Consider the following 269,455-nt stretch of genomic DNA (forward strand, 5'->3'; position numbering starts at 1 on the left):
AAAGCAAGCTCCCATACCAGTACAATTCTCCTCCGAATAAAAGGAAGCTTCAACGTTACATTTAATATGACCTTCCAGAGGGGGAGACCAACGATCTTGAAGAATATCCTTTACTGCGGTTGGTTTATGGCACCTGCTAAATTTTTCGCTTTGATCATTAATCTTGGAAGAACATGTCTCCTTGATGAACCACCGAAATGTCAGGAAAAGAATTTTCCTCCCATAACTAAATCTCTAACCTTGTATCTCTAACCTTGTGTTTGGATGAAAAATTTAAAAATTTCTAAAAAAATGTACATTTTAATTGTCTTGATTTAAATTCCTTTCATTTTGTAAATATTTTATTTGGATGAGACAATTCAATTGTTTGTCTTTTAATTTCTTTTTTTGAATAAAGTAATTCAATTTTAATGAAATTCAAATTTTTATTTTTAAATATTTATTTAAAAATTAAAATTTTAATATTAAATGAAAATAAATATGAGTCGTTTTTTAAATAATTAAATATTCAAAATAAATTTGATGCTATATAATATTTAATAATCAATTTTTTTTAATATTTAATAATCAAAATTAATGTCATACAAACACACACTGAAATAGTTAAACACTCTCTCTCACTCAATGGCTTGCCACTCATTCCTCTTATTAGCGACGACCATTCTCGTCGTTGTGTGCTCTGCCGTGAGCGATTGCTCGCCATCAGATAGGGCGGCGCTATTGGCCTTCTGGAAGGCATTGAACGAGCTCTACCTTGGCCTCTTCAACTACTCGTGGACAGGCTCCACTGCTACCTCAACTGGTACGGCATCAGCTGCGACGCCACTGACATCAACCTCTGTGGGGAGTCCGAAGACCCAATCTTCGAGAAAGCCAGACGCTCTGGCTACATGACCGGAAAACTCTCACCGGTGATCTGTGGCATCAACACCCTCACCACCCTCGTCGTCGCTGATTGGAAAGACATTGCCGGGGAGATCCCTGCCTGTGTCACTGCGCTTCCCTCCCTCCGCATCCTGGACCTCATCGGCAACAAGCTCTTCGGCGAGATCCCTGTCAACGTCGACAAACTCTCACATTTGACCGTCCTAGACCTCGCTGACAACACCCTCAACGGCAAAATTCCAACGTCCATCACCCGGTTGGGCTCACTGAAACACCTCGACCTCAACAATAATCAACTTTGCAGCGAGATTCCGAAAGACTTTGGGAATCTAGCCATGCTGAGCCGCATGTTGCTGAATCGAAACCAACTAACTGGTATGCTGCTGAGAGAGAGTTACGGAGAGTACGTGTGGCTGAGAGAGAGGGAGAGAGAGCTGGTGTGCGCGGCTGAGGAATTTTAATTCCTCTGTTTTTTGTGAGAATTTGAAATGCTGTTAACTTAGTATATTAAAATGCTTTTAAAAAATAATAGCATTTTAATTACTTTTAAAATATCTCATCCAAACAAATTATATTATAAGAATACATTTTAATGTCTCTGTTGAAATACTTTACCTGCTTTAATTTTCCATCCAAACACATTGTAAGTTATTAGTATTAATTTAGTTTATTTTGTTTCAATATGCTTTTGGGAATGTGTTTTGGAGCATTATTATCTATCAGTTATAAGAATATTAGATTCACTAGGTACTTTATTTAATTATGATCCTTAAAGATTGTGTTTAATATTGATTCTCTTGTGGTTATAATTATGATTATCATTACCAAAATTTTGCACTTTGTATAATGGTTACCCAATACCCAATTTAATTGAGAAATAACTTTTTATATATATTTTAACTATCTTTAACCATTACATAAAATGGCTAAACTCCATTGCTAAAATATCCGTTATTGTGAGGCCCTTGTTCACTTAACCATCAAAATGTCTTTGGCAAATACACTTTTCCTTCCTTCCTTTTCCCCCCCTTTGGAGGTAGCATTGAGTGGTCACAATAGGAGAAGCTAACTGGATTTGATATGGTGAGATCCAGATAGATAGAGATATTTAGCATTTGATATTGACAACTCGCTGTAGGAAGAAGCAATAATATAACAAATCATGCACTTCCAATCATTAGAGCAAAACTCAACATGAGGGGCCATAGATATATTGTTGTTAAAAATGAGTTGCCATCATATAATTTATTTATTTTATTTATTTATTTTTATGAGGTTGTCATCATATAATTAAATTTAAACAAAACGATGCATTTTGGAATATAAAGTTTTAAGGCTTACGATAAAGTAATTATGAAATTAAATAAATGAGTAAAAGTTAAAGTGATATTTCTATTTGTTGAGAGGCCAAAATAAAAATAATGAAAATTAAATTTTTAGATAGATAGAGGACCTTGTTCAAGATTAAATTGTTAAGAAAACATTCTCTTTTCCCCTTATAAAAAATAAGGGATAATTTAGTAAATTTTTTTCTAACATTTATTAAAAATATTGTTAAAAATAATTCATAATATTCAAAAAATATCATCAAATTATAAATAAATATTACTAATATATTTTTTAATATTTTATCAATGATATTTTATCAAATATTGTGTATAATTCACAAAAAATTTTAGTAACATGCATTATAAGTCAATATATGATCAAATGTCACAAAATTATATTAATAACATTTTTGTATAATTTGATGATATTTTTTTTAATGTTATCAAAGATTTTTAATAAAAAATTTATTAAGTGTTAAATAATTTATTTTTTTTACTAAAGTTCACGTGTATAATAGTGAATCCCGACAATTTGGATATCGGTTCTTCTCCATCGTGCAATCATTTTTAATTGCAATAGATTTACGGCAGCCTTTCCCATCAACATTAATATTTTATTTTGTTGAACGCATAAGTTTTGGATTATCATTAATGATATATGGGATTATTCGAAACCTTTACCAATTAGTATACAAAAGAAAAACAAAACAAATTGAGGTAATGAAAGAACGTTACGGGAATTCTCTCAAAATTAAACAAGATTTCCGATGCCTGCTTCAACCAATTAAGATCTTTAAGTAATAAAATTTATGAATTTTATTCATACAATCATATTTGGTATAATCTTTTTTACAATTAGGACAAAGGTTAAAAAAGAAAAAGTATAAACTAAAAGATGAAATGAGATAAATAAAATTAGAGAAAAAATAAATAGTAAAAAAATGTTGAAAAAAATTTGTGTTTGTAACTGTATGTAATTAACTCAACAAAATTTGTTAAAGCAATAGAACATTTTCTGCACCAATTAACGATTTTATCAGGAGTACTGTATCCCTATATTTATCTGATATATTCAGAAAATTTAATTAATTTACTATTGCTAACCTAATATCTGAATTCTGAACCTAGGTTGTCAAGGCAGAAGATTCACCTCCTCTAAAGCAATAGAAGTTCTATGGGAAAATGCTGACTATTTCATTGCTTTAAATGGCTAAATATCTTGTGTTTCTTTTTTCCCTGACACACGAGAGATTCCATTAGTGTGTTTGCAACTACTACCTCGTGGGTCACGATCCCCCATAGAGATAGCAGATTGTGATTTACAAGCTATAACAAATGCAACTTTTTTGGTGTTTTTAGTAGCTATAATATAGTGGACAAGAAAATGAATAATGTTGCCATATAGCTATATATGCTGATCATTACTACTAGTTATACATGGAATTAGAATGAGAGGTTTATAACACCTATAGTCCTATACACATCGTCTTTGGTGCTGTGACTGACCCTGATGTGAGTATTCTAATTTTCTCTTTTGCACAAATTAACATGAGACAATTACCAAAAATATCTTAATAGTTATAACAACCATGGTGACATGCAGAAGATGGAGTGTATAACAAAAAATAATAGTACTTAGAGGGTACTAATCGATTCAACGCGGATAAAAAGTCCAAAATAGCGTACATGCTACATCCGTAGCTAGGGTTGGGAGCTTCTCGAAGGCATTTCGTGTCCATTTGGGTTATGTAATATGACAGTAAAAGAATTTTAAATTCTTTACATTCATACTTAAAATGAAACTATTTTTGAAATTCGACATTAGAATTAGTAAGTTATATTATTTTAACTGTTTTTTTAGAAAAAAAATCTTTTCTATTACGTGTTTAATTGCAATAAATATTTTTTAGTTAAAGTTCATCCCTTAAATATGTGGTCATATACTCAATGAAGAAGTAACGATATCTCTTTTTGATACTCATTACACTTGGTATAGAGTGCTCTTAATTTACTAGAATAAATGAATAATTAAAATTGAGACTATGACAAAATATATGTTATGTATATTTAAAATATATTACGAGGTTCCTATAATCTTAATTTTCTTCATCAATGGTTGTTATCTTATACTTTATCCTTAAAAGTATATTTCATACTTACAAGGAGTTGAATATAGATAATAGGTTATTAAATTGTAAGTAATAAATGTAGTAATCCAAATTATTGCACTGATGTAAAATTGATTAGCATTGTTTGAATCAAAATTGCATCTGGTTAATATGATCTTTTATAAATTAATATGACTATGTATAAAGTGGTTTTATGCAGCCATGCAGGCTTCAAGTGAGAGTCAATTTCTGATGTCCTGGAATTTTTGTTTTTTTTAATATTGATCTGTTGATTTCAACTGAGATGATAAAAATGATATGTTTGTTTAAACTTAAATGTATAGAAAAGTGAGTTTATTAAATTATTCTTTTAATTTTTGAAAACTACTTATTTTTTAACTTATAAGTAAAATCACAAAAGTATTAAATTAATGAGTGTTTAGTGTAAATGGTTATCTTTCTCTTACTTCTTTTATATCGATTCTTTCTCTTATTCTTCTTTAACATATGTAGCTGTTATACGATCATTTTCATCCTACAATGTTAAAACATTAAAATTATATCAAAAGAATTTAACTTAATTGATTGAAAATAATATATAAATTATTATAAATATTTGACAATTTAATTGATTCAACAATAAGTTATTATAAATCTTTGATATTGTTTCCGATTCTCATTAATAAAACACATTAAAATTGTAATATCAAAGACAACAATAAAAGGTCGGTTTACATATAGAAGAATGAATTCGTAAATCTATTCAGAAGATCAAAGTAAAAGTTTGGTATATATAAAGTTAAAGAACACTAGTTGCGAAATTTTAGAAACTGTTTCTAAAACAACGTTTTCAAACATCTTTTTTCTTTTTTCTTTCATAATTTTTTTTAAAAAAAATAGTTTTTTAAAAAAAAAATTCTAGAATACAATCAAACAGTTAATTTCTTAGTTTACTAATTTCTAAAGAATGACACGTCACTCTATTATGAGTTAAATATTTTTTAAGTTGATTAATTATGTATATTTTATATAATATTATTTTTTTCTTTTAATATGTACATTTTTATATTTTACTTAAATTTTCTCTTGCAATTTTAAATATTTTGAAAATACCCATGTAATAATTGCTAGCCAACTTTAATCATTTTGAAACTCCCCTACATTTTGAAACTCCAATTAATTTATCTTCAACAATTTGTAAATTTAAAAGACTCGAATCTTGATATTTATAAATATTTTCGTATTTTTTTCTTGTTTGACTATCTTCGTAATACTATTTTCTACTCACACACTTCTCGTCAAGGATAACAACAGTTCCCATGTAGAAGTGAAATATATATAATATTCTTTTAACTCTTTGTTCGCAAAATGATTGATGAGTCATCAGAAATTTCTAAAATCCTTGATTATGCATAAAATTTATGATAACAAGAAACCGTATCTTACTCAGGTAAGCCTAAGTTTCACATATATTAGATATATGTGTTCATGACTTAAACTAGGGTTTTTCCACTTTAAGCCAAAAGAAAGAGGAAACTTAGGGTTCATCATGCTAAAACAATGAGGAAGAGAAAGAAGACATTCTGGTCCTAAAAATAGATATATGCTTCATACATAAATATTTACCTTAACCCTTACTTGAACAAATCTACCAACTACTAAAAGATCTTCATAATTTCAACATAAATAAAAGATAGCGAGCTAAATCAAATTAAAGAAAAATCACAAAAATATAAGCTAAATATCATCATTTTGAGTGTAGATTTATATTACCAAAATGATGAAAAGGGGTTAGCTAGGATCACTTAAAGCTTTGTATCTCTCGTCTCAGACTGATTGCCATGCTGAGACAGTAAGCAGAAACCTATTTTGCCACCCTAAAGAAATAGCCCTTCCTTCATCTCTTTCAGAAACCCTGAAACCCCCACCCCCCTCTTCCTCAAACTGAAGAGGGCAATAATGGGTCCTCATCTTCAGCAACAGTTTTGCTTGGATCATAGACTTTGAGCTTATTTTTGTGGCAACAAACCCATGATTCTCCATTCTAGCTTTCCATGTCTCCATCCTCTCATACTTTGGGCAATCCACACCACCATCCACATCATTGTTGAGCATGCTTTTGATCTCTTTCCCCAAAAGCTTCTTCTCAATTCTCAACCTCTCAGCACTCTCAAGTGGAAGACAATCATCAAGTGAATCAAACATCGCTGCAAAGTAGTGCAAGGAGTCCGTGAACCTCGACAAGAAGCTCCTAGGACTCCTGCTACCTTCTTGCTCCACCACCACAACAATGGAAGGGTTAAGGGAATGAACAAATCCCAATGTGTCAGAGATCTTCATGAAACAACTCAAAGTGTTCAAATAAGAAACCAAGTTGACAGCCACGGTTTCGTTCTTTTTCTTCCTTAGGTTGATGACCCTTGAGCCTCTAAGCAGCCCTTGGAATTCAAACACAAGGCTTCCAAAACCCTTTGAGAAATTAACCAACCTAGACTCAGTTTCTTGAAGCTCCTTGAGATTCTTCCCAAAACCGGTTATCCTGAGGGATATGCGGTTTCCACTTGTTGCCTTCTCTGAAAGAGACTGAATGAGAGAGGGCCATTGGAAGCCATAGGAGACATCAAAGTCAATGACATGCAAGGCACGGTTGTTCCTCTCTTCCTCTTTCTCAAAGGCCTCCAAAATAGCTTGGTTTGCTGTGAAGTGAGCAAATTGGAAGTAAGGTGAAACCCTGTAGAGATCCGTGAATGAAAGGAACTCTTCTTCAGTTGTTGGTTCCTCCATGAGCATATCATAGAATGGGGATTTTCTTGTGAGAAGCCTTGCAGATAAACCATCAACAAAATAGGCCACAACACGTTGAACTGAGTCACCAGTTATGGAAACTGTTTGGTATAAATCAGCCAGATTCTCTAAGGACGAGTCCATGTTGTTGTCATCAACTGCAGTTGCGGTTGAGAGCAACAAATGGATCAGAGGGAGGCCATTTCCATCTTCCACAACACCTTTCCTCCTATGATGGTCTTGTCTTAGCATCTGCTCCCTCATTTGGAGAAGCCTAAAGATCTTCCTTTCATAGGAGTTCCTAGTAGTAGTAGTGGTACTACTCATGGAAACATTATGTTCCCTAATTGTCTTTCCCTTCTTTTTCCTTTCCCTATCAGCAGCAACTGAAAGGCTAAGATTCAAAAGTTCATCCTCTTCTGAATCTTCCATATCTGAAAATTAAAAAAAAAAAAGAGAGAAAAGAGAAGAAACAACAAAGCCTGTTTGCTGTTTGTGTGTGATGAGAGAGAGAGAGAGAGTGAGAGCTAGGGAGAGTAAATCTATGACATAAACCTGATATGCTTGTGGACTTTTATGGGGGAGAACTCACAAAAATTCTTTCATGTCATGACATGGGTATATATAGGACCAAAAGAGATCAAGAAAGAGAGAGAAGGATATCTCTCAGAGATATTGTTTTTTCTTCTCCCATATTTTTCCAATAAGACGGAGAGATTAAGAAGGGTATCTTTTTATTCTTTAGAATCAGTGTCTTGGGTCAGGAAAAAAAACACATTGATCTTCTCGTTATTATTATATTGGTCTGCTTTTCAAATCTATTAAAGGGGTTCCTGTTTATGGGTTTTTACTCCTTTGGTAGTTGGGAAGGAAGGCTTGGAAGATGCCACATGAATTGGACAAGAGACAGCGTTGTCAATGGGGAATCAAACGTACCGTCCTTGAAAGAATTGTCTTTACACAGTTTCCTTCTAATTAATATTGCCTTAACAAGTTACCCTTCATCATCCTATTCCTTTTCTCCCCCATACATATTCCTTCCCTTTGATCAATTACCTACTTAAAGTTCCATATCTGTGAACTAGGAAATAATGCAAGTACACGCTATATTCTATTTAAATCTGTTGTCAAGCCATTGAATATAATTTCGGTAATATTTTAAAATAAATATATATTAGTCAATGGCATGCATTACTCGCAACATTTGAGACTTTATTTATATTGGCTTTGATGGAAACAAAGAAATTTGGATTCTAGTCTTCTCAACATGGTTTCTAATTGGCACAATTTAGAGACTTACAAGGATTTGGATTTCTTTGCATATATTCCTCGAGTACTTTGGGATCTACTGCAAGGAAACTTTTGACACTTTCTCGTCATAATATGCCGAGACAAATGGATGCTAACAAAAAGTGACACCACTTTACCCGTGTGATCGACTATATTTTTTATGAATATGGATGCACTGTATCTATATATGCTTGTTCAAACTTCACTTTTTTTCTCCTTTTGGCAGTAAAATGTAGGATGAATGGGAGAAAAGGTTTACTTTAAACCACAAGGCATCTGCCATTATGAACATTTATGAGGAACTTGATCAACGTAGGCAATATATTTCAACGTTCTGCGCTATCTCCAACTTTTGTAGCAACACTTCAAAAAAAAACTTTTGTAGCATATATTAATTCATTGAAGACAATATAGCATGTGTTATATCCATATATAATTTCACACTTCATTCAAATATATCTCTTGAGCGATGATGTATGTAAGATTTGTATTTCTTTTTATAATTTTGAATACACACAAAATCAATTAAATGTTATTGACTTTTTATCTCTTATTTAATTATCATTTCCCTTTATCATATGACCATAATTAATCACTAGGTTTGTATTCTCCCATATAAAAAGATTGTTATTGCACAAAGTAATTTTTTACAGGCTCGTTAATTACATGGATGTATAGTTAACTGACTTTCAAATTATTTTAATTATCATTTGTAAACTAAGTACTTATAAAGGAGCAACTAAGATAGTAATTAACAAATTATTTATCAAATATATTAACTAATAAGTACGTACACATAATCAGTGAGCGAGTTTAAGCAATAATATAATGGTTGTAATTTATAATTTAGTAATAATTAATTAAATTGATTTATAGATAGTTCTATATATGAAGAATCTGTGAAATACATAATTTTGTGCCTATCAATCACTTTCAAAACTAAAAAATAAAATGATTTCCCGTGTGCAAAGGAAGAGAATGAGTTATACTAATCGGTGTTGGTATTGGTGATTGAAATAGTCATAGGTAGCAGTGCTGGATCCTTTAAAGGTCACATCAAACATGGGAAAGTTCTTAATTCTTGATTGTCTTGTTAATGGAGGACAAATAACTTACTATTAATATGCTCCAAATAGGACACACACAATGAACGTGCAATTTGAGGCTGACATATGGCAGTTTCTTGGATGCACTAAGTATAATGTTATCCCAAGTTGAGCAGATAACTGAAGAAAAAGAGAGCATCTAATATCTAATAATTAATATAATAAATGAAACCTCCAGTTTTGCATATAAATCCACAACAAATAATCTACTACGAGAGAGGGAATATTAAAAACAAGAAAAATAGCAATAACAAAGAAGACCAAAACCCAAATGCAAGAAACCTCTTTGTCTCAACTTGATGAACGGAAAGGTAAAACGAGGAAGGAAAGGAGAAAAAGTGGTAAGGTAGAAAAACATGCTTTGGTGTCAGATAAACCCACGTGAGACCCCTCTGCACCATCCCCATGTCAAAAGACAAAAACAAAGCCCCAAAATCCTTATAATTTATTTTATTTTATTTTTTCCCCTTTTGCGTGAGAAAATGAATCATAAGGAAAAAAAAAAGGAAGACAAAGGAAAAAGGGTACGTGTGTAATAGATAGCATGAAGTGGACTAAAGAGAAAGGATGGGGGGTGTGTGTTAGAAACAATTAAAGGTGTCATGCAAGGACAGGTACTTGATCAATTCAATAGGGCATTCTCCTCAATCTCTCATTCGGGTTAGTGGAAAAAAAAATTGGGGTTTGTCAGACAACCCCACGTGAGGGTTTTTTCATACCTCTCTTTTCTCAAGAAACAAACACGTCCCTCCCAAATATATATATGTTTTTTTTTCCTCCCTTTGCGTGAGCATACCCTCTTTGCGTGCCAAGATGAAAAAGAACAAAGGTAAGGAAGGAAGTAGTGGTGGGGGTTGAAGAGAGAAAGGTGGTGTGGTCGGTTCTGCATAGCAATCGTGTCAGTCATCAGAAGGAAAAAATTGATGGATGGGGAAAGAGCAGTGGAGTAAGTAAGTCATCACTCATCAACCACAGACTCATCCACTGGTCATTTTCTCTTTCACCACACTGCAAAAATTAAAGAATTGGTAACTTCTTGCCATTGCATGAAATGATAAGAATTTTTTTTTTCTCTTTCAATAATTTAGGAGTCCTAAGTAGAATCATGATAGTTTGGAGATATGTACAAATATACGTGTGCATCAATGGATCCGTAGCACGTGTTGTCTTGATCATAGTATTTATTTTTGGGTGCGCCTAATGTTATTATTTTATTTCAAGGTACGTACTTATCTTTTTTATTACCTAAATTGTTTTCTCACTTGACATATAACTTATAAGAGATTAGTTTCTCAAAATGTAACTATGTGTTAAAGCTGTAAAGATTCTTCTTTGTAGTATTTTATCACACATGAATTTAAAACTATATATTTAAAGTATCAAAACATCTTTTAATTTACTCAAATCAACACAGACTAATGTTTTCTTTTAGTTCGCTTAATCTTTCACAATTACCAGGATATATTACTATTGATTACTTGAAAGTAAAAGTAAAATAAAAGAAACTAAATATCATTATTTATATAGTATAATTTTAAAAGTCGTATTTAAACATTATTTAAATAAAAAATAATACGATTAAGCACACAAAAATAAGCAATGTTATCTTGTGACCCTCACATTCATATTGACATGATCCGTGAAATCATGGCCATGTAGTTTTTTGAGTATTGGGAATATCTTTATTTTATTTGAGACACCAGCATCCAGATGTTAGTTGTCTGCATCCTAAGATGCAAACGTTTCGCTTCTACAGCTGTTGTCTTCTCTCGAAGCTTTTAATACTACTTTGATTCAGGATCGTGGGTGTAATTATGAACAGTACTGTAATAATACTTTAGGGATCGATCTTCCAGTTATTACGATTCTTGCACTCCAACTCTTGCTATCTTTGACACTCTCTAAATAGCAATGATGACTTTGTATGTATAATTATCATTAGCGAGGAAGATGCTATATATTGGTGCAAGGAGAAGAGTGAGTTACTCGATCGTTATCTTGGAGATTGCAATAATATTTAAACATTAAGAACACTTTGTTATATAAACAACATGTACTTTTGATTATTATTTCTCCCTCTTGCACTTTCAATTGGCACATTAAGACATTGAAGTTTCGTCAATCCGTTTTCCATTAATGTTTAAAAGATTCTAAAAAATCTGTCTACATCTTAAAACTTCTGCATGAAATATATTACAGGTGACCAAAGAAGAAAGCGAGTTCGTCTTTTTACAAAATAGGATCAAAGATAGAAGAAAGGTGAAAGTAAATCAATTTACTTGAAAGCAATATAACTGTAGAAGAGTACTACCAAAATCGTCAATTAATTGTTGTAGAATTCTTAAATTTGAGTCTTATTATATACAATTACACTAAATATATACTCCACCAAATTCTTATACCCGTAATAAGTATTGGTATTTATCTAGATTTTATTTTTTTATTTAGTTATTCTATCTAGCTAATTTTTAAATCCTATACACACTTAAAAAAAACCTATATTTCTTTTGTATCATATTAATTAATTACATAATAATGAATTTGAATTATAATTGAATATGTTTATTGTTTTAACAACCTCTTGAATCACTACTTAGACTCAATCATTTTATTCGAAGTATATATATATATATATATATATATATATATATATATATATATATATATATATATATATATAATGTTTTTTATATTTGTATTTGTGAAATTTTTTACTTATTTTAATTCAATTAGGTGTAAATGAACAATTACTATATAGTGTTATTCCTAAAAGATTTATCCCTAAATAACATACCCAAATTATAAGAAAACTCATAGAGGTAACTATTGAAAAATTTATATCGAAAGAAAAACATTATCACCTATAATAATCCAATTTAATTTGAGATGAATTGTCTTTCACAAAATATATATGTTGATTATATAAAAAAAAATAGAGAAATAATTGCAACAATCAAAATTAAAAAGACAAAAATATATTTTATGAGTATTTATTTAAAACGAATCATACTGGTTTCTATATTGACAAATAAGTAGTATATCTTATAGCCAAATTGATAACCTTTCTATTTAAAATTAGATTTAATTTTAAATCATATTTATATATTTTAGTTTACCTAAGGGGTTGGTCTAGTGGTCACTACGTTAGTATGTAGCATAAAAATGTGTACAAGAATATTTTCAAGTGGAAGGTCTCTTATTCGGATCCTGTAAAGGAACATGTGGATATATATCTAAAAACATTAAATGTTTAGTTTTAATGTAAAGGAGCATCTACTTTTCCATACTTATGTTGATTGATAATAGTTACCTCTTACGGTCTTCCTCTTGAAAAGTTCTCACTTAATGAGTTAATTAAGAGGATTTATATATAAGATGACGAGAAGAGTGAGTTTGGACTATATAAATTATAATCATGGATAATTAACATTAAATTTTATTTAATAATCAAATTACCACTTGAAAAAAAAAATCCTATTGAACGCAAATTGTTTGCATATATGAGCAAATATATGTAATTTATACCTTGTTTTTATTCTATTATTATATTCTATTTTCATTCAAATTCATTTTATTTATATATTAATATTATATTAAAATGAAATAAAAAGATATTAAAAGATACTAATTATAGGAATTTGAAAATTAAACTATAAAGTTATTGAATGATTAATCAATTTTTTCTACCTGTTAATGAATTTATCTAAATTTTAATCTTAATCCTTCATAATTAGATCTAATAATTAAAATTTTATCCCTCTCACCTTATCATAATTAATAAAAATCTTAGATATGTGATCTACCGATCTCTCTCCCTCACTCTGTATAAAAGAACAATGTATGTCTATACCTTGGACAAGGGGAACAGGCTGAGAAAACAATGTGACGCTAATGTATCTTATGATTTGCTTTTCTTATTTAGTTTGTCGAATATTCTTGGTCCTCTTCTTATTTAAGAAACTTCTATTCTTTCGTAAGACTTTATTAATACTTGGATGTCATATTTGTCTTCCTCTGGTTTCGTGATATTCCTTATAACAAATACGTCACTTCTCCTACCAAATACTTTTGTCCAGAATCAAAGAGCAAAGACGTATCAGATACTTCATATACATCTCATGTTTCTCCAAGCAATTGTAAATTAAAACGCCAATTTGATACAGTAGAACTTATCCTTTCTTTTACCTAAGATAGAAGATCCACTTCTAACCAATGACTCTTATTCCGTGGTTCCAATTGTTGGTTGACATCAAATGGTGCTCGGTTGAATATCTTGTAAATTTGAGCGAATATTTGATTTTGAAAAGCCAGTATATAGTTATATAATTTCAAATCCATATAAGATATATACTCTGAATTATGTATTTCAGACTTATTTGTATGATGTCCTTTGGCTTTCTTCTATGACTAGTCACTTGTTAGTTTTCTGACTAATATTATTCCATCAATGAATCGCTACTCTTGGGTTTAAGGAAAAACAAGAAACCACTGAAAGTGAGAATTAAGTTCTCCATAAATGCAGATTTCCCCCGATTGCAGGACAAAGAAATGGTGTGATTATATTATTATACATCTACACAGACAAATACAACAATAATATTAGCAATCAAGAAATTATCTTCCGACCAATCCATTTGGTAATATATCCCTTATCTTTTTCCCAAACACAATATATAGAGCCGAACCAACCAGTGGCCAACTTGTGGTAATAGCAATATAAACTAGCAACCAGATGGACCATCGATTTTGTCGAGATAACTGGCCTAGGTATCTTTTGAAAGGTGTTATTACATTCACTGCGGCATCCTGAGCACTAGCTACTTGAGCAATGCAAGGCGATCCACCAGTCTTCGAATTAGTCTCAAGCTCATCTTGTTTAACCACTTTTTCTTCTGGAATCATGTTTAGACCGTCACTATGTGTATCCTGTATTACCTGTATTTCTTCCACGTTGTCAGTTTTTGGCTCTTTGTTCAATGCAGCCACCATTCCATCTTCCTTAACATTAACATAAGGGCCTTGATCAATTGACGAGTCCAATGGTATGGTTGGTTTAGCAATCTGCGACAGAAAAAACAGCAGTTTCAGCCACCAGAAATGTTCTGCTTGGTGCTCCAAGTAAAAATTACTTTTTTTTTTAATGCAAGAGAATAAGAGTATGAATATTGAATAAACATTCACTGGGCAACTAAGTAATTACAGTAGCATATCTTTACCTTCTTCTGTACATGCATAAAATGGCTAGCACGTAATTCACCAAGGAATTCATTAACAGCTCTTACCCACCTGCAAGAGGGAAGAAAATTACTCTTTATTTTCTTTATAATTAGAATTCAGTTGATGTCGTGAAAATTCTATTGCAATTTGAACCAGCCAAGGAATGATATAGATGATATTAGAATGTTGCAAACAAAAAAAAAATATTGCAATAATTGAGGGACAGCAAACTGCATAAGTTGGCAAGTTCATGTAAGAAAATGCTGAAGAATCAGATGCATAAAATGACTCAAGTACCAAAGGCCAGATGCAGTTATCCCTTCAAAGAATGCCAGATGTCCTCCATGCTTTACAGTAGCCAGAACAATATTTTTATTCGCCCTATAAAAATAGTAGAACATTAAATTGATGTTGAAGTAATGCAAGAGAAATCAAAATAATTAGAACCAAGGAAAACAATGAAGCAGCGTACCTGCATTCATCCCAGGGAATGGCTTCCCTGGTACAGACAGGATCATCCAGAGCACTAATACAGAGAAGCGGAATCGAAACAGATTGCACATAAATAGAACTGCTGCAGCGTCTATAGTATGTGTCGACAGTCTAAGGAAACAAAATGCTTTTAGTTAACCGACATGAATCAAAACAAAAGATAATAAGACAAGAAAATAGAATATTACAAATCTTAGGTGATACGTACCTCATACTTCCCAACAATGCGGGTGGCATGATCATCAAAATCTCGAATGGAAATTGACTGCAAAGCATAAGATTGTATATCCACACATAATTGGTTAAACTTTAAGAACTTATAATAAAACAAGAAAATGTGGCACATAACTTTTAAGAAGGTTGTACGAATTAGAATAATGAAGCCCTATATGTTATGGAAAAAATTATATCCAAACAGGTAAATGAGAAGTAGCAAGTAACAACTATTTGACCTGTAAAATTAACATCCATCATTCAATCACTTGAATAATGTCCTTAACTCAAAATTAAACATGAGCATTATAAAATGGCACAATCGAAAGGATTAAGAAGTCCCGAGTACAGACTAGTAACCTGCCTTGATACCACAATAAGAACATGGCTTTATTTTCCATTAGAAAATAAAAAAAAAATAGTAAAAAATAACAGGAAACTTGGTTTAAACACGTCCAAATCATACAAATTTTAAATAACCACATGTCTTGGTTTTTATACTTTGTAGTAGTAAATACGAATTATAGAGAGTAAAGGCACCTTTTCTATCCCTTCCCAATTAGCAAGGCGAGAAAAATGAGGCTGATGTCTGCAATGAATATTGGTAATCATATAAATTGTCACATTATGAACTAGAGAAACTTTGAAATTTTGCAGTAACTGTTTGCGAATGAAGAGTTCAATAGATGAAAAATCAAGATCTTATCAACAAGATATTTAAGCTCTACTGGAAAGATAAGACATACAATTTTGCATAACCTTGAAGTCCAATTGCAAGTGCTTTATCATAAAACTTTTGCACACGCCTACGGGTTATAAATCTGTCTCCTATCTGCAAAGTGCAAACAATAAACAGGTGATAAAACTTTCTCTTAAGGTAAATAACGGGCAAAATGACGATAATTCAAACTTACAGTAATGTTGAATTGGTGCAAATTCAATAAAACTCAATTGATCATGTAAAAAAAATTATAGACTGTATAAACAAAATTGAACCAAAATCATATACACCTTATATGCTAAAATCCTAGAAGCCATGGATATAAAACCAAACAGTGGAGAACCAGTTCAAAATCTATAAAAACCAGTTTGAACCAATCATCCTTTTGTTTTAGAACAAAATATTTTTGCAGAACAACAAAATTCACATGTATAATGTCCACACACGGATGGACAACATTTAGCCTTTTATTATTGATTTTATCTTGTAAGATATGCCATATAATCATGTTAATTTAAAAGTTTAACTAACTAGATTTCTTATGATTTTGAAATCAAAATACTAACCAAAAGGTCCCAAGGAGAGCAAACAGCTACAGCTCCAGCTACAGGAATATTCTCACCATCCTCACCAAGATATTTTATCTGCAAGCAATCTTCCAAATCAAACAGTGCAGTGATGAAACTAAGCTCATAACATATGAGAGAATAAGTTAAAAATTGTACAGTTCCAAGTTTTGCTGTAGTTTGAAAAGCAGACAGACTATGTACCAATGGTCACAATATAAGGATTATAAAAAATTAAGCATTGACACAGGAGTTGCAATTTATCAAGTCAAATATAGTTAGGGAACCAACATGATGTTTTCCTTCTTTTTTTTCTTCTCTTTATCTTTTCCCATATATTTTTTTCAGTGGTTCTTTAGATGAGTATGCATTGCGTCTTAGAAATTGGTATATGTTTGGGTTCCTTAAAGTTATTACAAAGAATAGTTCAAAACTGTTGAAGCTAACAGAGGAATGGACTAGAGCACTGAGTCAACATATTTACATGAAATCACATAAGTTTGAATATCCGGTCTCACTAAAATTAATAAAACATATACATGAACAGGGAGGAGAGATTAGTATGATAATATCTACCACTGAGAACATCAAAGATTATGTTAAACCAATACAAGAAATTAGAAAAATTCATCATCTCCAACAAGGAGAAAGCATATTAAAGAGGAAAATAGAGGTCAATAGGGTGAAACATTATATCCATGACTGTAAAAGTTTTGATCAAATATGAGATCCTAAACCAGTATGAGGAAGTGAGAAACCAGGAGGGAACCAGTTGCTCCTTGGTACAACTTGTTATAAATGGCACTTAAAGATGTATGTGATATGGAAATTTATAGGTTTAGATCATATGAAGTGATCAATTAAATTAATTAAGCAAGGTTCCATTTGTTTATGCTTGTTCTAAAGAAAGAACCTTTTTAATTTATAACAACGATGTAAATAGAGGGCGAGCCTAGGTGCAATAGTGAGGTCATTGCCTTGTGACCTCAGGTCACAGGCTTAAATCCTGGGATTCTAGGAATAACCTTTCCGCTTGCAGGGGTAAGGCAACACACATCTATCCTCTCTAGCCCATATTTGGTGGGTGGCTTGTGCACTAGGTCCCCTTTATGTTAAATTCTTTTGGGTAAAAAAGCAAAAACCTCAGAAAAGAAAAGTTTGTGTTTTTGTCAAAAAGTTAAAAATAATAGCTTACAGAAAAAGTTATATACATAACAAATCCATTTTTTCAAGTTTAAACAAACTCAAGCAGTGAATTTACCAGAATATTAGCTCCAATGCTAGTCCCAACAACAAACAAAGGTGCCCTGGGGTTCTCTTTGTGTAGATAATTAACCACTGTGCGGACATCCTCAGTCCATCCAGCATTGTAGAAACAATCAGACTGAAATTATTTTAATGAGAAATTGCATTACTAGAGGAAGAAAACTATTAAACCACAACAGGATCACAGTATTGAGATGCATAATAATCCTAATATTCTGACAAAAAGGAATGCAAAAAAATTTTAAGGACAGTTTTCAGCTGTAGCCTCTCCCATGTGATACATTGTGTTCCTTAGGGTCAGTTTGGTTTGAGGAAATTTTTAATTTTTTATTTATTTTCATTTCCACTTTTCCCTAATAATTACAAAATGTCATCTTATTTCCTGTTTAAAATGAAATTGATGTTTTCACCATACTGTGAAGTCGTATTGAAAACAAGAAATGCAAATAGAAATCATTTCCTCAGACTGAACAATGGCTATTTCAAGAGCTCTTTTTTCTTGACATGCAATTAAATTGGCAACCTTTGCATACTTACTGAGCATACTCAGCCAACTTATTAACTAACCTTAAATTTTATATTGGTAATAGTAATTGATTGGTAGGAAACCAAGCCTAAGTTTAGAGATATATGACCAATCCAAGTCTTCACCTAATAATTTTAAATTTTAGAATGATTTAGATGATTATCGGGAAGTACAATAAATAGATGTTGATAGTCTTCATAAGTATATGACAGTATTCATGTCTCGGAATCAAATCAAACTTGTCAATCTATATATTTCCATCTTGCAGTAAAACTAACCGTGATTGAAACACCTCCAAGTCCTCGGTGATTACTGACAACAACTTTCCATCCACATTTCGCTGTATGATATGCAAGATGTTTGAGATACTACAAAGAAAGGGGGAGAAAGGAAAAAGGAAAAATAAACTGTAAGACGGCAATATAATATAAAAGAAACTCCTAATCAACAAAAGAAGTGAAAATTTAGAAATTAATAAAATTTCAAGTGGGGGAATGTCTAGCATACTTCAAGTCTAACAGAATAAATAAATAAATTAAATTATGGTGTGAGACACTTTCTCCATTTTGACAATTAGTGTCACTCAGGGAAACAATATTTTTAGCATTAATTCCTCAGCATTGATAAAATATCAGGCTAATATTGCTCTTGGCTCACTTCCACTTGCACTTGGAAAAACTTTATGGCAGGCCGAGGCATTGTGGAGTACTTTAATGTGTGACATTATTTTGTGTGTTTTCTCAATATGTATTATACAAGCATCAAAAAGCTGAAACATATATTCTGAATTTTAGAAATTGAAGAACCTCAACCAAAAATCAAAATCAACGGCACAGTAAGTCCCATTAACATGCATTGCAAAGTAGCAAACAGTTTTTATGTGGTTAGAAGAAAGAAATCATACAAAACACAAAATATGTGTATAGAAATGGATACTTAATTATTGTGACAATGATAACAACAACAACAACCAAGTGTTTTTTCTCATTAGGTGGAGTCAGCAACATGAATCAAACAATGTCATAATATTCTGTAGTAAATCATAACTATAGATGTATTATTGACCTCTAAGTTTTACTTAATTGTTTTGCTTACAGTTTTTCTCGGTATCCCTCTGCCTCTAGTGGCTACATTATCCTCCATCTGATCTACTCTCCTTTATAGGGCTTCTACCAGACTTTGCCACACATGACCAAACCACCTAAGGAGAGATTCTACCATCTTTTTGCAACAGGAGCTACCCCAACTTTACCCCTAAATGCATCCACTCCTAATCTATCTTGAATAGTATGTCTATAGGCAATGATAACACTAACAGTAACACAACATACGTCTTTGGGATAACTGCAATCTACCAAGCCACTAAGGTAGGAAATTTACAAGCCGTGACCTAGCAGTCAAGTAATTGCTCACAGGGAGGGGGATAAGTATGTGGTTTTTCCAAATTCCAATAAAGTTGTACAGTGAGGACTGGGGAAAATAACAACATTAAGCATACAGGTAAACTGAATCATAATATAACTTACGGCAGATGAAGAGTCACTTGTTAGACCAGGAATTACTACAACAATAGGAGTGGATTCATCTGTAGAAACAACATCTTCCATATGGATAGCACCAGCCGAAACTGTACCATGATTAGACACATTAGTCCAAAAGATCAACCATGGAATAGTATTTATACTTAGGCTAGAGATTTCTAATTGGATAACCATTATAAACTCAAGACTTGGAAAACTATTTAGTACCTATAATATAGGATTGTTTCCGTTTTGATTCTCTTAACAAAAAAATTCCTGATATGGTCCCTTTAATATTTTTTTTTTCTATTAGGAGATTTTCATTTTAGTCTCTATTATTTAGAACATATTTACTAGATCTGTTTACCAATCTCCTTTAGCCACATGATCACTTGATAGAGACAAAGATCAAAATGAATAAAAAAATTATAGGGATCAAAACAACAATTAAAAATCGAAAGGGATTTAAAAAACTATGAATTAAATATGTTTTTAGTGTCTTTAATCAGGGGCAATGTTTGTTTTTAGTTTTTAGTCTCTCAAAAACAAATTGTCTCCTTTTATTCCTTTAATGGTCCGTTTATGAAAATAAGAGCCACATATGCCACATCTCCATACATGCAGGACTAAAAAGAGAGGATTCATTTTTAAAGGATTGAAAGCAACATTATCCTAAAAACATACTATGAAAAATGCTAGCAAAACACTCTCACTCTTTCAAAGACATTCTCCTTTATTGGCTAAAATTGATTAGAAATCACAAATTTTAAATGATCTCACGATTCTCACATCCTATTTAGTGAGTCTCTCTTAATTTTATAGTTTTCATTTGGCATGCAGGCATCTTGAAAACAAAAGCAGAAAATATAATACCGTCAGAACTCAAGAGCCAGTCCAAAGCAACGGTTCCGCCATCAGGAGTAGTAAACAGTTGTCTGCAAGAGAAACATAACACAAGCGAAGCAGTCAGACGAATCGAATAAAGCAAACACAATGGCACACACACTACATTTCGAGAATGAATGGAGAAATGTTGGCAACGAGGACCTTCTGTATTTGAAGAGGGGAGGTCTGCCGAAGAAGTTGAGAAAGACGGTCTGGAGGTGAGGGCTGGAGAGCCAGGGCGTGGCGAGGTAGGTGCCGTGGAGAATCCTGCATTTGGAAACCACAGCGTCGTAGAATTGGGAACCGTGATGGTAGGTTAGGGTGACGGAGGAGCCGGAGAAGAGGGAGAAGAGGTCTTGGAGGAAATGGAGCTCCAGAAAACGGTAGAAGAAGGAGAGGAAGACGAAGGAGACGAAGAGTAGGTAGTGCCAGATTGGAATGAGAGAGAGCGCTTGGAAGAGGAGACAGTAGGGGTTGGTGGTGGAAGAACACCACCGATTCAAATCCATGGAAATTTTGGATCAGGAAGAGCAGCGCGTGGAATTTCAATCAGAAACCACGCTTCTTCATCGCATCGTCCTCCTTTTACTATTTTTAGTGTAAATGGGAAATAGGAATCGCCACTCCGGCTTATCAAACAAAATTTAATATTCAGACTTTCTAATAAAAGATGCACTGGACTGGAGTATATTACAGTAAAAATGATCAACGTTTAAAGTTAGTAGCCTTTAATAAGTGTAAAATATCTTCATTTAATATAAAATTTAATTATTTTCTTCATTCTAGGTTACATGACATTTTAGAGGGGAAAAAATTATTTCAAAATGTGTTATTTTACAAAATTAATATTACATTGAATGATTTTTTTCAAGATTACTATTAATTGGGAAGAGTAAATCAGTAATTAATTAGAGAAATAAATAATATATTAGAGAGTTATCTATTTTTTTTTTTGAAATCCAACAAATTAATTATCTTCATTAATACATGTGTCAAAATTTCTTAAACTCTTCATTAATACATCTGTCAAAATCTCTTAAACTTACGATGTGTAATGGAAGAAACATAATTCATCATTTTTCTAGATAAAAATTTAAGGGGTTTTACTTAAATTTTGTTTTCTGCTTTCATTTTCTATTTTTACTTTTTAATTACAAAATTTTCATCTTATTTTCAATCTTTCCCTCTTTTCATGTATTTGTACTTAGGTATAAAGTTAAGTCAGTGACGACAAATGGTGAGGAATATGCTACCTCTGTGTTTGATACTGATTCTCAGTACTTGCTGAAGAAGTTTTGCGTGGAGATGCTGATCTAGTATGTAGGTTATAATCAAATATTTTGAGTGGAGAGTATATATATATATATATATATATATATATGTTATTGCTAACTGGTTTTCCTTTTCTTTTTAATTTTTGGACTCTTGTTTAGTGAAGCACCCGAATGATAGTGGCAACATAATTGGTAAAAAATTACCGATGAAAGGGGAGAAGAAGAAGGAGGAAGGAATATCTCTATGATAATTCATTCAAGGTGCATGAATAGGGTTTGTGATGACGAATTTGTCATTGACAGTTTGCAAAGTTGTTTCTGTTGGAAGTGAAATATCTGCAATTAAGGTGATCAGTTTTTTAATAATTTGGCATTGTGATTTTTTTTTAACGTGAATGATGTTGTTTTGTGTTCCGAGACTTTTTTACCAATCAGGGTAAAAAAAATTTCAATTTACAATATTAAAGATATATTTTAAAAAATTATTTAAAAGGGAGTAAGTCCTAACCGCTGTTAGAAGTCGTAACCTGTTACGATTTATTATTTTCTTAAACTGAAATCATAAAAATATTTATGATTTGAATATAAATCTATTTTTTATGACTTTAAAGTCATATTTTTTATAAAAAAAAATAACGAAATTCGTAATACAACAACAACAACAACGCCTTATCCCACTAGGTGGGATCGGCTACATGAATCAACTTCCGCTATGATGTTCTATCAAGTACCATACTTCTATCCAAATCATTAAGTTCGAGATCCTTTTTTATAACATCTCTTATAGTCTTTTTGGGTCTTCCTCTGTCTCGAATTGTTTGTCTTCTCTCCATCTGCTCTACTCTCCTCACTACAGAGTCTACCGGTCTTCTCTCTACATGCCCAAACCACCTAAGTCTATTTTCCATCATCTTCTCTACAAAATCGCTGGTCTTACCGCAGTCCGATAAAATTTTCCCTTTAGCTTGATCGGTACCTTTGCATCACATAACACCCCCGATGCTTTTCTCCATTTCATCCATCCTGCTTGAATGCGATGATTCACATCCCCTTCAATTTCTCCATCATCCTGTATTACAGACCCAAAATATTTAAACCGTGTGACTTGAGGGATAATATGGTCTCCTATTTTCACCTCTGAGTTAGAAACCCTCCTTCTTTTGTTGAACTTACATTCCATATACTCCGATTTGCTTCTGCTTAGGCGAAAACCATGTGTTTCTAGAGCTCGTCTCCAAGTTTCCAACCTCTCATTCAACTCCTCCCTCGACTCTCCAAGGAGGACTATGTCATCTGCAAAAAGCATGCATCTCGGCGCTATCTCTTGGATTTGTTCCGTGAGAACATCCAGAATTAAGGTAAAAAGGTAGGGGTTAAGGGTTGACCCTTGATGCAAACCAATTGTGATGGGAAGATCGTCTGACTCTCCACCCTGTGTCCTAACACTAGTCGATACCCTATCATACATATCTTGGATAGCTCGAATATATGCAACCCTAACCCCTTTATTCTCTAGAGCTTTCCACAAAATCTCTTTAGGCACTCTATCATACGCTTTCTCCAAGTCAATAAAAATCAAGTGCAAGTCTTGTTGGTCCATGCGATATTGCTCCATCACCCGCCGTAATAAATAGATCACTTCCATGGTCGACCTTCCCGGCATGAAACCAAATTGATTCTCAGTAACTTGAGTCTCCTTTCTTAATCTCCGTAATGAAATTCGTAATATTTTATACAACTTTAAAGTTCTATTTTATTTTTTAAAAGGTTTACGACTGTGGTAAACGTAATTTTTTATATATAAAAAAAAACTATTTTTTTTGCTATTTAAAGTCATGTCGTAATTTTTTATATATAAAAAAACTATTTTTTTGCTATTTAAAGTCATGTTTATGTTTTGTTCACCTATTTTCTTTTCCTAAATCTATTTTTTTTAATTTAATAGTATTTATGGTTTTATTTTTATTTTAAATAAAAAAGTTAAAAAATATTTAAATATATAATAAATAATATTAAGTTGATTTTATTAGTATATTTTTTTATTTTATTTGATATGTTATTATTTTATTTTAATATTTTATTATTTAAAACATGTTATATATATATTTTTAATACAGTTTACTTTAAATGTTTTTTATTTAAAGTTTAAATATTTTTAATATAGCTGTTACCACTTTTGAATTTTTGGTTAATTATTTAAAATATACTCCTGATCGGTACATTGAAATTTTTTTGCCCCTGGTAAAATTTGATGTTCCTTTCTTTACTACTGTGGAATTCTACCTCACTGGAACTGGAAGAGATCCAAATCTGAATTACATTTTCAGTAAATCAATCGCTAATGTTTGCAACTTCGAAATAAATAGGATTCTTGAAGTGTATAAAGGGTTTGAAGAAGTGTCCACCCTGGTTGATGTGGGAGGATGTACTGCGCAAAATCCCCACATGATGATAATCTCCGAGTACTCTACAATTAAGGGTATTAATTTTGATTTTTTTCCAGCTGGTATATATGATGCATGAAGGTTTAAGAAATTATTTTTACCAAAAATTGGATGCCGTCTAAAATTGTATGAATTAAGGGATACAGCATTTTGGTGGAGATATGTACAATTATGTACCACAGTCCACAGGGTGATGCCATCATACTTCTAAAGGTTAGGAAACACTTTGTGACACTTGAATTTCATATTTGAGAATGATTGGTCCATCCAATGGTATATCTTGTCAACTCAATCTTTATTTCTTGGACTATATGCAGGCTGTGTGCACAAGTTGTTTGCCGTGCGTTCTCTGCCTTAGGAATCATTTAATTTCACAAATAAATTTACTTTAGATTAAAAAACAGAGCTAGATAGTTAGTTCAACTGCCTTTTGTGAAGCCAATAAAACTACCAATCAGATGTTTCTATCTTTGCAGCTTAACCTTTCAAAAATAACGTTGAATTTCAGCTGAGCTATTCTTCTTTACAAGTGCTATTATTCCATTATTATTGGTGTCCCTTTAGTTTGGCAGCACATCACCTAAACATGTATTTATGCTTGAGGATTTGAATTTATTAAGTGTTCTCACCCAGTCACTAGTCACTAGTCACTAGTCACTAGTCACCAGCACATGCTTCTTATTAAATAACATTTACTTATTTGTATGATTATTAGTATACTTTATCAAGTCTTTTTCTGTGTTTTTAGTTAGAAATTTCCGCTTTGTTATTTAAATTTATTTCATTTCTTTTTTCCACCTTAACACGGTTGCAAGTTTATTTTAAGCCATGATTATTTTCGTATATCAATTCATTAAAGGGAAGAAATTAATGGGGGAGGTAGATAGAAGAAGAAGCATTCTATTTCCGCCCCTCTTATTTAATCGCATACTCACTTAAAAGAACTTGTTGCTAGCTATTTAACCGTGACCCATAGAATTAAGGAAATTCGAGTCACAAATCAGGCAGCAATATCTTTCTAGCTTTTATATAACCAATAAAATCACTTTTTCTTTGGTCTTAATTATATATAAGCAACAATAATTAACTTTTAACTTATGTAAGATTAAATTTCTTTTATATCCTTACTCACTCATTTGATTATAAGTAATAATTTTATTAAATGCCACCATTACATATAACATTTAAAGTGAAGGACTTTTATTTTGGTCCTAAAGGCACCCACTAGGACTATCCACCAACCACCATAGGTAAGTTTTGCCTATAAAAAGGACACACTGGAGAGCAACTAAGCAAGCCAACAACACATCATTAACCAAAAAAAGATCATCAAAATTAAAAGAAGCAAGTATGGGGGAATCCAATGTCATGACCAAGACTGAGGATGGTGCTTGTCTGTCTGCAATGCTGCTTAGTACTAATCTAGTGTACCCTGCAGTACTGAATGCTGCTATTGAGCTCAACTTGTTTGAGATCATTGCTAAGGCAACACCAGCTGGTTCTTTTATGTCATCCCATGAAATTGCTTCTAAGCTCCCAACACAACACCCTGACCTGCCTAATAGGCTTGACCGCATGCTGCGTTTGCTTGCTAGTTATTCTGTTCTTACTACTTCCACTCGCACCACACACCATGGTGCCACTGAAACAGTTTATGGACTCTCACAAGTTGGACAATACTTTGTCCCTGACGGAACTAGGGGCTACTTGGCTTCATTCACAGCATTTGTCTGTTATCCACCACTCTTACAAGTTTGGTCAGTGATTTTAACTCCTATATACGTATATCACATAGAGGACAGGTGTATGTATGTATGTATGTATGTATGTGTTGCATTTTGAAAAGAAAAATAATCATTATTGTCTTTGGTACATTTTAAAATGAAAGAATCTTTCTTTGTTCCAATGTTCTTAACTTCTTTCCAGGCTGAACTTCAAGGAAGCCGTGGTTGATGCAGACATTGACTTGTTCAAGAAAATTCTTGGAGTAACAATGTACCAGTACATGGAAAACGATCCAAAAATGAACCAAATCTTTAACAAGTCAATGGCCAACTTGTGTGCAACAGAGATGAGTAGAATACTTGAAATATACACTGGATTTGAGGGAATATCAACATTGGTTGACGTAGGAGGTGGCAATGGACAAAATCTAAAAATGATAATCTCCAAATACCCTTTAATTAAAGGAATTAATTTTGATCTTCCCCAAGTGATTGAAAATGCACTTCCCCTTCCAGGTAGCCTATTATAGTGTTTTATGACAAATATATCAAAATATTAAATGATATGATACTTCTACTTTCAGTTTTAAACTTTGTCAAATTACTAATCAGAAAAAACCAAATTTTGTAAGGGATTGAGCATGTTGGAGGGGATATGTTCGCAAAAGTTCCACAGGGTGACACCATAATACTAAAGGTTAGAATACATAGTAAACACCTAACTATATGCATCTAATCTCATTGTTAAGGTGGTAACTCTTATTTTTCTGTCCTTGATGATATTGTTGTAGGCTGTATGCCACAATTGGTCAGATGAAAAATGCATAGAATTTCTAAGGAATTGTCACAAAGCATTGTCTCCAAATGGGAAGGTGATTGTGGTGGAGTTCATATTGCCAGAAGAACCCGAACCAACTGAAGAATCCCAGCTTGTTTCCACTCTTGACAACCTCATGTTTATCACTGTTGGTGGAAGGGAAAGAACTCAGAAACAATATGAGACTTTGTGCAAGCTCTCTGGATTTTCAAATTTTCAAGTTGCTTGTCGTGCCTTCTCTAGTCTGGGAGTGATGGAATTTTACAAATAGCTTAGAATTGTAAGATAAAAGTACTAAGAGCAAACTGATAATAAAGACCTTCATGTGAGCTCAAGTCACCACTTTCTTGTTGTACTTTCCTCTTTCATGTGATGTAATGTTTATGAGTATTAAAATAATTTGGGTTGGATTTAAATATATTTTTTGTCTATATAATTTCAGTATGTTTTTTAAATAATTATTACAAAAATAAGCATGTAAGAGAACTAAAAGACTTTAAATTAATTTATCTTAAAGATGACTTTTAAAATAATTATTATTATTTTAAAAATGGGATCTCACCAACCAGTATAACAAAAAAATAGTCTCATAATCAATCTAGTCACTCCAGAAAAATCAAGACATCTCAAAATTAGTGATAACCAGTTGAATCGATTCAAAATCAGTGCAAAAATTGGTTTGAAGTGATTTTTTCAACTATTATTAATTTTTATCTTCTAATAGTTTAGTAATTTCTAATCATTTATATTTTTATAATTTATATTATTTTATTACTTAAATATTATATAATATTTTAAAAAAATATAAAACAAATTCAAAAAATAAAATGATTAGATTGTAATTTCATTAGATTTCTTCATCATCATAATAATAATAATAATAAGTTCCTTCAAGTTTACAAAAATATATTTAATCCAAAATGATTTCATACCCCATTAATATACATCAAAATTGATGTAGCATATACTTCTTAAAATATATATACACATGAAATTATGAATAATTTAATTACTATCTTATTATTATCTTTTTTATATAAATTTTGACATACAATCAAGTTATTATATAATTATAATTCAGGATTGATAAAAAAAATACATTATATATGAAGTTATTGATGCATATCCTGAATTACATGTGTTTCTTCCACATTGTCAGTTGGTCATTGTTCAATTCAGCCACCATTCCATCTTCAGCTACATTAAAATAACGGCCATGATCAATTGACGAGTCCAATGGTATGTTTGGTTTAGAAATCTACATCGCAGTTAACAGAGAACACAGAATTTAGCCAAAAGAAATGCTCTGCTTATTTCTCCAAGACAAATATGATACGTACCAGTTTTTACCTTCTCCTGTACATGCATATAATTGCTACTATGCAGTACACCAAGGAATTCATTTACAGCTCTTACCCACCTGCATGAGTGGAAATAATTGCTCTTCATTTCCATTATATTAGTGGCATCTTGATTGAAATTTAGGTCATAAAGTGAATACTAGTACAACATCAACCAACCAAAGAATGATACAATTAGAAATTAGAATGTCACAATAAACAACTCACCCCCCAAAAAAAACGCAAAAGGTTATTAGATGTGAAAAAAATAGAGAAGGATGTAGAAGAGTACACATGTACCAAAGATGAGATGCAGTTATCCCTTCAAAAAAGGCAAGATGTCCTCCATGTTTTACAGTAGCCAACACTATATTTTTATTTGCCCTATCAAAAGAGAAGTACATTAAAATTGGTGCTAAGGTAATACAGGAGAAAGCAAATTAATTAGAACCAATGAAACAATAGAGCAGCATACTTGCATTCATCCCAAGGAATGGCTTCCGTTGTACAGATTGGATCATCCAAAGCACTAATACAGAGAAGCGGAACGGAAACAGATTGCACATAAGTAGAACTACTGCAGCGTCTATAGAACGTATCCACACTCTAAGGAAACAAGTTCATTTTGATTAACCAATACAAGGAGGTAGAAAAAGAGATAAAACAAGAAAATAGAAGATTACAAAACTTGGGTCATACACAAGTACCTCATACTTAGCAACAACACGGGTGGCATGGTCATCAAAATCCCGAACAGTAAACGACTGCGAATAAAAAAAAATACATTCACACATGATTGGTAAAAATTTGAAAACTCAATAAAAAAAATAATGACTATAACATTTAAAAATGTTGTACAAGTATTTGGCCTCCAAAATCATCACGCATCATTCAATCTCTTGAAAATCTATATGCTAAACTTGTAATATTTGGACATTACCGCTAAAAAATAGTACAAAGAAGAGTAAGAAATAACAATTTTAAAAAAATGGCAATTGCTAGTCCTAGGTCAGTAACTTAAATACTTCATAAACTTCCTGCATATTTCTCACTATTAGTTTATTAGAAAATAAAACAATAAAAAAGTAAATCAAATAAAAGAATGAACATAGACTAACATCATAAAATGTAGGATAACCACCTGATTTGCATATTATACTGATAACAGTAGCAAATAGTATTAAATTATAACGAGTAAGGCCACCTTTTCTATTCCTTCCCAATTAGCATTGCGAGAAAAGTGAGACTGGTGTCTGCAATGAATGTTGGTAAAAATATCAAATTAAGTCAAGTACTTCTTAACTTTCCAGTTTCCTCGTTGTTTGCATTTGAAGATTTGAATAGATAACATAAGAGCTTATCAACAACATGAATAAATTCAACTAAAAGAATGCAGACATACAATTTTGCATAATCTTGAAGTCCAAATGCAATCGCTTTGTCATAAATTTTCTGCACACGCCTACGGCGTATATATCTGTCCCCTATCTACAAACAAGAAACAGGTAAAATTTCTAGCAGAGCTTGACCATGGACAAAATAAAGAACAATTCAAACAAAAACATGAAGATCAAAGAGGAAGTTAAACTCAATAAAGCTCTATATTAAATAATTTGAAACAGAGTCTTGTGAAACTAATTTATAAGCTAGTTAAAGGAGTTTATAAGTTTTCTGAGTGCCATACCGAATATACTCAAACATGGATGAAGAAAAAAGATTGAAACAGAAAGTTCAACCAGAAAATCAACAAAAAAAAAATTCATTGAATGGATGGATAATTTGACAACCGAGGAAAAACATTTTATAGTTTTTGACTTTTTGTTTAATCAAAAACATTTTTTGATAAGAAAAAAAAAGGACACATTTATGGATGGATGATTTGCCCTTTTATTATAGTTGCCTTCACCGCTTCGGGGACCTGATTTTTAAGCGACATTGCAAATTTTAGACCCCAAACTTGAATTTTCAAAATATATTTGATTATTTCGTTCGATTTGTATTATTTCCAATTTCATACAAAATTAATTTCTGTTCTTAATTTCTTAAACTAAATCCATAAACAATTAAACTGAGTACAAATTCAAATGACGGGCAGATTGTGATGATTTTTCGTAACATATTATCCACATTAACCAAAGCCATTTAAAATGCAACATTTAAAAAAAAAGTCTCTTAAAAATCAAAATACTAACCAAAAGGTCCCAAGGAGAGCAAACAGCAACAGCTCCGGCAACAGGAATATTCTCACCATCCTCACCAAGATATTTAACCTACAAACAATGATTGAATAAAAAAATGCAGTGCCAAAACACAACTCCACGCATTAGTGAGAATAAGTTAATTGTGTGCAACTTTGCTCTAGTTTGAAGGGCAGATAAAATACATACGTATCAACGATCATAAGTATTAAAACAATTTTCAGCATTAAGCCATTAACAGAGGTGTTTTAATTTATCAAAACAGACAGTTAGGAAACCAAATGATAGTTTCCCTATAGTGTATTCTTTAATTATATGAGGGGGGTTCTTATGATCTAATCAAGATTATTCGTGAAATAGATCTTAAAATGATTGTAATTGGTAATTTTCACTCGTCACAAAACTGAAGAATTAAAAATTACTGAGGAAAGCAGGGCAGATTGACGAAGAATGACTCAATCAATTTATGTAAACTAAAATAGTTTGAATATTCAGTGCGAGGTGATTTTTTTATCAAGCTATAACCAGGATAGAGCATATTTAACAATAAAATAGAGGTCAAAATATGGAGAAGAGAAATGTCATACACTGATACACATCAATTAAGTTAGTTGTTCCTTGGTCCTTGCTATATGTGGCACCTAATGATGTACTTATGAGATTAAATGGAAATTTATGCGTTTAGATCAGACCATTTTAAACAAACAAATTAATTAATTAAAAGTGGTTGTTTCTTCATTTAAAAACAAAATAAAAAATATTAAAATAAAGTAAATTATTTTGGAGGGAAAAAGGCAAAAATCTCAAACAAAAATGTTGTAGCATTTTTCTCAGAAGGTAAGAACTTTTGACCCCACGAACCCCCTCCCCCAAAAAACGAAAAAAGAAAAAAGAAAACACTGAAAAAAAACCCTATAAATATTGCATAAGACTCAAGCTATGAACTTACCAGAATATTAGCTCCAATACTAGTTCCAACAACAAACAGAGGTGCCATGGATTTCTCTTTATGGAGATAATTAACCACTGCGCGGATATCCTCAGTCCATCCAGCATTGTAGGAAAAACCAGACTGAAATTATTTATTATTTTAATAAGAAAAGGCGTTACAAGAGGAAGAAAACTGTCAAGACCATAACATGAAATTGATATACAAATGCAAAACAATCCCAATATTATAATAAAAAGGAATGCAATGATTTTCAACTACAAGTGTTAACTGTTACCTCCCCACATTTAAGATCTATTATCTAACCACGATTGCTTCCTACAGAAGATACTATGAAAGGGGTAAAGGCAATCAAACAAGCACGCCCTTGACCCTTTTACAGTTTTCAACCGATAGATATTTCTAGAACCTTTTTTCTTGACATACAAATAGATTGGCAAGCTTTGTCTTGTCTACTCGATTTGCTTATTCATACACCACATACAAACAGACCCTTCACCGAATAACTTAAAAGTGATTTAGCTGCTTAAGGGAAAGTATAATATAAAGGCTGATCAGTGGTTATGGGTATCGACAGCATTCAAGTTATGTTTTGAAAGTGTATCAACCCCTTATTTCTATATATTTCTAGCTTGCAGAAAAACTAACCGTGATTGAAACACCTCCAAAACCTCGGTGGTTACAGATAACAACCTTCCATCCACGCTTTGCAGTGTGATACGCAAGATGTTTGATATACTATCAACATGAGAGCATGAAAAGAAAAAGGAAAAATAAACTGTAGGAACTAAGACTTCATTACAGTATAAATGAATCTCCTAATCAAAATCAAGCGAAAATTTGAAAAATAATGAATATTCATAAGGATACAAGGAAATATTTATTGTCTTTGATGATTAACGATAGAATAAATTAATAAAACAATAGTGTTCAATACACTTTCCTATTTTTACGACTAGTATAAGGGAAGCAATTGTTCATTTTAGCATTAACACCTCAGCATGCATCAAATTTCAACCTGACGACTAAGCTAGGGAGTTTTAGCTGGAACTATATAAGTAACTAGTATATAACTATGAGGACAATGATATTAATACAATCAAATTACAAGCCCTGATCTAGCAGCTGTCAAGTAACTGCCAACAGAGTAGGGATAAACATGTGATTTTCCCCGATCCCCATTTAGTAGAAAAAAAAATCAACGATGGAGACAACATTAACAATCAGGCATACAAGAACTAAATTAAAATACAACAGACTGTTACATTGTCATCTAATCATTAGATTGTTGACTTTAGTAATATCTATTTTTGTTCCGGCATAGACCGTTCCTGGTTTGGGAGACCTAGCCAGAGCATTCAAGTTTGTGTGTGTAATCCCCCTAGTCTCTAGGTCAAGGGTTTTTTTATTCTAGTCTCCAATCTCAATCTATCTCCATGATGACCATTGAGCATCAAAGCGGACAATGCCTCACATGATGAGGAGATCCTAACTATACATGAGGATTTGAGGTCGTAACAACTTTAAAAGTAATAATATAGTAATTATCAATTAGTTGAGGACATAGTAAAAATATTCTTCTTTAGTCCAAGGGTATATGAAAAATAAAGTCAAAATAGAAACAGTTACTTGAGACGAAGAGTCACTTGTGAGGCCAGGAATAACTACAACAATGGGAACAGATTCATCTTCAGAAGCAACATCACCAGAAACTGTAAAATGATCAGACACAAAAGTCATAAAGATCAACCTTCTAAATCTAATTCGACAGCTATCACCAAATTAATTAAATTAAATAGGCATGTTCGAATCTATACTAGGAGGATATAACTTAGTTGGTTGAGTAAGGATGCGTGAGTTGTTATAAATGTCCTTGATACTATCTTCGATTCTCACTGACCAAAAAAACACAAATCTATAATGAAAAATACTCAATACTACCATGAGAAGTGGATAGCCAATCCAAGGCAATGGTTTCGCCATCAGCAGTGCTAAATAATTGCCTGAAAAAAATAATTAGCAACTTGAATTTAGAATCATTAAATCAATCAAGAGGTTTAAATAAATAATGATAGTAATTAAAAAGGGATTGGAATACTTGGTGTATTTCAAAGGAGGAGGCCTCCCGAAGTAGTTCAAGAAAAGAGTCTGGAGGTGAGGGCTGCAGAGCCAGGGCGTGGCGAAATATCTGCCGTGAAGAATCTTGCACTTGGAAACGACGGCGTTGAGAATGCTAGAGGAAGTGTTGTAGGAGAGAAGCACAGGGGAGCCTGAGAATCCGGAGAAGAGGTCTTGGAGGAAATAGAGCTCGAGGAAGTTGTAGAGAATGGAGAAGAGAATGAAGGCTGCAAGGAGAAGGTAGTGCCAGAGAGGGATAAGAGAGAGAACTTGGAGGAGAAGCCAGTAAGCGTTCCAAGAAGAATCTGCTTGTAAGCAATATTGATCCATGGAAAACAAACCTGAACAAGAGCGGGAAATGGAGCATCGCGTCAACGTTTCATTCGGGTTTATAATTCCACCCATATTCAATGCAGTAATATTTTGGTTTTAGTATATACGGAGTATTTTTTTAAAAAAAACTTTATAACATAAGATCAAATTGATTTTCAAAAAAACTTTAATTTAACGTTAAATTGACTCTTATATTATAATAATAGAATGATGTGACAAATTTAATCATACAAATTTGTTATACTTTTTATTCGTTCAGAATTAAATTTAAAATTTTCACTGTTCCACATTTTAAGGATCGAAATATTTTTCCTTTTTTTTGAGAGAGGGTGAGAATGGGGAATCGCCATTATTGACCTTGGGAAATGGGAACATAACATTTGTCAACTTTAAAAAATGTAGCACGAATGAAACGAGTTGTCGACTTGTCGTAATCGCAGCGGCAGGTCCCATACGTTCTATCAGAAAAATTAGAAAAGAACCAGTATTTTGGAGGTACTACTGTACTTTTCAGAAATTTGTTTAAATGTTTTAATTTGCTTTTAAAAATTAAAATATTATTTTTTAAAAGTTTTAAATAAGTAAAATAATTACAACCAAAAATAATAATATATTATTTTAAAATAATACTACAATATAAATACCAAAAAACCTATATAAATATAAAAAAAATCTCATTTATTAAATATAATATATAATTAGCTTTCGTATTTTTTAATGGTTTCTTAAAAACATACCTAATTCAAACTTCACCAATTAATAAAGAAATTGTACCTAAAGCCCGTAATACATTATTCAAAAACATACTGAGAGGACTTGGATTTAGCATAAATTAATAGTCTATCACATTGTAGCAAATCATAATTTGGATTCCAAGTATTCATGTTTAATATTGTATCGTTTTTTAACATTAAAAAAAACATTTGGTGTTCTAAACAATAAAATCCCTTAAATTAATGTTTCTCTAAACGAGTATATAATAACTAGTAAATTAAATATAATATATATCGATTTTCATACTAAATTTAACTTAATATACTAATCAAATTAAAATTAGTATACATAAAATTGATGTATAAAATTATTTTAAATTTTAAATTATTTTTAAACATTATTATAAAGATAAATTTTTTTACAGAATTATAAAGATAAGTTAAAGGACTAAAAATCTAATTTAGCCTTAATTATAAAAACAGCAAAAAAAAAACTGAGACTGTTTGAAGTGGGAGTGGCCCAATTTGGATTGCAGGCCCAGTGGCACTCTGACCCAAAAAGCAAAAGAAAAAAAAAATCTTAGATCTCTTTCTCCTTCTGCAATCAGCCGCCGCAGAAAAATCAATTTTTTTTCTCTTTAACTCTTCCTGCCTCGTCACGGAAGAAATCCTAATTTCTTTCTCTTTAACTCAGTCTGCCTCGCCGGAAGTTGTATAACGCCTCTGTGTCACCGGAAAACTTAAAATTCGACGCCTCGTCGGAAAACCGGCTGCTATAGCGCGCGACCACCGAATTTTCTTCGCAAGTCAGATCCAGAAACAGCTATGTCTGGCAATTCGAATTGCAGTGTTTACATAGGTAAGCTATTTTTTTTAATTTATTTGGAGCTTAGTTCAATTTTTTGTCATTATTGAATTTTTTTTTTTGTAGTTATCTATATTTCTTAGAAATGTTCAAATAGATTACCTGATTGTAACATTTTGTGTATTTTGTATATCATGTTTATAACTTATGCATGTGATAGGAAAATTTCCTTAGGTTTGTGACAAAATTAACTAACGGTCAGTTATACATTTGTTAAATCATTCGTCTTTTTGGGCTAAGATTAACTTTGTTTGCAAATGTGAATCGTTAAGAGTTTCATTTAGGATTATCCATTTGAACTCTGTCATTTTTTAGTCTTTTACTTTGCTTTCTCTTGCAGTCCTGCTTTCCTCGTGTAGTTTGGAAAGGGTGTTACAACTTAAACTGTTGATTCTAGTCACCATTAAAATAATTTCTATAACTTTAGCAGTATTATAATTATAACAATAACAATTATCCATTAGACTATTGAAAATATTAGGAACACTAAGGGCATATATTTGAACATTGTCAAATGCCAATTAAGTTTGTTCATTACATTGTCTGCACACTACTATATCTTTGTTTGTAGGGATCAAATACTGATAGGAACTTTTGTTGTGTAAAGAATATTTCATCAGAAGGAAAGAAGGGAAGGAATATTCAAAGGAAGCAAAAGAAGGGCCTTAGACAAATTTATTGGCAAACTGACTAGAAACAAAGGGAACCCTACAATTTCCGAAGTTGAAAATAATTCTCCTCTCCTAAATCTATTTATTTGATTTCACAATAGAATGTAGAAATTAATACAATGAGCTTGCCCCAAAGCATGCCTTAGGGTTCAGGTCTTGCCTTGAAAGTTTCACTATTTATTTCTACCAGCTAGAGACATCATAGACCAACAAATAAAGCATACTGCAAATAGCTTTTTATTCTATTAGAAATGAAATTTCAAGTAGAGAGGAAAGAGGGAAAGTACTGTAGGAAGAAAATAAGATAGCCTTTAAAGAGAGAGAGATTAAATTTCTGTTTATATTTAATTTGCTGGTGGGATCATTAATAAATAGATTTCCACTCTAGCTGTTCTTCTGTACCTATGTCATGCTATATTCTAAGCATGAAGAATGAAAGTTTTGCTTGCTGATTTGGTTACTTCTATTTGACTCAGGCAATCTGGATGAGAGGGTGACAGACAGGGTCTTGTATGATATATTAATTCAAGCAGGACGAGTGGTAGACTTGCACATTCCTAAAGATAAGGAATCAGAGAAACCAAAAGGTTTTGCCTTTGCAGAATATGAAACTGAAGAGATTGCAGACTATGCTGTCCGGCTTTTTTCAGGCCTCATAACACTGTACAACAGAACACTTAAGTTTGCGGTGCGTTCTTGACATCTCTGCTTTCAATCTGTTCACAACTAGATATTTTTAATCTTTATTTGGAATCGGTGCGTTCTTGACTTCTCTGCTTTCAATCTGTTCAGAACTAGATATTTTTAATCTTTATTTGGAATTGTTGAATGAAAATTTAGCTTTATTTAGTGGAAGTTCGCAAGATCTATACATCTTGGTTTCATTTAAAAGGTTGAAACCTAGAAAAACAGAACAGTCTATTTTTTCTGTTTGCTGTACATGTTAAGAATAGGACGAATTTTATTCTCTGTTTGGTATATTCGAAAATAGAACAAAAAAGGATATGTGGTTAAACAATAGTACTTTTTAGTGAAAAGAAGAAGAATTGAACGGGATTAATGTGTTGTTTCATTCTGTCGACGCACCATTTGCAAAACATGAGTTTTATTCTATGTTTGGTATATTTGAAAATAGAACAAAAAAGGATATGTTGTTAAACAATTGTACTTTTTAGTGAAAAGAAGAAGAATTGAACGGGACTAATGTGTTGTTTCATTCTGTCCATGCGCCATTTGTGAACCTTGAGATGCTTCCAAGTATCCAACCATACATTGGGACATCATATAACAGGGGCTTCATCTTGATTGCTGATCCATGTAATAAATAGTAATTGAAATTTTAGATTTTTGTCCCAGTGTTGAGTTTTGTTAATGACATTTATAGTCTGCCAATAAACAGATATCTGGGAGAGACAAAACTACCTCTAATGGTTCTACAGCAATTGCCCCCACATTAAATTCTTCTCAAAGACCAAGGCCATATCCTGTGCCTATAAACAATTCAGAAAATTTTCAGCACCCTGCTAGGCTATCAACTCCTGATCGATTTTCAGATTATCCAGTAAATAATTCTCAAGGTAATGTATTCAGTTACTCACCTGCTAAAATTTCTTTCACGTCTAGATTGATTTTTTTTTTTTTACTGTAGAAGAATCTTACTAGAACATAGTTTAACTCTTGCTGAGCAATTTTGTTTTTTTAAATCCGATGCCAGTTCTTCCTTCTCGTGTAACTGACCAATCTAGTGGGTATGGATCTCACTATAGTGGCAACAATTATGAATACAGCAGGAGAGCTTTTGGGGCAACATTGGATAGCATTAGCCGTTCTAGGTCACGCCACTTTGATAAAAGTAGCCCAATCTCTTACCCATCTTACTAATATTTTCCGAAAATCAGTGACTGACTAAAGTTTCATAAAATATTAGTCATAAGCGTTAATAGAATGTAAATGGGAAATGTTCAATATTTAGTGGAATGCATATGCTTCAAGCAATGTCATTGTTGTAGGTATACCTATGCACGTCGCTCTCCAGATGGGTTGCTGCTTACAAACTTAATGACTGTGGTTTCCTTAGTGAAGAAACCTTTATATTTATTTCTGTAGGTTGAACTCAAATCAAGTACAGATTTCTTTTCTCTTTCCTTTCTTTCCTGCTTTGGTTTTAGTGTGATGTGGTTTTCTCATGCAACTTATCATGTTGCAAAACTATCCAACATTTCACTATACAGCATGACAAATTTAATCAAATTCCTATGTGGTATTGATTCCTAACGGATATGAGCAAGCTGTTGCTCTGTTTTTCCTTTATGACAATGAAAATTATTCCAAAGCAATTTTGTTCGTGTAAAACTGCACAGTATATTGAATGGCACAACTCGGAAACCAAACATCTTGCCGTGATGGAATACAATACTTTCATTTTGGCATGTGCTCACTTGGAATATAGTATTATTGTTACGTTTTTGCTCTTTTCTAAATTGTGTGATTCTTGAAGGGATTCAATTTTGATTTGTAAGTTCTTGGTGTTCACTTCGTGATGCCATACTGAAGAGGTCCACTGCACCATGACTGAGGCCTTTGTTGACTTACCTGATTTTATTGTCAAACAAGGGAAGGGCCACTATTCCTTTGATGCATTTCTCATTGGAGCAGTTTGGTTGCAAAATTATGCATTATCTGGTTCGTTTCTTTTGCAGAGTAATTATGAATGGCAGAAGAAACAATTTAGCATTCAGAAATTTCCCCCAAGAAAGCGTGGAAAGATGTTTTGGCTTGAGAAAATATTTTATTTTAAGTACAAATGTTGCTTTTTTTAATGATTTGTAAATGGTAAATAACATTTTGCTGTTTTTATCATTTTTTTATAAATAATAGATAATAGATAATAAATTTAAAAATAATGATACTCTTATAATTATTAATAAATTAATTAACTTTTGTTTTCTCAAATTATGTAGGCCGCCGTTTAGTTTCGCATGTAAATTCTCAAGAATCTCATAATAAACTATTAACAATTTTTTTGAATTATGTGAATATTTTAAAATTTATATATAATTCAAAATGTAAATTAAAAGTAAAATATAAGAAATATTCTTATTACTAAACAGTGCAGAAATTGTCCTTACAAAGTTTGAATCTTAGTTGGATATTGGATAAGAAATAAATTGTATTTGGAGGCAAATACTTTGTATGTATTTATTATTTTCGATAAAGATTAACCATCACTTTCAATTGGAGTTTCTTTGTATCAATACATGATAAGCAAAAAAAATTGAATTTATCTTAAGAATACTTCAAATTATTAAGTTTTTTAAAACAATTTGCATAAAAATACATTAGACAGGTGAGATTTTAAAAATGAAAGAATAAATTGTTCGACTTAACTATTAATTATGCTCTGACATTTTAAAAATGTAGCTATGAGAAATTATGAAAGGGAGTATATAAATGGAATTTTAGGATATAATTATGAGAAATCATATCCTCTAGAGAAAAGCTATAAGAAATTATGGATTAGTTACATGAGTTAAAATTAATTAAATTTGAGCTATAGTATTTGAAAAACAATAAATGTGATATGTTTTTATGTAAGAGAAATTAAGTAATATATTGAGAATTAGAGTAAATTAACAAGAAAAAGTTACTTGTATAGAACATTTTATTTCACGAATTATTTATTTATTCCTTGAAATATGGGGTTGGAAAATTTATTCTTACATTTGTTATGACTTATGAGATAATAAAATAATTATTATAAGATATATCATACATTTTCTAAAATACCTAAAAATAATATTCTCATGTTATATTCCTACTTAAAAGGAAAGAAATAATCCCTCGAGGATATAACTTAAAAGCTGAGTATCTAATATTTATTTGGGCCCATGTTATTGTCGCTTTCTTGTGTTCTCTAAATTCATATTATATCCCAACCCTTTTTTAATTTTTTTTCTCCAAGAATACCGCCAACAAAACCAAGTATCTATTTATTTTTGTTATTTATCTAGAATAGATATACATTGGAAAGAAGTTTTAGTTATATTAAATTTTTACAAAAAAATTGTTTACATTGTACTATTTTTTTATTTAAATTTAATTCAACAAAAAATTGTTTTCGTTCTGTATTATAAATAGTAACAATTGTCTTTCAAGAAAAAATAAATGAACAGAAACAATTCGACACCCCCGCGTGTTAAACGCAAACTTATGTCCGTTGTATATAATAATTTGAAATAAATGTTAAATATGCCTTTTAACATTAAATTAATTATGATATAAATTATTCTTTTTTAAACTAAATTAATTATAATACAATTTAATTTTTTAATATAATCAAATTATTATGATATAAATAAATTTTTTAATTAAAATTGAATTAATTATGATACAAAAATTTATATTTATAGAAATTGAATCAATTATGTTGCAAATGACCTTTTTAATAATAATTTGCATCTTAATTAACTCGCGTTTCAATGTTCATGTATTCATTCTCGTATCACTTTTCAATGTTAGTATGGTAGAATGATAAATCTGTCTCTCTATTATTTATCAACTCATTTTTTTTTTCTTGTGGTGCTCTATCCGTGTCATTCAAAGATGTTTTTTCAGAGTAGAGGTGATGGAGCCCGGTTGAGATTTGAGAATGAAGGATTTTGGTGAAGGAGCAAAAACATAGATTTTCTTTATTTTACAAAGGATTATTTTCCAAAATATTTAGTAAGGATTCTATAATAAATATGTAAAAAAAGATTCCACTTCAAATATTCTTAAGTTACTTGTGAACACAGACATCTTTTGTCCACCGGAATTCACCAACCATAAGTACATTCGCTACCTAAACTTTCATTCTTTATAAAACGAACAACTTTAAACCTTGCAGCATCCAAAATCTAACTTACACGTACTTGACAAAATAAACTCATTAGAGTTAGCCTAATGGTAGAAAAGTTTAGATAATTTTCCTAAAATTTTAAGTTCAAACTTGATTGATGTCATTGTCTATGCTTGACAAAGTGTGTGCTTGTTTTATAATTAACTAGCTTAGGGAAAACTTAGATAGAGAAGTAATTTTTATATTATTTTGAATTTTTAACATATTATTAATTATTTAATTTAAATTTTAGTAAATAAATGTTAGTAAATATTTAAATATATTTTTATATATACACATATTCCAAAAAAATATTATTGTTGGGGTATTGTCTTAGTTAGAATCTCTTTTCTTTTTAGTGATGTCTTACATGTTTTCTTTTGAATTTTTTTTAAAAAAATTGATTTAATTTGTTTTTTTCAATGATTTGTTAACTTGATTTGGGATGACAAAAATTAAGTAAAATTGTTTAATTACAATAAAATTTATTTTATTTATTCAACTTAATTTCTAAAGCTTTAAATGTCATCTAAGAATATTTTAACGGTAAAAAAACTGTTATTAATTAAATGTCATCTAATTTTGATTGGAATTGAAGGAAAAAAATAAATTACATTAATGTTAATTATTTGAATTGATACTTAATAATTTGGTTAATTTCATATTAAATAATTATAAAAAATGTTATTAAATAATTTTATATAATTATTTTATAATAATCATTATAAAGAATACAATAATTTGCCATATTATTGTTGAACTAAAATATACACCTAATAAAACTTATATAAGAAAAATGAAATAAAAAATAATTCATTTAATAGTCAGTGTAAAAATTTAGTTGCAAAATATTTTTTTATTAATTCGGCTGAAAAAAATATATATTACATTTAAGATAACTATTTAAAAGATAATTATTATTGATGAATAAAAAATAAAAATGATATTGATTGCATAGAAAATGAATATGGGATGCCCAAATGACATCGCCTCATAGAACAAATTTTCTTTATATATATATATATATATATATATATATATTTGATTTCAATTTCACAATCTAGTATAAAAAAATAAAAAAGTATTTATTAAACATTGATCTCCTAAATTAATTTTGGGTATACTAATAATATATATAATAAATTTTCATGTCATTTTTTATATAAATAATTCTCTACTTTTTTCATTATATCACTCGTCTTGTTTTATATATTTTTTTTTTTTACTTCTCATTATATCTACCTCTTATTTTATAAGAATCAAGTATATGTAAAAATGGTAATGTAAAATTTTAACCTTTAGAAAACTATTCAAAGATTCTATGTGTAAAAGACTTAATAGAAAAACAAATGGTTGGAAAACTAAAGGAATTAGAAATCAAAGAAATTTTTATCAATGATTTGTGAGAAATTACCTAAATGAAATTGATATCAGATTTCAAACAAAAATCTTAAAACTTATATTTATGAGTCTTCTTTTAACTTATATGATATTCAATCTTTTTATTTTTATCAGATATAAAGTTTCATCTTGTACTAATAGTTTAACACAAATTCTAGCAAAATCATATTTTACTTGTTATAAGTTGGGCTTAAATCTTAAGCCCAATTCATTCAATGACTCATCTTAGTATAAATATAGGATTAAATTAAGTCATAAGTAACTATGCATATTAACACTAGTATGACAGAAGGACAGTACTATCCTTTTAATACACCAAGACAATATTATTGTATGTGGGAGGCCTTCAACATCGTGCAAGGAGATTCAACCTATCTTGAACCTCTTCATATATAATCAATGTCTACGTAATAGGTAAAGATTTTATATATGTTGTGATTATGATGAAATCATTACTAACTCAAATGTTGAAATATTTTTTATGTATCTAATCACTTTTCACGAAATATCCCATACTGATACAGGTTTACGCAAAGCATAGTTTGGTCAATATTCTCCAAGGTTTAATTTAGATCAACAATCCACTTGAAACACGTCAGTTCATTTCATCTTAGATACATCAGCTCAATTCACCTTAGACATGTCAACTTAGTACATATTTAGTTTGCAATTGAAACTATTACTCACACGTTCTAGTGTAATCCAATGAATAAAAGCAAAATGAAAGTAAAAACAAGTATTAATCTCTAACATCATTACTTAATCTAAAAATAAAAATTCTATCAACCTCAACATAAATAGTAATTTAGGTTGGGTTGGGCCTTCTTGCTTTGGTAGGAGGAAGCCTCATGGCCACAGTTGCAAAATGACTAGTAGTTGCTCACGAGTCATGATAATAAAAACGTGTAATGATGTGAGCCTTACTTAAGCATACATTAAAAAAGTGGGTCATCTTTGTTGAAGCATTCCATTCAAGGATGGTACACCAAGTGGGTCCTCATGGGATGTTCCAGATATCAAAGTCAACACTTTCTTAGAGGCAAAGCTTGTATTCCTATAACTTTTTTGCCCTTTCTTGAACGCTTCCTTTTCGGTGTTGAAGAATAAAGAGACATACTCATATGCTTATGCTTTGCCTTCCTAACAGGATGGATAAGAACTCCAACTCGTCTCTGACTATATATCTTCCATTTTTTAAAAAAAAAATTAATACATCATCATTACGTTTTCTTTTTTTTAATTTCCATCTTTGACAATTGTTGATTAAATTTAAATTAATTAAATTTGGGTTTTCCTGGAAAGAGGGAACGTGGAGAATGAAACTTGCGTACCGGTGTTTCAGGGAAATACAGAATATATTCATATTGGTGGAACAACCTGTCGTTTAGATTATTCTTTTAAAATAAAAACCTCACGATTTGGTGTAGATAATTATTTTTTTAAGAAACGTAAAAATTAGGATTAACGAATCAAAATCAAGATAAAAAATATTAACTATCGCTTTTCAAAGAATTAGTTCGCAATACCTAGATAAAAAAAAGTAAGAATACTTTTATTTTTTTCCTAAAAATAAAAAAATAGGATTAAAAATTATATTTAATATATATATATACACACACTGTTAATATAAAAATATTTTTATATTATTATTTAATAAAAAATTACTGTTTTAATTATTTTAAAAATTAATAAATTTATCATATATATTCAATCATGATTAAATGATTGTGTAAAAATTTATATAATGTGAGTGCATGATGTTTTTTTCTTTTAAAGATTTATGTAGCATGCATGTTATAGACGTGTGGGAAAATAGTTGGAGGAAAAAAGAATAGAATATAGATATTTTAAGTTATAAAAAAATAGAAAATATCACTTCCAGTTCCATCGTGGCCTTACTGGAGGACCGCCGAAGGTTCGAATTTGAGTCTCTCCCCCTTTTCCTAACACTCTTTCCGTCCTTGTCCTTGCCATATGTGATTCTTAAAATTTTAAAAGTAAAAAGAGGTAGGGATGCACTTCCAAATTGCTAGTAATTTCATCTCCTCATTCAATTAGTACTTAAACAACGACGACAACATCAACAAAGCCCTATTCAATTTGTTGAGAGTGATTACATCATACATGTATAGTTAAAAATCAAAATTTCAATAATATTATTAAGTCTAAGATGCTTTTTATGATTTACTCCAACATCTTTTTTGATGTTCCATTTCTCCTTTCTACAAAACTAAAAATCATGTAATCTACTTTTCCAATTAATGTCTATTGTAACTTTTTTTTAACATATCCAAATTACCTCTTAACTGGTTTTTCTATATTTTTTTTCTCAATGCTACTATACCATATTTTCTTGTATATAGTCATTCAATTACTACTAAACTTTAGAAATTTTTCTAAAAAGAATCATCCATTCAATAGGATTTTAGTAACTTTAAGAAAATTCGAATCCACATTTTTTTTTAAAAAAAAGTCAACTCTAAACCCTTGACTATCAAACAATGCCCTTGTCATCTAACACATCCAATGTGTGCCTCTTCTTATCCAGACTATGTAGTCCTCCAGTCTAGCCTTCTAGTCTTGCTGACTGTTTGGCTTTTAAAATCACGTTTTCAGTCAACGGAATTAATCCTTTATTTATTTATTTAGATTTTGATAAAATTATTTTTTTGATTGTTGAATGTTGTCAAGTGTTTGAAGATTTAATTCCAAAAAACATTCTAGTGTGAATGTATAATTTACACATTCCTATGTTAAGAGTTAGATTATATACTTCAATTGCGTGTGGTCAGATAGGGTTATGATATTCTAGACGATTTTTCGTATCCAATTTAATCACTTTTCTTTATATCCTCAAATGTACTTTGTGAGTGGTGGTATAAAAAATTGTATGCGTGGCTCAAATAAGACGTTCAAGGCTCATTCAACATTTAACCCAATTTTCATATGGTAACCACTAGATCAATTCGTCAATGACTGATGGGATATTCAATCCTCAACCTCAAATGCATAGCACAAAGAGATTTAAGTCAAATGTTGAGTTGATCGATTAATGATTTGATGAAATACACAATTCATGATCCTTGAGTGCATAGTACGACAAGACTTAAGTTAAATTGTTAACTTCTTCTGTTATGACATGTTGATGAGCGATAAGATATAAATGTGATTGAGATGCAAAGTTTAAATAAATATAAGTTATACTGCAAAATTACACTTTATTTATACTGTTAAATAATTTTATTTTACCAATAAAAATGCTTTTTCTTCATCCACTTTTGTCCGTGAATCTAGACATGACAATGAAATTTATACACGTGGGTATCCATCCAAACCCATTTTGATTTTGACGAAAAATACTCAAGTTGACCTAGATTGGATTCGGGGATTACCCTACTTTTTTAATCAAGGATGGGGATGGCAGTGTCCATCTCATACTCATTCTCGTACTCGTCCCGATGATGAAATTATTAAAATTTTATTAATTACTTGTTAATTTTTTTTATAATTTTTACATAATTTAAGATTATTTTTTTTATGATTTTTTATAGACAAATGTTATGCAAATGAGTAGTTAAAAATAAATGTGTATAATTATTTTTTTAAAAATCAAATTTTTAATATAATTTTTTTACAAAAAATAATTTATAAATCTAAACTGGGGAAAAAGATACTTGATACCCGACTGATAATAAATTTTAATTCATCGAGTATCAAGAACCATTACAAGTATATGTTAAAAAGTCAGAATTAATATTAGAGAGACAATACTCATTCTCGTCCGTCCTTTCACATGTCTTGGACCATCGTTAAAACTTAAGATTAGCCCAAGCCTCCTCGATTGAGCTACTCCTCCAAAGCTATTATTGTCCGACAGAGACAGAGTGAAAGCCCCTCTCAAAACTTTTGAGTTGTGATTTTACTTGTCGATCTTTTTAGGTACCCACTAAATAATAATTGCCCAACAAACATTAGATGGATCTCATCTAAACAAATTAAATAAGGATAAATTTGCATAAAAATTAAATAACAAATTAAATAAGGATAACATACACAGTAGCAATTATAAGGCTTCTAAATATTTTAAAATTTCACATGATTGTGATATGTTTTAGCTTTTACACTAAATTTAATTAAATTGTTTTCAACTTGAGTGTAATAATACTTGAGTTGTTAAAGGTAACATTCTGTAACTTTTTAACTATTTTTTTATGATTTATATATAGTCTTTATCACTTTGAGTAATTTAACCATTTTTAATCCAATAACTAAATAAATTAAATAGATGTTCTAATTTACTATTAGATGTGTGGGAGTTATAAAATTTGTTTGATGGTTGAAAGAAAAAAAAAAGGAAGAGAGAGGTCGTGTTTTTCATTTTTTTAAAATAAAAATTAATAAATTAATAATTAATATTTATCAATTAATATGAAATTATTTTAATTTAATTAATAATTTTGTATATTGGAACCCTAAATCTAAATATATAATTGTTAAATATTAGAAAGAAAAATTTTGTCACTTACCGTAATTCTAGTCAATCCTCGTGATAAAAAATACTCAAAGATATTTTATTATTCGTGTCAATTACACAAAGTTTAATTCAACAAAAATAGTACAATAGTCACTAATTGAAAAGCCAACCGGTTGCTACAGAATACAAACAGAACTTTTACTGTGGCCAACTTGGCATATTAAATGCACTCTAATACTAATAAAGACACACTCCAACAGGCAAAATAACTTAGGGTTATTTTTACAAAGTATTTATTTGATAGGGTCTGTTTTTAAACAATTTTTGGAAAGAGTCATTTTTATAAAAGTGTTCTGTCACTAGGATGGCGAAACCCATGGATATCTAATTTTTCAAGGAGTTTCATCAATAACACTGGCGATATACCCCACCGGTCATCCGTAGATAATATTAGGCAGGAATGTTTAATTTGTTGTAGTTATGATTAGTGTAAAAATAAATTAATTTTATTTGTTATAAAAAAATTATAGATAATATTAGATAAGTGCATTTATAAAATATCATATGTGTTTAATTTTTTATACATATATCTAGTGTTAAAAAATATTTCTGTTTAAATTTTCGTAATGTTATTTGTTATAAAAGAAATTATAGATACTATTAGGTAGGTGCGTTAAAAAAAAATTTGTGTTTAAAATTTAGTAATTATTTCTAGTGTAAAAATAAATTAATGTTATTTGTTATAAAAAAATTATCAATAATATTAGATAGGTGCGTTTAAAAAATATATGTGTATAATTTTTCGTAATTATTTCTAATATAAAAATAATTCAATCTTATTTGTCATAAAAAAAGTTATAGATAGTATTAGATTATGTGCGTTTAAAAAATATTATGTGTTTTTAATTTTTTGTACAGTGTAAAAATAAATTAATCTCATTTGTTATAAAAAAATTATCGATAATAATTACACACAAGTCGCTAATATAAACACACTTTAATTTAAACTTAAAAGTAAAAATAAAAACGCACGCTTATACAATTTTCAACACAAGTGGTAGAACAGACCAAATAGTATTATGCAAACTGATAATGTCGAAGTATTAGTTGAATTGATTCATTCATTCAAATAATGATACACTATAAAAATATTCGTGAGATTTTTTTTAACCCTTTAATTTGACTAAGTGTTGAACTTATGATATTTTATTTAAATAGAAAGAACTAAGTCATTAATTACGGGTTTTGTTTAATTAATTTTATAAGCATTCTTTTATATGTATCATTAGTTAAGAGTTATTAATTTTTCTTGAATAAAAAAATATAAATTAAAATAAAATATTTAAATAAATATATTATTCAGTTTTACATGTATTTATTTTTATTATAAAATTTTATTTTAAAATAAATTAATAAATAATTATATATAAAAAATTGTTCTTATTGTATTATAATTTTAAAAAAGATACATAAACTAATATATAGATTATTTAAAAAAATATTTTATATAATTTGTACAAATACAAATTAAGTAAATTTAAAATAATCTAAAACTTAAAATTTATTACTTTTTATGATAAAAATAAATTTTTTATTATTTATATATAAAATAAATTTACATAATTCATATTAATTTATGTAATTTTCTTGATTTAATAATTGATAATAAAAAAATTATTTATTAAATAATATTTTGTAGTTAAAACGAAAATTTTATCACGTAAATTTCTTAAAAATTAAATATTAAAATTTTACTAATTTATATAATTAGAATATAAATAATTTATATATTTAAATAAATTTGGATAATTTGTATAACTTACATATTCATTGTTGCAATTATATTGATTTATATAATTAGAGTAAAATAATTTGTATATTAAAATCAATTTACAAAATAATTTATATATTAATTTAAGGTATTTAATTATAAATTGGTAAAATTAAAATAAAAATATGTAAATTATTCAAAATAAAAATATATAAAATGCTATAAAATAAAATATAAAAATTTATACATTAAATATATTTTTTTAATTTATAAAAATTTATAATTTGAAAAAAATAATTCTTGACTAATTATAAATACAAAATAGTGTTTATAAAATTAACTATAAAAAAACAAGTACTTAGTGGTTTATGTTTTAATCTTTGAATAAAAAGTCATTAGTTTAACTCCCATGACGTTATTTAATATTTTATCATATAAGTATCAACAATTTACATAAACATCACCAATAAAAATTGCTTATTGTGAAAAATAAGAAGATTAAATGTCTTGATTTATAAATAAAAAATTAAAATGGTGGATTTAAAATTACAAAGGATCCAAATTACAATTTAAATTAATATATTTTTATTTTCTTTAATTTCCTCAAATCTCAAATTTCTTCAATCGTCATTAGCTAGGCATGATAAGATATTTTTAAATCACCAATAAAACAATATTCTTTAGCAATTAACCCACTATTTTTTTTACAATATTAAAATTGAAACCCTTATACATATTTTTATTTTAACTACTTTTATTATCATTATACTATCTTGTACTAATTAAAGTAAATTATCTTATATATATATATATATATATATATATATATTTATATTCTGATGGATTCACATCATTTTAGTTGTGGAATAAAGTTCAAATATATAAATTAGTGAGGGTAAAATTTATATTATAATTTGTTTTAACTAAAATTTAAATTATAAAAATAATTTATAATTACACATACACGTTATATTAAGAAAGAATATAAAAAAATAGGGAAGGCAATTACTTCTTTCCACCACAAAGTAGATCCGTCCCATGTATATGACAAGTAGGTGACACCTTAACATATTTGAGAAGTTTTGAGGGTTTCATGGCACAAAACGTATATGTAAACAGGGACAAATTTTGCGTCTTTGTTTCATCAATTAGTTAATCATAAGGGTTTAGAATCAAACTAAATCAAATGTAAAATTAAAATTTATATAAAGAATAAAAAAGACAAAAAAATTGATGATCATGTGCTTGATTTGTTTTTTTTTTTTTTTTAGTTTTCAAATTGTGCTGTTTAATTTACGGTCTCACCTAGGGATCGGATCAAACCGCAAATGACTCTACTTAAGTAATCATTATTTAAGTAATATTTAACTTAAAAATAATTATTATTTTATTTTAAGTTCAATTATTGAAACTTTTATTGTTTATTTATATAATTGATTTTTGAACTATTTATTATTCAAGTTTTATCTTATTAATATCACACTTTAGTATTTTTTAATACTTTCTAACAAATTTTAAAATTAAAAAAAATTAACTAAACCAAAAAATAAAAAATTGATTTGATTGTTAGATATTTCTGTTTATTTGGTTTGTTTACTTGATCATAAGACTTTAGGTGTTAGTTTTATGATTCATCAAAATAATGTTGCCTAAACTTTAGGAGAAATTATCATGTTGAAATCTGAGATTCTGTAATTGATAGAGAGATATTTTCTAATATTTCTGTTATGAAAAAGTCTATTTAAAGGCTGCAATAGTTAATAAAAAAAAAACATACTTCATCCATGTCTTTTCTTCATTCATTATCTCTTCATGTTTACCTCTATTCTTATTCTCAAGCAATTAACTTTGATTTGATTAATATTTCATAAATAATTTAAATCAAATAAAATCCTATCACATTTAATTTTCTCATTTGATTTAAATTAATTTTAAATCAAAATCCCACTAAATCGCAGGGCAAACACCCCTAACTGAATGGCAGCAATTTGTAATAAAAAAAGTCAGTGACACCTTAACTTAACGAGAAGCCACCAAATTTTCTTTACCTTTCTTCTGTTGGAAGGATACTTCGAGTATTTTAAGGAACAACACTTTTATTTATGTTTGGTTTCAGGGACAATTTCTGCCACGTTATTCCATTATTGAACGGCCGCAATATATAAATATAAAAGTTTAGCTGTTTAAGGCGTAGTGGGAGAAGAATCTTTCTTCATGCAAATTTTTTAATTAGTCAAAGTTAAGACACACATGAGGCTGCTTGATTTCGAAGTCAATAATGTTGTAGCATTTATAAATTACTTATGAAAACGGATTATACAGCGGCTTCAAATTAAATACTTCTCCTATCTCCTTATAATTCTTATATAAGAAAAAATTATCTTAAAATAATTGTTATTTTAATTTTTTTAATAGAATATTAATGACCTTTTTCTACTTATATCTATTATAATATTAAAAGTGGATAACAAAATTCATAAATGAATTAATAATGATATAAATTTAATTATATAAAATTATTATTATTTTATTAATTTATTATTTTTATGTAAAATAACCTAAAATAATAATAATAATGAGACAGAATGAATAACAATTATACACATAATCAGCAGAAAAAAAATTGTTAGCAAATAAAACGACAACCATTCAAAATAGAGTATTGATTAATTAAACACTAGACTAGAGCACATTATAGACCCATTAAGCTGAAAGTGATACTGTGATAGCCATTCGAACTACCGGTCTATCACAAAGAAACAACTTACTGCCTGTTGTTTAAATAGTGAATTAATTTATTTGAGTTTTTTTATTAGTGAAAATAAAAACAATATTAAAGATTTATAATAATTCATACACCTTACTCTTACTCATTTAATTAAAGTATATTTCACTGATTAATTTATTTGAGTTTACCGTTGGATTATATTTTCTTTTCCTTTTATTTTAGATTTATATTGTTTTATTTTGTTTAAACTTTCATATGATAAATACACTATTTTTGTTTCTATATTTCAGAGAAATATACTATTTTTTTAATAACCTGAACAAATTTACATGAAACGAAGTACCAAATTAATTAAAATCAAGGTAGCTTCTTAACATAACAATAATGAAGTACAAAATTAATAAATTAACCACTAACATTTATCCATTAAAAATTAATAATGACAATTTTTTTCTTTATATAAACCACATTTATTCTTCACAAAAGATAATTATATTTAAACAAGAGTATGACTATTATGAATGTATTTAATATAATTTTATATTCATGACTTAAACTAAAAATCATTAGATAAATTGAAGTAATCTCGATGGTTGATTTACATACTTAATAATAAAATAAAACTAATTTAATTTGATCGTATTATTTAACTGTGTTATTTTTTAAATTTGTGTAAATTCTATAAAATTGTTTTTAAATGAGTTATCTTGCTCTGGTAGTTTCATCAAATACCTTTTCAATTCTATAATATGTTATTTAGAAATTATTATTCAAATGAAAGCCTCATACATTTCCTTTTTTGGGATCATGTTTGAGGTTCAACAAATACCAAGATCAATTCTACAATATGTTATTTAGAAATTATTATACAAATTAAACACTAATGCTTTGTTTGGATTGTTCATTTTTATTTGATGCATAGTTGGTTGAACACAAATTCTTTAAGCTTTTACTTATAGAGTTATGCATGCTAATTCAATAATGTTTCGAAAGAGATATACAAATTTAGTAGTATGGTAAATCTGAGTCATTATTTAAGGAAGATAAGTTTAGTTTTACTTGCACGAATAATTTAATGGTGTTTTATATGAAGTTATTAATATGTAGTGATGTAAAAGTGATTGTTATGCAAATTTGTCTTTAATCAACATGACAAAAGAGAGTTTGGCACCTGAAAGGAAACGTGGTAAAAGTAAAGAAAGAAAAACTGAATAAATATTGGGGGGAGGGGGAGATTTGATTACATACTCAAAAGATTTGAGATATGCACATACAACCAGATTTCTATATTAATAATTTGCCTGATTTTTAAGAATAAAACAAGATTTCAATCAATCAAGTGACTACATAAGACAATCACGCGAGTGATAATTTTGATAATTAAGTACCCTTGAATAACAAAGAAAACTTCAAAAAACTTTGAAGAGAGAGGAGACATATCCAATCAACTAATGTATATAATTGTCTTATTTATACACATCCTTTTCAAGAATAATAAAAAGTACAAAACCTAATCATTTGATTTTATGACTCTGATAGGATTCGGATTTTAAATTTGAATTAACTTATAGGTTATGATTTTAATTCCTAACTTACATAAAATCCTTATATATACGTATAATGGATAAATTATACCAAAAAAAGTTCGTAAAAAAATTGCTATAGATAAGCTAATTTTTTTTAGGAGTTTAAGGTGGATAAACTCATTCGAATTATTCGATTTGACATAACAGTGCTGGCATGATAATTAATTTCAACGCTTACAATGAAAAAATATGATTTATTTTGCATATATAATAATAATAAATAAATTTATGTAATACGATACACGTTTTTAAATCAACAAATTTTATGTGCGTCCTCCACGTAAAAAAAAAAAACTTATAACTTATGTGTGTCCACACTAAGACTAACATTTCAAAATTTAGATAAAAAGCTTATAACTTGTAACTTCACATTTAGCAACAAGTTGATGACGCATGAAATGATAACACATTATTTTTTTTTCTCCAAAACATTTTAATTATATTTATATTATTTATATTTTTAATGCTAGCAAAAAATATAATAATATTTCACTTGAAAAATTAATAATCATTTGATCATAATAAATTCACTATTTCAACTTGAATAATATAATATTTTCATCCATCAACTCTAAATTAACCCTAGAATGTGATATTTATGTCGAACTCATATTTGATTATGATACTCTCAAATTAACTCGTTAACTCTTACAAATTTACGAGTCTACTTTACTTTGTGTGAGTTGACTCGTGAATAAATTTTTTTTTAGTAAACTCTAGGTAGACTCTATAAACTCTAAATAAACTCGGTAGACTCTCCAGTTTATCATCGAGTCAACAAGTCACCAAGTTAAAAAAATTAGACCAAAATATAAGTCATTTTGTGTTTTTTTTTTTTGTCTATTTAGTATTCAACATACCTTCATTTTTTGTGTTGTTCTCAAATAAAAAAAATTCTCACCTTTAAAAATATCAAACGTTTGTTCTCTAATAACATCAAACTCTCAATGAAAATGACTTACCACTACTATAGCATCGGTAAGTTATTATCTAGCAATAATACATTACTAGACTTAGTTATTTAAGTAAAGTGAAATTTATGATTTATTATGTTGTTTTATTATATTATTAAAATGTTTAATTGAAATGTTATTTATAAATATTTTGTTATTATTTTTAGATGAGGTAAACTTTTACGAGTTTACAATTCGAATCTATAAAACTTTCACGAGTCTTTGTAAACTCTTGAGTTTGATAACCTTGAACTCATGTAAGTTGATAAATTTATTTAGTAAATAACTTAAGAAAACTCATTCCTTTATTCATTCAATTGTCCTCACAAAGATTTTAAGTTTATTATAGAGCTAAAAACTCACTACGGATAATTGATGGATTCCATCCTGATTAGACATTAACTTTACAAATGCTCATCTTGATTAGTGCTCATTTCTTTAACTACTGATAGTCATTAAATTTAATTATATCCCATGCTCATCTAACTAATTTTATCCATTAGAAAATCTCAATTGAATCAATTCAATAATCACATATCCCTATACACATCATTTATGTATTTAAATTAATAAATGAGATTTATTAATATTCATCAAATATTATCATATATATGTTGATCTATCCGGATTATCTATGTCCTAATTATAATAATCCTATGATTAAGAATAATTAAAATTAAAATTATAAGATATTTGTTTCTCATTTTCATAATTTCTATTATGATAACAAATCTTTAATTTTAAACAAAAATCTTATCACATTAATAATTTAATAAAATAATAAATATGACAGTAAAATAAAAAATATTTTTTTTATTAAAATTAATAACATAATAGATTAAATCTTAGACATACATTTTTATCTCCAATACCAAATCACACATAGAATTGGGAGATACAAACCAATGCCAAAGGAGATGTGCTAAGCAAAACTTATAATTTATTTGATCTACAAAAGTCTTTACACGAATATTTTAAGTTTTTCAGGATATTTTTTTTTCGTCTTGAACTCAATCACTGATTGTTCAATTTACAATAGAGCGTCGACTGAATATTTTTCAATATTCTGACGAGTTCAAAATTTGTTCTTTTAATAACATCGAATCTTTTTTTGGACAGGAACATCGAAATTAGTTTATTACTAGGTAATTAATCTTTCTTGAGAAATTGCATCCATTGTTACTATAGTAATAAAGTGTTTTTTCAGTCAGTGTTTTTGATTGGAAAATCTTTTAATAATTGTTTTTTGTTCATTTCACTGTATTTTTTGGCTTCTTAAAGTAATACAGGGTCTGAAGTATTAGTTTTAATTCTTGATTTTCCCTTATTTTACATTATTTTTAATATTTAAAAGTTGAAATATTAATTTGTTAAACAAATTGTTTCCTATTAAAACTTTGGGTTAAAAAGGGTAATAATTGATATATTAGATTTTTCAATCTCACATGTCCTCAAAACTTTTATGAGATATGAGTTGATTTGATAGTATTTCAAGTATGGCCATAACTCGAGAATGTTTAGAAGATTAAAAAGAAAAGTATTTTGCACTGATTATTATAGAATTAAAAAGTATACGTGTTACCCAATTTTTAAGCTATCCGCTCGATCAATTAAGAAAAAATGAACTCAATTTCCTTTTGAGATTATTTTTCTTAATTGACTGATTGAGATATGATCAACTGATGATATATAATTAGAAAAATTATTTTCCATTAATCTATCCGCAATTTATTAATTTAAATTATTTTGTATTGTATGTGTTACTGTTGTATTATAAATTAAATTTTAATTTTAATATTTTAAGAAACAGGTATTAAGACTAATTATACTGTATTAAAAGATTACACGTGCATGTCACATGGCTATCATCATACTAACATTTTATTAGAGGAATGGAGGTGCATGTCACACATATATCATCATACTAATACTAATACTAATATTTTATTGAAGGAATGCAGGTTAATTCATGCAAGTGCATGAATGACGGAGAAGACGAAACTCCATATGTACTGTGAAATTATTATTTAAGGCTAGGCCAAGGATTCTCGAAGGTAATTAAGTTTAATTGTTTTGTAATCGTATGTGAATCTTCACTAACCAGATTCTTCCCTCCTACATTCTTGGATGTCAACGAGAGGACTTGCTCTTCTTCAGTAGAGGCATGGCATATTCCCGGTTTACACCGTGAAACATTTAATACAAAACATTACTAATTATTAGGGCATACATTATGCAACAATATTACACTATTTTTTTTTTTTTGTGAATAAACATATTATGCTGTCATTATAATTGCACATTAATTCATGAAGGTTGTTTTTTTTATATATATAATTTTTAAACTCGGGGATGTCCCATATTCATTTAAAAGTGTGGTAGTTATGTTATTATTTAGATTATTACTATACTTCTTATGATATCTTTATATATTAACAAAAATGATAAAAAAAAAATGCTTGTGCTAATTATAAAACATGTTTATATAAATAAAACCAGTTTTAATATTGCCAAATAATTGTAAAATCGTGATATAATGATTCTCAGGAATATTAAAATCATGATATTAAAATTAAATCACGACATAATTGAAACTCATAATTTAAACATTGAATTAAATCTGAGAAAGTAAAAAGCAAATAAATTAAATAAATAAATAATAGTAACAATTTAGACGTTTAAATAAGCAAAGAAAGCATTCTTAATTATGAAACTTAATTATTAGATGATATTTGTCCATCAAATTGTTACTATTATTAATTTATTGAAAAAAAAATTCAGGAAACTTATTGAATCAATTTTTTTAACTCACTTTCCTGAAAAAAAAAAAAATTCACTTGAAAATCTAACTATGTAAGATGTCTACATTATCTTTTTTTGCAACTATAAATTAGCATTCATTAGGAATTTTCTTTATCCAGCAGTTTTTTTCTCCACTGTCGAACCTTGCATCGTACTACTACGTGATTCTGTTTATTTCGTCAGTACAGGTTTTTTTGTTTAATATTCCCTTTTTTTCATGCTAGCTTTTTTTTTTTGGTGAAGTGGATATATATATATATCATGTATATATTGGCTTCTGTAAAAAAAATGTATATATTGGCTGATTGTATCTCGTAATCTCCTGTTCTTTGCGCCTTCAATTTCTGAAATTGTGTCTGCTTGACATAATCCAATTTGATTTTTGTTTATGAAATTGTGCCTGTTTGCCATTTTCAATTTCTTGTATTTTTAACACCCTCAATTTAGGATTTTTCTTATTCATGACTCCCAATAGTTTGCTTCAAGCGTACAATTTTTTTTCCCCTAACTAATAGGGACAATCAGCGATAACACATTTCAAATTTTGAACATAAGTAGCTGAAAAAAAGTAGATATAAATTAAAATTTAAAATTTGAAATAATGTTAAATACATGTAGATTTAAATACCAATATTTTGTAAAATGTTTTGCAAAAAAAAGTATCAAGTTTTTGTATGTAAAATGCATCACACAATATTTGAATCAGAATTGATGAACCTTTAATTTGGAATGCCAATATTATGAGAAGCTTTCCCATCTTGCGAATTTTTTTTAAAGAAAAATATAACAACCAATTACGAAATAGAATATAAAACAGTATGTTAATTGATTATCTTTTTTTTTAGAACTTTACCTCTACAGTGATTCTATCATGTGACTTAGACAACTTTTTTTAATATCAAAGTATCCCATTAACTCTTTTCATTTAAGATTTAACTATTCAAGACATGGCATTTCATTTAACAGATTAACTATATATTTTTCGATGCATATTGTTTCATGTATGAACTTAAAAATTGAATTTTTATCCACATTATTTTATTAACAATATTACACTATCGTATTGGGAAAAACATAAAAAATCAACCATTGTTATTACGAGATAACCATTGTTATTACGAGATTAAAGTTATAATTAATTTGATATAACATTCTATAAATGTCCTTTCATTTATTTTTTTCATTAAACCTTGAGAAATTAAAAATGAAAAAGGGAAAGACATTTTACACCAGCATGATGCACACCTTAACATCCGAAGTGGCTTCTCAAAAGTCAATTTCTTTCCTCGTTTATTTATTTTTATAACACGGGGAGGAGAAATACAAGTTGAAATGTAGCTATCTTGGCACACAGAAAATAATTCCGAAATCCACCCACCTACACAATTAATTAATTCCAAAATAATATCCCATAAGAAAATATAAATACACACATGCCACGATACAATTTCCCATTCCCAACTTTTGAATTCACAGAATCAGAGGAAAGAAGAGAAGAAAGAGTGGGAGAGATCTCATTCGTAGAAACGGCGTCGTTGCGCCCACGTGGACGGTGCTGGTAACCCCTTCGCCCAGCTACCGGCTGTTACCGTTAAATCTCTTACACGGTATCCAACTGTCAGAAATTAAAAGTAAAAGTTAATAAAAAAAACAAAAAACAAACGGGGTAGGACGGTACGGTCCGTTGGTTGCACCCTCTCCAGGACTCTCTTTCTACCGTTCGTCTCCTTCTATAAATAACGGCTTCTGAGCTACTGCTCATTTTTTCCCTTCTCTTTCTCTCCATTTCGCCATTCTCTCCGCGCACCGTTTTCCGGCGCAGTCGCCGGCGAGTCACCGTCGTTTCCGCCGGCAAGTCTCTCTCACCGTTGCCATCCTCCTTCAGGTTCTCCCCTCGTTTTACTTCACAGTACCGTTTATTTCCCTTTCGTCTTCTCAGATCTGTCTCTTTTTCTGTGCAACGATGAATTACGCTCATTCCTGCGTCGCAGCTGAATTTCACTCTCATGCGTGATTTGTTTTTTTTTGTCTTGTTTGAATCGCGTGATAATGCTGATTTTCCCCCATGGATCTTGATCTGTTACTTGTTTTCCTTTAATGCGCCATTTATCATTTCGTTATTGTGTTCGGTTTTTCAATTTTCATGATTGAATTGTCGGAGTCGAAGGTGATGTTTCGTGTTGCAGAAAATGTGCTGAGATGTATTTATTTTTTTATTCCATTTTCCACTCTTCTTCTGGAGCTTAATCATTACGAAGGGTTGCGTATATAATAGTTTTAATATCATTTTGATTGTGACTCGAGATTGTGCTTTGCGTTTCTAATTCAGTCTTTGGTTTTATGCTTTTTTATATTTAGTTTTTCTGATTTGGTTGCTAGGAATTTGTTTGTTTCGGTTTTGCATTTGACCTTGGCACATATTGTTGTTTTGTCTGTAGATAGTATATATTTTTGATATAATCGTTCCGTTATTAGAGAAGTTGAGAAAATGGACGGCCATATGGGAATGAGGAAAATCAGCTCTCACTGCTCTATCCCTGATTTGGATGATTCTGATATCTTACGTTTGCTTGAAAAGCCAAAGTTGAACATTGAGAGACAGAGATCATTTGATGAGAGGTCACTCAGTGAGCTCTCCATTGGTCTTGCGAGAGCGGGCTTGGATAACTATGACACTTATTCTCCAGGAGGAAGATCTGGCTTCAACACACCTGCTTCGTCTACACGGAACTCGTTCGAGCCTCACCCCATGGTTGCCGATGCCTGGGAATCCCTCAGAAAATCTCTAGTCTATTTTAGAGGCCAACCGGTTGGCACAATTGCAGCTGTTGATCATCAATCAGAGGAAGTTCTGAACTATGATCAGGTGAATTCCTCAAACAATACTGAAATGTCATATTCCAATTTTAGGGGTGTGTTCAATTTTTTTTGAAAAATGCAAGCCATCGAAACTTAATGGTCTAGAGCTATGATGAACTAAGTTGTCCTTAACATGCTTCTTTATTACTTTAATTTGAAAATAATGGCACTCTAGAATACTTGAAATTGAATTCTAGTACATGTATCACGTGTGACAAGTTTACATTTAATTGCGTGGCAATTTGAACTTGAAGCATCATACAATTTACAGATTGCTGCAAATTTTGCAGGACATATGATATGTGATAATGTAACATGATAACATATGTTTAGACTTCATAATTACCCAAAAGCTTGAATTTAATGAATCTAATAGTACTACAATAAAGTGAACAAAAATAAACGGATGCTCTATCATATATTTGACTGAACATTTAAGTTGGAAATATTCTGAAAGCCCCTTTATTCCTGAATATTACCCAAGCCTCAGGTTTTGTGATAATGGATCCCCCGCAAACCTAAAAGCACCATGAACTAAATCTTTTTACTGTTGTGGGGGTCTTCTAAGAAAGAGTTTGATATTTATTTTCTAGGTTTTTGTTCGAGATTTTGTGCCCAGTGCTCTAGCCTTTTTGATGAATGGTGAACCAGAGATAGTCAGGAACTTCTTGTTGAAGACACTGCATCTTCAGGGGTGGGAAAAAAGAGTAGATCGGTTTAAGCTTGGTGAAGGTGTGATGCCAGCTAGTTTCAAAGTTCTTCATGATCCTATTAGGAAAACAGATACTCTTATTGCAGATTTTGGTGAAAGTGCAATTGGAAGAGTTGCTCCAGTTGATTCTGGATTCTGGTGGATAATTTTGCTTCGTGCCTACACAAAGTCTACAGGGGATTTATCTTTGGCTGAATCACCTGATTGTCAAAAGGGAATGAAACTTATACTGACTCTATGCTTGTCAGAGGGGTTTGATACATTTCCAACTTTGCTTTGTGCTGATGGATGTTGCATGGTTGATCGAAGAATGGTAAGATATAGTTTGTGGCTGTTTCTCTAAGATGATCATTATTGCTTGTTATCTGGCTATAAGAATGATTTTTGGTGCATTCCATTGTTTATGAACAAAGTTAGTCATTTTATGGTGCCAGATGATTCAAATGCAATTAGAATTGTTTTTTACAAGTCTTGCTCTTATGCTATGTTAAATTCTTTAAATGATTTGGCAAAAGATTATTGGATGATGGTGTAGAACCTTTTTTACACTGATGGGGTATCACATCTAAACTATTTATAAATTATTCTATGTATTTTCATGTTCCCTGGAGTTAAGCTTTCATGTATTTGGCTGATTTTGAAGAATTTGCATATTTTATTAATTGTTTCTTCTGCTTCCTTTCTTTTTTCTTGCAGGGCATTTATGGTTATCCAATAGAGATTCAAGCACTTTTCTTCATGGCATTGAGATGTGCTTTGTCAATGCTGAAACAGGATGACGCCGAAGGAAAGGAATGCGTAGAGCGTATTGTGAAGCGTTTGCATGCACTAAGTTATCATATGCGGAGTTACTTTTGGCTCGACTTCCAACAACTAAATGACATTTATCGATATAAGACCGAGGAGTACTCACATACTGCAGTAAATAAGTTTAATGTTATTCCTGATTCAATCCCAGAATGGGTGTTTGACTTTATGCCAATGCGCGGGGGCTACTTCATTGGAAATGTTAGTCCGGCCCGGATGGATTTTCGATGGTTTGCTTTAGGAAATTGTGTTGCAATTCTATCTTCTCTGGCAACTCCGGAGCAATCAATGGCTATCATGGATCTTATTGAATCTCGCTGGGATGAATTAGTTGGAGAAATGCCCCTAAAAATATCTTATCCTGCAATAGAGAGCCATGAGTGGCGAATTGTTACTGGTTGTGATCCCAAAAATACCAGATGGAGTTACCATAATGGAGGATCTTGGCCAGGTTCTTCCTTTCTGCTCATATATTCAAACTTTAAAATGCATTTAATGTGGGATTTGGTTAATTGGGATTTTGACCGGTAGGTGTGCTTAGTTGTGCAAACTGAGCCACATGTGTGTTGCCATATCTTAGTTATGCAGATAATGTCTGTCATTAACTAAGAACAGAAAGGCAGGATGTGTGGAACACACGTTGTTTGAAGCTTAGTAACTTTGCAAATGTCTCGGGGTCTGTTTGTATAGGCTATTAAAAAAAATGTTTTTAAGGATGTATAAAAAGGTGATTTATTTTTTTAGAGGTTTCATGAAAAGAAAAGGTTATATTTTGTTTAGTTACAGTTGTAATAAAAAACACTCTTTCCAAAAAAGCATTTATGAATACACTTTTTTTCCCCAAAACTATTGAAAACTGCTTAAAATATCCAGAAACATTATTCTTTTAGATTTTATTTTTCCTTAAATCTAATTGAAAAATAATTTCGCTTCTCATGAAATCTCTAAAAAAATAAATCACCTTTTTGTAAGTCTTTAAAAACACTTTTTTTAAAATGCCTAAACAAACAACACTAGTAAATTTTTAAAAAGTGTTTTTTTTTTTCAAAATAAAAGTGTTTTTCATGGGGTAAAATAGATGTAACAAATGGGCTCTTAATCTTTTCTATGAAATCACATTGAAAATGGGTAAAACTATTACTAATAAAAAAAACTGTTCTTATTACTTGTTAGCAATATTATTATTTATTGGTCTCAATGAGTGGTAGTCTATGCCTACCAGAAGCATAGTTCATTATTCTTTCCGCATTTTATGGAATAAAATTATCAACATAGTTTCGGTGGCCTTTTTTTGTTTAATAACTCTTCATTTTTGCTTTGTTTCTGGCTTGAGTGCAGTGCTCCTGTGGCTAGTTACAGCTGCTTGTATCAAAACGGGGAGACCACAGATTGCAAGACGTGCAATTGAACTTGCCGAGAGTCGTTTACTGAAGGATGGGTGGCCAGAGTATTATGATGGTAAACTTGGGAGATATATTGGCAAACAGGCAAGAAAATACCAAACATGGTCTATTGCAGGTTATCTGGTGGCAAAGATGATGCTGGAGGACCCCTCACACTTGGGGATGATTTCCCTTGAAGAAGACAAACAGATGAAACCGGTTATTAAAAGATCATCTTCTTGGACTTGCTAAATTCAGGTGATAGATAAATAGTATAAAAAACGAATAGAGAAAAACTTAGAAAGTGAGAGATATTGTTGTTTCAATACACGGCACTATTCTTGGTGATTCCCTTCCTCGTAGGCTTGATTGGAAGTTTGGCTTGCTTGTGTAAAATAGCTGCTGCTGAGACTGGCTTCATGCTTTTCCCAAATAAGTAAAAAGACACTTCAGTTCATGTTTGCTAAGTTTCAATGCTACCGTCCCACTTGTTGCGTGGGATAATTAGTAAGATAAGAGAAATCATGAAACATTCTTCATTTTATTATTGTGTTTCCTTATAGTTTGTCAATAAGGCTTCTTTTAAAAAGGGCCTAGAACAGGAAAGTATTAGCTTTTTCATATGAAACTTTAGGTCTACTGCCCACATTGCTAAAAAAATATGGTAAATTATGATTTTTCTTTTTTACCATTTTTCGTTAATACAGTCTACTTTCCGTTGAGTTTTTTTTTTTTCTGGCTTTCATTTTTGGTCAGAAACCTTTGTTGCTTCATTATTGTTTTGCTCTTTATTGTGCCAATCAGTTTTTCTTGCCAGGTATCATTTTACAAGTAGCAAGTTTATTGAGTTGATCGTAGTTAGTGTTCATTAATCAATTTAAATGCAAATCTTAAAATATTAAACTGAAAATTGGATTGAAATAGTTTATCTAATGCTGTAAACTTGGAATATTTTTAATATTATCATTCTTGTATAAATATCTTGCTAATTTTGTTTCTTTAGGGTCTGATTAATTATTTCGGTGTCTCACTTCAAATAATTTATCATTCTTATATAATATCTTACTAATTTGGTTTATTACTATTAGTTTGCATCTTTTATTATATATTGAAAATAATTTCAATAAACGATAGGGAAAAAAATAAATAGGATAAGATATATTGATCGACGTATTGTGTAAAGCGAGTTTATGCTAATAATCCTGCACCTTCGCCTTTTCATAAAAACATTGTGTAATTTGCGAAAATACATAATTTATTGGGTAGGTAGTAAATCACCAGGTTTCAATATCTACGGGCTACGGGTATAAAAAAAAAGATGTTTTTTTTTTTTTTTGTTTTTTGTTTGTTAGGAAATAAAATGAAAGATACAGAGGTTAAAACTTCATTTCTTCTTATTTAATTATGTAGAAAATGAAAGGAATATAAAATGACATGAAAAATTCTAAGAAATAAAAGATAGGGATAATTTTATCTCTTTTTTTTACTAAAAAAAAGCTTCTTTTTATCTCTTTTTTTCATATTCCGTCCAAAAATAGATGAATTTATATCAACATGGATCTTACCGCTTTGTCTAATATGAAAATATTTTGTAAGGCCGATTTTCCGTAAATCTCTGTTCCTTCCTTAACGTGGGTCTTAACACTTGACTTATTTAGATAAACTTAATTTTAAGAGAAAAAATAAAAATAAAAATAAAATAAGTTTCTTTATAAGCTAAAATTAACTTATGTGTAAATTAAAAATTATCTTTTAGAAAAAGTAATAAGAAAGTTTCTATATATTAACTAATGTTTAAGCTAATTTTAGCTTGTTGATTTTTCTTGTTTATTTTCCTCTCTTCTTTTTAGAAGTGCTTAAGTAAAAGTTTATCTGAACAAATTTGAAAATATTTTAAAAGGCTGATTTTTCGTCTATCCTTGTTTCTTCCTTCTTCAATTTACTAAATGAAACACAGCGTAAAAAAAAGGATTACATGCGCTAACTTCTAAGCTAGGCTTCGTATTTTAAAACGAACAAACATGTCATGCACCTTTTTTTTGGGTCTCTCTTATGCTGTGTTGTTGATGCCATGAAAAACTCCTTTCCAACTTCCAAGTAGACAAGTAGTCAATTTTATTTTCCTAGTTTTCTTTCTCTCATATAGCAAGAAAATAACATTGAATTGGTTTTTGACTTTAAAACAAATCTGGTTGGATAATATAATTAAAAACCAATAAGATTTAAAAAAGTAACTTTTCTCCTTAAAATCTATTGGATACTTACAACACTTTTTTGGTATAGGTTACAAGTACTCTCCATTGAAGATAATTATGTTAAATTAAAATAATATCATGTTAATTAATTCACACACTTTATGATAAATGCTTACAACACTTAATCCATTTTTTCAAAAACAATTTTTTAATTGATAAAATCTCTCACAAAAAAGAGAAATCTCTTGTGAATTACTAATGATCCTTTTCCAGTTTTAGTTCTTATTCATTTTTAATATTTTTACTTAACAGAAAATATGGCTTTTTGAATTTTTTATTAGGACTAAAAACACATGCTTTATAACTTTAAAAGCTAAATGAATAAAAGTCATTTTCGTGTTACATATTTGAATTTCTAATGCCAGTGGGGAGGCTAGGTTCCCAAATTATGATATATATTTTTTTAAGTAATCCCTATTTAAATCTTAGCCAATCAATAAGTTATTTATCTAAGTGGTACTGAATTCATTCTTTTAAATAAAATCTTATATTTAAGTTTAATGAATGAAAAAAATATAATTAAAAAAAAATGTGATAAACTATATTTTTTTTGATAAAGATTAGTTATTATTAAAATTGGTGAATATTTCATAATTAGCCAAAAAATCTTGTCCAAATATTAAATGATATTTTTGGGCGTGTAAGCTTTGCATCTCACAAGTATTTGATATTTGGAGCTTCGAAGAGTCAGATTGGAGCGATGCCATAGATTCATTAAAGGAAAACATAAGAAGATACATATTTCTCCTCCAATAGCAAAAAGAAGGTCTATTTCTACTTTCGTGTGATTAAAATTTCTATCTCTATGCTAGTGGCTTATAGTTCTCGTGATATTGATCGTAGTATTTCGAGTTGTGAGCTTAATGTCATGACTCATGAGTTTGATAATTTACCCATCGTCTTTCCTTTTCCATTTTCCAAGTCTCTATGGCTTTCCTATGAAACCAACCAAGAAAATAGATAACACATGTTTGATTAATTCAAATGTCAGTAAGATAATAATCATCATAATACATCTACGAATTTATGAATAATTATAAAAGTAATTTTGTTAACTATATTACCCTTAAGATCATTGCCAATAAAACTTTCATTGAAAATCATAATACTTGATGTTATTTATCGATAAACCTTTTTATTTATTCTTTTGTTAGCCAATTATCCTAAGAAGAATAATGATTATCAAAACCCTTATACAAACGCCAAACCATTATTTATAAAATGTATATATTTATATAATCCTAATTTTATTTGTAGTCCTACATTGTTTTAGTGTTCAAACAACTTGAACTGAGATTTATGAATGAATTTTTTTCTTCGAGAAAGCCACATCATACTGTTCTAAAACACGGAAAGTGTTAATCCTACAATACCATTAATTTTACCTTTCGTTTTTTTATTCTTGACACTACATCTACCAAAAACATGAGTTTGTCTGAGATGAGGAAGACTAATTCTAAAAGATGGTTTCATAGAGGCAATTTGAGGGGTTCTTGCTCCAGTGCATGCTTGAGATTTCAATCATCCATTTTCCTTCCTCCGCACCATGGCATATAAGAGCATGGGCATGACTGTAGCACAAAGCCACTAACTAATGAAGTATTAAATAGTATAACCAGAACACTTTTTTAATTAGTTAATTTTTTTTATAGTTTTAATCTACCTGTAAAACGTTTAGAGTAGGCCTTTATTTGCATATGTGAATTCTTTGTACACTCCTTTCTTTTTTGGTAAATTGAAATTTGACCTGATAGGGTAAAAAATTGAAGAATTTTGTTGTTACACCAACCCGATTAAGATGACAACCCACTAGGTTGGCTTTGTGGTGAAGAAATCGGAGTAAATATATGAGGATGTGAGTTTGATCCTCATTTTTACTATTTTACACCTTAATTATGATGATTTTGACACTTATATAGTATCCAAATAAAAGAGGTCTTAGAAATTTAAAAAACAAAAATTGAATTAAAAGTAATTGATAATGATTAATGAGTATTTATCTTATCACAATGAAGACACTCATATACAATGGGAATGATTTATTTTAAAAAATCAAATAGAATTGGCTGATTTGATGAAAATATTAATGCATTTTATATTAAAAAATTATATTAATAGTGTGAGTTAGTGATATTTTATAATAGTGAAATAGATATTTTATATTAACTGATCTAAAATAGACATTTTTTAGATTGATGGTATGAAGAATCAGTACAACAAATCTAGAAAGTATTTTTTAGATATTTCTTTATTAATCGATCTAGAATGTAAACACCATTTGTAACTTTTAAAATTCTTATCAAGGATTTCTAAAGAATCAATTGAGAAAATACTTTTTAAACATGCTCTTCTTATAACCGATTTAAAATATTGATTTCTTTTGTAACTTTTGAAATTGACAAATATCTTTAATCATTTTCTACATCAGATTAGTACAACTTATGTAAAAAGTTCACCATAAGTTTTTTTATTTAATAATTCACTCACATTTTTCGTTCTTGCTCTAATTTAAAAATCTTTGTTCTTTGGTTTGATGGATTAAGACATCTTGAGGAAAAAATATTTTTAAATATCAATTCCTTTTTTATATAAGTGTGAATTCATTCTTTAATTTTTCTTCACACACAAGCACACACACACACACACACACACACACATATATATATATATATATATATATATATATATATATAAAGAAGAAAAATCAAATGATCTCCGTCTAACCTTGATAACTATTACATCATGTTATAACTTTAAACAGAATAATATTTTTTAAAATAACTCACCATTGAATTAAAAGTTTCTTTCACATAGATCATATATTTAAAAATTCATATCAATTCAAAATTATTTGTTATTTCGTTCATATAGATTAAAATCAATGTAATATAAATATTTTAAAATATACTAAAATATGAATAACTTGATAATTTTCTTATTTTTGTTCAATTTTAACAAATTTTGAAATAGACGATTTTGATAATATGTAGATATAATTCAAAAATTTGATAAATAAAAATCACATTCTATATCAAGTTATAAAAATAGTATAATAATTATCAATTTATATAATTTGATTCCTCCATTTATGTTCATGCGTCCAATAAATTGGTTTGCCAATGATATTTATCTTTTATTTAATTTCATATTTGTTTATAAAATATTAAGAAAATTTACTAGGATATAACTATTCTCCCTTCCCCGAAGAAATTACATTACTTCATTAGAAGTAAAGTGAAACACCGGCTAAGTTTAAAAAAAAAAAAAAAAACAGCAACTGGTGAAAAAGAATATCAAGATATCGCAACATCCCCTAAAAAAATATCTTGTACTCGTGCACATGGCTTGGGCCATGGTCCACGTTGAACTCTATCTGGGTCCACTTTGGGAGTGGATTGAAGAATCTTGCAACTGGCATAAGTAAGTTATTGCACTTAGCTGTGGAAATGGGCCCAACTAGACCAAAAAGTCAAAACATGGATCAACTTGTTAAAGTGGGCCTGTTTCAAAAAGTAGCCCAACTTTGTCGCTCACATGCTTCCATGTGACCAACAGGGAGTCACGGACACTGGCGCCCTTAAAAAAAAATCTAGGTCACCCACACACTAAATAAAATAATTAAAAACTAAACATGACAATATATGTATACAGCACATACATCAATGAGAGTTGGATTCAGTAGAAGGAGAAAATCTGGATGATCAAAGTTTAAATTTTCAATGAGAGATGAATTTAATTTAATATTTAATTTTGTCTCGAAGATTACCTCTAAAAAAAATATTTAAAGAAAAAAAATGTCTACAAGAAATAGAATCTTATCTAATGAAAGCATGAAAAAAGATGATATTGATAATAAAATCATACATAAATAATCTAATTTTTTCAGGGACATCGATAATCAATATTATTTTAGCTAGTTTTATTTAATTTAATTATTCAGGACAAAACTGTTCCAATCGTAAGCTCTCATATTCACTTGGCGTGTTTTATCATATATATTTAAAATAATTCTAATACATTTTAAATTAACCATTAATACTTTGTGTAATAAGTCTAAATTCTCATGATTAAGCATGACGACATATCCTAATGTGTTATTTTTCCTGATTCAAATTATACTTTTCTCATCTACTAAACTCAAACTTAAAATTTTATTTAAAATATTTAAACTTATTTCTATTTAGGTCAATGACTTATTGATTACACCTTTCTCAATATTTTTAACAAAACATATTTCTCAAATTAAATAATTGCTGATAAGTTCATTAATTTTATATACAATATACAGATTTTTTTTAATAAATTCAACCATAAAAATATATTAATGAGATATTAAATAATTTTGAATCAACTTACATATATACATCATGCTAATACATTTGAACCTTACACACACACACACACACACACATATATATATATATATATATATATATATATATATATATATATATATATTTAATATATTAGAAACATAAACCCTAAATAAATAAATAAGTTTTTGATGGATGAAAATATCTCTTGTATCATTGTCCTACTTAATCTTTTTGTATTTGACCCTTTATTCAAATTTTAACAAGATAACAATTAAAGGTGATAATATATATTTTTTTTATTGAGGATGTAAAAACATTATTAAGATTGAAATTTAAGATCAAACAATACCTACCAATTGGTCTACGTATGTTGTCAATACCTAATCCGAAAAGATCACATTGGCTAATAATGTTATTATTATTAATTGTTTTCACAAACTGAAATAATATTTACTCCAAATGTAGGAACAGATCTTGAGAAATAGCCCATTTAGCCGTATAGGTCGGGACATGATGGCGCAAGCAGAGACAGATATTTATCATATCAGAGAAAACAAAAGAGGAACAAAAAGTAGCAGCAGCATATACTAGTGGCTTCAACACGTATATACCCATAAACAAAATCTAAACCGTCTCTAACGAAATATTTAAGACTTGCACTCTCTCACAAGCTCCAAGATACATGTAGCCATCATGCCCCATATGCAACGGATAAAGTCCCTCCAACCCAACCTGAGAAAATCAGAAGAATGCGTGCACAATGAAATAAATGAATAAAGCAACCCTCTCTTTTTAGGTATAAAAAGTGAAGGGTCAGAAGAATTTCAATATGCACCCAAAGTGACCCTGAATATGAGTTTGTATCTTTTAAAGATAAGGATGTGTATATAAGTGTATTTTATTTTTGTGGATTAAAACTGTTAACGAGTGTTTTAGGATGTTTGATATGTTCTTTTTGGTGAATTTAAGAGGATTGATATATAGTATTTTACTTTAAATATCTATTTATTTTTATTTTATTAAACAATATCATAAGTACAAACACGAATACTTTTGGTTCGTAAATGTTGCTACAAGAGTCATAATATATTTTTAATTATTTTTACTTTTTTTCTTTGATTAATTTTATTAAACACATACCTTTATATGTTTAACTCTCGATTGTAGGAAAAATAGTCTACCAAATGAATAATATCAAATGCATTTTGAAAATAAAAGTAAAACATACATATAAAGGACATTTTATTACTTTAACCATTAAAATTAAAATTCTCAAAAAGTAGGTCAAATTTATGAAATTTCATGTGATATAAAAATTAATTCATACTTTATAGAATCATTTTATATCAATTTGTTTGTTAAGCACTATTTTTTTATTATAGAAAAATAGACTTTTCTTGAATATTTGATCACATTCCAAAAAAAAATATCATTCTTCTGGACTAATTGTATAGAAGCTCAATAAATTTGAAGAGTTCGATCGGCCCAACTTTAAACATCTCTATACATAGACCACCAATTCAACACCGGCAACGTCCTTATATAGAATGATATTTTTTATTAAGAAAATCACACACACACACATATATGAACCAAATAATAATAATAAAATAACAAAAGCCTATAATATTAATGAGCTTAATAAACTTTATGAAAATCACACACACCTAATAGAGAAATTTATTACAACTAGACAAAAATTCACCAAATATTAGCCCATAACCAAGCCTTGAGTTGTATTTAATAAAAGTTTTATTTGTAAATTTAGAAGTGTCGAATGAAGCTTGGACTAAAAGTTATTGGGATTGAGCAATTTTCTGTCGATTTACTCGAACTTCAACTGAATTTAAAAGTAAAATAACCATTGAAAACCCTAAAAAAGATCTCATAGCTTTTCCCAGACATGATACCAATGCTTGCGTGACAACTTGAATTTAGCTAGGGCTCATCAATTACCAGAAAGTCGGTGGTGGAAATCTGGTCACGTTGAACTATCTAGTGCTTCGTCTCGTTTCCAAGCAACGACTTATTCAATAACTCACCTCTCTCATTCTCATCCACAAATTAGTTACTATGACTTGTGAACGATTTTTAGTACAATATTTTCGCACTAGCTAACTAAAACTGTAAGACACATTCGAATATTTATTATTAATTTTGTTGTGTTTGATTATTTTACATTTAAACAGTTCAAAATTACATAAAATATATAAAAAGTAATAACAAAAAAGATAAAGAATATACTAAAAATTATAAATATTTTTAACATAATATATATATATATATATAATAACTTTAATAAATTAAAAGGAAAAGAATTCCTTTGTCTCAAATAAAAAATAGAATGCAAATGAAAATGAAAAGTGAACTCTGCACTAACTCAAGATCACGGGTTGTTATGACTCATATCTCATTGATCATCATCTTCCAACCCCATTATATAAGCCACACTCCCGCGTCAAACCTCACAAGAATCACACAACCCCACTTTTTCTCTACTCCAACTACAGCATTTCCTAAACAAACCAAAAAAAAAAACTCTCTCGTAATAATATCATCATATCTCACTAGACAAACACAAAAATGTCACCATACAATTACACTCTCAAACACTTGGCTCTCTTTCTTCTCTTCTTGATCACTTCCACCTCAGCGGCAGCCGGAGGCGGCAGAAGAAAGCTCCGTTTTGACATGTCAAGTGGCGGTGCACCATTGGCCGGAACCCCCACAGGGGCCACTGGCTCTGGCCATGGTGCAAACTGGGACTACAGCTGGGGATGGGGCTCCGGACCCGGCACCGGGTACGGGTATGGTTCCGGTTCGGGCCGTTCTCCAACGGGCTTTGCCAGAGGATATGGCTATGGTTTTGGATCCGGGACCGGGTCTGGATCCGGGTATGGATATGGATCTGGTGGTGGTGCTCATGCCGGTGGTTATGGGTCTGGAAGTGGTTCGGGAAACTCCGGTGGTGGTGGCTATGATGATAAAAATGGTGGTGGTGACGATAATAATAGATTACCCTCATCCTCATCTAGGGGCAACACCAACCATGGGTAAATGTATTTGACATGGAGCTATATAGCTAGTAGCTATGTGTGCCTCGTCTTGATAGTGTGATATTAAGTATTACTATCTATAATTATATTATATGGGAAAAAAATGAATGGTGTGTATGTATTATAGATGTTGCTAGAGCTAGCTAGTCATAAAGCTTTAAAGTTGCTCTATGCCTAATTAATGAAAAATCTTAACATAGACTACGTATAATTTTGCAATGTTTAGTACTCTTTCCCTCTCTTACGTTTGTAAACTTTGTATTTATTTTGTAATAACGGGAAACAAGTCTAGGCAAAAAACAAATAAATTAAGAATATATAAATAAGAGATTCAATTCATTACGAGTGTACAATGTTTTGCATATATAAATTTTAATGTTTTGTCACAGTGTATTGTTGTTTCTAATTTTAGAGTGGTAGAAACCATGAAAGGGAATCAAACCTGCGTCGAACTGATAATGATGCTACATTGCTACAGTTGAAACTTTCTTTGATATAAATAAGTTTAGGGTGTGTGTTTGGAACTCACATGAGTTCAACTTAATGCCAATATTTCCTATTTCCTTTTACTTTTGCTGCTTTGGTGAGTTTTCAAACACACCCTAAATTGATCACAAAGTATCATTCTTCAACTTAAATTTATGTTTCAAATTGTTCTTATCAAAACTTGCAGACACGTTCACGTAAGTTTGGCTTGAAAGTTTGATTTGAAAATATTAAAAATACTTTGTTATCTGTAACTATGTACTAAGGAAATAAGATGTGTGGGGATATATATTTTTATACTTATTTATTCTTATAACTACATTCATAAATAATTATTTTATTCCTATAATTATCTTCACTCAAACCACTCCACTAATTATTATTATTATATTTCTTTTTATTAAAAAAACATGAAAAAACATGAAGTGTCTTTTTCCCCTGGCATAAGTTAATGACAATATCTCTCTTGACTTCAGTCATGGATTATAAAAACAAAAGGTTGGCTAGAAGAACTTTTACCTCTTCATATGTGAGCTTCGGTTGCGAATATTAAGCATATTGGTTAACTTAAATAGTGAACGCTGGCAATTTGTAGTGTCTTTTAATGATGATTTACTATTTTTCTGTTATGAATTTTCTAAATTGTAAAAATAAAAAATAAAACGAAAACTGTAAGTTTTATTGTTTGTATTTGATCAATAAATTTATTATATATTTTATTGAATTATACCATAGTTTTTATTGCAATTTTATTTAAAGAATTTACATTTAGATAAATCCACTTATAGCCTGCATTGAATAATTTAAATTTATGAAATAATTGTCATCTAGTTATATAGTCCCTCACGAGAAATTTTGTTCATATGCTGTCATTTTCGTTCATCAAAGTGCCTTTTAGAAACCACACTATCTCGGAAGATGGCATATCTAAAGCATGTTTGACATTTTCCTATACTATAATGTAAAAGACAAATGGATTTGGCCCAAAAACAAAGGATAATTGTTTTTCCAAAATCTTAGTGATCAAGGAAAATTAACAATCACTTTCATCATATATATATATATATATATATATATATATAATTATTAAGTCAGGAATTTTCATATTATAAAAGTCATGAATTATTATTATTTTTTGGATGAATCAACAAAATTTATTTAAGGAATTGACCTAAATATTTTTTTCATTCACGAGTCAGAAATCAAATTTATGATTATTTGTTTAAGGATATCAATCATAATACATAATTAATAGGACATGCATTATTTTTAGCCATATAACTTCCCACTTACTCCCCACTAAGTTATTGCCAACCAAATCTATGTTCTGATCTCGATTGTATGGTTCTAAACATATGCACGTGCCATCGTCTTTTTTTATGTTTTCGAATGTTTTGTTAAACTTAAAGCCATTATAAATATAGAGTAATTTCTAGGTGTAAATGAAATCATTTTGCTTTCCAACTTACCTGTTACTGTGTTAATAGATAATATAACCACCATACGATTCTGGCATGTCTTTTTTCTCTTTACATTATAATCCTCTTCGCTCTTAGTACTTTACATCTGGGTCCATAGACCATAGATAGGCTTCGTCAGATTTCATTCGTTATATTTGCAGGATTCATTAACATTGACTGTCTATTTGTGGAGAAATAAAATATATTACGGGAACTCTTTTGAGCACCCATTCAAAAAAATAATCATTCAGCTACTGAAATGCTTTATTACTACGAACATAAATTTGGTATCTAAACATGCAGCTTACTGATTGAACTTACGACCAAAATCAGAGTTGCATTAAATTTAGTCGCTAACATGTTTAGCAACTGAACTTAAACACCAGTTTCTAATAGCAGCCAATATAATCGGTCGCCAATTAATAAGCCATTGTTATCATCTTGTTAACTTCTTTTTGAACAGACTACATTATGATCCAATACATTTAGTTACTAACTCGGTTACTATATTTAGTTGTATTTTTAAAAAATGATATCAGGTCTAAAACGATTCGTACTTTAGTTCTAATTTTAACATATTAAGCGTAAGACATTTGATAAAGATTAAAGATCACTGTATGTAACTTAGATCGTCCTATATGATTCATTTGAAGGACAAGGGAGCAAGTAAATTGGAGTATCTAAATCACTTCCTCTGTCAAGTACTCACAAGTTCTGTCTATTACAAACTATCATATGAATGCCTTCACCTGAAAACTCAAATTAATTTTTTTTCAGACTTCAAATGTTCATCAATGAAGCTAAATTCTAGTCACTTTTCAAGTGTACTACTGCTATACAATCTAATAAACTTTCAGATTGCATATTCGTGGTACACTTATATAGTTGTGATAAACTTGTGGAAACAACAATGACAAGAAACCAAAGGATATATTTTATGATAATCACAAGTTATCAAAAGAAATTAAAGATGTAGCCGAGTCCGGCATGCTAGTGGCTTCAATGGGGCTTTTCCTAATACTTGTGTCTTGTGCTTCAATTTAGCCTTTTTGACGGTTAACTTGACTACTACTCTGGTCTAGTCGGAGAAGACTCGAATTATTTGTCTCCAAATGAACCATTGGAAGATTTTTACCAAGCCCGAAAATCCAAAAGTTCATCATTAATTGTTTTGTGAAGTAATTAAATGGTTGTGTTTGAATTTGAGATTATATATATTGTACATATATTTCTATTTCATCAATGACTTGTATCTTGAGCTAGGATCAAGGTTAAATGAACTTTGGAATTTCAGTTTCACGTCTTTCTTAATATTATTTGTCGGAATAGATTAAGTAAACCACTGTAACACTATTTAGACAACTCCCAACTCAAGCAGGGCTAAGTTATGTCTTGTAACTCGAGTGAGGACACCAAAGTGATGAAACAAGACTCAGACTCTTGACAGTGGAGGGACAAGTTAGGCTTGATTGTCAATGTATTGTGTATGCTTCATCCATTGGGCTTGGTGTTAAAGTCGATGGAGGTTGTGCTTCATCAAATATTATTGCCATAGATTAAGTAGCTAAAATTAGATTTTTATAATTTTTTTTAATGAGGTATTTCTGGATCGAGAACTAAAAACTAATCTATCAACATCATGAAATCTATTTAAGAGATTGATTTTTTCCAATACATATTTTTCTATATACATGCATCAGAAATCAACATCATATATTTAAAGAATAATATTATCAATCATGTTATACTATGTTGATATTAGATTTTTATATTTGACCTCTAGGCCTCCTTGTAGGAAAAAAAAAACTCATTACTCATAATTTGATTGGTTGATAATTTTATGAGTTAATGAACAAAATAATAAATGAGATTTTTTTATTTAAAAAATTTGTGGGAATAAGCCATTCAGCCATCATTATAATTGAAGGAAACAGTTCAATAGCACTACTAGCTATAGTGATGATCCGAAATTTTGCAGCTAGAGCACATAGATACGCTTGAAATATCTGCAGTCACTAAAGTCTCTATCAAGCATCCATATTATATTGGAACAGCCATTTATGTTTCTTTGAAGCTAAATGCTACAAATAGCAGTAGGAAATACACATGTTCTGCCTAGGAGATGATGGCAATAAAATATTGTAGAAATATGTAGTTCGTGATTTTTGAGACACCTAAAATAACTGTAGTGTCAACCCTGCGTGGAAGGATTTTTACTCCATGGGTATAAAGGTAACATCCAACTCGTGTAATTTTATTTTAAGCAGTTTTTCTGTAACAATATTTTGACAATTTCTAACAGTTATTCAATTATTTTTTTTAAATAAATTATAGTTCAAGCATACCAGGCTACTAAAGATTGATCATGAATATGTCTCAGCAGGCACAAATATTTTGAGATCACACAAGGTTTTAGTTGAATATTCATATTTATATTTACAATACACGCTCCTTACGCCAAAATAATAATAATAATAATAATAATAATAATAATAATAATAATAATAATAGCATGCTTCTTCTTCTTCGATCTTTTGGGCTTAAAGACTAAAGAATGTACTAGTGAATGATAATGATAATAATAATAATAATAATAATAATAATAATAGCATGCTTCTTCTTCTTCGATCTTTTGGGCTTAAAGACTAAAGAATATACTAGTGAATAATACAAAGGGAATAATTATTGGCCCCATCATAATTACTTTTGGTCCTTATCACCGGATTGAAACTTTTTTATTCCAAAAATACCCTTTTCATGGAATCAAGATTCTGTTATACAAGACGTACAACGAAATTGTGTTTTTGTTACAAATCAATTTTTGTCCCCATTCTTTTTTAGTCCCAAACATAATAGCCGAATTTCAATTAGTAACTATTTTTAAAGTGACAATTTAGGGAAAAAAATTTAACAAAATCCATTTTGAATTACTTGACAAGACTACATACTCTGCGAGTGGCTGCCAAGGCGGTAATTGCATTGGGATGGACGGTGAACATATAGGAGGATGTGGTGGCTCTCCCTCTTTCGGGGAAATGACATAAGGGTGGGAAACCCGATAAAACAAAGGTAGATAGTTAGGGCTGCAAGCCTAAGGACCCCTAGGTGGCACAACATCGCCCAACAGAATGAGATGTTGATGCCACTCTGCCCACGCCGTATCAGAAGCCTCATACGTGAGACACTATAGTGGATGGCATGGGGATGAGCTGAACATGACCAAATTACCTCAACACCCTCTTTGGAAGATAAGGCCACATGTTCATCCCACACTTGATGAGGCCAAAGAAAAGGGCCTGCTGGGGGGAAAGGCCTAACACCGATTCTAGGTTCAAAATAACCAACAATGGGCAAATGCGCAAACGCTCAAGACTGTAAAAAACATGGTCAAACAAATTATTTATAATAATAAAGAAAATAAAAATACAAATAATCATAATGAAACAATTTTTACTTACCATGACTAACAACATGTAACCTCCAACCTGCATGTTAGTGTATTGGCTCACATAAGAAAGATGGTTTTATAGGTATGCCAATGCAGTGGCTCAGTAGGCATACCAATTGCAGTCATCCAGGTTGCTAAGGTAGAGAAGGTAGGTGACATGGACGTAAGTTGAGTACTTGTGGTAGCCCACATGTACAATCTTGACTGGATTTACAAGTGATATAGGTTTACCAGCCACGTCAAGCTAATCTTTGCACCTACGGTGGTCGCCCCTATAGCCTTTTCCTCTATTGGAATTGTAAGGCGAGCCATGAGCAAAACCTTCACAGTCTCTCTAGTGAAGGTGGAGGGGACATGATCAATAGGCCTACCTGTTACAGGCAAGTGCAGGAGACATGACATATCATCTAGAGTGATAGTCATCTCTTCAATAGACAGGTGAAAGGACGAGGTCTCCTAGTGCACCTTTCTATAGGGGCATTCACAAAGTCCTTGTTTGCGGTAGGATACTATGTCGTAATTATAGCTGATAACTCTGACCATAACACATAAGTTCTCACTGTCGATTCAATGGGGGTGGTAAGACATGACCACCGTGACTAACCAGCTTCATCTCTGGCTACGACTGTCGGATCCATACACGAGTAACGACAGATAGTAAAATGAAATTGAAAACCTTTTCAAGTCCTTGATTGAAAAAAATGAATGTTTGATAGTAATTTGAAAACAACCTATATTTTAAGTATGAAAAACTTAATTAAGCTTAAAAAAATTATAAATGAACCCACTAGAATTTGTGTAATGGTAGAAGTTGAGATATTATGTATGAAATTTTAGATTTAAATCTTATTGCGATCATTATTATACTTGAAAATTATCTTACGTTTGTGAATTTTCTAAAAATTGCACTAGTTGGTGATTTTAAAAGTAAAATGTACCATTAGGAAAACAAGCCTCGTTTTACAGACCGACGCTGACTCATATATTACTTATTAAGGTCCCAGATTATTTTGTTAACATTATTTTCTGGTTCCCTTTTTGAGGTCATGCCTTATATATGGCAGTTAAGTTCATCTCAGCAATTTGTTTCTCTGCAACAGGCTTATTGAGTTCCTTAATAGTGATTGACTTCTCATAGTCCACATGACCAACCATCACAATGTTGATTTTAGCCTTCTCGATACCCATTGCACCTTTACGTGGAATTGGGAAGACCTGTCCAACAGAAATATGGGAAGAATGAAATACTATGCATGCAAATTTGTATAATACAAAACATTCGAGAATCAAAAGCAAACGTGGCACAAGACGGGGTTTAATTAAATGCGAAGAGAAACAAGTGAGATGAGGTGTTTAAGGAAAGTGAAAATTTAGATATTACTACTAATTGAGTGGAGGTTTCCATTTCAAAGTGAGATGAAATGTTCATGGTAACTGAAATTTATAATATTAAACGAATGAAGGTTTAATTGTGAATTTGAATCACAACAACAATAATAAATTAATTTATGCTATTGAATAAAAGAGAGACAAAAGCTAGTTGGATACTGAACCTAAGGTATGTAATATGAAAACTCAGTAGCACGCTTAAAAAGAAAAGTAAAGGCGTGACGAAGAGGGCCATGGAGATTATTTATAGTCCACCTCGTAATTTGTATTTATGATTATACACTTCATTTTTTATTTATTGTGTTTTCTGTTGTACCCTTCTCCATTTAAAATTTAGGAGAATTGTATATATTCCCCCATGATATCTCGTTACAGAAGAAAAAAATAGCGAATGTTCATCATAAAACAAAACTTAGTGCAAGAGCAGAGTTCACGAGCCGAACTGAATTCCCTCATAAAAATTCAAAATAAGAGCTGGGTCACAAAGAACCAAAAAGATTCAAACTTCAAAGTACAACATAAAATAGTCTGAATGTGTTTTCCTTCTACCAAATAACTCGTCTAAGCAATTTTAACTTTAGTCCATGCTTAAGACCCTCGGAACTTTAATATAAGGCTCCTCATAGCTCGGGACAGAAGCGATCAAGGCGTCCCTGCCAAGAATACACCACTCTGTTAGGACCATAAGTTTTCCAATTATTTCCAATTGACAAATTAATGAACAACCAACTCACCTATGGTCAAATGTTTCAGGAGCATTACCACGCAAATTGTTTTCAGTCTCTACAGATAACACAGAAAGAATAAGCAAATAAAAATATGAAGCCAAATCAAATGAGCAAATGATGCTTTCTGCCAGTCATGTAAAAGTGTAAAACAACTCATGTGCACAAAATTTTTGTACAAAGACACATTAACTGAAAATCACTAGAACATAGATATTGTATGGTTCCCTTATAGTTGTTCATGAAAAAGTATAGAGGAAAGACAACCAACCCAAACAATTTGGACAAACTGGCATGACCAAGTTGAAGTATAAGAAAGCAATGACTAGAAATGGATAATACCGCTCATTTGCCAAAGTGGCAAAGTATTGATTTGTTATATTGTAAAAGGCAGCAATATCACTGGCATTTCTCAGTGAATGGCTGTGTACCAATGTGGTCTGGTATAGTTGACAAATAACCATGTGACTTAAGCATGAGGTTAGAAGTTCGATCCCTAAACCTATGTATATGGAAGAATATCTGTTGAGAGATGTCAACCACTTAAAATGGACCAGGAATTAATCCGTGAGCATGGGATTGAGGATTTGACGTTTGATGTGCCTTCGAAAACAGGATTAGCATAAAACAAACACACTAACAATGCATTCTCAGCTGAAAGAATGTAACACAATCACAGTTTACAACCCTTCCAAGTCCCCAAGTCAAAAGAAGATGAAAGAACTTGCTTTCACATCAAGGTATAATGTAATCAAACAGTACATAAAATCCAAAGTAAGGATATGAAATCATTGATAGTCATGATAGATGATGAAAGTGATATTATATGTTCATAGAGAACCTGCTCTGATCGAGGGTTCAACACTTTCAAGATCAATACCCTGCAGCTGTCCAAACCTGCCACACAAGACAGTTCAATCCAAATTCAAAAGTTTGGCTCACTGCAAAAACAATCTTCACCAAAAAAACAAAATCTTAAGTCAGAAACAAAATGCTAGGCCTAAAAAATCCACAGTTATTCTTTATTGGAGGCAATACATAGCTGCATGCCTAAGACTCAGAACTCAAAGTCGAAACCACTGGTTAAGCTAGAATAACCCCACGTCAATTGATCCAAGCATTCAATGGTAATCAAAATTTCATGTTATCAACACATATACTTTAACACACTTTTTCTTTTAACACATTCTCTATTGTTCTGTACTATTAATCAAAATTTATTGAGAACTGAAAAATTACGAGTAAATCTCATTAAATAAGGTGTAAGAAGACCTAGAGGATTTAATATTAAAAGATAGAGGGGTTTTGACTTACCATTCTATAACTTGTTGAATTTTGGGAGCAATTTCTTCAACCTGCAACAACATTTTTATTAATATTTCAAATATATACAACAAAAAGCACATTAATAGTTCGAAAGAAAATGAAATAACAGAAAGCAAAGAAAGACCTCGTTTGGGGTAAGTGAAATTTGAGCAGTTTTTGCCAAACGAGGCAAATCCGGGGGTGGAAGAGAGGAGCAAGCGGTGGTTGATGAGAAGCTCTGAAATTTCACCAACTTGGGGTGGACGCTAACCGTTACCTTTGGGAAGAAACTGCTTCTATGCCAAACTGCGTTTGCAGTTAACGAAGCTCCTCTCAGCAACCCTTTGCTAGTCATCTTCGTATTATTCCTTATCCCTAACCTATGAGGTTGTTTAAGAAAACATTTTAATTTTCAATTCGGTCCCTAAAGAAAGTCAATATTCTCGAAACAGTTCTTCTATAAATACGTCATTCTATTTTTTTTCTTTTTCCCATTTTTAATTTTTCATTCGCAAGAGCACGAAGAGAGCGTCGTCGTCTTCGCTATGTCGCGACAGAGATCCAGAAGAGCCGAACTACCTCCCGCTCAGGAGGTACGTAAAATCTGCGATCCATCAACTTTGCATCTTCGTTTTCCAGATTCATCTAAACAAAACGATTTTCTTCTTTTTTAATTAAAAAAAATCGCCCGAACGATATTCTAATTTTCTGTATTGCATTGGCTGAAAATGAATGTGTTTTGACCTATCAGTGATGGTGCTTCTTAGTTTATTCCTTCGGAAAATTAGTGTTTTGATTTGTTTTTATTTATGAGGATTTTGTTTTTCTTGGTGAGCTCTGAGGTTTCTATTTCAAAAATATGCAAATTTTTGTGATATGAACTCTTAGTAGAGGTGCATCTGCTTTATTATATGTATTTTCTTTTTTTGTAAAATAGCATGATTGTTGTGTTTGGAAGTGCAGAATATTGAAAAATTGGAGAAAGTTGTAAACGATGGAAATTATTATGGAGCTCAGCAAATGTACAAATCCGTTAGTGCCAGGTTTACACAGTTTCTTACTGTACCTATTCTTCAAGAGAAATGTACACTGTCTACATTGTATTCTTCATTGGATCTTCGATGTGAAATGCTACTTCAAATCACAAGTAGTTAGTTTTTGCATAGCTATTTCTTTGGTCTACAACTACATGCTTTATGAAATTAGCTCATATAGTAAAAGTCACAAACTAGGAATATCAGATCAGTGAAATAGTGAGGCATAGTTTATCATTTGGGGCTCCTGAGAAGAACAATTTTAGCGTTGACGCAAGAGAGGATTTAACATAGAGGATAGCGATACCATAACTTTTCATATCATATCTATTTTTTAGGGGCAGCTGGATAGTGTAATTTAATGCAGTGCTGCATTTTGGTATTTTTGGTGAATACTGAGTTTGTCTGGATTTAGAGTTTTAGGAGTAAAGAAGGCAAGGTTATTTGCAATGTTGTTAAATAACCGATATAGACTTATAGCTCTGCCATAACATGTGGTGTTTTTTGACCCCTCCACCATAGGTGATTTGTGAAGGGAGACCTGTTATGGTAGTGCCATAGGCTGCAGTGGCATGTTAATATGCCGTAATTTTGGCCTTCTGTCATTTGCCATTGATAACCTTGGTTATTTTTGCCAATATATGACATGTGGGATTCTTTGTTAAATATTTTATTCTAGTTTTTTTTTTTTTTCTGGTTTCTTTAATGGTACATGTTACCCTTTGCTCTTGAAGTTGGAACATCTCGTTTTTTGCTTCTTTGTTTAAATTTATTTATCTGTAAAATTTACTTTCCTTTTATCATCCATAAATCCATGCTTCTTGTAGATCTATGAACCTCAGAATTTCTTTTTGTCAAGCTTTATTATTTTGGTCTACAACTGCATTAACTAATGCATACTCGTCAGATAAGTTGTAGACATAAATATAGCATACATGCTTTGCTGCAGATATGTTTCTGCTCAGAGGTACTCTGAAGCATTAGATATCCTACATTCAGGAGCGTGCATTCAGTTGTCTCATGGGCAGGTTCTACATTTTCTATTTCAATGTCTTTCAAGATACACTTTTGTCAACTTTATAGTTTTTAGTCTGGCTCTGGCATATATAGTGATTAATAGATTGTTCATTGTTACCATTAAGTGAAAAAAAGAATCCTTTCCACATTTCTATATAAATTTACATTAATTTTAAAAATTCATTTCTGGTGTTAAAATATTTATATTTATGATAAAAAAAAAGATAGAGTACACTTGACAAACAGCAAAGATTAATACTTATTTTCTCTCTTAAGGTTACCTGTGGAGCAGAGTTAGCTTTATTGTTTGTGGAGACATTAGGGAAAGGGAAAATTCCTTACGATGAGGAAATTCTTGGTGCGTTCTTATCCTGTCTTTTACAGTTTTGTTTTTATCAGCCATTATTTGTTTTTTGTGGGTTTAGTTGTGATGCAATGTAAATTATTCTTACTTCTTTTTTAATTGCATGGTGACTTTCAATTCGGTAATTATCATGGACTTGCATAAAAACATTCATTCTTTATTTGGACTCATATAGTATTTAACGATGAAACAGTCCTTGTTATTACTAATTACTTATAAATTTTAATGGTAGAACGTCTCAAGAAGATCTACAAATCATTTCCTCGGGTTTCATTGCCACAAAACCTATGGGATGTCGATGACATGCAGCAGCTTTCTGAAAACATTGGAAGTGCAAAGACACGTGTTGAGGGCTGCTCCTCATTCTTAAAAGCTGCTATCAAGTGAGACTTAACACAAATTAAAAATAATCTAGATTATATTTTACATTTACCATGCTCCCTCTCTTTTCTTTGCAAGTAAATGCCAAATACTGTTGTGTTTTCTTTTTTTTTTTTGACACCGATCTGGTGTTTATAGTGGTGATTTGTCATTTCTTTCCTTACGCTCTAGTATGTTAATTTTCTGGTTTTGGTGAAAGAAAAAATTGCTGCATACAATTATTTTAATTGTATTTATAAGCTGATGTGGCACATGCGAAAAAGAAAAGCTTCTATGATAGACCTTAGAACTAATTCAGGAAACAGAAAGGTAATTGGATAAGTTTGTTCTGTCTCATTTCATTTAAGAATCGATATCTATGGAGATTACAATTGTGGGAATATTCTGGATCCTTGTCCTTTTCTAGAGTTGTCCCTTATGCGTAATCGCTGAGGTGTGTTGGCCTCCTGGTGGTCCTCCTTGGTCTGTTAGTGGCCATGACACTAATGCTATCATCACCCCGTCCAGGAGAAGAACCTTATCCTCAAGGTTATAGGATACCCGAACATTGTCCCAATGTTCCCAGCTGGTGTCTTTGGGAGCCAATCCAATCCATTGTACTAGAGCCAGTTTGATGGGTGACACATTTGCATTATTCCATTTCCATTCGAGAACTTGAAGTGGCTCAACAACTAGGTATCCAAACTCATGGAGGGAGAGAATATGGAATATTAGGGAGTAGTCCCTGAGGTTGTTTCAGCAATGAAACATGAAATACTGGGTGAATTTTAGAGGTCTCCGGCAACTTGAGACGGTAAGCAATGGGACCAATGCACTCCTTGATAAAAAATGGGCCATAGAAACGTTTGGATAACTTGGTGTATGCTAGTGTCAGCGAGGTTTGGCAGTAAGGATGAAGCCTTACATAGACCCAGTCATTGACAACGAATTGAACGGTGCTTATCTGCCGTATATAGTCGTTTAAGCTGTGGAGGCGGTGCTATAAAGCCGAGTGAATTGCAGCTCGTGCAGAAAGCAATGTATCAACCGCCTCTACATGAGAAGATCCTTGCAAATATTGGGGAATTGATGGTGGTGGCTTCCCATAAGTGACTTCGAAAGGTGAGAGGCCTGTGCTGGGGTGTACAGATGTATTGTACGACCATTCCGCAAGGGACAAGAATTTAAACTATTGTGATGGTCTACCATGAACGAACAAATGTAGGTATTACTCCAATACCCAATAGAGGACCTCCGTTTGTCCGTCAGTCTGTGAGTGATATGTCGTGCTCATGCGAAGCTTAATTCCACTTACCCAAAAACATTGATAAACAGGGGATCCTTATTTGACACCAAGCTACGTGGGAACCCGTGTGATTTGCAGACCATATCCAGGAAAAAGAACTACAACCTTGTGCTCGGTGTAATGGGAAGTAAGAGCACCAAAATGGGCCCTTTTTGAATAACGGTCCATGACCACCTGGATTGAGGTTAATCCATTTGATGGAGGCAATCCTGTAATGAAGGCCAGGAACAAGTCTTCCCATATGGACGAAGAGATAGGTAAATGTTGAAGTAGGCCTGTGGGTTTCTTGGCTTCAACCTTTACCAATCCCTTCGTCCATATGGGAAGACTTGTCTCTCGACTTCATTATAGGATTGCCTCCATCAAACGAATTCACCTCAATCTTGGTGGTCGTGGATCGTTATTCAAAAAAGGACCCATTTCGATGCTTCCCATTCCATTGTGCATAAGGTAGCAGTTCTTTTCTTGTATATGGTATGGAAATTACACGGGTTCCCACGTAGCTTGGTGTCGGATAGCGACCCCCTATTCATCAATGTTTTTTGACACAAACTGTTCCGGATAAGTGGAACCAAGCTTTGCATGAACATGACATATCACCCACAGACTAATGGGTAGACGGAGGTCCTCAATTGGGTATTGGAGTAATACCTACATTCGTTCGTCCATGGTAGACCATCACAATGGTTTAAATTCTTATCCCTCACGGAATGTTCATACAATACATCTGTACACTCTAGCACAAGCCTCTCACCTTTCGAAGTCACTTGTGGGAAGCTACCACCATCAATTACCCGGTATTTGCAAGGATCCTCTCACGTAGAGGTGGTTGATACATTGCTTTCGGCACGAGCTGCAATTCACTCGGCTTTACAACGCCGCCTACACAAAGCTCAAATGGCTATGAAACATATTGTAGATAAGCACATAAGCACTGTCACGACGTTCAATTCGCTGTAGGTGACTGGGTCCATAGTTGTGAAACCCGGTTTGGTCCAACCAAAACCCATTGGCTTAATCGGCCAGTTTTACTATTGGATCGGTCACGCAATTGACCCGGCCGGTTAGGTCACTGGATCCCGGTTAGACTAGTTTGACCCAGCTGATTTTACAAAAAAATAAAAAAGAAAATGGACCACCTCTACGATGCCGTTTTGATGTCTCATTATTATCAATTGTTATTTTGGATTTTGGAGTATGGATGAACTTTTCTTACTCAAATAATGTTAGTTATAACATATATAATAGATACATATATGATTTTGAATTTTTAATATATATCGGGTCAATTACTGACCCACCAGTTAGACCATTGACCCACTATTTCGACCGAGTCAATGACCGAATCGGGTTTCACAACTATGATTAGATCTATGTTAGGCTTCGTCCTTACCGCCAAACCTCGTCTGCACCAGCATACACCAAGTTATCCAAAATATTTTTATGGCCCGTTTTTTATTGAAGAGCGCATTGGTCCCGTTGCTTACCGTCAAGTTGCTGGAGACCTCTAAAATTCACCTAGTATTTCATGTTTCATTGCTGAAACAACATCAGGGACCACTCCCTAATATTCCAGATTCTCTCCCTCCCATGAGTTCAGATAACCATCTAGTTGTTGAGCCACTTCAAGTTCTCGAATGGAAATGTGATAATGCGTGCCACCCACCAAACTGGTTCTGGTACAATGGACTGGATTAGCTCCTGAAGACACCAGCGGGAAACATTGGGACAATATCTGGGTATCCTATAACCTTGAGGACAAGGTTCTTCTCCCGGACCGTGGTGATGATAGCAATAGTGCCATGGCCACTAATAGACCAAGGAGGACCATGGCCACTAATAGACCAAGGAGGACCACCAGGATGCCAACACACCTCAGCGATTATGCATAAGGAACAGCTCAAGAAAAGGACAAGCATCCAGAATATTTCCACAATCTCGTTAACAAATTCACTAATTCTGTTATTTGCAATTAGTGTATTCCTAGCTGGCCAAGGACAGCTTTTCTATGCTTGTAATCTCCATAAATATCGATTTTGAAATGAAATGAGACAGAACAAACTTGTCCAATTACCTTTCTTCTTCCTGCATTAGTTCTAAGGTCTATCAACTAACATCCCAATCATAAGCATACTGTATTTTTGTTGCACGTGTAGGAAGCTAGGTCCTAATGGTGTTGATTGACTCGTATAGCTGACCCCACTTGGTCGGATGAGGTTTGGTGGTTGTTGTTGTTAGCCGAGATGGACCTTGATTGTTTAAATTGGGCTGGCCATACAGAAAGAGCACTTGAAGAAATGATTAAATAAAAAAAGGTGTCTTGCTAATGAGTAACTTAAAGTCACTAATTAAAGAAGCTTTGATACACTCTATTAACTAAGTGCATGTTTAGTGATTGATTTGTGGGAGATTATTGTTTTCTTTAAATAAATAAATAAAATCTGAAAGTTGGTAATAAGTGATTATTTCTTCTTACAAGTTCAAGAACACACACTCACTAATTGTTTCCAATTATTCAAAAATACAAGTGTTAAATTATTTAGGGTGTGTTTGGTTTGCATTTTCATTTTCTGAAAACTGTTTTCATTTTTAAAAGATTAGAATTCTGAAAACATGTTTGGTTTGACTTCTTGTTTTTTGCTTTCAAGAAATAAAAACACTGAAAATGTGTTTTCAAAAGAAAATGTATTTTTAGATTTGCTTAAAATTTTATTCCTTGTCCCCTTGTTTTCATTTTATCCAAAATGAGGTTTCTGGTTTCAACTGAAAACATTGAAAACGAGATTTTATTGTTTCCAGTTTTTGGTTCGTTTGGGAAAATATTTTCACTGAAAATAAAAACAAAAATCCAACCAAACACATTTCCATCACTATTTTCTATTTCCAGTGAAAATGAAAACAGAAAACAACCAAACCAAACACCCCCTTATATATTGATATTTTTTTATTCTTTTTTTAGTTTCCTTAACTAGTGTCTTTACAAAGTTATTTTTTTTGGGAGGGGTAGCACCCTTCAAACTGGATATAATATTATAATTAGCCTCTCCACATGAGGGGCATATATCTACCCTCCCCAAATTCACTTGGTAGGAACCTTGTGCATAGGTCACCCCTTTTCTTTATTATGATAATTTGTTCCTCTAAATAGCATTTATATCTTTGCTGCTATTGTATTCAGGTGGTCCGCCGAACATGGAGCAAATAATAATGGATCTCCAGAGCTGCACATCATGCTAGCTGAGTACATATTTTCTGAAAGTCCTGAGGTGGTGAGTTTCACAATGGTTTTTCTGGAATTTATATACTTTCCAAGTTTTTTTTTTTTAAATCAACATCTCTGTGAAACTTTTCTTATCTTTGATTTTGTAGAAGAAAAACATGATTGTTGATATGTAAAGGCTTATCTGTTTCAACATTTAATAAACATTGATTTAGTTGGCTAACTTTAGGTTTTTTGGGTGCACTGGGTACATGAAGATAAGGGGAATTTGGAAGCCATGGTGTGGATGTTTGGAGAGTCAAATTGTTAGTTATTTAGGTGCTATATAAGATTTTGAATTTGAAGGGATTAAGGAAATATCTGGCTGGGAACATTATGGTTTTAATGGGAAGAGTTTTTTTAGTGCTGTTAGCCAAGTAAATAGGTAGCTGTTAAAATTAAAGAAAACTGGGAATGAGATGAGAAAAAGAAATTGCCAAGGTTCTCTGGGTTCAGAATTGGTTTATTTGCAAATTGTAGCAGACTAGCAGGTCATCTCTCTCAGAACATTAGGTTTATTTTCAAATTGAGTTTGAAAAAGGTTACGAGTGAGTGAGCTATGGCTTCCGAAACCATGTTATTGATAGAAATGTTTTTGGTACTAGATATAGATGATGAAATTATTGGATGTTTCCCGACTGCTACTTTCTCTGTGATTGTGAGTGACATTTTTGTAAGGTAATCTGGGAGTCAGGCTTGGAGACTCTTCTCCTTTCTTGTTTATTTTAGTGGTTGATATTTTAAGCTGATACTTTCAAGGGTGGTGTATAGGGACCTCATATAGGGTAGAGTTGGTTTAGGGCAGGATACAATTTTTTTTGGAAGAGGACAGCAATTGTTTTTTTATTCTTATTTCTACTCTTAATTTCCTTGAGTCTAGCAGTTAATACGAGACTGAGGCAATGCAAACATAAAATTTAGTATACTCTTAAGTCTTAAGTTAAATAGAACATGAAGAAATATAGTATACTGTTACATTGATTGTTGGAGCAAGTCATGTCTCTGAATTTTGGGCTGATATGGAAATGGCTTTATGCTGTAAAAAGCTTCGCTTTCCATTAAAAAATTAAAATTATTATGACCTTTATTTTTGGTGAATGACTATCAATATGTGTTTTATATGCAGGATATGGCTAAAGTGACGTATCATTTTGTGAGAGGAAATAATCCAAAGAAGTTTGCTTCTACTCTTGTGAGTTTTTTGGGCAAGGTCAGCCTCCTAACTTTTTTATTCCTTGTTATTTGGCTCAACTTTCCAAAATTATGTGGGCATATACCAAACAATTTTGATCTTACTTTTCTTAGGATGATTTTATTTATGTCATATTATTGGGTGATTCTCTAATTTAATTGGAGGAGGTAACTGATGCCTTTATTTTATAGTTTTGGCATAGTTTTGGGAAGGTTCAACTGATATTTTTTTCAAATGTAGTGTTATCCTGGTGAAGACGATTTGGCCATTGCTCGGGCAGTTTTGAGGTAAATGTAATTTTCTCTTGAGATTCTCTAGCAATATTATCAAATTTTCTGAATATTGAATACCCAGGATGCTTATGATGCCTAAATAAACATTTATACTAGGATGAAATTTATGTTTTTGCTTATTGCATTACAACTGTAGTGCATAGATATTTCTCAGTATAAATTTTTGTTGTTTTTAAGTGCATTTAACAATTTTAACTTGGCACAAATATCTTCTGTATATTGCAGTACGTATTAGAACTAACTGTTCATTCACTTCATTGTCAAAAGTCAAAACAAACACTTCCTGTTAAGATCTCAGAATGCAAGATCAGGATATTGTTCTTGTAAATAAAACAAACTTAAAATAAATAAGATAAGATAATACAATCAGTCTTAAATTGTCCTCCACTCCCTGTTTTGCTATCTCTTAAGTGATAATTAAGGATTTTTTTACTTTAGTTGTCTTGTACTAATCATCATTGATGAGTAGAGGCATGCATCCACTGTTTTCAATGATGTTGACATACTTGTTATAAAATCCTTGTTTTGTTTGGTTAATGTCTTTCACCTGTAATTCCATGTAAATTTCAACAAGGTTTGAAACTGAGGAATTGCCCATTTCTTGCATGATAGGTACTTGTCTTCAGGCAATTTGAAAGATGCGAACATACTAATGGAAGAGATAAAGAAGCAAACTGAATCAGCTGAGGTTGCGTTTCCTAAGACAGAGTTGATGCAATTCATCACTTATCTTTTGCAAACGTAAGTTTTCTATGTTGCTCAACCAATAAATTGATTAATTTCTGTTCTAAATACAGACATACAATACTTCAATTTAAAGGGGACTGGAAGCACTATAATTTGATGAATAATTATTTTTTATTTGTTTCTGAATTTAATTTATATGAAAACTTCACTTATACAAAGAGCGTTAATTGTGTTATTAAATTATGGCTCGATTCCTTTGAAAGGAAGAAAATAAAGCAAACTAAAATTAAGCACCTTATTCTGCAGTAAGGAAAGGAAGAGAGACATAAGCAATTAGTTACCACTCAATAAAAGTGAAGCAAAGTGCTCGTGGTAGTATGCAATAAATTATGCACTTGATTAATTTCAGACGTGTTTAATGGGAAGAAGAGCTTTCTATTGTAAGAGCTGCAAATGTTTGGAGCTCCCATTATGTTGCATGACAATGCCTTAATTTTTGTTATGCCAGGTTGGAGAGAGATGCTTTGCCTCTTTTTAATATGTTGAGAACAAATTTTAAGCCAAGTATTGAGAGGGAGCCTGCGTTCAATGAGGTCAGATAACTTACATACCAAGTCATATGCTCTGTTTTCCTCTCTGTTGGTAGATAACAATTAGCAAATGATCCACAAAGATGTTGGGTGTCCTTATTGTTCTATGAAAGTTCTTACCAGTCTTGTGTTGTTATCTTGTGAATATTTTTCTCTTTGCAAGAAACTAAAAATTCAAGTCATGTGCTGCATTTAATGTGACAAAACTGTGATTCAGATGCTAGATGATATTGCGGAGAGGTTCTTTGGAGTACAGCGAAGGAACCCCATGGGAATGTTTGGAGATATATTCAAGGTGACTACTGATAGGTTTCTGTAGTTGAATATTAAGTTATTAACCACCTTGGCACTTGCAAAATCATATACTTTTGAATTTTGATTTTTTAATATAAAAATCTCTTGATGAATGAAGTTTTGTGTTAATTTCTTATGCAGTTGATGGGAGCTGAGTAATGACAATCATTATGGAGACACTACCAGATAGAACAGCAACTTCTACAGAACGTTCCAATAATTATATATATTTTTTTCTTCTTTTGGTTAATGATAGAGCAAATTCATCTCATTGAAGAAAATATGTGTTATCTCGTGATTTGTAAATGCTAATTATTTAACAATTTTGCTAAGTACCCGTTCCATTTTTTTAATGTAAAAATGACTTGCATTAGTTTTTCTCTTTCCTGGCAGATTCGAGGTTGAAATGACTTGTAAACAATAACAAATTATCTTGTGCTAAATCTTAACACAAATTAGATTAAGCTCGTTAACCTGTGCTGTGGAATTTTCACTTTTTTAATGTGGAAATATATCTTATATATCAGGAAATGGAAGTCCCTACCATAACTTCTTGCCATTGTACATAAAAAGAAATGAAGAGCACCTCTTTCAATTATCATGTAATATATAAATGTCATATGTGGAAGAGTTTTACAACGCCGTCAAATTATTACGTTATTTTTCCTACCAAGTGCCTCCCCTTCCACAGATTTGGCCATAAATGATAAGATCTTTATATTTTGACTTTCTTCTCTCAAACAAAATTTATAAATTGGATTAATTAAAATATTTATTTTTTTCCTCAAAGTTTATCAATTAAATTATTATATTTTATCCAAAATGAAAATTATTAAATTCCTTTTTATTCAAACTAATCTCATGTCATATAAATCTTTTAAATTTTGTCAAATATTGTTAAAGTGGTATTTTAAACTCCTAAAATTATTTCATATCCTAAATTCATAAAAAAAATATTTACTTAAAATAATTTGAAGGTTTTAAATGAAAAATAAATACTAAAACTAAATTTACTTAATTTTTAGCATAAGACTTAATAACTTGGTTGAAAAGTTAAAATTAAACACGATCTAAACTTGCATTCAAATTTAAATCTTTTGTTAGACGTTCCCTGTCGTAGATTATCCTAAAGAGGACACTTTTACAAATTTATTACTCAAATGAGTCTTTTTTAAAACTATTTACACGACGATGTAGTTTTTCTAAGTAAATTGCATGCAAACCGTCTGTCCCACTATATACACGTAACATTCTCCTTCGACTTTGAGTTAAGAGTGTAAAATTATCTATGACGTTAGTGGAGATTCTTATTGTCATAGCATATTTTACATCAAGGTCCTCCCTTCGACTTTGTTCTTCTTGTTGATTTAGTTCCTGATTTTATTTGTACTAGTACCAGTAAGACTTCAGTTCTCATGCCAAACTATAATACTCAGTGCAGAAACTTATTGTGTTATTTCAGACACGTGTAAATATCCATCAACTCTATTTTGGCATCAATCTAGTGCTTATAGTGGTGACAGTCCATTTCTTTTTTTTTTTTATGTTGTAGTGATATGGACTTCTTGGTTTTTGTTCTTGATCTGTGAGCAGAATTGTTGCATACAGTTAATAAATTTTTATTATATTTATAAATTGACGCAGGACATATGAGAATGAAATAAAATTTTCTAACATCCCAAATCATAGGCATATTATTATTATTATTTTTCATCAAATCTGTCAACGCAGTTGATTGATCCATGTAGTCAACCCAATGGGATAAGTTTTGGTTGTTGTGGGAGTTATTGAAAACTGAGTTCTAATTATGTTTACATGTGAATAAAATGCCGAACAGGGCATTTCTGTTGTAGTTTGTGCATCTGATTTTGTGCAGTATTTTGGATATGAATTAGGTTTATCAGTTTCACTGTACTACTCATATGTCTCCTGCTTTCCTGTCAAATGTGTGACAAGAAAGAGGCTAATAAGACATAAGGTGTGTTTAGGTAAACAATTTAATTAGTACTTTTTCGATGAGCTTATCACATAAGAGCTTGTATTATAAATTTAACTTTGAAGGTTACTGACATATGCTGAAAAGAGCTTATTAGAAGGTCATAGGCCCTATTTGGATGAAGTTCTTCATTTGTACTTATAAGAGAAGAAAATAACAAGGTGAAATGAATTAAGTTTCTTCCATAAGCTGAAAGCCTAAAGTCAACTTATGCACCTAAGTATTGTGGGAAGTTAAATGGGAGAGCTTCTATACGATGTTATTGAAAAATGTTTACTAATTATGATATTCACATGTAAATAAAATGCTGAACAGGGCATTGCTGTTGTAGTTTCTGCATCTGATTATGGATATGGATTAATTTTAATGGTTTCAATGTACTACTCATATACTCCTGTTTTCCTGTTAAATGCGACAAGTTAATAAGACATAGGTTGCATTTAGGTAAACAACTTAATTAGTACATTTTCAATAAGCATGTTACACGAGACCTTATATAATAGTTTAACTGTGAAGCTTACTTACAAGCTAAAAAAAAACTCATATCTTTTGTGGTTGAGTTAGGCTCAAATCCACATTCTAAGACGGTATTAGAGTCTATCTTAGATCCATTAACGGGTCACCCACCATATTATTCACGTGCTAAGCCTGCATGAGAGGATATATTGAGAAAAACCTAATTCTCACATTAGCTAGAGATAGTGCCAAGATATAGTATACAAGTGGGGGAAATCCTCACTCTTTGAGCTAACTTTTGGGGTTGAGTTAGGCCCAAAACCACATTCTAAGAATAACCAACTTTTATAAGCCCAAAGAAACTCCATATAAATTCTTCTAGACACTCCCATACTTGGATCCAATGTAATTACATGAAATGATTTCCTGTTAGACTCACTCAGTTTTTTATACTTTCACTTTAGTACTTCATCTCTAACCCACAAGGTGCATGCTCAACACTTTTTTGTGTCTGATTGCAGTTATTTGAAATGGTTCAACATATGGGTTTTTTTTTTAACTGTTGCTTGATATATCAAGCAATTTTTATTTTTTCCTTCTGTGGTCATATACAATTTTGTTGGGTTATAAGTTATGTTATAACTTATATCAAGGTATTTAGTCAATCATTTTACCCATATTAAATTCGCATGCTCTTACCCTTCCACTGATTTATCATTTATGTCACAGACTGCCCGATCCAATGTTTCTAAATTTGATTTCCTCAGTGACTAAAATGGTCTTGTCTTTTGTCTTACTTTCTTTGTAGCCTAAACTTGTTTCTTTGGAATATTTACTTATCTACCCACTTTTAAATCATAATACCAACTGTAACCTACTATCATTAGGTGAAATATTAGTGTTTAATCATTATATGGTTTTTGCCTGATTAAAATGAATTATTTATGGTTTTCTAAGTTTGTACAGAACGGAATGCCTTTTTATCTTCAGTGTGTGTCTGTATATCTCTATATGTCTCTCCCCTTCTAGGATTTTGATTCTTATGTTTTGTTGAATTGTTAAGGTATGTCTGGGTCTTCATCTATGCTCACCTACCTAGATTGCAATTAACAGAATATGGGGTTTTGGAAGCAATATTTAAGAGAATTTTTTAGCTTTTTTCACTGTTTAGCCAACATACTTTATATGTGTATTTACCTGCCTTGTTCATGTCTTTTTGGGAATTTTAGATGGGATGCTGTAGTTCAAGTTTAAATGAACTTATACATGTCTTAGAGATATGATTATGCTTTATAATCTGCGGCAGCAGGGAATTGTTTGAATAGAACAATTCTCTAGCTGCATTGGATCATCAGTGAACTCTTACAAGGTTGGTCTCAATTCACAATATTATTGATATCAAAAGATATAATTGTAAACAACCATTTTGGTAATTCAAAAGATGGTAGTTAGTTATGAAAGTATACATCATAATGTACTTACAATATTCATTGTTTCAGCATTTTATTATGCATACCGGAAGGTCACTGTGTTTGTTTGTTGTGATTCTAAATATGATGATTCTTATTTTATTTCTCACCCTGATTGCTCTGTTAACAATTAAGTGTCCAAGTAAAATCTATAAAAATGGTTAGTAAGTATTTGCAGCAACTAATAGACAAGGCTTGGAGGATTCTTGATTTGATATTTTATGCTGTTGATGTTTTGAACATTTTGGTTAAACATTATTTTTATGTTGAAATATATCCTATTGATAAGTTAGCATGCTCACTTTGACATAAAAATTTCACAGGTCTTTGCTGCAAAATGAGTTTGCTCAGGGGAAAACCTGAGTGATGATTGATAAAAGGGCAGCTCATGCAACCGTCCTTATTGACATAACCAATCACTTGAAGACTACGTCTGTCGCTGATTCATGATCTGACTATCTAGGTGATAATGATGATGTTACAACATGAAATCGGTCTTTACTATAGTGTATGCTACAAGAGGATTCCGAGAGGAGAAAATGGACCCTGGAGTAGTGTAAATTATACTATAATTGTAATAATAGTCTTGGTTGCAAGTTGCAACAAGTGAGCAATGGGGTCAAGAAAACCATACTCAGTATTTTTTTCCCCCTTTTTCAGCTTTTACACATGTTGGTCATCTTCCATTTTATTGAAAAATATTCAAGTCCCACATCATCTAAAAATAAAGTCAAATTATAATATATAAATGAGAAACAACCCATACCCCTTAAGCTAATTTTTGGGATTGAGTTAGGCCTCTCACATTATTCATTTTAAGACATTTGAATGTAAAAGACATGCAAATTTTTTATTTTTTCATGTGCAGGCGATTCTGTATTGCGTTTTAAATGGTCATAGACTGCATTTTTTATGCAGGTTAATGCGGTTAATCGTAAATTGTTTGTTGACACTTTTTCATTTGTACTTTAAGCTTTCGATGGTGTGATTCATTTGTTTATCAATTTAAGATTTAAGATGGTGTTGGCATATAAATAGAACGGAATGGGACAACCTGTTCAGTTTAGATCTTTGGGTTTTTTCCTTTTTTGTGGAACTAAAATGTACCGAGTTTTTAACTTTTTGTCTAGTTTGTTATGATTTGGATTCACAAGTTCTTCTTGTGATTTGAGCTCTAAAAATTCATTACGTTGACTGATCTTGTACCACAATCAAATTAACTTAGATCTGGAGTTTAATACTGATGCATTAGTAATGTAAAAAAAATTGTACTAACAGTTTTTAAAATAATTATTATTTAAGTTAATATTTTTAAACATACCACATTTTATGATTAAATAACAGTAATTTTTTCCTACACTCTTTGTTTAATTAAATTCTTATCCTTATATCATAAATTGTGATTGCTCTATTCTACATATAACTCGGGTTGTGTTGAGTTCTACAGTTGAAAGAAGATTTGATTGATTTCTATGCAAAGTCTAGATTTGGTTTGCTCACTCAACAATTTTGAAGTAAAGTATATAATTAACCATAACCTAATGGATCATTTCTTTTTTATATTGGGTAATGTCTTGGAAAAGCCCAAGTCATTTTTTTAAAATTTTTTTTGTTGTCTCCTTTCCTTCATAGTTCATAGTACGCAGATGACATATTATGGACTTGCAGCACAAGTGCTTACATATTGACTAAAAGTGGGTTAACATCGAGGGTAAATAGTCTCAAAACCACAAAAATGATTACTAGATTCCCAGGTAAAACCAAGTGAGTCATTTACCCTGCAAATTTAACCTAATGTGAATGTACTAGGATACATTATACATAGAACCTTACAAGGTTTAAAAATTTAAGTGGAGCAATATCTTAAACTCAGTTAAAATTAAATATAAAAATATACTATTATATTATTATTTTTCGTCCAACTTTGCTTTTTAACTGTTTAACTCATTTGTCGGTAGGGTTTGGATCCTAAAACATTGTTTAGGAGGTTGGTATAAATTTGGATTCCTTGGGAATTGTTGAGGTTGAAAGAGAAAAGGTACGGGTTACCAGTTTAGTGCTTTATGGAGCAATGAATTATTGATAATCATTCTTCTCTTCTAGTAAAGTTGAATGTTATTGTGAAATGGAACTGTAGAAGGTAAAACTTGTAACCAGCATGTTAGGTTTTTTGTTTAGTTCTTTCTAGAAGCTAGCACAGAAAAGTTGTTACTTCTCTAAAATAGACCAAATCAAATAAGCAAAATTGACTATTGAATGGACTATACTGTTGTTTACTCAGAATGATCTCGGTTTCTCGCCTCACTAATAGCCCTAATTTGTGGCTGTATGGCATGATATCATATCAGGCCTGATTAAAATTGGGCCAAGAGTTAGTTGAACCCAAATTTACATAGCCATGTACCAATTACCATTGTTATATGATTAAAAAGGAAAACGAGGGGGAGGGCTAATATATGCAGACGATATATTTTAAATGGATAGAAAAAAAAAGGAAAATCTTTTACATGTATTTACCTTTGGGAAAACAGACAATGTGGTAAATTACACATTAAATCAATCTGATTTATATAAATATATATTTCATTTATGCTTACCATAGAATAGACAAGAAAAAACCGATATTGAAACTAGGGATCAAAAGAATCTTTATTCTTTTTCTGTTCTTTACATATAAAGCTTTCCCTCATTTATGGCAAGAAACTCCCTAGCTTTCCCTTTATGTAGTCAAGTGTTTTTATTTGATGTGACAAAATTAGTTATAAGAGCATCATCCGTGAGATACTTTTTTTTGGCCCTTCCTGCATGATAATCCATTGCCATCCGAAAGCTAGACTGTTATATTTTTCAACTTATTTAATTGTTTGTCTTAATGATTTTCATTACAGAGAAAAGTTGGATTAGTTTGGGCCTTTGATGAGGTATGGTAACCTTTAATAGGAAAAAAGTTGCCAAATTTTATGAACGATGCTTTATTTGGGGCTCAAATTACTATTATTAGATTCCCATGGAATATAATTTTTGGACCCAGTAATCAGACACAAATCTGGAATCATTTTAGCATTTGCAAGCAATCACAAACCCAGAATATTGGGCTTTCTGGCTTGCAAAATTATAAAACTTTAACCTCTTTATAAAACCTTCAATGATTTAGGTTCACTTCCTTTGTAAGAAAGGGAAAAAGGTACTTAATGTCGGTAATCATTTATAAACTTGTGGTTGGAATTACTCATTTCTCTCTCTCTCTCTCTGTGCTCCCTTTCCCGTTTATGATCAGATAAACCTTAAGACACTTTGATTATTTGTACCACACTGTCTTTTTTTTTTTTTTTTCTTTCTGAATGAATGTGTACGTATATATAACCACATGGCACTAAAGTTGAAGTGCAAAATTGAAGCAGAAATCCATGCTTCAAAGTTCATATTATCTCAAGAAATTTGCCTATGACTAAATAATATGTTGGTTTGTCAAAAAAAAATGATAAAACAAAACTAACATTGTAGCCAGTGACACGGAAAAGAAAAAATTGAGACATTATCTTAACTTTGTGATTCATCCAAAAAGAACCGAGTCAAGGCGGCAGATTGATAGTGAACGAATTGAATAATCTACTCAGAAAGCCATAATAAATTATCAATCATATAAACATAAACCATGCTCAATGAGCGCAAAACAATTCAAGGTATTTGGTTATTATTGTGATTATGATTCTTAACATGATAGGCACCAGCTAAGAAAGTAAATTGAGGAAGGCTCTAATTGACATAACACAGTAGTTAGGATTTATGTAGCAGACCCTGTAGTAGAAAAAAATTCTTTGGTTGTTGGCATTCTAAACAGAATCACAGTTCCACCACGGTTTTTGAGGCTAAGTATGCAGTAAAGTGAATGATTAACATGGCTTTTTTTCCTGTGTGCCTTCTTTAGAATTGTTTAATTACCTACACAATGAATGACATTATGTTTTAGATTCTGCCTTGTGTCCCACCGAAGCTTTAATGGTAAGATATTTTGATCTTATCATTTTTTTTTTCATGTGGACAGGGAGAGATTGTCAATCAGAACAATATGCACTATCTCAACCAAGAGAATCTAGAGTTTGTCAAACTGGGGACACCTACCTTATTGTTTTAGTTGCCAAATTACTCCCACTAGAAAACCCTTTCTCAGAAAGCTTCTAAATAATTTTAAAGTGAGCATCAGTGTCTCCAATATGCTCTAACATTAAGGCCTACCTCACAGCCCCCATCTAATTTCACCTCCTTTGCTTGGAACTGCACTAATATTCCCTCGGTGTTATTTTTAATTTTAAAAACCATTTTGAGGTACAATGTCTTATTGGTTTGACCTAGTGCTGAAAGCATGAGAAGCCAATCATTTTTTCTACTTTAAGCAAGATAATCTGTATAGATAGTACTACTACTACAAAAAATAAAGTCGTGTGGCATCATGATCATGAAAATACCAAAACAATAATGATTCATGTGAGTAGAAATAATGAACGAGTGTGGTTGATCTCAATGACTGTTATGTTAAAGCTGCAATGTTATATGGTCACATGCTGCAGTTGTTTAAATCCCTTTATACTGCAACCCTTTTGCTTCTAAAGGGTAAAGGTCGAATTTTCTGCTTGGCACTATGGCAGAAACTTCTAGTATCTAGTATGAAAGCAGATAGAGATAATGGCAACAACATGGGATGTCATCCTCAACTTGGCAATTGATTTGTTGAAATGGGCAGGACTCTACTTATAAGTGCTATCCAACCATAATTTGACTGACATATGCAGCATAGTTCCTAGCATTCACATATATCTATCACAACTTTTCTGGCATGGACTAGAAAAATTGTGAAACTGAAAAATTAAATAATTCACTTTAGGATATTCTATGATAATGAGGGAACAGGATATGGAACGGATATTGCTAGTTGCATGTGTGTGTAAGTGTGTAACGATCACTTCTATTAGTGGAAGTTGTGTGATTTGCTTGAGAAACATACAATTGCACACTAAATTTTTAATTTTTTGTAACTGTTCTGTTTAATTTTAGGATTAGTTATAAAGAATTATCTGCTGGAATAAAAAACAATATTAGGAGATTTACAATAACTTACACATTTTACTCAACCTAACTGAATTAGATTTCCTTAACTATCATTAGTTACAATGAGGTTAACTTGGTCTTCTCTACAAACTCCACGATTTAAGTACATCTCCAATTCGAATGGTCTTTTTTGCAAGTTAATTATTTTTTGAGGCATATAAAGCTCTTTTCCAATCAGTGATTTTTCCTCTCATTCGGGCACTGTATCTGGACTAATTTGATTAAACTTTACGCCAAACTTTACAACCATATCCTTTAATTCGAAAATCTTTAATTTGTTCCTACTTAATTTTGGCTTTTCTTGCTTAAAGGTTGTGTACTATATTCTTCACATTCAGAAATAAGCAGAGCTAACACTAAACAAAAAAGTAAAGCTACCTGTAAAAAAAAGATAGAAACCGTGTATGATTGTGAGCAAGTCAAGAAGTAATTCCAACTAAGCAACGACGCGTGGACCTTTGTTTTGCTAAACCCATAAATATTGGAAGCCAGTTTTCTTGCAATATTGCTATCGTGCTATGTTATGTTTATGTTAGTCCAAGGAACATGGTTCTTCTTACAAGGACAAATGGGATCACGTTGTTTCTTCTAAAGGTGACTAATTCAGTTATGGTTCCACCAATGGTTGGACAACACTTAAGTCATGAGCTGCTTATTATGGTTGTTAATTAATTACGCGTTTGAACTTAATTTCAGCTTCAATAATTATTATTTGCTGATTACTATTGAATGCTTCATTGGTATCAAGGCCAGCTTGACATTGAGGAATGTTGGTTTGTCTAACTTAATTAATGTTATACTAAGGTCATCAACGCATGATACACCTTATGCTTAAAAAGTAATCATTTCTAGAACATTTCTGTTACGTTTTCTATTTTTCTTAATCCTATTTAGGTATTAAAGTAGAAAATAGCATGCGGTATTTGACATTGTGGTAGCAGCTTACTAACGTGGTCCGACTAATTAAGAAGGATAAAGTTTTTCTTAGTACTGACAAAATTTGTCCTCCCCTAATAAATTTGAGAATATTGTTCTTACCTATAAAATCATACACTGAGCTGTTATTTCTGCTTATTCTATAATAGCAATGATCGATAATGAGGTCAAATTATCCGAAATGTCTCACTGGTTTAGATTTAGACTTATTGGTGATTTTTTCAAAGCGTCATTAATTAGTGTATTTCAATATAACAAATGTTAAGCAGTACTCGTCATATCAGTTAAGAAATTAAAAGAAGAATTTTTTTTATTAGAATACACGAAATTATACCATTCATGACTTTTTTTTAGCTTTTATGTGATTTTTTCAATAAATGTTTTTTCCTTTTAATTTTTAATCAATGCCCGATAACACTAATTAATAAGACTCTTTAAATATATTGGCATAAGGTTGTAAGCGAGTGAGTTTTTTTTTTAAAGAAATTGAGGTTCAAATGCTTATAATAATTATGAAATGACTTGCTATGGGCTCCTATGTTATTAGTCTGTGCACTTATGTCATAGTAATAATAATCTGGGATAAAATTTGCTTATGTGAAGAACATTTTACATAAGTAAGATGGTTATCAGACCTTTGGGTGTTTGGAATTATTCCTTTGACGCTCTTTTCAAATGATCATGTAATAAATATTAAGATATGTAAAAAAATAAAATTAATCTTACTAGAACAGTACCTATGCCATGCACAAGCAACAGAGAGAAAAAGAGAGAGAACACAGCGAACTCATGTTAAATAAAATATTAACCTGTACCTTAAAAAAAAATATAAAAATGGTGACCAACTATTTTTATATATGTATAAATAAGATATCATATATATATATATATATATATATAATACTGTTCAAATAAGTTTTTAATTATTAAATTATAAATTATATAGTAAAATGTTAAATAAATAAATGTATATATTAAATGGAAAAGATAAAACTAATTGAATGCATCATACTTATTCATACACTTACTAATTTATAGTATATTTTTTCATTATTTTAAACAAATTAATTTATATTTTATATTTTTCAGATATAAAATGATTATTTTGTCAAAAATAAAAGATGATATTTTGTTAAACCTTATTTTGCGCTATTTATTTATCATTTTATATTTTATAGTATGCTGTAGTTTTTGAACTTTTTAAATTTTAAATGAAATTACATATTAAATATGATAATATATAATTTAGTATTTAAAAGTAATGAGTATATTAATAATGAAGTTAAATTTTCATACTTTATTATAACTAATTGGAATTAAAGTTCGCATTTTTTTTAAAGTATCTTATTACCTGATAAATGAGGGATTAATCTCCGGAAATATGTTAGGTGCTAAACATTCATTTATAATTTTCCTTCCTTATTATTATTTAAGTCTCGTTATAATTGTCGTATCCAAAATAATTATTATTTTAATTTTTTTAATGTAAAGCTAATTATTTTATTTTACTTATATCTCTTATAATATTAATAGCGAATAACAAAATCTATAAATGAATTAATGATAATATAAGATTAATTTTATAAAATTATTATTATCTTTTATTTATTTATTTATTATTTGTGTAAAATAATATTGGAGGATTATTATTTTGAAATGGAGGGAGTATTTTTTTTAAAAAAAAAGTTACTAAAGTAACCTTTGTGTCAAAATAAAATGTAGATATTGGCAAGTAGCTCTGTCTCTTTAACTCTCACCCAAGAAAATATCAGAGTAAAATCCGATGTGGGCTCTAGTAATAGAAAATGGGCCTTAGTTATTTAATTGACTTCATATTCGATTTTATCTAGTAACTAGTAATGAAAAAAAGGTGTGTATGTTATTAAATATGGATATGTTTTGTTAGTAAGTATCTTAACACTTAAAATGCTCAATATTAACGAGTGTTTCATACATTTTATTCAATATTTGTAATCATTTAAAAATATTAAATGTTTTTTGTGTTTAAATATAATGAGTATTTTTTATTTTAATTTTATGGCCTAATTAAGTTTTCATATTTTGAATATAATCCATTTTTAAAAAATTACCTAATATTCATTTTTTTCCCTTAGATATCTAAAAAAATATTGCGTTTTATTTTAGTACCTGTCATCAAGTTGCGTCCGTTAAATGATGACATGACAGACGAAATGCTATGTCATCACGCCTAGTCACTAACCACATAAACCTCTAAATCAGTGTCACATCATCACCTTCTTCTTCTTCTCTAATGGAAGCCACCACCACCGATCGCCCCTTCTCCTCTTCTTCCCCTTATCCCCTTTTTCCTCTTATCCACTTCTTTGGTCATGATGTAGCATAGGGGCTTGAGGAAATATAAAACAAAATATTAGAAATATTAAGGATGCAACAAGAATAAATCCAAGAAGGGGGAATATGATGTCATCAATTATTGGCGACATCTCCAACTTCACTGTCGATTAGAGCAATGGGAATACGAAGTCGTTGACGAAATATCTAGTCGGATACGACCCACAAGGCCTGTTTTTTACACGTTTCATGAAACGCAGCGTCGAACCTTACGAAAAATGCCCTTGTCTGTTCTGCTGTCAACTTCGTCGCAGGATTTTTCGGCAACGACAAGAAGACAACGCTTCACCCGACGCACTCATACTTGGACGTGTATTCTCTAACCTTCAATTCATGCTTCACCAACCACTCTTCACTGAGAAGAAACCCTAGGTTTGATTTGCGCACCTTTACGATGACATATTGCATGTTATTCGTGAGAAACAGGCTTCTTCGATGACTCTTTCAGAATCGTGGTTTCAAAGTCCGTTAGCATCGTTCTAATAGCGTCACAGAGTTTCACTATCGACGTAACGATCTATATTTTGAAAAAAAAATTCGGAGAATTCTTGCACTTCACTGTTTTTGGTGATTTTTTTCCCGAAAATCCAAAAAGAGATATGGTGTTGTCTTTGGTGATTTCTGCAAAACATGATTTCGCGATTCTTTTCCCCGAATCTGTTGGCGGTGGTGGCGTGGTGGTAGTGGTTTACGTTGGAGAAGAGAAAGAAGGTGATGACGTGGTGCTGACATGGAGACATGTGTTTACATGGTTAGTGACTAGGCGTGATGACGTGATACTCTGTCTGTCACATCATCACTTAATAAATGCAACTTAAAGGCAGATATTAAAATGAAACGCAAAAATTTTCCAGGTATCTGAGAGAAAAAATGAATGTTAGGTAGTTTTTAAAAACAGACTATATTTCATATATGAAAAACTTAATTAAGCCTAATTTTATTAATAAGGATTTTGATAATACTCATTTCCTTTTTTATTTTGAGCTAAAAAAATGTACTTGTGTGTGGTTCTTTTTGAAAACATTTTTTTTAATAATAATAGTCAGCATTGGTGACTTTATGCGCCCCCCACCCCTGGTGGTTGTTGTTTATCATTTTGGTAATCTTTTAGTTGACTCTTTTTTTTATCATGCATCCAAAATAATTTGTTTCTTCAATAAATAAGCTAAATTAATTATAAAAAATAATAATAATGACACTTAAAACCCTTTCACTTGCTTTTTTCTTCAATTTCATTTTTTATGAACCTTAAGTAGTGTCTGAGTAACAGGAAACATTTCTTGTTCCAGAGTTAGAAATTGATTAGCCTTAATCAATATACTAATGAAGTTAGTTAGATTGGTGAATAGGCCCCAGCTTCAATGTGCACAACTTTCTTCCTCTTCATTTCAAATTATTTGAACTTTAGAAGGGCTTTAGGTCCACACGGGAGGGACCTCCTCGTTCACTTATTTTGTTCATTCTTTTATCCTTAACAATGCCTTAGCTCTTTCCCTAAAAAAAAGGCCTTAGCTCTGCATTTGGAAGTAAATTGGGACCCTGGCCACCAAGGACAAACAGCTTCAGCATTTACTAGTTCATTAATATAGACCCCAACAAAAATTTATAATTACAGAAAAGAGATGGCACATGCATTAACATCATTCTTGAGCATTTTCCTAATCATTTCAACTTGAGTGAACCTTATTTCTTATTTTGGAATTAAAAACATGTTTGATTAAGAAGACAACAGTTTGATCGATTTGATTTTTATTTTCAGGGCATGAAGTAATTCTAGGCAGCACTTTATATAAGGCAATTCAACCACATTTTAAAAACCATCATATAAAAACTAAAAGGTAAAAGGTCAATGGCCATAGAAGAATTATAGAAACAACCAACAGTTAAACATTGAAGCATATCAAACATCCAAATTGCCACTTTAGAAGGGAAAAAATCAACATCAATATAAATGTAAACAGATCCCTATTTCAACTCAAAATTAAGGACATAAAAACAAACAATTTCAAGGTCAAATGGGCCAGTTGAAGTGCTATATGAAGAGTACAGACTACGTTGGGGATGGACTGAATTAAAGCCTTGAAGTATGGAAAGATTTATGATGAAGCCTAAAGACAAAAATGAGAGTGGAAGAACGAGATAAATACCCGCTAATCCCCAACTACCTCGGCACAAACCCATGTTACAAACTATGTATTTTTCCAACTAGAGGGGAAAAAAGTAACAAATGGGCGTGGGAACCATAGAAAACGATAATTTGCTTTTTTCTGATTTCTCAATCTTTAATTTGGACTTTTTTCTGTTTAAATCTTTAATTTGGACTTATCAATACAATTCGAGTCATGAATTTTATTTTTTTCTTGCATGTTATTTCCACGAGCTTCTTTTTTTGATGAATTTATTTCCACGAGCTAATGCTCAAAGGTTCTTCCCAGAAAATTGAGTGTCTGTGCCCCCACACCTCAAATGACCCTACCTTTTACACTCCATTATTTAATAAGCCACTAGGGTCTTAGGCGTAAGTCATTTTCAATGCATTGCCACATAGGCCAGTAGTTAAGCGTGGTGGTTGCTAAAGAATATTAATGTCTCTTGTGTGGTAGCATGTGTAACTGTAGGCATATTACGTGGTAAATAGGCATCCTATGTGTTAGGTATTTTTTTCAAGGTAATTCAGCTAGATGGCATTATCTAATAAGAGTAATGACTTTAGATATAATACTATAAGCAGCTAGTACTAGTAGAAGTTTGAACGAATAATGCTATGGAGAACATTAGAGTTTAAGTGGATTTAGTGTGGCTCCACTTCTATCATGCGTATGCAAATAAAAAAAATAGTTCAAATAAAATATAATACTAATAAAATACATATTATTAAAGTAATTTGTACTTTGGTTAATTTTAAGCATTTTTTATGGATAAATTATATATAGATTTAATTGCATATTTTATTACCCAACTTTTATTATTTCATAAATTTTATCATCTAAATTTTTAATTTTTCACATTTTATCATATGAGTTATTAAAAAAACTTTGAAAATAAAATACGTGAAATGATGATAATTGAATGATAAATTATACAATTAAATCTTAGGTTGTATAGCGAGTATAATATCATTTATTTTGTATGAATCAAAATATTTTTCGGTTGAAAGCCAATAACTAATCTCATGAGATACTCAAATTGATTTAAGGGATTAACTTCTCTTAATAGATATTTTTCAATACACATGAATTAGAGATCAAACTCATAATTACATGCTTAAGGGATAAATTTATGTATCATCCATATTACATGAGATTGATGCATGCGAGTATAATTTCATTGTCACATGCATTTATTGATTTCGAGAAAAGTGAATAATAGAATGGAAGGGAGCTTTTTTTTAAAACAATAAAAATATCTTGATTAGTTTAGAAATTTAGAGGGGGGAGAGGAAAAAATGGGGGAACTAAAATCTTTTTACTTCCATTTTTGTTTTCCGTTCAATATTGAAGAGTTAGAGAAGGAGAAAAGTAATTTATAATTTTTGGAGTGTATATCAATATAAGTATCCTTTAGATTTTATTTATTTTCCTTCCGTTGTAACAAGAGTATAACAACTTATGTATAATTAAGTGATTTGACACAAATAATTAATGTATTAAAGTTAAGATTAAATCGTTTAAATAATATTAAATTTAATTTTTGATAAAAATAATTTTTAATTAAAATTTATTTAGTTCCAGATCAAAATCTGACTTAATCAGAGTTGAATTATTAAGACCAAAAGTTAAATAAGTTTACTTTTCCTAGTTTTTCACCGAAAAAAAGCTTCTCCATTTTCCTTATAGCCGAACAAAAGGACTCTTCTCCGCCCCCGGGTCCATCAAAACTACAAACTTTATTTAAAAAATATAATTAACAAAAAAGTTAATAAGTATTTGAAAGTAACTATTACTGTAAAAATAAAAATTATTTACAGTTATATATATATATATATATATATATATATATATATATTTATTTATTTTTATTTTTTTAAAAAAAATGTTTGTAGTCCTTGTATTTTTTATAAAAAATATTATTAATCTGTATATTTTAATCCTTGACCAAATATTTGATCTGAATTGAAATTTGAATGTGTGTATATATACATATAGTAGAGTTTTAAGTCAAAAGATAAGATATATCTATATTAGGAATTAAATTTTTATCATTAAGGTTTATGTGACTTCAATGTAAAGTAAAATACTAAATTTTATTAGATAAATCTTAGTTGAATAGATGTATTGAAAGTTATTTTTGTTTCAACTTTAAAGAGAGTTTATTTATTATAATTAGTGACAATCTTTACTATAAATAAAGAAGAGAATTAGTGGAGAAACACAACACATAAAATGTGCTTGTGTGATATTATTTCTTGTGTGACAGCTAAATAATTTGAGTTGATTTCATGGATTTAGATAAGAAGTGTCAAACCATATTAGATTATTGTGTTTGTTATTATTTTTTTTACGATGTAATTTTTGTTGTATGCTCACGATTCATAGGGGTGGATAATTTTATTTGTGTATGTGATCATTGATTACCGAATATATATATATATATATATATATATATATATATATATATATATATATATTTGTATAAAAAAATAGATATACTTTGTAAATGAGCTTTATCAATATTTTATTCATCTTCATTACAATTTTTTACCGACAAACTTATAAACTCTTGGACCTCTTCATCTTCGTTACAATTTTTGTATGAAAAAATTTTCTTCTAAATATGGAGCTGACCTCGTAATTTCTAGAGAAAACTTCTTTGTACTCAGTCTACAAAAGGAAAGGAAAAGAAAAAGGAAAAAGAAAAAAAGTATATTAATCACATAATGAGGACTTGTTAGACACCGTACATGGGTCTCAAGACATGGCACTATCAGCAGCACGATTACACGTCCCCACTTCTTTTGCTACATTTCAAAGTAAGAACAAGAAATATTTTTTAGAGAAATGTTTCCAACACAGTGTAAACCACACTTTTTAAAACATATTATTTTATCAGTTAAAATTTATTAAAAGTCACCCAATTTTATAAATCTCACACTATATTTAAAGATCTATTTTCGTGGTGTTTTTTTAAACTACAAATATCTCTTTGATGGAAGACAATTCTATTGAAATTGAGTAAAATTATTATTGCATGTGATTTTATAATTAGATGAAATGTTCAAACGTGGTAGTTCCTTTCCGAAGACAGTACTCCCACACGTTGTTTAATTTCCCTCTCCTCTCCCAATATCCACAGAATTGGGTACCTTGTTTTGTAAGCATCGTCCCCAAAATAGTGGGTGTAGCTACTATATCTGTATCACAACAGTGGCATGCAAGAACGGATTCTATGCACATGAAAATTGGATACCATATGAAGGGGACCAAAACAACTGTTATTCCATCAGGATTTTGAACTGCGAAAGTCCCATACTGATACTGTTGTGGTAAGTGAAGACCAAACCGATCATTTTGAACTATGGGTATTTGAACCAACGATTGAAAGCTACCCAGTGATTATCCATTAACTAGTTTAGGGGTTGGGGGAGATGAACTCAAATACATGAAAGTTTGAATCATATATGTATATATACACGTTTTAAATTGACTTTGAAAGAATGAGCAGTGGCTATTCTAGGCTTCTAGCTGTGTCATAGCTAGCAATTCCATAGTTTTTAATTTCAATGAATAAATCATGCTGGAAAGATACATGTGAGTCATATGTATGTAACGTTAAAACGGTTGGATATACAAGCATATATGTTTACTAGACTTTGAATTTTATCTTCTATAATCTATATATAATTTAGACAAAAAAGGAAGTTGAATTTTAATTTTAATTTTAAAAACAAAGGCAACAAGCAAATACGCTAAGAAACATGTTCCTAATATCACTTTGAATTAAATCACTCTCCTATATTACTCAACTTATCGAAATAAAAATATTTATTTTATATGCATTTGTAATTTCTAATGAAGATTAATTACTGTTTTTGATAGAAATTACTTTATATCAATATTATTATTGGATACTTTCAGGATGACGAGGGAGCTATGTACCTGCAAAAATATTGATATAAAATACAAGTAGTAAGAACTAATTAAATTAGGGAATTATAAGGTTCACCGGCCAAAAAGAGATTGAATGATTATGTATTTGTTTATATAATGGTCTACATATCATGATGAAATTAGAAAACCAGTGCTTTAATTTTCTCATGAGCAAATGCCCTGGTCTTTATTTACGGGCAGGGATAGATATGTAGCTAAAAAATTTAGTATTATTTTTCGTATTTGCCCAAATTAGCATTGATTAACAACTTTCCTTTTTAAGGTGATTCATTGCATGCGTAAAGAACTATTCTTTTGTCCTTGTATATATTAATTTATGATGGTGTAGGAATATTTATCACGCCACTGCACGTGCTGTTACATTAATTCATGAGGTCATTGCACAGATGACACACGTACATTAACACATGGTATGCATTTGAATTAAGACACCGCAAAATATGCATGGCATCTATGAGCTAGCAAGGTTGAATTGAATATATTGGCTGATCGTGAAATATTAATCTTTTGGAATGTCTCCAACGCAACTAACAGCTATTTTGCAGTTCCCTTTCGACAGTTCATTCGATTGTGATTCATGCTACTCCGGTCGCGGGACGCCTGTTATTTTCACACTACACAACTGAAGGATTTTGGTTTGTTATGCCAAATATAGATAAAGCCAAAAACATAAGCGCCAATTATATAATCTGAATATTGTTACATAATCAAAATATACCAATTAAAGAAAGGGACATCACATACCACTCGTTAAAACTTCAGGTTTTTCGGACTCATTGATCCCATATATCATTGTTCGGACTATCACACACACATATTTCATTTCAGAACGTGTTTATTCTTACGTGAGAAAAGAGAATGAAAATAAAAGATCTACGCTAAAATAATTATTTAAAAAGTTCATTAAAAGACTTAAATATATTTTTATATGTTATCTTTTTAATAAAATTATTTTTGAATCTTTATCATTTAAAATATTTATTTTGGTCTTTAATCTTTTAAATTTGGATTAACATTGTCTTTTTGAAATCATAATATTTTTCGGTTTTGGATAAATGTTTTGAATCAACTTTTAACTGATTTAAGAAATAAAACTTGTTTAATTAAATTTATCTACATAAAATTGTGGATCTTAACTAATATTTAAATCAAATTAAAATAGTTTGATAAAAAAAACTCAAAATGCTTTAAATTAGAATTAGAATTTTCATTTTGTACTATAAAAAAAACATATATATGAATATTTGTATTAGCTAACAATGTAAATTTAATTTCAAATAATATTCTGTTATAGGCAGCCAATTAAATGTGAAAGCATTTGTAGAATCAAAAGTTATTGACACAAGTAGTATGACACTTAGATCTCTTAAACAAAATCTAGAATTCAACCTCTATTTCAATATTAGATTACAATTAGATATATCACATTTGTAGAATAAAAAAGGGTTAACTCGTTAGGAGGAAAATTAGTTGAGTATCAAATAAGAAGTCTCAAACACCTCTTAGTTACACTCAAAAAAAGGCATTTGTAGAAAACAACAAACATTCAATTTTTATCGGCCAACAAAATTATGAAGAAAGCATTTTTTACATGATTATTATATTATTTCATATTATTGTGCAATTTTATATTTATTTAAATTATGAATTTTATTCGTTTAAATCGTTTCTCTTTTTGATATAATGTGTTATAAGTCTTTGTTATAACCAGTGTCACATTGAATAGAATGAGAAGTTTAACGTGGTATTTAACACGGAGCTCTTCCACCTACCTAACTACCTAAGGTACAATGTGTGAGTGAAACTATCATTGTAAGGGAAATTGGTTATCAGTCAATGCTAGAAAAAATGGCTATCTTTGGGACATTGGATGAGCTACAAGTTTCATATTGAATAGATCATAGAATAAAAACCTTAATGCTATATTTAAACCATACTATCTCACCTCATGAACAAATTTGTTAATTTGGACTCCTCACACTTAGACTTGAGTCAACAATTTTGCTCTTCCATCTAGATGTCTTTCATTTTCTTTACAAGTCGAGTAGAAAAAAGTTTTAAAAGTGTTCATTTCCCGAATCATAAGGGGAACAAAACAAAATATTGGTCTGCAAAACTTTATATTATTGTCCATGTGAAATCAGATTACGAGTAAAACTATACGGACATGCGCAAGTAGCTTAGAAAAGCTGTTTGAACTCGACAGATTAAAAAGAAGAAAAAGTCTAGAAATATATTTCTATGGAAAATCCATCATATTTAATACCAACTTTTAAAGTTTTCTTTAATTTGCTAGAAATATGAGATTATTAATTTCCAAAAGCTTAAGTTTAAGCTGTGATCATGATATGGTATTAGACTTTCGATTGCCGACTGAATTAATTAATATCCAATCCTTAATACTGTAATTCTTCTAAATAAACTATAGTTTCAAAGAAAAAACAATCTCCTTCCATCAATTTTTCCGCTCCCTTAATCAAACCAATTGCTACCATGCATGTTCCATTTTCGGTTATTTATAATTTATAATTTATATACAACCTGCATCAATGATCACCTCATTCTTTTTTGACTTTAGACAATATTAAAATTGAATGCCAACGTTTTACAATGGTTATTGAAGATTTTCCTGGATATTAAATATGCTTAGCAAGTCATCTCCATCACATCGAAAAAGTTTTAATTTTCACCCTTCTTTGGCAGTTAAGTTGTCACTATAACAGTTACTATTGCTTTGCTATTATAATAGTCACCATGCAATAATTATTACCGTCATTGTTTTACGTCGGTATAGTGATTATTGTTGAAATAAACATAATGATAACATCTAACTATAAATGATTACTTATACATATTTCTTCTTAATCTATCAAAACCTTGTGAGAATTGCAAAGCTCAAGATCTAAAGGACCACGTTGAGTACCCAGTTTACGTTATGCTGCTACTGCTATGATCTAAACTTACCATATAATTCCCAGGTTTACGTTATAATTTCAATTGCTTAAGAGCTATGATCTAAATTTACCATACAATTCCCAGGTTTAATTATAATTTCAATCGCTGAAGATATATAAGAAAGTGTACATACGTGCTTAATTAATTTGCGGTTGAGAGATTTTCTAACGTTAAATAATTTTTTTAATTTCTTACTTCTCACAGCATGTGCATGAAAATGTGTATCTGTCCAATCAAATGTTAAACCAAACACACCCTGTATTTCATGCATATTATCAAATTAAATTTCGGACTAGATATTAATAATTTTTCTTTGTGGAAATCCATTGTTTTGGTGAATTGGAGCAAAGCATATTTGGAAAAGATTATAGTTCAAAGAGAAATAATCATTTTGAAAAACAAAATTATATCTCCAAAGTTAAATCAAGAGACAAACACTCGCGTTCTGACACAAATCAGAAGTTTCTTGAATATTTTTCTTGTATTCTTAGGATAAGGATAATGACGACTTATTACTTCTTATAAATTATCTGATCTCTTTATTTGATCTATTATCACATCCTTAATTTATACCCAGAAAAAAATACTATTCTTAATGACTTTTTTCTTCTTCTTAATTTCTCCCCAACTATTCCTAATTTCACGTTATAAACATTATTAATTTATTCGCACATTTCGGCGTCAAAAGAAAGCAATGGATAATTTATCCGCTAGTATCATTTCATAATTCATACACTATATTCTAATTGCATGCTGTACTGTACTGCATTATTCCTTTTGTTAAATATTTTAAATTAAATAATCACGTTTGATAGCAAAACAATTTTGTAGAAAAATCACATAAAAAATATGTTTTCTGTTTCTCCCAATTACCCACTCACCCCTCTCCGCACCCAAAAACTAACACACACGGTAAATTCGTTGACCATTGCTTGACCGTGCAATGATTAACGGCAAAAAAAAAAAAAAACCCTTTTTACACACTATTATATATTCTTTCACACCAAATCAATAATCATATTTTGAAAAAATGACATCAAATTAACAACATTATTTAATTTAACTTATTAAAAGCAAAATCTAACTTTACTTAACACATGTTTTCATAATGAAACCCCTTTTTCAAGCAGGTCATTCTATACGGCTTTATCAAAATACGTAGGCTGAAGTCACACTTCTCTCTGTGTTGGCTCTCTATATATAGCTAAACTCACCCTCTAGTTTTATCCAACGTAAGAAACCAAAAAAAAAATCCTGTTGAATTTAATCTTATTTGCTCTGTTTTTTCCTCTGTTTCTCACAAGACATAATGGAGTACAAAGTGAAAACCACAACCTCAACACCTTCTCCACCAATCCCAATCCATCTTCCCACTATGCTCTCAAACTCTCCCCCATCTTCATCTTCTTCACCTCCTTCACAATCTCCCACTCCTTTCCCTTCACCCTCTCAGGGCTCTCCCTCTGCTGCTCCACCGTCTCCTCCGCCGCCGCCGCCACCCGTGGTGGTTAGCCCTTGTGCTGCCTGCAAGATCCTCCGCCGCAGGTGTGTGGAGAAGTGTGTGTTGGCTCCATATTTTCCTCCCACTGATCCACTCAAGTTCACCATTGCTCATAGAGTCTTTGGAGCCAGCAACATCATCAAGTTCTTGCAGGTAGCATAGCATGCATTCTAACCGATTATTATTATTATTATTATTATTGCTTTGTGTGTGACCAGTTCACACTTCATGGCATGCCATTTTTCTTTAAAGGCAACAAAAGAATGGGTTGAATTGTCTCTGATCATTTTAGAGAAACAAAATCACGGGTTTTGGTCAAAAGTGGGAGGAAAAGCTAGCAAGGGGCATACCTAATTGATGATGGCCATGATGGGTTGTTGTTTTCTAACTTACTAACACATCAAAGCTATGCATAATTCTCTCTTCTTTCAACTCTAGCAACCACTACTTTCTTTTTCATCTTTTAGGGAAAAGAATGGCCAAGTCAAAAAAAAAAAAAACATTTTGCGTACCACTTATGTATCTCTTCTTTTCTATCTTCCTTTGGTGCTTCCCATTGTGACCACCAAGGTTTTACAAAACTTTGCAACTATAATTTCGGTCACAACATCAAGGTTCTTTTTTTTTTTTTTCTCTATAATCGTAATTGCAATTACATCTGTTCATAATTTCTCGCAATCTCAAAAGTTGTGAATTTGACCAAACTATAATCGCAACTGCAACAGTAATTTAAAACCTGGGTTTTACCACTATATAGGATATGGTCAAAAGTTAGGTGCCCACATTTGGAAACTATCTACTATGTTTACTAATTTTGGCCAAATTGGTGCTATGCTACCCCTTGTGACCAGCATAGTATAACAGCAATTTTCTTAATTTCTCCAATTCTAATAACCAAGAGCTTAATTTATGTTAACAGCAATGAAATTGCATTGATTTTCAGGAACTGCCAGAATCCCAGAGAGCAGATGCTGTGAGCAGCATGGTTTATGAGGCAAATGCTAGGATCAGAGACCCAGTTTATGGGTGTGCAGGTGCAATATGCCAACTTCAAAAGCAAGTTAGTGAGCTACAAGCACAGCTGGCCAAAGCACAAGCTGAGGTAGTGAACATGCAGTGCCAACAAGCCAATTTAGTGGCCCTAATTTGCATGGAAATGAGTCAGTCACAGGAGCAGCACGTGCTTCAGCCTCAACCTCACGTTGATATGAGCTGCTTCATAGAGGACAACAGTTTTGGTACTGCTTGGGAGCCTCTTTGGACATAATGGAAATTAATGAAATGTTATTTATGTATCTTAGATATTTGCATCAGAGAGATTAATTTTGTTCTATAGTAACTGGTAAAACTTTCAACCTCCCAATAAGTGGAGGAAGAGATAATGAAAATTATACTTGGGGAATCCAATTTCAATAAAGTCATTTAATTAGTTATATGGTAGATATGAGTCATGGTGCTTGCTACCTCATTAGTCATTTCATAAGCCAAACCTTTGACAAAAAGAAAAAAAAAAAATATATATATATATATATATATATATATATATATATATATATATATATAAAGAAAGAAAGAAAAAAAGAAGGGAGGAAGAAGAAGTAAAACATAATTGATGGCGGTCTTCTCCAATATAATGACTCAAGAGAGAAAAGTGGAATAGAAGAGAAGAAAATGAATACAAGAGGATAGCTGCTTTAGATTGAGTCAGCATAGTCTTGAAACAGCTTTGCAACTGTTTGTTTGGACCTCCTAATTTTTTCTTTTTCCTTTTTTATTTTAAATTGAAAAAAGAAATTGTGAGCTTTTCGTGTCACACCAACCCTGGACAATATCAGAGTGCCTTTCCTAGCTATCTATCTAATAGTAACATCCAAACAACAATTTTTGCTTTCTGCTTGCAATACCATAGCACCTTTAAGATGCTTCTTCAAAGGTAATCATTTTAAGACACCTATATACTTCTCATAATGGTTTTTAAAATTATATTCATTTTTCTTGTTTTAAAATTTTACTTTCATTATCATCTTAAATTCTAATTATTTTTTAAAATTTGCATCAAATACAAAAATAAAACTCTTTAAAAATTAACATGAGAAGACTTATTCCCATTCTTTATACAATGACATTCAATAATAGTGTATCCTCTCACCCATTCAGTGTGGTATGTTCTGGTTAGAACCATATAAATATAAGCTAAGACTAGAAATACAGGAAATAAAATTAATGATGTGATGTCCCACCTTTGAATTTTTTTTAAAAAAAGTGATGTTTCTAGACGATTTTCCTCATCGCATAGTCGGAATAGCATTTTGAATTAAAAAATAAATATTATTAAAAATGCAAAAAATGGGGTACATATTATTTTTCAAACAATTAAAACGATTAGTGTACAGAAAAAAGTTTTTTTTAATCTCACAAAATCTCATAATGTCAAGTAATTTCTCCTAATACTTAATATTAATATCACAAATGTACTATTTAATATTTTGTCTCTTATAAGACATTGGTAAACTAATGTTATCTCATCCTTTAGATTTTCAGGTGTCATATTTTGATAAAATAGTGTTTCATTATCACACTAATTTAATAAACTTTAATCAACTTGATGACATGTGATAAATTATGAAAGATGTCATGTAATTGATATTGTTAATGTCAAAAACTGATGGAACAGTCAATTTGATTTAATAAAGACACTAAAAAAAATCAAAGTGAAACTTTTTTAAATTTAAGAGACTGAACTAAAATCTTAAATGTATATAAGTTAGTTGATAAATATAAAATAACGATATAATTAATTGTTGGATTAAAAAAGTAAAAAAAATCTCAAATGAAAGTAAAAAAGCAAAAAAAAAAAAACAATAACTTATAAGCTAATTTATTTTTATAAGATAGTGAAATAACTTATGAAAATAAGCTATAAATTATCATGATAAACTTGTGTGTCAAATAAAACTTTGATTAAATTAACTCATAAACTAGTTAAAGGAGTTTTTACCTATCATCCTAATGCTTTCACATGATTCAATGTTAATTTAGGTTCAAAATTATTATTGGTTTTTAATAATGTAACTATACAAGTTTTTATACAAGAGTGAGTGAATCCCGCGCAACACATTTACCTTAGGCAATGACTCAATTACATGAGCGAGAACAGTACTTTTGATTTGGAGAGCTTAAAAATGATTTGGTAGATAGAACATTTCAATCATTCGGTTAAGTAAAACGCGCTTTGTTTTTAATCTTTTCATTTTCATCCTCAACCTTGCATGATTTTTCTCGTTGCCCAAAAAAACGCGTTGCAAACTCTATTTGCGTCGTTGTATATCACCTTCTGTCATCTCACGTGCAATCCTCAATGATCCAAGACTTACGAAAAAAAAGAGAGAAAAAAAGCGTTTAATGCTTTATCTCATATTCTCATCTCATCTCATTGTTTACATTTTACGCCAAAAAGGAATATAATGTTTTGATAACCATGTGCACATTGAGGGTACTCCCATCTCATCACATATCCACCAAACAAAGTAACATTGAAGTTGAAAGCTCGTATAGTCAAACCCCAAAACTATACATATTTCACCAACTAGGTACATTCATTGTATCCACGGGCTGCAAAAATTATTTAAATGCAAAACAAAAAAAAAAAAACAACGTCATGTTATGGGTGATTTTTAGGTTTAAGTTTTGAAATTTCTAAAAATTTCAATCAGTTTTTAGTTTTAATTTTAAAAAATTAAAATTAAAATTTAAAATATGATTAGTTTGAAAGTAAATTTATTTTGAAAGTTTCATACTCTAATAAAATTAGTTTAAGAGTGCTTTTGTGTGAGAGTTACGACAATGATGATGGTAATAGTGGTAGTGACAATGGTAGAGATATTAGTGATGATAGTGATAATAGAAATGACAATGGTGGTGATAACGATATCGATGGTGTCGGTGACAATGGTAGTGGTGGCGACAATGATAATAATAATAATGTTGCAGCAATAATGATGAGATAGCGATGGTGGTAGCAGTATAGGTGTCAACAGGGTAGTGGTGATTGGTGATTGTGGTGGTTATTACAAAGGTGGTATTGGTAGTGATGTGATGGTAATGGTAACGGTGATGGAGGTGGTATAGGTGGTGGCGGGGATAGTGGCATTGGTACTCTGATGATGGTAGTGGTAATAACGGTGATGAGAGCAAAAAGTGTCACTGTCAAGTGTAATGTGAGAAATGTGAGAGTTTTCTAAAACTAAATTAAATTCACAATTTTTTTCTTGATTTTGAAAATAGTATAAAAGTATTTCTAAAATAATTTAAAAATTATTTTAGCTCCATTTTTACCTAACGCATTTTGTTTTGAAAATTACATTTGAAAATAAAAAATAAAAACTCATATCCACCCCCAAATAGGCCCTAATTTTTTTAAAGAAAAATATTAAAAATAAAATTGAAACTGATATAAGAAATGAAGAAAGTATGTTGAATAAACAATGACAAGAATTAAAAAAAATGACAAAAAGAAAGAAAAGGAAAGCATATTAAAATTATCCACTTTATTATTGAATTAAAAGAATAATGAAATAAAATGTATAAAATTAATTATTGATTATAAAATAAAGAGTCTTACTAATTGATATCCTTTTTAAGGAACTCAAAAAAATACTTATTATAAAAATTATAAGAGAAAAAAATATAATTAACATATCTCAATAAAAAAAATTAATTATTGATTCACATGAATGTAATTTCTTTTATTTTTATCATATTTTCCCACACTTTTACTCCAAAGAGGAGGACATGAATGAGATATTCTTATGAGAATAAGGAAAATTATTTCCTAAAATATCATTAATTTATTTTTTATGCATTTTTTATTTAAATTATTTTGAATTTTAAAGATATTTTGAAGAATATTAAAAATTTAACTAAACGTATTTTTTTGGCTTAAATAGATGTTTTCATATTTGTAATTTTTTTTCAATTTATTACCTAAAAATATGTTATTTTATTTTACTATCTAACATTTTCAAACTTTTACTTTCAGTTCATCTAAATCATTTAAGTGATGATATAACATTATGCTAGTTTATCACATCATCATTTAATATATTATCACATTAATTAATAATGTAATTTGTCACATCATCATTTAATGGATTAAGACTAATGATATATATTAAAATAAAAGTTTAAAAAATCAGAAAAAAAATATTATTGTTTATATAATAAACTGAAAAATATATATTATAAGTATTAAAAACATATTTAAATCTTTTTAAAAATACACATAAATAATATTCACATGTTATATTTCTAGAAATAACATCCTTGAAAATGAAAAAACAATTATGTGAAACAAACAACTTCCTAAGAGTGTGTTTAGATAGAAAATTTTAACTCAGGAAAGTAATTTATTAGAGAATTTAAATTTCTTTAATATGAAATTTATTGTTTGAATGTTTTTATGAAAAATTTAATTTTTTTGAATTTTAAAATAAAATTTTAAATAACTAAAAATGTGAAATTTTAATTTCTTTCTAAAATGTGAGAATTTGAAATTTTATTCTTGATAAAAGAATCTTTTAAGGAGGTAGGTGGAGGACACGTAGAATTGCATCAATCAGGAACATCCGTCATGCTCATCACACGGGGGAGGTATTTCGTCGATACAAAGGGTCTGGGTCATGCATTATGCAATTGACGGAAATGCTATGGTTAGATGTGGTGGTGTATAACATCGTGTCCCAGTTTCCTTGTGACTCTCCATGTCACATTAATATTCTTCTTTTTGAAAATACACCAATCATATATTCATTTTCTTTCACCCTCACAATTTTAATTTTTTTATTCAAATATAAAATTTTAAAAATAAAAGAATTTCAGTTGAAGTATTTAAAATTTTTAAAATTTTAAATTTCCTCGTCCAAACACACTCCAAGTTAAATATAAATTCTCCATTAAAATAAAAGTTGTATTTCCGTCTAGAAAAACTAAAATTAGAATATCCAATGAACATTTAAATTAAAATCTATGGAGTTTCTTATTAGCTATCTTGGAAGTAGTCAAGCATAGTCTCGATGAGATGAGTTTCTTTAATTCCGGTTCCCGTAAGATACTCATTTCTATATGATTTTCGCGAGTAAATTAATATTAAAATAAGATACAGATTTCTATATTATTAATTGTGTTAAATTTTTTATTTTACATTTAAATTTATTTTTCCTTAAAATGTAAACCTTTTTCATATCAATCACATTAAAAAATTGATTAACTTTTTTATAACTCAAAACTCAATTATTTATACCATCAATTGTTTTATTTTTTTAAAATATAATTATCTCTAAATTTTGTTTTTTTATTTTTTTCTATTTATTTATTTATTTGAATTAGTTATATATATTTTTAATTGTAAATATTCTTTAATTTATATTTTTAAATTTTACTTAAATAAAAACTATTCATCAAATATATGAGACATTTTAATATTATACACAAAATTAAAAGAATGTCCGAAATAGTATACTAATACATGTCAATGATATTTCATAATCTTCAACCCAAACAAATAATTATTGCTTAAATGGTGTAAGTTTTTCAGTATATTTTCTTATTATGAATTCTTTGAGTGTCTACAAAACAAATACTATGACATTCATTTTTTAACCTATGTTTGTTTTAGTTTTTTAAAAGAAAATTTAAAGTTACAAAATTTAAAATAAGAGTTTTAAAACTAAATTAAATAGAATGTTTTAACCCAAGAGAGAGAGAGTGAGAATGAGGAGAAGCATAAGAGAAAAAGAAAGCAGGGAACAGGAAAAGAGAGAGATAAGACAGTTTGACTTTTATTTTAGAAAAAAGTTCATTCACTTATTTTTTTTAAATACTTTTTTCTTTTATAACATTTAAAATTTAAATTGTTTAATTTTAAAGAGTTTTCAGAAAATACATTTAATTCAACTTATTTTAAATAGAAAAAATAGGTAAAATATCACCATATTCTGATTTATTAAATGAACTTATAGGCTTAGAGCTAGCCAGCCCGATCATCTTTAGGAATTTCATGCTTTTATTATCCCTACACTAAAATTTATATACTAGTAGGAAAGGAATGTCAATAACTAATTTTATTTCTACAATTAGTATAGATCAATTTTATTTAATAATAATTAAATTATTGATTGATACTATTAAAGGTTTATATTAACACTATAATATATCATATTAATAATATGTTATATCGAATTAACCATACAGACTAGACGCTAGACCTATCAAACCAGACTGACCGGTATCACTTCTGGAAAATGTTACGTAACTTGTTTCTCCGAGAACATTGTGATGCTTCAAATTTGAGATGAAATGATTCAAAGTCAAGATATAGACTTGAATTCATATACCGTGTATAAGATATTGGTATTGGCATGATACTTTTTATCAATACTTTTCAAAAGATATAAAGCAATGAACCCATGCCACTCAGAACTTTCTCAGTGCCTTCCATATAGATTCAACAAATTCTTTTAAGGTTTCCAATTCAGAACTAAACTAATTAACAATTCGGCCTATGTGAAGTATATCAAATTATCATTTGCTCACACACAAAGTCTCTCTCATCTGCAATTGACATAAGAAACACTTTACTTTTATCAAACCTGATAAATTAAATTAAGAAATTAAGTCTGAAGATTTGGTTGGTTTGTTCTAGCTCTTTTGGTGAGAATATATATGGATTCTCTATGTTGAATATAACTTGAATTTTTACATCATATGTTTGTCAAGTAAAAATTGTTTTTTTATTTCTATTTTCACTAATATTGACAAGGTCACATGGAGAAATAATTAAATATAACATTTTCACATTACCTTTATAAACAACACTAAGCCATCTGAACTGTGATAATTATAGTAAAATTAGTATTATCAAATAAGTAACGATCGAGGGTGGAGTTAGAGTTACTGTTATATCACACAACCCAACCTCACGAAATGAGAGAATTGAATTAAATAATAAATAAGGTTATATTACTCATTTCCCTATTAATATTGTTACTTCGAAGTTCGATCCCCTTAAAAAATAACTTTGAAATTCAATTGGATGCAAGCTTTTCAAAAGTAACAATCAATTAACCAAGAAGATAAACAATCCATCTTAAACTTGAACCTTAGCTTAGCATGTGCTATGAAGATTCTTCCAGTTAATGACTATTAGGTTTCCACCTAAACCGACTAAACATATATTCATGATATTAACAAAAGCAATATGGTGAATAACAAGTGAATAAAATCAGAAATTTCTTCGCACTAGCTAGGCAATCCACATGAATGGAATCAATGTATATTCACACTTCCAGTGGATCGAATCATCAGAAAATATACATATAATATATAAACCCTTGGCTCATATATATTGCTTGTAAGACGTGACAAGTGTTCTTAATTAAACCTACATATGGTTAGTTTCGTATTATTAACCATTTACGCTATCGATTTTTGCATTATTCTTAAGCCTTGATTGTCTTGTTAATTATATGATTATTTGCCATGCTTCCTTTGTCCAAGTCCATCTACTGATTTGAGTCTGCCTTGGTCTAGTGGTTCCCCCTAAGTACGGTACGTATAGCTTGAACTATACAATACGTCAAATGGCTGTTAGAAAATGAAAATATTTGTAAGCATACTAGAAGCTGGAAAGATGAAAATGATCGCTCAAGTTAGCAAAACTTGACCTGCAATGCCAATGTCGTTAATTAGCAGCCTTCACGACATTCTAGTCTTGGTTAATATTTCTTTTTCCATCCTTATCCCTAATTAATCTTTGTGAAACTTTTATGTGTGTGAAACCCTTGAATTTGGGAGAAGGGGTTCGTGACTTAGTGCATTGATATTTTATTTATAGCTTTGGATAACTGATGATGATATTCAATCTGTAGAAATCAACATTATGTATAGCTTATTCTCTAAGGTGGCATGCTATGACTAATGATCTCAGAAGCTTAAGTTTTCAGAGATACTTTTGTATACGCTTAGTTAGTTATATCTCCACCACTTGTCACTGTACATTTATTTTTATTTTTGTAAGCACTACTTGTCATTGTCTACCCCGTCAAAAAAGTATGACTAGTACCCGTACTTGTTTGAGTTGGTTACTTACACATGGAGTCAAGAGCATTCTAAGTTACACTCAACCAAGTCTTACAGAATCTTAATTATATTAATATAACTAATAATTAATGTTGAAGCTTCATTTGAAAATTTTGTGTGTATAGCTGGCTAGGGAAAGCAATTAAAGAGAAAAGACCTAGTCCATGCTTTTAGGTACAAGATCTCCACTGTGTCTTAGTCCCCTAAACGACGTGTCGAGGAGATCATAAGTTATTGAGCAGTCTATAGGAAGAAAATGAAGAGCATGATTTTGTTTTTTGAGTCATTTTTATAAATAAAATATTAATATGAGTGTCTTTCAAATAATTTACTACTATAATTCATTTTTAATCATTAATCTATCGAAATTAATGATTTGACTAATATATTTAAAAAAACATGACATGTGACATATTTTTTTGACAGTATTATGTGATCTCTTAACTTATTAATTAAATGTCATTTTTAATGATCAATCATTAAAAGAGACATATAATGATAAATTATTTTAAAAAACATTCATATTGATATTTTTGTTTATAAAAATAATCCAATATGACTAATTATTGGTAGAATACGTTGTATTTTGACATGACTAACATTACATTTTACATGTAATACTTTATAATAAAACTAACAAATTAATTAACATTTGTCATTAAAAAATATTAAATTTTATTTACGTTTTTTTATGAATTCTTATATTTGTGTTAGTGAATGTGATTCCATCTTAATTAATTATTTATACCTGATTAAAAATTTAAAACATCGTATATTCATTTACAAATTTTAATTATCAAATTGCATTGCAATTTACAAGGGTGAATGTAATTAACGTAGCTAAACAAAAATTGAAGCCATGGAAAGCACATGAATCTCTGATGCTATGGAGCACACAAGTTGAACACAATGTCTATCAACAATAAACTTCATTATACAAGGTGGAAGCAGCTAATCAAGGACATGTTAAACGGAATCAAAGGAAATATTTTGTTCACATCTTTTGACTGACTCTGCAAATGGCTGTAGAGTTTGAGTCTGAGTTTTGGCGTTTACCACCTTGACGGGTTTTCCATGTTCATAATAAATGAAGTGGGGGAAATTACTCGCTTATTTTATGTTCATACATTGAAAGAAACGTTTATAATCTATAATGAAAAGGGCTGCGTTTTACTTTCTTTATTAGCTTTAAATTCAATATACTTGTTTTAGATGAATGTTGCAAATTAACAAGGGAAAAACTTTATAAGTGAAATGGTTTCTCATTATTCAATAAAAAAACGTGGGATGATTGAAAGTGAATTAGTATTACTCGTAATAATTCTTCGTCACACATATTTTGGGTTCCCACAAGGAAAAATTTATTACAGCATGGACGAATAAGGTCATGCACCTAGGCAACACAACAATAAACAGGTATTAACAACTGATTTTATTTGTTAGTAACGATTAATATTAAATGGTATTTAATTGTTGTATATTTTCATGTTTGTTGTGTATTTTAAATGTAGGGTTGAATCAGCTCATTGGGCTCTCAAAAGAGTACTACAAAATAGCGTTGGAGACCTATGTAGTGTTTGGGATGCCATGAACAACATGATCACGCTGCAACACGTCGAAATTAAAGCATCCTTTGAAACCAGTACGCATGTGGTTGGCCATGTATATAAAAAAACCTTATACAAGAGGCTTCTTGGGATGGTTTCGAGGGATGCTTTAAATCAGATTGCTTCTGAGATTGACCGTCTACGTTATCTCGGCAACAATCTCTCTTCTTGTGGTTGTGTGATGAGAAGCACGCACGGGCTTCCTTGTGCATGTGAGCTTTCTAGGTATACTGCTAGCAGCATCCCATTGGAGTCAGTCCATCTTTTTTGGAGGAGACTTTGCTTTTCAGACCAAGGGTTATGTGAGACGGAAGTCACCATCAAGGAAGAAATAGAGGTCATATCTAAAAGGTTTGATGAACTTGATGTGGCTGGCAAAGTAAATCTGAAGAGTAAACTTCGAGAAATCGCATACCCTGATCATAACTCTATGTGCCCTCCTCCATCAAAGGTGAACACTAAAGGTGCACCGAAGAAACCGATGAAAAGAAGTCAAACATCCACAAAGTGTGATCCGTCTTACTGGGAGTATGTTGATGCTTTTCATTCTGTTCAAAGCAGCAACTCTCCAGTGAAACGAAGTGCATCATGTTCTCAACCGCGTCAGCCAACAAGGATCATCCCGATGTTGGATCAATTTGCGTCATTCTTTCAAGGTTTCATTCGTGACGTTGTGGATGTGAAAGCGGACGGTAACTGTGGATATCGGTCCATTGGCGCTTTATTAGGTATGGGGGAAGATTCGTGGCCGTTAGTGCGTAATGAATTGCTTAAAGAACTTGGCAGGTGGTCGCATGAGTACATGAACCTCTTCGGTGGCACAGAGAGATTTGAACAATTAAAGTTGTCCCTACTTGTTGATGGATTTTCAAAGGTATGTTTTTAGGTTAATTTTTTTTAATAACAATGTTTAAATTACTTACATGTGTATGTTTGGTTCATTCAGGTTAGTGTGGACAAGTGGATGGATATAACAGACATGGGATATGTGATTGCTTCACGGTATAACGTAATCCTTGTATCGTTGTCCCAACAACAAAGCATGACATTTTTCCCTCTTAGAAGTCAACCACCACCTGACTCTTCTGGCCACCGCATCATATGTGTCGGTCACGTGTTTGGAAATCATTTTGTTCAGGTACATTGAATATAGTTAGTGTAACAATTATGCAATGACTTCGCTTGTTCGTTTGGCACGGTCAGCGCATGATATAATGTTTGTTCATGTACAACAGGTTTATTTGAAAGACCATTGTCCGTTGCCGCCCCCAGCGCTGTTGTGGTCAACCAATTGTTATTCTCAGGCAAAGCAATGGGCAATTCCATATATTAGTAGAATGCAGGAATACACAAGCTTGATGTCATTCAAAACACACTATGTAGACCTAAATGAAGACTAAACATTCATTGTTTATTTATTTGTATTCATTATGCGATATAATTCGTTGTAACCCGTCACTAACCAATTAATATTATCAACTACTCGTTTGGTTAAGCAAGGAAATTGTTGGTCCAACAAAAATTCGCTTTGAGTGTATCATTTCCTATTTCATCATGGCATCAAGATATAGAACAGAAGTTTCATAGTTTACCTGTAAGAAAATTGGCACATAAATGGAAATGGTTCTTCATCTATTTCGTAGAAAGAGCTCCAACCCATAAGTGGCTGAGACTCCATGATCATGCTCCAGACACGAAGATATATAAAGACGTTGAAGTATTGAAGAAGGATTATAAGTCCCTTCCTTGCTGAAACAGTAGTAGAACGTGGGGAATATGAAAGGAAGTTGGCAATTTATATGAATACGAAATAGGAATATACGATGATGAGAGTGAATCATATGTAACTTAAGGTGGCTATTAATTGCTTGGAGAATGTGCGCGCCGCCTTCTATGCGTGAATGCGTTTTAATGGTGACGATGAGTATGCTTGCGAGAGTTACAAGAATACAAGGGGAATAAGAATATTCCAAGTTTGAACTTTAATGAACTCTCTTGCTTCTTTAATGAATAGGTTTTGAAGATTGTGATCGTGGAGCTTCTGTGCATTTGGAAGATTTGATCTTTTTTAGGATCCTTTAATTAATCCATTTATCACATTGTAAACAAGCAAGATGATTAGGTCTAATATGCTGTTATGTAGCCTATAATGGAACTGTGCATGCTAGCTCTGCTTGCTTTAGGCCAATCATGAATTCGGTTATTACAGTAATTATTTACTTGAACATGGAAAAAGGGTTCATTTCCTATTTTTTTCGATTTTGAGGCTTTGTTTTGACGTGTTAGTTGACGGAACTGGGGAACGGGACTATTTTTTTTGGATTCTTTGACGTCCAAACATGAGAAATGGCCGCCCTCCATTGTCTCAGGGCACAGGCACACCCACGCAAAAAAATCCCAAACATGGGTACTTGAACATGGAAAAAGGGTTCATTTCCTATTTTTTCCGATTTTGAGGCTTTGTTTTGACGTGTTAGTTGACGGAACTGGGGAACGGGACTATTTTTTTTGGATTCTTTGACGTCCAAACATGAGAAATGGCCGCCCTCCATTGTCTCAGGGCACAGGCACACCCACGCAAAAAAATCCCAAACATGGGTACTTGAACATGGAAAAAGGGTTCATTTCCTATTTTTTCCGATTTTGAGGCTTTGTTTTGACGTGTTTGTTGACGGAACTGGGGAACGGGACTATTTTTTTTGGATTCTTTGACGTCCAAACATGAGAAATGGCTGCCCTCCATTGTCTCAGGGCACAGGCACACCCACGCAAAAAAATCCCAAACATGGGTACTTGAACATGGAAAAAGGGTTCATTTCCTATTTTTTCCGATTTTGAGGCTTTGTTTTGACGTGTTAGTTGACGGAACTGGGGAACGGGACTATTTTTTTTGGATTCTTTGACGTCCAAACATGAGAACTGGGGAACGGGACTATTTCCTGATTTATTAATTATTTTAAAAACTTTTATTTTTTATGTAATTCTTACAAACAAAACTCATGATTCTAGGTTCCCTTTTTTTTAAAAATAAATTTAAAACAACCGTAAACTTCGCTTAAGGACCACAAACAATCGGAATAACAAACTATATTATAAAATAATAAACTGTGCAAAACACGCCAACTATATTAAACAAAAACTGTAATAATTACAAATATTCATGTCAACTACAACACAACAATATAAATACAATGATCAATGGTCCGTGCGGCGTCTCTGACGAGCCCTGACCGTCCCATCAGCACTGGGTCCCCCTCTCGCGATCGTCAGGCAGTCCTGCATAATGTCATATAACTCTGTGCCTGCAGTGACTATCCTAAGGTTGAGCACACGCTCCAACCTCTGTGCAATCGCCTCATATCCCTCGTAATCATCCTGTCAAAGTCAGTAAAAACATTTATTATGAAATTCAAAATAAACAACAACTCATAAAACATTAAACGCGCAAATAATCTTACCACATATGGAGGGGGGTCAAATGCCACTGGAACCTGGGGGCTGGGCGGCTGTATGTAGTCCTCAGGGTCTGCAGCTGGTGCATCCCTCTGCTGGTCAGCTGCCTGGGTCGGTGTCATGAAAGGGTGAGATATGCGGAAAAATCACTCAATGTAATTCGCAGATACCTGCCCAGGCACTAAACAAGGCTGACCCGCAGGTAGTAAGTGATCCGCAAACTCCATCCACCTGTCATCTATCTGCTCCTGTGACAATCGTGCACTAACAGGCGGCGGAGGGATGCTCTGGATGTAACCGAACTGGCGTACCACCCTCTCCGGTCGAACTGCGACGATCATAGGACCCCATCTGAGCTGACCCTGGAACGATGAAATCTCCTGAAACGCCCTAACACCCCGATGCTCCGTGTACGGCAACTAGGACACATCTGTGACGGTCAAACCATCACAACGTGCCCTGTAGGGTGCTCCTGTGATGCCCTTCATGTGCGCCTTCGACGTCAACCACCGGGAAGCACGTGGGGACGTCTCCTGGTATGTGTCGTCAGTCACGCACTGATGCACACTAGGGAAGTGCTCATAGATCCAGCACTACACAATAATTGAGGTTAACATAACATAAAAACATGTTTAAATCATAATCGAACCTAACATATTAATAAACACAAAATTTACCTGAAATAGCGTCAAGTACCCCGCAAGCTGTCGGGTGGTGGTCCTACAAGCCTCATCTAACTGGTCGTACATATGAACCAGCGCGGCAACCCCCCAAGCGTAACCACCACTATGAGCGAGGTCCCGGAAAGCGTCAAGGTGGACCACATGCACGTATGTTGCACTCTTATTAGCAAAAAGAGTGCAACCGACAAGGTGCAGCAAATAAGCGCGAGCTGCGACAATCCACCGCCGGGCCTGACATCTGGTCTCATAAATGTCACGAACCCATCCTAATCGTACATATGCTCCACGTGTGAGTGCTGTCTCGGCTCTGGCCTCCTCCGTAGACACTTCCAGCAACTCCGTGAGCAAGAATCTGGCCTCCTCCGTAGAAAGAGCGTGGAAACTGTGCAAGGCGCCAGTGATGGGCAAATGTAGAATGGACGACACATCATCCAATGTGATCGTCAGCTCTCCTACTGGAAGGTGGAAGGTGCTAGTCTCACTGTGCCACCTCTCCACAAATGCGGATATAAGTCCAGGATCGCCAGTAATAACTGAACAATCTATCAGTGGACTTAATCCTGTGGCAGCCACCAGGCCTTCAATCTCAGGCACTGGCCTCCCAATCAGTGTCAGCTTCCTCCCATGTGACACTAACTTCAAATCAGGACGTTCCTGATTTGAAGTACAAATTATACAATTATTAAAAAAAATTAATCATAAACAAATAAATAAACAATGACAAATAATTAACAAATTAAAATACCTGTCCACTCCACACGGCATGTGCAACATGCTCGGCAAATGATGTGAGCACTGACGGGTCACGTGGACCACCAGGGAATCCCTCTGCAGCATCATCACCATCTGACCCCTCACCACTATCAGCACCCTGTGCGTCCGCACGCATCTCAGGTGCCTCCGTAGGCTGCTCAGGGACATCATCAGTCATGTCAGCGACGTCCTCAGCCATATCACGTCCCTCCGTAGTCATCTGATGAACGCGTAGCCTACGGGCTGAGGCAGTAGGCCTACGCCTCTCGGGAACATCGCCAGCATCCTCGTCAGCAGCTCTATCTCTGCCTACAACTCTACCTATGGCACGACCTAAACCTCGTGTTCTGGCCATGATCTGTAAATCATGTCGAACACGTATTTTTTTCGGTCAAAATATACACAATTTTCTTTATAAAAAATCAACTTTATTTATAAACAAATAAGACTAACTTAAATCAAATTATTTTCACACATACACGACCTAATTTTAAAAACAAAATTAAACAACTTCATTTATATAAAAAAAAACAACTAATGTAAAATAAAATTATTAATAAACATGCACAACTTAATTTTTTTTTAAAAAAATTAAACAACTTCATTTATAAAAAAAAAACACAACTAATATAAAAATAATTCATTACTAAACATCCACAACTTAATTTTTTAAAAAAAATAAACAACTTCATTTATAAAAAAAAACACAACTAATGTAAAAAAAATTAATTAGTAAACATCCACAAGTTAATTTTTTTAAAAAAAATTAAACAACTAATGTAAAAAAAAATTATTTAGTAAACATCCACAATTTTTTTAGTAAATAAAATACTTCATTTATAATAAAATAAACTAATTAATTATAAAAAATTAGTATTTTTATAAAACTTCCAAAACACACAACTTTAATTATAAAAATAGACAACTTCATTTTTAAAAAAAAACACTAATTTAAAAAAAAACAATAAACAAAAACAAACACAACTACTTTTATAAAAAAAAATTAATTTACAAATTAATATTTAGTAAAAATACACAATTTAAATTATAAAAAAAATATGACATCAAAAACCCAAACTTCATTTTTCATAAAATCTAAAAAACAAAATAACCAAAATAAATAAAATAATTCATTTAAAAAAAAACAAAAACAATTTCTGTTTAAAAAAAATTTAAAAAAAAAAACACAAAAAAAAACAAAAAAACCACTTCCGGAAGAAGTGGTTCTTCCGGAAACATTCCGGAAGAAGGGGTTCTTCCGGAAAGGTCTTCCGGAACTTTGGAAGTTCTTCCGGAAGTGCGCGTCTTCCGGAATTCTTCCGGAAGAACCACTTCTTCCGGAAAGTTCCCGGAAGACGTTTTCCGGAAGTCTTCCGGAAGAAGTGTTCTTCCGGAAGACGTTTGGTTACTTCCGGAAGAACACTTCTTCCGGAAACTTTCCGAAAAAGGTTCTTCCGGAACTTCCGGAAGAACCCCTAACGGGTCTTCCGGAAGACTCCGTCGTCGGCCATTTCCCCATTTTTTCCGGCATACTCTAATCTTCTCCCCTCTCGTCTTCTACCCTAAGGTTACTACCCTAAGGTTACTATCCTAAGGTTCCACTGCTGAATCAATACTGGATAGTAAAAGCAATGGAGAGTTAGGGAGACTAACCTCGAAGGCTGTTCGCGGAGAAGACGGAGAAGAAGAAGAAGCTTGGCTCGTGGTGTCCAGAAGAAGACGAAAGCTTGGCTCGCGGTGTCCGGAAGAAGACGAAAGCTTGGAGGATCAACAGGAATGGAAGAAGAAAAGAAGTAGCAGTGGTCTTCCGAGAAGAGGAGCGCGTTTTTAAATTTTTAACTTAAAGGGCAAAATGGCCATTCACTAAAATTGCTGGGTGCACCAGCAATATTGCTGGGTGCACCTAGCAACTCCCAGAGGAAAGCCACCAAGCCCACATCTAGGCCCAATGCAGCAATACAACAATGTACAACTAAAAGACACCACGACGCACATGCTTGCTTTAGAAAGCAAAGCAAATTCTGACACAACTAGAACGTCGGCTAAAAGCACATTCTCTTTTTAATGCCTATGATTACTTTGTCATTGGTTTGGGCCTTTGATGACCCACTAAGTTTCCATAAGTTTATGGGGGCAATACTATTCACATAATCACCCCCCAATGACTATGGATACCTCTCAACTTTTTGGTTTTTTTTTTTTATGAAAACTTGAGTTTTCATCTTTTAGTAGGGGTGTGAATTCAATATATACAACAAAAATTTGTTTTCATTGTGTTTGAAGGTTTGAATTCCTCATATTTAACATAAAATTATTTTTTTTGTGTTAATTTTTTTCCAAAAAAATAAATTTTTTGTCATGTTAATTTTTTTACAAACAAAAATTAACACAAATTAAATAAATTGCCATTGTATAATTAATTATACATATACAAGTTTGATATTTTAAAAACAAAAGCACAAGAAAAAACAAGTATACACTGTCTTAAAATTTTTTTAGAAAAATTAATACAAATTTTCATTGTGTATACATAATAAACAGAAACGTGTTTTCATCTGGAGCATTTTTTTGGAACTAAATACCAAAAGAGTGTTTTTGTCTTTAGCTGGGGGTTTAAATAATAAACAGGGTGTCAATGGTAGGGGCCTAAGTTTATTTGGATTTTAGAATTGGCCAGCCCTATAGACCCGGCCCAGAAGAGGAAGCAAGGCAGTGAATGATAGGAGGATGGTGTGAAAGGGAGCGCAGCAGAGGAATCAGAATCGCGTTTGGGAGAAGAAGAGCAAAATCGCTGTGAAAATGAGCGGAACGGTGAAGAAAGTTAGCGATGTAGCATTCAAGGTGGGAAGGAACATCGATTGGGATGGAATGGCGAAGCTTCTGGTCTCCGATGAGGCTCGCAGGGAGTTCTCCAATCTCCGTCGCGCTTTCGACGAGGTTAACTCCCAACTCCAAACCAAGTTTAGCCAGGTACCTTTTTTCCTCTCCACCGATCTCTCTCTCTCTCTCTTTCTTATAAATTTGATTTACGATGCGAATTTCCCTCTCTGTTGTTCATAGATGTCAGATCGATTCGATTTTAGGGCTGATTTACACCATTTTCCGTTTTATTCCGCTGTTGGTTTTGATTATAAGCTGTTTTCAACGCAATAAGCTGATCTAAACACGCGCTTAGTGTCTCTTCTTATGAATAGTCTTAGAACTGATTTTCGGATCACTTTTGGTCAAACGCCTCTGCGTCATGTTGTGAATGAGAGGGATTTGCGATTCGAAGTGATCATGTGATAAATTACTTAGATGCTTCTTGTTGTTGATTTTATTTTTATTTTTTTGGAGAAAAAAAGTTATTGTTATTATTCGTTTTTCACATTCTGCAGGAACCTGAGCCCATTGATTGGGATTACTATAGAAAAGGAATTGGCACTCGTTTGGTGGATATGTACAAGGAGCATTATGAGAGTATGTTTCTAAACTCTGTGGTCAATGCTCTTAATATGGTATATATTTTAGATTTCTTGATGATTCCAGTACCGGGTAGTGTGCTTGGCTAATTCTTAGTGGCGATGACATGGTTGAACTAAAGGTTTGTAAATTTTAGTTCTTGTCATGCACTTACTTTTCTGGTTATTAATTATTAGTTCAAACGAACTTAGTTCTGCGTTCAACCCCAATGAAGCATTTTTACTTCTTCATTTCATGCTTTGGAATGTTTGAACATCAGTTTCCATCGTGGGTTGGCAAACATGCTGTTTGTTGTACACTTTGGTTTGATTTGCAAGTCAGTGCATCATCATTTTTAATATTAAAGATGTTTTTTTTTCCTTCAAACTTTTTTCTATTAAATAAAATTGTGGTAGTAGGAAAGGTCCTAGTGGGATAAGGTTTTGTTGTTGTTGAGGTAATAGGAAAGGTGTATAAAGATATTAAAGAACTCATCTGGGTCTATTTCTTGCTCTCATTGGTACCATATTCTTTTCATAGAAAGGAATGAGTTATATTATTTTTACACACTTTTTTACCTCTCATTTTTCCTCATTCATCTTATTCCATCTCTCTCTCTTTTTTGTTTTCATTCTTAGTTGTAATTAAAGATTGTATAAACTTGATATACGTACAAAATTTCTCAAAGAATATTAGATAGAATAGCATTTAGGAAAAATACAAAAAGGAGGTTGACAAGTCATCCTCCAAAATTGATATTTCCATAGCATTCTTTTGTTGCTTCTCTTGTTGATCGATTTCCTTATGTTGTAATATACTGTCTAATGCATTTTAAAACACTATATTCAAATTATACATGGAATGTAGTGTAGAAAATTTAATATGGAGATTTGTAACTTTTTTTGGTTATTTGTTTATTTCCCAATTTGTATAAGGAAAAGCATAAGAAAAAAAATCGGGTACACAGCTAAGAAAATATTTTGCTGCTGCTTTCATATTTAGAAAATACCTATATACTAGGGACTGAAATTTGGAAAATGGATGTAGTTTGATATTTGATATAAAGCTCGCAGAGATATTTCTAATTATTGTAGCTACAAAATAAAATACTACATCAGCCTCCCACTGTAGTTTCCTTTTACCATTAGCCAAGGTTGTCAAACTTGTGATTCTACGTAAACTCGTAGAGGTTTCGTAAACTCGACTCATAGACTCGTAAGAGTTTACTCAATATAAAAAATATAATATTCCTATATATAAAATCATAACTCAATATTTCAACCCTAAAATAAATCAAAATAACAAACTTTTACAATAATTCAATAAACTAACATAGTCCACACCCAATCAAACATAAATTCATACAATACAAAACATAAGTTCTTAAAATAAAAGCATTTAAAAAACATAGAAATAGTTCAAATGTCCATCAATCCTCTAATTAAATCATCTCCAATATCACCACCACCACCACCACCACCATCATCATCATCACCATCATCTTCAAGCTCTTCCTCGGTTGAGAAGTGATCTTCAACATTGTCTTTCAAAATCAAATTGTCAAATATCAAATGCATCCAAAGTTGGATCACTTAAACTTCCTCCAACCAAGTCAATATTGTTTCCACTACCACTTTCACCTATAGGTTGCTCAACTTAGACATTGTCTTCATCAAAAATATCATTTCCCTCTTCTGTTATCCACTCATCATCAGATTCCATATCTTCAAATGAAAGAGCAACATTTTTTCTTATTTGTCTACTTTTCAGCTTCAAGTTGTACATCACATAAACTAAGTCATTCATCTTCTTTTGATGCCAGTGGTTTCTCCTCTTTGTATGAACCTATAAATAACATGAAAAAAATTGAAGTTCATAACTTAACCAAAGTCTAGAGGTCAAACTAAACAAAAACAAATATTAAAAAACACAAAATCGTAAAATCGTACCATTCTATAGAGTTTGGTCCGATTCCACCGAGTTTACTTCGAGTCTGCCAGAAAACGATTCTGTGTGCAATTCAACTTGTTGGGGGTGTGCAGACTCGTAAAATCGATTTTACGATTTAAAACTAGAGTTTGATAACCATGCCATTAGCTAATGTGGAATGTTTCCTGCATCTGAATTTCTATTGGGTAGAAGAATTTTTTTATTGAAAATGTTACTGAATTCTCCATGTGCATATGGTGTGTGTGTGTGTGTCTGTACATTTGTAGGCATTAGGGAGTCAAAGATTAACTTGATATGCCCCCATATGTGTGTCAGTGTGTGTTGTACAACCAATATGTACTGTTTTTACTGTTTTGCCTACTATTAGTTCAACATTTAATGTGTGTGTGATGCATTTTTGCAGGCATTGAGATCCCCAAGTTTGTTGATACAGTAACTCCTCAATATAAGCCTAAATTTGATGCCCTTGTAAGAACTTGGCCAAATCTTTAGTTCTTATTTTGTTTAAATTCTCCTACGCTATAAGAAAAATCTTATATTCAAATACATTATATTTAATTTTGCTATATATTTGTGTTGTCTGACCGCAGTTGATTGAGCTTAAAGAAGCAGAGGAGAAATCTCTGAAGGAGTCTGAGCGCTTGGAAAAGGAAATTGCTGAAGTACAAGAGTTGAAGGTATTAAAAATCATCTCATAGATTTTTCAGTTTTATACAATTTAAAAAAACTCACATACTGTCATTTTTTTTTTTTTGCACAGAAAAAGCTTAGTACCATGACGGCAGATGAGTACTTTGAAAAGCATCCTGAGCTGAGGAAGAAGTTTGATGATGAGATCAGGAATGATAACTGGGGTTATTGATTTTTCAATTAGCAAAATGTCAGGTTGATGTTGTTCTGGCTGGTTTAATAATAACTACATTGATTTCTTTGTAACTCGGTTCTCTTTTTCAGTTCAAAGGATCTTATATATTACAGTGTCGAAATTTTTTGTGGTACTGTAGTTAATCACTTAAGACTTAACCACAAAAGTGCGGTTGTGGTCGACTGATCGTCAGCGAAACTGCTGTTTTGCGTTTGTCTTAATAAATTATATGTCTGCCCCGTAATGAAAAAAATTGATTTCTGTTTGTTTAATCGTATCTTTAAGAACATGTGACAGGTTCACGTTTCACCGAATATAACCCCCCCAAGGTGACTTCTAATGATCAAGTCCTTGCTCTTAGCGGTACCTCTCCTCACCGAAGAGGCATCAAAATTGGCCTTTATAACCCCCATTGGAGGTGGACTCCATGTGATGGGACTGTAAGGAGTTTGCATTATACAAAAGTTGGTTCAGATGTGTGTCGTTGTTATAAAAAATCAGAAGATTACGCGCTTGTCATATAGGATACAACAGTTCATATACCTTTGTAGCAACCTCATCTCCAATATGCAACACATTCCCGAACCATTCCACGAAGTCTGAATCATCCCTTATATCAATCTTGAACTCCAGTAGTCAATCAAACCACCATCTTTTAACTTCTTTACAGGCTAGAAGGACGTGGGTGACTGATTCTTGAAAAGTGCCACACCTAGGACATTTAGAATCTACAAGCATTCACTAATAATGCCTAACAAAAATAAGTGTGTAGTTTTGCATGTACAACCTACAATTTTTTTTCAACCACTAGAGTTGACTCAGTGGGAGATTTGAGAAATATGAATGAAGTCATAGGTTCAAATATGAATGCGACTATTTTGTAAAAAGAAAAAAACAATTGTTTTTACCTTCTTAAAAATTATGAGATATGGAGTTGTTAAAGAAGTCTTATGTCCATTAAGAGAGTAACATTCATTATCTGGCAGGAAGTGTCTCTTGGTTAAACAAATAAAGGAGGTGAATGTTTGTTTAAAAAGGTGAGTCTCATTTAAAAAAACCTTAGAAGTTAGGGTATTTTCTCCGATAAGAGAAAAGTAGCATTTAAAAATAAGTCTAACAGAAAAATAAGGTCCATATGCATACCTTAGCCTTCCTTTCCCTCTCATCTAAAAATCATCTATGTGAAAATAAAGAAAGGAATTATTTAGTTTAAAAGGAGTTAACACTGCCAAATAGTTTCTAATATATGTTTTAAATTCTTATTTAGTTTTAACTTTAAAGTGACTTTTAATGGGTGGGAGTGGGGGGAAACCTAATACTAATTTAAAGTTGACTAATTTATGCTTATTAAGAAAATTGATTAATTTAGTTATTAATATTAAATTTGTCTATAATTATAATATTTTTTCAAATTTATCATTAATTTTATTGAAAATTATCCATCTTCCTCAATCTCCATAGAAGAGAGAAAGAGACAATTTAGGATATTTTCATAAAAAAATAATTAATATATAAGACAATTGAAATGAAATATTTTAAAAATAGATAATTTTTTTAAAATTATATCTTATAAATAGGAACGGAAGAAATACATGTTTTGAACTAATATGTTTGCTCAATAATAATTCTAGATGATAGATTGCAACATTTGGAGACTGTTTGGCTAAATCTTTCCAAAAGCCTTTATAATAGAAAAAAAAAATAATTTTTTTCATAAGTTAAAATTAACGCATAAGTTAATTTAAAAAAGCTCTTTAACATCAACTTCTCTAAAAGCTAATTTTAACTTATGCATAAATTAATTATACTTTTTATATACATAATTTTTTCTTAATATATATACCTTAGTTATTAATTAAAATAAAATGTTATGAATTATTTTAAATTAACTACATATTTATAAAATTAGTACTATCAATTATTATTTTTTATAAAATATATTTTATATAACCAATTTGAAAATTTTAATAAAGTTAAGAATAAGTATTAATATAATATACAATTGTATTATAATATATATTTATATATCTATCAAATATTTAGGATTTTAATAAAAAAACATAAAACATATTTTCATTTGAAAACTAATTATTGGTAAGAAAAAACATATTTTACAGTAACCAATTTTAAAAATTTAATAAAGTTGAGAATAAGTATTAATATAATATTCAAGAAAGTAAACGTACTACCTTTAACCTAAAATAAAATAACAAAAATCTCATGCAGCCATCTGAACTTAGGGTATGCAAAAATTATATTCCAATTTTAAGTCTCGACCGCAAGAATTATATTCCAATAAATGATTGTAAAATACACTGAGTGCTATAATCAAATAAACTTAAAATTGCTAAATTAACTAAAAAAAGGGATGACAAAATGAACCAAGAAACCAAAAAAATGATAGCGGAAAGATACAAAGGATTAAAAATTTAAAATCTGTACAATAGATAAAGAAATAAATTGAACCTTTAGTTTGCAAATATATGATGAATATATTTTTTAATTCTGCTGCTACAAAGGGCAATCTCATAGAAGTATTAAATGAAGAAAGGAAACAAAATGTGTATTTTCGGAGCAGTATCAATGGCCTTATTCCAATGATTACTGCAACAAACTCAAAAATTCTACCAAACATTTGGTTGCTGTGTGACACAAAATCCCAGGTAACTAGAGATATTACTCTGAACGGCCTGCCTTGCCCTCCTCATTTTTATTCATGGCCTTCTTTGCCAACTCATAGCCTGCAAAGTTCATAGCACCTAGAGGAGCAATCCAAAAGAACCTGGGTACTGCTCCTTTGAACAAGCCAAGGGGTCCCTCATGTTTTAGTATAGAGAAGGCTATCAAAGTCATCGACACAGATCGGCCCTGTGCAGTCATCATTCTAGTTTTCATGACATCGAACGGCGTTGTAACAACAGCCGCCAAGCCACCAGATAAAGCTCCAACAGCAATTGTTTCCAAGGGACCGAGTTCCCGCTCTAGTAGTCGTTCGGCAACCTAAAATCAAATGCCATGACAATTAACCATTTCAGTGTGGCATTAAAGGAGACTCACTGGTAGCCAAGCAAACATACTATGCCAAGGTGTACATACAATTTACGAGTGAGTTATTCCCTGTTAGTTGTTGTGTATATCACATACATCAGAGTATCAATTCAGATTTCAGAAAGCATTTGTCACATAATTTTAAAGAGCAATATCCCATGGCCTAAAGTTAGCTAGATTTATTACAACTCATTTCATATTAAAACAATCTTAAAATTTACTGCTGCTAATTTGTTGCATTAAAACTGCAGCCATGATACTGTCAAAACTCAAAATTCCTATATGATCCTGCTAACTCAAAGTTAATTTTTATTTTGGTGAATGTGAACATTCCTTTTACCACACAAAGTTTCAAATAATTTTATAATACAACAACAACAAAGCCTTATACCACTAGGTGTGATCGGTTACATGGGTCACACACTTAGATGTTATTCAATTCGGCTAAAAACCAACCACCAAAGTCTCAGATATTATAGTTACAATGCATAAATAAAAAATGTAAATTCCATTGACAAACACAAGATCAAGCACACTGGATCATGGAAATTACACACCTTTTTAGATTCAGCATAAAGCCCCATGCCAGCAACATAAAATGGAACCTCGCGGCACAAGGTAGCTCCGGTTCCACGAAAGAAACCCCTAAGACCATCCTGCTCCCAAGTCGCAACAAAAGCCTCGCCCACGTTGTCAAAAAGACCCGCCTGTAACCTCTGCTTCAACACTTCGCAGGGGATCCGTACAGCTGTTCCCAAAAATGTGCTACAGAATGATGCCACAGATTGTACCTACATTTACTCATACGTGAAACTTCTGGATTTTAAAAAGTAACAACAAACTGAACAAAGTAGACACTATCAAACAACATAAAGAACTTATTACCAATCCTCTAATGTAAAAATCCACTTTTAAAGGTCAATCAAATTGAACAAACCTTTAAGTATTAAAAACTATAAAATAGAATTTGAAAAATATTGATCTATTAGGTATGAATAATCTCAATTTAAAGTATTTGCTTCATTCTAATAAGGGTGTCATTAACCTGTGCCCTCAGGTTAAGAATCATTTATTACCTTTCATTTTAAATCATCTTAAGTACTTAACATGTCCCTGTGAGGGAAGACATTATAGAACAACCCTTTCTTAATAAAGACAAGGAGCTAAAAAATTTAGCTTAAGTAAAATATTCACTTACCACAGAGTTTAGCTATGTTCTCAACCACTTTTCTAACAGCTTTAACTAATACTAAATTATATAATGCACAAAATCTGAAAACCTGATCTTATAGGACAAAATAAGGACTTAGGTATAATTAACTAAATGCTAGGGAAATGTGGCAATTCACAATATGCATTCCCAGCAACAAACAAGGAAAACATAATCAGGACTCAGGAGTAGTCCAGACTCCAGACTATAAATAACAGCAAATAGGCTTTACAAATTACCTGGAGTTCTGGCAGTGTAGGAGCAATATTTATCAACACCAATTTACTTGCTTCAAATATCCCAGTTCGCAAGCCATGGCTGCATTATCAAAGGTAGCATGAGCTTGAAAGGAAAATAACTATTATATGATTGCTAAGGGAAGGTACTAGAGAAGCTTAAAACACCAAATACTTTTCTGCTTATTTGTTTCAAGATAAAGGAATATGAGAGGGAAGAAATGAAAAAAAAAATAATAAAAGATCAAATGAACAACCTTGAAAACTGTCCAAGAATTGCAGGGATAGAGCCCCTGTATAAACCCCGCCTTCCAATCTCTGGCAGCTTAGAAATTATTTCAGGGAAGGACATTGTTGATGCTTGTACTCGAGTCTAATATACCAAATAAGAGTATAAGACAATGATGAGGCCTCTAAAAGAAACCAAAAAAATCAAACGGCTAAGAGAGGAATATGGAATTATATGCATTACACAAACAAAGACATGAATCACCAGAGAAATCAATAAGTTCATGAAAGTTCAAGAACATACCTTAATTGTATCAACTGGATGCAGTAATGCACATGACAGGGCACAAGAAAGGCCACCTGCCAATGCAGATCTCAGCACACTTCCAGCAGGAATTTCAACAGCTGGTGGAACAGCAACTACTGTCGCAGCTTCAAACCAGATACTCCTGAAAGTATAACCATAATAAAAATAGTCAATAATATAGAAGATGAATCTTAATCATTAACTGCTGGTGGAAGTAGAATCATTGAGGAAATTAAAATACCAACTGCAACACTTCTACATAATTTAATCTTGTTTACAGGTCTTGATATAAAGGTTATGCTAAAGCAAGGAGACCAAAACTTTGTGGCAATTTACAGTTTTGGTTGGAATAGAATGCGCACATCTCAAAGACTCTTTGTGAGATAGGAATTAGTTTATGGCTTCCCCATGGTTTATTTTGCCCGTGGCAGCCTAATGTTCCCCTTTTTTTTAAATTTCCATTTTGAAGGATATTTCATCCTCCCACTTGTGTACTTTCCCTCTTTTCTCTATATTTTTATTTTAAAACAAAATATATATTTAAAAAGGATTAGTGATGGACATTATATCCAATGCATACAAGGGGAAATAAATACACAAAAAATCAATTGCTCATATTTATCTTACCTGGGATCTTCTTGAAGACGATCAGAGGGAAGCAGAAGCATGAAATTGCGGAAATGTCCATATGAAATAGATTCTTCTGTGTCTGCTTTCAGAAATCGCATCATAGCAACAGCATTGTCTTCATTTGCAGGGAGTCCTGCATTCTTTAGTGATTCCAATATTTCACTCTTCTTCAGTGTCCCAGACTTGCTTAGACATAGAGAAGTATATGCACGAAGAATTGTTGGCTCCTTCTGTTCCATTAATGATAAGAACTGCTTCCAACCAAAAGACCTGGAAAATAAGTGACTTCTAGCACGGCTCATAAATTCTTTAGCATATCTTCGTGGCAGCTTTCTTTTTCTCATTGCAACTTCTAGATCTTCCAGAGTTACTTGGCCATCCCCATCTCTATCCAACTCCTCAAAGAACCTCCTCCCTGTATGATAATGAAAGTGACAGTGAAATTTGTCATTCCAGCAAATACCACAAAGATGACTTAAAATGTAAGTACAGTAGTCAGTCCCTATATAGTTTAGTAACTGATGTTGGAGCTAGCCTATCTTGTCTACTGTTAACCAACTGTTGATAGTGCCAAGTCAGCCCCTAGTACTATCTGTTTCTAACTGTTTGTGATTACCATTACCTTCTTCTAGGCTCTATATATAGAGGATCTCACTGTAACAATATAGATTAATTGAATAGTAATAACAAAGTAGATTTCAAGTTCTCTGTTCGAGTTCTATTTTTCAATGCCTAGGTTCTTTTCTAACAATACGTAACAAATAAACAGGAAATCTTAACTAAAAACTTAAGCAAAGATGTAAAAAACAGATTAGCTTAAACATATCTTACATGTAGGTAGGTACCAGATCAAGGCACAGAAAGGCTAAAAGATCACTACTGCATAGGATCTAGAGCCTGTATTCATTTGTAATAGAAGTTATTTATCACATGAAATATATTGTTTGATTGTATAGTCATACATGATTACTAATTACAATTTTGATCATGCAGGGATTTATTGCCATGACAGCCAAACATAATCCAGAAAAAAAATTATGTGGTCTTAGAATTTTGTTTTATAAAACTTTTTTTGTAAAAAAATAATTTTAAAAACTGTTTTTAAGAGTGGAAAAGAGGGAAAAAATTGTTTATGATAAAATTTGGAAAACAGTTTTTAAAACATGGCCACCTTCTCCATTGGCATTCACAATATTGCTTGTCTTGTCAACGGATTCAAAGCCAGTGTTTTTTTTTTTTTGTTGTTTTGCTTTTCACACTGAAAACTGTGACAAATTCGAAGCCAACCTTTCCTCAGTAATTGGAGTGGTTGAGAGCCCCTTGATGACAGATTTGGAAGCTGGGAGAATCCCATACCAGTTGGGATATCAGGCCCGAAGAAGTAATCACAAAGATTGAGATTTGTGGGGAGATGAAATGTTCCACTAGTACGAAATGCTTGCTGCCAAATGATGGGGAATGGTTCCTCAAGATGAAGAGGGTAAGAGGGTTTAGAACTGGATTTTTTTCAGAACAAGGGGATGGAACTTGGAAGAAGCCCGTTTTGGATCAGGCCTCATTGCATTGGGTCTGGAAGGATCTCATCCAATGAGAATTTTGGCCGGCAATTGGTACAGCTGTGTCTGCGGGGAAGGTAGTGTATGGGTTGGCAGTGACTAGCCTAAGTGAAGAGGTGAAGGTCTCAAGGTTGGTTAAAGCATAAACATGAAAACAAAAAAACATCTTTGAAAACATACTTGACTTGTTTTTGTTTAAAAGTTTAACTCTTGGAACCAAAGCAAACCTTATCAAATAGATTTTAAAAAAAAAAAACTGTTTTCAAAAACAGCAATCTACAGACCCTAATTTTGTTTGTTTCCTTTGTTCTAATTTTTTTTTGGACTTTAAATGTTTGCTATGCTCTGCTAAGACAGGGAAAAAACTCATTGAAAACATCAAGAACTAGGGTAAAAGGTTACATAGGTTTGGAACCATCAAGACCAACAAATACATTTAAACTATGGAGTAGTTTACTGATGTAACATAAGCCAGGGAACTTAGCTCCATACACCTGAAGATTAATAGAAAATGTTATGATTTTGTGCATCTCAACATAGAAGAAATACTAGTGATATTTAGCCGCAAAGAGATCCAGAAGAAGCTATTTCATCTCCTACCTTCCTTAACCCTGATAAAACTGGGAAACTACTAACATTCACATTTTACATTCCTATCAGTCCTCAAGCAGCCTAATTATTCTTCACTCCTTCACATTTCCAAAATTGAACTTTAAAACAAATTGTTCTCAGGGAATCAAAGCCCTGCTTTTGAGAACCATAAGCAGATTAATTAAACAAACCTACATTACTGTTTACTCAAATTCTATTATACCCCTCAATAATATTACATCCCCTATCATACCTCCTGGAACGGAAACTATAAGCTAATTGCCAATATCATTTACCACTTAAAAATGTGCCTAACCTATACTCATATATTTGCTAAGGCAGATTCCTCCCTTAAAGGCAAATTGAATTGATATATTCATAGATACTTCCATGTCATGCATATCTACATTTATTTCCTATTCCTATGTACAGGTATATGCTAAAAAATGAATTCACATTTTTATATAATAAAAGTACACCATAATCCAGAGGACTCCGTGTTTTAACAATCAATAATTTAAGTTATTAAGAAGATCGAGTTTGCTTGTATTTCATGCAAGCAAATTTAAAATTGTTTTTCCTATCCTATATAAGATGTCATACCTTCAGTCTCTGTATATCTAAAGAAATCTTGTACTGAGATTAGTTTCTTCTTATCAGGATGGTCTTTGGATGTTCTCCCCAGCTGCGGTAGCAGTTCAATCAATTCTGTCAATGAAACTGTGGAAAGTGTAGACTTTAGACGCTCCACGTTAGAGAGAGGAATACTGAATATGTTGTTGGCAACCTTCTGCGGCGAATTTCCTCCGTTTTCATCCTTGTTTTCATTATTACCATTACCATTATTACCATTGTTACTACTAATATCTCCCTCTCCGTTTGTTGAAGGGCTTTCTTCTCCAGGCACACTTGATGGCACACCACCCACCTTTGCAAACCTCAAATTCCCCAAGAAGCTATTCACATATACTTTGTGCTCCTCCAAGAAACCTGCGAGTGCATTCACATGACCAAAATGAGAAAAAGAAGGTTGGGGCAGACTAGTTTTCCCATTGTCAAGGTCATCATTGTTTTCATGCACCCCATAATCCAGACTCTGAAGAGTCTGAGATAGCTGATCAAAGATAAAACCTATAAGGCACTCAAGTGAAACATTTTTCCCATCCTTCCTCCTCACACCCTTCTCCCTAACTGCTCTACCAAACTGACCCCCCTTGGATTCATTTTGCTTCACTTCACATGATGAAACAGTAGGCTTCGTGCAAGAACACAGCTTGTCTTCATCACACACTTTCTGACACTTCTTCTTCCCAGATTTGAAAGGAAGTGGCAGAGACTGAAGGAACCCATTAACCAACAAAGACCAAGTCACAGCAAACTGCAAGCAATTGGTGCAAGAGGGTCCATCTTCCTTACCCACTTGAGCTCTATTACTACTACCACCATTACCAGTACCATTCTGTGAAAACATGCCCCATAAAGCCTTCAAAGGAACCTTCATTGACAACCCTTTCTTCTTCTTCACATTACAGATCTGAAATTCACCACTTTCCCTCACTGGGGCAATCAAACAAACACCATTGACCTTGTTCTTTGACCCTGCCAAACAATGCTCAAGATCCTTCGCCGCCTTGCGAATACCCACTTCAAGTGGCGACAGCGAATCCTTCACAACCTGAACGGAATTGAAAAAAGACTCAACCGGGTCGCTCCCTGACACCATTTCTAATCAACCCTTTGAAAAAGTCGCAGCCTTTTTTCTACCCCCTTATCAGAAAGAAAACGTGAAAGTGCCCAAAAGAAGAAAAAAAATCAACAGAGAATATATCAAACTGTTACGAAAACAGGATTGGAACGGATAGCCCAATTGAACTCATGGATGGAAAATAATCCAATTTTACGGACACGTAACCGATGAAGATTGCACATTATGGTTCAGATTAGACCCCTTTCGGCGCAGAAAAAGAGTGAAGAGAATTGAAGGGAAGAATTTGGATAAGATTGAGAAGAGACAAAGTGCATCAAGCGGTGGTTTTGGACAGAGTTTGCGTTATGAACCAATATGGATGGCAGTGCAAGAAGAAGAAGAACATCAAGTACAAGCAGAATGAGAATCATAGAACAGAAACTGTGAAGGCTTATTTACTTTTTTATGCTTTTATCAGAAAAATTAAAACCATTAAACGGAAGAAAATTAAAAAAAAAATGCATTATTTAGGTGCACATCTTCGTTTAATGACAAGAAACATTTAGATATATTTGATATTAACATTTTTAAGACACTCTTTTAAATTTATTTATTTTTAATAAATTTCAATCATTTAATATTATGTATTATTTTAAATGTATGATTGATATTTTTTGTTATTTATGTGCAATAACAAGTGATGTTGGAAAATATTAAATTATGTAGTTAAAATAATAATAAAAATATTATTATATGGCTAATAACAACAAGAATAAGAATAGAAATGGAATGTCTATCTACCTAATTAAATATTAAATATTTCTCTCTCTTTTTTTACCAAAAATAAAAAAGAATGTATTACTCTACTCTACTAACACCTGGGATGAAAATTTCAAAGAAGGTTTTTATTGTTTTGGATAACGAATGCTGAATGGATAATAGCTGACGTAAGAACATGTAGGAGTGAGGATTGGGAACACATCAAGGTAGGGTTTGTTAACAGCTGTGGATCTACAAATTTTTTTTAATGTATTAATCCAGCGGTAAGGGAGAGATTTAAAGCAAATTTAAAGAATTTTTTGTTTTTAAATGAGAGAGTTATATATTAGATATTTTTATTAATATATGGTGTCTTTTTTGTTTTATAAAAATTAATAGATCTTTTTTAGTGATGAACTTAAAAGTCTAAGTTTTAATTGATTTATCTTTAGATCGATCCTGATAATATTTTAAAAAATATATATATCACAAATTTTTACAAAATATATAATTTTACATGACAAAAAAAGAAAATTTAAAATATTTAATTTTTACAAATTATAATTATCTTGCACGCATTTTCTTACTTTAAAAATATTTTATGAATCTTTTGTTATCAATACTATAAAAAAAATTAAGAGAATAATATAATAAAAATAATATAAAGTTATTTTTTTATTTATTTCTTATATTTTTAAAATTCAGGGAGGCAATGCCTATTATTTTATGGGAACATAAATATTTTTTATTATACGTATACAAATAAAAAAAAATCTTGTGGGAGAATTGCCCCCACAACCTAGTAATATGTGCATCCTTCGCAGTTTGTTACCCTTCTTGTTATTGACGATGTTAATATTAGACAAAGTTTAATCAAATGACACTTGAACTGAAATGCATAAGTGATGGTTCAACTCAAGCTCTTTTTTTTTTCATGGCAACGTGAACTGTAATGGCAGGGACTGAACAAGTGCAAAACAACAAATTAAGCAAAAGACACACACATACACAAAATGGTGATTTAAAAGCTCAACTTGTTGCATGGACGATCGACTTGTCAAATATATATATTATACATTAGACTTTTTTAGTTGAGAATGTTTTTTAATGGCCAAGTTCATGCCAAGTGGTTATGTATTTGCCAATAGTCATCACACACTTCAGTTTTGATTGGACTATTACATTTTTTTTTGGAGGCTTTTTCTCTTCTGCACTTAACCACACATTAAAACCCACGGGAGTTTCGATGGTTGCATATACGGGTGGATTTTTTTTCTAATTGTCTAATTATAAAATACAAATACTGAATTCTCTTAAAATAATACAAATACTGAGTTGTAGCAAACCAAACCTGTTTTTTTTTTTCCTGAAAAGTTTTTTTTTTGTGGCTGAAGATGATTGGCAATCATTTTTTTCATGACTTATGTGTTGCGGATGAGTAATATTCATTTAGCCGAATATTGTTAATATAATCGAATGATAAAAGATTGAACCATTTGGAGCAAAGCAAATAATCAACAATCATATAAAGTTCGTAACTTAAGTGGGCCTTTCCTCATACCTCGTGACTCATTTTAGGAGTAAATATGGATCGAATTAAGTCTTTTTTTTTTTAAAAAAAAAAAGCCTAAATCAATAAAAAAAAATGAATTGAGTTGAGTCAAATTTATTTATCATGAATAAGTCAATCTAATTCAACTTGCCCTAATTGTACTCTTAAAAAATCACCCCTTTCTTTTAAAAGTATTTTAAAATAAATGATATTTTTTATATTTTATTTATAGACATTCTCTTTCCAACTAATTTAATTATTACAAATCTTCCAAAATTACACTTTTTTTTATTGGAGTCTCTCTTTTTAATCACTTTTTTTTATCTATAAGTTTTAAACATAAAATCTTGCTCAACTCTAGGCAACGTTTCTTAACTTTTTTTTTTCACTTGAACAAATGACACACTATTACTTATATAAGTATTATTGCTTATATAAATTAACAATGTTGCTTAACCAAAATTATTGAATAAAAGTATATTTTTTAAGTATCAGAAGATCTACAAAATTAAGTATTGTTGCTTATATAAATATACATTATTGCTTTAGTAATTTAATATTGGAGTAAATTTTTATATAAAATACTTAAATTTATGTCACATTGTAGGATTCTCAAAATTAAAATAAATAACTCGTAGAAATAATCATGCTTTTTAGATATTGTAAGTAATCAAAACCTAATTTCACTTAAATCAATAATATTATTTGTAGAGGGAATTCAGTTGTACTTTCTAGCTTTGGAAGCTAGAAACGACTTCAATCCAAGTTATTCATGCTCCAACATGACAGTTGCAAGAGCAAGATGAATATACAAGGAGTCATATGGAGAATCGGGAATGGTATATTAAGTGCCAATATGGTATGACAAATGGGTATAACGCCTGCCATGAAGACTTTAGGATCTTTAAAAAAATAGTCATTGATTCCCACTACCAGCTGGATGGAACAGATTGCCAGTATCCATATTCCAAAGCCAAGCTAAAGATATATCCAATTTCATTCCTAAAACAATTTACCAAAGATAGAAAAACAAAAAAATATTAATCAATATTTCATCTATTATTATTGTCACTTTCATATTCTGAAAAACACTATCGTTTACATATCCCAACAATGATTAATATAAGCACGTCATAATAAGGACCTCTAACCACTCTGATATATCAAAGTTCTAAAACCGCCATCTCCAATCGAATGGATCGTCTGGGTACGTATTACCATCCAGTGACAGATTTAGGACCTACGTTAGAGGGAATAATTAATTTAATTAAAAATAAAAATTAATGATTATTATAATAAAAGAAGGAAAAAAATAGGTGAAAAAAATATACATATTCAAAATATTTATATGTTTTTTTTTTTTTTTAAGTGAAGGGATGCATATCACACCACCGTTGGTATCCTTTGACTACCACTCTCTCTCGCTGACATTTTCTAATCATAGTTCACATCATCCTATCATTGTCACCCACGATATTTCTTGATCATCATTCCCATTCATTCCTCCGATCAAAATTTAATTCAATCCAAGTTTCATTTTTTTTATTTTTCGAATTTAATAAGCATATATTATCAGTTTAAAGAATTGTAGTGTTAACCAATTCCAAATTATATATCTTTATTTTCACGTTTAAGTACTAGTTAATTGTTAGGTGGGATGGTCTTGGAAGAAAAAAAGTAACAATAGAAGGAGATGGATGAGAGAAGTCTCAGAAGAAAATTTATTTATTTATTTATTTTTAAATAAATCCATAATGTGTTTAAAAACTACATATAAATGCATATGTATATATTTAATCTATGTTTATATATCAGTATATAAATAACATATAAATACATATATTTATTTATATTTGTTGGGCCCTTTTCATGGTTATATAAATTATTTACTTTATAAATTATATTAATATTAATTAAGTGATAACAACAATATATTAGCTTTGAAACAGAAAAAAAAAACATTAATTTTTATGGCTGTAATATTTAATTTATATGAAGTTCTTGTTCTCGGGAATAAATTTGTATGCCTACAATCCAAGTTATCATGAAATTAATTCTAATTTAATAATAAAGTATTATTTTTATTTTTATTTTTATTATCATATTTTACTATTTGATTAAATAGTCTATTTGATAATGTTTTTGATTAAAATTAAAGACTTGTTATTATAATAGAGATTATGATAATGAGAAACAAGTTTGTTCCAATTTTAATCTAAACCGTTATTGATTATAGGATTATTATAAATAGGATATCAATAATCCAGATAGATTAATATATATGTGATAGTATTTATTGGATAAATATTAATAGATTTTATTTATTAATTTGCATATATATAGATGAGTCACATGTTGATGTGATCATTGAACTAACTAAATTGAAATTTTCTAATGGTTAAAATTTATCATAAATTGTCAATAAAAAATTTTCAAAAAGAGGTATAATAGCTTTCTTTGACTGTCATAGTAACTAACAGGTTATTTGTTGTATTTTGATTCCGGACATCTAATGCTTTAGAACACTTGTTGAATGGATATTGGATATGATTAAATACCTGTAGAATTAATAATTAATGAAGAAGGAATCCATCAACTCTTGGTAATGAGTTTAAGTCCTGTGAATAAAATTATATCGTGGCCAAGAAAATTAAATGAAAGAAAAAATGAGTTTCTTAATTCATTGACTTAACTCAAAATGGTTTGACATTAATACCATACTCTAGAGTTAACCTAAAGCTGTAAAGATGAAAGAAATTATTACACTATTCTTCTAATGGTTCTTGAAAGTAAAATGTTACTTCATGCTATCCGGACGTTAAGGAGTGTTACTAGACGCCTACCTTGATTAGTATAATAATTTGATTAATATATTATCAGCTCAATATTAAACTTACGGGATTACACACAAACGAGTGTTCTAATCTCTGTTAAAGAAATTATTTTAATATTTGATGATTAATTAAATTAGAGAATTTAATATGATCAAATGATTAATTGATTTAAAAAAGGTGAAATATTATTATATTTTTGCTAGCACTGAAAATATAAATAATATGAAAGATTTGGTGAAAGAAGAGAAACAAACACATATGATTTTATATTTGAAATTTGGGTTGAAAATGCAGCTAGATACAAGTTTGACTTGGTCAATTATTATTTCAATTTTAATTGTTAAATGGTTAGCAATAAAATGTAACAAGAAATAATATAATTTATAAAAGGATACTATAAATAATGATTTTAATTTGATCAAAAATTTGATAGCTTCAAAGAACTTATTAATAGGTATATTTTTTTTAATATATCATCTATTTATAATATAATTTAAATGCAAAATATATTATTTTATTTCGCAATGTGTGTTTTTAACCCCTTGATCCAACACTTGTAACTTAATATGCTTATAAAGTTGAAGTAGGATTGCCCAAAATAAAAATAAATAAATTTTTTTAAATGATTAACGATGTGACAAAAGGCTTAGATATGACGTGACAATAATGTGAGGGTATGCCCAATGCAAAATTTTCTTTCTTTTGCTAATTTATTTTCCTTTAAAGGGATATTATATTCGATGAGTGTATAATGTTTTTTAAAATGCCGGTGGATTCTGATGGTGCACTTGTTACCATGTTTGATACATACATGAGTTCAAAAATTGGAGGCCTCCTTATTGGTGTTTGTGTGTATGTGTGGGATGGATGTGACTTAAAAACCTTGTAATCATGCCCAGCCCGGGGTATAATTTAAGGGTGCCACCGTCCAAGATTCATGATTAAAAGGACCCAATTTTTTTATTTTTTTTTATAGTTATATGGTAAAAAAAATTAAAATGAACTTGTGATGATTTTTTTACCTGTTGAGATTTGTTAAATTATGCTTAATGTAATTAAATGTATATTTTTATGAATTAAATATCTATTTTTCATGAAAAATATGTTAATATTTTTAAATACTTTTATATAATTTGAATTAGGTATGATCTCTTTAGATAAAATCTTAAATACAAGTTTTATATATGGAGAAAATATAACTGAAAAAATAATCTTATTAAAAGAGGTCAACTAAATGTTTTAGTAAATTTTTTTAGTAAAATCAATGAATATTTCATACAAATAATATAATTATAAAAAAATATAAGAACCCTTATTGTATTATTTTGCCTAGAACCCCTAAAATGTCATAACCAACCCTCCTTGTGATCCATCTTTGTCTTGAGTATTCTTGTTCAAACTTCGAACAGTCTCCATATTATGTGGAATAAGGTATTCTCATTGTTATGGTCACCGAAGTTTATATTGACCTTATTAAAATTGAGAACAGACTAAGTTTAATTCATCTCAAAATCTGATTCAGGGAGTGGGGGTCAAATTGCCAAGTCATTATTATAGGGAGTAGTTTGACCATATACTTAGCTGGTGTGAGATCTTAGCATAATGGTAATCTTTTTTTTTTTAATTATCTATTTTTATATAACTTTGTTTATCAAACAAGCAACTCCTTTTCTAAGATTAAAAATGTTCTCCACCCAAAAGGAAATTGAAAATGCTTGATTTTAAGAATTTTTCCGTTGGAAAGATGAACAGGATCTCTTAAACTAACATTTCTTATTTCTCTTACATTGCTGGACACTTTTACTGACACAATACCTAGTCAGGTACTAAATGGTTGAAAATATTCATAAACTTCTATATCAATGGATTACCTTGTATGTATCTGGTGTGGTTGTGTTGTTGTTGATAATTGCTGTTTCAGAAACTGTTGTACCTTTGGAGACAAAAGCACTGCCTGTAAAGAACACCTGTCCACCAGTTGATTTCTCAAAAAGACAGAAAACCGGTTAGTCCACTATTTCTGTTAATTTCTATATTCACACATATAATATGTCTGTACTCTGTTCTGCTATTTATTTTTCAGTCTGCTTGTATGTGTGTGTGTTCCCTCTGCCACTCTTTAATTTCTGTTATTTATTTTGAACAGTTACATGTCCTTGACCGTTCAACTGACATTTTATTTGACCCGCAACTAGTTTTTTGAGCATTGGGTTTGGTAGGAGACTAACTTGGACATGATAAAGTTTACTGGTAATAAGCAGAGTGATCCTTTTTTGCTTTATTATGGAAAACTAATAATTTGAACATTTTTTAGAGCGTTAGGCTGTGAGTTTACAAGTCTAATGTAGTTTTTTACCCTTCAAGAATAGTGGAGGCTGCGTCGATTGATTCTAGAGCTGTTAGGTTATCTTTATGGGAATGGTATGAACAAGTGTTTTGGGAGGTTGTCTTTGTTAGGTCAACGAATTATAGCTTAGAACACATAAAGAATCCATCAGGATTTCTGAATGATAAGGCAGTTCTATAGGGCTTTACCTGTTTAATTGGTTTATAGCAGAGTCTTTCTTAATGAGGTAAGTTTTTTTGATGTAGTTTTTAATGAGGTAAGTTAAATATACTTGAAAATATAAATGTAATTGGGGTTGGTTGCTAGATTAGGTTTTATTGAATATAAAATTTGGTCAGAGGATCATAATTGCTCCACATTGAACAATTTAGGTCATGTTGAGTTCATAATTTCCAGACAGTTTAGTACCTTACGTCACGAGTTCAGTAAGTACATCCGTTCTGGTGTTGCTAGTTTTTGTGCAATCATTGGCTTAATAGAAAGCCTAACGTGGCGTTTGTTGTGACTATTTTTTGTTTTTATTTTCGGTAAAAACTAAAAATAGGATTAAACACATGTTTGTTTAAAATTTACAGAATGTTTTAGTTAAAAACATTTTCAGAATAAAGTCCAATTTTGAAAATTTATCATATTGTTTAGAATTTATCATACTGTTTAATTTAATAGTTCAAAATTTCAAAACAGATTAATAATAATTAATCCATTTTCAAATCAAATTGATAATATTTAATCTAATTATTTAAAATTTTAAATACTTGTCAAATTTACTTGATAATGATTAATTTATAAATTATTTAGAAAAATTATCTAAAAAACTTCCTGCTGAAATGTATGAGAATTTTCTCCCAAACTTCTTTATTTTTATTAATATAAAAATAAATATATCAACATAACGGTTAAATGCTATGAAGCCTCGATACTTAAAAATTGGAAACATACCAGTGTCATATCTGTGTCAAATACCGATATGCCTTCTATATGTCCGGATATGTATCCAAGAAGTCTTCAAGTTTGTAGAATAAAAAAAATCCAAAAAATATTGATAGTTTGTGATTAGTGATTGGATCAAAGTGGTTTAGAAAAAGAAAAAAAAGTGATCACATTAATGTATATACTATTCATTATTTTTTTCCAACATAAAAGTTATTATTCTTGATCAATTCAAATTTTAACCAAATTGAAATTTATCAAACTAAAATTATGAGTAATAGTTATACTAACAATTTTATCATCCAAACTCACATGCTCAAATTTAAATTTTCTTATAAGATGCACGCCAGGGACGGTAGATTGTGTCTTTATCTAGAACTGTGGCATATTAATCATATTCATTATCTAGTTTTCCAAATCGATCGATGTTTCTCAAAAACATAACAAAGAGAATAGATCTAACATAGTCATGGCCAGAACCGTGTACAAGAAAGCAATTTACCTTGAATAATTGATAAATACTTTACAAACAGAATAATTAATGAGTAATTACATAAAGAATATATATTGTCATCAAACTAGTATCACCCCCAAAACCAATCTTGTTATAACATCACAAATAGCACTACTATAACCAGTTAAGAAGTAAAAGAAGAAGTTGCCTACATTGATTATGAAGACAACTGTAGGAATAAAATGATTACTTGATCAGCCAAATTTTATTCCATTTCCTCCCCCATGGCACCAACAGTATGGCTTGTGAAGAAAAGTTGATAGAGACAACTATAAAAAGATGATACCATCTTTTATTTGATTCATCTTCATTCATATTTCTATTCTAAGTACACCAATGGCACGCATGAGCATGATGCATCCCTACCTGCTCCCTCCATTTCTCATTCTCACTTTCTCCTCAGGGATGGTAGCATTAGCAACACTCTTGTTGGAAGCCACATTTCCCGGTCTAGTTGAAACAGCATACCTTCTTGTACCGGCTGGAGAAGCAGGGAAAGAAAGCCTCTTCTTTATGAGAGCAGAAGCTGCTTTTTCAGGTGTTCCATTACTATGTTCGCCAACCAATGCACTTCTCACTTTGGATGATGATGACTTTGCCTTTGTTGCAACCTTTGTGGACGGTGATGAGCTTGAATTGCTCTCATCATCTCTCACTTGAGACACTCCAATGCTGTGCCTGCGGCTGTTTTCTGAGGTTTTGCTGAACATGTTTTTTGAGTCACCATCACTACCCCATGAACCACCCCTTGGACTTGATAGTACCTTTGCCTTTGCTCCATTGGCTAATGGGACCTTTGAGGCTGTTGTTGAAGGAGAATTGTGGCTGGGAGGGCAGGTTGGTTTTTGGCTTGCTGGGGAAATTTTGATATCATTATTCTGATCACGGAGAGAATACAATTTTGTGATTTCACCAACTGACATGGTTTGGCTTGCAACACTTTTGGCAGATGCATGGCCAATGTGGTATGTAGTGTTTTGACCCTCCCATGGCCTTGCAGCCATCCATCGCTCTAGCCAATTCCAGCCCCAGTGGGGATTGTTTGGATCCATAAATGCTGCATTTGTAGCAGATTTTGAAGAGTTCCTCCACGTTTGCTGTTGGAAATCAAGTAATTAGTTATCCATCATAGGACATCATCTATATTTTACTATTCTACACATGCATTTTCAGCCTATTTTCTAGTTTTCATTTTCAACAAGATTCTACATTGATGACTTGGTAAGTCCTTGAGTTTATTTCTACTTATGCTATCCATATCAAGGGTGGGAACAATGTATAATGTTGGCCTGACAGTGATATCTAAGCTTCAGAAAATTTGATAATTGTCCATTGCTGAAAAATCAAAACAGCAAGCACATGTTGGCAAACCATTTCTTTATCAAAAGGATGGGGGTAGGAAGGTCAACAACTATGAACCAATTGACTTGTGTAGGAAAATAAAAAAAATGGACTCCTTTGTACATGAGCTTAGATATACAAAAGGCTTGAAAATGTAACTGAATCCAAAACTTGTTTCTTTTGTTCCACTAAAATCCAAAATAAAGGCAGTCTCTTCTTACCTGATGTGTTGATGCATAGACCAAAGCCTTTTCTCTTCTCATAGCTGCTACTTGTCTGTTCAACAATTTGGCTTCAACTTGCTCCTTTGATTTCAAGCTATCATCCCACTTCTCTCCAATCTGCTGCAAAACTATTTGCCACTTTAGAACAAAATTTAAAGCCAGGAGAACGTCAACATGTTAATGTTTATATTTTCATGTTTTGAAGGGGGTGATGAACAATAAATGGGAAACAATTAACAATTTGTCATAAATTAACTCAGAGAACATCATATATACAAGGGGAAACACACATTCACAAGCAATAAAACAGAACTGCATTGCTATACATGCCACATTCTAAGAGGCAAATACGCATCAGAATAGTATTTGCATAACTCATTTTTCCTATAACATGCATTTCAACATAACATACGAATACTCATAAAGTGCTTACATTAGCTTGCGACTTGTCAAATTCCTTTTCACGTTTCTGCTGCAGTTGCCTATGAAGAGCCTGATTCTCCTCAGACATTCTGACCTTCCTTGCACGAACCTGAGACTGCAACCGTGAAAGAGTTTGCATGCATTGCAAGGTAGTAGCTGCTTGCCGTTGAACAGATTGCCCTTGCACCAATGTTTTCAACCTCGACAAACCTCTCAAGCCACGCAAGGATCTTCTTGCCTGAAACCCCCCATAACATGGAACTATTACACACAAAGTTGTTGCAGCACAGATACAAATTCTCCCAATAATAAAAGAAACTAAGAACTTAGTTGGATAAAATTCTGGAGAAGAAAATAAATTGAATTTCTCCTATAAATTAAAATCAACTTATACACTTTAATTTTATTAGGACCTAATTGATTTTGGTATTGACATGAACCTTCCATGTTATTAGTTATTTCATTTGTGTAGCATTGTTCCAAATAAGTAGGATTCATAAAAGTTCATACCAAATATCCACGGTAAGCTGTTTGAATCTTGATAGCTGCCATTTCTTGATTCGCTTTTCCATTGGAACGAGGCGTGTTTGTGAGACAAGCAACCTCTGCAGCAACAGCAGCCCCGGCGGCCACAGCAGTAGCCAAAACCAAAGAAAAGGCTTGCCTGCTCTGTTCATTATTCTCTGCCTCACTTATTGGTTTGGGATCTTTTCTTGGTGGAAGTGAAGGAACAACGGCAATTGGTGCTCCTTCTAGATCCTCATAGTGATGAGTCCCAAAACATCCTAACTTTGACTTATGATGATGATGATGATGATGGTGTTTCTGTTTTATATGAACAAAAACAAATTGTTTTGCATGAGAATCTTATTTGATTTCAAGGTAATTTTCTTCTATTCATGTCAGGACTAATGTAACACATGTTATTCACAAACCTGTTCCTTTTTGGAATCAGAAACAAAAACTCTCTTCACTGCAGAAAACCAACCCCCTTTCCTCCCCATTTGGAGTTCCTTTAATCTTGATTAACGAAAAAAAAATTAATAAAAAGTCAAATAGCATAAAATGAATAACAAGCTTCAGTCAGGAAAGTCAAATAACATAAAATGAGAGTAATAGATGAATAAAAGTTGTGGCAGAAGCAATTAGATTCCTTGTGTTTCAATTTAAAGCATGTTGAATTCAGAGGGAATCGTGATAGAAAACAGAATTCATTGCATGGAGTTGTAAAAGGGAAGAGTCATGGAAAATTGAATAGAACCTCAAAATGGAGAGATCATAAATGCTGAAAGCAAATGTATAACTAATGTATTCCATAAATGTCATTCAAACCCCATTAATGAAAAGGACTAGAAACCGAAACTAATATAAAAAAAAAACACCACTTTCTAGAAAGAAAAGGCAATGACTTTCATCCGATTCATTAATGTATGATGGAATGATCCAACGAGGAAGAAGCCAAAAAAAAAAACATCATTCAAAAAGCCATCAAAAGTTCAAAAGCACCAATTGTGAACACCTATTTCATGGAAAAACTAACAACAAAAAAAAATGAAAGATACAAAATGTACAATGAGAAGAACCCAGATAGCATAATTCAAAAGAACATCAAACCCAGATAGCATGATTCAAAAAGGACAAATACAAGGATCAGAAGGGACAAAAAGCACGAGAAAGAGGACAAAACTGAAATATTTCACATTCCAAACACCTTTGTATGAGAATCAAAAATCTCTCTGCAAATTAAGGTACATACATACCCTGTGAAGAGGAAGAAAGGACAAAAAAGGAGGAAAGGAGAAAACTTCAACGATGAATGAATCTATTACAGCAAGGATTGGGTGTCCGGATAAGTGGGACCCCACACGGAATGTGATTCCTAATTTTAACGTTCATAAATAACAGCGTACCCAAACAAAAACACCTATGTAACGACTAACGAAATAACAAACTTTTCTTTCGCTGTCTTTTTTCAGTTTTTCATGGGTTTTACTTTTTCAAAAGAAATATAAAGAAAATTCATCTGACATTCTTTTTAATATTTTATGTTATGTATAATATATTCCTATTTTTTCTGAATAATAAACAGTTACTTACTTGACCTATAAACCTCATTGGTAGAATTATCAGATTGGTGGTCATATACTAAAAATAAAATTAAAAATACATTATGAAAATGTTTTTCTTTTCTTTCTATTGGATGCAAAATCGGTCGAATTTCTAGAAATGTGTCTTTTCATCCAACTCAGCTTATCAAATTTTATTAGAAATGATTCAAACATCCAAGTAAACCGGCTAATTCTTCTTATCTAACAATCATAGACGTAATCAAAAGAAACAATTGAGGTAATAGAATCGTGTCATCAGACATAGGAAGCATTGGGACATTGATCTGTCCTAAATTTTGGTTTAGGCAGCAAAGATCCCCAACCATAACGGTTGGTCCACCCTTGCCTAAAAGTACATTGACTATATTCCTAGGCTTCCTCTTCGGACAGAGTTAAATATTAATTACTAGTATATTGCATATAAAGAATGGTATTTTTTTTCTTCATTTTACTACTACAACTATTTTTTTATGCCATGTTTTTAAACGTATTTAACATTTTACCTTTTTTCTGTAAAAAAAATCTACCTTTTATGAAATCAAATTTGAGACATGTTTTCTTTCTATATATATATTCAGAATAAAATGATCTTTATATATATATATATATATATATATATATATATATTCATGTTTGGTTGGTTTATTTGATTAATTAACTTAAAAAAATGATACTTAAATGGTTGGATTGATGATGATATTTAATTATTTTTATTATTTTTTCCATTTTTATTGTGTTAAAGTCTCTTATATTATTTTTTATTCTCATACATAAAAAAATGAGAAACTAAACCTGTATAAACAACTTTACTATTAAACTTATTTAAAATCAATCTAGATTCAATTAAAGTGAATATTATACTACCACTCCCTCTATCGCAAAATAGTAATTATTTTATATTGTTTTACACGGATTAAGAAAAAGTAATAAATAGATTAAAAAAATAATAGTTTTATAAAATTAATCTTATATTATCATTAATTTATTTATAAATTTTGTTGAATTTATTTTAATTAGGATTTTTTTTTCTTTTATAAAACAATTATAATAGAATGGGAGGGAGTATAAAAGTATGATTTTTTATATCAATGTAAAGATTTTTAAATTGTACCATCAATCTTCTAGAAATCATCTTATATATAATGTAAAAGCTTTTACATTACTGCTATTGAATTTTAATTCAATTTTATATAAAATTTAATAATTTTTAATCATATAATAATTCATAATTCGACGACAATACAAAAAATAATTTTGATGTAAGTAATTTTAATTAAATTCTTACAAAAATATATAACCTGTCACGTTTTGAGCTACAAAAAATTCGTTCATCAATCATTATTTTACAAAATTAATACATGCGCGGCACGAATTCGTTTGTATACTGTTGAGAATTTTCATGTGTACTCCAACAGTATATATGAGCGGTTTACCGACGAAATTTCACAAATTATAAAATAAATGATATCAATCTAGATCTGTGCGTGTTTCGACTTTTTAGTTAATGTTGTGAGACCAAAAGGCTAAAAAGAAAAAGAAGAAGAAAAGTCCTTCAAAAACAAGTTTTACACAAACTGTAACGCGCTATTTGTTACACATGAAAGCACAAGACAAGAATAATAGATTATGCTTTCTTTCTTTGATATGGCTACAATGACCAATTATCCACAAACACTGTCTCTCTCATCAGCTATATCTATATATTATTATATCTTTGAGTTTAATTTATATACTATATATAACATTAATCAATGTATAAATTAAACTCAAGGACAAATCATTTGAACCCCAGCTAACTAACTTCATGAACCTTAACGATTCGTTCGACAGAAGAGAAAGAAATTTAAAAAAAAATTATTTGAGATGAAAAGTTTAAATTAAAATATCATTTATTTCTCTATTTTCAGTCTCTTTAATTTATCCCCAAAGCAACGCAGCCAAAGTGCGGGTCAAATTGGAGTAGGTGCATGTCTAGAGGCACATGACACGCTCAAAATTCACACAAAAGCAGCCTTTACTACGTCGTTTGCAATCTTGCTACTGTGGCAACCTAACACCATAGAGATTGACTTCAGCATCTTCCACATCCCTTTGCAGCTTCTCTTCTCCTTCACAGCCACCTCATCTTTTCCATTCTCCGGCGCCGGAATCATCGTCGCCGCGGGTCCCCTCCGGCGGCTTTGCCGGTTTCTAATATCTTTGAGTTCCATCTCTGTGGTGGTGGACAACTTTGACATCCCAAACATGAACAAAAACCATCTTGAATTTGTGGGACTCCTCACCAGCGACACCTTCCCAAGCGATGAGTAGTCACATGATTCAAAACTACTCTTTGAACCTTTTGAACTGCGCTTTGGAATACCCTTTTGGACATTGATCATGCGTTCAGTATTAATAATATTCCTTTCATCAGCACGTGGAGGAATATTAATGTTTTTGAAGGGAATGAGTTTGCCGCAGAAGATTATGTTCTCTGCGGTTGCATAATTATTAGTTGATGATGTGGTGAATTCTTCACTGAAGAACTCGAACAAATTATCATCGTTGTTGTCGTCGTGGTCACCACCAAAGTCTTTTCCATCTTCTTTGGAGAAATCATCAGTACCACCCCATCTAGCTGAAATTGAGCCACTAGTACTGTAAATTGGAAGGTCAGAAAGAGATAGAGTTTCTTCTTCTTCGTATGGATCTACCTGCTGCTGCAGTAGAGTGCTTTCTTCATATCCCGCTTCTTGATCTGATGAGTGAAATAATTCTTTAACCGCCATTGATAGCAATAAGAAAGAAACAAATTAAGGGAATAATATATGAACACACAAGAGTGAAGAATATTTTTTTCTCTTATAAGGTTTTGCTGCATACGGGGGTGTATGTCTTGATCTGTTCAATTATATTCCCAATATATATGGAAGAGATATAAAGAGAGAAAGACAAAAAGAGGAAGGTGTTGATGAAGTCGATACCATCTAGATGAAAATTAAGGAATTAATAAATAACAAGGTATACTCGAATTTAACTGTTTGATTAATTAACCATCTAGAAGAGCATGCAGGCGCCAAAAGGCTAAAAAGGATCGAGGTCGTATTATAATATTTATTATTCAAAGTGCTTCTAGATGAAACTATACTTATGCATGGAGATATAACAATTCTCTCGTTCTAGAAAGTGTTGTTATATTATTAGTTTAAAGAGGTTACTTGGGTTGTGTCCACATGTCTGAGCTAAGTTTGTGTTTGGCTCCTTGTCTGGAAGTCAAAACCAAGGGTTCCATAGAGGCACTTAATTTATATGCTGTTTGGCACAGTTGACGTATGTGGAGCCGGCATGTTCATCAAAGTTAACTTCTAGTTCTACTCTTCTCCTTTTTGCCTACACTACTCAATGTTGCTGCATTGATATTGACTTGTTTTTTGTTGTTTTGTGGGGACAAATGAGGATAGAAGACTGATTTTTCGTCTATGACATGCTTCCTATATGCTACTATAGATTTTTAATTATTGGTATACATACATGGCCTATATATTTATGATTTGAAACTTAAGCAAATGCTAAAGAGTTGCGATAAAATACTTTCATAAGCAAATTTTTATATCAGTAATTTGAGAGTGCTGTTTGCTTTTCTAGTGCGATAATTAATTAATAATGTAGTATATTAAATTAATGGTCGATTGTTGCTAAAGAAAATGTGAAACAATTCATTGATATGATACCTATGCAACCGAATTTTTATTGATATATGGCCTTAAATATATTTACAATTTAAAAATTGAGCAAAACATGGTAATTAAAGAGTTGCGATATAATTTCATAAACAAATTTGAGAGTAGTGTTGTTGTTTGCTTTTCGAAGCTAGTGCATTATTGATTAATAATTTAGTATATACACTCAACGTGATCGGGTATATACAGCTAATTCATACAGTGTACAAATTAAGTTGGAAAAAAGAGTTTTTACGGTGACTAATAATTTGGGGATTTTGATATTGTTAATTTTTTTAATCAATCAAATTATATACTGTCTTCTTATTAATTTTTTTTTGTTTTTCAAATTACACCTTGATTATTATTTTTTTAAATTAAAAAAATATAACTAAAGATATCTGGCCTATCCCTGTACACCATCACGTTGTGAAATTTAACCCCAAATCCCCTCACCTCTTGGCACTCCCTAGTAAACCAATCCCATTCCCAAGCACCGTTAATCCACCTACCCCACCTCCTCCACCACACAATTCTTCTGAAACGAATTATTGTATAGACCTCTATATTTTGTACACAAAGCCTCCTCACCCACACCCAAACATCCTCTCACAAATATAATTGATATTTTTCCCATCTCCAAACTTTCACTTAATATTAGCATCAAACCATCTCTACCTTCCTCACTATTCCCACCCACCATCAAGCCAAGATACACAAAAGGAATATCCATAGTCCTGCAATTCAAAATGGATGCGAACCGAAACAATCTATCACCAGAAATACACATCCCTCCTAACTTACTTTTGTGAAAATTCACCTTTAATCCATAAACAAGTTCAAAACATCTGAGAATTGATTCAAGAACAATGACATTCTTAACCGATGATGCTTTCCCAACGAAGAGTGTATTGTCTATAAATTGTAGCAAATTGGCTTTAACCTTTTGTGATCCCACCAAGTAGCTTTCAAAGAGATCTTTCTCCACCGCTTGTCTCATAAACTTGCTCAAACCCTTGGCAGCAATTCACAAGAATTGAGATGGAACTATACTCCAAGCAAGCTCTCATCCACGAGATCCATTTATTGCAAAAGCCCAAACGATTATGCATGTAGAATAGAAAAGACCATGACACAGAGTCATAGGTTTTTCAAAGTCCACCTTGAAGATCAAACACTTTCTTCATTTTCCTTGCCTCATCCATCACTTTGTTAGCCGCAAGAGCACAATCAAGCATGTTTCTTCCCCTAATAAAGACCCCTTCACTTCAATCGATGACATCCTCCAACACACTTCTGATTATGCTAGATAACAATTTACCCTCGATCTTATAGATAAATCCAATAAGAGATATAGGCCTGAATTCATCAAGGCTATGAGGATCTACATACTTCGATATCAATGAAAGGAGCGTTGCATTCCCGGTAAAGACTCCATTCGCTTGGGATTAATATTCATATAACATTCTCATCAAGTTACCTTTCTAAAAGCTGTTATTAACGATAACATTGATAACATAAATAGAAATAGTTAACAATACATATAAAATTATTTAAGCAAAGTAAAATTAATTAATCTATCTTGTGATATAGTAGATCATAAATAAAATTTTAATATTTTTAATTTTGATAAACTTGTTTAGAATAAGTGAAAATTTATTTGTAATATATTATTCTGTCACAAAATAGATTAAATGATTTTATTTTATTTTAAATGATTTTGTATAAATTATTAATCATTGGTATTATCATTAATAATTATTATTAGAATAATATTAATTTCGTTATTTTAAATGATCTTTATTATAACCGGATTATTAATGGTGTGAAGGGGGGTTTTCCTATTGGTGAAGGTGCTGTTCATGACGATCTTGGCCAAGGTTTTCAAGGTGGTGCGCACGCGGGTTATGCTATAAGTAATGGTGTTGTTGTTCTTGGCCAAGGTTTTCACGGTGGTGTACATGTTGGTCGAGGTGGTGCCAAGCCAGATGCATTATTCAGGTTCCCTAAATCTGAAGGGCCTAGTTTGCTCTATACTTTTATGCTGTTCATTGCTTCATTTCAGCAAGGAAAAAAAATTGTTATGGTGGATAATTTTGATAAAAATAAATTTAAATCTAAAGGGTTTTAGTTGAAGAGGAAAGAAGTAAACATTTCTATCATCTTTTATGATTTAGTTTTAGGCTTTTAGTCTCTGTTTTGGTGGAGCTGAAATGGCATGGAAATAGAGAAGAGGGAGATGAAATAGGAGTGATTCAGATAAATTGAAGTTGTTTGGTAAAGATTAAATGTGAAAGAAAGAAATTAAATGTTATTTCCAGGCTCATTCGGGCTGAAACAGTATAGCAGTGCACAAGTGGAGAGAGAAATTATAGTATATAAAATTATTTCCACGCTTAACTCTTTCTAAGCAAAAAGGGCCTTCTCTTGGCGTGAACAAGGTTCTCAGGGCTCTAATATAATTTGCTTCCTGCATTAGCAGCTGCTGCATATTTTTCTCTCGCAGCTGTTGCATTCTCTTCCAATAACAAAATTACTACAATGCAGCAACAAACAAGATCTACAAAAACAATACAATGTATAAGAAATATTACAATGGATCAAATCCATTGTAATGTATAAGTTCAAAATAAAATAGGTTGTATTTAACAGTTAGATATATCATTATCAAATATATTACCAGAATCAACAATTATCAAATATAACAACAAAACCATTATATTGTATATTAATAAAGCTAATACATCAACTACAACTTGCAGTTTTTTTTTATACAAGGACTAATACAGTAATACATCGTTTTATTGAAAATGATTCTTGATATAATATCAATGATAGGAATTTTCAATCATGTCAGTGCTACGTGTCATTCAAATAGGAAGGAAAAGAAAATGTGAGTTCCATATCTATATCACTTTATTTTATTTTAAATATTTCCTTTCTTTTTATTTCACTCTACTCAATCAAATTCGTTCAGAATGCACCATATGCTACGTTAGTGTCCCTTATTGGAACATTAATTATGTTGTCATTAACGGTAGATCAATTTATAACTTATATGCGAGTGTAAGGACTAAAAGACATTTTTTTTATAAACGGCAAAAGTTAAAGTTATATTAAGTAAAATATTAAATGATTAATTAAAAATTTAAACAAGTTATTTATTTATCCGTGTAACTTGAGTCTTGAACAACATTATTGTGGCAGATAAGCTAACCATACAAATTTTAAACAATAAAAATGAAAAATCTCATTTTTAGTCTTAATTTCTTTTGTAAAAAAATAAAGATTTAATTGTAAATTTAATCCTCCTATTTTTCTCAGATTTTAAATTTGGTTTCGTATAATTTAATTTATCAATCGAGTCTTCCATTTTTTTAATTAGGTAATTTTAGTCCTTAACCCTAAATTTAGACATTGACGATTAATTATTAACGTTAACATTCACATATCATATTCTTATTGGATGTTAACCCCCGTTCGTGCATCTAATTAACTTTTACAAGTAACAGTAATAGTCTAATTTTCGAGTTGAGAATTGAAATAATAAAATTGTGAAAGAAAAAATATTCAGAGATACTCACGATATGTTCCTTATGATAAGTGGATTCATAAATTAGAGTCAATAAACAGAAACAGTCCGAGCTCCAAGATACATTGGTAAGGGTTTTACGATTATCCTATCTCACGCAAATTGGTTACCCATAACTATTCAATATTCTTATGAAAAAATAATCTCATTAGAACGTTTCTGCGATCGAATATATTTTGAATCTGACAAATGCATTGTTTGTGAAGCATGTGTTCGTGTATGTCCCATCGATTTATCCGAAGTTGATTAAAAACTAAAAACTGATATTCAAGAGAAATAAGGAGAGACTTAATTTATGAATTAAATTATAGAGGATCAAATTTAAAATTTAAGACAAATAAAAATACTAAATTTGCAATTAAGCAAAAATAAATTAGTTCGTGGTCATACTCATACCTAGGTTATTTAAGAATTATTATTATTAGTTTTTACAGAGAAGAAACAAAAGCAAAATTTGGGGCGAGCAAGCGAAGCACCAGGTGGTTTTAAAGTGCTCAAGTTTCACTACCACGCCCACTGTTAGATCTTCTCCTTTCTCACCTCTTCCAACAATACATCTTCTGCCTACTGCTAGGTACTCCCTTTGATTTTCCCTTTTTCATTTTCCATTTGTTCTCTTAAAGTTTTCATTTTTACTCTGATTCTTAATCACCCGCATCATTGTTTGTTCTACCTGAGCTATTTGCACTGCAGGCCCCCACTTTCTTCAATCTTCAGCTTGTTGATACAAACGATGATCGTGTTTTATTCGGTGTCGGAGCGGAAAATGTTATTTTTATTTAAGAAAAAATCAAGGGGGGAGGGGGAGGGGGAGGGGGGGGGGGTGATTGAAATTATTCATCTGCGTCTACCCAATTTGTTTTTTTTTTTTTAAGTAGACTCTTCCACAACATTTTGGGTTTGTTTTGTTGGCTTCCTTGTGTTGTTAAGGGTGTTTCTTTATTTTGATATACTAACCGTATTGATTTGTGATTCATGCAACATTGTTGTTATACTTGTTAAATATTATTGAAATTTTACCTGACATTTGATATGGCTTTCCATATGCTTGGTTTTTGTAGAAATAATGATACAGTCTATCCTTGATAAAGTTTAAAAATAGTTTAGGCGGTTTTTGACAAGATAAGATTACAATAGCAATTATGCAATGTAATCCTAGGTGTTAGGTAAAATTTTAAAAGCTGTGGTTTACTTGTCTTCCCAGTATTTATGTAAACAAATGAACCTTAAATTGTAGTTAAATAATTCTAAGAAAGGATGTTTGAGATGTAGGTGAAATGCAGAATCCAGATGCAAATCAACTTCCCGAAGTTGATTCATTGCCAGATGGGTTTGTTGAGAGTACTACAGAGCCTCTTGCTCCTGCAACTCCATCTCCTGAACAAGAGAAACCCCTGAATAGTTACAAGGATGATGGTCCCTCTGACCTTATTCATTCTAATGAACGATCAAATGATTTGGGAGAAAAAGAGTTTCAAAACAATCATGGTAAGCAAGCTCAGTGAGCTACTAAAAACTTCTTATGTTCCATTACCTAAAGCACTTACTTTTGATGCCTCAGACTGCTCAGCGGAGAGTCCCTCTAGAAGCTCTATGCAGCAGACAGAAGGTGCACAGATTACACCTCCTGTAGCTAATTCTGTTCCCGAGTCTCTGCTGTCCAGTTGCTGTGAGGTAAATGAGCAACAACAAGGAGAATGCCAAAGTTCAGATGGATGTAATTATCCTAAGCCTTTGTGCCCCTTTTTTGTAGATTTTGTAATTCGTAACTACATGCTAATATTTTTTAGTTTCACGGGAACTACATGAGTAACATATTGATCTTGACTAATGACAGTTTTTTTTGGGTAACTCCTTACAATTGAGTGTTACCCTCCATCATTTATTTATTGATACTATATGTCCAATGCAAAATTTTCTTCTTTGCTTATTTATTTTCCTTTAAATGGATAAAATAGCTGTGGATTCTGATGGTGCACTTCTCACCATGTTTGATGCATACATGATTTCAAAATTGGAGGCTTCCTTATTGATGTTTGTATGCATGTCTGTGTTGGATGTGACTTAAAAACCTTGTAATCCTTTTTTGTCTTGAGTATTCTTGTTCAAACTTTGAACAGTCTTCATATTATGTGGAATAAGGTATTCTCATTGCTATGACCCCCATAGTTAATATTGACCTTATTAAAATTGATAACAGACTAGACATAATTTGATTGTAAAATCTAGATCAAAGTAGGATTGCCCATGTCATTATAAGGAGTACTTTGACCATATACCTAGCCAATGTGGGATCATAACACTCCCCTTATGCTCAAGATTGGATATATGAAGTGTGAAATTGGCAGGACTGAACATTTATGAACTGTGGGTGACTGAACATATTAGGATTGGGATAGGACCTGATATCATATTTGAATTGAGAACGGACTGGGTTTAATTCATCTCAAAATCTGGCTCAGGGAGTGGGGGTCAAATTGCCCGAGTCATTATTATAAGGAGTACTTTGACCATATACTTAGCTGGTGTGAGATCTTAGCATAATGGGTAATCTTTTCTATTTTTGAATAATCCATACTTATATAAGTGTTTATCAAACAAGCAACTCCTTTTTAGGATTAAAAATATTCTCCATACAAAAGAAAATTGAAAATGCATGATTTTAAGAATTTCTCTGTTGGAAAGACGAACAGGATCTCTTAAACTATCATTTCCTATTTCTCTTACATTGCTTGACACTTTTACTGATACTATACCTAGTCAGGTACTAAATGGTTGAAAATATTCATAAACTTAAATAATCAATGGATTACCTCGTATGCTTGCACATTCTGCAAACCTATAAAAACACATGTTTAGATCTCCATGTTGAATTACTGATGTCTTCTAGTTCTTCTTTCTTTGAGTATCTGACATGGTTTTGTTGTTGTTGAGAATTGTCGTTGCAGCAACTGTTGTACCTTTGGAGACAAAAGCACTGCCTGTAAAGAACACTTGTCCACCAGAGACTGTTGATTCTTCAAAAAACAAAAAACCTGTTAGTCAACTATTTCTGTTAATTTCTATATTCACACATGCATTAGTACATATAATATGTCTGTACTCTGTTCTGCCATATATTTTTCAGTCTGTACGAGTGTGTTCCCTCTGCCACTCTTTAATTTCTGCTATTTATTTTGAACAGTTACATGTCCTTGACTGTTCAACTGATGTTTTATTTGACCCACAACTAGTTTTTTTGGGCATTGGGTTTGGTAGGAGACTAACTTGGACATGATAAAGTTTCCTGGTAATAAGCAGAGTGGTTCTTTTTGCTTTATAATGGAAAACTAATAATTTGAACCTTTTTTAGATTGTTAGGCTGTGAGTTTACAAGTCTAATGTACTTTTTTACCCTTCAAGAATAGTGATGAGGCTGCGTCGATTGATTCTAGAGTTGTTAGGTTATCTTTGTGTGAATGATATGGACAGTTTAGGACCTTAGGTCACAAGTTCAGTAAGTACATTGAACAAAAAACATCCATTTTGGAGTTGCTAGTTTCTGTGCAATCATTGGCTTAATAGAGCCCAATATACTTTTGATGCACACCGATTTTCTGGTCGGTTAACATTCAGGAACCTTTGTAGCCAACCCCCCTTTCTTCACTTTCTAAAATGAGCTGAGTCATTAATGGGATTGATTCACCTCATTCCTTTTAATGTCTCAATAAGTTAAAAAGATAGTTTTTCAGTTTTTATATTTGAATTTAAAATGCGATAGGTGAACTATATTTATCTCATTTTGGTTGACATGAGCGGATTTTGTTTTCTCCTTCTTTCTTTTGTCATGTCACATATGACTATATGAAACTACATTTAGGAGAGACTGAATAGTTGAGCTTCTTAATTTTTCAGGAAACTAGTGAAAAGCGCAAAAGTGCAAAGCGTACTCTTAAATCAGAGAAGGAGCTTTTAGAATTTACACTGAAGTACCAACAAGTGTTGGCAGAAAGAGATGCAGGTATGTTGCAACAAATATATCCAATGTTGATTTATAAAGTTTTGGAATATGCCTTGAAAAGCATTTGTGAAGTTTCTGATCAAATAATTGGTGTTCTTAATTAGGCCAGTGTAAATTAATACTAGGGCATTTAGAGAATTTTCACTCTATTAATCAATTACCTCTGTAATTGAGCACTCAAATAGTATCTTCTGATGGTATGGTACTTGATAGAACATTATGGCGGAAGTTGATCCATGTAGCCGACCCCACCTAGTGGGATAAGTTGTTGTTGTTGTTGTTGGTATTGTATTTGCTCTACTGGTTTTCCTTCTATATGTACTATTTCTCTCATACTAATAAGTGTAATAAGCAAGTTATTTCATAAAAATGACCATTTAAACATGTTAGCTTTTTCTATTGATAGTTTAGGTCATAGTTGTCAATACCTGCGTAGCGGAGCGGAGCGGCCGACCCCAAAAGTGGGATAGCGGGATGACCGCTATTCTAATGTTTTTTTTATATATGTTAAATAATTAATAATATATATATATATATAAGTTTTTAATATCATAAAATTATGATATTATTATATTTATTTAATATTATGTCTATATTGTTTAATTATCAACATTATTATTATATATTAATATTGCTCGGCTACAATTTAACTAGATATGTTAAACTTTAAAACCAAAAATATAAATATATAAATAATTAATAATATATATATATATATATGTTCAAAAACAAAAATATAAATATATATATATATATATATAAAAGTTTTTAATATTATTTCTATATTATTTAATTATTAACATTATTATTATATATTAATATTGTTCGTCTACAATTTAACTAGATATGTTAAACTTTAAAACAAAAATATAAATATATAAATAATTAATAATATATATGTTCAAAAACAAATATATATATATATATATAAGTTTTTAATATTATAAAATTATGATATTATTATATTTATTTCATATTATTTCTATATTATTTAATTATTAACATTATTATTGTATATTAATATTGTTCAGCTACAATTTAACTAGAAATGTTAAACTTTAAAACAAAAATATAAATATATATATATATATATATATATATAAGTTTTTAATATTATAAAACTATGATATTATTATATTTATTTAATATTATTTCTATATTATTTAATTATTAACATTATTATTATATATTAATATTGTTTGCCTCTACATAAGCCAGCCCTAGTGGTATATATGTTTTGTTTTGCTGAATCCCCAAATGGTATATTAAAACGTGAATATACTGTATACACATGGTAGATAATTAAGGCAGGACAATTTTGGGAGAAGTGGAGATAAAGAGTTGGTGGAGCGCGCGGGTGCGAGATCTGAGATCGAGGGTTTCTTAGCAACACAGAACAGAGCAGAAGAAGCAACACAGTGCCCTCTCTCTCTCTCTCTCTCCCTCCCTCTCTCCCTCTCTCTCTGGAAAGAACAAAGCAGAAGAAGCAACACAGAACAGAACCACCGAACCCACTCAGAACCACCGTGCTTCGAAGTAACGGCGCGAAAAACTGCTCCGCAACTCGCGCCGCTCCGCCGTGATAGCGGCCGCTCCAGCCGCGACCCGAAACCGCCCCGCTACACACGTGTACGTTGTGGATGGGTGCCGCTCCGCTCCGCCCCGCCGCTATAGCGGCCGCTACGGCCGCTATTGACAACTATGGTTTAGGTTAGGTTGCTGGAGGCTTGGGTAGACTTTTGAGTTGTTTTGACAAACACTGTTTGTTGAAATGGTATATCTAAGACTCACATTTTTGTAATCTTAAATAAATGACAGCATCTAATCTGTAACCACATTGATGCTAATTCTTGTCTATTGAGTGTTGCCTTTCTTTTTGTAGCTCTTGCCGTCCGAGATAAGCTTGAGTCACTGTGCAGAGAGTTACAACGCCAAAATAAAATGCTGATGGTATTTTTCTATTGCACTGCTACCTTAGAAACTGATTGTATAATGTATATGTATTTCTAGATGTGGAGAAGTGGACTACCTCAAATATTGTCTTCTAGCAATTGAGGTCTGTTGATTTATGCAAATTTTGCTGGGTAGTTAAATTGCTGGATTGAAACTAATTTTTTTCAGTGAAAGAATTTCTATTAGAGAGAGCATTAATACAATTTAGACAGGAGGATAACATATCCCCTTGAACACAGAAACAAAAACAAATTTTAGCCAATTATGTTACACATAATGCATTTTCTATTTCTCTTGTGGTGGAAAACCTGGTCATGTTTTTGAGTTTCCATCAAATCGGATGATTGTGATCCATGATTTGCTGTGCTTGAAAATAATTAGCTCATGACGAGGCTGTCTTTCATCCTACTATCTAACTAAAGGGAGCCCTTTCTCGTGTTAAGTTTATAACCAACCACTAATACAAAAGTAACAGTCCACTAGCATAAGCACATAAACAACTGGCCATGCAAAAGCAAAACTAGAAGACCCAAACTGAAAAACAACCGACCTGATGAATAAAAGTAGGAAAATACTACAGTTTAGGTGAGTGCAGCTATACCATCCTACCAAAGTATATTTGTGTGGTTTGCCCCTACTAAAGTATTTATTTTCCAAATTTTCCTAGCATCATATTTACACCACCTTTCAGTTTCCAACTTACTTTTCCAAGCATTCAAAAGGTTCCTTGACGAGCCCATTTAGATGTTCTATACCCTCTCTTGCGATTCTTGGTCACCATTTAGAGTCCCCCACTGTCCCTCCTCCTTGTGTCAGTTCTTGATTTGTTATAAAGGTTTTGGTGAAAAAATTGAAACTTAAATTTCATAGCATTGTGCAGTGAATGTAGTTCTTTTGTTTACCTGATTGGAATGCTTGCATCTTTAAAGATGTCTCCTTGCCTCTAAATTTATTATGGTCTGCAGTATGTTTGTTCTGCTGCTTATGGTTGTTATAGGGGAGTTGCTATCTCTGATATGTGGAGATTGGGCTGCCTTGTTGCAATCTTGAGTTTTTCATGTTCTATGTTGTATATCTTCTTTGTCTTGATAAAAAAATCATACATCTTGTACCTGCTTTATGTTTTGGTGGATATCTCATCCCTGTCCTAGTTATGCTTCCCCTGTCGTCTCCTTAATAATATTTCATTTTCTATCCTGGTAAAATGCCATCTCATTAGAAAATGGCTCCATATGATTTTTTTCTCCAGTTTATTATATTCTACTTTTTGGTCCTTTTCAAAACTATCATGAAATACTATGGTTGGGTTCTGATTCGTCTTATTTTAAAATCTACATCTCGACTTTTTAATGAAAAGACTAAGATTTATTTAATTGTTTTCAGGAAGAATGCAAACGTGTATCAACTGAGGGGCAAAACTTAAGGCTGGACTTGTCAGCCAAGTTTCAAGATGCAATCAAGGTTGGAATATTGTCTTGTCTAGAATGTATGATATTCTGACCAGTGTGCATTGGGTATACTTGCACTATTTAATTTCTATTGGTGGAATGTGGTCAAAAGTGATTACGGAAACAATTATGTTATTTCTAATTAATTGTAGTGTATTAATACTCAACAAAATGGGCTGAAACTTTGGTTGGAATGAAATATTTTCTTTTGAAGATGCTTCCTTGTTTTTAGACCTGCTATGCAATAAGATTTTTTTTCTAGCTGTCAAGTGATACAGTGGACACTGACACTTATTCCTGAATCTAAATTTATTCATTAAGGTTGGAAAATCGATGGTTTTTATCTCTGGCTACCAGAAGAAATATCTTTTGTAGCTGGCCATGGTTATAGCATCGTTTATCAATTCTTACTAAAATGTGCTAAAAACAGCCATGAAATTACTGTATCTGTTATGTTTTTCCTTTAATAATCATTCGACACAGCAATTATTCTTGAGGTTTGGAGAATATGTTTCAGTTTTTATTATAACCTCAGAACTTTGAGTTTGCTTTCTTCTCAGTTGGTTGTCATTTTGATGATAACATTATGTGCTCGAATTTTCCTCACCTATTCATTCTTTTTCATGCTTTTATTTCTTTTTTCATTTAATGTTAATTGCTCTCTGCTACAGGATGTCAGCAATAAGCTTGAGGAGCGAAAGGATGAGTGCCTTTCTCAGCTAAAGGAGAATGACATGTAAGACCCTACAAATTGTTAGAGTAAAATTTTTAGTTAGTTATCTATAATGTCGCAGTGAATTTATAATGTTTCAGCTATATATAAAGGCATAAAGCATATGTTCACACATGTATTTTTCCTAATGGTATTTTATCTGGGTCTATTTGCTGAACTATATACATTTGCTCTTTTAAAAATAGTAAGTAATGTGTGCAATGTTTGTCTATTTAAGGATCAATTGTTTTGTGATGTGCATAAAATAATTTGCCTTAAATTTCAATACAGGTTAAGAAACAAGCTAAGACAGCTAGTTGAACAATATGAACTCTCTGAGCAGCAACATGCACAGAAGGTGATGGTTATTTTCTTTTCTTGTGGTCGAAATTTGCAATATAGTTATATTTATTAATTTTTGGAACTTATTCACTACGTTCTGTATTTGAATCAACAGTTGAAGCAAAAATCATTGGAACTACAGCTTGCTGATTTAAAAATTAAGCAACATGAGGAAAAATTGGTTCAAGAACGGTCACAGATAAAAGTATATGCAGAACAAGTATCTCAGTTATTAGCAACTGAGAAGAGTTTACGGTTGCAACTGACAACTGATGGAGAAAAATTCCAACAATTCCAGGTTCTATTTTGATTCTCTTTTTAGTATTTTCACAATTTGAACTTATAATCTGTTTTGCTACAATGTGCTCATTGTTTGCATAAAGGTATGGTTTGTAAATATTTGTAATTTATAACACTTTGATGTGGAGGCAAACAACTTTGCTGGTTGGATTCATAATTAAGATATGGGTTCATATATTTATAGTTATTTGTGCTGAGTTTTGTTTTCCGAGATATTAATATCTTGCGCTAGTTCTGCACCTTTTCTTTCAGTTGACTGGTGCCCCTTTCCCTAAAACCCTTCTCTAGTTCTCCTCATATCCAAGCCAACTGATGTTTCCACACATACTATTTTCAGATCTTTATTTGACTGACTTGACCCTCCTTCAACCAATTACTTTTAGGCATGTCATTCATAACTTGTTTTCTGGGTACATCTTGTGTGTAGAACTTGGCTTCTCCTTTTGGTTTCTTGTTTTTCTATTTTGGGCTCAAGGCCTCATTTTAGAATGGTCTGAGTCTGATCTCTCCATTTACACATTAATCTGACTGCACTTTCTTAAACGCGCAATGAATTCCAGGAAGCATTGTCTAAGAGCAATGAGATTTTTGAAACATTCAAACAAGAGATTGAGAAGGTAAACATAATTTATCTTATATCTTTTATTTGTTCAAGACTCAGTCATTTTTGCTGAATCATATCTTGGATGAACTCTAAAGTCCTCTGTCTTTTTCTTTATTGTGGTTAACAATCAGATGGCAAAATCAATCAAGGAACTCAAGAAGGAGAATCAATTCTTGAAGAGTAAATCTGAGAAGTCTGATGTTACACTCATAGAGTTAGTTGATGAGGTATATAACTTTTTTCTTTTTCTTTTTTTCCCTGGTCTTGACCATAAGAATTAAGAAAGAGAAACATAGATAAAGGGATTAATTGGCCTCAATTGTGTTAGACCCTATAACATATACTTGGAGCAATTATAGGATACCCAAAATGCTGAATTACCCTGGCATGTTTCACACATGTCATTTTTCGTAACACACCCCTTTAAGCTTGATATCTATTTTTAAGCTGATGCATAGACATCGATCATGCTCAATTTGTTACTCATATCAATTTTCTTATTGACAACATATGTGAAATATATTATTTATTTATGTCTGAGCAGCGGGAGCGCATGAAGAAACAACTGGAGAAAACTAAAAATCAGAAAGAAAAACTGGAATCATTATGCCGGTCACTTCAGGCAGAAAGGAAGCAAAATTCTTCAGAGAACAAGAGCAATAACTCGGTTCAAACATGAAGAAGAATCGGTTCCTTCTTCCATCTGGATGGAAATGTATTTTTCTAATAGTGGCATTAATGTGATTCTTTTGCTTTTTTATCCATTTCAAGATTTAATTGTTGACCTTTTCTTGCTTTTTCACGACAAATTCTAGTATTGGAAAGTTTGTTGGAATCTTCGTGCGTCGTCGGATTTATGAATCCTTCTACGAAAAATATGACTTTAAATATTTGGGGGTGAGAATAGCATTTTGGGAGTTGGAAATAGCAACCCCTATTATTCTACAATTTTTAATTTTCGTTTATATTTTAATCGGTCATCCTTAAGGGGCAACTGATTAATCAGAGGCCGCATACAACAAACAATTTAAAATATTTTTTTATAGTGTAATCATATCCATTCTCTTAAATCGCTTTTCCCTTAAAATCACGCTGAAAACCTTCTCTCTTGCCTTCACTAAGAAATCGCCATCTGTGCCTTCACCTCCTTGTAAAAAATGAAGGCTCAAATAACTACAATTTGCTGCAATTATTTAGATTTTTTTATACTTGTGAAAAATGAAGGCTCAAATAACTCAATCTAGCATTGTAACAAAACAAAAAAAAAAAATAGTGTAGCCAAATAAAATACTCAATTTAACTTTCACATTGCTTCTATTGTTATGCATTGGAAAGTATGAAATTTTCGTACAATACTAACTAAACTTATAACGCACACACAACACAAGAGAGAGATCTTCTGCCATATATTATTATATAAATATATTTTTAAAATAAAACTATCCGTAAAATTTACCGACACATAAACTAGTGACGAAATTATTAACTATTACTGATTTAAATTTTATAAATAAATTAATAGGGGAGGAAAATTTTAAAAATTAAAGCTCTCTAATTTGGTTCGTTTGTAGGGAAAAAGTGTGAAGGATGAGTGAAATAAATAATAAAATAAAATGAGATTCATATGCTTAAACTTAACTTTAATTCACAAAATTTATTCAATTCACCCAATCGAGGACCTAAACTCTTTTTTTTTTTAAAAAAACAGTGACTGATTAAATTAGAAAGAAAAAAAAAAGTTGAACTATTTAACGAGAGAAAGGAGAGAATTATTATCTTGCGATTGGTGAATGGTGTATAGTGCGGGAGACAGTAGCAAATAGAACCAAGCCAACAATGGGTACCGACAAGCCAAACCGGGTCGGGTCGTTTATATACATCACTGATCCGATTCGTGTTTTCCTCTCCGGCGCGTCGAAAGACGCGACTCTCTCCGACGAGCTTCGACGAACATCCTCCGATCTGCTCCTCCACTCGGATGTACCCTACGCGCAACTTCGCGCTGTGTGGATGGCCTCTGATCCATCCACCAGACCCGACTTGACCCGACTCTTTTCGGGCACCCGCTTCATCTTCTCCAGCCCTAAGCCCAGAGAGAAGGTCTGTTCAATCAATCCCTACACTCACTCTCCTTTGCAATTCCCTTCAATTATGTTGTTTTTGTTGCTCCAAAATTTGTTGATCGATTCAATTATGGTGTGAAGAGTGAAGAATTGAAGGCGAGGCTGAAAAAGTTGGAAGACATAGCAGAGAGAAAAGCGTATCAAGAGCTTGTGAAGGATATTACGCCGCCTAAGGATGTCCCGGAACCGTTCTCTTCTTACAAGGATCAATTAGGCTTTGGTAATTTCTTCTTCATTTTAATCTCCTACAACTCTGCTGGACACTAGTTTAGTATGTCAATACATATATGAATTTAATTAGAATGTATGCTATGAAGTTTTTACTTTCGTTTAGTCGGAGATTGTTATGTATGATAAGATTGTTGAATATTGTAATAATTACTTTCAAAGTATATGTATTGTAGAGTGATTTTTAATTAGTTGTCAGTTTAATTTTTTTTACGGTGACACTATGAAAATTGAACTCGTGTGGCAAATCCTTGTTGTGTTAATTTTCTCATTGAGTTTGAACACCCTTTGCTGGATTCAGTTGCTTGTTTTGCTTGACAATCTCATTTCTGAGTTCCAGGTTTTGTTGCTGAACCAAGTATGCCTTACATTGTAATCCAGTTTGGCTGGAAGTTTTGTTAATTTTTCACAAGTTATTAGTATTACTGCAAAAATGTAATTTCAATATAAATGTAGTCTGCTGTTGTGTTTTATTGGGTCTTTTCATGGTAATGCTTTTATTTTTTTCTTCTATGAAGTTTGTCAATTGAACTTTGACAGCGTAAAACATAATGTTTGTATGAAACTAGAAAAGGAAACGCATAACAGGAAGTGAAAAGGAGATATTACATTTGATTGACGTTCATCCTTCACGATCATGCATTGAATATATGACACTTCATGCATAGCTGTTGGGTCTGGCTTTTTTCTTCTTTTAATGCTTGTTTATTTCATGTGAAGAAATATTCTTTTGGCATTGGTACTGAGATCTCTCCGACCTGCTTTTCTGTTTTCCATGGAATTGATTTCTGTTTGGGCTAGGCTATTGCTGGTACTGATGGATTAATGATACGTTAGTTATTTGTGACCAATAACAGACTACAGTACTTAATATATACAGGCACAAGATACTCATATTAGAATTTAATTTCTATGTACTATCAGCATAAAGATTTTTACATTGTCATCCAATTAGAAAGCACCCTAGACATGACTTTTTAAGTAGTTATTACAAAAGTTGAAAAATTATCATATATGATAATTATGATTGAATAACAGTATATGAAATCTTTACACTGTCTGTGTATTTAAATTAAATCCGTCGTATTAATACCTTGAGTTTTGATAATTGAAAACTGAAATGTTGTGGAGATATAAGACTATAGTCAAACTTTTGAATATCATTTAAATTAACAACTTCAAATATGCTTCAGTTACTTCATTTTTACATTTGTACATTTCTCAAGATTAAGTTCTTATAACCCGTATGATAACATATACTGGTATAGTTACTTGTGGCTGTCGGTGAATAATGTAAGACTTGCAATTTTCTTTATGCTGGAAGTCTTCCTTGGTGATTATTGGGAGTAGTGATGTTACTTAAAAATAGCCCTTTTATATTCTCTCTGTTACAATGAAATAGAGAAACTCAATTTAGATGACAGAAATCTTTAGTCTCCCCCCAACCCACCCTCTCTATTTTACTAGGATGTGATTTGCCATATTCAGCATCACTGATGTCATATATTTATATAATGTTTGTGCTTGCATGCGTATCTCTGAAGTAGCTCATTTGATTTCTTTTTTCTATTTTTTCCTTTAACTTTTCCAGGTTTACATGTTGTGGTTACCATGTTTACTGGCTATCTTCTCGGATATGCAGCATTTAGAGCATTGTTCAATCACAGTCCTGCCATGGTACTGCCTAAAATATATTTTTCTTCTTATTCATTTATCCTCAAATAGTTGTTTAGTTATGAGCTCTCATCTCTTCGTTTCCTTCCTTGTCTCTATTTCCAGAATGCTGCTGGAGGAATTCTGGGGTTGGTTGGTGCCATGTTTGTGGAAACTTTCCTTTTCATTATTAGAAGTTCCAATGCAGATGCCAACAAAACAAGAAAATCCAGTCAGAAGGCGAGATCATCCTTTTCAACATCCGGGATTAAGAAAAACCAGTAGGCATGATCAGGTTGGTTATTTTCCGGTTTTACATTGGGTAGAAAAACAAAATCATATAATGTAGTCCCTTGTAATTGTAAACACTGTTCTCATTTATAAATAATGAAGATCCAAGAAGTATGGACACTTCTAAACAATTGGCCATGTCATGTCAAAACTATGTTAGATACATGTCCATGTCGGATACTGCATAAACACTTCCATACTTCTAATTGCAATTATAATTTTATACTTTTAATTTTTAAACCTTCAAACAATTGCTAATTAGAATATCACAATAGTTAAATAATTTTTTGTATTTTACCTTATCATGTTTATACCAACTAAGCTTATTTTTAAAACACATTCTCTCGTGATTTAAAATTTGTATTTTATATATTAACTTTATACTTACTAGGGCAAAAACAGGCACGAATACTGAAAATACTAAATGTATATGTAATTGGTGTGACCTATTTGAAAAGATGTAACTGGAATTGGAAGTTAAAATAAAATTGAAATGATGTAACTAAAATTGGAAGTTTAAAATTTTGGGAGGTAAAAATGTCCATCAGAAAAGTGGACACCAAATGGGATTATTTCCTTTATAATAGTTATAGATTCTATTTATTATATATAGATGTGTAACGTGTTGTGTCCTATAATTTATAAAATTTGCCATATTCCCGTATCTGTAATGTATCTTATCCATGTCCCATATCGAATTTGTGCTTTCCTAGCTAAAGATGACATCTACCTCGCATTCCAACAAGGTGTTCGGACATATCTGGATCCTCATAAGTACTGTCGTAATGTTATGCTCTGATCTCAACCTGGCTTGACATGAGCACCTTGCCACCCCTCCCTGCACCAGTGAAGAAAGAAGTAGCAATTCTTTAACTGACCCGAGTATTTCATGATTTTTGGCCTCTTGGGATGTGGTTGAGCATTATGCAGGGATGTTTCTATTCCCCCATTTATTTTGATTGGAATATCTTTAGGGAGGTACATGTAATGCACCCTTAAATTGTTGGGTAAAAGTTTTTAAATTGAACAAGTCTCAGCTGATATTGCAGTTTCATCATTATTCAGTTCTTTATTTAAGGTTGTTGTCATTAAGCTCATGTTCGGAAATGACTATAAGAAGATACAGAAGCTAAAAGCTAGTAACTTAAAAGTCAAATCTACCTCCAGAAACGCTTCCAAACAAACTGTAACCCTAAATCTCGAATGCTTTCCACGTGCTGACATGACTTTGTTAGGTCTTAATATTTTGGAAATCTAATGTATGAACTTTTATTTTGATTGGTTGGATACAGCTGTTTGTTGATAGGAACTGATGAAGAGCCTTCGATTTTAGTATTACAAGCGTACGCGAGCTTTATATTTTTATATGGCAATTACCAAATGCTAATTTTAAGTAGATTTTTTACTCCTCAAGGGAATTTCTTTGCTAGATGAGAAGTTACTAAAATGAAAAGTCTCTTATTAGTATATTTTCTATACATATGAATCTTGAAATTAAATTTAAAATCACATGCGCAAGGGATTTGAGGCTCTTTTACTGGAACTTAATAGTAGTTAGTCGCAATAGAAGTGAATCGTGATTCTTGATGAACTTGCAAGACTCGAGATTACAATCTTGAAGCTGTCACTTTGAGTAAAAATATATTTAACTATTATTCCTAACTTGAGCTTTGTTGCTGCAATGTTATGATGTGGGGTATCGGTAAAAAAAAAAAAAATATTATGCCAAAGTGAATCACAAATGCGGGAAAGTTGTCCTGCCTTAGTATGCTTTTAATACAAATGCGGGATGAAAACTTTGGAGCAATCAGTATTCAGTAATCAATACCAGGGGCTAACCATTTGTAAACATCATTGATGTACGGTGTAGAGGAAAGAGAGCACGTGAATCACACAAAATACCCTTCGTATTTAACTTCATGTGATGACAAAGTATTTTGAATTACTAGTGTACAAGCATAAAATTTATGGTTAAATTATTTGACTATTTTTAATTCAATTTTTAACTTTTTTTTAATTGATTCCTTAAATTTATATTTATTTTTTTAATTGAGTCATTTTATCTATTTTTTGTTACGAAAAAATAACTATTGGAGTTTGCAACAAGGTTAGATATTAAATTCAAAAAAACTATATATCATAATGATGGAGAACTTTGAGAGAGGAATTCAAATTTTAAGAAAAATTAAAATATTATATATCAAATTAATCAAAATGACCTGTGGATATCTAATCCAAAAAAAAACTTTTAAAATGATGGGAAGTTTATAGCTTTTTTTTTTCAAGCAAAATGAAGGAATTTCAAACAACACAAATGAAATTTTCATATCTATACAAAAACTTCGAAATACAAGAAACTTAAATTACTTCATCCAAATAAGTATTAAGTATTTTAAAGATAAAGAAATTTTGAAGTACTTAAATTCCTGTACATTTTTAATTTCTTAAAATTTTGAAATTCAAACACCACCTATAATTTATACGTACGGTGATATCTAGTTGTTTATAAAAATATTTATTATTTAACTAATTTTTAATTAATTGTTAGTATATGAAAATTAAAATCTATTTTTTTATTTTTAAATTTATCACTTTAATTTATTCTGACTTCATAATATTAAATATTTATTAAAAATTTAATTCAACGGTGGGGTTAATTAAATATTCATATTCTATTAAAAGTTATTAAATGATATAAGTATAAAAGCATTTAGCTTGTACGCACAAATGGTAAGATTGATTAGTTTCATATTCTGCAAAAAGTTATTCAGTTATGTAAGTTTTTTGACAGGATATTCAATTATGTAGTTTATTAAAGATATTCTACACACGCATTCCATTTTTAGTTTTATAGACAAAAATATGTTTTTAGATAAATATAATTCTGACTTTACACCTCTTCAAAAATAAAAATCTAACTTTACACACATGCGTATGTTCTATTTTTGGTTTTATAGACAAAAAAAATATGTTCCTAGATAAGTATAATATTAAGTTTACACATATTCGTATGTTCTATTTTTGGTTTTACAGACAAGAATATGTTTTTAGATAAGTATAAGTTTAATTTTTTTAATTAAATTTTTTTTAAAGATAAAAAATTTTATTAACATTTTTAAAAAAAACAAGATAATAAAAACATTTTATTAACATTTTTTTTAAAAAAGAATGTGATGATCAAAATAAATAGTGTAATATTAAAATAAAATAACTCCAAAAACATTAGGGTTTTTCCTTGATTTTAAAAGCATGCATTTTAAAATTGAAAAAAAATGATAAATTATAAAATTGAGTGAGGAAATTATTTTAATAGTTTTTAATAATTGTGCAACAAATTTATTTATGAAACAACTAACTCCTAAAATAGAAAAAGTACATTATTAAGGAAAGACAAAAGCTTACAATAGAAAACCCACAATTCCATATTTTATATCTTAAATACGTCAATTATATGGAATCAAAATGTTTCACCAGAAAAACATGGAATCAAAGTGTAAAAAAGAAAATAAAATGATTCTCAATTCTCGTCATAGGTAAATAACCTTTTTCCTGACCTATGGGGCCAACCAAATAAATTAATTGAAATTGAAATATTAAAAATGTGAGTGACGCCGCAATAGCTTAAAAATAACCATAAGAGGTGTGAAGAGAGGCGAGAAGCAAAACCAAAACAATACCAAGTCCAACACTCATCATGGAGGAATGGTTAGAGAACTGACCAAACCAAAAACACAAAACAAAACAAAAATCAAAATAGATAAGTCAATGCATTGAATGATACATTATCATTTAATTTTATAATAAATATATTTTTAATATATATAAACTATATTATAATTATATTTCATAGTAAATAACTATTTTAAATATATAATTTAAAATTTTAATTTATAATAAATAATTTAACTTATCATATAGGGTTAATTTTAATTATTGATAAAAAATAAAAATCAATTTAGAGATAGAAATAAAAAAATGTTAGATTCAAAAGAATAGGTGGTTAAGAAAATGAAGTAAACAAATAATTAAAGTAATTTGATATAATTGAGGGAGAAAATTTAACAAGTTACAAGAATAACATATTAAATAGTATACATCTGAGTAAGAGAAGAAAAATATATATTAAAAATATCTAGTTGAAAAAGTGAGGAGAATGAAAATTATAATACCGTGTTTTTCATAAAATAAATAAAAATATTTTTATTTAAAAATTAACAAAATTTTTAGAAATTAAATAAATGAGAGAAAAAGGGTTTTTGTTAATTAAAATAAGAATTTCATGGTATTAAAAAATAAATAGAGTAAAATAATATTTTAGAAAATAAAGGGATATTTTAATTATTTATTTATTTAATAAAAAAAGTAAAATAGAGTTTTTTTTATAAAATAAAAAAAATAAAAAAATATGAAGTAAATAATAGGTTCAAAGTACCTTAGCTATAAATAGAGATAGACTAGGTCAGTTTTTACAATTATGATACGTCTTTATGTTCTTTCTTCCTCTCAAATTCATTATCCATTTTTTCTCTCCCAAAACCTTTTATTTTTTCCGCATATATCCAAACATGTCTTAGTAAAACTACGATCTTAAATTCGTTAACCGTTGGATTATCCTAAAATTTGGAACTCATTTTCGCACATTCCCACTTCGCAAGGAGATAGTGAAATTGAGGTTTCAATCCTTTCTCCATCTCTCTAATGTTTGGAAACCCTAGCAGAGCAACTAGAGGAAAAATTTATAGAATCTTAGGAAAACACTAGAGACGTCACTATCATTGTCAAACTACACAAGTGAACCCACTTAGATATAAGGGATGAGTTTATCGCAACTGGGATTAGAGTGAATATGTGTAAGGATCCTTAGAAGATCAAATTAGGATTAATTTTGGAATGTTTTATGTGTTTTAATTTTTCCTGTACAGTGATAACTATGAATTTCTCATGTTTGACTAGTCAATTGATGCCCTGATGCGAATTGGATGGTTTAATTGAGTGCTTGGCTTTCAATGTTAGAAACCTATAAATTTAGAAATTCTTATTGTTGCATGTTTTATTGAAATTGATTGAGGAATTTTGTTCCCCATAATGTGATCACATGTTTTATGCTATTTGTTTTGAGGTCAGAATTATGTCTTTTTTGCTTCACAAAACGAAGGTTTTTAGCGAAGCACGAGCGTATTTGATGAGAGCACACCCGTGCTTAGTGAAAATCAGTTGTTGTAAGTCTGTGCTATTTTCTTAATAACGTGAATTAACTTGTAGCTTAAACATGACTAAGAAAATAATTGAATTAGATTTTTAGGTATTCGTAAAAGTTGTAGCCCTGGATGTTAGCTAACAAATGTTGTTGGTTCCACTCAATTAGAAGTTGTATAGCCCCTTAGAGAGTCAAATTTCTAAGCAAAGGTCGAGCTATCAGAATTAAGCAATGATCCAATGTTTACCTTAGGTTTAGACAAAGTTAATGGTCAAGCCTATCTTTGCGATCAACATAAGAGTTGTAGATAATTGTCTTATCTTTCAAACAATTTAATTATGAACTTAATAGGATTAGTATATCCCCTGTACTTATAATTTTACTCTACAAATGTCGTAGTAACTTAGGAGGAAATGTAAGAATATACTTGTTTACTATACAGGTACGTGTGGTTGCTATTAAGCGAATTAATAAGTGAATGATTATATGTATTAAATGTTGGAAGATTACTATTGTATGTGTGTGTGTGTGTGAAAAGTGATAATGTGTTAGTGAAAAGGTGTGATGAGACATGTGTTGTGAACAAGTGTGAGATTAATACGTTCCTCAATGTAATTATACATGTTATTGTAAAGTGTAAAGTGATGGCATTAAGTTGTGAGCTACAAACTCTACAATCACACAACTGAAAGACCCTTTAAGGGAAACGAGTTAATACGCGACAAGTATTGTGATGAGATTCACTATGAGAACTTGACGATTTGAATTACTTTGAGGCACAACAAGTTAAAATTATTTTGAGAATAATTAAGGAGTCGTGTGTTTTATATAGTTCATATATAGAGTCTACGTGTTAAAATATTTTATGGATTGAACCTAAATTAAGAGGGAGAGGCCCTAAAAGACTATTCAGAGTTTAGGCCTTGAGAGTAAATACACCCAATTTGAGTGCTCCTTTAAGTTTATGCCGATCCCACATGATTGGAGCATTATCTCAAAACAATGTGACCCTGATTGGTCTCCCTATGATTTTACATAGTGAGAGTAACTTGATTTATGAGTGTATACTCTTATCATGTATTCCTAGGCACCCAATGAAAATTTTCACTAATATGATACCACATTGCATATAAGATTAAGTCTTAGTGTATCTGTTGCATGATGTCTTTATAATGATCATTGTAACTTGTTACGTGATGATGGGTAATGAATTGTGTGAGATGTGTTATTCTTAACATGTGATTAATATGAAGGTGTGAAATGTGATTTTGTGATTAAATTCTTGGGACAAGTGATGTTAGACAATGAGTGGTAAAATGATATGAATTGTGCTAAATTGAACTTGTTATACTTATATTATTTATGTGTGCCTTCGTTTATCTATACATGTTTAGAAATGTGATAACTCACTTTTGGCGTGTTGTTTGTGTTTGGGTCCTATGATTATCTCGAACCTTGTGTTCATGGACAAATGACTAGGTGAATGATTTTAAAGAATCCCGTGCTAGAGGACATCGTGACACAATGCTTTGATAGAATGTGACCCTAAGACATGAGTTTCTGTCCCAATTGTATGATGTTCTGATCGTGTTATTTTATTTTATTTTGTTGCTTAAATTGAGTTTTTTTTTTGTAAACTTAGACAACCTTACTTTGAGCCAAAGATATTTCTAATAAATTTTATTTGATAGTAGTAATGCGAATGTGATTCTTTTACCATGTAAATTTGTTTACGTAATTTGAATAAAATTGATTTAATTGAATTCTATATTTTTATATGTTTTTCTTATTTATATATATGCCAGGATATAAAGTATCACAAAATATTTTAATTTGAGTATTTAAATTCATAATATAAAAGTATAATTTTAAATTATCTTATATTTTATTTTAAAAGGTACTCACTTTATAACTTTTGAAATATATATTTTGCTTCAAATCTTTGTCACTTTAGAATATAAAAAATATTAATGACTTTTTTTCAATACAAAATAAATGACTATAGAAGTGTAGTTACTTCATTGAATAATGGTATTTTTATCAGATAAATAATATTTTATCACAAAAAAGGTATAATCAACCATTCTATAATATATTAACATAAATAAAATAAGACCGAGAGAATTAACAAATTTTAGAAGTAATAAAATACATTTTAATCTATATATTATACAGACATCTTAATAATTTATTTTTATTTAAGTGTTTATACTGATAAAAAAAACATCTAAATATATTAAACAACACGTTTATTTTAATTTAAGTGCTTATTGAGTTATTCCGTAAAATATATTTTAGATGTCCTTTAAATTGTTTAAAATGATCCTTTTTCTTGAGTGTATTAGAAAGATAAAATTGAATATATTTAAATTATTGAAAAATTATTTGAATTTTAAAAATAAAATAAGATATCAAAGGAAATTTTTCAAAAAGATAAATAATTATTTTAAATATTTTGAATAAAATAAAAGATCAAAATAATTTTTTTTAAAAATAAAATATAAAATAAATAAAATAAAAGATTAAAATGATGATTTGACTAAAAATATTTATTAAAAAATAATCCATTTAAATAGGTTTAATATCTCAAAGCGAAGAAACGTGATACATACATAATAAATATATTCAACTTTGGTTGATTCAACTCTGGCGTGTGCAGGCCACAGCCATTATTGACTCCATTTCTTTTTCTCTTCCCTCTTAATTTTATTCTGCCAAAACAAATCTCAATAATAATTTTTTAGAAAGAGGAGAGAGAAAGAGAAAGAGAACTCGTTCTTCTTTTTCCATTAACATTTTCAATCTTTTTCACCTAACACACCATCTCCTTTCCATTCCTTTCTTCCTTCGTCCCATTCTCGAATTGGCGTGTGCCTCTTGCAATCCCCCAAAGGTATTATTATTCCCATAATTAATGCTTTTATTTTTTTTCCATTTTTTATCTTTAAATTTCCCCATTATTTTTGCGTTGCTCGTGCTCGGTTTGTTCATTCTCTGTTTCTGCACTGAGGCAATTTGGATCAAATTTTATCATCTTTAGTTTGGGTGATTCGCCCCCTACTTTTTTTCCCCTCTTTGTATTTTTTAAAATATATATTTTTTTTAAGGTACGGTTGTCGGAAATTTTTTTATTTTTTTCATCGTTTTTGAATAAATAGGCGAATTTATGAGATGGGTTTGGGTTTTTATGCTTAATTTTTCGATTTTGTGCAAACTTTTAAAATGGGTTGTGGTGGAGAGGTCGAATCCAGAATTTTTCATTGGGTTTTGCCTTGAGTTGACTTTTTGGGGATGCAGAAGATAACTGATAAATCTGATGATAGGACCACTGGGGGTTGTGAATCAATGCAAGTTGGGAAGTGGGAATGCTCAAGTTGCATAAATATGTAGTCATGAATTGATATTTGATATTTAGTGTAGCCTTTTCTTTTTATTGAATCACAAAGGGCGAGGGATAATTCGGATCCAAGGTGCAAGTCTTGATAAATTTAGAGTTATTTTCTGTTCCTGGACTGCAAAAATCATGAAAAAAAATTATTTGATGTTGATCCATCCATGATATCATATCGATTCAGTGTTGTATTAGGTTTTGAATACTGATATGAACTTCTTGGGTTTGTGTGCATATTTTTGGTTTGATCTATTAGATAAATTTAAGAAATTTAGTCTGATTTTAAAGGTTTTTGACCCTTTAGTCTTAAGGTTTTGTTTAATTTTGTTTGTCAGAATTCTGAGAATTGAACTTACTGAATCCTCCACAGTTTGTCTCTTAACCCAAAATTCCATAAAGTATTCTTATGTATCCCTTCCCTCCATTTGCAGGTTTTTTGAAGCAGAAGAATGGACTTCTTTACTAGAGACATAAATGAGGATTCTATGCTTAGATGCCCATTCTTGAGGAACATCAATGAGCCTACTAACTTCTCATTCTCTTCACCTTTGGCTTTACCCATGCCTGTAAGTTATCCTCCATAGTTGACATAATTCTCATTTTATCTTTTATTTTAGCCTGCATGTATGGGTTTTGCCGTGACCTTCCATGTTTATTGAGAATGATGTCTATCATATCATGCTCTTTCTTTTAGATCTATCGAGGAGGTTTGGCCTTGTTTATTGGGGATGATTTATGATTCCTGTCTGTCATATCTTGCTCTTCTTAGATCTATCTACTATATCAGGCCAAAAGATGTGTCTTTATGTGCCCCCTGTGTCTGTTCCTTATAAATTATAATATTATATGTAATCCTATGTTATATGTGGTGCTAGGACTTAATGTTTCAAGCGCACCATTTATCTTTTCTGTTATTAATCTTGATAGAAATCAGCACACTTACAAAATATCTGATTCTTACTCAGGTTCGTGGAGCTAAAGGTCCAATTTTTGAAGATGGTCCCAATTTTGATTTGGCATTTAGGCTTTTCCACGGGAGTGATGGTGTAGTACCCTTATCTGACAGATCTTTTCGGCCTTCAGAGAAGAAAGTACAGGCAGAACCTCCCAAATCCCAATTCAATCCTTTAGCTGCAAAGGCAGCTACTATTAGTCTGTCATCATTTGGATTTGGTGGGGCTTTCGGTTTTGATGCATTTTCTGAGAAGTGGAACAACCAGAAAAGAAAATCCAAATCATCAAAAAATGATCCTTCTTCGCAGGTATACATTACATTCAATCTGCTGTTCAAGTCACTATTACCAAGACATTTTCTATAAGAAAATTTTCTTGTGAAAGTTTGAGTTATGAATTACACATTTGGGCCTCCTAATTTGTTTTTTCATTTTCTTTTTTTCGAAAGTGGGGTGGGGAGGGTTAAGAAACCCTGTAGTTGAAGACAATCACAGATATTTATTTCTAAACATTTAAAAAATATTACACATTTGAATCTTGATTTAGATTGCTTTATCAATGTCCCTGATTTGCATTAAACTGATGTTCAGGATGGTTCAAAGCATGAGGCAGGCAATGATTGGCTGCAAAACGGTAACTGCCCCATCGCCAAGTCATACCGGGCAGTTAGTAATGTCCTTCCACTTGTTGCAAAGGTTATTCAGCCTCCTCCAGGCATAAAATACAAGTGCCCACAAGCAGTAGTTGCAGCGCGGGCAGCTATCGCACGCACTGCATTTGCAAAGAACCTCCGTCCTCAGTCCCTGCCTACGAAGGTCCTCGTGATTGGGATGCTGGGCATGGCGGCTAATGTTCCCTTGGGTATATGGCGAGAACATACTAAGAAATTTTCGCCAACATGGTTTGCTGCAGTCCATGCAGCTGTTCCATTCATAGCAATGCTAAGGAAGTCTGTCTTGATGCCTAAATCAGCAATGGCATTTACTATTGCGGCATCGGTGTTAGGGCAAGTAATTGGTTCAAGAGCTGAGAGGTACAGGCTGAAGGCAGTTGCTGCAAGAAAGGTGTCTATAACTGAAACCTCTGGTGTTGGTCCTCTCCAGTTACCAGTGGCTACAACAAAAGACAAGCACTGTGGTGATGCTGTGGACTGGAATGCAGTTTCTCTTCAGCTGGCAACAACTTCACCAACTGATGTATTTTGCTGATGATTAATTTGTTGTGTGTGTGAAATTTGTCTCTATTATTATCTGAGTGTGCAATTTGTTACAACTTTTCGGTGCTCCCATGTCACTCTGAATGCTGCTGTTGGCTATAATAAAAGTATTGATGTTTTTTCATTTAGATTATTCTTTTTATTTACTTTTTCTCTAGTATGTTCAAACATAAATAAGTAAAGAAAAAGCCAATACGAAACTAGAGTTAGTATTGGCTTTATTTGCTCGTTTCATCAATTCATTCTCAAGTATGCTCTGGAAAGAACGTGAACATGGAATTTTGCAATATTTGTCTCTTTATAATATGTTTATCACTCAATTACTTGAGTGACGAAATTGCGCTGGCATTTGAGTCCATAACCAGCAAGTGATGTCTTATACAATCCATACGAGAACGAGTCATGATTTTTTTTTTCCAAATTGAATTTGTTAGCAAGGCATAATAATATGGCAAATGCTAAAAAAATAGCACTGATTAAGAAATTCAAAATAGAAAGTTTTCATTAAATACACGTCTATAATTTCCACTACTATTTCAATACAAATTCAAATAAAAACTTTCTATTTAAATTTTTTTAGTCAATGTCCATTTAAGGTAGTATAAATAAAAATGTATTCATTCAAAATTTTAATAACACTAGAGCCAAGGTAACTTGTCCTCTAAAAGATTTAGTGTTGACTTTCCAACCAGTTAGAAACTTTCAAACCTTGTCCACTAGAAATGAGAAAAGCATCAACTTTCCAACCAATAATAAACTTTCAAACTCTGTCCACTTGAAACGAAAAATGCATCACTCTGGAATGGGGATTAGGTGCTCCTAAATAGAGTATTTCATAATAACACTAGTGATTGGGATCTTGAGATCTTAGAGTAGCAATTAATCTCTCTCATAAAGTTTTTTTTTACTGGATATATCATTTTATTAAAGAGTAAATATTCAATACTTGGGATTATATGATAATTAGTATAGAGACTAGGTAAAGATGATGTCACCTTTCCTAGTTCATGGGCAACACCATTGACATCTCTCTCAAAAAGCTACTGACCAATGTTAGGAGATAAAAAGGTTTTTTTTTGGTAGGCTAGGAGATAAAAAGTTATTGAATGTGCTAAATTAACTTTTTTTGGCTCAAGGAAATTAGCAAAAGTTGTTTTTTACAGTAAATTAACAAAAGTCATTAAGAATGAAATTAATCATACATGTTCCAACAAGAAAATTAGATCTCTTCCGGCCCTCTGTTCTCTAGCAAAAAGAAATAAAAATGATTGAGAGAGAGAAATTAGAGACAGAGAGACAGTCAAAAGGCTCGAGAGAATTATATTCATATTATAAAGGATCCAAGTCCTTCCAACAGGCTTTAACTAATAAGAATTCAGAAAAAAGAAAAAAAAAAGGCTTTAACTAATAAGAATGAGATCGTAAAAAACAGCAAATGTATTATCTAGACCACTTCTTCCTATCAAAATAGGCTTCCAAGAAACATATAAAACTTTGTTGTGGTTCGGTTTTTATAATTGATTTTATGCATAGAAGTAAATATACAGATAATGAAACGAAGGTAAATTATTTTAATTATTGTTCTCTTTATAACTATTTTTGGGTTTCTTTTTATATATTAATATTTATTTGAATGATTACACAAGTTATTTTTTTTAAAATTATTTAATCTTAAAAATAATAAGAATTTAAATTTAATAAGATTTTGAGATTATAATTACCTAGAAATAATTTTTGTCAAAATAAAAATTATGTAAATTGTGTAAAATATGAGATCGATAAAAGGGTTATTGTGTCAAAAAAAAATTATAAATCTCTGTATCAAAACAAGAATCTAGGTCCAATGACGAGCCGTAAGAAATTTGGAATTCCTTGGCCTGAATGCAACGACGGTCTGTCCTACGACGACGTCGTTCGAGCCTCTGATGCCGGTATTTCCACTTTCCCTTTCCATTTTCTTTTCTTATGGATATTGCAACTCAATTCTATTCTATTATTATGCTATGTTGTAACAATTTTCAGGGGCGACACTCATAGAGTTTTACTCCACCAAGTACAAGAGTTCTGCTCCCTTACAAGGGTAAGCTAACTCCTCAACTACCTACTTACCCTTTTGTCATGAATTTTGAAACTTTTCTCTTTTTATATGCTCACAAGGGAGCTAGGGAACTGGGTAGTTTTTATTTCAAGGCTTTTGTTCTTTTTTTAATTAAAAAAAAAATGGAACTAGGTTGACATTGGTAAGAAACACCCATGACCTGGCCAAAAGGTTGTTAATTGGAGTTTTGAAATGTTGTCTAATAGAGCTGAGGGGAAATGAAGTACATTATGCTGACAATTAATACAATAGGAATACAAATTCAGTGTTGCCAACTATGAGATCATTGAACTGAAGATATGAATTCTCAGTCAGTCGGTGCCTCTATTTGGATGTTTGCTGGCAGCTTTTTATTGGGGTTGATTTATTGGATTTGCTGAGGTATTGGAGAGCTATTTTCATGAATTCTCTTTTTTTCGGAGCTTTTTTGGTTTTTGGGAAGATTGCCTACCCTCTTATTGTGTTTTTTTCCGCTTTAATAGCATAATTATTCTTGGAAATCATATGTACTGATTTTTTAACAGTTGGTTGCAGCGAATAAAAAGTGGGCAGGTTTGATCATCGATGAATCTGAAATAGTTGACTACGTGGAATATATCATCTGAATGGCTGTCATTAATTAGTGTGTCATCTACAGATAACAGTTGATGGAGGAGTTGTTACTGATTCTAACACAGTCCTCAGGTTCTTTGGTAGAAAATTGTTATCCTTTGTAATATGTGACTTTATTCCATTATATAATGTTTTCTAACTTCTTCATATAGAGTTGGATCAAAGCTAATCTATCATAGACTTCCATGGAAGGAGCCAGATGCACCGCACATGATCGACGTCTTATATGAAGATGATGACATGGTTAGTGTTACTTTGTGCACCATTTCGTATTCTACTTGTTTAATATGACTGTTTTTGTCTGATTAATTATATTAAATTTTTAAATAAAAGAAATTGAACTTTTTTTATAATTGTGCTTTAGAATGCAAATGATGAGTTTCAGTTGACATTATACTTGTGTGTTAGTGTAATAAATTTAAATATGTTTGGTTCATGAGAAGGAGGGAAACAGAAGATAAAAAAGTTCTATTATTAGATATATTTCATGTTTTCTGGCTGAATGCTCCCAACAAGTGTTTCAAATGAAGTAGTGAATTACCTTCACATGAAGTTATGCACAAATTTTGCTTCTCCCTACCAAAATGCATTATTTGAGTACTAGGCGATTAGAATGTATTCAATATCTGTTCTATTGATTGGGATGTTGATTATGATTTCAGATTGCTCTAAATAAACCGTCTGGCCTGCAAGTTTTGCCTGGAGGTCTCTACCAGCAAAGGACAATTTTAACACAGCTTCAATGGGAAGCCAACAATCAGGGTACCTGTGAAATGCACAAAAGGCTGCATCCTGTTCCCGTACATCGCCTAGGGAGGGGAACTTCAGGTTATACTGAATATTTCTGTTGAAAAGTGAAATTGATAGATTCTATCTGTAATCCGTTGCTTAGTTTGCTACAAAAATATATGAATGAACCTAGGTAAGTTTCATAACTCTTGAGAGGGAATTAGTTTTATTTTAATATGATATAAAAACTTAATTATCAGTTATGAAAATTTCAATTAATTACTGTTTTCTTGGTTAATTGTTTAAGTACTAGCGCTAGTGGTATTTACATAATTATTCCTAGCAGAGATGTTATACTAGTATGACTAGATCCTTAGCTTGTAATACCCGTCTAATGTTATAACTTGTAAATAACTAGCTCATGACACTTTCTAATGCTTTTTTGATTAATTGATTGCATCACAGGAATTTTATTATGTGCGAAGACAAAACTAGCCAGAGCTCGTCTTGCATCTCATTTTGCTGACGGAACTTCTCACGTTGGAGGAAAAAGGTTAGAAAAGAAATATCTTTCTTGTTGCATTTTATAATTTACTTGTAAAAAGTTTTACCCTGTAGCATGTTGCTTATCTTAAGTTGAGGTTAAAGATTTCATTCTTAGTTAACTTGTTTAACTCATTGTCTGCTGTTGTTTATGGAAGCAGAGATACAAAGCAGGAACTTGGGAAGATTGCAAAGATGTACCGAGCTCTTGTGAGTGGGATAGTTGAGAATGACAAGGTGATAGTGACATTAGATTAAGATAGCATGGATATTTCATTTTGCCTATTCATAATGAGTATTAATAATCCAGCTGCAAGAACTCTGTAATATTTAAAGTTATTTTATACTACAGGAGATCTTTTACTTTTATGAATTATATTTTGCTGTCATATATGATTTATGAAAATCTGGGAAAATCTGGCACTGGGGTATATTAGTTTTTGTTTATGTTTTTTTGAAAAGAAACTAAAGTAGCTGGTGTGTTCACAAATTATTTTAGGCACTGACAAAAAGCAATGGTGTGTAAGAAAGTAAGAAAATGTTTAGAGAGAAACTGAAGCTATAGAATTCTGTTATTACAATGGTAACTGAATAAGCTAAGTGCAAGACAATATGTGTGATATATTTATTGTTAGGCTATTGACAGCTAACTGAAATTAACACTCTAACTACCTATCAGCTGTATAATCAGCAAGCTGAGTCAGCACACAACAGAAGCTTACTTAAGAAGCTATATTATAACCCGTATAGTGTAGTTCCATGGAAAATGAATTCATCGAGTGTTAGCTTTTGAAAAATAAGACTATTAGTTTGGCAAAATTTGAGATATGTCTAGAACCAATGATTCAAACTACTTTATTTAGAACTGTGACAGTTCATCATCTTGTAATCATTGTCTTGTTCATTTGGATTCTATAATGGGCTAGACACAATGACTAAAACATGTACTGTCGTGGTCTTTTTATCCACATTACATAACTGTCACAGTTCAAACTACTTTATCTAGAACTAAAAATTGTCATGGTCTTTTTATCCACATTACTTGTTCATTTTAGTAAGCCACAATTTTTTTATCTAAAATGGTAACTACTTTAGTGAGCATGGTTCACTTTATTGTTCTTTCAATATTGGTCATGACTAATGCCTCCACCTTGTATTTAATATCATGATCAAGGGACTATTAAATTGTTAATTCATGCTTATTTAGAACATTTTTTTGCTCTGTTTAGTCTTCATCAATTTTGCTTGTATAACTTGAAGGTTGTTTTGCTTTACAGGTGACTATTAATCAACCAATTGGAATAGTAAAATATCCTGGTGTTGCTAAAGGGTTATACGTTGCTTCTGAATCAGGTTATTTTTAATCTCTAATGCTTTTCTTTTTTTCTTCAGATGGATGGGTTTCAGAGGGAAAGCCACACTTATGTTTATTGATTTCCTCTCATCTGCTATTGTTCTTATGTTTCCTTTCCTTCCTAAAACTTCCCTCCATGACATTCTTGATCATCCAGTCATGCATAGTTGTTTTCATTTGAACCAGGAAAACCAGCACTCAGTGTAGTGGACATTCTAGAGACGAACATACAAGAAAACAGCACGTTGGTCCAGGTAGCGGAATTTGTTGTTCAAATCCACTTTTCTTTTAGTCAACAATTCTGTAAACGTGGGATCCTATGATATGTGATAGGGTAAAAGGACATAATTAAACTATCTACTACCACTTTTTATCAATAAAAACATTAACAGAAACTATCATCAATTTAATGCTTGAGCATCAATAAAACATTGGTTTACTTGAAATATGAGGAAAAGTAAATTTTATTTTTTGATAATTTTAAGATGTCATGGTACAATGTATTCATTGGATAAAACGCATCCTAATAATTTTAGGCTAGAAATCTGTACATATTACAGGAAATACATAAACAATGAAAAATAATCCTAATTACAAGAAATAAGGAAACTAAATCTGTACAATTTGGGTGAAAAATACTATGCATTATTATGGGTTTAATTAAAAAAAATTGCAGCACTGCTCTGTTCGCAGATATTGTTCAATATTCATTGATGTCGCATCAAACCGCACTCTTGGATTAGTCATTCTAAAATTGTTTGCTCTTATTTTAACATGTAACCTATTGGTTACCCTAAGTTTTGCTTGTGTGCATCTTGTTATGAATCCCTTTTAAGAAGCAACAAAAGAAAGAAAAAGGCTACCATAAAATTAGAAATCCAGAATCTTAACATCCCTGATTGCCTTGTTTGTCAGGTTAAGATTCAGTCAGGACGGCCTCATCAGATCCGCATTCATCTCTCTTTCATAGGGCATCCTCTGTTAGGTGAATATTTAATGCTAAAATTTTCATGGTGCTCACATGAAGAAAAATAAAACTAGATTTCTTGTACGATGAACACCACAATAAGGGAGGTAGAAAGATTACAAGTTATTCCTTTATTACTCCTATGCATATTAAGCTTTAAACTTCTTAAAGGCTAAAGTACTAAATTACAGTTTTTCGGTTTTGAGTTTTAACCCTCCAGCTATGGAGTAAATATCAATTTCTTTTCTGGAGATACTTTGTTTGCTTCAGTTTAGTCTTCAAACTTTAAATTTGGCAAATAATAGTGTTATTAATGGAGAATGGTATGATTATTTATTGAGGTTTCAATTTGCTAACTCACATTTATGATTTGGGGATCTTGAAGTTCATCAGTCGGGTATTTTATCCTTTGTTTAGTTAGGTCTTAGGGATTTGATTATCCTAGCTTGTTGCATGCTTGGTTTTACTTTGTTGAAATCAAACTTTTTCCCAAAATTCAGTCTCTTTCAGAACTTGGGCTGCATTGAAACACCCGATTTGCATAAACTCGTTTCTAAACATGATGATAGAATAGCTAAACACCACATTTCCCTGCATCTTTTGAAATGTCCAATCCTATCCATATTAACTAGTATGAATGCACGTTCCTACTTACTGTGTAATATGCTTTATGAGGGCTCTCCCATTCTTCGTGTGAGTCTTGTCTGACTACATTTCTGACTTGCTAACCCTGAACTAGTCAGAAAGTGTGAATATCCATTATTTTTTCCTTTGGCTTTATTTGCAGGTGATCCGCTTTATGGTGTTGGTGGGCAACCCAAATGCTTAGATTGTGACTTTGTAGATGAGAGTTTTGCTGAAGATGGGTAAATGCTTGTACTATAGTTTACAAGGATATTATTCAATCATTCACTTTGTAGAATGGTCTACTATATTAAATTATATCAAATTGTTCTATGCAATGAACTTACCCTCGTCTTACTTACAAATTAAACACTAACCAAAGATTCTCAAAATGAATCCAAGCAAATTTGCAAGTACGTTGTGATATTGGTTTGAAATTTGTTCCATATTTCACATTGCTGCTCCTTTGTGTAGGGGTTATCAGAGACCTACGAAACCAGTTCCCGGAGATTGTGGGTATTACTTGCATGCACATAAATTGGTTCTCTCTCATCCGACAACTAACGAGGTATATTAAAGTATCAATCTCAAATAATGTTATGATAGTTGCACAATGTCAAAGATCGTATGATCAGTAATTTGGTAGTGGAATTCATTTGTTCTAGGATTAGTTTTAATCATCAGTTGATTGAAGTGTCATAATTTACACTTGTACATTTTCATTTGTGCCGTTCAATTTCATGGTCTTCATCAGACCATTTCGATGGTATTTGAGTATTTCTGTTCTGCAACCTGCATCCTTATGACAAATTTCTTCAGGATGTTAGCATACGTGGGTGCCTGTAAAATACACATTTTTTTGCCGTGTTATTTAAGTTTATCATTGGTGGAGCTAGACATTTATCCTTTGTTTCTGATATTTTTTTTATGGGTTATTGCAGTTAATTGAAATTATTGCACCCCTTCCTTCTGCCCTCCACACAGCAGAAGAGGCTAAGGAAATTGCTATCATGCAGCAGACTGCTTAAGCTGTAAAAGTTGGTTGACTGTAAAGATGCTCTACAGATTCAAGAGAAACTATCTTTCCTGTAACTAAGTGGAAATCTTGAGCCATGAGTGATCCGTAACTAAGAATTTCTACTATGACAAGTGATAACAAAGAGCGAAGTTGCTGTTCAATTTTGCTAGCTCACGTTTATTCCAAAGCTCTACTTGAAAGGCCTATGATTTAAGACCTTATGGTATTAAAACTCGTTTATCTGAATGGGCTACACATTATCACAACAATTACTTGTTTTTTATTATGAAATTCATCACTAAGACAAAGCCCTAAACCGAATGAGAAGGACTTCTAACTGCCCAACATACAGGCTTTAATTTTTTGCATGATGTCAAATCTCGGGTAGAATAACGATAGCAGAATTCGTCCTAAACAGTATTTGTCAAAAAAAATGTCACTATCTAAAGCAAAAGAGGACGCTTCCTACAATGAAAATATCCATTTCAAAATGGGCGCTAGGCAAAGTGACGAACAGTTAACTCAAAACACTTACTGGTACCAACTCAACCTGCCTGTTAGAGATATTCACAATTCCCAACTTCTGCACTAAGAAAAACGCCGGTGATTAAAAAACTACCTAAACAAAGCAACTACGGGTGGAGTTAACAAATCATTAAAACCCGTACCAACTCGGCTACAGTGAATTAGTACCTCAAAATCGAAATGAACCATCAAAACTTGTCAATTATCCAGACGACCGGTTGTACCTGTAGGAATGAGCAGGTGAGTGAAGGCGGCAAGGGATCCAGAATTGGCAATGGCAATGGTAATGGCAATCGCCCCTCCTAATTTTTTCAGAGATTATTTCTGTATTTTCATCAAATACAACAAATACAAAGCTGCTGCATATTACAAGCACCTAAATATTTTACCAAAAAGACGGGCTTGAGAACCATTAAATCGCCCTACACTGTATTGAGCAAATAACAAAAACTATAATACAGGGGTGCAGCAAAAAGAGGTGTTTGCCGCTCACAGCACAATCTACTACCTGCCTGGTCAATCCCCTTTCCCTCCCCATGATTCATCCTCTCTTGCAATACTCCCAGTCTGACCACCATACTTGTCAGAATTGGAATAATGCATTTTGATTGCAGCCACAGGATCTGAGACCCCACTGCACGATCCTCCCACAAGAATCCCCGGTCTTCCAACACCATTCATTCCCATCACTCCCCTGCTCTGCTGCTGTAAACTTGAGATTGCTTCGAATCCATTTCTTCTCTGCATCTCAGAGAATACATCTTGGCAGTGCTTGACATCTACCATAAATGGTTGCACTTTTGGACCATCCCTTCTAAACACCTGATAATCAATCACAGCATTGCTGCCATTGATGTCTCTAGTTGTCGTCAAAGTGGGTGCACCATTCAGGAGCCGTTCATTATTCTTGGAATATGTCTGCAATGATGGTTGCTCCAATTTGGCAGAAGATGTGGGATAATTACTGAAGGCAGCAGGATACTTTGCTAGCAAGATGGCAGAATCAGGCAATGTCGAGAGACCAGTCTGTATTCGGTTCCCATCCCAATAACCATAACTCCTCATGGGAACATTTTCAAGAACATTTTCAAGGCCAACATAATCATTATGGTCAAACTTCAAAATTTTCAAATTTCCATCAGCACTATGATGGCCAGTAAATTTCAGATTAGAAGACTTGCTGCTTAACTTAGGATGATGGGTGCCATTTTCTTCACTCCCTTTAGCACCCACATTAGGTTTCTGTGTGGTTGAAGGATTGGTTAGTATCTTCCCAAACAGTTTCACATCACCATTTCTGGATGTTTTATCTGAATCTGACGACTGGAATGTTTTGATATGATCATCATCCTGTTCAATCTTATGGGGCAGAAAAGGCAATTCAGTTGCTGAACTGCTGCAATTCATATCGCCATTCATTTCTTTCTTCAAAGGAACTTGAAAGGGATATCCCTGGAGAATGCTAACAGCATCAACATGGTCTGATAAATTCCCAGTAATAGGGAGCTGATGGCCAGCATTGCTAATGGAATTCTGACAGTGCATATCTCTACCTCCCTGAATATCACAAGTAGAGGACATTTGATCTTGGCTAGCTGTTTTCTCACATTGAACATCAACAGCAACTGTATTTTGCAACAATGAGTTTGAAGTTGCAAGAAGATCGTCCATAGACAATGCAGAGACATGAGGCTTTCCAAGGGGCACATGCTTATTTTCAGAACAAAAACTCAATCCTGAACAAGAAGTGCCCAAAGATGAGAGTGAAGAATTTACCATAGTGCTTAAATCATGCACAGAGCTTTTCAAATCAACTATAACACCTGAATCAGCTTCATATTTATTATCTCTATCATCAACACATAGGGTAGCAGACACTCTATACCTCTCCAATTCATTTCCAAGACCACCAGAAGAAACCTCGGAAACGACCATTCTATCCTCAGCAACAGAATTACTCTCGCATGGTTCACTTGAATCTGGAGCAGAAATTAATTCTGTAGCTGCACCTCCCAATTTATTTGCTTTATCTTTTCCAACTTCTGTGCTATCTGACATAATTATACCTGCTTGTTCACCAACAGATCCAGACTTGTTAGAAACACACAAGAAAACTTCACTACCATCACAGCCCTGTTCAGAATCAATATTGATTTGATAAGCACCAGAAGTGACATTTGCATCTTCAAGATCTACTTCTGTCCCAATAATTTCCTTTGATTCATTTAATTCAGCTGACAGGTTCCTAGCTTCCACAGGATGGGATTCATCATGGTATGTGTTTGTGCCATACAAAGGCAGGTCCTCATCTGTTTTAGTGCCTGACTTATCAGTTCCAACCACCGAGCCTGTCTCAACAACACATGCATCATCTGTGTCACTCTCACCCCCATTTGCATCATCATTAACCGGGGATCCAACATTCTCAGGTATTGGGCGCATGAGATCTAATCCAAGGCATTTCCGGCCCTTGCTAAAGAAAACTTTGCACTGTTCTTGGGACCTTGTCCCAACACACCGTGCTATCTTGGCAAAATCCTTCCCAAAGGATGATACAGCCTGAAGAAAAGCAGTCTTCTCATCATCAGTCCAATCTGTAGGATCCATTTCACCACAGCTCTCATCTGAGCAAGTCTCATCATCAACATCTTGAGTAACATCAGGTGTCATGGGTGGTTTGCATAAAGGGTTTACTTTCAGGAACTTCCTATCCCTGTTACCTTCTACAGGATCAACTGAACTTGTTATGCAGGAACTCATAGCCTCGGATGAAAGAGAACCACATATACCAGCCAATACATCAGCTGCAGCAGCAGTTTCTCTTTCATCCCCAAGAATGTCAAAACTACTTGATTTCTCTATGAAGTCCTCACCCCTTGATGTCTTCACTTTACCATATCCACCCAAAAGTGAGCTTCCTGTACGCAATTTTTTGTTACCTGCAATGCCATCTGCCATCAATGATGCTGCACTCAAAATATCAAGCGAAGAAGCACTCAATTCACGGTTCCATTTTTTACCTGATGCAATCAAGTCAGTTTTTGCTGAATATGACTTCCCAAGCTTACAACCATCTTGCTTCTTAATTTTCTCAAAACAATCAGATTTATGATTTTTGTAGTAGAATTCAACACAGTCAGCCGCTGTCTTGTGGTCAAGAAAAGAAGCAATTTTCCGAAAATCTTTTCCAAAGGCAGCAAATTTCTCCAAGAAAACTTCTCTCTCTTCTGGGGTCCAAGGATTGATCATAGCCCTTTCTTTCTCAATAGCCAAGGGATCTTCAACCAGCCCATTACTGGATACAAACTTGGAAATCATCTTCTCTTTTTCATCCAAAATTAATGCCGGCATTTTCAGGGTGTTACTCTGCACTTTAACTTGGGATTCTGAAAGCAGTTTGCTTGTAAAATTAATTATCTCTGATGTTGGAACCAAGCTTAGTTGATTTCCTGCTGCAGACAGTTAAAAGGAGAAAACAAAAAGAAAGCATAGTTATCATCCCAAAAAAGGGCTAAATAAATTAGGAAATGAACAAACTATAAAATATGCCATTGGCAACTTAAAGCATCACCGAGAAAACCATTAAACAATGAAGATAATGTGTGACAGCAAGATCACTAAATAATCCTGAAATTTTGGCAACATAATTATAACATAATAAATTGAATAGAACCTCCAATTTACTCACAATTTTTGCCTTTCATACTGACAAATTCAAATTTGTTCTATCAAACAAACCTAGCTTCACCACCAAACCTCTCAACATATTTAAATTGTTACCATCAAGTTCAGACTTCAGAACCCTACTAAGCACCAACTAAATAGTTTACAAATGAAATTGAACAGGAAAGTTGCACAAATAAAACAAAACAGTGATAAACTATGACAGTAACCATCATTTACAAGCAATGTTGCATGATGACACATCACCATGCTGGATTCACTTCTGATCATCCGGTACAGGCCGATGTAAATAATTAATGTCACAAATAGTTCCATCTTTGATTACAGCAGTTAAACAGGCAGAGATCTCATCTCATTAATCCCTGCACTTCAGCTTCATGTCTACAAGTCAATCCCTATTCAAATGTGTTCTACTAGAAGGCATATCATTGAATTCACCGGAAAATGTCTTTTATCAATTCAACTATTAAAACAAAAGAAATTACCATAATTATCAAACTTTCAGTCATGCATGTTTAGATCAAATTCTAGCCACAAAGTTAGTTTGCAGATAAGAAGTGACAAACATCCGAGCTACTTTGGGATTGATTTCAAATGTAGTCTAAACCCAAAGCAAGCTTAGTTGATTTCGATAACATCAAAACCAAACTAACAAAAATTAGTAAAGCTACCAATCCAAACCAAATAGGAATTTGATAAATCCATTGCTCTATCCTCACTGAGAGAACTGTACACAAGTATTGAATTCACAAGGATATATGCAAACCAAGCAATTAAGCACCAAAAAAGTATCAAAATCTTCTTGAATTTTTCTTTTTCCAAAATCCGAACTACAATACAAAATTAACCACCTCTTTTATTTTTATAAATATTAACAAGCAATTGCAATCTGAAATCAAACTAAAACATGATTTCCAAGTTGAACTAATTAAGCAAGTAAGGACTGCAAAATCACTTGCATGAGTAAAAAACCAGAGGGGATTCATACCAGGAAAGGGAAAACGTGATCGAATGGACAATCGATTCTTCTGGATACCATTACAGGTAGATCGCACACTTAGTTCATTTTTTTTGTGAGATTTTGGTCGGCATTTCCTGATAGACAGTAAGCGCATATCTTCTTTCCATAGGTGATGCAAGGCTCTGAACTTAAGTGCAATAACTCTCTCCTTAAATCTTGCAAACCGCTTTTTCTCAGCAAATTTTTCCATGATGAAGGTATGAGTGCATGTGTCACTGCTTGCCTCCATCTTCTCAATCTTGCAACAATCTTTGGGCAATAACTTATCAAATACCTCACTAGCTCTGTTGGCGGATTCTTTATTGGAAGAAATAATTGTTTTATATAAAATATCCATGCTATCCTTTAGCGCCATAGAAGTATTGCCATCAACAAAAGTAGACACACTAGCTTCTTTCCTAGTAGTACAGGGAACTAGGCATTTCACAGCTGTAGACTGAACAGCATCCAAGTCCCTGGAGAAGTTATCATATCCCCTGGTATCACAAGAAACTGCTTTAATTAAAGGCAAAGGCTCAACAAATTTAGAAGTAGCTGTCCCAGGACTATCAATGTCCTCTTCCTTGCCATTTTCATGAATACTATGTAAGTTAGTTGAAAGGGGCATCTTCTCCGTATTGGGATCATCAACAACTTTCAGCGGTAATGGCCGGATGACCTGATCAGAGACTCCAACATGTTCTTCACCGTATTTTTCATCACCACCTACCATCTGGGAGCCCAAGGCTACTGGACATGAACAAGGGCATGTTTCCCCAGATTCAGATTTTAGTGACTTCAGTTCATTTTCAAGTAAATCTATTTCAGATTCAGTCATCTCCAACACCTTTGAAATGTCAGCTTTCCATATCAGTAACTTGTTAATTGCATTGGACCTCATTGGACCAGAATCCAGAGAAGTTGGATCATCAGATTGTACCAACTCAATAATTGAAGAACCCAAATTATTCAAGGAGTCGATATCAAATTTCTCTAAGTTAAAAGAAAACCTCGCAAAATGATTTTCAGACACAGGAGCAGGTGAACCAGTCAAATTACTAACATCATTGTCCACATTTGCGGTCTTCCCAAATAATTTATCATCCATACCTGCTAAAAGGTTGAGGTTAGGTTTTGGCACATAAATAACACAAAAGGAAAACACACACACACACACACAAATACAACAGTTACAGAACAATTACAGAAAATTTGAGGGAAAATCCAAGTTAGCATTTTTCATCTAAGCTCAGAAAATATGTTATCAAAAAAACAAAGGAGAATGGGACATGCTCCTATCCAATTAAGGATTTAATATGCCGACTCGACTAACCTTTCTATTGGATATTGATCTCATAATATATTATGTTCATTGTAAATATCCAGAATTGTGACTCTCCTACATGTCATGCTCCTATCCAAGTCGTTTTTGAAAACAGAAGCTAGAATACAACAAATGTTCAAGAAACAGAATTTCAACATTAGTCGAAAACATGGGCAGCAATACAACTGTTGAAATGTTGATTCTTACCTACATTCATAAATCATAGAAAGATTTTAAAAATAGCTTTTGTTTTATGTTTAAGGAAAACTTCAGTCCCTATAGTTTTCACTTGTTAACATCAATGAAGCAAAGCTTTTTTAATAAAGGAAGATGACTACAAAGAGACAACACTTAGAAGGGTAAGAGATCATCCTTAGAGTAAAAAGAAAGATGAAAAATCAGGGAACCAAAGTTAGAAAATTGAGTTTTGTAATAGCAACTAAAAAACAGGATGTAGTAAACAGAATTGAAACATAAATCTTGCCAGATATGACTACTATTCCACCACAATTCTGTATGCAATACCAAGATAAACTCCATAGTATCACAGTATTATTCACTATAATCCTATATATATAATAAAACAGATGTTATTAATTACCAGTACTAAATCCTTCTACAAATTGCAATAATTTTGCTTTTATAGCTTTCAACACAGGATTATTTAAAAAACAGTGTCGCAACATACCAGGTGAGGAACTGCAGGCAACAGAAGATGGAGTTGCAGGAGATGCACATTCTGAGAATCCTATAACTTTTGGGCTTTTATCAACTAAGCTGGGACTGAGGAGATTACAAGGTTCTGTGTTGCTAGTAGACAAGACAGGACCATCTTTGTTTGCACTTGCTTCAGGCACCTCGACTTTCTTCTTCTCATACTTTGCAAGTCCCTCCCCCCAACCCAGCCTAGGCTTTTTTCTAGAAGTTGTATCCTCAGATGGCACAGAAGATGTGGCACAAGCAGCTGCTTCCCCTGAATGCGACTCATTAACAGCCACACTTTTGGGTAGCAACTCGGCCTTCGCTTCATGGGAATCTGCTCCTCCCATGCTCCTTGAGCTACTTGAGTGGCTAAAACCTGAGCCTCGAGATGACAAACTTCCAGAGCGGGTCCATTTAAGTGGCTTCCAGTCACCCAGAGAGTTCTCTCTATCACATCTTGGGCCAGCTCCGAAATCATTGACACCACCCATCTTATCATGCTGGTCTTTCAAGTGGTGCTGATCCCAAGCGTTCCCGAAATCAGAATGTGGATGAGGGGAATACGCTAGGGCATCATCTATTGACCTATGGTCATTGTTCACATCCTGCTGCCTCCTGGGAAAACTAATAGAACCATTGCTGGGCTCCCATGAATGCCCTCGCCAATCTCTCTGACCAAAGGGCCCTCCTCTATTTTCCCTACTGCTCCTGCCATACTTCCCATCACCCCGCGAGAACGACGGCCGACTATCATCTTCCAGCATCTTGTCGCTGCTGGACCGAGAAATCGCATACCCATGACCAGATTCCTCGGAAAACAGGTGCCAACCACCCTGCTTACCATGACCTTCAGAAAATATTCAAACCAAAAAGGAAAATACAAAAAAATCAACACAAGCAAAGGATATATTCTCGCATCCAGAAAAAACATAGACCAAAAAATAAGGCACACAAAAATCTTGCAAAAAGAAAAAAACCCTCCTCAAGGCAGAAAGTAAAAATATTCCAATAACAACAACAGAAGCCACGGATCTTCAAAAATAACCCAAGGTCGACCCTCAAAAACACATCAAATACGCAAAGAACAACCCACCAAATCTTAAACCACTGAAAAACTCTTTCCAATAATGAAAATTAAAAAAAAAAACTAAATAAGAAAACGGATGCGCGAGTTTTCCGGCATGTTGTGCAAAACAAAACGCAACCGAAACAGAGAGTTGGAATGAAAACTCACCTGGCGGTCGGCGAAACTCGGCGGATCCCCAGCGGTTGAAGTCGCGGTGGTGCGAGGAATCCCTCCATCTGGCGACAGACCCAAGCGACTCGGACCTCTCGTGCTTCCTCTCCTTGAAGAAGTCCTTTCGATCCCAAGGCAATGGTTCAGGCGGCATCAAAACCAACCCAATAGCATGGGCAGCCACAGATAACAATACCTAGGGTTTACCACCACACCCGCCGCCGCCGCGCACGCGAATACCAAACTCCAGATCCAAAAATAAAATAAAAAAACCTAGGGTTCTCAGAGCTTAACCGCACGACACCGTTTCACAGATCGAACACGCGGCAGCCAAATCGCAGCGCCGCACGGCAACCTAGGGCTTCGGCGGAGCTTGGAACCGAGAAGGTTAACGAACCTGCGGATTTCGCGAATAGAGAAGGGAGTTCAGAGGCGGTGATTCAAATCGAAGAGTGAGGCCATGTAGCTGAGAGTGTGCTGCGTTGTCTTTCTTCTTCGTTCGGTGGTGGCTATGGAAATTGTTCTATCCGTTTCTTGGCTGGTGGAAAACTTGTATGGGGGCGAGAAAGTGAGAACGTGAGGTGATAAGGGACAAAGAGAACCTTGAGAGAGAAGCTGATAAGGATAGAGAGAGAAAGTGTGGTACCGGATCTCAACGCTTCTCATAAAACCATATTTCAAACTCCTTCCGAATCCGCCCTATAATATATTTTTCCTTTCTTTATTCTTTTTTCGTATCTTTCACCTTTTTTTTCTTATTTTATTTTTTTTCGTCAATCAGCTTTTCTTTATGGGCCTCTCTCCGGTAATCAAAGTGCCCATTTTTCGGCCGTTATTTACGCTAGCATTAAACTCCCCCCCCCACTTTACCATATTACCCTTCTTGCCTTTAATAATACATTTAATGTTTTGATAAATGGTACATTTATTTCCTGAAATTATCTCCCCTCTTAATTTTAGTCTTTAGATTTAACAAAAACAAATTTTAAAAAAATCCAAAACCATAAAAGTGTCTAGGGATATAACGCGTGAGTTGTTATATTCGATCCTCATAAATAAATAAAAAATAAAAATTCTTGCATAAATTTATTCATGAAATAAGTATCTTTTTAAATTTTATTCTGAATAATTGTTGTTAATCTTTATTATAACCATTATGCATTAGAAAAATTCTTCATAAAAAAAATATTTAAAATTATTTTAGTCCCTGATTATATATTAATATCATCACTTAAATCATACACGTTCTATTAATTTGAGTGACATCCTAATTTAATGTTTTAAGAAATAACATGTCAATACCCTGTTTAACTTTTTAATGTTTATGTTTACTTATTAGTATTGCCTGTAAATTAAAAATATTTTGTGGATTGGGTTTTGTCTATTGTAAAAAGAAAAATTATTTAACATATTATTTTGATTTTCTTAATTTATTATTTAATTAATTTGATTTAAAATTTAAATCTAGTTCAATCTATAATAATTTGGATTGGATTATTTTTATTTTTTTAAAAGGGTTATTTTCTTTTTCGTTTATATGTTTTATCTTAATCCTACATATACTACCAAAAAATCATATTAATCCTACATATTAAGCATTTAATTTTAGTTTAAAATGTTTCTTTTAAATATATTTCTTAATTTTTCTATACCAAAACTATACATACCTTGAGACAATTAGGAGTAATTTAAGAGGATTTGATTAATAATCAATTTCTTAATAATCCTATATATTTCTTAATCAAATTAGCTTAAAAAGGGTTATTTCTTAATTGTCCTTAAGATTTCATTAATAACCAACTTCATTTAAAATGTAGAGTAATTTAAGAGGATTTGACAATTAGCTTAAGAAAATTATTTCTCGATCCTCTTAAATTACTCTAATTTTAACCTCTCTTTTTTTACTATAAATATCTCATAACATTTCATTAATAATCAAAGATCTTATACAGATAAGAATACTTAAATAGTCAATGAAACAATATGAGTCAATGGTAGTTCTAGCTAGATAATGAGCCATAATATTAGCTTGTCTCCTTCCATAGGTAACTTTAAAATTAGGCTAAATTGCACTTTAGGTCCAATTTTACATTTGGTCCCCAGTGATTTAATTCACAAATTGGGTTCCCTGTTTTGTAAAATCCTACAATGTTGGTCCCCGGACGCCTCAATTGGATGTTGATTGTTAAGCTCAGACGTTGACTGTCACGTGTCAACGTCTGAGAGACTTTTGAAAAATTTTACCCATCTGTGGTTAAAAAAAATTAGGCTGACCCAATCCCCCCTAACCCTAATCCCTAACCCTAAATGAAAACCCTAAATCAAATGTATTTACAAATTCCTAACCCTAAAAGTTTAATTTCATTATATTCCATTCCTCACCTTATTTTATTTCAATAATTCATTCCATTTCATCTCTTTTCATCATTCTAAGTATAACTCAAAGCATGAAATTTTGAACCATATAATATTATCTCCTGAGTTAGAAGAAGTGGTTGGAGTTGGAGGAACAAAGACTAATGGTGTAGGCATTAGGGTTGGGGAGGAAGCAGTGGTGTTGGTGCGAAAGAAAAGGTACAATTCGTACCTAACATTACAACTGGGATTTAAAATTCTCCCTCCTTGTTTTCCTTCACAGCACCATGGAAGGAGCCCTATGGCATCACTAAGACAACTTCTGCAACCTTAGGTTGACAAGTTCGGCGTGCACTGAACCAGACAATAAAGGTTCTGAAACTCGGATATGTTTGCCTGCTTTGTGGTGTATTTTTTGGCAGCAATGGTCGCTTCATCTGCAGTTTCGTTCACGGTTTCGAACATCAAACGCGTGAAGTTTGCCTAGTTTGAGATATTGGCAGTGTTGGACAGGCCAATAGCAGGCCTTATGTCTACGGAGGAGAAAAAAGAGCAATTGGAATAGCGAACCATGCACTCGTCGTACCAGATCACAACTTGTTTGGACAAGGAGCACTGTAAGTCTGATGATAGTTTATGCATTGCGTTTATAACGCACTGTCCACACAGCTAAAATGGGACGTCACCCCTGCACATGAAAAGTCCATAGACAGTGTCAGAGGGGTTTGTTCCCGTCACTGTGGAGTTGTAGAATACATTGTTGGTGGCAGCGTTGGAAGATAGTGAAGAGAAGAAGGTCCTGATGTTTATTTGGAAGGGATTTGTAAATACATGATGAAGCAGAAAACCATTTTAGGGTTAGGGATTTGTAAATACATTCAATTTAGGGTTTTCATTTAGGATTAGGGATTAGGGTTAAGGGGGATTAGGTCAGCATACTTTTTTTTTACCACAAATGGGTAAAAATTTTCAAGAGCCTCTCAAACGTTGACACGTGATAGTCAACATATGAGCTTAACGATCAACGTCCAATCGAGGCGTCTAATATCAACATTGCAGAATTTTACAAAACAGGAGGACCCAATTTGTGAATTGAATTACTGGGGGACCAAATACAAAATTGAACCTAAAGTGGGAGACCAAAAGTACAATTTAACCTTAAAATTATGATGATGAGAAAGGATGTTGTTGCACTCATGAATCACAACATCAAGTTCAAAAATGCCAATGATAGAGGAGTTAGTCAAATTGACATTAAATTACTCTAGTTTTAACTTTTTTCACTGAGTCGCGTGTTTTATCCAAGTCATAATCCTCAACATTTAGTTTAAATTTCAATTGTTTTCCTTTCAAATATACTTCTTAATTTTTCTATATAAAAAATATATATTTCTTAATTTTACTTTTAAGTTTAATTTAACTTAGCAATTAGCTTAAAAACATTATTCTCGATCATCTCAAATTACTCTATTTTTATCTTTATCCATGTATTTTTTTTTGTTTAAACTATACATATTATTCACCAAAAATAGTATCATTCAAATCAGATAGGACTTAAATCACTATGAACTAAAATATTTTTTTAAAAAAATATTTAATATAATTAGATATCTAATATTCGAACTTAAGATTGGAGAGAAAACAGCGAGAAGGGATCATTAAGGTAAAAAAAGATCAAGGCAGTGGTTTAGGTGTTATATTGTGGGGGAAGTGTTTAGGTGTTATATCCCAATTGTTATTGCTGAGTCAGTGGCATTTAAATTGAGTTATATTTTGTTGGTGTTCATCAGGCTTGGACAAAAACAGGGAGAAAGAAATAGTTCTTATTTTAATGGTTTATTAGATAACTGTAAAAACCTGATGTCTTAGATGACTGTAAAATTGTCAGGATAATAAATATATAACGGGTGTTTGTTGATAACTTGTAAAACTTCAAAAGTGGTGATGCGCTGATGCTAATCCCATCTGTACTCTAAACAAGCAAAAATATTGATGGGGAATTGAGGATGACATGCCTTTGTTGCATTGTTGCTGCAAAAATATAACACCAGCTGAGGGGTCGACCAATGCACTCTTGTATTTTAGTTAACTCCCTATTCCCGCGTTTCATTTGAATTTGCATTCACCAAATTTATATAAGTGTTTTTTTCCTTCCTTGTTCAATCTTTAATTCTTTATAGTTTATAGTCACAGTAGAAAAACTTTCTTTTTAGATGTGATCATGTGACTATGATAATTTTTTGATTTTTTTTTTTTTTTGGATTATGTTTTTCTCTGTCTTAAGAATACAATGAAAGCATCACTAACATGTTTCGAATAAATAATTGATTTTAAAGTGCTAGCTGGAAGTTTTAAATTGGGTAGGTAAGGTAGAAAATACACATTCATTGACTTGATATGCATTTTTCAATACAATATTTGACATCTCACTGGTCACTGCCTATATATTTTACTGTAAGTTCGCATCATTCTCTCAGCATTACTCTTCTCACTTATGATTCATTTAGAATAATTTTTTCGAAAAAAATTACTTGTATGCGCGCAATTTGTTGCAATTTACACGAGCAGGTTTTTTTTTGGTATGTACGTAAGAGTATTTCTATAAAATATAACTTTGCTAATGCAATTTTGTCATGTTATTTTTATTTAATTCAATTTAGGCTACGAGAGGAAGAAAAAAAAAAGGCAAGGGCAATACTTTCCTATATCTCTTAAGCTATATTTAGACTGATGGAAAAAATAAAGAAAATTGAAATATAATTATATTCTATTCTTATTTTTTATTATAAAATTTTGATGAAATTATAAAAAGTGTGAAACATATGCTATTCTATTTTATTTTATTGGTTCCTTTAATTCATAATTTCTTAAAATTAAGAAATAAAATAAGAATTGTATTCTATTTTATTACAACATATTCAACCAATAAAACAAATAAATATTTCATTCTATGTCATTTTATCTCTTTTTATCGTTGCAACTTGCAAAGTTACCCTATCTCTTCAACAATAAACAAAACAATTTTTTTTTTTAAAAAAAAGTAAAGACAAATTCGCAAATAAGGCAAAAAAGGAAATGCGAGGGCACTTTGTGGGATGATGTACCGATATCCCTTCCTGGCCGCTTGTGCTGAGAGAGTTAAAGCAAAAACAACAAAAGTGAAGATGGCAGGGAAAGTTTTTGTTTTTTTTTTTTAAAAAATATGTGAGAATGGAATACAGTAGTCTCGGGAGTTTGAAATAATTTACACATTCTGCTTAAACAATTAATCTAAACTCCCTTAACTTTATTAGGAAAAGATAAACACTACATTTCCCTTTTTTTTTTCTCTCCCTGATTTTAGGTTTTAGCTAAGACTTTAAATTATTTGATATTTTATCATATTAAGGAGATTTAATTTAATTGGTTGAACAAAGGGTGTAAATGTGTAAATTCTTTTTCATTTTTTTCAATTTCTGCAGATAAAAAAAATACATTAGTCTGTATTAATTTAAATTTAATTTATTTTTGTTTAATATATACTATCTATATTTTTCATAATTATTAAGCATGATAATAATTTTTAAAAACTAGTATTTTAGATTGTGCGATGTATAAAATAAAAATGTAAAATAAAATATTTTTAAAAATATAAAATGTTATAATTTTTTTTTGGCTGAGATTGTATATAATTATTTTTTATCTTAATTTTCCCGTTCATCCAAAAAAAAGAAACTGACTAATTTAAAGTTCAACCAGAAAAGTTAATAAAACATGATCAATAATTATTTTCCTCAAATATTGAATTCGAATACTATGTGAACCATTTATTTAATTTCAATATATTAGCTATTTGTACTCAAACTCTTGGTTAAAACTGCATGTATTCTCTATGAGTATTTAACATTATTATATATATACAACTCAAATTAATTAGTTAAAACAATTTCATGCCAATAAATTTATATGTGATAATAAATTATATTTTATATTTGCGGTAAATAATTTATATTGTAATACAATAATAATTTTAACTTTTATTATTTAGTAATACATGAGAAACTTGATATTTCCATATTATTGATGTTACATATTATATATAACTCGTATCTTGAACAAATGATTATATATAATTTTGATTTAAATCTATATATTATCCAGCATAATAATTTTTTATGCGTTAATTTAAATTTTATTGAATAGATTCGTTAAATGATTAACCATACCATTTTAAATTTAATTTAATAAAATAAACATACATTTTAAATAAATATTTTTTGTATAAACCACGCGTTTCTTTCGTTAAAAGTGAGTATTCGTGCTTAGGATTCTAACTCAATATTACCAAGTGAGCTAAAACAATCTAACCACAATTGATAATTTTTTTCTAAAGATATATTTATTATTATTTTTAATCATAATTACACCCTACATAGTAATATGGTGTGTGTGGTGTGAGGATTGATAATGGTATAAGAGTTCATTGTATTTATATTCTTGAAAACGATTTATTTAACAGAAAAATAAGAGTTTGATTTTTACTATGTGCAAAATTTCCTTTGTTTAATAGTAGTCATGTATTATGAATGAGATTAATTTTTGACCTAATGAGTTGGAGAACATCCGTGATTTCTAACCGAAAAAAGTATTTTCAGCTTAAATAATCTTCTTGTCCCTATAAAATAGAGTTTTTTTTTTCGATTTTAGTCCTTTAAGAATTTTATTTGCTTTGTTTTAGTCTCTTAAATAACTAAGGTAATAACAATGTTTAGAATCTATCGACTTGACATATAATCAAGAGTTGGACAAGACAAATACATGTAATTATTTTGGATAAATTATTTTTAAATCTTCATCTATTCAAAATAGTTAATGACATCAAACTAATTGATGAAAAATTTAAAAATACAATTTATGAATAAAAGTTATACATGATTGTCTTATTAGTTTCCTTGATGACATAACAAATCAATTAACCGTCAATGCCATTATTGATGTTAATGTTATTCCTTGACAATATGGATTAAAGTGTTTTTATTTTAAAAAATCTTTAAAGGAATGTAATAAAAAAAATATTGACTTAAATAACTTTTTGATTCTTATAAAATGTATTTTTGATTATTATTTGAGTTTTTTTTTCTTCTGAAAATAACATATTTATAGATATTTATCGGGGAGATCTAATAACTTTGTAGTCAATTACACATGAAAGTTTTATTCCCCCTCAAGAGCATCTTTAACATAGATGTTTGATTAGTTGTCTAACAAGTTTTTTTTATAGTAATATGTTGGTTAAATGAGTTGTTTATATAAACAATTGTTACTTAATTTATTATTAACAAATAAAAAACCATTTTCTCAATTACAAAATTTAATATAGTTCAAGTTAAATACTCTTTTTAGTAATTTTAGAATTAGAATAAATTTTTATGTAAAATTTTTAAATATTCATGATTGTAAGACTCACAAATTTAATGTAAATAACTCATTTAAATAATTATATATTTATAGATGCTCTAAGAAGGCTGGAAAGTTATATTCTTATTTGTTCATGAATTAATGAATTTAATTAGAGTGTATAAGTAATGTAAATTTTCCATACAATTATCCAAATATAAATTGATATGTATAATAAAATATTTATTTTATAGTAACTACTACTTAAAAAAACATATTTTGAATATCTTTTAATTAATTATCGATGTAAAAAAGTTACGAATTTTAAAGAACAAAAGAACCAAAATGTCTTTATTTTTAAAAATATAAAAATTAAATATTTTTAAAAAAATAAAAGAATCAAATTTACGAATTTTAAAGAATAAAAGAACCAGAATTTCACTACTCCCGTAATAATCCAACCCGATTAAAGTAAGAATGTATTTAGTAAAAGTTATATATGATCTAAAAAAAATGACTAATGTTTCCGGATAAATTAAAATTCTTAAAGTCACAAATAATTTAAGAAAGTATTTTGACGCGAGGCTCATGGTTCTAACCCCGTCTATTTAGGATTTTAGCTCACCGACACTTTCCACATGGACATGGCACGTTTTAGTATCAAGATACGACAAGATGCGATCATTTGGTTAACTACGAGGAAATACAGTAAAACACAGTCCATGGTTCATTCAAACGTTGACTGTTTTAACAACTTTTTTCCCCTCAAATGTTAATGAGTGATTTAAGAAGTAATTTTTTTTATTAAAAATATTAGTATATTCTTGTTATGATTTTCAATACACTTTCCGCATAATATTTAATGTTCTTTTTAAAACACTGGTTATATGACTTCCCCCCTTCTGAACAACTCTTCTAACAACTGTTTCTATGTAATAATATGAGAGGTTGTGTTCAAGTTCTTTTTTTTAGATGTTGTGTTCATGTGTTGTGTCTAGTCACTAGTGATATGTATAATTTTATATTAAATTAAACACAAGCCGTGTCAAATTTGGCAAAATTCACGCCGGTTTGGCTTAAGAATAAACAAAAAAAATATGTCCCTCATAAAAAAAACTGTTTCACTGGTTGCTAATATTCTTTTTTAATTTTTCAAAACAGAAATTAATTGGTAAATTATTTTAGATCTGGTCATTAGGTCTCCAAACTGCATGCTTCATCGATCCAGGTTAGCCCAAGGAGCAGAAGGAATAATTATGTTAGGCCCACAGAAGACTTCACTTAGTTTTCTTCTTCCCAGATATGGTTGTTTTCATTCTTGGATCTACTCTCACAAGTCACAAGCACACCATTACTTCATAATCATAGAATCATATCACATTCATACACCCCACGTTTTAGAATATTCTTTTATTAGCATTTCTTACACCTTACAATTACTTATGGAAAATCCATTCACCTCTCATCAAATGGCGGTTTACCCAACCGCAACTAAATTCATGACCTCACTTTGGGAAATACTTTTCCTAACAACCACCCGTGGTGAGTGTTAGTTTCCTAGTTATGTTGATCATGACAAAATATATCTTAACAACGAGGTTCTAAAAGGAGTAAAGTAGTTTCTAGAATTAGAAAATGTTAAATAAATTACTGTTATATTAGTCTCTAATATCTTTTTTATGTGTAGAAATAAAAAATAAATATATATTTATTATAATTTATATATCCTATTCCATCAATTGAATTATATATTAGTCACTAAATTTTATAATTTACTATTGTTATAGTTCATATCAGAGGCTTTTTTTTTTTCTGAATGAGTCCATAATAGAGTTAACAAGGACTAATAGCACTAATAAGTTATAATTTTAGAAATTTATTAGATATTTTATTAATTTAAAAAACTATTATGACACTGTTTTTGTAATGTTAGTTTCAAAAAACCATCTACCTTGGCCTCTAGAATGGAAACTTAGTGCTCCCATGTGCGTATCCAACTGCTTCAGTCAACTTCTGATACACAAAGCATAAGCAGTAAACAGAAAGAGCAAAGAAAATTCAAAGAAATGATGAGTTAGTTGACGATCGAACGCATAGTGCTAAATTAATTGCTATAACTCATTATTACAATCATTGGAATTTCTTATAAATATGTTGCCAGCTTTATACAATGTGTTTCTCACTTCTCTCTCTCTCTCTCTTTGTTGTTTTCCATCCTCCAAGTAACTCTCTCTCTCTCTCTTCCTCCAAGTAAATCTGATTTTGGACAAGTAGAATCTGCTTCATATCTCTGGCATTGAAGTCTAGATCTTTTCTATAACTGTGTTGGGATTTGTGTTTCTATGTTTGGACTTTGATCCTTTTGTAGTACTTCCATTGGTTCTCTCATTATTCTCTGCTTTCTTTTCCATGGTTTATAATTAGTAGCCATCTAAAAAGGATATCCAACCCAGAAATGTTTTAGTACTTTTTTTTTTTTTTTTCTGGGTCTTTGTTTTTGAGTTTGGCAGAACCATCATCATGATGGGTTATCCTTCAAGACTCTATCTTGTTTTGCTTTTGTCCATTTGTGGTGTGGTTTCATTAGCTTCCCCAATTGAAGATCAGAAGAAAGATAGAATTACTCAGCTGCCAGGGCAGCCAAAGAATGTGGGATTTGCTCAGTATTCAGGCTATGTCACTGTGAATGAGCAAAGTGGAAGATCACTGTTTTACTGGTTGGTGGAGGCACCAGTGAGGCGTGGACCAAGGTCAAGGTCACTAGTGTTGTGGCTCAATGGTGGCCCTGGATGTTCCTCTATTGCTTATGGTGCATCTGAGGAGATTGGTCCTTTTCACATTAGGCCTGATGGCAAGTCACTTTACTTGAACCCTTATGCTTGGAACAATTGTAAGTGAAATTGTTCCCATCCCCAATGGTGGTTGTTTTTGTTTTATTTTTTCACAACATATATTATATCTTTATGGAGGGCGAGCCCTGGTGCAGCGGTAAAGTTGTGCCTTGGTGACTTGTTGGTCATGGGTTCGAATCCGGAAACAGCCTCTTTGCATATGCAAGGGTAAGGTTGCGTACAATATCCCTCCCCCATACCTTCGCATAGCGAAGAGCCTCCTGGACAATGGGGTACGAAGTTTTTATATATTATATCTTTATGCCTGTTTATTTTGGCGTATTGCAGTGGCAAATGTACTGTTCCTTGATTCTCCTGCTGGTGTTGGTTTCTCATATTCCAATAAGACAACAGATCTGTATACATTTGGTGACCAGAAAACAGGTAATGTGTTATGTTGTAGTGACGTTTGTGACTTGTGAGGGGAGTGTACTTGCTGATGCAGGGTTTACTCTTCATGGTTCATGCCTGTTTTGTTTGTTTTAGCAACAATGGTTTTTGGTATATGAATTGTGGTTTTGACATGCTTATGTGTATCCGGGATCTGGGTTTTCTGACTTTGCAGCTGAAGATGCATATACTTTTCTTGTTAATTGGTTTGAAAGATTTCCTCAATATAAGCATAGAGAATTCTACATTGCTGGAGAAAGTTATGCAGGTGATTCTATGTTTTGATGTGTTAGTTTTCTTACTAAGGATTTTGGTACTGTAATTGTCAATTGAATTTCTTAGAAATACTTTTCAGGTCACTATGTTCCTCAGTTGGCTCAAATTGTTTACGAGAAAAATAAGGGGATCAAGAACCCAGTTATAAATTTTAAGGGATTTATGGTGAGACTGTAAGATTTTTGAAATAATTGTACATTTTTTTGAATCTTTTTATGTTAAGGAAGAGTTACCACTACCTTGTTATAATCACATAATGGATTTGATTTTTCTCTTATTGCTATCAGGTTGGTAATGCTGTTACTGATGATTATCATGATTATGTTGGCACATTTGAATATTGGTGGACCCATGGTTTGGTTTCAGATTCCACGTATAGGATGCTAAAAATTGCCTGCAATTTTGGGTCCTCTCAGCATCCATCAGTGCAATGCATGCAGGCTCTCAGAGTTGCAACTGTGGAGCAGGGAAACATCGATCCATATAGCGTTTATACACAGCCTTGTAACAATACAGCATCACTCAGACGTGGTTTGAAGGGGCGCTATGTAAGCTTTTGTTTCCACTTATTCCATTTACCAACAAACACCATGTCTGATTGCAAGTCCTTTTCATTGCATTGTAGTTGTGAAACCAAACCAGAATAGCGTACTTTTAATGAAAACTGCTGCAGCCATGAAATTAGCTTCAATTTCTAATGCTTATATTGCTTCTTGAGAAGTTTCTATCAATATTATCTCCTCTAGAATGGTTTTGAAGTGGTTAATAATAAGCTTCTGAAAACTTCTTGTGGTAAATGCTCTGAAGGCTGAAGCTGAAAATGAATGCGAGAATTACTACAGAGCATTTTGATTACAATCTCTAGGAATTTAAAGAGGTGTGGACGGTATTTGGCTATTTGCATTAGGCTTTTAATTACTGTTTTGGTCCCTGAATTTAAGGTGTGTGTGTTTTTTAGTCCTGAAATTTAAAAATATTTTTTTTAGTTCTTAAATTTCGATAAATTATTTTTTTAATCCCTAATATAATAAATTGATATTTTATGTCAATTTTTAACATTTTGTGATGATTTTTTTAGTACTATATGACATTTTAAAAATGCAAATTCATAATGAACCAACATTATGACTTAATTTGGAAACTCAATCCATTTTTTTGTCAAACTAGTTTCAACAAATTTTAAAATAAGTATAAAAATTAGTCTTTGGTATCAAAATTAGTTTTAAATAAGATTTAATTACTGTTTTAGCCTCTGAGTTGGGGATATGTGCTATTTTCGGTCCCTAAAATTTAAAATTATTTTTGTTCTTGAATTTTGATAAATTACTCTTTTTAGTCTCTAGTATAATAAATTGATACTTTTTGGAAATTTTTAGTTTTCATAAATTAGTTTTTATTTTTTAATCGCTTGAATTTGCATTTTAAAATTGTCATAAAGTATAAATTTATTGTGTCAAGGACTGAAAAAAAAATTGTCAAAATTCAGGGACTAAAAAAATATTTTTAAATTTCAAAAATTAAAAAATATATCCCAAATTTAGAGACTAAAACAGTAATTAAGCCTTAGAGTATGATTCATTTGCAAAACAATCTATAGAGGAAAATAAAACACATTAGTCCTAAACTGCATTATATTGACTTTCTGTCACGAATGCAATTAATTATTTAAATATCATTCTTGTTTAATTCTTTTCTATCTTGAAAAGTACATGGTTACTATTAGGAGCTTGGGACTGTCATATTTCCTAGACTGACATTTTGCAATTGCTAAATTCCCTGGAGCAAAATAGGTGTTTGAACTTTTCACTGCATGTTTCAGTCTTAATGTATAGCACCTGTAGTTGTTTAGGATTTGGTCACTCCTGGTAGACTGTTTCATTGATTTTTTTTTTTCTTGTTTTCTTTTCCTCTTCCTTGTGTTTGGCTTCCAAACTCAGCCATGGATGTCTCGAGCATATGATCCATGCACTGAAAGGTATTCTGATTTGTATTTCAACCGTCCAGAAGTTCAGAAGGCACTTCATGCCAATGTTACTGGGATTCCTTATGCATGGAAAGCATGCAGGTATTATTTATATGCAATTTTTTTTATGTTTTCTTGAGTTTGAGGCCTATTCTATTATTTTATTATAAGTTTGATTCAAAATATGTTTCTTAACAGTGATATTGTTGGGAACTATTGGACTGATTCTCCATTGTCTATGCTTCCTATATATCAAGAACTTATTAGTGCTGGTCTCCGAATATGGGTCTACAGGTTCCTGCATTTTCTTTTAATCTTCTCTTACTACTACTATTGTGTGAGCTGAATTGTTTCAGTTATTTGATTATTCTAATGTTACTAATGGATTTTGCATGGTTAAAAATTAATAGGAAATCATTCTATCAATAGCTTTTAGATAAAAATGTACTTAAAAAGTTTACAAAGAGATAATGTAGGTGTATGTACAAAAAAAAGAGAGACACTGAAAGTGTATTATTCTAGAAATTTTTGGCATGTGTTCTTAAATGGCACTACTCCACAGAAAATCTGAGAGGAAATTATAAAGGAATACAACAACAACCACAACCATGCAAGTTAGGAATTAATTCAAGAGCTAGGGAAGGATGTCCTTTATCAAGAAAGAATGGAAAAAGTAAGGACAATATAAATAAATGGAAGGAGCCTTGGCCCATGAACTCAACATGTTCTTTACTTGACTCATTAAAGAATAGCCAAGTCCATGATGAAGAACTCTCCAAGGGCAATGTTACCCAACATGGGTTTGACTTTTGAAATACAAAGAGGCTCTTCTAGATTGTTTCCCATTTTCTTAATATAGAAACTACTCTTTCTAGCACATGGGAACTTGAAAGGGACAAGAGTATTGATGCTTTTTCTTCAATCAAAATCGGAATCTTATTTTGGTTACTAGCTACTGTATATTTTTCCTTTTTTTTTCCCACCAACTAAAATAACAATGATTGCTGAGATGAAATGTCAATTTTGATTGAAAATAATACTAACAGTACAAACAGTATTTTTATTTAAGTTCTGTCTTTTGAGATATGTCAAGAACAAAGTAATTATTTTCTTGGCATTTATTTATTTATTTTAAAAGTTATCTAATTATCATGATTTTCTTAATTTTTTTTATATTCAAGGATTTTTTTCATTACAGAATAATCCTTTATAATAATACTGATCAGGCTTGTCATGTTGTGGGTGAAATTTTTGAAGATTATGCATTTGTACAGGCAAATAGCAATCACAAGGTAGACTTAAGGAGTCGGTGCTTCAGTCTTGTGGCAGATAATTCGACAACTTGACATACCCGTTGAGTTTTTAAAAAAAACATGATTTTTTATACAACTTTTTTGTTAGAATTTTATTTTTTCAAAGCCTAATGTTTGTATTTTACAATTTTTCTTAAGCTTTCATTTTTTTTCGAAAATCTTATGTAATTATTATATATTTGAACATATATCTTTTTAATAAGAAAACCTTTTTTTCTTTTGAAAATTCAAACAAATGGTCAAAACAAGGAAATTAAGCAGTAGAAAAATCAATGATAGGGTTTCATTGCAAAACTACGATATTAATTCTAATCCTATTTATGGAGTTAAGTAAATCCTAACTGGATATTTTCTTTCTCATCTTATTTTTTTATTGTAAATATTCATAATTTTTTAATAATATATCTTTATTTTTTAAGTATTGTGCCTAGATTAAGTGAAGATATCTGTACTCTATAATCATTTGAGTGTCACCCACATCAACATGTATTCAATTTAGCATTCTCATCCTTTTCTAACATTCCACACTTTGTGCTATAAGCGATATTGGGGCTCCGTGAAATTGCTATTCAATGTGTAGTATTCAGCTTAATTTTCTCTTTAATTATCCCATAAATACTTTTTTTTTTGTCTTGAATTGAAACTCTTCATTTTATATTTTTGGCTGCAGTGGAGACACTGATGCAGTGGTTCCAGTGACTGCTACTCGATATTCAATTGATGCCTTGAAGCTACCTACCATCATCAATTGGTACCCTTGGTATGATAATGGCAAGGTTGGTGCAACTTTTATGAATAACAAACAACTGGTCTCAACAGACACTAAAATTGTGTAAATTCTGTGATAATTTATTTTTCTGTCATCCTATTACATGTTAGTTAAGAATTTTCTCTTATTATGTGAAGGTTGGTGGGTGGAGTCAAGTTTATAAAGGGTTAACATTGGTTACAGTAAGAGGAGCTGGACATGAGGTTCCTCTTCATAGGCCCCGCCAGGCATTCATTCTTTTTAGGTCATTCTTGGAGAACAAGTCCATGCCATCCACAAGTTAGACACATTTGTTCATTATCACTTGATGAATATTCTTCACACAAGTATAGGACCATAAGTACCACCATTCTTGTACCTAGGCTAAGAATAATTGCAATTCATATATATACATATGGAACAGCCAGAGACAGAATAAGGAATTCAATCCTCATGAGTTCACTCTTGGTTCTCTGTCTGGAAAATTGATAAATTTACCAATAGTAGTTCTTCTACTTCTATTTGTTAATGAAAATGTGATTAGTTGTCTGAAGTGCTATTCTTTATATGGTTTTTCCATTGTGCAAGACAAATGTCATATCTTGTATATTCAAAGGATCTGGGCCTCCAATTAATAAAGATCTCTAACATTCCTTGTACAGGATCATTATTACTAGTTAATGCATGGTTGGATTAAAGTTTCCAAACATAAATTTGAATGAATTTTATTTTGCAAAATCGAGTTTACAAAAGTAACTTTGATATTGCTTTCTATTGAAAGTTTGTTTCGGACTAAATATAAGTGTGCAAAAGTACTTTGGAAAGAAACCAAATTAAGTTTACTGGACAAATGAAAGTTAAAGGAGGTCAAACGGTAAACCAAACATAAGCCTTAATGACTAGCATAAACTTGAAAAGTGAAAACAAATGGGGTTGCATTGTGAACTGGAGAAAAGAGATTGAAAGTGACGTAGTGTAACGAAGCATTCAATGCTATCAAGCATGCTCGAATGCTCTTGTGTTCTGTCATAAATCGCTTTGTTGTAGTTGAACGGATAAAGGGGCACGGGCTTCTGTGATGGTGAATGTATGTAGGAAGAGTTGATAATTAAAATTTAACAAGATATGTACCGAAACTTTTTCTTACTATCCCAGTCAGTGACTTAACTTAGCAAGCACATTAAATTCCATTCTTTTGACAAATCAAGATTAAAATATAAGATAATAGATATATTTCTGTCCATGATATTTAATTTTGTGTCCACTCAAAGTTCACTTTCAAAAAGTGATCCGAAAAGTGGGAGAAGATAAAAATGAGCATGCCTATTGTGCGTTTGGTCATTGATGCTAATTAATTGAGTCACTGATTAAAAAAAAGCATGAACATTTATTCAATTAAGTAACCAAAAATCAAAATTCTAAAATAGCAAAAAAGTGTGTAAGTCATTATAAATTTTTTGATATCTATATTCGATTCCTATAGATAAAAAGTAATTTGAAATTTGAAATGTGAACAGTATAATGTACGCGCTTTAGTTTTCACCCATTTGAAGAATGGTCATGCTGTAGCAGATACCCAGGGATATTTTGCCAATAAATTTTTTGCAAGATGGCAACGTTTTTGCATTTAAAATTCCACAATAGATCAACAAGACAAGGTGCTTTGCTAAAGTATATTTGTCATTGACGAATTAAAGCTTGGTGGAACTTCTTTTAAGAAAAATAATTAGGCTACCAAGTGGGGCCGGAAAGACACATGGTATTGGTGTGACAACAAGATTAGATGAGACAGGATAAGAAAGACAGAGCATCCCACACACTGTTTCATTATTCTATAATACCCATCTAACTATATAGCCCAAATCTGGTTCATGATCTTGCTTCGCAAAGAAGTCCAATTGGGGTCCATATCTCCAAAGCAATAGCATCATTTGTAGTTACCAAAAACACCATCACTTGTTCAAATTCTTTGCTTGCCTTGCCCAAATTCACATGGAATTGATGCCTTTGTATAAATCAAGTTATATGGATAAATATGTCAATTGTGTCACTAGTATACTTGAAATAAAAAAAGACAGGGAAAGGAGGGAAGAAGGGCAAACTCATCAGACAAAAACAACTTCCTTAAGAACTAAGAAGGACAATCTCATTTCATTGACTAGTTTTCACATCCTCCAACAAAAGTCTGAGTTTGAAACACAGCATAAACAAAGCAAAATATGAGTGCCACTCTCCCTTTTTAAATGGAAACAAAGCTGAAGACACCACAAGAAGAAACCAATAGATAACAAACTAGAGATAGAGTGAGAGTGAGAGTGAGAGTGAGAGACATGTATAGGTTCAGCAACACAGTGATCGGGTTCTTGAACTTGTTCACACTTTTAGCATCCATACCAATAATTGGAGCAGGTCTATGGATGGCAAGGAGCAGCACAACCTGTGAAAATTTTCTCCAAACCCCTCTTTTGGTTATAGGATTTGTTGTGCTTGTGGTGTCACTAGCAGGCTTCATTGGTGCATGCTTTCATGTGGCATGTGCACTATGGTTGTACTTGGTGGTCATGTTGTTCCTCATAGCAGCACTGATGGGTTTGACTATATTTGGTTTTGGGGTGACTAGCAAGGGTGGCGGTGTGGAAGTGCCTGGAAGGGTTTACAAGGAGTATCATCTTCAGGATTACTCACCATGGTTGAGGAAGAGAATTCAGGATCCTCGCTATTGGAATACTATTAGAGGCTGTATTTTGGGGTCCAAAACTTGTGAAAAGCTTGCCTCTTGGACCCCTCTTGATTATATGCAAAGGGATATGTCTCCAATACAGGTACAATTAGTTTTTTTTTTTAATATGCAAATGTTAGTTGTTAGTAGGAGAATTCAAACTCAGAGTCTCTTCCTCCTCCTTTTTTGTTCACTGTCAAACTAACCTTATAACTCTTACCGATACACAATTAGTTATGTTATGCAGCTTCTTTCAATTTTGGATTTGTTTAAGCTTTCAAATTTTGATGTACTCTTATTGGCTTCCTATGTGTGTGCAAAATAAAATTCTAAATCAATGACTAAAAACTATGAGCTAATGAACTAAAAAGCTTAGGTAGTTAGCTAGAAATAGAAGATTTCAATATTTAGTGGACTAGTGATGAGTTTTTTTTTCCTTCTTCTGGTTGTTAACACTACTAATTTCAAATTTGTCTGATCATTGATAAGTTATGGTTGTATTTTGGATTATGCAGTCTGGATGTTGTAAGCCACCAACTGCTTGCACTTACAACGTGGCAACAATGATGATGACCCAAGACCCTGATTGCTACAGGTGGAACAATGCCCCTAATTTGCTCTGCTATGAGTGTGATTCTTGCAAAGCTGGTGTGCTTGAAGACATAAGAGGGAATTGGCACAAGCTCTCAGTTCTCACTGTCACCATGCTTGTGCTTCTTATAGGGATTTATTCCATTGGGTGCTGTGCTTTCAGAAACACAAGAAGAGCTGAAACGGACTATCCCTATGGTGAAAACCGGATGACCAAAGTCCGACCCAGATGGGATTACCATTGGTGAGTCCAAAATTAACAAAATAAAATTGTTTAATTCATTTCCCTTGTAAGAAAATCACATATAAGAATTATTTTATACTGAAATTGTGTAGTCATGGGTAATTAATGATGTCGTAAATATGTTTTACTATATTAGTATATAAATTATTATTTTCTCAAGTTATCTAATATAATTTGTTAATTACTTAAAAAAAATCATAAAAAGATAATTATTGATTAATTGACGGTAAAATAAACTTTTACAATGAAAGTGCATATCTATCCAACTTTATTTCAAACGCTTTAAAGTTGAAGTCTTCTGTCATTGGGGTTACTTTTATTATATGGAGTTGTGGGAACTTTATACAAATCTGAATGGTAAAAAAAATGATGCACAACTTATGAAGATGGCTAATTTGCATACTATCTAATGCTTTTGATATGCTTTTTCCCACAGTTGGAGGTGGTTACATGACAGGAGAGAACAGCTTTATTAGCTTACCATCCATCCATGCTTGGGTTGGGTGCTCCATAGTGTATGGTATAGAATAGAAGGCATCAAGGTCTTTGTTTCTACCAGCTTTCCTAAATGGCTGCTTTTTGTATAAGGCATAAATTTGCTTTATCGTAAAACACCGATACTTCTTTTTTTTGCCTTTTCTCATTAGTGGATGGTTTTGAATTTTAATACATCAAGTACACTGAATTATATGCAACGTGGGGGATATAATAGAATAAGCACTCTAATCCCACTTGCTTTTCTGTTCTTCTTCAGCACAAATGACTCTTTAAAGTAAAAATAATGGAAGATGGAATTATCGAATAAGTACTAAACTATAATGGAAGATGTAGCATTTGGTGGCGTGTTTGATCGAAATAGAACATCTATATTCCATCTTAGAACAGAACTAAAGCATTAAAAAAACTTAGAAAAGTAATACTATCTTTCATGTCGTTGGAAAGAGTTAAACCAAGTAAAACGAACCAGAATAATTTCGTTATCAAACACACAATATATAGTACAAAGGATCATATTTCATTTTATAATTACTAAGCACAATACATAAAATAATATTTCATTTCATTTTATTCTAAATCATTTTGCATACGTTAACAGTACTACCTAAATGTTTTGGAATTTAATTAAAATATATTAACAATATAATTTTTTACACTATTATCCAATCATGCATTAATATAAGTGATAAAATTTCCTAATTTTTTTTTATCTAAAATAATTTTTTAATTAGTTGACAATGAAAAAAAAGGTTGAAAGATCAGTCCTAAAATAGCTGCCTAAAAACTAAAAAGTGAGGTCCTATGGAATATGGACTATGAAGATTCCTAATCAGTAACCCCAAGGCTCAAAACCCTTTCTTAATTGTATTTTTTATTGGGCAATATTAATGAAGCTTTTAAAGACTTGGTTGTTATATTTGGCCCAATGAAGAGAGGGAACCAATTCCAGGGCCTGACTAATGTGACCTTATGACATTTTTTTTCTGAAACTAATAATATTATTAATGATAAAAAATAATTTTATCTTTAGTCTCCATGTTTTTAACTTATGTATATTTACCAAAAAAATTATATATAATTTTAGTATTAATTATTCACATTTAGTTTGTATAATTTATCAATTTTAGTAATAAATTTTTAACAAAAGAGGTCCAGTGTCTTGGGTTGTTTCGATTAGTTTGGTGCCGTCTTTTTACAATCATTGCGGGTCGACAAGATATAGTTTGTAGTTTTAACATGTTAATTATGACGGGTGAGAGTCACGTACGTAGTCCATTGTTCAGCCCATATTTCCTTTATAATTACTAGTGAAAAAGTATGTTATCTGTATTTTTTATTTTTTATAAGATGAAGGCGACGAGAATAATTAAATTATATCATAAGAATTTATATATTACTATAGATAATTTGTGAATGATCATAAAAAAACATCCATGTTAGAATAAAAAAGGAAAATGGATATTTGCAATTTGATATAGAGATGGGCATAATTAGTATTATTTAAAAAGACTGTTTATTTATGTGAAAAAAGTAATAAAATAGAAAGAAAAAAACATTACTTAAATTGTGATGGTCTATATATCAAATTAATTATTTAACCAATATGTCATTAATTTGAGTTATAATTGAATTTGATTTTTTAAAATAAAGTTTTAAATTTAAGTTTTACGAATGAAAAAAAATATATAATTAAGAGTGAAAGTCAGTGATCAATTAAACGTTTTGAAAGAGATTGATTATCAAATATTTCATATCAATATTATTGTGACAATTTGATGAGGTCTTAGAACAAAAAGTTATCAACTGACCACAGTGCAATTTGATGAGGTTAATTAAGTGGTCAACAAAGGGTTGCAATACTTGGCAAAAAGCTATCCGTTTAGGTAAACACCAATGAAAGGGGGAGTGATTCGGAAATTGGATGTCCTGCAACTTAGTCTTCGATTAATCATTCTTTGGGCAGAGGTAACAACATTTGTTACCTTGCTAAAAAAATTAATTTAGTCCTATATGGCGAGTAGATAAACATCACTATAGAGGTCAACTACAAGGATAAATTATATATATGAAGATGGTCCATTCAAGTGAGGGGTATAACACTGGATATATTGTTATTTTTTATTTTTGAGTAATTATATACAACGTCTTGGAAAAAGATTTGGGATATTTTTGAATGGAACTTGTTTAATAAATCATGTAATTTATGAAAAAAGGTTTTCTCACAAACATGGTTGCCAATACAAAGTGAGACTCCCATTAATTTAAGAGTAAATAGTTATTTTGTTCTAAATGTATAGAAAATTGACAAATTTATTTCCAAAAGATGAAAATTCAAATTTCAGTTTCTGAAAGTAAAAAAAGTATGACAAATATACATCCATTAATTTTCATTCATTACTGTTAATGAAAGAGCTTATGTGACACATTCAAGGACAAATTTTTCTAGGCTCTACAACCTTCATCTTTTTCCCTTTTTAATTGTTGCAAACATAACATTACAATAAACACTTAAAAAATAGAAAAACAAGCATAAGTTAAAACAAATATAATATTGATTAATAAACATAATCTGTCAGTAACTCTGAAATCTTTAATGTGACAGTGTCTTACCCAAAATATGAGACTTAAACAAAAATGCACAACCATTAGGTTAATCCTTACAAAAAAATGAGACTCAACTTGATTTTGTCACCACCTAATGTTGTCACAATTAAAATTTCAGAGTAACAAACGGATTATGATTATTAATCAATATTAAACTTATTATTATGTTTGTTTTAACTTATGCTTATTTTTCTATTTTTTTAAGTGTTTATTATAATTTTATGTTTGCAATGATTAAAAAAAGAAAAAAGATTATTGAAATTTCAAGAATAGAGATGAGAGAATTTCAAAAAGGAGTAGTGAATCATCTGTGTATGAAGTTCCTCAAAAAAAATAGTTTATATCAACACATGTGCAGGCACACACCAAGACTGTTAAACACTAACAAAAAACTACCTTACTAACTTTAGTTGGTTACACCACTTCAACTACTTTCTTTCTTTTCTTTTTATTATTTTTTAAACTAGAATTATATGGATACATCAACAACAAAGATGAATATTAAATTATATTTTAGGTAAATAGTTATTTTCGTCCTTGAATATGTAAGATGCTAACAAATTCGTTCATGAATGTGCTATGTAGACTCTTTCATTAACGATAACGGACGAAAGTTAACGGATGAATGAATTTATCATATTTTTTTTCTTTTGGAGACTAAAATTTAAATTTTCATCTTTTGAAGAAAAATTTATTAGTATTTTATATATTTAAAAACAAAAAAAATTATTTACCTTTAGATTTGACAGACAAACTTTGGGGTGGTCTTATTAATATTTAAAAAAAAAAGACAAAGTGTCATATATCATTAATCAAAATAGAATGTACAAAAAGACTGTATGAGGTGTACAGATATACTGTTAACTAAGACAGCATACTTTAAAAAACCATACAGCTCCCAAAAAACTAAGAGGGGAGAAATGTTGGAAGACATGATCAAGGGGTGGTACACCAAGTTGAATAGAAAATACCAGCTTTAACTCCAATCTTATACAAGGGCCATTTCCATGAGATAGTCTTGATAAATGAGATCGGCTCCAAATGGATAAAGATCTTATAATTTTTTTCATATAACAATGCAATTTTTTTACAATTGATTTTTTAATTGATATTTTTAATATTTAATAGAGAATTATTTAATATTTTAATAATATAAAAAATAATAGTTTCTTCGTTCAAAAATAAAACATTAGTATAAAGATATTGTAATTTTGTTGATACATTTATTTTTAAAAAGAGACATTGTAATAAAAAGACTTTGTATTATTCATTTTTTTTATAAGGCAACAATTTTGCCCTACTTATGTTGGATTAGGTGGTCTAACATGAAACATTAATTAGATGTTTTATGTTGTCTTTAAATAACTATACAATGAACTTAATTCCCCACAAAGTTTTTATTTAGTCATAAAATATTTATGGGCTCAAGAAAGTATTAAATAGAATAGTATTTTTTTAACATAAGAAGTCAAAAGACAAAAAAAAGAGCAAGAAAGTCTTAAATTTGGGTGAGAGATTTGAGTTGAGTTTGTTTTTTTTTGAAAAAAAAATTTGAGATGAGTTTGATATTTTACTTCTCATTAAAAATTCACTGTAAATAATTTTTTGAAATTAATTAGCAGATTTTAAAATATTGTAAAACTTTTTATTACTCGTGAAATTCAATAGCACTAAATTTGGACATATTCTTTTGAAAAGTTTCCACGGTTGTAATTAAATAACATAACACTTATTTATAGGCTTTTAAAATCTTACTTAAATATAAAAAATCTGAATTTATTTTTACAATTAGGGCTGTATTTGCCGTCTGAAACTTTATAATCAACGTAGACCAAGACATTATCTACTATATTGCAGCGTTGTAGGGTGGACAAAAAAGGTCCATGCCATGTCGGATCCGGCATTCTCATAATCGAGGATTTCTAGATTACAATAATTTTCAATCCCAAAGGTTTCATAATAAAAAATTAGGAAAGAGAACGATGCTTTAGAATCATTTGGTAGAAATGAAAGACATAAATAAGAAATAAAATGCATAAAAAAGACAAATAAAAATAAGTGAGAAATTGAAAAAATAAAGATGTTTGATTTAAGAAAAATAAAGAAAACATAGTAAAGAGAAAAATAGTAAAATAGAATTAGTTAAGAAAAAGAGTGTAAATAAATAATGGATTTTAGATTTTTAAATTTCTCACTGTTTATTTTTTTTCAACCAAACACATTAATTTATATATATATATATATATATATATATATATTATTTTTCTATTTCTCACTCTGATTTCCTAAGATCAAACAAAGGTTAGTCCACTTTATCTCACAGAAATAAATAAGAATTTCAACGTGTGATTAATCAAATGAGATTTTATTCTACTTTACTTAACTAATTAACTCCTGAATTAAAAATTCGTGTTATCAAATGCAACCCTTTGGAGTTAAGATGGAATAAGGCTATTTGCTATTGATCTAAAAAATATAATATAAAAGTATATTTAACATATATATTATTAATTTTCAAAACTTAAATTAAAAATTTACTTTATAAATATCTTTAAAAAACTCATTCATTCCGCATTTCATGTCTTTTAATACTAGAAATTTTCATGTATTTTATGTAGTTTTTTTTTACAGTATTATGTAGGTGTTTTCCATACGTATTATATTGACTTATTATGACAACCGCAAAAGACTTTAGCCTAAAACGAATTCCAAAAAAAGACTTCTTCTAATTTACTACTATTTTATTATGTGTACATGATTGGTTCCTGTATCCACTATTTTTCAAATAACTAGAAAATAAACTTGTGATGTCAACGTAACGTTACGGTTATAAGAAATGGAGACCCTATACGATTAGGTTGCTTTTTATGGACCCCAACAAATGTTGCCTTGAGAGAATTCCAGGGAACATTTTTTTGGTTACATTTTGTGTTGGTGGGTTTACGCATAAGTTTTTGAGTCTAAATGATTATGTATTGATAATATAAATTATTGTTTTAATTACTAAAATAATTATTATAAAAATTAATAAATTTATTATAGATAAACTATGATTAAATGATTGTATAATTTTTTTTCAATGCATAATTTTTTCTAACCTTTTTCAATTTTTCATAAAAAAAACCTTTATAGTGAAAAGCCAAGATATGCTCCCATTGGCTACATAAATAGTTATAACAATAGCGGTTGCTTATTTCTCCTTAGAATTGGACTCATTTCTAAACAAAAAATGTTGCTTATAAAAGTAATTTCATCATAATTTTTCTTTTATTTCCTCTTGTATCATATCATCCCAATCTTATTTTCACCAAAAAAAATAATATAAAATCATCACAATCTTAAATAAACAACAAGCTTTAAAAAGTTATGTTTTAATAGTAGACATTTTCAATGCAAATCTAAATAGAATGTTTTTTTTACTGGAAATAAAACGGTTTTTATGTACAATTTTTTTAAAAGCAAAAGCAGACGACTATGGGTGGGAGCATCAAAGCGGATGATCTCATAATTTTATATTATGCACAATAAAATAAAATATTTTTCATAAATAAAATTGTCTACATGTCGAGGCTGCTGTATTTGATTAGTGACGTTTTGTCAATAACTAAATTTTAACTCCTGGAATTTGATCCAAACACAAATGAAATTGTGTAGCAGCTTTCATAAATTGATATACACATGCAGTATGAATGGTGACGTAGGACTATCAGATTAATTTGTGTAATGAGAGCATCACGGTACATAGATGTTTAAATGGATTAATTTTGTGATTTTTACCATGTCATATAAATAATTTATAAAAAAATGCTAATATTATTAAAGTGAGAATTTAATTAACTTAATGTGGGTCCTAAATTCTCCATCAAAGCATTAAAAACATTTTTTTTATTCTTAACAAGTTGATTTTAAGCATTGCTACTTTTATAGGCAATGTTAGATCATGTGCTTTAATAGTAAATTTTGTTAAACAATCTTGTTTCACTTGAAATATCTTGTAAGGATTGAAGATGACGTCTAAGATGATAAGCGTGTGTGTCATCCAGTCTAATTGGGTACAGAAATTTATGATAAATTTTAATCATTTATGTTAAATTAAAAGTTTTTTTAAAATAAATTTTTATAAACTTTTAAAAATATTTGTAATATTTCATCAAATAAATGTATAATGTATTTTTTAGATTATTAAAAAAATAGAATTCTTAATAAAATAAGTAAATGTTAATTATAAAATTATCTAATTATAAATATCTGATTTATCTAAGATTTGGTGTATATAATTATTAAAAAAAATATTCAATGATTTGATTGCTAATTAAAATTTAATATCTACAAAAAGATATTATCAGACAAAATTTATTAAGAGTTATTTTTAGAGTACTTTGAACATGTTATATTTTTTTTTGATGAAGCGACCAACATGTTATATACTCTATTCAAATTCTACTAGTGATCCCTTTTTTGTATAACATACTTTTTTTGAATAATTTATTTTTATAACATAATAATAATAATAATAATAATAATAATAATAATAATAATAATAATAATAATACATATAGAAGTTTTAGAATAATGAAGATTTAGTTTGGTTGTTCAAAAGTATTTATGCTAATAAGTGAGAAAGAAATTTAATGAGTTACCTACTTATATATAAGGATAAATTGTTATTTTTGTAATGTGTAGAGTGTTGATAAATTTATCGCTTAAAGATGAAAATTCAAATTTTGGTATCTGAAAGTAAAAAAAAAAAAGTATGACAAATTTATTCATAGGTTAACTTTCGTTCGTTACCATTAATGAAATAACTTACATGACATATGCAAGAACGATTTTATCAGCGTTTTACATGTTTAGGAATGAAAATAACTATTTATAAAAAATATAATTTAATTTCCGTCTTTCTTCTTTTTAATCATTGCAAACATAATATTACAATAAATACTTAAAAAAATAGGAAAACAAACATAAGTTAAAACAAACATAATATTGATTAATAAGCATAATCTTCCATGAAAGTTTTTTGAAAGGTTTCTTAAGTGAAGAAATTGTTTCTTATCGTTTCTTTTTCATTAGAACAAATCTATATCGCAGGAAAAATTTCTTAAAAATAAGATTTATATTTTTTTTCAAGAAATTATTTTTTAGTAATAAAAATAATATTTATTTGACACATAGTAATACCATAATTAAGTGAAAAAAATATAAAAATATGAGTTTTTTATCATTAGAGCAAAATTATGTATAAATTTTTTATCATGACATGACACGTAGGAAAACAAAAATATTATGAAAAACACAAAAAATGACTTAAAACCCCACTTAAAGATGCTCTAAATTGCTTAGGATATGCCTTAATTAATTTTGAAATCAAATTCAATGCATGCTCTTGGTCTTACATATCGTCGTCGTAGCCTTAATCTCGAGTGATAAATAAAAAAAAAATCCTTTCTAACTTAAAATTATTACATGAAAATTCGCACGACATACATCCCCCGATTATTTTTTTCTTATAAAAGAAGCGCGCTACTGCTATATGCAAATCAAAATACACTTTTCTTTTCTTGCATAATTATTAGTAATATATAACTTGCTGTGATTCTGTCACATGATTTTATTCGTTTATTTTATTTAGTTTCCTCGTTCCGTTACCGTTGCAGTTAGTGAAGTCACTACTATCATCAGAACTTTTCGTTTTTTTCTTTTTGAATAAACAAACAGTTTAATTAAGACTCCTTCCTTCTTGTTATATTTTTCTGACCGATTATTGTTTCGGACAAGTCAAAGTCCTCGTTTCTTTGAAAATGATGCTTCAACACGCTCTCTCTCTTGCATAAGCTTAATTCTTCTGTATATAAACCTCTAGCACAAGCAATTCCACAACACTAACTATCATCAGCTAGCAAGAGTCTCCAAAAAAATTGGTTCTTTATATACGTCTCTAGCTACATAATCTTCTTTCTTCAACACACAAGAATATATATATCAGTGTGGAGGTTAATTAAAAAATGAGCGATAAAGAAGCGAATCTTCAGGCGAAGTTGGAGGCAACTTCAACATGGGCTGTTGCAGTTGTGTGCTTTGTCATGCTTGCTATTTCAATCCTCATTGAACATATTCTTGAAGAACTTGGAAAGGTACGTACAATATATATGTTGCAATTACTATATATATAATATTATTCCTGATCGATGTCTTGCTGTGTGATTGTAATTACCAGTGGTTAAAAAAGAAACACCAAAAGGCTCTTCATGAAGCGCTGGAAAAGGTTAAAGGAGGTACTTAATTATTAATTCACACTTTTTATATTTTTGAGATACTACTCTTGGTGAGTCTAATTAATTGAAAATGGTTTGTGTTTAGAGCTTATGCTGCTGGGATTCATATCGTTGCTCCTAGTGGTGTTTCAAGATCGCATTTCTACTATATGCATCCCAAAAAGCATTGCATCCACTTGGCATCCTTGTGATCCCGATTATAAGAGTAAAAAGCCAGAAGGATATTATGACAAATGCGCAGAAAAGGTAATTAAGCACAATATATATATATATATATATATATTCCTTTTAATTTAACTATATGTTTTAGTACTTTATTAATTGACTTTCATTTTTTTTTTGCAGGGTAAAGACCTAGTTGCTTTTATGTCTGAATATAGTATTCACCAGCTCCATATATTCGTCTTTGTGCTTGCTATTTTTCACATCCTACAGTGCATCATGACACTGACTTTGGGTAGAACTAAGGTACTCACTTTAATTCACTCCCACGTTTGTAATCTCACAAGAATTATGATCCGTCCGTATCTTATATCCTATTTAAGGCCTAGAGAAAGAAGAGCCTTCAGAGAGAAAGTGTAAATATAATTCATGATATGAAGTATAGCAAAAAGAAAAAAAAATGAAAAAAAAGTACTAACATGAACAAAACTTATAAATTTTATTTTACTGAAACAAAACTCCAATGATTGACTAAACAACAATATAATGGAGGAGTTTCAATGATCAAAAGTCAAAACCAATTCATTTTTGTCTCTGTCACAGTTATTTTATTTTTGTCATATGCAGATGTCTAAATGGAGGAAGTGGGAAGACGAAACAAAGAGTCTTGAACATCAGTTCTACCATGGTAAGACTCCACGTTTAGTTAAAATCTGCAAGTAACATACATCTCAAAATATCTAATCTATGGCATTTAGTGCGAAACCTACTCAACAACAAACGTCACGCCATAAATAAAATATTGTCTAAATCTTAATGGCGTCGAGGTTGACTACTGTACCTATTGGATAACATTGATCTTTTGGTGTTATACCGACAAAAGATTATGATCTATCAACCATAACTGCTCTATTGTTTTAAATTCTGGTAGATTAATTAATTTAATTATGTTTTTTCAACTGTTAAACTTGATTTATTTTTTTTAAATAAAAATTTGTATTAAAATATGTCCCAATATGAAAATGGACTACTATTGTAAATCAAATTAATAAGGTGTTACTATATCTTTTGTGAGAATATAAGTTCTCTTGTCTAAATCACATGATCATATTCAAATTTTGTTCTTATCTCTCTTCATTGACATTAATTAGGTGATGTTTATATAATGTCTAAAGGGATATATAGATAAGTATAAAAAAAAAGCATGTTATATTTTCCTATAAATTTATCTATAAATATTCTTAATATTTTTTTTAAATATTAAAAAAATATAATTAATATTTTGGAAACATAAAAACATAAATACTTTCCTTATTTAGAGGATTAATAAAACGTATTTGTAGAAGAATTTATAATTATGCAAATATAAAATTTAATCATAGTCTTGTTAATTAATTTATGTTGAAATTTAATGTCCTATTAACGAAAACCTTTAAATATACTAATTAAGAAATGTTTAATATCTGTTAAAAAAAGAAAAAATATTTAATATACCTTAATTAAATGTTCTTAATTACTTAAAAGTATCTCTAATAAATTATTTTTCATTTCAATATAAATATTTTTTACCTTTGTTTCGTTAACCGATTTCCTAAAATTTGTCTAAAATGTACAAAATGAAAGAATTTATTACTATGTTTCATGTATATAATTAACACCTGTTCACCAATAAAAATGTATATAATTAACACTCTCTTCAACATATTCATTTCTATGAGAAAATTCTTGTTGCTACTTGTTAGCATAAAATAGTAACATTTTTGTGTCATGCGTCTTGGATGTATTAGTAATACATGGAACAAGCCCCTTTTATCTTTGGCCATTTATATGGGCACATCTGAATATATATCTGATAGTGGCTTTTGCAAATATGCATTGCAGATCCTGAGAGGTTCAGGTTTGCTAGGGATACAACGTTTGGACGAAGGCACTTGAGCTCATGGAGTCGATCACCAATTTCCTTATGGATAGTGAGTACACATTAATTAATATCATATTCATATACACATGCATGAATAGAATGATAAATTTATTATATTGTAACAGTGTTCCAAGAGAATGAAACTAGGTCATAAGCTACTTTCTGAATTTCAAGCACTTGATCTGTTATTTGTGACACTAATTTTATGAGGCCTTTGTATTTTGCTCCAATCAGGTTAGCTTCTTCAGACAATTCTATAGGTCACTTAATAAAGTTGACTACATGGCATTGCGACATGGATTCATCGTGGTAAGTTTCTATTCACTAAAGTAATCTGTTCTATAGTTCGATATTTTTGCTCAAAAGGATATCATAATTAAACTAAGCTATGTAATTTTAGGCACATTTGACTCCAGCAAGTGAGGCAAAATTTGATTTCCAGAACTATATCAAGAGAACACTTGATGAGGATTTTGCAGTTGTGGTGGGCATAACGTAAGAATACCATATACTGCTTTGCTCTTCTTTCTGTCACTTAGTTACCATCTTACCAATCTAAGCTTAACCATGCATTTTGGTTCTTGCAGTCCAACCATATGGTTCTTTGCAGTGCTTATTCTGCTCACAAATACTCATGGTAAGCCCTGTTCAAATTTCAAAACCTATTTGAATGACATAAGAAGTCATGCATAATTGGTGTTGCTATGGCTAAAAATGAATTACATCTGACTATAGCAAGATAAAAAATCAATATGGGTTTGATCGTGAATCATTTCAACCATTTTCATGCACAATGTTTGTAGAATTCAATTGATACAGGATTTTCTTAGCAGAGAGTATTTTTTTCCGCATAGTATGACTTTCATTATACTACTTCATCTTTTCTTATTAAAACTAGAATGCCCTTAGACTAGAAACATTATACTATGCTCTTATATTCTAGTTTATTTCATTAATGATAATTTTTATTCTATATGGGCAGGGTGGCATTCTTATCTTTGGATTCCATTTATCCCAGTAATTGTAAGCACAAACCACTCATTCTGCTTTTGTTGTTGGTCTAATTTTTTTTTTCTATTGAACTGATCATAAAGTTTAATGTGAAATTTACAGATAATCTTGTTGGTGGGAACAAAGCTACAAATGATCATAACTGAGATGGCACTAAGGATTCAAGATAGGGGGGAAGTCGTCAAGGGTGCACCTGTGGTTGAGCCAGGAGATGGATTGTTCTGGTTCAATCGACCTCGCTTCATCCTCTTTTTGATTCATCTTGTTCTCTTTCAAGTAAATTTTATGATTTATTTTCCTATGATTCAACCTACTGTCAAATTGAAGCATTCCAACTCCTGTGTTATGAAATTAATTATGCTTGGTTCTGTGCTGCAGAATGCATTTCAACTAGCGTTTTTTGCTTGGAGCACAGTAAGTATCCCATCCTGATCAATTTTCCTAAATTGAACATGTTGTTTAGCAATACAATATTGAAGAATGTAGCAGCAGTGCTTAGACCATGCAATAAGTAGGATGAAAATCTACCATTAAAGGAACTAGGAATCAAGAACAAACTTTCCCGAACCTTAAATTGTTGGGAGAAGACTCAAGAATAGCTTTGATTGATATATAAAGCAAGTTCAATAACCTTAAAATAAGCTAATTCTAACTCAGCATTGTTATTTTTTGGTTACAGTTTGACAATGGATTCAAAATAAACTCTTGTTTTCACAGAACTACTGCCGATATTGTCATTAGACTTACAATGGGGTAAGTTCACTTCATTTGCCAAACTGCATGTGACATACCAACTTATGGAACAATCATTAGCATATGTGACTTTTGCATACCAAATTTTGCAGGGTTCTCACACAAGTTCTATGCAGTTATGTGACTTTGCCTCTTTATGCTCTAGTCACACAGGTCAGATACTGGAACATTATATTCACTTGACCCTTTCTTTTACCAATATATATTATATCTTAGCACTGATTTTCATTTTGTATTTTCTGGCATTATATAGATGGGTTCAACCATGAAACCTACCATTTTCAATGAAAATGTGGCAACAGCACTAATGAACTGGCATCACTCTGCTAGAAATCACATCAAACACAACAAGGGTTCTACTTCTAACACACCATTCTCAAGCAGGCCAGGAACCCCAACACATGGCATGTCTCCAGTTCACTTGCTTCACAAGCACCCTAGACACAGTGACAGTCCAATAGTTTCTCCAATGGCATACAATTACGAAAATGAACAATGGGGTGTTGAAGGGATACATTCCCCAAACCACCATGCAAGAGATCATGATCATGATCATGATCATGATCATGGAGAGACCATGCAGATGCAGCAGCCTACAGCTCCAACAGCAGATTTGCCTCCTAGTGGACTAAATCCTATTCGAACTCAACATGAAATCAACATTGCTTTATCTGAATTTTCATTTGGGAGGGGACACCACACTGGTAGTAATAACTAATAACTAGATTAGTATTAGAAACATTTCCTTGTTTTTTGTTTTTAGCTTCAATACATATCGAACACATCTATGTTGTAAGTAAAAGAAAAGAAGTGCTTTTGAAGATTTAAATATAAAAGTGAAGTAATTTTGTTGAGACATGATTTGTTACATCTCTGGTATGATTTGAGGATGAAGTTTCATTTTCACATTGTTAGTATAAAAAGTATGCCAACATTTCATGAGTAAAATGGCTAACATGGTTGATCAAATTCAAAGAATTGTTTGAGGTGATCGATTAGAAAAATTAGCCAATGCATTAGGAAGTCACTATTTGCCTTTTCCTGATTAATGCATGAATTATTAATGATGTTACATCATGTTCATACATATCTTATCTATATTGAAGATATTTTTTTTTTCTTTTATAAAAAAAAGCATGGTAGTGTTTTATTTTTTTAAAACACAAAATGTAAAAGCCTAGGCATTAAGAGTTTTCTATGGGCTTTTGGCCCAAAAACTTTGGAAAGGAAAACTTGCTTGTTGGAGATTGTTACTCAGCCCCATTTTTCTAATTTCACTCCCTACTTTTCTTTATTAAATTATGAATTTACCTTTTTGTACTCCTTAACCCTAAACTCCTTTTAAACTTTCTTGCCCCTTTCTTCGACCCCCTCACCTTCTGTTCCTTCTCACCTCTCCCTCGAATGAGACCTGCATTTCGCCAGAGACAGACACATGAGGTGAGTTGTATTTTTTTTTTCATCTTGCAAATGTAAGCAAAACTTGTTTATGTTGTGTAAGTATACACAAAAGAGATTCATTAAACTGTGAAACGTTATTCTGCCTTGGTGTAATGTGTTTCCAATGTCAATAACCCCCAATGTTATTTAAAATTCAGAAAATTATCAAATAAAATGTGTTCTATGTCGAAATATAGCAAGTAACCCTCATCCCGGTCATTAAAAGAAAATTTATAATCAAAATATTTTTTTTACGTCACATTAACTTAGAACCACGCGCATCCAAAAAGACAAAAAATTGTGTTGCGTATATTTTTTTTTAATATTTTTCTATAATTTAGATGATAAATATTTTTTTTTAGTTTCTTACATTAGCAGGCTGAATAATATTTTTCTCTATGTATTTTGTGTTTATTCATGTTCTATTAGATTTGTTAGTTTTATAATAATTATCACATTTAAGATTTTGATTGGTGTAAAAATTAAAGTGATAAATAATTGTGATAATGAAAGAGTTAGAAGCAACGAGCAGTGGCTAACACCGGAATCTGCAAACTGAGAAGTCCCATCATTCTTTTTCCACACTTCCATCGTTAATCATTTTCCCGCAAAATATTTTTCTTTCTCTGTGTTGTGGCTTCTCCTTCACCGTTCATTCTAAAATCTCAGCCGCTGATCAGATTAGGCCTCCGTGTTGATCTTGATCGCCGCTCATGGAGGTCCGTTCCAACCCCGCCGCAGACAATTCCTCCGACCACCGTCGACCGCCCGCCGTTTCGTCCATGCAGCCGCTGCCTTCTCCTAACCCCGTCGACACCTCCGCTGTTTCTCAGAGGTGAATGAAAATTTGAAATCTTCCTTCTTCTCTGCTTGATTCGTCAAACGAAATCTTTTAAAAATTTGAACCTTTTCTTATCCATGTAGAAATAAAAAGAAAAAAAGATTTTGTGTTTTCGGTTTTCAATTCTTTTTTGCGTGATCAGGTTCGGTTTCTTCGTGGCAAGCGAATTTGATGATGGCCGATTATTCATTTTTTTAAAACTTTTTTCTCTTTAACTTCTGATATTGTTGAATTTGCATTTTCGATATTGGGTTTTTCGTTGGAATTGTTCTTGATGGTTTTGTTTTCATGTAATTGCAGACTCCAAAAGGAATTAATGACTCTCATGGTATATCTCTTTTTTACTTAAATTATGATTGTTGTTATTATTTTTATGGACCTTTTTTCTTGAATTCCCTGCATCTCTTTACGCTTTTTGTAGAATCAATTCTGATTCTGATTTAGAAAGTTGAATTCTTTAGGAACATCTAGAAAATCACGATCTTTTCAATTTTATTTTGGTCCAGGGTAGGGGTTGGTATTTTCTTCTTCTTCTTTTTATTTTTTTATAGAACTACTTATGCAAATTGCATTGGTTCTCTACTTCTCTATGTAAACTCGTGTTGTATTGGTAAATTATTTTTATTTGAATGCTAAACTTTATGCCTTTAAGGATAACACCCTCTCTAAGATATGAAAATATTTAGGTCCGATAATTATAGTTTTTAGGTTGTCAAATGCATTGGTATTTTCAGGTCTAACTCAAGTATTCTGCACTGTTGAGTAAAATGTGTTATATGATTATTATCAAAAAATTGGTTTGTTTGTGAACATCCTGGATCGAACAATTTTATTTTATGAAGCATGTTTGATTTATTCATGTACTCTTATTTTAAATCAGCATCTATATGAGGGTGGCAACTTGTGTAATTTATTCTGTTGGGATATCGGCTGATTTTTAAGAAACTAAGGTGTTACAAATGCTTTCCCTTTAGTCATATTATAATTTGTTATCTTGTTCTCACAGTCACTAACACTCTAAATGCTGATAATAACTTTTCCTGCAGATGAGTGGAGGAGATCTTGGGGTATCGGCTTTTCCTGATGGGGAGAGTATTTTTACATGGATTGGCACAATTGAAGGTGGAAAAGGGACTCTGTATGAGGGTTTATCTTATAAGCTCTCCTTACGTTTTCCCCTAGACTATCCTTTTAAGGCCCCCCAAGTGAAGTTTGAGACAATGTGCTTTCATCCAAATATTGACCAGTTTGGCAACATTTGTCTGGACATCCTTCAGGTATTCATGAACTTATGAATTAGAGCCAAATTTTCAATGATCTGTGTTTTGGTGGCTTTGGATCTCTACCATTTAGTTTTACTATGGATGCTTAAGTATATGTAGATGAAATTTCAATTTTTATTGCATCCATCTGCACTTTGTGTTCCATGAACTACATTCTCTTGGAGCTAATAACTGTCCTACTTGTATGTTTCTACAGGACAAGTGGTCTTCAGCTTATGATTGCAGAACTATTCTTCTGTCTATTCAAAGTTTACTGGAAGGTCTGTTCTCGATATCTTTTGAGTTTTGCATTCACCTTTCAGTGCTTGTCTGAGCAATTTACTTTCTAATAACAGAGCCTAACCTGGAGAGTCCTCTAAACAGCTATGCTGCAGCACTTTGGAATGACAAGGAAGGTGTGGAAAAACAATTTTTTTAAACTGCCAACATTGATTTCTGTTATAAACTTATAATGATGATTTATACTGGCTACTATTTATTAGTGTCGCACCTAAGTTTTTTCATTTGATCTCCACTTCAATTACCATATTCCTAGAGGTTTCTTGTATTTGTCTTAATCCTTATTCAATATGTATAGTGCTCTTGTAGTGTAGAGCAATGTAGATTTTTGTTGAATTGCATATTATTTTAATTGGGTCTATGCATGGAAAATGTCATGCAGATTACAGGAGAATGGTTCACAAACAGTATTTTGCTGGAGAAGCTCTTGAAAGCTGATTGATAAAATTCCAAAGCGAGATCAATTAGTTTCCACGCCATAGTTGTAAACGTTTGCCTGAAGAAAAAGTCTGCACCTTATAAATGTCCTTTTTTTTTTCCTTGCTTTGATATTGTAACCTGAAACTACGAGAGTTCTAAGTCCTCTTAAAAGTCTTTTAATTACTTTCTGTATAGTAGTAAAAGTTTTCATTGCAAAATAGCCAAATGACGCAATGACATCTTTGTGATATTTTTTGCTTCGGATGCACGATGCTTACAACTGTATATTCATGTTACGTAATATCTGTCACTTTGAAGCTGATGCTTGGATTCTTTACTACATGGTCATCCTAATTTCTAAGTGCCTCAAAATTCATTCATAAATAATTTAATTATGAGATGAATGTTAAGTTTATAATTATCATTTTGTTTCTTGGTAAGAAATTGACATACGTGATATTTAGAATAATCACTTAAAATTACTTCCTCAAGTGAATTGGCCCATTTTGCATTGAGGGGGATAAAGTTACTACTATCATGTTCGTCGGAAGAAACGTCTGAGGTTTAAGACTGTTAAGCTTGAAAAGTAAATATGGTATATGTTTGAGAGAAACAATACCATAGGCTTTATCTACTGTCTAGCTATAACTGTGTTTGTACTTGGCTAATGTCGTCGTTGCATTTTGTTTGTTGCATTTTTAATATTAAAGACGGTTTTATGACCACTTTTATTCTATGCATTAGTGTGTGCTGGTTATCGATTAAGGTATTTCTGTAGAATCATGTATCTTAGGGTGTTTTAGTTGAAGGATGTCGTTTCACATTTTGTATTTGGTGTAATATTGAGTTCTAAATCAGGCCCACTTTTTTATTTGCTTATAGCTTTCAACGTTAATTGCTTCTGTTGTTCATCTATGATATATTCTTGGTATTCAACTAAAGAAGTTCGGTAATGACCTTCTTTCGGTTATTGTTTTGTTTAAATCCAATTTATTTTTCCTATAACATTTTCTCACTATGCATTTCTTCATCTTTCATCTCATGGTTCTCAGTAATCCAAGATGTCGTCGCATTGACAAGATATATTTAGAATTGTGTGCATGAAAAATTAAGGAAATTCTCACTATAACATGGACAATTCTTTTACTATCATGTGAATTGCCCCCATTTTGCATTGAGGGATTAAGCTACTACTATCATGCTTGTTTGATATTTTCAATCTTTTTTTCACCTCATTTTCTTATATTTCTCTTTCTTTTTCATCACATCATTTATCATATTAACATTTTCCTTAAAGACAAATAATTTTTTTTTTCTCTCATTACTGTACCGCTTGTGAAAATGTAACTCATTACTGTTTCATATTATCTGAATTTACAAAAGCTAAGGAATTTAACCATTTTCTGTAGCATCTGTTTGCAACTCCTCCGCACTTCGTGCAATAGCCAACCTCTTTTCCAGTGCTCGAGCACCTATTTCTCTGCAAGAAAGAAGCAATTACAATAGTGAGTTGTTTATTAAGCAATGTAATTGTTTCAACAATGCTAGGACAGTGGTTATTGCTATTAGTGTTTATGAAATAAAACCCAAAATTAAAGAAGAAAACAAAGCAAAAAATCATAAGATTTGCTAATAATTTTTCTCCTTTTAGCTGAATCATTTACCACACACACACAAACATAAAAGTAGTTCCAGACCTACGACTTTTATTGTCTATTATTATTTATACAATTGTTTCGTTATGAATTGCTTCAATGTAACAATTTCTAATATATACAACAAGGTGAGATAAAACTAAAACACAGTAATGTGAAATTACCTTCTCCTAGATGCCTCAATGGGGTCAGAACCTGGCAAAGGTTCACCTCTTAGAGTGTAGCCTTGAGCATCATCAGAAGCATCTCTTCCAAAGAGCATTCGATGAAATATTGATGCAATAGGGTCTATAACCGGTCTACAAGGTAGCAAAAAAAATAAAAAAAAATAAAAGTTGTTTAAAAAGATTACCAGAGCCTTGTAATTCATCATAATATATTACAGGCAAACTAAAACCATATCTTGCCTTAAAAACTCTGGGAAAAAAAGTAGAGAATGCAAAATCCTCACTTGGGTCACCCTTATGTTTTGTTTCGGGTTTCCTCTGCCAGTATCTAAGGCAAATCAAGAAGCTATATGATGTTGCCTCTAGTGTCCAGAAGCTCGTAGCAATAGAACACAATAAAGCGATAGATGGTAACCACTGAACAGAAATGGAAGTGTGCCATATTAAGAGGATCACCAAAAACCCATTGTCACTGAAAAGTAATGAATTAAAAGTTACGGAACAAGGGTAGAATATCAAACCTTCACTTTTATCTTGAGGAAAGGAAGCTCTTGATCTGGAATAATTTGCTTGATGCCAACCAAGAAGCCAAAATATAACTCCATGAAATCCAGAGAGTGGCATATAACTAGAAGAGCAAAGCAAGAGTATAAATATCAGAAGAATTGGATCAAAAAGCAAATGGCACACATAATGTCCAATATGATTGAACAGATAGCATAGAATATGAGGTAAGTCCATGACCTGTAGGCCCTAAAAAAAGAGACATAAGTAATCAAGCTTAAAATGGGCATCCATTCATCTCCTGATAGAAGAATAATGTGAAAAAGGGAAATCTAATAAAAAGAGAGAAAAATAGACAAGAACATGAACAACCGACAGAAAACATCATGTCAGATGATAATAGATTTTAAATACTCACAGGTAACTCTCCTGCCTTGTAATGTAGTAGAAAGCAATGAAAGTGATGAAAATGCAGAGAGAAGTAAGAAAGTTAACTAGAAAGATGAACTTTAGAAATTCCCTGGGACCCCATACTGGCTCAAGCAGCTTCCCAATGAAGAGAAGACCAATTGTGCTGACCACTACCAATAAAAGTGAATGTTAATTGTGAAGTTTTGGCTAAGGCAAGAGAAACACATAATTTGATGGAAGAGAAAGTGCATACATACATACATAAATACCCCATGGACAGATTGTTCAACATAACCAGCTGTAATGAGGTTCCAGGCAAATGGAATAGTCCTGCAGAGTAAAACCAATAGGAAAACAAGTTTCAAGTCAAATAAAGTTGTACTCAGTAGCAGTGCGTTTTTAGACATAGTAGCACAATATTTTATTTACAAGTAAGAAAATATTTTTTTATTTATTTATGGACAAATGTTAATTTATTAGTTTTGTTTGAAATAATACAAGAAAGACTAATAACAAATCTATATCTATGATCCTTTAATTTACAAGTGAGTGTTGAAAGTTGAAATTGCGATAGCTGGCGGGAAGAGATGAAGGAGTGATATGATCCTTAACAAGGAGAATGTGAAGAGAAATGAGGACGAGGGAGAGACCCTTGCAGTGGCGCGTGAACCCAGACAACCTCGTACCCTGTCACTCGTGAAATTCAAACATCACATTCTCAATTACTATTATCTTCTCAAAAACACAGAAAGAAAGAAAGAGATAGAGAGATAGTGGTGGCGTGCTCATGGAGACCAGATCCGGGATTCGAATCTCAAGAGGACGACGAGATCAACTATATATATACTACTTTACGTAATAATTGTAATTCTCATCATAATTACTGTCACTTTTTAATTTTGTTGGATAGTGAAGTGGAAACAATAGCATATATAGTACAACGCAACACGTCAATTCACTTTCATGCCACTCTTCTGCAATGCAGCCATCAAACAAACGTTTATAGTTCCACGTCAAAATATCTATATCTATACTATACATATGAAATGGTAAAATGTCAACTAATACTATATAATAGAACCACATGCACCAAGTGTTTTTGTATTTTAGAAACATGAGCTTGTGATATGTTCTGTAACTTACGTACATTTATTTGAGTCGTTCTTATGGTACGTCTCCTGTGCCTAAAAATTTGACAATTATGGGAATATATTTGACTCAAGTTTGATTCCTATTGATAATCTTATTACTTGTTTGAGTAGGGTAGGGTAGTCCCTAAATGCGAGTTTGAGGATTGCTAATGAAATTTTATGTAAAAAATAGTATTGTTCAGTAATTCCAAGTTAGAACTAATTTAATTTACTCGAGACATTTGAGAAGAAAAAAATGACTTTTTCATTAGATTTAAATTTTCACATTAAATCTTTTGACAAATTTATTTAATTTGAGATAAAAAAAGTAAACATAAATTATCTCACTTTAAACTCATTTTTATCCAAAATTAATTTTATAAAGTCTATATGATCCAAAATTAAAATTAAAATTGTAAACACTCACCTAAACAGATACCAAATACTACAATTGTCCATTTCGCCAGAGAAAAAAAGGTATTTTCCCAGTAGCTTTTAAAAATAACATCCACAACAACACTTTAAATAAGCACAAGTAGAAACATCCGATGTATCTCCCCTCTCGCGCTATCATCAACTCTTCACTTAGGGATAACTAAAATAAGTGTCTTAATTATCGGCCGGAGACTGATTAACAACCAAATGGAAATAACAAAAAATAACTAACAAGTGACAGTACAGTAACTATGTACTGAGGACTGGAACAAAGAAGTTTACAGATTAGTAACCAAAAGACATTTTTATTCTTTGAAGAAAATTTAACACTTTACATGACACTGTACATACTTGTAGGGTATTTAGATGTTGATAGCAGCATCAGTACCGCGTACAGTGTTTCCCCATACATAAACTGTAACCAAAACACGTTGCAATCCTATGCCTATATTTCACCTGCCTGACACCAGATTTGCTCCAAATCTAACACACCCAACTTAAGCTACAAACACAAATGCTTTTGTTAGCAGTAAACAACGAACTTTCACTCTGTCATCCATAGAAATAAACCTTTCTTTTTCTTTTTCCTTTTGGAAAATTGTCGTTGGATAAGAATGCTCTCTTTCTGCTGAGAAAAGTGAATGTTTTGAGAAAATTTCATACACTGACTGCATATCTCTTGGGAGCATCAAATATTTTGCCCAAGTAAGCTTCAGATAGAGACACAACAAGCTGGTGGCAAGCCAAAGTTGAAGCTGTAATAATTATTAGAAGGGAAGCCCAGGAGAACCGCAGCATCAATATTTTATCCCTACTTGCAGACTTTAGAACCTTAGAGAATATCACTCGAAGTCGCCGGTCTCTAAAGATGGAATTGTAATCATATGTAGGCAAAGATGATCTAGGGGATAGACCTGATTCTTTGTTGCTAGGTCCATTAGCCAATACCACCCGGGAATACTGAGTAACTGTAATTCCTTGTCCAAATAATTTAATCATCCATTGGTACAGTAAGTCAACTATGATCTTGCAGAGTTGTTGGCGGAAAAACTTTCCCTCCTTCGAGACCATTGCTTTGATTAATGAAGCTCCATCCTGTTCATTCAATGATAAGTAAGTTTCATACATTATATAAATATTTTGGCCAACCAAAGAAAATCTTCAAGCACAAGTATATTCCGTTTTCCCTGCCCACTAATAATACACTGCAGTAATCAAACACTCCAACTAATAATGCAAGACTCAGTATAACTAACATAGTCATAGTAAAGTATTTTATTTGGTAGTGGTACAATGAAAAGTTATTGACAATGAATCCACTAGAAGCTCGGGCAACCTGGTAAGCTGTGTACAATGCGATCACAATAAATTGGAACTAATTTAATCCAGATACACATAATAATAATAAAAAAATCAAAGCCAGCCTACAAGAGAATTTGGTAATCAGCAATTCATCATTTACAACCACATATGGCAAATATACTAACCATATATCTATTGCTATGTATGGAGGGGCACTCAAACATAACAAACAACCAATATAGACAAATTAGATAGGAATGGTGACAGAATCTTTGAGTACATGAAAGAAGCAAGATAGACAGCTTATAGGAACTCACAGCAGTCATGAGAAGTCTTCTGATAGCAACACCATCTTTGGATGGTAAAAGCCTCAAAACCAAATATGCAACATCAATTGTATCAGTGGCCTTATTTGTTGAATGATCAAGGGAAGTCTCACTATTTGATGCTACTAGTCGCAAGGCTTTCCTGGCAACATATCAAAAGTATGAGACACTACATCCAAAGCAGTAAAAAAATCACAATTTATTAAGTAATAATGGATTAACTAAAACAGGCCAGCCTAAGGCATATATGTCTCTCGCATGAAGATCAGATTGAGTGCACGAAAAAAGTGAAATAGACAGTTATTAGGCACTAGGATTACAGATTTACCTGTAGAGGGTCAGTATTTGTAGAAAAGGGAGCTTTCACGACAAGATAGCAAATGTATAAAAATGGTACTGTAAAAATTTTAGTGTATTTTGGTGCAATGAAAATTTGATTCTTTGCATATGTTTGTGAATGAAGTTCAACATTATTGCAAGTTAGTGAAGATGCCTTTGAGATGAGTAGCAATATCAACAGTACAGGACCTAGAGGGTTAAGAACACTGTATTTTGATGGTGTAGGACTGTCAAAGAATTTGGTTAGGAGACTTGGACAAATTTTGGGATAATTCCAAAAAAGAAACTCATGTTAAAAATATTTACCATAAAGGGAAAATAACCAATAATAGCAATAACCAACTCTTGAGTAGATTTAGAAGAGGCAACACAAAAGAGCTTCAGTTGCATACCGCCGTGTGTTTAATTTGAATTAGATAACAATTGGCATTTTTCATTTTAATCTTTTCAATCAAAGAGGCCTTGCTGTTTACTACATAGTTTGTAGATGAAACTGAAAATACAAAGTAGATAGATTGTAGAAAAAAGATAAATATTATGTCAGAAATTAAGCATTAAAAAAATATAAAATATAGTAGATTAGAAAAAACAGAGCTATTTCCCAGAGAGCATACTCCCTGGCATATCACTAAGACATACCTAGTTGCCCCTACCCTCAAGAACAGGGAAAGTCTTTGCCACTGGAACTCCTTCCTTTGGTTTAGAAGCACCTTAACAGGAGAAAACAGAGTTAAGAGAAAAAAAATGAATAATGTCTAAGATATATTAAGAAGAAACTGTATTGAGTACACATTCATAACAGCCATTAGTACCATGAGATGATGTCTAGTAGTTCACATAGATGAATATGCAAAACTATGATGATTGATTCGACAAGACATGTTAAAAAAAATCATGTGTGGCTAAAGTTTGAACAGGATTAATATATAAAAACATATTATTAAATTTTTTCTGATTTTTTCTCAGAGAAAAGTGCTCAGAATATATTCTCTATGCTGTAACATCAGCAAATAAGAACAAACACATGATGAGATGTTTATTGTTACAGTTATTCAGACTATTGGCACAAAACTCATTGTTCAAGGTCTTATAATACCGAATGCAATATATTCCTTGTTGCAGCTGAGTTCTCTGTGAGAAGTTTCCGAACAACATAAGGATATGCAGCTTCAAAAGTCTTGAAATTTGTATCGGCAGCTATAGCCAAACCTGAAATTGTTTCAAAGCAAAATATGAGTTAAAAGATAATGTAAGGAAAATATTATAAATTCAATATGATTAGAAATTTAGTATGGAACTATTCATGTGTCTTTACATTACAACTTAAACTTTAGGAAATGTTGGTTCATGACATGGTATCGAAGTCTCTGACTAAATGGGTTTAGAGTTCAATCCTTGTTGATCCCATCCTTCTAATAAAAAGTTGAATTTTAGCACAAGGTAGGTGAACTTGTGCATTATCCAAACTTCAGGTCCAAAAGGCTCTTATGTGGGTGGTTGTGTTAGAAATATAGCATAAACATTCATGTGCCTTCACCTAACAACTTAAGCTTTTGAGATTGTTGGTTCAAGACAAATACAAATATTTCACATTACTACATGTTGATGCATACATAGTGAATAGAGCAGAACTTATTAGTATGACAATAAATGAGCAACCAAGAAGTAATCTACATGTGGTATTGAAAGTTTACCTTCCAATGAAGCTAGGGATCGCAAGACAAGTGTATAATATGGTGGCATGCGGAAATGATGCTTGAGTGCTACAGTCCAAATCTTTCCCAGAACCTTGAGAAAAATTCATTGAAAATTCAGTAACTCAGGAAGTTTGAAAAAGCAAAAATAATAGTAAATATATAAAACTAAGTATACGTGGTTGATTTCTGATACTGCACATACTTTGGACATTTCTCATAGTCATTTTAGTTTTACAAGTGTAAATTTCTTTTCAGATACTGGATGATGCATTATATTTTAGTAGGTTAGTCCAAAATTGGTTAGGAATCTTATTATTTCCATATTCCTTGACACTCAGACAGTGGTTTGCACAGTCATCTGACACACAAATTCAATTACTATTCTTCTTAAAGATGACTCTCACCTTGCTAAACTTCACATCAGGAATTCCTTCTTTAAATTCTACTTCTCCCAAGGCTTGTTCGAGTTCCTGAAAATTTAATATACATCCAGAAAGTCATTGTGTGAACATAAGTTTCTGAATAGCAAAAAACCAGGCATATGAGAATGCTGTTCTTATTTGGTTTAAATATTCAATGGCAAGATTAATAAATCCTGAGATACATGTGCTATACCAGGGTAACAAGTCGGATATTTGTCCCTGGCCTCACAACATCCATATCAACCAGAGCACGGACAAGGGATGCCCAGTCACCATTTACTATATGAATTATTGAAGCCAGCATAGCAAACTGATGCCTTTTTTCCATTTGACAGAGCAAACCAAAATCCAGAAACCTGTCACACATACAAAGAAGTAAAAAATTCTTAGATTTTTGTGATGAAGGGAAATCATAATTTATTCAGAATGGATAGGGAAGGAAAAAGAAATACCCTATTTGTCCTGAGGAAGTGTAACGCAAGTTACCAGGATGTGGATCAGCATGTAATAAGCCTGTTTCAAGAAGCTGGACCAATGTTGATTCAACGCCTTTGCTGACCTGAGTTAATCAATATGTAAAAGAAATGAAAAATTAATTGAATGTGACAATTTCAACATAGTGAAACACTCAGTCTCAGACATCGAACAAAGCAAGCTTTTAGTAGAATCAATGAGAAAATTTCAGTTGAGTAATAATGGTCAAATAAGCTAAACGGAGGATTGATGAAGAAATTCTACCACCACCTCAATCCAGAGCCTTATTTGTTTTGTAATTGAAACTATACAGTATCTGATGGCCAAAAGTTTCCATTTAATTCATACTTTCTTGTAATTCTATTAGAAAAATAACGATTATCTTCAATAGTCCAATTGGGTTCTACCAAAAGTCAATATTCAGCACATTATCTAACATCCAAGATATACAATATTTCTGCACAATGTGAAGACAAAAAATTGATAATTGCATTTTTGTTTACATACCAGATCAAGTAGACGCCTTTTTGCATCTAATTTCTGCCTTTCTGAATATCCAGAGACATTTCCAACAGAGTTTCCAGCAGTCACAGAGAGCAAATCTGTTGGACTTTCACCAACCATCCACTCCATGGTCAGAACTCTCTTTCGAGTTAAATGTGGAAATACTTTTGGCACATTCATGAAAGTAAAGGAAGAGTGAACTTCCTGCACTTAGCAATAACATGTCAATTCAAAGAGCAAAGCATTTACCACTGTTTTGTGATTTTTGTCAGAAACCAATTCAAGCTAGCTTCACATTAAAAGTTAAAACCTAACAAAAGATTTCATCAAAGCTCTAAATTGTGCAGTTCTAGAATTCATCAATATGTAAAGTGTAAACATAATAAAGCTCCAATTGATATGTCAATTATTTATTACCAGAAACTTTGAAGCATTTGCAGCCTCTAAAGTGTAATCCAATTCACCAACAAAACCTTTCCCTAGTTCATCAGCATACAGGCGAGGGTCACTCTTTCTCTTGGCAATCTTTTGCAGCAGCCCCAACTGAAATGGATAATTTAAACACTCATTTTAGAATTTCATGCAAGGTAGATTAATACAAGTAAAAATTAAAATGCTACTAGAGTTTAATAGTAAATACACGAACCCCAAGACGAAGGATGTAGATATCCCGCACCACCACATGATGCAAATTAGGACGCTGAACTTTAACAGCAACATTATTACCATCAGTAGTACGGGCAAAGTAAACCTAGAAAATACAAAAACATATATGAGCAAGACACATACATCATCACATCAACAGTTCCAAATAAAAGCATCCAACTCTCAGCAATAATATTTAATTATAAATGGCACTCCCTTGTCATAGCAAAAAAGTACCTGACCAAATGATGCAGCAGCCATAGGTTCCTCAGAAATGTAACTAAAGAATGATTCCAGAGGACAACCAAATTCTTCCTCCATAATCTTCATAGCAACAGTCCTGGGAAAAGGAGGGATTTGATCATGCAATTCTGACAATGCCTGCAAGAAGAACACAATTGAAATGTATATACATGTATTGCCAATCCAATTATTCAAAATGTTAGTAGCATTACAATCGTGATAGAAAGGCACAATGTTATTCAAAGAGTTCAGATGAAATTCTATAAGTTACAGTTACAGTATATTTTGTCTGAATTTTCATCTAAACAAACAGAGATAGAAGGCAAATGAAAAAAAAAACACCTTTTTATGCAAATTAGTGTTTCTGATAAATTACATATTCAAAGTGTGGTCACAAATAAATATGATAAATTATAGAACCACATATTATCATAAAAAACAAGATGGTATTGCTGCCAATAACCAATAATTTGCCCCATCTTCCCAAATTCATCATGGGAAAGAAATGCTTGACAGTAAATAAATGGCAATAAAGACAGTTTTCAATCTAACCTTGGACATCTCAACACCAATGATATCTGGCCTTGTGGAAAGGGACTGACCAACTGCATCAGCAATCAAATGAATGTAACAAGGATATTGATAATCTTGTGACTGCATGAGAGAAATGAAAGCCCCAACAATTTCTTTTAAAGCAATAGGAATTACAAAAGTCATCTAAAGCATGATAATTAAATGATGAATAATAATTTATTTTAACAATCATATTAAGATCTCAAATAGATTCAAATCCGCACCTTTTATAAAGGTAGGGCCAAGATTAAGCAATGTTTCCTTTAACACCATTCCAAAATTATACTGAGATGACGCATCATCCACATCCTCTTCAGGAATTAGACGTAGAAACTTCCTAAATCCTGAAGTTCGAATACTGATCATAGCGGTGGCAAAGGAGAAAAGTACCTTCCAGAATGAAATATAACTCAATAAGGATGCACTTCAAGAAACAGAATGCATCTTGAAACAATTTCAGACCCATTGCAATATGTGTATATGTGTAGGAGGAAATAGTTTAAACCAAAGTGAGTTAAACACTTACACTAACCTTTACACCATTTAATAATCTTTTACTGGATATATCAGAAAACCCACTATTGAATTAAAAGTTTCTATCATACTCCCTTTGTCCCAGAATAAGTGTCGTCCTAGGTTGTTTTACACATACCAAGAAAAGCTAATAAATAGATGAAAGAGAATATTAGTTTTACAAAACTAACCTCATTAAATAGATGAAAGAGAGTAGTATTAAACTATTAATATTAGGGGAATTAGTGGAAAAGAGCAATTAATATTACATTGAAAAGCCAAATATGGCACTTATTTTGGGACAATTTTTTTTCTCAAATGCGACACTTATTTTGGGACGCAAGGAGTATATATCAGCAAAATTTTAGATTAATCCCAAATTATTTGATACCTAATTCATGCACATCAAAATTGACATAATATATACTTTTAAAATATATGAAATTAGGAATTGCTTGATTACCTTTTTATTGTTGTCCAATTATTACAAGATTTGACACAAATAATTTAAGTAATATATAATTATAATTCAACAATAGATCAAATAAAAATCACATTTCATATAAAGTTATTGATGATGCAAGATCGGATGTAACCCACATCTATGTAAATTGATTTGTGTGTGTGTGTACTTTCTACTTCTGTCCAACTTAACCCCATATGATAGCTCACAGGAGAAGGATTGTCAAAGTCATTGTAAGGGATTACTTTGCCCATATACCCATTACCCAACCAGTGCCGGATTTTAACACACTAACTTCACACCCAGAACTAAATATTTGGACCATGAAACTTATAGGATTGGACAGCTCCATGTGGCCAAACATCAAGGCTAGGATAGCTCTAATGTCATTAATTAGAATTGAGAATGGACTATATCCAACTATTGTCAAGGTCATTATAAAGGTTTTTTGTCTTAAGAAAACAAAGGAACAAACAACTTTGCTTGCATGAGACAATTGGACCTAGAATCTTTCCTAAGCCTTAGGCCGTAGTGAGTCAATCTGACAGGAAAACTAGATAAAACAAATATTTTGACACATTAGAATTCAAGTAAATATTGACAACTTAACCTAATGATTTATGAAGGGAAATGGAAGAGTGGTTGACAGAATGACTAGTGAAACAAAACAAGTACCTCAAGAACACGAAGGGTGACCACATGGGGCCGAACACTGAAATACTGAGAAACTTCCTGAGGATCATAAGCTTGAGGGAGCGGCCTGGACCAAAGCTTAGACAAATAGTAGAAGTAAGAAGCATAAGCTTCCAAAGCCTCGAGATCATACATGAGCAAATCCACTCCACTTAGTCCTGCAACTTAACAATCTTAGAGCACTTATCACTTAACGATATTTGAATTCTCACTGAAGACATCAATTATATAGCAAGTTGAAAAGTGAGAAGCGGGAAATTGAGATGGAATTAGGGAGGGAAACCTGGATACCAAGGTTGGGGCCAGGAAGGAGAAGGAAGAGGAGGAGAGTGAGGGTCTTCGAGATTGCGGAGCCAAACGACGTCGTCGATTTTCTTGGCAGCCTCGGGAATGCGGAAGGTCTCGTTGGCCCACGCAACGCCGTTATCGATTCCTCTCTTGAGGAATTCCATGTCCTTGCGAACCACCTGAGCCAAGTGGCTGAAGTCTCCCCATGCTCGCTTCTGCTGCTGCTTCTTCCTATGCCGGCGGCTAGAGGAAGCGCGCACGGAGAGGGACGGTGGCGCTAGCACCGTCGCCATGAAGTGAAAGTGAGTGGAGGAGAGAAGAGAAAGTAACAGTGGCGTGGTGTTTGTGTATGTGGTTCTGGGGTAAAGTTGGGATACGATAGACGATGATGATCACAAAATAACTCACACTGGACTAACCAAACAATTCAATTGCATTTGCGCTTAAAATCATACTTTTATTATATTTTTTGTTCAATTACAACCATATAGTATTCTTTTTTTTTTTGTCTTGAAAGAAAAATAATCTCACTGCCCAAAAGGTATGAAATTAACCTTCCAAATGTAAAAATAATCTAAATCAATTTAATTTTTTTCAAAAAAAATTTCTCCACACACATTATTAAGGAATCAAACCTGTTAATATGTGTAAAAAAAATTCAATTATCTACTAATTATATTGGACCTCATTAATCCAAGATAATATTCATTTTATTTCAATATATGAAATATACGACAAATCTTACTTTGTTTGATGTGACACTGACACATGTCCAAAAAATTGGACATTGGTTTTCACTTCCGCTGTCTGTTAATTTATTCTTATTCTTACTATAAGTTTTTTTTTTCAATGGACTTAATTTGAATCATGGTGTATTGAAAAATCTCTCAAAATATTTGGATTGTACTTTACAACAATTTAGGATATTTTAAATTCATTTTCATTTTTTTATTCTATGACTTGCTTTTTATTTAATTTATTATTATTATAAATACATATTAATACTCTAGGTCCGATAATACAGCAAACACGTTATATCTTGGTGAAATCCAATCCAATTTTAAAGCTTATGGGTTAGTTGGGTTACGTTTATGGTCTACTTTGACTTGTTAACACGCATTGCGCATGGCGGAAATTTTTTTTATTTGGGTTTTTGAGACTTCAATGGATGAGATGGACCAAATTGAGAGAAGCACGGTGAAGAGTGAAAGTAGTAATAACTACCAAGTTTCAGTATAGTTGATCATGACTGAATTTTTTAAATATGTTGAGAAGAGTTTAATTCACTGGTGTATGTGGAAAAAAATTTGTTAAGAGAGACAAAACCTAATTATGTGACATCTACGTACGGCTTAAGGATTAGTTTCATATTTTTCAACTGTAAAACTGTACAAATATCTTGCTTCCGGTGGAAAAAAATAATAATAACTAACAAGACGTTGCAGATATATAAGATTTATTGAATGATTAAAAAAATCATAAATTTAATTGTTTATACTAACAAAAATTAACAAATTAACTAGTAACATTTATCATATTTGTTGATAAAGAAAACTAATAAAACGTTGCAAGATCAAAGGAGAAGTTTAAAACAATTAATCTAACTTATAATTCAATGAAAGTGGTGTATTATATATTTATTTTCTCTTCCGTCTCATTTTCATTTTATACTTTTATTTGTATTTTTTCCTCATCTCATACTTATCACAATTATCAATTTCCTTTTTTATTTATCTTCCTCTTCCGCTCCAAATTGAGGTAGACATTGCTTTTTTTTTTTTTTCTATTAGTAAAGGACTAAATAGAAGCCAGCAAGATACCTATAAAGAGGATATAGAGAGCTACAAGTAATGACAATAGTCGCTTACAGTAAAGCTTATGCCCTTGGATTGAGATGCTATTGGCATCATGGATCCCTGATAATGACTTTCACAATGCAATAGTTTTGGGGTTATAAAATGCTAATTAATTGATCGTATAAGATTTATAATTTTTTAGTGTCAATTTTTAATGACGTTAACTATAAAGATAATTCTTAACTGTCGTTGAAAGATGTTTTTAACCATCATTAAATAACTTCTTTACAGTAGATTGATCGTATAAGATTCATAATTTTTCTAAGTTGCATTTGAGAGTCTAAAATATCCTTATAAATAGGTTATGATAAATAGTGTTAGATACACTTTTACATAATTATTGTCTAACCTCTTAAAAAAAATAATTATTGTCACTCTAGTGACATTTTTGTTGACTTGAATGTTAAATTGTCTTTACCTGCCTGTGTACCAATCATTTAATATTTACTACTAGCCTTTGCCATGCCAACAAAAAGAACTATCATAAAAGTATCTTAGAGCTTGATCCAAGAAAATATAAACATTTTTAACAGTATAAAAAAAACTCTAAAATTATTACAACTCTAACATTTGGTGATCATAGAGATTTTTCCATATAATCATCGAAGAAAGTAGAATATATTTATATTTTGTATACAAATTTCTTCCATGACCTTTACTTTACTAGTTCATGCCCATAAATGAGGCTGTTAAATATATGTGACATAAACATTAACTATATATCTATTTGGCCGAATGATTTTGTTCGTAGGGCCTGGGCACTTTGCTTGATCATGGAGCACTGATAATCTCCCTACTATATATATTCCTATGTGCATTGTGTATAAAGCTTCATTCATAAGCTGATTTAACTGTAAAAACTGCTATAGCAGGTTGGTTCTGAGGTATGTAGTCCACAAATATCTGTACATGCGGGTTGGCAATGAACAAGGTGATAAACTTAAATGGAAAAAAGGAACATTTTTCATCCAAAATTGGCAAATTTCTTAGAATTCTGTGAACAAGACTACTTTTCATTATTGAAACCTACAAATACAGGAAAGGAATTAAATGCAAAACCATGATTTTCTTATTATTCCGTAGCTCATCATGTTAATTTTTGTTTTTTTTTTGCCAATACTACCCACATCAAACAGAATAGTACTTGCAGCAACTTGATTGAATAATACCAAGTTTCTTCTATTTTGGAGTGATTCCAAGTATCAGCGGTAACATCAGGAGTGAGAGCATAGTCATTACTTGCGAACAGCAAATGTATGAAGATGAAGAAGATTCATCTGTTAAGGCGTACGAGGGAATAAAGTTAGTGCAGCAATGAACTATGATTTCTTCTATCATAAATATATTACTCAGAATAGATGATGGAATCAGACTTTACCTGAACCATTATCTGCTTCATATGAGGCGACTCTGGTTTCTGGAGCATTCAATTTTAGTATGCTCTGTGAGATTGAAGCTGATTTCCCCAGATATGGCCTTGTGACCTTTTCAATCATGGCTAGTCCTTGAGTACTGCCATAAAGAGTTGAATTTGTGAGACATATTTCTATTAGTGCCATTGTACTTAGTACTTTGGCAATTTTACTTTTAACTCAAGTTTAACTCACATGCCATATACTGTGATATTAAAACCTTCTATAGACCACAATATAAGTAAATCGAGCAAAAGAAGTTCTCATACCAAGATATCCTATTTTACCTTGGACTAAATAGGTGAATAATCGAAACGTTGTTTGGGGCATAAAGAGCATCCACCAAACTACTATTCGTTAATGTTTCTAAAATATGCTCTCTCTTTTTGTTGGGCATTGAGTTATGTGCCATTATCACATTTGCAGGAACAGCTCCAAATCTGGTTATGAATCAAGAAAAAAAAAACTCAAGTGAGTGTATGTAGCTTGCAGCTTTACCTGGAATGAATATTTTCTCATATTGAACAATGAACATGCAGTTAAAACTAAGATGAAAGCAAGGATATATAGGCGCAAATCATTAACCAAGAGTTAAGAATTTACTTACGAACAATCTCCAGGATAGCCATTGATTTCTCTGCAACCCCCTTGAGGACAAAGATACCTGCAGTTAATCAATTGAATAATATCAGTTGAGGAAACACATTTACTTTACGTGAAAAAATCCTAATGCAAGTTACTTACATGAAGTCTCTAACAGACTTGCTTGACCATAATTGGCTATGAGGCCCCTCCATAGAATAGAGCAACACAGTGTCACCCTTGACAAAAGCAATGTCTCCCAATTCCTCTACAAGGCACCTAAAAGCTCCTGAATGACCAGAGTACAAACCCTTTTCAGGGCATGTTTCATTCTCTTTGCTGCATGCATTGCATATATCAAAACCTTCAACCTCTGATGGAGCACAAACACTAGAGAAAAAACTAGTTGCAATTTCTCTGTCACTCAGTTCTTCATTGTTAATTAAATTTTTGATGTAGTTGATGGGGTAGTTCCATCCTGCTGCTGTGGAGTAACCTCCATGGCAAGACTTGTGGCCTTTGAAGTCCATTAAAGTGATCTTTTCGTTGTTCTCACACGCCCTTCTGTTTACAACTGCAACTGCTTTATAGGTTTTGGAATGATCATAGTACATCTCATTGGCTATGGCTTTCATTGAGTGGTTGATGAATGCATTATAAGCAAGCCCGGCTTCTAAGTTCACCAAATCTGCTTCTCCTTTCTTAATTGACTCCATGCAATCTTGGGCCTTTTCTCTTTGGACACTAAAGACACAAGAATCAATAATCGTATCACTATATATGCCTCTGAAATATAGTTACATTTTCATTTTTCTCAATTGTTAATTTGCTTGAATATGAAGAAGGAAGACACTCAAAAGGGTTTTGAGGATACCATCAACTTCAAGTTTCCCACAAAGAAAATAAGCATTGCGGCAACTATATATCTTCGGTGTAAGAAGCAGCCAAACTTTTTAAAAGGAAAATTATGAGTAGCTCTGTCAATTTATTTTACTATGGAAAGTTGAAATTCTTTTCTTAAAAGTGGAAGCTAGTATGTGGAAAGAATTTTGTGACATCAGTAATGCATCCGTCTAAAACTGGTTAGTTTAAAGCCAGTTCTGTAATTCAAAATAATTGAAATGAATTATATTATATTAAAAAATAAACAATAACAAGAATAAAACAAACATTTTAAGTAAATATTATAAAATTTAACAAACTTATTATTATGACATGTAATTTATACACTAACAACCAAAATTTGTTAACATAAATTTTGATAGTTGATAATGTAAATATCCATTATAGTTTTTCACATTGTAATGTAAACCCATGATCATAAATAAATACAATATGTTTTTTCACAAGTACAATATAATTTATCAGTTAGCTTAATTACCATTTCCACGTGTAGCCCGTTAATTGGTCAATGACACCGACAAAGAACTGACACTCCTCCAGTTGGTCCCTCACTGCGCACCACCTCACGCCGCCGTTGTCCATTGCCGGAGCACTGGCGGTGCTTTCATCTCTGTCGCCCCCCACCCCATTTTCCGGGATTGGCGCCGGAGCTCCTGGAGACCCTTCGTGCCACTGCCCAATCACTGCGGGCGACGTGGGGGCATACCCATAACCACCACCGTCGGCAGGCACAGGCGGAAGCGCCGGTGGCGACAAAGGAGACTCGAAATAATGATCACCACCAGAGGTTGGTGCTGGCAGTGGCTGGAAACCTAAAAGTTAAAACCACAAAGGGTGCATGAGCGCTCAGAATTTTGTGCCGGGGTAGAGAAGATAAGAATTAAGCACGCATTGAGATGTTATAGGTGAATTGATGTATACCTTGAATGAAGGGTGATGAGAAAAGAAGATAATTGAGGAAGAAGGAGAGAAGAAAATGAGCACGTGTTGTTGTTAAGATCTGCATCTGCATGTTGGTGAAGAAAATGTTAGGTTGTGAAGATGATACGATGAAAGAACGAGGTTCATACTGTTGATGTCAAAGGGTACTGCTCTGTTATGGTCGTGGCACTTTGCGTTTGTATGAAGGAATAGCTTAGGTGCAACACAAGGAACAGTAAATCCTCATATGCACATGCAAATGCTTTAGTTGTCAACTGCATGCATGTTACTGTAACTTGACTTTGATTACAAAAACACGAGGGATTTTATTTTAAAAACTTCTGTTGATGAATGATTATACTTACGGATTGAATAATTAATTATTTATATTTGTGAATTCTTAATCCAATAAATAATTGCTTTGAAGTTTGAGTCCTTATTTATTATTTATATTTTAGAGAAAACTATATATTACTCTATATATTTTATAAACTATAATATTTTCTTTTGATGAATTGCATTACAGTTTAACTTATTTTAATTAATAGTGAACAATTATAAACTAGTATTCAAAGAAAATTTTCTTTTTTGTAATTTCCAATATTATCAGTGGTTAGTTTTAAATATAAAAGTATTTCTTAGGTGGGGAAATAGAAGGGAGTGCAAAGAAAAAAAAACAGGGGGGGTTGCAAGTAGAACTCCCACATTTTTATCAATTGGGTTAGGCCTCACTACAAGTTTTCACAACTGTTTTATTTGAAAGAAGCACAAACTTTGTATAGGTATTTTGAGAACCGATGGGCTTTGTTGGCGTTTGGGCTGGGTTCTGTTCTATGGATGAAGTGGCCTGTGGCTGTAATATAATGTTCTTCAGAGGTTTAGGGTGGATTCTGAATTAGGATGGTAAAGGACCAAAAGAAATAATAATCATAACAATAATAAATAAAAGAAATAGGATGGTTCGCCCCAAAATTATGAAAACAAGTTATGGAAATCTTTAGAATGAAAAGAACATTTTTGACTAATGTACATATAGATGATCTTTTAGACCCCAAACTAGCTGCCTAGCTGGTACTATTGAAAGGAAGTTGCTTTTCATTTTTTTTCTTCTTATTGATGCTGTGAGAACTAGAAGTACTCAACAAAATAATAACAATCCAGAAAGTTAAACCAATAGATTCACATACAGACCTTCCATATATCCAAATAAACACTAACCTGGTTGAACTGTTTGCATATGACTCCCAAGCACAGTAATATACATAGTAAAAACTTATCATTGTATCATTTTTGCAGCAGTCTCATCTGTGGCCTCTTTATTAGAAGCAATACAAACCACCCATAGAAACTTCTTAATATGAGATTCAAGAAAATAAATGGTACAGTGTGTGTATATATGTATAGACACCTAGCGGGGCCTTTTAAAGAAGAAATTAGTTGCTTTTCAAATCTATTTATTAGGTATTGAAATATATAACATTATATGAGTTCCATTACTCAGAGTCAGATCTAGCTAGCTAGGTAGATGCTACCAATGAGGCAATAAGCATATATTTTCAATACTCCTGCCAAATCCCATTCCAACATCTTTGCTATAGGAAATACAAACTAAGTAAAAACGGGAAATGTACATGATTAACGTAAGCTTAGTTATATCATATATTTGATGATTGTTTGGTAATTAACCCTATTTTTTATGCTTACAGTAGTTAATGCTTTAAATTGTTACAGGAGGATAAAAGAAGGGAGGAAACTGTTGTCTTTCAATGAAGCAGCTGTATGACTGGTTCAAATGGTTTGAAAAGAATTAAAACGTACGAGTACGAGCTCTGGGTAACCGTATGTATCCTATTTGTATTTGTATTGTATTTGAGATGTGTTACGTCTTCTCTTATTGAGAGAGAGTCGTACTTTAGGAGTAAAAAAGTTTGTACAGTAAGTTTAGTTTTCTCCCATTCTTTTTTGTCGTGCAGTATTTGGTCAGTTTATTAGAGTATATTGTTAAATTATTACGGGCATGCAAGTAACACCAATAACTTAAGTAATCTATTCAGTTAAATAAATAGAAAAGAAAAATAAGATTTAGGGTGTTCCGAGAGTATCTCCAACTCATCAGAAGAGAAGAGACTACTCTCTTCTGAGATATTAAAAATTATTAAAAGTAAATTTTATATTTTTTAATAAAGTCCTTTTTTTATATTCATGGTCAATAATTAAATCTTAGTTGGCATGATTAGAAAATCTAAGTATTTGACTTTGTTAATAAAGATGAATAAGATTGAAAACGAAATATTTTAAAAAAAAAATTTTAATTATTAGTGACTTTAAGGAGTGTTATAAAATTAGTTTGGTCATTGATCCAATCGAGATAGTAATTCAGTCATTTAATCAGTGAGTCAGTAATTGATTCGATTTGAATCAATATAAATTCAAAATTCAAAATTATATATATCTATTATATATAAGTATATAACTAATGTTATTTGATTAAAAAAAGTTCATCCATATTCTAAAATATAAAATAACAATCAATAATAATGAGACATTAAAACGGTATCATAAAGGTGACATATTTTTGTGTGTGTGCGTACTCCGATCCGGATTTGTGAAACCGAATTGGGTTGTCGAGTTTCCTCGAAACTGGCTGGATCATTCTGGGTTACATACATAAATAGTTTAATAGTAAAATTGATCCGATTAGACCACCGGATTTTGGTTCGACCGGTTTGACCAACTGGATCGAATTGACTTTCATAACATTGAATTCAAGTCTTAAAAAACAAAGATTATATAGCACTCTTAATGAAAGCAAAACACTTATTTATATATTTTATTATTATTGGGTACTAATATATCATTTTAAAACTTGCAGAATATATTATATATATGCATAGTTAATTATTAATTTTCGGTAAATTATTACTTAACTAGTGCTTAGTGGCCCTTCAAAAAAAATAGTCAAAATACAACAGTAATTTATTTATGTAAATTACGTGAGAGAAATATTAATATATATGCATGATCAGTATATAACTACATGTACTGATGCATGTACATCTCTCAAGCTAGACAAATCGGTAATTATATTACCGGATTCTCATTTCTTCACAGATGCATGTCACGTTCTCTCAATCCCCACCTTAAGTTTCTTCCCCTCTCTATCTTTTCATCTATCCTCAACATAACAATAACAATGATTGAAGAAAGAATGTGTGGCATATAGATGTATATGAGAGAGAGAGAGAGAGAGAGATGAGAATGTGAAAGGAATATTACACCGACACAGAGAAAGAGTGATGAAATAATATAATGTAACCGTATGAGATGAGCAATAACCAAGTAAGATGAAACGTGAGAGATGGGACTGACTCACAAACAAAGCTTAATCCCCCCCGACAGTGCAGGCATATGCCTATGGTACTTTGCCCTTTCCTTGGGGATGGATTTGGCTTCAAACTATGTCCACCTCTTCCCCTTTGGCCAACAAATTCCATATCTCTTTTCTCTAAACACTGCAATTGACTAGACTCAACTCAATACAATATAAAAGGCGCATCGTTCAACGTTTCAATTACACTCCCATTCAAGTACATGTATATTGATCAAATGAACGTGTTACACTGATCATACTAATGCTAAATTGTTTTTATGGTACGGTTCTTTATTATATTCAAACGTTTACTTTCTCTTATAACACATTTTCATCTCATTTTTTCTCCTCCTTTTATTCTCATATCATTTGTATTATCTATTAGTTTTTCTCTCTTCAACCACCTCCTTCCACAGTTCCACCCATGTAACATCTATTATTATTGCTAAGTTTGTCCCCTATTAAGAGGTGACCAAAATGTTAGTGAGAGGCATCCGGGCAGTCACCAATTTTGATCCTATTTGGTTTAAAAGAAATAAAAAAAATTAATGAACCCTGATAATCTATATAAAAAATTAAAATATTATGATTCTTTGATAATCGATTGTCTAGCAGAAAATATAGGATTAATTTAACATAAAAAAAACATAATCGATTATGAAATATTCATACTAATCAATTACGAGGGAAGAAAAGCGTAATTACTAATGAATTTTCGCACAAATCTGCAAAGAAATAAAAATGTGTTGGGTCCACACCTCTTTATATCTTCTCCCCACCATTAATTTTTTCTCTACCAAATGTTTTTTTTTTCTTTCTATTTCTTACCTATTTTATCTCTCTCATTTCTATCATATCAAATGAACCCTAAGTCTCATTATTTTCTATATCTTTTTATAGAGTAAACATCTTTGTCAAATGTTATTGTGCTCACAAAGAATTGCGAATAAACCTTGATCTTCTACGTGTGCTACCAATAAAGTACGTTTATACTAATTATTTTAATTTTTTTGTTTCCATACAAAAATCTTACTATTAGCAACTACCTTCTTAGGTGGAGCCTTCTGCAGTTATGGCATGATTATGGTATAAGTAAGGTTTTCTGTTATATCAAGCACAAGGTCCATAATTAAGAATTATTATAATTACGTTTCCTTTTCCTGTGCTTGGGCCTCTCAACATTTGGTATTTTGAATCGAATGGAAAGCTTTATAGTTGCTCCCACCACATGCAAATTTCCCCTTTCTTGTTGTTTGACTTCAGTGGGATCTTACAAAGTTATAACCCCAATATTATCCGTTTTTATGTTATAATAATGATGACTGTATGTATACACAAAATTGTTGAAACAGACAAATTGAAAGAGCTCGTTGAAATAAAATAAAAAAATCCTTCTGATAATTTCTATTTCAAAGAGGTGCTTATATAAAGAAAGGTGAAAACTTACCTCACACACTTAATATTTATCATTAGATTTGTTTTTTTAATGAAAATTAAATTATCAATATAAGTATCATATATATATATATATATATATATATATATATATCATTAATGAATATATAAATAATAAATCATATTATTGACGTTGATTCATAATATTTGCACGACGTTCAATTTTTATTATACAAAATTCATACTATTGAGGATGAGTCTAAAATTTATGATTCATTTTTTTAATATAATAATTATTTCCACAATGAAATTTATACAGTGAGTGAATAATTCACAATATTTATATTTGACTTTAATTACTTATACATATTTGTGATTCCATAATAACTTAGTCGTTTTTTAAAATTTATTTATTTTTATTAATTTTGTGACTTTGTGCATCTCTTACTTATTTTTCAAAGTGTGTTTATACCAATTCAAATGGTAACAAGTGTGCTTAAATTGTTGTACCTTTTGCCACTTAAGTATATTTTTTTTTTTTAAATTATTCATTTGATCTATATAGTTTCACAATTTTTACCTTTTTAGTTCTTATAGTTTGAAAGTGATTTTTTTAATTTATATAATTTACATTTTAATTATCTTTTAATCCCTATAGTTTAAAAATATTCTTTTTAGTCCTTATAGTTTGAAGGTGATCTTTTTAGTTCCTATAATTTGTATTTTAATTACCTTTTAGTCTTTACTACAAAAAAAATATATAAAAATAATTAGCTACAAATTAACTATAAATTATCAACTATTTTTTATGTTACAAATTATCTTACAATAAATTAGTTACGAATTACTTACTAATATTTTTATAGTTAATTGTAATTGATAATATTACTCATATTTTGATGATAAGGACTAAAACAGAATTAAAATATAAAATATAAGGACTAAAATGACTACTTTCAAACTATATGAACTAAAAGAGAATTGAAATACAAATTATAAAAATTAAAAAAATATTTTCAAACTACATGAACAAAAAAGAATTAAAATATAAATTATAAAAACTAAAAAAATCACTTTTAGACTATAAAAATTAAAAAAGTAAGAATTATGAAACTATAAGAACCAAATAAGTAATTTAATTTTTTTTACGTCATATAAGTAAAAGTAAAACAAAATAAGTATTGAATCAGTCAAGGTCCTCATATTTTATGAACTCATGCTGAAATAATAGTTAGAGATCCCTTTTTTATCATTCAAAAATAAGTCAATGGTCTTTTGTGTACAAGTATGATAAATATATATTTTATAAACAAAATAGACACAGTTTAAATAAAAATAATATATTTTATTACAAAAAATGTTTTCCCTACTAATTGATACATACAAATATAAAATATTACATGTAAAAAACATTTAATTTAAAAAAAAAATTAAAATTGTTAGCTTTAATGTTAGGAAACGTTAAATTAAAGAATTAATTGAAGGAGTTTCAGGAAAGTTAACAAGATGAAGATGTTGCTAAAAGGAATTGAATTTCTTTTTTCCTCCTCAGATTATACTTATTTGCATTTTTTTGGCTCTCTTTTTGTCATGGATCAATATATATAAGAAAGTTCATGAGCTGTTAAATTATTATTAGAAAGTACTAACAAATTAAACTTGAAAAGTGAAAGTAGTTATGAAGTTTAACTTGGGGTGATTCCTCAATCCAAATTACTTTGGGTTATATGTTTGACCAATTCATGGCATGGCATGGCATGGCATGAGCTGCAAAGTTTTGTGTGCGCGTGCACCTAACATGGACTATAGACGAATTGAATCTTCGGTTTGGAGCAACAATTGCATTCGACAAAATAAGATTCATAATTCCTTCTGTGGATATTAATTATTTCTCAGAATTCAGTTTTCGCATATTCTCTGACTACAGGGAGGCCATTTATATATATGCTTCTGGCAATTACCGGTTTCTTTTTATTGGCCTGAAATTCATGTAGGGATCATATATATGGACTTTTGAGCTACGTATACACTAATAAATATAGAGTCAATTAATTAATTTGACCTTATCCATTGGTGTTTCATGTTATAAGAACTACAGCAGCTCATGCCAATTACTAATCATAACATGACATGTTAATTTGAAATTGACTAATTAACATGTCATTGATCCAACCAAATGTACGGATTTAAATTTTTTAAGCACGATTCTAATTGGAGTATTGTAAATAAAAAAATATATTATTGAAAAGATTTTATATTAAAGATTGTCAGATTTTTTAACAAAAATTAATTATTAATCAAATTAATAAATATTTCATATCAATATCATGATAAATAAAAAATATAACTCAAATTAATTTTAGTTTTCTATTTTTTTATTATTTTAGTTCTCAAATTCTAAAATTTATAAAATTGATTCATATCATCACTTATTATTAATGTGAAGTACGTGTAGATATGTCATGTTAGAATATTAGGATTAAAATAATATATATGAATAAGGAATCACTTTATATAAGTTAATTTTTTAAATTAAATTACTTAAAATAGAGTATAAAAAAGTATCAAAATTTATCTGAAGAGTTGTTGAGTGTATCAAACTATTCCTTATCGGACCGTTATGTATAATAGGAAGGCAACTCTCACTTAATTATGTTGTCTCATTATGATTAGTAATTGGCATGCCTAAATGTTTATTATTCACAATTAAGTGATGATAATATTTTTTAAAAATAAATAATGAGTACAATAAGCAATATTATTTTGATGATTAAAATTAAATTTAATTATATATATTCATAAAGACTACGCAAATTGTATACTATAACATAAGGTGATACAGCTCACATTGCCCTTTTTTTTAAGTCTCTTTTGTGGATGACAAACTTCCTGTGGTTTAAAAGGAAAAT

General features: G+C 31.5%; 25 protein-coding genes and 2 pseudogenes across 50 annotated transcripts; 16 read left to right on the forward strand and 11 right to left on the reverse strand.

Moving 5' to 3' along the window:
• The first annotated feature begins 624 nt into the window (after positions 1 to 624).
• On the forward strand, positions 625 to 1,346 carry LOC114402152 (annotated as a pseudogene).
• Positions 1,347 to 5,977: 4,631 nt separating this feature from the next.
• Positions 5,978 to 7,664, reverse strand: LOC114401445 (scarecrow-like protein 21). The gene has a single exon (XM_028363955.1). It carries the CDS (start codon positions 7,535 to 7,537, stop codon positions 6,149 to 6,151), a length of 1,389 nt encoding a protein of 462 aa, XP_028219756.1. The 5' UTR covers positions 7,538 to 7,664; the 3' UTR covers positions 5,978 to 6,148.
• A 6,326-nt stretch (positions 7,665 to 13,990) lies between these two features.
• Positions 13,991 to 21,566, reverse strand: LOC114401167 (embryogenesis-associated protein EMB8-like). The gene is made up of 13 exons (XM_028363597.1): positions 21,070 to 21,566; positions 20,896 to 20,957; positions 20,029 to 20,129; positions 18,781 to 18,870; positions 17,972 to 18,094; positions 16,711 to 16,788; positions 16,170 to 16,255; positions 15,964 to 16,012; positions 15,419 to 15,475; positions 15,191 to 15,321; positions 15,016 to 15,099; positions 14,718 to 14,787; positions 13,991 to 14,562 (listed from the first exon to the last, which is right to left on the reverse strand). Exons 1-13 carry the CDS (start codon positions 21,414 to 21,416, stop codon positions 14,116 to 14,118), a joined length of 1,725 nt encoding a protein of 574 aa, XP_028219398.1. The 5' UTR covers positions 21,417 to 21,566; the 3' UTR covers positions 13,991 to 14,115.
• A 4,334-nt stretch (positions 21,567 to 25,900) lies between these two features.
• On the forward strand, positions 25,901 to 27,584 carry LOC114401317 (isoliquiritigenin 2'-O-methyltransferase-like). Of its 2 annotated transcripts, none has more exons than XM_028363812.1 (4): positions 25,901 to 26,433; positions 26,552 to 26,865; positions 26,982 to 27,046; positions 27,141 to 27,584. In XM_028363812.1, exons 1-4 carry the CDS (start codon positions 25,976 to 25,978, stop codon positions 27,435 to 27,437), a joined length of 1,134 nt encoding a protein of 377 aa, XP_028219613.1. In that variant the 5' UTR covers positions 25,901 to 25,975; the 3' UTR covers positions 27,438 to 27,584. The 2 variants fall into 2 exon arrangements, with proteins under 2 accessions (XP_028219613.1, XP_028219614.1); XM_028363813.1 differs by having other exon boundaries at positions 25,902 to 26,382.
• A 526-nt stretch (positions 27,585 to 28,110) lies between these two features.
• Positions 28,111 to 34,198, reverse strand: LOC114401316 (phospholipase ABHD3-like). 4 transcript variants are annotated; one of them, XM_028363811.1, is made up of 14 exons: positions 34,113 to 34,198; positions 33,752 to 33,998; positions 33,595 to 33,656; positions 33,283 to 33,365; positions 32,302 to 32,391; positions 31,654 to 31,776; positions 30,699 to 30,776; positions 29,909 to 29,994; positions 29,711 to 29,759; positions 29,214 to 29,270; positions 28,982 to 29,112; positions 28,807 to 28,890; positions 28,517 to 28,586; positions 28,111 to 28,424 (listed from the first exon to the last, which is right to left on the reverse strand). In XM_028363811.1, exons 1-14 carry the CDS (start codon positions 34,174 to 34,176, stop codon positions 28,299 to 28,301), a joined length of 1,350 nt encoding a protein of 449 aa, XP_028219612.1. In that variant the 5' UTR covers positions 34,177 to 34,198; the 3' UTR covers positions 28,111 to 28,298. The 4 variants fall into 4 exon arrangements, with proteins under 4 accessions (XP_028219612.1, XP_028219609.1, XP_028219610.1 ...); XM_028363808.1 differs by having other exon boundaries at positions 33,752 to 34,189; XM_028363809.1 differs by having other exon boundaries at positions 28,112 to 28,363; positions 28,507 to 28,586; positions 33,752 to 34,189.
• Positions 34,199 to 35,405: 1,207 nt separating this feature from the next.
• On the forward strand, positions 35,406 to 38,689 carry LOC114403910 (splicing factor 3B subunit 4-like). 3 transcript variants are annotated; one of them, XM_028367138.1, is made up of 4 exons: positions 35,406 to 35,676; positions 36,830 to 37,041; positions 37,738 to 37,930; positions 38,363 to 38,689. In XM_028367138.1, exons 1-4 carry the CDS (start codon positions 35,643 to 35,645, stop codon positions 38,410 to 38,412), a joined length of 489 nt encoding a protein of 162 aa, XP_028222939.1. In that variant the 5' UTR covers positions 35,406 to 35,642; the 3' UTR covers positions 38,413 to 38,689. The 3 variants fall into 3 exon arrangements, with proteins under 3 accessions (XP_028222939.1, XP_028222937.1, XP_028222938.1); XM_028367136.1 differs by having other exon boundaries at positions 35,408 to 35,676; positions 38,068 to 38,689; XM_028367137.1 differs by having other exon boundaries at positions 35,410 to 35,676; positions 37,753 to 37,930; positions 38,068 to 38,689.
• Positions 38,690 to 58,393: 19,704 nt separating this feature from the next.
• LOC114402316 (probable alkaline/neutral invertase D) lies at positions 58,394 to 63,406 on the forward strand. Of its 6 annotated transcripts, none has more exons than XM_028364830.1 (5): positions 58,394 to 58,829; positions 59,383 to 59,810; positions 60,397 to 60,828; positions 61,212 to 61,773; positions 62,661 to 63,406. In XM_028364830.1, the coding sequence occupies exons 2-5, from the start codon at positions 59,433 to 59,435 to the stop codon at positions 62,954 to 62,956; spliced, it is 1,668 nt and encodes a 555-aa protein (XP_028220631.1). In that variant the 5' UTR covers positions 58,394 to 58,829; positions 59,383 to 59,432; the 3' UTR covers positions 62,957 to 63,406. The 6 variants fall into 6 exon arrangements, with proteins under 6 accessions (XP_028220631.1, XP_028220633.1, XP_028220632.1 ...); XM_028364832.1 differs by having other exon boundaries at positions 59,387 to 59,810; XM_028364831.1 differs by having other exon boundaries at positions 59,420 to 59,810.
• Positions 63,407 to 71,722: 8,316 nt separating this feature from the next.
• On the forward strand, positions 71,723 to 72,614 carry LOC114402319 (glycine-rich cell wall structural protein 2-like). Its single transcript, XM_028364837.1, has one exon. The coding sequence runs from the start codon at positions 71,859 to 71,861 to the stop codon at positions 72,330 to 72,332; it is 474 nt and encodes a 157-aa protein (XP_028220638.1). The 5' UTR covers positions 71,723 to 71,858; the 3' UTR covers positions 72,333 to 72,614.
• Positions 72,615 to 79,483: 6,869 nt separating this feature from the next.
• LOC114403228 (glutamyl-tRNA(Gln) amidotransferase subunit C, chloroplastic/mitochondrial-like) lies at positions 79,484 to 81,520 on the reverse strand. Its single transcript, XM_028366053.1, has 5 exons — positions 81,290 to 81,520; positions 81,154 to 81,194; positions 80,681 to 80,736; positions 79,849 to 79,897; positions 79,484 to 79,767 (listed from the first exon to the last, which is right to left on the reverse strand). The coding sequence occupies exons 1-5, from the start codon at positions 81,497 to 81,499 to the stop codon at positions 79,692 to 79,694; spliced, it is 432 nt and encodes a 143-aa protein (XP_028221854.1). The 5' UTR covers positions 81,500 to 81,520; the 3' UTR covers positions 79,484 to 79,691.
• Positions 81,521 to 81,606: 86 nt separating this feature from the next.
• Positions 81,607 to 92,013, forward strand: LOC114403227 (Golgi to ER traffic protein 4 homolog). Its single transcript, XM_028366052.1, has 12 exons — positions 81,607 to 81,737; positions 82,108 to 82,187; positions 83,128 to 83,206; positions 83,472 to 83,553; positions 83,792 to 83,942; positions 88,404 to 88,494; positions 89,611 to 89,694; positions 89,917 to 89,963; positions 90,582 to 90,710; positions 91,165 to 91,249; positions 91,464 to 91,541; positions 91,682 to 92,013. Exons 1-12 carry the CDS (start codon positions 81,690 to 81,692, stop codon positions 91,697 to 91,699), a joined length of 972 nt encoding a protein of 323 aa, XP_028221853.1. The 5' UTR covers positions 81,607 to 81,689; the 3' UTR covers positions 91,700 to 92,013.
• Positions 92,014 to 114,146: 22,133 nt separating this feature from the next.
• Positions 114,147 to 115,879, forward strand: LOC114402491 (LOB domain-containing protein 1-like). The gene is made up of 2 exons (XM_028365088.1): positions 114,147 to 114,592; positions 115,383 to 115,879. The coding sequence occupies exons 1-2, from the start codon at positions 114,248 to 114,250 to the stop codon at positions 115,704 to 115,706; spliced, it is 669 nt and encodes a 222-aa protein (XP_028220889.1). The 5' UTR covers positions 114,147 to 114,247; the 3' UTR covers positions 115,707 to 115,879.
• Positions 115,880 to 132,783: 16,904 nt separating this feature from the next.
• On the forward strand, positions 132,784 to 136,598 carry LOC114403369 (ATP synthase subunit d, mitochondrial). Its single transcript, XM_028366291.1, has 5 exons — positions 132,784 to 133,040; positions 133,448 to 133,529; positions 135,865 to 135,929; positions 136,052 to 136,138; positions 136,222 to 136,598. Exons 1-5 carry the CDS (start codon positions 132,870 to 132,872, stop codon positions 136,321 to 136,323), a joined length of 507 nt encoding a protein of 168 aa, XP_028222092.1. The 5' UTR covers positions 132,784 to 132,869; the 3' UTR covers positions 136,324 to 136,598.
• A 2,149-nt stretch (positions 136,599 to 138,747) lies between these two features.
• LOC114403005 (mitochondrial substrate carrier family protein C-like) lies at positions 138,748 to 146,283 on the reverse strand. Its single transcript, XM_028365712.1, has 7 exons — positions 144,736 to 146,283; positions 141,983 to 142,400; positions 141,353 to 141,497; positions 141,078 to 141,193; positions 140,824 to 140,902; positions 139,932 to 140,165; positions 138,748 to 139,326 (listed from the first exon to the last, which is right to left on the reverse strand). Exons 1-7 carry the CDS (start codon positions 145,853 to 145,855, stop codon positions 139,003 to 139,005), a joined length of 2,436 nt encoding a protein of 811 aa, XP_028221513.1. The 5' UTR covers positions 145,856 to 146,283; the 3' UTR covers positions 138,748 to 139,002.
• Positions 146,284 to 154,725: 8,442 nt separating this feature from the next.
• On the reverse strand, positions 154,726 to 158,614 carry LOC114403612 (protein IQ-DOMAIN 1-like). 4 transcript variants are annotated; one of them, XM_028366656.1, is made up of 6 exons: positions 158,504 to 158,614; positions 157,679 to 157,763; positions 157,254 to 157,568; positions 156,754 to 156,981; positions 156,318 to 156,440; positions 154,726 to 155,852 (listed from the first exon to the last, which is right to left on the reverse strand). In XM_028366656.1, the coding sequence occupies exons 2-6, from the start codon at positions 157,745 to 157,747 to the stop codon at positions 155,118 to 155,120; spliced, it is 1,470 nt and encodes a 489-aa protein (XP_028222457.1). In that variant the 5' UTR covers positions 157,748 to 157,763; positions 158,504 to 158,614; the 3' UTR covers positions 154,726 to 155,117. The 4 variants fall into 4 exon arrangements, with proteins under 4 accessions (XP_028222457.1, XP_028222458.1, XP_028222459.1 ...); XM_028366657.1 differs by lacking the exon at positions 158,504 to 158,614 and adding an exon at positions 158,455 to 158,473; XM_028366658.1 differs by lacking the exon at positions 158,504 to 158,614 and adding an exon at positions 158,431 to 158,453.
• Positions 158,615 to 160,848: 2,234 nt separating this feature from the next.
• LOC114402153 lies at positions 160,849 to 161,619 on the reverse strand. Its single transcript, XM_028364664.1, has one exon. The coding sequence runs from the start codon at positions 161,617 to 161,619 to the stop codon at positions 160,849 to 160,851; it is 771 nt and encodes a 256-aa protein (XP_028220465.1).
• A 4,942-nt stretch (positions 161,620 to 166,561) lies between these two features.
• LOC114403750 (beta-taxilin) lies at positions 166,562 to 176,445 on the forward strand. Its single transcript, XM_028366896.1, has 13 exons — positions 166,562 to 166,715; positions 167,414 to 167,629; positions 167,703 to 167,858; positions 169,090 to 169,178; positions 170,036 to 170,141; positions 172,024 to 172,091; positions 173,478 to 173,555; positions 174,214 to 174,278; positions 174,546 to 174,612; positions 174,712 to 174,894; positions 175,457 to 175,513; positions 175,632 to 175,727; positions 176,045 to 176,445. Exons 2-13 carry the CDS (start codon positions 167,419 to 167,421, stop codon positions 176,177 to 176,179), a joined length of 1,311 nt encoding a protein of 436 aa, XP_028222697.1. The 5' UTR covers positions 166,562 to 166,715; positions 167,414 to 167,418; the 3' UTR covers positions 176,180 to 176,445.
• Positions 176,446 to 177,263: 818 nt separating this feature from the next.
• On the forward strand, positions 177,264 to 180,882 carry LOC114401258. 2 transcript variants are annotated; one of them, XM_028363733.1, is made up of 5 exons: positions 177,264 to 177,600; positions 177,705 to 177,843; positions 179,443 to 179,528; positions 179,631 to 179,799; positions 180,509 to 180,882. In XM_028363733.1, exons 1-4 carry the CDS (start codon positions 177,337 to 177,339, stop codon positions 179,787 to 179,789), a joined length of 648 nt encoding a protein of 215 aa, XP_028219534.1. In that variant the 5' UTR covers positions 177,264 to 177,336; the 3' UTR covers positions 179,790 to 179,799; positions 180,509 to 180,882. The 2 variants fall into 2 exon arrangements, with proteins under 2 accessions (XP_028219534.1, XP_028219535.1); XM_028363734.1 differs by having other exon boundaries at positions 180,542 to 180,882.
• A 6,796-nt stretch (positions 180,883 to 187,678) lies between these two features.
• LOC114403464 lies at positions 187,679 to 190,681 on the forward strand. Of its 3 annotated transcripts, none has more exons than XM_028366461.1 (4): positions 187,679 to 187,885; positions 188,815 to 188,949; positions 189,349 to 189,645; positions 189,928 to 190,681. In XM_028366461.1, exons 2-4 carry the CDS (start codon positions 188,833 to 188,835, stop codon positions 190,543 to 190,545), a joined length of 1,032 nt encoding a protein of 343 aa, XP_028222262.1. In that variant the 5' UTR covers positions 187,679 to 187,885; positions 188,815 to 188,832; the 3' UTR covers positions 190,546 to 190,681. The 3 variants fall into 3 exon arrangements, with proteins under 3 accessions (XP_028222262.1, XP_028222263.1, XP_028222264.1); XM_028366462.1 differs by lacking the exon at positions 187,679 to 187,885 and adding an exon at positions 187,976 to 188,037; XM_028366463.1 differs by lacking the exon at positions 187,679 to 187,885 and adding an exon at positions 188,185 to 188,462.
• Positions 190,682 to 192,349: 1,668 nt separating this feature from the next.
• On the forward strand, positions 192,350 to 198,764 carry LOC114403610 (RNA pseudouridine synthase 5). The gene is made up of 14 exons (XM_028366651.1): positions 192,350 to 192,484; positions 192,576 to 192,633; positions 193,176 to 193,203; positions 193,289 to 193,335; positions 193,416 to 193,506; positions 193,926 to 194,091; positions 194,458 to 194,545; positions 194,697 to 194,772; positions 195,813 to 195,888; positions 196,076 to 196,143; positions 196,805 to 196,874; positions 197,644 to 197,722; positions 197,955 to 198,048; positions 198,422 to 198,764. The coding sequence occupies exons 1-14, from the start codon at positions 192,397 to 192,399 to the stop codon at positions 198,506 to 198,508; spliced, it is 1,116 nt and encodes a 371-aa protein (XP_028222452.1). The 5' UTR covers positions 192,350 to 192,396; the 3' UTR covers positions 198,509 to 198,764.
• A 191-nt stretch (positions 198,765 to 198,955) lies between these two features.
• LOC114403608 lies at positions 198,956 to 207,646 on the reverse strand. Of its 6 annotated transcripts, none has more exons than XR_003664679.1 (5): positions 206,968 to 207,646; positions 205,720 to 206,580; positions 203,696 to 204,820; positions 199,192 to 202,475; positions 198,956 to 199,081 (listed from the first exon to the last, which is right to left on the reverse strand). XR_003664679.1 is itself a non-coding variant. In XM_028366650.1 (5 exons), exons 1-5 carry the CDS (start codon positions 207,122 to 207,124, stop codon positions 199,540 to 199,542), a joined length of 4,995 nt encoding a protein of 1,664 aa, XP_028222451.1. In that variant the 5' UTR covers positions 207,125 to 207,646; the 3' UTR covers positions 198,956 to 199,539. The 6 variants fall into 6 exon arrangements, 5 of the variants coding, with proteins under 5 accessions (XP_028222451.1, XP_028222450.1, XP_028222448.1 ...); XM_028366650.1 differs by having other exon boundaries at positions 198,956 to 201,962; positions 202,044 to 202,475; positions 203,696 to 204,817; XM_028366649.1 differs by having other exon boundaries at positions 198,956 to 201,962; positions 202,044 to 202,475.
• Positions 207,647 to 216,674: 9,028 nt separating this feature from the next.
• On the forward strand, positions 216,675 to 222,943 carry LOC114401332 (serine carboxypeptidase-like 27). Of its 2 annotated transcripts, XM_028363835.1 has the most exons (9): positions 216,682 to 217,591; positions 217,881 to 217,976; positions 218,158 to 218,250; positions 218,338 to 218,423; positions 218,546 to 218,806; positions 220,196 to 220,323; positions 220,420 to 220,515; positions 222,205 to 222,310; positions 222,441 to 222,943. In XM_028363835.1, exons 1-9 carry the CDS (start codon positions 217,222 to 217,224, stop codon positions 222,585 to 222,587), a joined length of 1,383 nt encoding a protein of 460 aa, XP_028219636.1. In that variant the 5' UTR covers positions 216,682 to 217,221; the 3' UTR covers positions 222,588 to 222,943. The 2 variants fall into 2 exon arrangements, with proteins under 2 accessions (XP_028219638.1, XP_028219636.1); XM_028363837.1 differs by lacking the exons at positions 222,205 to 222,310; positions 222,441 to 222,943 and adding an exon at positions 220,784 to 221,240 and having other exon boundaries at positions 216,675 to 217,591.
• Positions 222,944 to 224,307: 1,364 nt separating this feature from the next.
• On the forward strand, positions 224,308 to 226,521 carry LOC114401460 (tetraspanin-6-like). Its single transcript, XM_028363974.1, has 3 exons — positions 224,308 to 225,104; positions 225,517 to 225,836; positions 226,273 to 226,521. Exons 1-3 carry the CDS (start codon positions 224,613 to 224,615, stop codon positions 226,310 to 226,312), a joined length of 852 nt encoding a protein of 283 aa, XP_028219775.1. The 5' UTR covers positions 224,308 to 224,612; the 3' UTR covers positions 226,313 to 226,521.
• Positions 226,522 to 234,814: 8,293 nt separating this feature from the next.
• LOC114403535 (MLO-like protein 6) lies at positions 234,815 to 239,918 on the forward strand. The gene is made up of 15 exons (XM_028366552.1): positions 234,815 to 235,072; positions 235,156 to 235,213; positions 235,299 to 235,459; positions 235,559 to 235,681; positions 236,003 to 236,063; positions 237,257 to 237,345; positions 237,531 to 237,605; positions 237,697 to 237,791; positions 237,884 to 237,933; positions 238,279 to 238,319; positions 238,410 to 238,583; positions 238,686 to 238,721; positions 238,987 to 239,060; positions 239,153 to 239,213; positions 239,314 to 239,918. The coding sequence occupies exons 1-15, from the start codon at positions 234,944 to 234,946 to the stop codon at positions 239,776 to 239,778; spliced, it is 1,692 nt and encodes a 563-aa protein (XP_028222353.1). The 5' UTR covers positions 234,815 to 234,943; the 3' UTR covers positions 239,779 to 239,918.
• Positions 239,919 to 240,031: 113 nt separating this feature from the next.
• Positions 240,032 to 243,663, forward strand: LOC114403536 (ubiquitin-conjugating enzyme E2 20-like). Of its 3 annotated transcripts, none has more exons than XM_028366555.1 (6): positions 240,032 to 240,500; positions 241,642 to 241,669; positions 242,388 to 242,618; positions 242,821 to 242,884; positions 242,960 to 243,019; positions 243,286 to 243,663. In XM_028366555.1, the coding sequence occupies exons 1-6, from the start codon at positions 240,496 to 240,498 to the stop codon at positions 243,339 to 243,341; spliced, it is 444 nt and encodes a 147-aa protein (XP_028222356.1). In that variant the 5' UTR covers positions 240,032 to 240,495; the 3' UTR covers positions 243,342 to 243,663. The 3 variants fall into 3 exon arrangements, with proteins under 3 accessions (XP_028222356.1, XP_028222355.1, XP_028222354.1); XM_028366553.1 differs by lacking the exon at positions 240,032 to 240,500 and adding an exon at positions 240,968 to 241,335; XM_028366554.1 differs by lacking the exon at positions 241,642 to 241,669.
• Positions 243,664 to 245,277: 1,614 nt separating this feature from the next.
• LOC114402154 lies at positions 245,278 to 247,649 on the reverse strand (annotated as a pseudogene).
• A 261-nt stretch (positions 247,650 to 247,910) lies between these two features.
• LOC114402969 (uncharacterized protein slr1919-like) lies at positions 247,911 to 256,529 on the reverse strand. The gene is made up of 16 exons (XM_028365683.1): positions 256,103 to 256,529; positions 255,802 to 255,977; positions 254,375 to 254,540; positions 254,130 to 254,182; positions 253,572 to 253,715; positions 253,336 to 253,440; positions 253,107 to 253,232; positions 252,693 to 252,893; positions 252,164 to 252,270; positions 251,905 to 252,067; positions 251,694 to 251,759; positions 251,287 to 251,380; positions 250,689 to 250,801; positions 250,232 to 250,302; positions 249,245 to 249,395; positions 247,911 to 248,720 (listed from the first exon to the last, which is right to left on the reverse strand). The coding sequence occupies exons 1-16, from the start codon at positions 256,398 to 256,400 to the stop codon at positions 248,283 to 248,285; spliced, it is 2,472 nt and encodes an 823-aa protein (XP_028221484.1). The 5' UTR covers positions 256,401 to 256,529; the 3' UTR covers positions 247,911 to 248,282.
• A 2,426-nt stretch (positions 256,530 to 258,955) lies between these two features.
• Positions 258,956 to 261,960, reverse strand: LOC114402894 (serotransferrin-like). Its single transcript, XM_028365580.1, has 7 exons — positions 261,782 to 261,960; positions 261,339 to 261,672; positions 260,120 to 260,701; positions 259,983 to 260,039; positions 259,663 to 259,815; positions 259,342 to 259,475; positions 258,956 to 259,240 (listed from the first exon to the last, which is right to left on the reverse strand). Exons 1-7 carry the CDS (start codon positions 261,870 to 261,872, stop codon positions 259,143 to 259,145), a joined length of 1,449 nt encoding a protein of 482 aa, XP_028221381.1. The 5' UTR covers positions 261,873 to 261,960; the 3' UTR covers positions 258,956 to 259,142.
• Positions 261,961 to 269,455: the final 7,495 nt, after the last annotated feature.

This window comes from Glycine soja, chromosome 20, assembly GCF_004193775.1.
Source record: "Glycine soja cultivar W05 chromosome 20, ASM419377v2, whole genome shotgun sequence".
Taxonomy (NCBI): Eukaryota; Viridiplantae; Streptophyta; class Magnoliopsida; order Fabales; family Fabaceae; genus Glycine; species Glycine soja.

What these genes read in the sequence shown, in the direction of transcription:
- LOC114401445 (XM_028363955.1), bottom strand. Translation starts at nt 7,537, where the DNA reads ATGGAAGATTCAGAAGAGGATGAACTTTTGAATCTTAGCCTTTCAGTT.
- LOC114401167 (XM_028363597.1), bottom strand. Translation starts at nt 21,416, where the DNA reads ATGGATTTGAATCGGTGGTGTTCTTCCACCACCAACCCCTACTGTCTC. An exon ending in CCCCTCTTCAAATACAGAAG is followed by an intron (nt 20,958 to 21,069) that starts GTCCTCGTTGCC and finishes TTTCTCTTGCAG; the next exon opens with ACAACTGTTTACTACTCCTG. An exon ending in GCATTGTTGGGAAGTATGAG is followed by an intron (nt 15,322 to 15,418) that starts GTACGTATCACC and finishes TTGTTTCCTTAG; the next exon opens with ACTGTCGACACATACTATAG.
- LOC114401317 (XM_028363812.1), top strand. Translation starts at nt 25,976, where the DNA reads ATGGGGGAATCCAATGTCATGACCAAGACTGAGGATGGTGCTTGTCTG. An exon ending in CACATAGAGGACAGGTGTAT is followed by an intron (nt 26,434 to 26,551) that starts GTATGTATGTAT and finishes ACTTCTTTCCAG; the next exon opens with GCTGAACTTCAAGGAAGCCG. An exon ending in AAATGCACTTCCCCTTCCAG is followed by an intron (nt 26,866 to 26,981) that starts GTAGCCTATTAT and finishes AAATTTTGTAAG; the next exon opens with GGATTGAGCATGTTGGAGGG.
- LOC114401316 (XM_028363808.1), bottom strand. Translation starts at nt 34,176, where the DNA reads ATGGGTGGAATTATAAACCCGAATGAAACGTTGACGCGATGCTCCATT. An exon ending in TTGGAGGTGTTTCAATCACG is followed by an intron (nt 31,777 to 32,301) that starts GTTAGTTTTTCT and finishes AAATAATTTCAG; the next exon opens with TCTGGTTTTTCCTACAATGC. An exon ending in ATATGCATGTACAGGAGAAG is followed by an intron (nt 28,425 to 28,516) that starts GTAAAAACTGGT and finishes ACTGCGATGTAG; the next exon opens with ATTTCTAAACCAAACATACC.
- LOC114403910 (XM_028367136.1), top strand. Translation starts at nt 35,643, where the DNA reads ATGTCTGGCAATTCGAATTGCAGTGTTTACATAG. An exon ending in ACAGAACACTTAAGTTTGCG is followed by an intron (nt 37,042 to 37,737) that starts GTGCGTTCTTGA and finishes TGACATTTATAG; the next exon opens with TCTGCCAATAAACAGATATC. An exon ending in TCCAGTAAATAATTCTCAAG is followed by an intron (nt 37,931 to 38,067) that starts GTAATGTATTCA and finishes ATCCGATGCCAG; the next exon opens with TTCTTCCTTCTCGTGTAACT.
- LOC114402316 (XM_028364830.1), top strand. Translation starts at nt 59,433, where the DNA reads ATGGACGGCCATATGGGAATGAGGAAAATCAGCTCTCACTGCTCTATC. An exon ending in AAGTTCTGAACTATGATCAG is followed by an intron (nt 59,811 to 60,396) that starts GTGAATTCCTCA and finishes TTTATTTTCTAG; the next exon opens with GTTTTTGTTCGAGATTTTGT. An exon ending in TAATGGAGGATCTTGGCCAG is followed by an intron (nt 61,774 to 62,660) that starts GTTCTTCCTTTC and finishes GCTTGAGTGCAG; the next exon opens with TGCTCCTGTGGCTAGTTACA.
- LOC114402319 (XM_028364837.1), top strand. Translation starts at nt 71,859, where the DNA reads ATGTCACCATACAATTACACTCTCAAACACTTGGCTCTCTTTCTTCTC.
- LOC114403228 (XM_028366053.1), bottom strand. Translation starts at nt 81,499, where the DNA reads ATGACTAGCAAAGGGTTGCTGAGAGGAGCTTCGTTAACTGCAAACGCA. An exon ending in ATTCAACAAGTTATAGAATG is followed by an intron (nt 80,737 to 81,153) that starts GTAAGTCAAAAC and finishes CTTGTGTGGCAG; the next exon opens with GTTTGGACAGCTGCAGGGTA. An exon ending in TGAACCCTCGATCAGAGCAG is followed by an intron (nt 79,898 to 80,680) that starts GTTCTCTATGAA and finishes TGTTATCTGTAG; the next exon opens with AGACTGAAAACAATTTGCGT.
- LOC114403227 (XM_028366052.1), top strand. Translation starts at nt 81,690, where the DNA reads ATGTCGCGACAGAGATCCAGAAGAGCCGAACTACCTCCCGCTCAGGAG. An exon ending in TTACGATGAGGAAATTCTTG is followed by an intron (nt 83,554 to 83,791) that starts GTGCGTTCTTAT and finishes TTTTAATGGTAG; the next exon opens with AACGTCTCAAGAAGATCTAC. An exon ending in TTCTTAAAAGCTGCTATCAA is followed by an intron (nt 83,943 to 88,403) that starts GTGAGACTTAAC and finishes TATTGTATTCAG; the next exon opens with GTGGTCCGCCGAACATGGAG.
- LOC114402491 (XM_028365088.1), top strand. Translation starts at nt 114,248, where the DNA reads ATGGAGTACAAAGTGAAAACCACAACCTCAACACCTTCTCCACCAATC. An exon ending in ACATCATCAAGTTCTTGCAG is followed by an intron (nt 114,593 to 115,382) that starts GTAGCATAGCAT and finishes ATTGATTTTCAG; the next exon opens with GAACTGCCAGAATCCCAGAG.
- LOC114403369 (XM_028366291.1), top strand. Translation starts at nt 132,870, where the DNA reads ATGAGCGGAACGGTGAAGAAAGTTAGCGATGTAGCATTCAAGGTGGGA. An exon ending in GTACAAGGAGCATTATGAGA is followed by an intron (nt 133,530 to 135,864) that starts GTATGTTTCTAA and finishes GCATTTTTGCAG; the next exon opens with GCATTGAGATCCCCAAGTTT. An exon ending in AGCCTAAATTTGATGCCCTT is followed by an intron (nt 135,930 to 136,051) that starts GTAAGAACTTGG and finishes GTCTGACCGCAG; the next exon opens with TTGATTGAGCTTAAAGAAGC.
- LOC114403005 (XM_028365712.1), bottom strand. Translation starts at nt 145,855, where the DNA reads ATGGTGTCAGGGAGCGACCCGGTTGAGTCTTTTTTCAATTCCGTTCAG. An exon ending in ATCCAGTTGATACAATTAAG is followed by an intron (nt 141,194 to 141,352) that starts GTATGTTCTTGA and finishes TTGGTATATTAG; the next exon opens with ACTCGAGTACAAGCATCAAC. An exon ending in CTACACTGCCAGAACTCCAG is followed by an intron (nt 140,166 to 140,823) that starts GTAATTTGTAAA and finishes GAGTAAATGTAG; the next exon opens with GTACAATCTGTGGCATCATT.
- LOC114403612 (XM_028366656.1), bottom strand. Translation starts at nt 157,747, where the DNA reads ATGGGGAGGAAAGGGGGTTGGTTTTCTGCAGTGAAGAGAGTTTTTGTT. An exon ending in CTGATTCCAAAAAGGAACAG is followed by an intron (nt 157,569 to 157,678) that starts GTTTGTGAATAA and finishes CATATAAAACAG; the next exon opens with AAACACCATCATCATCATCA. An exon ending in CAGCTTACCGTGGATATTTG is followed by an intron (nt 156,982 to 157,253) that starts GTATGAACTTTT and finishes GGGGGGTTTCAG; the next exon opens with GCAAGAAGATCCTTGCGTGG.
- LOC114402153 (XM_028364664.1), bottom strand. Translation starts at nt 161,619, where the DNA reads ATGGCGGTTAAAGAATTATTTCACTCATCAGATCAAGAAGCGGGATAT.
- LOC114403750 (XM_028366896.1), top strand. Translation starts at nt 167,419, where the DNA reads ATGCAGAATCCAGATGCAAATCAACTTCCCGAAGTTGATTCATTGCCA. An exon ending in AGAGTTTCAAAACAATCATG is followed by an intron (nt 167,630 to 167,702) that starts GTAAGCAAGCTC and finishes TTGATGCCTCAG; the next exon opens with ACTGCTCAGCGGAGAGTCCC. An exon ending in AGTTTCAAGATGCAATCAAG is followed by an intron (nt 173,556 to 174,213) that starts GTTGGAATATTG and finishes TCTCTGCTACAG; the next exon opens with GATGTCAGCAATAAGCTTGA.
- LOC114401258 (XM_028363733.1), top strand. Translation starts at nt 177,337, where the DNA reads ATGGGTACCGACAAGCCAAACCGGGTCGGGTCGTTTATATACATCACT. An exon ending in GCCCTAAGCCCAGAGAGAAG is followed by an intron (nt 177,601 to 177,704) that starts GTCTGTTCAATC and finishes TATGGTGTGAAG; the next exon opens with AGTGAAGAATTGAAGGCGAG. An exon ending in TCAATCACAGTCCTGCCATG is followed by an intron (nt 179,529 to 179,630) that starts GTACTGCCTAAA and finishes CTCTATTTCCAG; the next exon opens with AATGCTGCTGGAGGAATTCT.
- LOC114403464 (XM_028366461.1), top strand. Translation starts at nt 188,833, where the DNA reads ATGGACTTCTTTACTAGAGACATAAATGAGGATTCTATGCTTAGATGC. An exon ending in CTTTGGCTTTACCCATGCCT is followed by an intron (nt 188,950 to 189,348) that starts GTAAGTTATCCT and finishes ATTCTTACTCAG; the next exon opens with GTTCGTGGAGCTAAAGGTCC. An exon ending in AAAATGATCCTTCTTCGCAG is followed by an intron (nt 189,646 to 189,927) that starts GTATACATTACA and finishes ACTGATGTTCAG; the next exon opens with GATGGTTCAAAGCATGAGGC.
- LOC114403610 (XM_028366651.1), top strand. Translation starts at nt 192,397, where the DNA reads ATGACGAGCCGTAAGAAATTTGGAATTCCTTGGCCTGAATGCAACGAC. An exon ending in GATTCTAACACAGTCCTCAG is followed by an intron (nt 193,336 to 193,415) that starts GTTCTTTGGTAG and finishes TTCTTCATATAG; the next exon opens with AGTTGGATCAAAGCTAATCT. An exon ending in TATATGAAGATGATGACATG is followed by an intron (nt 193,507 to 193,925) that starts GTTAGTGTTACT and finishes TTATGATTTCAG; the next exon opens with ATTGCTCTAAATAAACCGTC.
- LOC114403608 (XM_028366646.1), bottom strand. Translation starts at nt 207,124, where the DNA reads ATGCCGCCTGAACCATTGCCTTGGGATCGAAAGGACTTCTTCAAGGAG. An exon ending in TGCCTGCAGTTCCTCACCTG is followed by an intron (nt 204,821 to 205,719) that starts GTATGTTGCGAC and finishes TCAACCTTTTAG; the next exon opens with CAGGTATGGATGATAAATTA. An exon ending in ATCACGTTTTCCCTTTCCTG is followed by an intron (nt 202,476 to 203,695) that starts GTATGAATCCCC and finishes AACTGTCTGCAG; the next exon opens with CAGGAAATCAACTAAGCTTG.
- LOC114401332 (XM_028363835.1), top strand. Translation starts at nt 217,222, where the DNA reads ATGATGGGTTATCCTTCAAGACTCTATCTTGTTTTGCTTTTGTCCATT. An exon ending in TATGCATGGAAAGCATGCAG is followed by an intron (nt 220,324 to 220,419) that starts GTATTATTTATA and finishes GTTTCTTAACAG; the next exon opens with TGATATTGTTGGGAACTATT. An exon ending in CTTGGTATGATAATGGCAAG is followed by an intron (nt 222,311 to 222,440) that starts GTTGGTGCAACT and finishes TATTATGTGAAG; the next exon opens with GTTGGTGGGTGGAGTCAAGT.
- LOC114401460 (XM_028363974.1), top strand. Translation starts at nt 224,613, where the DNA reads ATGTATAGGTTCAGCAACACAGTGATCGGGTTCTTGAACTTGTTCACA. An exon ending in GGGATATGTCTCCAATACAG is followed by an intron (nt 225,105 to 225,516) that starts GTACAATTAGTT and finishes TGGATTATGCAG; the next exon opens with TCTGGATGTTGTAAGCCACC. An exon ending in CCCAGATGGGATTACCATTG is followed by an intron (nt 225,837 to 226,272) that starts GTGAGTCCAAAA and finishes TTTTTCCCACAG; the next exon opens with TTGGAGGTGGTTACATGACA.
- LOC114403535 (XM_028366552.1), top strand. Translation starts at nt 234,944, where the DNA reads ATGAGCGATAAAGAAGCGAATCTTCAGGCGAAGTTGGAGGCAACTTCA. An exon ending in TTCTTGAAGAACTTGGAAAG is followed by an intron (nt 235,073 to 235,155) that starts GTACGTACAATA and finishes TGTAATTACCAG; the next exon opens with TGGTTAAAAAAGAAACACCA. An exon ending in TGAACATCAGTTCTACCATG is followed by an intron (nt 236,064 to 237,256) that starts GTAAGACTCCAC and finishes TATGCATTGCAG; the next exon opens with ATCCTGAGAGGTTCAGGTTT.
- LOC114403536 (XM_028366553.1), top strand. Translation starts at nt 241,214, where the DNA reads ATGGAGGTCCGTTCCAACCCCGCCGCAGACAATTCCTCCGACCACCGT. An exon ending in TTTGTCTGGACATCCTTCAG is followed by an intron (nt 242,619 to 242,820) that starts GTATTCATGAAC and finishes ATGTTTCTACAG; the next exon opens with GACAAGTGGTCTTCAGCTTA. An exon ending in ACTTTGGAATGACAAGGAAG is followed by an intron (nt 243,020 to 243,285) that starts GTGTGGAAAAAC and finishes AATGTCATGCAG; the next exon opens with ATTACAGGAGAATGGTTCAC.
- LOC114402969 (XM_028365683.1), bottom strand. Translation starts at nt 256,400, where the DNA reads ATGGCGACGGTGCTAGCGCCACCGTCCCTCTCCGTGCGCGCTTCCTCT. An exon ending in TTGGTGTTGAGATGTCCAAG is followed by an intron (nt 253,716 to 254,129) that starts GTTAGATTGAAA and finishes TTCTTCTTGCAG; the next exon opens with GCATTGTCAGAATTGCATGA. An exon ending in ACTTCCTCAGGACAAATAGG is followed by an intron (nt 252,068 to 252,163) that starts GTATTTCTTTTT and finishes TATGTGTGACAG; the next exon opens with GTTTCTGGATTTTGGTTTGC.
- LOC114402894 (XM_028365580.1), bottom strand. Translation starts at nt 261,872, where the DNA reads ATGCAGATGCAGATCTTAACAACAACACGTGCTCATTTTCTTCTCTCC. An exon ending in ACGGGCTACACGTGGAAATG is followed by an intron (nt 260,702 to 261,338) that starts GTAATTAAGCTA and finishes TTGTGTCTTTAG; the next exon opens with TGTCCAAAGAGAAAAGGCCC. An exon ending in GGCTATCCTGGAGATTGTTC is followed by an intron (nt 259,816 to 259,982) that starts GTAAGTAAATTC and finishes ATTCATAACCAG; the next exon opens with ATTTGGAGCTGTTCCTGCAA.